The sequence below is a fragment of the Cupressus sempervirens genome, chromosome 7 (genome assembly GCF_028749045.1).
Source record: "Cupressus sempervirens isolate cs-2001-9-10 chromosome 7, ASM2874904v1, whole genome shotgun sequence".
In the NCBI taxonomy this organism is placed as follows: domain Eukaryota; kingdom Viridiplantae; phylum Streptophyta; class Pinopsida; order Cupressales; family Cupressaceae; genus Cupressus; species Cupressus sempervirens.
The window spans coordinates 717,521,820-717,810,177 of NC_143124.1; positions in this window are offsets into that span (position 1 = coordinate 717,521,820).

Here is a 288,358-nt window from a genome sequence, read left to right on the forward strand (position 1 = left end):
GACGACAGGCCATCACAATTGTAACAATCACCCATTGCCCAAGTGATAGTACCACAAATTGGCTCCCATTAGATGGGCATCAAATTTTTATAGTCACAATTTGTGATGACAAGCTTGTCTGTTGTAATTGGGATTGCTAAAGCTATCATAATTTGGAAGCAAGCAAGGGCAAGAGTTATTCTTCATGCCGTAGATATTGCGATGATTTACTATCACGATTATGATGACTTACATTTTTAGTCTTATGTTGCAAGTGCGATGGCTATGCTATAGGGCCAATGACCAACCATTAGATGGGGATATTGTAATGACAACGAGATGTGATGAAAATGATGTTGGAGCAACAACCATCTGTTTGAAGTGGCCATCACAACTACGATGATATGCAACAAAAATGCTATTGAAGTGATGGCTACCCATTAGAAAAGCCATCACAATTGAGATGGCTTGCTGAATTATATAAATTTTTTTTGTAGTTTCGGTAGTCTATTGTTATTTCCTACCATGGCAGAGAACTCTAGAGGCATAAGTATCCCAAGACAAAGAGCGGATGTTACATGTATAGGTACAATCAACAATGGATGAAAGATTTGAATGTGCACATGGGATGAATGCCCAAGTATCACTAAGCTCTGCAAATGGATATAACCCCACTGGTCAGCATGAAAAATCTATGATCAATGTGCCCATTTAAATATTGTGTGTGAATTATTTGATCCAATACCTCATGACTATGCTCTCATAAGCATTCATCCAAAATATGGAATCATAAATTTGACTTGCATACCATTTTAGCTAAATACCCTTAATTGACACAACCATCTTCAACATACTTCAACACAAGTTCAATTTCCTATTTCATTTATCATCCTAGGCTCCAATTGTAAATTTTTGGCAGCAAAAAAATGAAGAATTTGGTAGAAAAAATTGTAAAAGGCATGTGTGCAACACATGCAGATCTCTCACTTAAAATGTCTTCTCTCCATTCTAGTTGTAGTAGGAAAGAGGTAATGGACTATTTGATAAAGTGTCCTATAAGAAATTATTTTAGATGCAAGGTGAAATTGTAGGAAAGTGCACAAAGTGAATAAAGCTTTATCCTACCACCTCTTACATTTTCTCCACCTTGGTTGAGGTCTCCTTGCATGTAGACATACCCTAAATCTCCTCCCGACCCGTGGGCTAGAGGACAAGCCTTGAATCAACATTTTACTATCTTTTAAAGCATGATTGAAGTCATTGAAACAATATAGATCATATTGGAGATTCACACAATGCCTAGCAACATAACATCAAAATTTTAAAAATAAAAGCACAACTTAAGTATTAAGAAAAATAAGGACCACACTAGTGCAATGATCACATCCTTTGGATCACATTGTCTACCACTTAAACATAGAAGATTTCTCAAATAAGGCCAAACATAAATTTTGTATGTTTGTTTTGAATTAAATAAAAAATATTTAATAAATAGATCATAAATGGATTTGGAGTTGCATGCTGTTGCTATAAACTAAACCATTAGATGACATACTTCGAGATAAACATGTCAAACATAACACAAAAAATTATTTGTACTGAAAAAGTCCACTGGCAATGACATGTATTAGGTTCATAGAAAAGGTCCTCAAATAACTAAAGTAGTTTAGAAATAAATACTTACTTTCATGATCAACAACAATGTCCCTTAATGTGAAAGCAAGCTAGAAACTTTGAATTAGTGTACTATGATTTGAACTCTGGAAACATGTATATTCCATCTCTGAATTAGTTTGTTGTGACAATGCTCATTGACAAGATGCAACAACCATGTTAACAAACAAGGAATCCTGCCCTCTTCAAAATAGTTCCATCTACATCCACACCTCATTAAGAAAATATAAAAAATGTCTTTTCCCTAGTGAATGAACACATATCAAACTAATATTCAATAGAGGTTAATTGAAATCAGATCACAAAAATTAATCAAAATGCAATACTCTTATTTTATTACTTAATTGTGCCAATGGAGAAAGTGGTATCCCAAGGATTAAAAATGTCTAAATTATCATATGGAAAGGGCACACATACAATGTTGTGCATCTCTTCTTCAATCTTACAAATATATGTTGTACTAAAGTAACAAGTCAACATGAACATAAGTATAGCTTTATTGATGAATTCCACCCATTGTAATCATTGTTGGAAATTTAGAGTTTACTATCAATTAGCATAAACAAATAGATATCAATTAGCATAAACAAATAGATATCAATTAGCATAAACAAATATATATCCATTTGCTTTGACTTTCCAAATTTGATGATGCCTTTACAATGTTGTGACAAATAATGTAACTCCTAAGCAAAGCATTTTCCATAATCTAACTTTTATGTCCAAGTAAAGAAATGCACAATATACTAAGGCAATAAACTATAAAGGAAAACATGAGCATTTTAAGTAAGCAATATTCCTCAAACAAAGAACTGACACAATTAAAGAGTAAGTTAGGCATATAACTTAAAAGTTAAAACATGGATTACCTTGACACAAGATTTAGGTTGAGGACAAGTAGAAGATGACACAAGGACAACTGAAAGAACTCTATGGGCTCCAACCCTTGTTTCATTATCTAAATGTGCCATAGCTTGCAATAACTGATGAAATAGAGCCTTTAGAAAATCTTGGACAAGAGATATCCCATGTCTTGAGAACCCTTGTGCTTCAAATGCTAAAAAAAGGAAAGCCCAAAAATTTGAGTAATTATCTAGTGATTCTAGCAATAATGAGGAATATTAGGAACAAAGTCATGCCTTATTATAATATGAATGATTTGGTATAGATGATATGATATGTGAAATAAGATATATTGCTACAATTGTTGTTCTAGCTACAGTAGTGGTTGTAGAAAGATTCTCCAATGAGACACCCATCATGTCAAGAATTGGACCATCATCACCAAACTAAGAACCCAAAAGTTAATAAAAAATGTCATGGTGGGTTCGTGTAGAGAAAAATTAAAAGAAGTTATTGTGATGAAACTCCTTTCCTATCTAACATCTATTTTGTTCTAGGAAAAAATCCACTTTCCTTGTCTATAGACATTTCTTATTCTTTCAGACAATTTATTGGCACCTCTTTAGGATTGTATCTAAACAAGTTGAAATTTGCAATTATATTGACCAACTCTACATATTAGTGGATATTTAATACTAATTTCATATGTGTCTAACAACATGTGCATTCAGGAAAGGAAAAGAACTATTAAATTTATCACCTTTTTTGCAAATTGCACCAGGCACTCTTCAATTGCACCCTAAAAAGACTTGTTCTAGTTTTTTATATCATCACTAAGATTGAAAGCCTCATAAGTACAATGCACGCTCTTGCATGAATACCTTGCCCACTAGTACATTTGGCCTCCATGAGAGGCCAAATTGGCTTGTGAACTTCTTTTTTGTTTATGCTCCCAAAAATGTTGAAATAACGACGAACATCGAATGTCAAAATAGCAATGAACATAGGAATATATTAGGAAGAAAAATGAAAATTGAAACATAGTTTTCATTGTTTCATTGTGCCGAAGTGCTTTTGGGTGGGAGGAGGCGGGTTCACATATAGATCTTTTGGCATCACAAAGGTGCTAAGTCCTTTTTAGGTTAATGTGTTGATTGCAATGCATGAAATATGGGGTGCTCCTTGATGTGCAGTGAATTTGGAAAGTGCGTTGGAGTAGTGATGCAAGAAGAACAAATTAAGCTTCCATTTGCTATGTTATTTCAAATTCCCTTCAATACTACCTCCAATAGACTATTGTGATACTCAACCGCTGTCAAAACCATAAAGGTTTGTAAAATTAGGGTAAATAGTATTTATCATGTTCTAAATATCTATAGCCTAATATAATTGAAGCGATCACACACATTTGTTAAAACTTCAAAAAATATATTTCTAGTGTCACAGCAAAAATACTATATAGATTTTGTAACATAACATATTAGAAATAGGAAAGATGAATAGAAAAACTAACCAGGCATCACAACAGTTACATAAACTAGGAGGAAACAACATATTCAGTCATTAACCTAGATAATGAACACCAAAATATTAACTTTATTACTGAATCTCATTTAATGGTGTTCACATATAGATGTATTTAAACATTTGTCCATGCACCTGTTCGGCCAACCCTTTCCTCCTATATTCTTTTGTAGCTCTCCATTGTTCTTGTACTTATTTCTTGACTTTGCATACTTTCTTCCCCTTCGATCACAAATAGATTTCTCTATACAAACTCTTCAATGATGGGGTCTCTGGCTTCCATCTCTCTCTGAGACCATGTCCATTCCTTCAGCTATGTTCATCTTGTTTAACCTCTCTTCTATCAGCCTCAACACAACCTCATTGTACTTTTGTTCAACCTCTCTCCTTATTGACCTACTCTCTTTATTCTAGAGATAGAATTCCTTTCTTCCATCATTCACGACCAATTTTTTTATCCATCATGTTTCCCTCCAAAATTATCTATCTTCAATTACTCTTTACTCATTCATCTTCTTGTTTGACTTTCTACCCATGTGTTGACAAAAACTATGTCTACTTAGACTAAATTCTAGATGCACACAACTAACAATATGAAGACTTTCTTGTACCTAACCACAACTCAAGAAATAATACATAAGGCCAATATCTTTCATATCAAATTCAAATGCCAACTCCTCCTTGCACCATCTTATTAGCTCCTAATCACTAATAAGAATAAGGTCATCCACACACAAGACTAAAATTAATAGATAAAATCTATTTAATTGATAATAATGAATACAAGTTGCATGATTTTTTGTGAATACTAAACAAGTGTTAGTTGCTTCAGCTAGTATGAGATCTCTAGCTTGCACATGTGAACACAATTAAAATTTCACATTCCATATAGTTGGTCCAAAGGACTTGTACATGTGTTTCACATATCTTATATAGATTCCAATATCAACTATGATATATAATATGTTTATTCATTTTTTTTGAGAAGGTTTATGAAAAGGTCATAAATTAGGTTTTGTAGGACTATAAGGAGATTCACCCATTTGTGATCATTTTGGTAGTTTTCATTATCTATTTTTTCGTAAGACTTTGTGAGTTTTACAAATGTTATAAAGTGATAAGATCAACCTAAGAAGATGTGGTGAGAGCCTTAGGTTGTGAGAAAACCAATTGATTCTATTTCAAAGAAAACTTTTAAGTGAAAGTTGGAAAACCTTGTGGTTTATAATACATTTCGTAGAGTGATTTGGTCAAGTGGTTGGATTGACCTATCTTTGCATCATATTGGTATCAAGGTATGCAAGATGAATCTATGGGGTATGTCTAGGGCTTGTGTGGGAGATATCTCAAAGCTGACATACTTATACCTAAGGCTCAATTATTTCTATTATGGTTCTATAATACTTATAAATTTTGCATGCTTCTTTAAACCTGCAATTTTTTTTTCTAATAGCTTAATAATTTTAACTTGGCTTCTATGAATTTTCATTAGTTGATCTTGAAAATGGTTTACCCTTCTTTTTTTCAAAATTCCCCCATGATTCATAGGCTAGTAGGATTTGAGCTTTGATACCATTTTAATAACATAGTCTAAATGTGGACAGACAACAACTTATAAATGTTCATGAACACTGTATTTTGAATATTATGTATTGTTTTGAAACATAACACAAGAAAATTGAGATTCATTAAACTATTAAAACTTATTAAACATTTTTACTATCAGGAATGGACACAATTGTTATTCTAGATGTTGATCTAAATGGCGATCTACTCTTAAGGGTGTCCCTTTTCAAAAAGCTTGATCTCTATGCAGAGAGGGATATTGTTCAGCCCATGAAAAAAATAATTTTTACTCTTTAGATTTCAAGTGAATACCTTCTCTTCCTAGCATATTATATAACTCATGCTCTCCTTTCCTGGAACATCTCAATCAGGGAAGATAGTCTTCAAATGTTGACAATATCTAGGCAACTTAATTAACAAGTACAAGTGTAGCTTCTCAAATTGTGCTATGAATTGACAAATCAATACTTTAAAATTAAGGCAGATCCAAAATTCTTCTTATTCCAATTTAATTAACTATAAGAAATAGAGAAAAAAATTGCAAGCTTGATGGCCTCCTACCATGCTCATAAAACATGTCAATATCCAAACTGAAACACCATACTTCCAATTGTTCTGTATGAATTTTAAGGATTTTTAAATGATTTTTTTGTTGTTAAGAAGAAATTTAGGGAACTCCAATTGTTTCTCAATTTCTCCATTTTGGCTAAGTGCAATGTCCCCCTATCCAATCTTCTGCATATATAGACTCCCATGGTTCCATTGCTACGATAATGAATGTGGAGAATGCTTCTTCAAGATTCTTAATATCATTAACACAATACATGTGCTCTCCTTCGCCTATTTATATGTTCTTTGACCTTTTGATATGGTGCTAGCATATGTCTGATTATGTCTGTTGTAATTTCTCAGATTATCATTTCCAATTTTATTATATAAGAATTTGATATATTGAGAAAATATAAAAGGGGCTTTGCAAAGTGTATTAATATCCTTTGAGCTCAATATATAATGTAGAGGTTATTATAACTTAACTACCCCTTTGATTAACCTTTATGTCTATTTAGGACATCACCAAAAATGATATGTGGCACTTTAGAATATACCGGTTTGAAGTCATGTTATATATATATGGGTCAGTACAAGAAGTTGAGTCTCACTTTTGGCCAAAAAGTGGAAGTATTTTTCCTATTTTTGAAATGTTTTGTCAATTGATGCCAAAATTTGAGCCATTTAGAGATTAAATATAAAAAAATTTTAGCAATAAAAATTTTAGTACCTGGTATCTTCTTTTTAAATATGTAATTTATTTGTATACCCATATGATAGATTATTTTTTTGGTATGGATCTTTAAAAACCACTTTTTCAAAATGCCTATTTCAAGACCATACCACGCTCGTGTACGGACACCATAATTTGACACAAATAAATGAATTTTTGTAAATCCTTTCAAACAGAGTTACTTGACACACCAAAGATTGATGATAATATTTTTCTTGAATTTTTTGATGAATAATTTTATTATTAATAATTTTCAATTGGCTATAAAGGTAAATTTTAAAACCTCTCGTGTACGAACACCATAATTTGATGAAAATTTCAATTTTTTTTTAAAAAAAAAGACTTTAAAATAATTAAATGTAGATTGATGACATATAAATTAATTTAAGAAAAATCATAAAATAAAAAAGTTATTAAAGTTTTAGTGAACATCACTATTTTACATTTAGGTACCACCTTTGATTAAAAAATTAAAAAAATAGTAAATAAAATCATAACACTATAAAATTTATATTTCTAAAAATAGAACAATGAGAGTTGTAATGGGTTTTTGTTTCATAAAAAATTTTGATCAAGAAGACCATCTAAAAATTATGGCAAGGCATGAATTTGTCAGTTCAATGCCCTAGTGAAATTTTGAGAGGCCAAGGCATAGGCTTGGTCTCACCAAGCCTATCCCAAACCAAAATCCGAGGAGGGAAAAAGAAATCCTGCCTCATGTTGTAAGAAACGAGCACCCGTTATTTGAAATTCAAAAAACGGATACCCATTTTTAAAAACTAAAAGCGACATGTAAAATCCCCTCAAAACTTAAAAAAATGAATTTTTTAGAAACAGGTACCCATTTAAAAAAAATTGGGTACCCATTTTTTTACTTTTAAAAAACAGGTACCTGTTTCTAAAAAATTTAAATTTAATTTTTTGAGAAATGGGTACCAATTTTTTGAAAATAAAAAAATAGGTACCCAATTTAAAATAAAATAGTTGCCTATTTTTTAAATTTAGGGTCGAGTACCCAAGCCAAAAATGGGTGCCCATTTTTAAAAATTGGGTACCTACTTCTAAGATGTCTCATTTTGCGAATTTGACTTCCGAGGGAATTGTGACCCAACTTTGTGCATTCACCCATATATATATATATATATATATATATATATATATATATATATATATATATATATATATATATATATATATATATATATATATATATATATATATATATATATATATATATATATATATATGCAATTAAAGAGTGGGCTGATGTCACATCAAAATTACACTAGCCAGTGACGAATTCAATTTCATATTTGACATGTATTATTAACGAGAGTATTGAATTACATGTTGACCTGGATTATTCAATGAACATATTAATGATATTTCTTCTGCACTGTAGAAATCCTGTCACGTACTATGATAGCCATGTATGATGATTGCTCCATTGTATAACCACTATGAGATTGTACGTGTATATGGTAATTGTTACTTTCAGTGTAGGCTGGAAGTTACAAGATAAAAATGATCTCAGGCAGGGATACGCCATCTCTGATATTCTGATATTATATATATGCAATTGTCTCTATTATAAGAATCATCTTTGATGTGTATTTGATGTTATATGCTTTTCAATGGATGTTGTCTCTGATATAAAATTGTATTGCTTACACCAACAATTGCTATTGCAACCTTCAATTCTCTATAGTTGAGAGATTCCACAAAGGGAATATATAATTTATGAAATCAATTCTTCTTATCTGCCTTTGGAAATTTGATCAACTTGTATAAATACGTGCTTTGGGATATGAAGAGATACGATGGAAAGTGCTCACTTTTCATAACCAGTTTATTTGTTTTTAATTATTATTATGAATAAATCATGGATGATTACCCAAACATTATGAGTCATTAAAGACAATAGACAATGTAAGCCCCATAATGTTGGCTAGTATAACAACATAGTAACAATGTATAATCCAATACATGAATAAGAAGTGAGGCCCGATCATGTTGATGCATGGAAATACCAATAGTGATGGTATACACACTCATTAGCTTGATATCTAATAGATGTATTTATGAATGTGGTGCTCAATGCAATATGCCATTGGTGCCTCTAGTCAATTTATATACTAATCACCAATCTTATTGCTTTATAGATGTGCGTATGTCTTGCTCTTTTGGCAACCTCCGTATAATCTTCCACTTGTTTTGGTAGAGATGATTTTTATGTGAATTGAGATGCCTATACATTGGAGTATTTATTGGTGGGGAATTTGATTTTTATCATTGATATTTCTATTTATTAATATTTTCCCTGTTCTCATTATAGATCTATTTGTTTCATGTATTACTGATTGATACCAGTCCCTACCATAATCAATGATTATATTATTACTGGTGATGTAAAGATATTCTTGACTGGTCTTGTAAAATAACTAAGGAGAAATAATGCAAGGTTAGATAATATATGATTAGTTTATAATGTGAATATTAAAGAGTTTTAAATATTAATAGATTTATATGTTGTTTTCAATCCAACTATCACCCTACCAAAAGGCATCTTGATTAGTAATGTTGGATTTTCTTTTAATACACTTGATATAGAATGTGCAGGTTGCAAACAAATCATCCTTCTTCCACCAATGAGTCATTCCATTCAAGAAAGACCATGTCTGATGATATCAACGCATAAAAAAATAGGTAGACAATTGCTAGACTATGGTCTAACTTAAAAAGAAAAGGTGATGGAAAATGTTATTGTCCTTGCAAAATTTGTAAGGGCTTAAAGACTCGAATATATCTACTCAAAACAACCAAGGATCATTGTAGGTAGCATGGTCACATTGAAGGGGGAAACAAATTTCATCCATTGGTATGTATTTTAATAATTTATAAAATACATAAGACATGATTTGATGCTGACATGATGGTCATGGTTAATATAAGGTCATCATTTTGATATAGGCCAATGACCCTAGGTTTCATGTTATCGACCATGGCAATTTAGAGAATGTGGATGTGGATTTCAAAATCAGGGAACATGGAGGTGTGAATATAGAAGTAGAAGGTAATGATCCAATTGAAGAAGATCACAATGATGAAGAATATCATGATGATAAAGATGATGATGATGATGATGATGACGATGATATTGATGTAGACCTTGATGTACCTATACTAGAGAAGGCACATGAGCCCTTATATGAAGGCTCCCAAACAACTCTTCTTCCTGTTGTATTATTGTCAGTGAACTTGAAGGTTATGAATGGTTTATCCAACATAGCAATGACACATATGTTTAGGTATGTCATCTTTTTTCATTTTTTAATCATAATTCCCTTACAATTAACATCGGGTGAATTGTGTAGCAATTAATATTCTTTATATTAACAAATTATACTTTTTGTTGTAGGTTGATAGGTGAGTGTTTGTTATCACCATCAAACATTCTACCTCGCTCGTACTAATAATTAACTGCCATTATGAAAGATATTAGAATGGAGTATCAAACAATACATGAATGTTTGAATGATCATATTATATATTATACACAAAATGAATTTGCAACACACTATCCTATTTCTCATATTAGCAGATATCAATTAGATCAAATAACAAAAAAGGTGCCTCACAAGGTTCTTCGGGTTATTCCCATTATTCCACGTCTGCAACAATTATTTAGGTGCAATAGATTGTCACATTTTATGGATTACCATGCATGCAATAGAAGTCAAGCTGAAATTATGCGAATGCCTATGGATGGTTCAACATTTAAAGAAATAGAGGAAAAATGGCCACACTTTTTAAGGAAGAACCTCACAATCTTAAGCTTTCATTAGTAGCATATGGTTTCAATCCGTTTGGAGAGATGAGATCTAATTACTCGCTGTGGCTTGTTTTTGTTATCAACAATAACATTCCTTTTTGGATGACCATAAAGAGGGAACACATAAAGTTGGCACTGATTATTCTAGGTAATTTTCCATTTAATAGTCATCTAAATCAATTTATTATAAATAATCCATCAAAATTGTCATAATAATTATGTAATGTTTTTGTTCATTCAACTAGGTAAGTACCAAGTTAAAGATATCAATGTATATATTGAGCCCCTTGTCGATGAGTTGATGGTGTTATGAAATGGGATCACTATGTATGACATCTCTAGACCAATAGGATAGAGACAATTTCAATTCCATGAAATGCTTGTATGGAAAATACATGATGCCCCTGGGCTAACACATTTTTGTGGTATGTTCTCTTCTTAACACCTCTTTTCATATGTTATAGTGCTAACACAAAGTTAACATATTTAATCCAATTATACATGATCTTGTAGATCTTTAGACAAGGGGAAAATTTGCATGTCTAGTTTGTGGTCTAAAGATGAAATCTCGTCATTAAAAAAGTTTATGAAAGTAGGTGTTCGATGAGAATAGATACTTTTTCCATAGAAATCATAAGTACTAAATTATCGAAAAACATCTTTTCAATGGGAAAGAAGTGACTACATCAAAGGCACAGAGAATGACACCTCACCTATGGAAGTTGGAATACAATAAAATAAATCACAGAGGTAATGTCATTCAATCTGATGGTTTTTTGTTTGAAATTGATATTTTGATTTTGTTTATTGATGATGTAATTGATGCTCTTGAAGGCCATCAAGGCATTAATGACCAACTTCCAAAAGGAGTAAAAAGTTATTCTATGCAATTTAGTAGGTTGCGGTACTACGAGAAACTCCCAATCATGCATTTGTTTGATCCTATGCATATTGGAAAGAATGTAATAGAGACATTATGGAAAATATTGGATGGAAGGCGTGACAAAGACAAAATTGTCAAAATTTATAGTGACATTGAAGAATCCAACCATGTAATGAAAAATTTCATTTGATCAAATAACAATCAAGACTAGATTAATACAAGTGCCCTTGGTTATTGTTGGAGCAATAAAGCAATTCTATAAAAGAAGTCATAAGAAAATATGATTTCCCACAAGATTTGCTGCGAACATAAATGATCTCATATCAAAGAAAAGTGAATTTGGGCCAGGAATGAAAACACACGATTGGCATACATTTATTAAGGTAATTCATGTTATTTTTTATTCACTATATATTTGTATATTGCATGTAGTTTTCATTGTATTCTTTTATAAAATGTTGATAATCTCATTTTACAAATATTGTAGTATGTTCTACCTCTAACTCTCCCACACCACTTCGAGAACATTGTCAAACAAGTTATATATGATCTTAGAAAATACATGAGGTGGTTGTCCTCAAAAGAAATCAATAAAGAAAATATAAAATATTGGAAGAGAAAAATTCCTCATCTTATGTGTGAAATGCAAAAGTGTCTACCTCCAACTTTTTTCAATGCATAAGAACACTACCTCATACATCAAGTTGTGGAGATTGAATTGTGTGGACCTGCACCAACTAGATCAATGTGGATGGTTGAGAGGCACTTGAAATTTTTGAAAGGCTTGGTTCAACAAAGAGCACATCCTGAGGGTTCGATGGTGGAGGGATATATGGTATACTAGACCATGGTGTATATTAGTGAATATCTTCCTAAGTTTGCAGAAAAGATCCATGTAGATCCTATTTGGGATCCAAACTCCATTAAAAAATTCAAAGGGGAGTACTTGATGGGCAAAGGTAGATTGAGGAAAGTGAAAGGTAAATATAAGATGTTATTTTAATTAATTAATTCTTATAAATCTTCAATATAAGTTATTTATGATTAGTGTATTTTTTTAATACAACTGGTCGAGAGTGGGATGCAATACATTTGTATATTGCAAACAATCTTGATTGGATGATGATATGGATTGAATGATTTCAACAAAATGGTTGCTCATTACATGAGAAGGTGTTGCTTCATTGGTTACAAAATCTCATCATAATGGAGATTCCAATGTTACACTGATGGTAGTTGATCTAGTAAAGGGTTTAAGAGGTGGACAGGTATGTACAAATTTATTAATGATCATCACTCATATGTTTCATATCAACTCACAACGTAAATAATTGTCACATGATTCTATAACCAATGAAGCAACACCTTCCCATGTTAATGAGAAATTATGGTGGAGGGATATATGGTATACTAGATCATGATGTACATTAGTGACTATCTTCCTAAGTTTGTAATAAAGATCCATGTAGATCATATTTGAGATCTGAACTCCGTTAACAAATTTGAAGGGGAGTACTTGATGGGAAAAGGTAGATTGAGGAAAGTGAAAGGTAAATATAAGATGTTATTGTAGTTAATTAATTCTTATAAATTTTCAATATAAGTTATTTATAATTGGTGTATTTTTTTAATACAGCTAGTCGAGAGTGGGATGTAATACATTTGTATGTTGCGAACAATCTTGATTGGATGACAGTATGGATTGAATGATGTCAACAAAATGGTTTCTCATTAACATGGGAAGGTGTTGCTTCATTGGTTACAGAAGCTCATCGTAATGGATATTCCAATGTTATGTTGATGGTAGTTGATCTAGTAAAGGGTTTAAGAGGTGGACAAGTACATACAAATTTATTAATGATCATCACTCATATGTTTCATATCGACTCACGATGCAAATAATTGTCACATGCTTCAAAAATTTCAGGTCAAGCACCACAAAGCTATGTATTATCATGACCATAAATTTCTCATAAAAAAGATTGATGACGATGATAAAACTTGTGATTCTAGGATAACTACTATTTTTGAGGTCACTATTATATCACCTAAAAATGACATACATCCTCAAAAATCTCAAAATCAATACTATGACATCTTGGATGATATAATTGAGTGTGACTTTAACTCCTTCACAGTAGTTCTATTCGTTGTCAAATGGTACAAGCTATGACTAAATCAAAATGATCTAGATATAACTATTACTCAAAATGATAATGAATTTACAATGATTAATACAAGGTTATTTGAGCCAGTTGGAGATGAGCCCTATGTTCTTCCAAGACAATGTGAGGAAGTGTTTTACTTAGAGGTTCCACATAAATAGGGTTGGTCATTTGTTGTTAGACATGAACCAAGAGGAAGGCTGATAAAGTATAATGTTATGGAAGAAGAAGATGTTGAAGATGATGAAAAAGAAGAAGATGATGAAGATCAAGATGATGGTGATGATGATGACAATGTTGGTGATGATGATGATGATGATGATGATGGTGATGATGATGATGCTAATGGTGATGATGATGATGGTTTCGATGATAACGATGATGATTGTGATGATGACAATGATGATAGTGGTAGTGATGGTGATGATGATGATGATGATGAGATAGATGAAGAAGATGATCAATGACATGATTAAAATGCACAAGGTATGTGATCAATGACTCCTACTAAGCTTTGATCATTAAGTACAACATACACCAATTTTTTTTTTCAAAACTATATGTGCAGATATAAATATTAAGTAGAACATGTCCAAATTTTTAAAGATATACATGACTCCTAATAAGATCTGATTGTTAAGTACAATATGCACCAAATTTTTCTTTCAAAACCATATGTGTATATATAAACATTAAGTATAACATGTTCAAATTTTTAAAGATATACATGACTCCTAGTAAGCTATAATAATTTCACATGTAGGTGTCCTAAAATAAATTAAGTGAAATGTTCATGTTGTCTTCTAAGTTATTTGAATCTAACTTAAGATAAATGATTAACATATATAGGAAATTTAACCCCTTTGGTGAGGATTGTGCATAGTGACATGGATCAACAGGTATAAATCAATAAATAGACATAATTTTCTTATATTCTTCTTTTTTAAATAGACAAAGAAGAACTATATAGACATGTAATAATATAATCACTTTCAACTTAGTACATTTTATATCTCTCATGTATAGACAAAGAAGAACCGTATGCATGGGTCACAACTTGATTATTCTATGTATATTATTTAATTATTATAAAAATTCTATAGTAGTTGAAGCGGGGACATGACAATATCTCATTTGATGGATTGTAAGGATCACCAAATAGGTACTTTTTAGATCTATCTACATAAAATAAGGGAAATGAGGAAATGGTAGATGAAAGTTCTACACGTACTACAACTAAAATGGGGAGATCAACTAGAGGTCAAAAGATTAGAAAAAAATCAAAAAACACATGCAATTTTTCCTTGCTAAAGGGGGGTCATGTTCTTATGATGATGAGAGCAAAGGTGAGATCGAGGTGCCCTTTCGATACACACATATTGAGAAAGAATGGGTACCTAATGAGCTACCTTCAATTAACACTAATTTATGTGTTAATGAAAGGATATATCACATAGCTCTATTGTGGTTTCACAACACACGCCCCATTTTGATTAGAAATGGGGATCCTCGACTTTATTTTTTTTGACTTTTTGGAACCCTAGTCTGGGATCTGATTCTTTTTTAGGTCTTTCCTAGTCCCCTATTTTGCATCCCAAGTCCCCACCAAGAAATCCAATTTCCAAAGGAGGTGGTGTTAAAAAAACACAAAATTTAATAGGCACACTAGTGCACCTGACCTAGTGCGTTAGTGCACCATATGTCAAGGGGAGTGCACCACCCTTTGGTGATGCATCGATGCACAACTATGCACCTGCACACTGGTGCATTTCCAAAGGTGGGTGAGGCTATATAAGCCCCACCCCCCTCATCCTATCTTACCTTGTCTTTTTTTTGCTTTTTCTTTTGCAAACCTTTGAGCTCTATAGCTATGTCCTCCCATAGGTTTGCTTCCTCTACCAAGTTTACTTTGATGTGTAGTACCACACCTCCTTAGGTGCACCCTCCAAGTTCCTCCCACCTGCATCAAAAAATACAAAAAATTAATTGGGTGTGCATCGACACATCTCTTCTGATGTGCCAGATGTACACCAAGCTACCTAACCTAAAACTCAGCCCTCAACAAAGGATCTCTAAACAAATGAAGTGTGGGTGCGCACTAGTGCACCTACCTTGGTGTGCCAGTGTGCACTCACATATGAAAAACTTTAAAAAGAACATAAACACCAAACTATGTGTACTAACACACCTAATCTAGTGTGCTAGTGCACACCCATAATCAAATCACAAACAAGGTGTACACTAGTGCACCTGATCTGGTGTGCTAGTGCACACCTTGTGTATTTAGATTGTGGTTTTAAAAATTGTGCATCTGGTGTACCTAATCTGGTGTGCTAGGTGTATCGATTATTTTTTTGTTAAATAGGGTTTTCTAGTGGTTTTTTGAGGCATTTAAATTTTGGGGTTTTGTGTGAGTTAAGTTTAATTCATTTGTTTCTTCTCCAAACTTAGACTAATGGAAATCTTTCTTTTTGTCATTGAGATATAATCACATCTTCATCAGGTGAGAAAATTACACCAAAGCCCATTGTGTTCAAGTTTCAAGGCATGCCATCAAAATCAAGATTCCAAGATGACTACGCAGAGATTAAGGACAAAGATTTGGGACACATTGATTTGGGGGAGATCCTAAGGATTTGCAACAGACCCATTAAGAGGTCAGCTATAGTTTCTACATTAATCCAATTAGGGCTAGTAAGCATAGCTTCACACTCAACATTAGTGCAATTCTCAGAGCTCATAATGACACTTGCACAACACTTTGTTTTGAAAGAAAGGGTGGTAAAGAGTGTTACAAGAGAGATTGTCCTTGATCTCCAACCTAACAACATTGAGAGATTATTCTATCTCCTAAGGGAAAATTAGTTTATCAGGTTGACTTATTAAGCAATAGAAAAGTGGTATAGAGAGCACTTGAAAGAGGCTTCTAAGATCATCCAGTCCTCTTATCTTATAGAGAAGATTCCTTTGGGGAAGGTAACTAGTAAGGTGGATATGAAAAGGGGGTACATGAAAGAAGATATTGGATACTCGATCATTCATTTGAGTAGGGTGATGGATCTACTTGCAGCTAGACACCTAAATGTTTTCATGATAGATTTCATCAAGACTATTAAGATGGTAAACCTTCCACTTGACTAGGTCACCACATTGAGTGATAATCTATGTGAGCAATTGGGAGTAGTGAAGGATAAAAGGAAGTTCTATATGACTTCATATTTGGTCTATCTAATGGTTGCAAGGGTTATAGACTATCTCGATTTTTATAGAAGAGGCAACATGCAGGATCCAAATGCTTGGCCACATATTGTCTACCCCTAATTGGTAAGGAAGAAGCTTTTGGGGTAAAGAAAAGAATACAAAATCATGAATGATGCATTCATATTTGCTATCATTTGATTCATAGAGGGAGATTATGAAAAAAAATTATTTGATGATGTAATGGCATAGATAATAGTGCTTGAGGCTTATTATATTAATATCAAAAAATTTACATATCTTAGAGTAGCTAGTCCCACTATCAACCTAAAGAAGGTCCCAAGATATCCTAGTGACAGACTTGTTATGTTGGAGATTGCTCAACAAATTGAGTTACAGGGTGAGGAAACAACATAGACCATGTTGGACACAACCTTTGATCATAGGGCCTTATCAAGTAAAGAGGAAGTAGAATATTCCTCCTTTTGAATGAGAATGGGATCAATATCCCTCAGAGGAGTACAATTCCTTGAGGGCATTGTTTGACAATATCAAGAGAGTCTAAAGTCTGGCAGGCAAGAAATTTCAGCATGAAGAAGCCATCGAAGACCACTGGATGAATGCAACAAATAACTACAATCTCCATATCAAGGATTATTATAGGATGACTTTGTATTTGGCACAAAAGGCTCTAAGCATCCAAATTCCATTGCAAATACTGGAACAAGACTCTGTGGAGCTGCTCGACACTCTGTTCAGTGCTGAAAAAATTGGAGAAAGAGCAATAATAAACGCAAAAGGTGATAGGGAAGAAAATGATGATATTAATCATTGAGCAAGGCATGTCATCAAAATGATGTACGATTGGATTAGGAAAAAATTTAAACTTGATCGAATACCTGAGGTAATGGTCTTCCATGCACAAGCTCGCCCAACCAAAGGTAGAGGGAAGAAGGTCACTATTACTACCTTTGCAGCCCAATCACCAATAAGGCTAGAAATAGTATACCAACTTGACCGACTCGTTGGATACTATCACTCTCCAGAGAAGAAAGGAAAGGGCAAAAGAAAGAGAAGTTCTTCCCAAAGAGGTGAACTAGAGTAGGGTGAAATCGCAACACCTCCACCATAGCTAGAAGAAAATGTGCAAGGGCCGAAAGATACTAGATCTTCCCAAGTCTAGATAGACCCTTAATTTCCACCAACTACGTTCAGCCAAGTAGAAATAGAGGGTGAAATCTAGGAACTCTTTCCTCCTTTCCAGGTAGAACAAGCATCCCCTTTAGCTTCTAAAAAAATGAATAAAGATTAAGACTCCTATCAAGAAAAGGCAAAGGGTGATTAGAAGGATGGTTCCTTTTCCATTTTTCCAGGACCCCATTCCTGAAGAGGGAGAAGAAGAAGAGGAAGATGAGGAGGAGGACGTGCCATTACAAAGAAGAACATGGCTAGCAAGAGCCATAGAGCAAGAAAGGAGGAGAAGTTCCACTATGACACTGCCATCAGCCTCAAAAGAACCTTTGGAAATAACTACTTTAGAGGATGAAGTACAAAAATGGGTTGATGAGTAGGAAGTAGGGGGTGATGGTGTGTTCAAAATGTTAGATTTCAACTTCATGCGCATAGGAACAAAGCTGATTGGGGACAAGATTAGGGATACCCTGATGAATGAGCCTTAACAGGAGGACTAGACATAGATGCCACTAGAATCATAGGGTCTTGATCTTTCTCCACCATCCCCTTTACAAGTCACAATGGTAGAAAAAGGCTTGACTACTCCCTTATCTCTGAGTACTGAAGAAGAATAGGTCCAAAAGGAGCCTTTATAGGAGGAAGAGCCACAACAAACAGAGACCGATGAAGTGTCTAAAGAGATATGTATGGATGAATACTCTTAGGAAACCTCCCAAGACAATGAGGTACAAACTACAAGCTCCACTAAGATGAAACAGAAGGAGAACCTTCAGAAAGAGAAAGAATCCCAAAGAGGAGTGATAAGGGGAAAGCAGTGGTAGAACAAACTCCTTCATCCTCAAGAGTTGGGCCCTCAATGGAATGAGCGCAGAGGTGGTTGCAAAAGGAAATGATAAGAAGTAAAAATCCATAGTTCACCGTCAATGAAGAGGATATGAATGAGTTGATGGAAGTTTTGACCAAACCCGAGTCCCCTACAATAGAAGCAGGACCATTGGCCTTTATCAACATTGACTTGAACCAAGATTTGTTCGCACAAGTGGTTATCCCTCCTCCTGATGCATAATTATAAGATCTAGGCCCATAGGACTATCAGGTCAGAGAGGTTATGCTCAGGAAACCCACATTGGACATCGCCAGGTTGATGGTCATAATGGGGATAAAAGAGGTTTTTAGAACCTTGGAGCAAGAAGGGGCTAAACTTAGAACACTTCATAGGGAAAATGAAATCCTAAAAGGATATCTAGTTGAACTTGTTGGTCCCTTGGATACAAAACACCCCAAAGAGACTCTTAATGTTGTAGTAGAGAGAAGAGATTGGGGAGGTGTGCAGTTGAATCCATTTTTGAATGCTTGTCAACAGTGGCAGGAAAGTTTTGAGGAAAAGGGCTTCTTAATCATCCGAGGAAATCTAAAGCTACTACATGCTACATGGGAAAATATAGACAAAATGGTAGCAATTTTGAAGCAAGATTTTAGCATTATGGATGAAGTACGTGCTTGGACTAAAGATTTACAAGTATTACAGGCTATAAAAGGGCAAAGGCATAGGATTTTGGTAGATGTATATATAGTGGAGGAATTATATTTAATTGATGATTGGATTAAGAAAATAGTAGATAGTAATAAAGTAATGGAAATATTACACGTAGAGATCCATTGGCTCAAGGACCAAGCTCAAGAGAAAATTTTGGAGGCAAATAAACATTATAGCGATGCGTGTTTGGACATTTTTGAGGATGAAGAGTGGGATAGATTAATGCCTATAGAGGTAGTGGTAGAGAAGTTCTAGAAGATTTTTGAAGAAACTTTTAATGATGATGGCATTCGATAGGCCTTCAAAATAGAAGAAGCCTTGCTAGAGTTGGATACAAAACTCGAGGATTTTGCTGATACTTGTATTGAATTAGACAACTATAGACAAAAGGTCAAAGATAAGTATGATGATTTAGATATACTAGATGTAGCTAAGATTACTGAGATTATTGAGAAATTCAAGGGCAAACATCCAGATATATCATTGGTATAAAGGGGCGACAAAACCCATAAGCCAAAATTTTAGTTTTGACACTCAGTAAGATTTTGAGATTTTGGACCTTTTAACGTGCATAGGTGCATAGGTACATAGATGCATAGGTGAGCTGGTGCACTTTTCTAGAGGTGCACTGATAGTTAACTGCCAGTTCCAAAAATAGAGCTTTCCATGCATCAGAAATGCATTCTAACAACATTTTAACTCTTACAAACACCTAGTGAAGGATCATCTTCTATTTTTGACACTTCCAAACACTTCTACTTCGACTAAAGGTTTTCTTAAATTTTTCAATCATAAATTCTTTGTTCTATGACATGTTTAGCTCATGCATCCAATTAATGAATATAAAATGGATGGAGTCCTACTAAGCGCTAGTTAGATTTTTAGTTTGTATATAATTAGTTTGTTTTATTAATTTAAAAGCATATTATTACATGAAGATATATCTCACTCTCAACACAAATTGAGGAGATGATTTCTCATTAATTCTCCATTGTAATATGTAATTGAGGCCACCATTATTTTGCAATAATATTATGCTTTTGGTTCTTGCGATTGGAGTGTAGTGATTCTTGCCTAAATGTGTCATTATTTTGTGAATTTATGTTCATAGAATTGTGATTGAGCCAAAAATTTATTGCTTTGTTTTTGGTCATGCGATCTCTTTTAATTTCATTATTTGCTACAATTTTACAAATTTTGTTAATGTATCTAGCTCGAGAAGAAATCACCAAATTGTGTTTGCATAGCTTTTCGTCTCACATGAGCACCATGGCCTTGCAATTTGATGAAGAGTGAAAGATTATACAGTTATAAAGTTTCCCATCAACGATTGCATTAGGGGAATCGAGGATGCACTACTCCTATTTTCATTGGTTACCCACTGATTTCTTTGAAAGTTTAAGTCATAGACATGTTGTTTTTGTAGCTTATGTCCATTAGGATTTTACTTTCAATTTATTTTCTTTACTAACCCCTTGTTAATTAGGAATTCATATTAGTTGCATTACTAGATTGCATTCATAAAAAAAATAAAAGAAATACAAAAACATAGTTCTTTTGTGTGTTTATTTTGAAGCAGTGAAGATTCTACAACTCATCCGAAATTGGTTTGAACCAGCAAAGGCCTCCTTATGAACAAATACATTTATCTTAAACTGAGAAGATTCTAGTAGGTCAAAAGATCACTTGGAACCTTGGAGTTGATCCCTAAGATTGACTTTTCAAGAGAGGAGTTCAAAAGGATTCTTTTCATTAAGCATTTTGCAAAATGACTACTCAACAAAAGTGGCACTAGAAGGAGGGTTGATATTTTGATTTTCAGAATAAAAGAAAAAATCTGCCAAATTTTGAAAATTTTCATTTTTTGCAAGTTCAAAAATTTTTTCGAGTGTTTTTATAAATTTTGGTGTGTAGGTGCATAGGTGCGCAAAATTATGTGGTGCACCTCATTTTTTGAGAAAGTGTACTTCTGTAGAGGTGCACTTTTTCTAGAGTTGATGTAAATTGGAAGGTTTTGATCCATAATCCCCATTCCAGTTCCAATACAATAGGCACCTACTCCACAAAATCCTGCTCTAACTTATTTAGGATATGAACCTCCGAAAGCTGCCTTCTTTAAGAAAAAGGCAGTAGTCTCTGGTAAAGAAAGCAATAGCTTTGTTTATGAATTTGGGCAGATGAAAAAGACTATGTCACAAATGAACAATGAATTGACTCATCTAAATTTGTCACAAGAAGAGAATAACAACTTCCAAAGGAGCAACACTAGTCCTTACAACAATAATTATGGCCAAAATTATAACAGGAACTTCAGTGGAAACAACAACAATAATGTAGGAAATAATAATGGAGGGAACAATTTCAATCCTTCTAATTTTAATAATGTCTTCCAAAGATAGAAACAATAGTGGAACACCCACCTGAATAATGGAAGCATTCCTGCCAACAATAATAATAACAATGTTTAGTATGCAGATATTAATCAATATGATGATGGTCATAATGCATCCAACAACGATGGTTTGTATTATAATGGGAATCAAGAGATGACTCAAAGTTCACAAGTAAATGACAATGCTCCTCCTATACAATTTAATGCTATGCTACTAGAATCCTATGATTCTACATAGAATGTGTATGTAGAACAACTAGCTAGTGAAAAGTTCTCTTTTCTATTTAGTGAGGAACCTGATCTTAAGCATGAAGAGATGTTTTACTTCCGTAATGATAATCAAAATGCATATAATCTTGTTGATATATGATTGATAAGATCATTTGAGTAGAAAGAATGTTGAAAGGAGACTATGTGTTTTCAATCATTGTTTTGTCATTGATGTCAAACCTACTACATGTTGGTAAAACAATTTCTTATATGTTTCAAGCACTATCACTAGTTGATTGATGAAGATGATTTGATCAACAAGATATAACAAAAGTACCTAGAGAAAATGTTGAGTTATGATTATGTATTGAAGTGCAAGAATCAGTTAAGACAGTGATAACATAATGTATTGATAATCTACTTGGGGTTACAAAAAGATTGGCTACACTTAGAAAGTTTAGAAGAATAAGGTTGGACAAAGTTCATTTTCTAATCTTGACCTAGTTGATAGAAGGTGCCAAGCAAAGTTAGTGCAAGTTGAGAAAAAAGTAAGTTGGAGCCAAGTGAAAGTGATTTCTAGTGGATGTCGAGCAAGTTAGTAGGTGCTAAGCAAGGTAGTTGAAGTTGAGTGATTTTCAATAGATGTCGAGCACTAGTAAAATCTAGTTGATGCCGAGCGATTTTATAATAGATGCTGAGCAACACACTATGTGTTAAGCATTAGTAAATTGATAATGTTGAGTTGTTGCATTATGAAAAAGATTGAAGATTTGCCAAATAAAAGCCAACAAGTTTTTTTTCTTGGAATTTTTAAATTAGGAGGAAGATAAGATTGATGAGCTGGAGGTGCAGAATCTTATTTAAACTATTTTGGACGTGAATTCAAATGGATTCAAAGAGAAGTTTCTAAAGAAGACAAGATATGGGGTAGATACATATGATCCTACCTAATCCATTGAAAACCCTAATTTTTGAGATGGATAATGAGAAAGAAAAAGAGTTCTAATTCCTTATATGAAGTGATGTCTAGTCATGAAGTAAAAGTTAAGAGGTTAGAAAGTTTTTGGATGCAAAAACTTGACAAGGAGAAGGCAGAAGGTTTGCTTCATCAAATAACCCAAGAGGAGAAGTCTGCAATGGTGAACTAAGCATGAAGGCTTAAAAGAGGATGAATGGTTGAAGGGTGAACAAGCTATTATAACTACAAACATTGGAAGCAAAATAGAGGTGAGGACTAAATAGTCATCTGTAATCTGCAAGTAAGGTTGTATGTTGTATCAGATCAAAACTCATTATTACTTTCTAACAATTGTATCAGATTAGGGTAAATATTTTGGAGAAAGGTTGACTTAACAGTCATTGGAAAATCCTTTAATAGGGTGGCATTCCAAGTGAATGGCCTAAAGTCCTCTAACAAGGCTCACTTTTAACAGGGTGATTGAAATCCCTTATCTAGGTCACACTTAACAGTGTGTGTTGTAACCTTTAACATGGCATCACTTCAGAAGAGTGAGAAAGGAGTAGCATGTTACTAGTGGTTTTTCCCAAATTGTGTTTCCACATTAAATCATTGTGTTAAGTGTGTTGATGGATGTGTTATGTTTTATGTTTTATACTTCTGCATGTTAATGTTTCAGTAACATATCAGTTTTGGTTAACACACAATGAATGCATGCATGGTTAAGAAAGTTTTATGGGTTTACCAAATTGTGAAAAGTTTTTTATTTTGTACATCTAGACCTTGAATAACTAACTCACCCCCCCTCTCAGTTATTCTAAAGAATTTCAACAAATTTAAGAAATAGAAAGGATCCTATGATAGAAAGAATTCCTCCAACTTTACAACCAACTCCTCTTGATCTGAGAGTGAGTAACAACCCAACACCAATTAGGCCACCATATGGAGGAAAAAAAAATAAAAACCAAGCAAATGTACCAACAATATTAAAAAATCCCTTGGTCTTCTGAAAAATACAATTTAGTAGAAGACTTGAAATGAACTAAGGCCAATATGTTTATGTTTGACATGTTGCAAAATTATCCACAACAACGAGAAGCATTGATGAAGACTCTAGATCATACAAAAGCATCCCATAACATGAATACTGTCCCTCAAAAGATAGTATCTCAACAAATGAATGTTGTAGAAGTGATGCACACTATGCTTAAAGAAAAGGTTGAGGTACCCCCATTTTTTCTTAGCATCAAAATATATGGGAAGAATCTTCAGAATCACTTGATTGATTTAGGAGCCTCATGTAATGTCATGCCATTATCAATAGTGCAAAGGCTAGGAGTCAGTCCTCAACCTTCCAATCAGATAGTGATATAGTTTGACAAAATAAAAGTAAAAGTCATTGGTGTATTAAAGAACGTTAAGATACAGTTGACAATCAACCTCCAAATTCAAGATGTCATTGATATACACATCGTTGATATTCTAGAGACATATGGGTGACTCTTGAGTAGAGAATGGATGAAATGCCTAAGAGGATGGTTTTCTATAGATTTCACTTAGTTATGGTTACCATGGAAGGGGTTGAACAATCAAATCAAGATAGATGCAGAGCCAAAATTGAAAATGATGATTATAGAATACAATGCTCCAAATGAGGTGGCATTCCTACAATTGGGTTTGGGCTCATACAAAGTGATGGAATTTGATATGATTCCCACCAAAATATCAAGTGATCAAGACAAAGAACTCAGGATATCAATTCCAAAAGATGAGATCATGACACAATTCATAGATAGTATGGTGGCTAATTTGCAATGCTTGGGAGAAGAAGTCAATCCTAGTATCTTACTCCTCCCACAATTTTTCCAATTATACAAAGTTAGTCACTCTAAAATTGAATTCTCAACATGCCAAGAAGCAACAAAAAAGGTGTTAACATATGTGATATAGGACAAGGATAATAAAATTCTAGAAGATGGACCCGTGGAAAATCAAAGTTATATAAACTAAACTGAGTATGTGGAGAAGATTGAAGAAGAAATAGAAGATCTAAATTTGTCATATAGTGATACCTCTTCAGATAGTGGAGATTTGTCTTCTCCTCCCTAGGGGATGATCAAGATTCATAGAAGAAGATGGTATGTGAAAGGTTAGGGGTGGACTTCGGTAGTCATTCATCCTGAACCCAAATTCAACGAAATCAAACAACTAATAGGGAAAATTCTAGACAAAAAAGAAAAAAATACACTTCCTCTATGAACAAGTTACAAAGTAGAATCATCAAGTCTAGCATGTGGAAAATTACAATGGGTTCCCAAGAAATAGTCATTCCAAGCTTAGGTGAAAGAGCAACTAAGGATGAGCAAACACAAGGTTAGAAAACCCAAGGATAATCCAATATGGACACTTCACTTTGATGGTTCTAGATGAAAATTAGGGGCTGGCGCAAGTATAGAATTGGTCAACCCAAAAGGTAAGTCTTTTTATGCAACATATCAATTACAGTTTAGATGTACTAACAATGCTGTAGAATATGAAGCATTGATCTGAGGACTTCTTTTTGCATTGGAGAAAGGGATTACCACTCTCATAATCAAGGGATATTCTCAATTGGTTATTCAACAAGTAAAATCGTTATACTCTTGTAATGACAAAAGGTTGCTTACAGGAAGAGATTATGGGATTTACTAGATACTTTAAAGCTGTAAACATAAGGTCCATTCCAAGAAGGAAGAACATGGTAGTAGATGCTCTTGCTATTTTAGTAAATGCATTACAACTAGTCAAAAGAATGAAATTGAAAATATTTCCAGTAGAGTTGGTTGCTGCTCCATCTATTTTGGACAATATTACAAAATTTTAAGTCTTTTAGGATGATCAACACATACTAGAATTTATCATGTGCAAAAACCACTTTTAAGGACAAAAAATTGATGACGCTTTGGATGAAAAACCAGAGAATAATGAACTTGAAGACAAAGATGGGATCCTCAACTTGAAAACCAACACTATTCCTAAGGGAATGGTTGAGTTAGAGTGCATTTTTGATTGTGATGAATCAACACTTAATAAAATAATGACCAAAGAAAAGGGGATCAAGGAGTGTGATGCGTACAACTTAGGAACCAACGAAGATCTGAGAATGGTCTGGTTAGGGAAAGCGTGCAATGCACAAGAAAGGGAAGATGTGCTCATACTAATTACTGAGTATAAAGATGTTATTTCTTGGAGCTATGAAGAGCTAAAGGAATATGAACCTAAGATTATAACCTTTGATATTGCCTTGAAACCAGATGCCAAGCCTTTTCGGCAAAGACAAAGACCTGTTAATCCTATCATTGAGCCTTTGATAATGAAAGAATTTAAGAAGTTACTAGATGCTAAGATCATCTTCCTCATTTGTCATTCCACATGGGTGGCCAATTTGGTTCCTATACAAAAGAAGACTGGAGAGATTTGGCTTTGTGTTGATTTTCGTAGCTTAAACCTGGCATCTCAAAAGGACAATTATCCTTTTACCCTCATTGGATGAGGTTCTACAAATTGTAAATGGTTTAATGATGATGTCTTTCTTAGATAGATATTCAAGATATAATCAAGTGATGGTCAATGAAGAAGATTGACTAAAGATTACTTTTACAACTAAATGGGGAAATTTCACCTACAGAAGAATGCCTTTTGGACTGATTAACGCAGGCACTACATTTCAGCAAGCCATGGATGAAGCTTTTAAGGGATTGGTCAATAAGTGTATAGTCATCTACATGGATGATTTAATTGTCTTTTCAAAGGATCAAAGCACTCATATTGCTGATTTGAGGTGGGTATTCAATAGATGTCATAGTTATGGCATATCCCTCAATCCCAAGAAATGTTCATTTGGAGTCACTAAAGGAAACCTCCTAGGTCATATAATTTTTGAAGCCGGGATCTCCATCGATCCTAATAGAGTTGAGGCCATCTTGAAGTTATCACCTCCCCATAGCTGGAAGGAACTTACGTCTTTCTTTGGGAAGATAAATTTTGTACAAAAATACACAAGAAAATTTGTAGAAATAGTTCATCTCCTCAATGATTTACTAAAAAAGGGAGCTAAGACAAAATGGGTTTCAAAAATTAAAAAATTGTTTGAGGATATCAAAGTGGCCATTTTCATTGCCCTGGGACTGGTAAGTCCTGACTATGAGATACCTTTCAAGATATATTCTTTTGCTTCAAAGCATTTGTGCACTAGAATCCTAATGCAAAAGAAAGAGAAGGAAGATGAAAGACCTATTAATTTTATGAGTTTTCCTCTGAGAAATGCCGAGCTGAATTATTCCAACCTTGACAAATAGTCTTTCACTTTGATCAAGGCAATAAAGAAATTTTGTCATTACATACTAGGAAGTAAAGTGTATGCCATCATACCTGATCCAATAGTAAAGAATTTGATTTAGAAATTCAACCCATGAGGTTGGTCAGAGGTCAAGGATTATAAAAAATGATAGCTGATAATCAGGTTGAGGATGAAAAGGAATTCAAGTTTGATAGTGAAACAAATGAGAATGACCAAAAGAAGATGATCGTATCTCAAGTTGATATAGGTCAAGGTGTAGTGATAGATGCCTGGTGCCAGGATATTGTTTACTACCTTTTACAAAACCATTTCCCCAGTTGGATGAATAGTTTGCAACATAGGGGACTTAAAATGAAGTGTGAGTCCTACATGTTGTATGACAAAAATTTATATAAGAGGAATTATGAAGGAATCTAAATAAAGTGCTTAGGACATGAGGAAGCAAAGGAAGTCTTGGAACAGTCTCATGATAGGTACGGTACAGGGCATGGTTCGGTAGAAGTAACTACTCATATGATTTTAAGGTCAGCTTATTTTTGGCCCACAATATTCAAAGATACCTTTGAGCATGTATGTTCCTATCATATCTACCAAAATAGTGCTAACAAGGAAAGACACTCAACAATGCCATTACAACTAGTGTATGAGGTACGCCCCTTCACAAAGTGGGGGCTAGATTTCATAGGTCTTGTAAATCCACCATCACCAACATGACACACTTTTATTCTCATAGCCACAGATTATTGTACACGGTGGACATAAGAAGAAACATTCAAAAATTGCGCTGCTAAGGTGGTGACAAACTTCTTGAAGGAACATATTGTCACTAGATTTGAAATGCCATTCATCCTTGTGTGTGATAATGGATCTTCTTTCACATCAGTTTTCTTGACCTAATGGGCATTCAAAAATCAAGTTATCATCAAGTTCTCTTCGAATTATTACCCATAACGAAATGGGGTAGCTAAATCTACAAACAAGAACTTGATCACAATAATAAGACAATTATTGAAGGAGAATACTAAATATTGGCATACACAACTCAAATATGCTCTATGGATAGATCGAGTGAGGGTGAAGAATGCTTTGGGGACTTCTCCATACTTTCTTGTCTACAGATAAGAGCTAGTGTTCCAACTAAACCTCAAAATTCTTGTTTTGAAATTCATGAGTGAGTATGCTGAAGATGTTGACAAAGTAAAAATCAGATTAATGAATCTTTTAGAGATGGATGAGAAATGAACAACTGCATTGGATCACATGGATAAACATCAAGCTGTCATGAAGAGGTGGTTTGACAAGAAGGCCAAGATAAAATACTTCAAAATTTTTGACCTTGTTCTACTTTGGGATAAGGTGAAAGAAAAGATGGGTAGCCACACCAAGTTTCAATGCTTGTGGATTGATCCTTATTAGATTGCAGAAATTCTTAGAAAAAATACTTTTAGGCTTAGTTCCTTATGGGGAGAATTAGTTCCATTACCAGTCAATGGGAAATTTCTAAAACATTATTTTGAAGCCTAAAACAACTAGCAAAAAAAAAGTTAGATTTTATTTCTACAAGTGTGTTTGCTTTCAGTTGTGTGTTTCATTTTGGTTGAGTGTTTTCTTTCAAAGTTGTGTTAGTCTTGGGGGGTAAGGTGCACTTGAGATTTTATCTTGAGATATTTTACTAACTGCTCTTTTGGTTTTGATTTTAGGAAGAAGTATTTCTTTGTCAAAACATTTGGATTATGGTGTGTCTTATACCAACTGAGGAGCAGATGTTACTTGTAGTAATCGAAGGATTTCAGTCTTGAATTTAGGATTCTAGACCAACAAGTTCTCAACACTTTGTGAACTTAAAAATTGATTGTCTTAGGTGTTGTCAAATTAAGGTTGAACACAACAAGGGATGATCCAAACCCTAATCAGTTCAAATAAAAGGGGTCTTCTCAAAGGATTGTTAAGATCATTGTTTGACATGAGAGTTTCTAAGAGTTCTAAAAGAGGAACACAAGGGATGTTCACAAAGTATCAAAACTATGAAATGACACTGATGTCTTGGCTACACAGTCTAAACATACTCAAGATAAAGAAAATAAAAGAAAAGAAAAGAAAAGAAAATCAAGAAAAGTGGTGTTAAGATTGAAGGATTCTAAAAAATCTAAAATGGAAAAATGATACAATTTCAAAATGAAGTATCTAGTATCAAAACATTGCTTCATCAAATAGCAATATTATGAACTAGATAGAGTGATTATTCAAAATTTGCCAAAAAATTTAAAAAGAAAAGTGACATCCTGCTAAGAACCCTTGAATGATTCTCTCATCTAGTCAGACAAATGATTGATAAACAACCTTCATGGAGATTAGTAATGAATGAGCCAAGAGGGGTGGAAGATTGTTTCCAAGTCATTAGAGAACTTTGATAGACTAGATCCTGAGATGTTGAAGCAAATGAATACATTGAACACGCACTGAGCTTGAAGGTTTTGGATCATGAAGTTTTGACTGTGAAGTCATTCAAAATTTGCTTGGAATGTTCAAGATTCAATTGGTGTTTCACACACATTGAAAGAATGTTTGTTGATGAAGAAATGCCTTTGTCATTTCTTCGATTTTGTTGGGGCTATTTGTTGTGGTTTCACAACACACACCCCATTTCAATTAGAAATGGGGACCCCCTACTTTATTTTTCTAGATTTTTGGAACCCTAGTTTGGGGTTTAAGCCTTTTTTAGGTCTTTCCTAGTCCCCTATTTTGCATCCGAGGTCCTCACTGTGAAATCCAATTGTCAAAGGAGGTGGTGTTAGAAAAGCACAAAATTTAAAAGGCACACTAGTGCACCTAACCTAGTGTGCTAGTGCCCCATATGTCAAGGGGAGTGCACCACCCTTTGGTGATATGCCAATGCGTAGCTACACAATGATGCAACACCAAAGGTGGGTGAGGCTATATAAGCCCCACCCCACTCGTTTTATCTTACCTTATCTTTTTTTTCGCTTTTTCTTTTGCGAACCTTTGAGCTCCACAGCTACATTCTCCTATAGGTTTGCTTCCTCTGCCAAGTCTCCTTTGACACACAGTACTGCACCTCCTCAGGTACACCCTCCAAGTTCCTTCGACCTACACACAAACATACAAAACATTAATTGGGTGTGCATCAACACACCTCCTTTAATGTGCCAGATTTGCACTAAGCTATCTAACCTAAAACTCAGTCCTCAACAAAGGATCTCTAAAAAAAAAAGTGTGGGTGCACACTAGTGCACCTACCTTGGTGTGCTAGTGCACACTCACATATGAAAAACTTTAAAAAGAATAGAAATACCAAATAATGTGCACTAGTGCACCTAATCTGGTGTAGTAGTGTGCCCCCATGATCAAATGAGAAATAAGGTCCGCACTAGTGCACCTTGTATATTTAGAGTGTGGTTTTAAAAATTATGCATCTAGCATGCCTAATGTGTGCTAGGCGTATTAATTATTTTTTGTTAAAATAGCATTTTCTAGTGGTTTTTTGAGGCATCTAACTTTTAGGGTTTTGTGTGAATTAGGTTTAAGTCATTTATTTCTTCTCCAAACTTGGACTAATGGACATCTTTATTTTTATCATGCAAATATAATGGCATCTTCACCAGGCAAGAAAATGGCACCAAAATCCATTGTGTTCAAGTTCTAAGGTATGCCATCAAAATCAAGATTCCAAGATAACTACGTAGAGATTAAGGAACAACAATTTTTTCAGTGGCTATTATTTGCCAATTGGCTAATATGTCCTGATTGGGCTATTGAAATTGGCTAAAAAAAACACCGTATACTAGTTGATCGGTTTGCCCAAATTTTATAAAATACTCATATAGTGGTCGGAACATTCGCCACTATTATTATGTAATTTCAGTTTGGTAGTGGGGTTCTTCACCCATATTTCTCTTTAATGTTTACTCTTATTCACCATAGAATTAATTGAGTGTCTCTTTCGACGATCATCATTCACCAAATTCCCATTTTAGTATGTGATTTTTTTATTTTATGAGTGACACTGTACTGCACAAACAACTTACCTTGATATGTGTCAACATTTCGGTGACTACCTTGACAATTCTTCTTCCTTCAAGAAATGTTGGCCGAAATTAAACCTTAGCCATTGATCTTGGATCATCAAACGGTCTGAGCTCTCAAATAATACATTTAACATAATTAAATTTCAAAACATAATTCGCCATCAATATTAATAATTTTATTAAAAACAAAAATTATAATCGCCATTATTTTATAAAAATTGTCTAAACTATTAAATTTCTTTCCACCAAATATCCATCGATTGATGCATAATTCGCCAACATTGTTAATTTTTTTTCACCCCAATGACATGTGATTCGCCACAATTTTATAAATTTTGGGAGGGGGGGGGGGGGGGGGGGGCAGGGGGGTGTTCCTTAAAATTATCCTTGTTAAGGAAATAGATTTGGGACACACTAATTTGGGGGAGTTCCCAAGAATTTGCAATAGACCCACTAAGAGGTCGGCTATAGTTTCTACATTAATCTGATCAAGGCTTGTAAGTGCAACTTCACACCTGATGTCAGTGCAATCCTTGAAGCTCATAATGACACTTGCACAACACTTTGTTCTAGAGAAAAAGGTGGTAAAGAGTGTTACAGGAGAGATTGTCCTTGACCTCTGACCTAACAACATTAAGAGAGTATTCTATCCCTCGAGGGTGGATCAGTTTATTAGGTTGACTTATGAAGTAGTAGAAAGGTGGTATAGAGAGCACTTGAAAGAGGCTTCTGAGATCATCCAGTCCTCTTATATTATAGAGAAGAATCCTTTGGGCAAGGTAACTGGTAAGGTGGATATTACAAGGGGGCACATAAAAGAAGATATTGGATTTTTGATCATTCTTTTGAGTAGGGTGATGGGTCTACCTACAGTCAGACACCTAAATGTCTTCATGATTTCATCTAGACTATTAAGATGATGAAGCTACCACTTGACTGGGCCACCATGTTGAGTGAGAATCTATGTGAGCAATTGGGAGTAGTGAAGGATAAAAGGAAGTTCTATATGACTTCATATTTGGTCTATTTGTTGGCTGCAAGGGTGACAAACTATCCCAATTTTTATAGAAGAGGTAGCATGTAGGATCCAAATGCTTGGTCATATATTGTATACCTCCAATTGGTAAGGAAGAAGCTTTTGGGGAAAAGCAAGGAATACAGAATCGTGAGTGATGCATTCATATTTGCTATCATCTAATACATAGAGGGGGATTATGCAAAATATTATCTAATGATGCAGTAGTGTAGATAAAAACACTTGGGGCTTATTATATTTAGTTCAAAACATTTGCATATCTTAGGGTAGTTGGTGCCACTGTCAACTTGAAGAAGCTTCGAAGATATCCTAGTGACAGACTTATTTTGTTGGAGATTGTTGGACAAATTGAGTCGACATATGACAGGGTGAGGAAACAATGTAGACCATGTTGGACATGGCCTCTAATCATAGGGCCTTATCAAGTAAAGAGGAAGTAGGATATTCCTTATTTTGAATGGGAATGGGATCAATATCCTCTAGAGAGTACAATTGCTTGAGGCTGTGCTTTGACAATATCGAGAGATTCCAACGTCTGGTAGGCAAGGAATTTCAGCATGAAGAAGCCATCAAAGACCACTTGATGAATGCAACAAATGACTATGATGTCCGTATTAGGGATTATTGTAGGATGACTTTGTATTTGGAAAAAAGGCTTTGAAGGTCTAGATTCCATTGTAGATATTGCAACAAGACTCAGGGAAGTTACTCGACCCTCTGTTTAGTGCAGATAAAAGTAGAGAAAGGCCAATAATGAACGTAGAAGTTGACAGGAAAGAAAATGATGATATTAATCATCGAGCAAGGCACATAATAAAAATGATGTCGGATTGGATCAAGAAACCATTTAAATTTGATCCAATACCTGAGACAGTGGTCTTTCATGCACAGGCTTGCCCAACCAAGGTAGAGGGAAGAAGGTCACTATTCCTACCTTTGTAGCCCAGTCACCAATAAGGCCAAAAATAGTATACCAACTTGACCAACTGGTTGGATACTATCATCCTCCAGAGAAGAGTGGAAAGGGAAAAAGAAAGAGCAGTTCTCCTCAAAGAGTTGAACTGGAGGAGGGTGAAATCCCAACACCTCCATCACAACGAGAAGAAAATGTGCAAGGGCTGAAAGATACCAAAGCTTCCCAAGTCCAAATAGACCCTCAATTGCATCTAGCTATGCCCAACCAAGGAGAAACAAAGGGTGAAATTTAGGAAGTCTCTCCTTCATAGGTAGAACAAGCATCACCTTCAGCCTCTAAGAAATGAAGAAAGATTAAGACTCCTATCAAGAAAAGGCAAAGGGTGATCAAAAGGATGGTTCCTTTTCCATCTGTCTTGGACCCCATTCCTGAAGAGGGAGAAGAAGAAGAGGAAGATGAGGAGGAGGATGTGCCATTACAAAGAAGAACATGGCTAGCAAGAGCCACATAGTAGGAAAGGAGGAGAAGTTCCACTGTGACATCACCATCAGCCCTAGAAGAACCTTTGGAAATAATTACTTTGGAGGATAAAGTACAAAAGTGTGTTGATGAGCAAGAATTAGGGGTGATGATGTGTTGAAAATGTCAGATTTTGATTTCATGCCCATAGGAATGGAGCTGATTGGGGACAAGATTAGAGATACCCCTAATGAATGAGCCTCAATAGGAGGACTAGACATAGATGCCACCAGAATCATATGGTCTTGATCATGCTCCACCATCCCCTTTACAAGTCACAGTGGCAAACAAAGGCTTGACTACTCCCTTACCTTTGAGTATTGAAGAAGAACAAGTTTAAAAGGAGCCTTCATAGGAGGAAAAGCCACAACAAAAAAAGACCGATGAAATGTCTGAAGAGAGATGTATGGTTGAATACTCTTAGCAAACCTCCCAAGACACCGAGGTACAAACTATAGGCTTGACTAAGATGAATACCACAAAAGGAGAACCTTCAAAAGGAGAAAGAACCCCAGAGAGGAGTGATAAGGAGAAAGTATTGGCAGAACAAACTCCTTTATCATCAAGAGGTGGGCCCTCAGTGGAATGAATCCTAACGTAGTTGTGAAAGGAAATGATAAGAAGTAAAAAGCCATAGTTTACTACCAATGAAGAGGACATGTTTGAGTTGATGGAAGTTCTGACCAAACTTGAGTCCCCTACAAGAGAAGTAGGACCGTTGGCCTTTATGAACAATAACTAGAACCAAGATTTGTTCGCACAAGTGGCCATCCCTCCTCTTGATGTAGATTTAGAAGCTCTAGGCTCATAGGACTATTAGATCAGAGAGGTTATGCTTAGGAAACCCACATTGGATATTGTCAGGTTAATGGTCACAATGGGGATAAAAGAGGTTTTCAAAACCTCGGAGCAAGAAGGCGTTGAACTCAAAACACTTTGTAGGAAAAATGAAATCCTAAAATGATATCTAGTTGAAGTTGTTGGTCCCTTGGATATAGAACACCTTGAAGAGACTCTTAACGCTGCACTAGAGAGAAGAGATGGGGGAGGTGTGTAGTTGAATCCATTTTTGAATGCCTATTACTAGTGGCAAGAAATTTTTGAGGAAAAGGGCATCTTAATCATCTGAGGAAATTTGAAGCTACTACATGCTACATAAGAAAATATAGACAAAATGTTAGCAATTTTGAAGAAATATTTCAACATTATGGATGAATTACATGCTTGGAGTAAAGATTTATAGGTATTAGAGGCTATAAAAGGGTAGAGGTACAACATTTTGGTAGATGTATATACAAACGAGGAATTAGATTTAATTGATGATTGGATTGAGAAAATAGAAGATAGAAATAAAGTAATGGAAACATTACATGCGAAGATCCATCAGCTCAATGACCAAGATCGAGAGTGAATTTTGGAGGCAGAGAAACATTATAGTGATGCATGTTTGGACATTGTTGAGGATGAAGAGTGGGAGAGATTAATTTTCATAGAGGTAGTGGTAGAGAAGTTCAGGAAGAAGCTTCTAATGATGATGACATTTGGCAAGCCTTCAGAATAGAAGAATCCTTGCTAAAGTTGGATACAAAATTTGGTGATTTTGCTAATACCCATACTGAAATAGACAATTAGAGATAAAAGGTTAAAGATAAGTATGATGCTTTAGATCTATTAGATGTAGCTAAGATTATTGAGATTATTGATAAATTCAAAGGCAAACATCCAGATATAGCTCTGTTATAAAGGGGCAACAAAACCCAGAAGCCAAAATTTTAGTTTTGACACTCAGTAAGATTTTGAGATTTTGGACCTTTTGAGGTGCGTAGGTGCATAGCTATGTAGGTATGTAGGTGCACAAGTGAACTGGTGTGCTTTTCTAGAGGTGCACCGATAGTTAACTATTAGTCCCAAAAATATAGCTTTCCATGCATTAAAAACACATTCTGACAGTAGTTTAACTTCGAGAGATGCCTAGTGAAGGATCAACTTCTATTTTTGAGACTTCTAGACACTTCTACTTCGACTCAAGACTTTCTTATTCTTTTTCTCTCATAATTTTTTTTTTTATGACATGTAAAGGCTCATGCATCCAATTAATGAATATAAAATGGATGGTGTCCTACTAAGCACAAGTTAGATTTTTAGTTTGTATATAATTAGTTTGTTTTATTAATTTAAAATAATATTATTGCATGAAGATATCTCTCACTCTCAAAAAAAATTGAGGATATGATTTCTTATTAATACTCCATTGTAATATGTAATTGAGGCCGCCCTTATTTTGCAATGATATTATGCTTTGGTTGCTTGCATTTGGAGTGTAGTGATTCTTGCCTAAATGTGTCATTGTTTTGTGAATTTATGTTCATGGAATTGTGATTGAGAAAAAAGTTTATTGCTTTGTTTCTGGTTGTGCGATCTCTTTTAATTCTAGTGTTTGCTATGGTTTTACAAATTCCACTGATGTATCTAGCTTGAGAAGAAATCACCAAATTGTGCCTACATAGCTCTTCGTCTCGCATGAGCGCACTTTCTGTGGCCTTGCAATTTGATGAAGAGTGAAAGATTATATGGTTATTAAGTTTCCCATCCAAAATTACATTAGTGGAATCAAGGAAGCACTGCTCCTATTTTCATTGGTTACCCATCGATTTCTTCGAAAGTTTAACTCGCAAACAGGTTGTTTTAGCAGGTTATGTCCATTAAGATTTTACTTTCATGTTATTTTCTTTAAAGTTCTTGTTATTTTCTTTACTAACCCCTTGTTAATTAGGAATTCATATTATTTGCATTGTTATATTTCATTCATAAAAAAAAATTAAAAAGTACAAAAACATAGTTCTTTTGCGTGTTTATTTTGAAGTAGTGAGAAGATTCTACAACTCATCTGAAATTGGTTTTAACCAGAAAAGGCCTCCTCATGCACAAATACATTTATCTTCAACTGAGTGGATTCTAGTAGGTTGCAAGATCACATAGAACCTTGGAGTTGATCCCCAATATTGACTTTTCAAGAGAGAAGTTCGAAAGGATTCCTACTGTTAAGCATCGTGCAAAATGACAACTCAACAAGCTCCATCCTTATTACATGGTTTGGGTCTATTATTCATGGATGGGATAAAGGTATGTTACAAAAAAGTTGTTGAATTGATGAAGTATGTTGGTCCTTGTTAGAATTAAAATGATTGGATGTGGATTTTTCAATTAAAAAAAAGTATGTGTAGGTATGCACTATCAAAAAATTATATACAATGGAAAGAAAATGATCAAAGTAAAAGATTTTCTATGTACATTGATGGGAGACCACAATAAATATGTAATATTGTGGGTTTTATAAATATTATGTGACCTTCCTCAACTAATAAGCAACCCAATTGCATTTTTGAGGCATGTGAAGGGAATCAAGTTTTTCTATGTGCGATAAAATCAATAAGCGCAGGGGAAGAACTGCCAATAGATTACCATTTAAATCACATAGATACAAACAAAGTTACTATCATGAGGGTGGAAAGTACTATATACCATTTTATTAATAATTTTTTTGTGCTAAGATCAATTAGATGAAGTTTTTATATTTAATATTTGTCACAAGATGATATGGATCAAACACGGGATAGAGGCCACGAGGATGCTCCTCCTACCAATTCTTCGGTCATGATAAACCTTATTGAAATTGTACAAATTAGATAGTTGAAGAATGTTATATTATTATGTTATTTTATTTATGGTTTTGAAGTTTTTATGAAATTTTTACTAATATTTCTATCACAATTTGATGTTCAGGATTGGGGAAGAGCACCTACAAGAACAGAGGCAGCTACTACCCCTTCTGATGAGGATATTTCAGATGTCCCTAATTTAACATACAAGATGAAAAAAAACTAAAAAATATCAATATAGAAATAATGAGCATTTTTTTATGATTGCTGAAGTTTTCTATATTTAATCTTTGTTACAGGACAATATGGATCCCCCACAAGATAGAGGCCATGAGGATGCTCCAGCTCCCACCCATTCCTCAGTGATGTTAAACATTATTGAAATTGTACAAATTAGATAGTTGAAAAATGTTATATTATTATGTTATTTTATTTAGGGTTTTGGAGATTTTATGAAAGTTTAACTAATATTTCTATCACAATTTGATGCTTAGGATAGGGGAAAGGTTCTTGCAACAATAAAGGCACCTACCCCTTCTCATGACAATGTCAGAGAGGTGCCCAATTTAACATATATGATGAGGAAAAAGTTGAAAAAAACCAATTTAGAAATTATGAGCGTTTTCAAAGATCCAAATCCAATAGAGGAGGTGTTGAAGAGGAAACAAGAATTAATGGCCATAGCATGTCATTTTGAAGTAAGCAGTAATGAATCTTTAATTATAAAAAAATTTCAATAAAGGTTAATTTTATATTGTGAACTAAAATATGTATGTGTTCTTGTTACAAGATTTTTTTCAAACTCAAGTGTTTGGTCCAAGACATCATGATGAGGCTGGTACCAGCGAAGTTATGTGTACCTCAGGTAAAATAATCCTTAAGTTGACAAGTTACAATTTTTTTTTTCTTTGATTGAACATTCAAAAAATTCTTATTTAACTCTTACTTTTATTATATCAGAATGTCTTTGCTAACAATGTATTGTTCACTAGGTCATCAAGTGCAGAAGACTCCTAGGAGGTCGACAAAGGTCCATCAGAGATTTCCAACTACAATGTCGACAATAAGGGGCATGCAAACATCAATGCCTTCATGGTCTATACCTAGTAAACCCTTGTTTTTCTATATTTGGTTTTGTGTCAATTATGATTTGATAATTTGTACTTTAATCATGGGTGCATCTAGTAGTAGATACATTTTCGATGTCTACAATGCTAGATATAGATCATAGTACATGTATTGGTGATAATTCACCATCATTTCTTGGATCCACCCATGTTTCTAGTATGGGAGCTATGCAAACATCATTATTGATTGATGACAATGAATTGATGCCTTTGAAATGTCCTAAGCATCCAGGTACTTTTAAATTATTATTAATAATTTAAAAATAATTATGTAATTATTAATACAATTTAATTATGCATTTAGCTATTTTAAAATAATTATGTAATTATTAATACAATTTAACATCTTAAATTGAACTTGGTGTAACCTTTTTTGTGTATATTTTAGAGGATATAGAATGTCATGTTGAATGAGTGCCTGAGGATGTTCAAACTGATCACCATATAGATCATGTGGCACATTTAGATAAAGAAAATCTATGTTTTTTTCATTTAAATTTTTTTTTTGATTTATGGTTCTTTTACTTAATTAAATACATGCAATTCATTAATATAAATGGTTTGAATTTAACTCATGGTGCAGTTGTTTTTGTAGTAGACTCCTCTTTGGCGCAGATGCCACCTATTCCTAAATAGATGAGGAGGAGACATGCGTTGGAATTAGAATTGGTAGAGGAGAGGAATGATGAGGACATTGATATTCCTCTTACAAGATTCTTAAAAAAAAAAGAACATTAAGAAGCCCAAAAGGAAATGATGTTAATGAATTATTCGTGAATGTTGTGTGTTAAATGAATTTTATGTATGAATGAATGTTATCGTGTGATTATAATAATTGAATGTTATATTTCAAAAATGGTTGAATGAATGAATGAATTCATGTTATTAGATGTTAATGGGGAATTTAGAGTGATGTTGGGGGGGGGGGGGGGGGGGGGTGGGGGGTGGGACCAAATAAGCTTCCACCTTCACGTGGTTTTCCTTGTTAAGTAGAGAATATTAAACTATTCTTGAAACCAAGTAAAACTAAAACTAAACTAAATAGAAATAAAATTTCTAAGGCCATCTATCCATGGAAAATATCTAGCACCAAAATCTATAACACATGAGAAATCACTTACTTTTCCAAAATGAGCTAGGTGATAGTTACTCTAGCAAAAAGAATAGCTAGTCACAACATTGTTTGGAATATGGTTGGTGTCTAGTTTGGGATATATCAAGACTTTCTCTATCCTCTCCCAAGTACTGAAAGTAGCATTCTAATGATTGAAGGCCATGAGTTTGAAGAATATGAGGTACGGTTCCATTTATGATGCATAATTTTAATCTCTTCTATTATATCTATGGTAGTAAAGCATGCTTATTCATCCGCTTCAAGATAGTCTTGGCATGATAATCATACATAGGTTTTGAAGTAATTTTTTTGAATAGCAATGATTTTAATGCTTTCTGTTGATCCATTCTTGTAGATTGTTATTGTAGTAGGCCCTTATTCTTTCCCGCAAAAAGTAACATTTATCAATTACAAATAATAATGGATTTTTTTGTTTTTCTCTATACATCTATATGTCAACATGTTGGTCAAAGGAATAGTCTTGACAATTGAGTGTCAACACACTTAACCATTTTCACTATATAAGCTAGAATTTCAATAGGTGCCGATCCACAGTTGGTGTCGAGCAAGTCAGAATGTAGTGTGTGCTGAGTGACTTAGGAAAGTTCATGTGCCGAGTAATCCAAAAATGTTTAGGTGTTGAGTAATAAAGAACATACATGTGCCGAGCAATACAGAACATACATGTGCCAAGCAATACAATGTTTAACAAGTGCCAACCAAACCAAGAAAGTAATAGATGCCAAGCAATCCAAGAATAAGTTCATGCCAAGCATCAGTAATGTAATGACTGCCAAGTAACTCAGGATCAACATAAGAGTTTGTGCCATCACAAACTAAGATGTAAAACAATTTTTGCATGACTCATGAAGGGATAAAAAGATAAGATCGAATCCTTACAATTACCTATGAAATCAACATGTAGCCAGTCAAAAAATTGGAGACAACATGCAACCAATAGGTGAAAATAAAAGATTTGAGCGAAAATTTGAAATTCAATGTGGATCATAGATCCATACCTAACCCTAAGTCTTCGCATTCTTTAAAAGGAGGTTGAAAACCCATTTATAGGTCGATGAGAATAGTGTATGGAGAGATTATAGAAAAATTTTAGTGTGAAGAAGGAAAGACTTAGAGGAACATGTTGGGCATTCATTTTGCATGAGGTCAACGCTAGGAATCCATAATGTAATTCCTCTCTTGAAAAACAAATCTTTTTAAGGATCCACTCCAAGGTTTAGTGTTTGTCTTGGGACGTACCAAAATTTGCTCAGTAGAAGATAAATGTGAGTGTTCACGAGGAGGCCTTTGCTGGTTCTAAAAACCCTTTTATCTCAAAATTTGAAGTAAAATTTGTTTGTTGTCTCAAAATATCATACCAAAAGAACAATATTTTTGTATTTTTGTATTTTTTTAATGAATGCAATTCTAACAATGCAATTACTATGAGGTCCTATTCTAATAGGGGGTTAGCAAAGCAAATAACGAAACTGAAAGAAAATAACATGAAATCAAATGACTTTGAAATTGAAATTCCTAAATAGATATAAGCTACAAAACACAACACGCTGTGAGTTAAACCTTCGAAGAAATCGGTAGGAAACCAATGAAAATAGGAGTAGCGCTTCCTAGAATCCACTGATGCAATCATCGGTGAGAATCTTTAACAAATCGAATGATGTTTGACTCTTCATCAAATTGAAAGGCCACGAAAAGTGCGCTCATCTGAGATAAAAAAGCTATGTAGACACAATCGGGTGATCCCTTCTCAAGCTCATTACATCAACAAAATTCATATATCTATAACAAATACTAGAACTAAAAGATCACACAACCAGAAATAATGCAATAAACATTTGGCTCAATCACAATCTCATGAATAAAAATCCACCAAACAATGAAACATTCAGGCAAGAATAACTACACTTTGAATTCTAGCACCAAAAGCATAATTTTATTGCATAATAACGATGGCCCTTGTTACATTTTATAGTGGGGTATTTATAAGAATTCATCTCCTCAATTTGTGTTGAGAGTGAGAGATATCTTGATGCAATAAAATGCTTTAAAAAAATTAAAACAAACTAAATATATACAAACTGACAATCTAACTAGTGCTTAGAGGGACTCCATCCATATTTTATTCATTAATTGGATGCATGAGCCCTTTACATGTCAAAAACAATGAAAGCATGAGAGAGAAAGTAGGAGGAAGCCATCAATCGAAGTAGAAGTGCATGGAGACACCAAAAATAGAAGTTGGCCCTTCACTTGATGTGTGTCAGAGTTAACTTGCCATCAAAATGTGCTCCTAATGCATGGAAAGTGCTATTTTTGAAACTAGCAGTCAACTGTCGGTGCACCTCTGAATTGTGGACCTACGGAGCTACGGACCTCGAAAGCTCAATTTGCCAAAAAATCAAAGTTCTCAATTTTGAAAATGATTTTTGGGTTTTTCTCAAATGGGGTTTTAGATCATTTTTTGTAGACATTCTTTTCCCTTTTTTGATGATTTACACCCTCTTTATAGCCAATTACTTTCATAAACTTGCACTCCCTCAACTTCTTCAATCGAAAATCTCAAGGCACTTGCATTGAATCTTGTCCCCAATAGCTGCATAAGATGAGGAAACTGATTTGCTTTATGTGTCTAACCTCTGTATCTTTGACCTTTTTCTTCTCTGCACCTATACAATCCTTCCTGACAAGAAACCAAGTGATTCAGATTATCCAAGATGTTCAAATGTTTGCAACTTTTTCATATTTTTTCGCAAATTTTTTTGGGCATTTTTAAATGACCTTTTTGGAGGTCTTTTGCTCAAAATTTCAGGTCGAAACCTTTGTCAGTCCCTAAAACTAAGCAGTTGAAGGCTCACTATTTTAGGGACTGAGATTGCATTCAATCAGATCAAATGTTCTAATACTTTCTCACAATTTTATTAGATGCTAAAATCCTATATTGATAGGTTAGCTTAATTTCTAGGTAGGAGAACCTTTGGAGAAGGTGATTGAAAATCCTATGTATTAGGTGAGTTTAACAACCTATTGTAAATCCTTTAATAGGGTAACACTTAATGTAAGTGTTTGTAAATCCTCTAACTAGGTCACTATTGACATAATGTAAAGGCTTTAATAGGGTAGGCCTTTCACAAGGCAGACCATCAAAAGTCATTGAGCATTGATTGCTGCAGTGATTTTTGTGGGTGTCATCCCCACCCCAATTTTACCTTCTTATTCATGGAGGGTTTTTGGGTTATCAATTTTGGTGTTATGTGTTGATGCATGCTTTCATTTCATATTTTCTTATATTTTTACATGCATGTACATTGCTATCAGTTACGTGTTAATAAGGGTTTAAAAGGATAAAAATTAGTTACTTCTAATTCACCGCCCCAGAAGTACTCTTCCCATTTGAACATTCCAACAATTAGTATCAGAGTGCTGGTTCTCATAAAGAGAAGCCTAACAGCTTGGAGAAAAAGATCAAAAGATGGAAGTCTTCAAAATTGGGAAGATCATTGACAATCAGGTGATTGATGTGCAACTAGCTCTACAAAAAGTAGAGAAAGCCAGGGAGGAACTGAGAAAATCCTTGAAAAGAAGGAAGGAGATAGCCATAGCTGAAAATGACATACACTACAAGAAGATTGACACCACACAAGTGTTTTCCAATGGAGATTCCAAGGAATTTGATGCAGCAATAGCATAATTAATGGAGAAAAATAGAGCACAAGCTGAAGAAATCAGATTACTCAAGCTCGAACAAGAATCACAAGCCATAATGCTTTGTGAAGTGACTGAACAAAGGAAAAGAATTATTGAAGACAATGCCATGAGAGAAGATGATAAGAGAAATCTCACCAATAGGTTGGAAGAGAAGGAAATTGAATTTGGAAAGATTTCAAACATGCAGTTGGACACCTTAAGCCAAATGATGAATGTTCATCATGAGCTAAACATGAAGGACATTGAGATCTCCACCTTGAAGATGCAAAATGAACAACTGAAAAATGAATTTAAGAGAGAAAAGAAAATAGTAGAAAGTTACAACAAACCCAATGAGGCCATCAAGTGTTGGATACAATTTATAAATTGTGTGTTGTCTTTGATGTTACACAAATGTCATATCAGTTATCAGTCAAAGTCTACCGAGCTCAGTTGGTCAGCAAGGAAAAAGATAGAGTCTACTGAGCTCAGAAGGTTAGCAAAGTGAATTACAGAATCTACCAAGCATTTCTGAAGGTTACACTGTGAAGATAGTTTCTACCAAACTAACTCAGGCACTGAAGGCTTCTGTAGAAAAAATCTATTTCTACTGAGCTAGCAAGGTGTGCAAAGGAAAGTTAGTTCTTACTAAGTTCACTTGGTCTCTAAAGGATTTTGTAGAGTTTGTAGTGTTTACCGAGCTTCACTTGGTTAACATTGGAAATCATTTTTTGGAGTAGTGTTTATCGAGCAGGGTTGGAAAATGAAGGATTTCATTGTTTTGAGAAATAAAGTTTATTTGTTTAATGTAATATTTGTAGCTGACTAATGTATGGTTTATTGGTAAATGTAACTTGTAAACGGGCCAACTTGAAAATCTGTAATGTATAAATAAAAGGTCAAGTTGTGTTTTCAAATGTATGGATGGATGTATGAATGAATGAGTATGCAAGTGAGTGGATTGTGAAGAAGAAGTGTGAGAGAATTTTGAAGAATGATCAAATATCCTTGAGGAGTAGTAGAGTTGTATTCGATAAGTGAGGACCTATTGAAGTAGAGAAGAGATCTGTATTAAAAAAGTTAAGTTGCATCTCATTCAGGTCACTTATTTTTACTTTCTCACCATTGTAGTAGTAATTTCAAAATCTCTTAATAGAGTTGGCCTAACAACCATTTTGTAAATCCTCTAACAAGGTGGAAAATTCTACTAAATTGTTCCAAAAGACCTCTAGCAAGGCAACTCCTAATAGGGTGATTAAATCCTCTAACCAGGTCACACCTAATAGTGTGTTTTGTAACCTTTAATGGGGTTGGCTCCTAATAAGGCTTACTTTAGAAGAGTGAAAATTGGTAGCTAGTTACTTGGTGTTTTTTCCCATATTGGGTTTCCACATTAAATCTGGTGTCCCTTGTGTTCATGTTATTTACTTTTGCATGCATGTTAATAATTGTGAATGGTTAAACAAGTTAATCTATCGACTAACAACATTTTTCTATGTGGCTACCGAGTGATAGCAATAACTAGTTATTTAAGACATCTAAGGGATCTGTAAATTATTTTTGTGGTAACTGATTCACCACCCCCTCTTAGTTACTCCATCTATAATTCCAATAATTGGTATTAGAGCTTTTGGTGCTTGTAGGAAGGATTTCAAGGATCTAAGCTAAAGGCCAAGATGTTTTACAAGAGGGAAATTCCAAGACTTAATAGGAATAACTTTTCAGCATGACAAGGTCTCATGAGACTCCATCTGGCTTCCATTGGAGATACAAGACTAAAATATCTGGATGAAGCATATGTAACTCCTACTGGTACATTATCTACAAATGACATTGCTAAGAAAAAGACTCATAAAATCATGATGATAGACATTGCATCTGCCCTAGGCTATGAAGAATTTGATGATGTCAAGGACTACAAAACTGCCTTTGAAATGTGGAACAAGCTAAAGTAAATCTATGGAGGTGATGATAATGTGAGAAGAGCCAAAGTAGAAAGTTTGAGAGGTTAATTTGATTAGATGAGGATGAGAGAAGATGAAAACATTGCAAAATATGTTGAAAGAGTCAAAGCAAGTGTTAGTGCAATCAAAGCTTCTGGAGGAGATATCAAGGAGGAAATAGTTATAAGTAAAGTTCTTAGAACATTACTTCCCATTTATGCAATCAGAGTTTCTGCCATTCAAGAAAAAAGATGTGAAGGAAATCATAAGATAAATCTAGAGGCCATAGTTGAAAGATACTGCATTTGAGCTAGATAACTATGATAACTATGTTCCAGCTACCAAAAACATTGAATTAGCATTTGAAGCAAAGATTTCACTCAAAGAGAAAGGCAAGAAGATAATAGATTCTTAGTCAGAAAGTGAAGAAGGATCATAACAGAGTTCTGACAGTGATCTTGAGGTGGTTGAAGCTCTACTAGCAAGGAAATACTCAAGAGGCAAAGGAAAATACAAAGGTAAGGTTCTTCTAATCTATTTTTCTTGTGAAGAAATTGGACATATTGCTGCTAGGTGCCCAAATAAGTAGAACAAGGATGAGAAGAAAGGCCACAAGTGCAATGGCAAGAAAGACTTCAAATAATTCAATGACAAAGGTAAGAAAACATGTTTTATGGCTAAGAATTCTAATGATTTTGATGATGAAGAAGAAGATGAAATTGTTTACATTACTGTAAAAGATGAGTCTGATAATGATGAGGAAATGGCACTTATTTCTCATGTGAGAAAAAATGATACATGGATTATAGATAGTGGTTGCTCTCATCATATGACTGGAGATAAAACTAAGTTTGAACATTTTGAAGACTATGATAGTGGCAGTGTGAGGTTTGGTAATAATGAACCTTGTTGCATAAAAGGAAGATGAAGAATCTCACTAACCAAAGAGCTTGTATGTGATAATTCATGTTGGGTAGAAGGACCAAAACACAATCTATTGAGTGTGGCATAGCTACTTAATAATGGATTCAAAGTGGAATTCATGCATAGAAAAGAAAGACTGGTGGATAACAAAGGAAAGTTGATTGGATTAGACATCCAAACAAAAGGTAACTTGTTTTATCTTGAACTTGGTGAATGTTCATGCTTTATTTCTCAAGTTGAAGAAAGTTGGTTATGGCATAGAAGGTTGTGTCATGTGAACTTTGATAACTTGGTGAAAATAAGTAAATTCAGGAAAGTAAGAGGCATTTCTAACATAAAGACACTTGAGGTTGGTTTATGCAAGAATTATCAAATTGGAAAGATGGGAAAGACTAGCTTTAAAAGTAAGAACTATTAGTCTGAAGAAGTTTTAGAAATTATGCATATTGATTTTTGTGGACCTATTGAAATCGAAAGTTATACTGGTGAAAAGTTTTTCATTCTTTTTGTTGATGATTACTCAAGAATGATGACTGTAATGTACTTGAGAGAGAAATTAGAATCATTTGAGAAGTTCAAATGGTATTTGGTCAAAGTTGAGAAGGAAATAGGCAAAATATTGAAATGTTTGAGATCAGACAGAGGTGGTGAATTCATCTCCCATGAATTCAATAAATTTTGCATTGAAAGGGGAATCAAAAGACAAGTATCAACCCCTAGAATTCCTGAGCAAAATGGAATAGCTAAAAGAAGGAACAGGTCTATCATGGATTGTGCAAGAACCCCAATAATTAAAAAGAGCATTTCTATCAAATACTAGAAGGAAGCTATCAGCATCACAATTCATACCTTGAACCGAGTACAGTTGAAGAAGGACTCAATCAAAACCCCTTATGAGCTATGGTATGGCTATAAACCCAATGTAAGTTACATAAAAGTATTTGGAAGCAAATGTTACATTTTGAAAGAATTTAGAAAAGGTAAGTTTTATGTTAAGGGTGATGAAGTAATATTTTTGGGTTATTCTTGCAAAAGTAAAGCATATAGATGTTTGAACTTGTCTACTCACAAAGTCATAGAAAGTGCATATGTGAAAGTTGATGAGTTTGCAGAAAGAAAAGAAGAAGAAAGCAAAAAGGAATCAGAAGATTACAAGAAATTTATTTTTGTTGAACCTGATACGATGCCAGATACACCTGTCAATCAGAAATCTTCTACTCCTGAGTCTTCAGTAACCGAGTTGCAGGAAGTTCAAACTGAGCTACAAGAACTTAAGTCACATTCTAATGCTACCGAGCTAATGCTTACAGAGTTTGAAGGACCTAAGAAATAGATAGATCAACCAAAACTTGAAGTTGAAATACAAGAGGATGAGAATGCAAAATGTTCAAAAGGCAAGGAACCTAGATTAGCTAATTCTTTCAAGAGACATCATGCACTAGATTAGATCATTGGAGACAAAACTGAAGGTACTATGACAAGAAGTAAGTTGAAAGGTACTTGTTTACTTGCTAATTTTGAACCTAGAAGTGTCAAAGATGCATTAGAAAATGAAAGCTGGATTGAGGCTATGGATGAAGAGATAGAGCAGATAAAGAAAAATAAAACATGGACTCTTGTGCCCAGGTCTAAAGATAAAATTGTGATTGGAACTAAGTGGTTATTCAGAAATAAGCTGAATGAAGATGGTAAGGTATCAAGGAAAAAAGCTAGACTGGCATGCAAATGATACTCTCAAGAAGAAGGAATAGACTATGGAGAGACTTTTTCTCTTGTTGCAAGACTAGAAGGTGTTAGGACCCTACTTGCATATGCTGCATACAAAAGATTTAAGGTTTATCAGATGGATGTCAAGTTAGCATTTCTCAATCATATACTAGATGAAGAAGTTTACATTGAGCAACCCAAAGGTTTTGTTGATCTAGACAAGAAGGACATGGTCTGCAAATTACATAAAGCATTGTATGGTCTGAAACAAGCCCCTAGAGCATGGTATGAAAGATTGCATAACTATCTTATACAAATTGGTTTTTAAAGAACTAATGATAACAATAGCTTGTATATAAAGGAAGGACCAAATAATGAGATTGTTTTGGCAAAAATATTTGTGGATGATACCTTGTTCACAGGAAATGATGATCTTTGCAGAGAATTTTCAGAGCAAATGAACAAGGAATTTGAAATGTCAATGTTTGGTGAGATCAAATTCTTTGTTGGTCTTCAAATTTAGCAGAGTAAAAATGGCATCTGCATCACTCAATCTAAATGCATCAAGGAGATACTGAAAATGTTTGGTATGGAAGACTGCAAACCAGTTGGGACTCCTATGTGTACTAGATTAAAACTTACCAAGGATGATGAATCAAAGGAGGTAGATCAAACATTGTATAGATCTATGATTGGAAAGTTGTAATATGCAGTCAGAGTCTATCAAGCTCAGTTGGTCAGCAAGGAAAAAGACAGAGTCTATCAAGCTCAAAAGGTTAGCAAAGTGAATTACAAAGTCTACCAAGCATTTCTAAAGGTTACACTATGAAGATAATTTCTACCAAGCTAACTCGGGAATTGAAGGCTTCTATAGTAGAAATCTATTTCTACTAAGCTAGCAAGGTCAACAAAGGAAAGTTAGTTCTTACTGAGTTCACTTGGTCTCCAAAGGATTTTGCAGAGTTTGCTAAGCTTCACTTGGTTAACACTGGAAATCATTTTTTGGAGTAGTGTTTACTAAGCAAGGTCGACCAATGAAGGATTTCATTGTTTTGAGAAATAAAGTTTATTTGTTTAATGTAATATTGTAGCTGACTGATGTATGGTTTATTGGTAAATGTAATCTGTAAATGGACTGACTTGACAATCTATAATGTATAAATAAAAGGTCAAGTTGTGTTTTCAAATGTATGGATGGATGTATGAATAAACGAGTATGCAAGTGAGTTGGTTGTGAAGAAGAAGTGTGAGCGAATTTTGAAGAAGGATCAGATATCCTTGAGGAGTAGTAGAGTTGTATTCGATCAGTGAGGATCTATTGAAGTATAGAAGAGATCTGTATTAGCAAAGTTTAGTTGCATCTCATTCAGGTCACTTATTGTTACTTTCTCACCATTGTAGTAGTAATTCCAAAATCTCTTAACAAAGTTGGTCTAACAGCCATTTTGTAAATCTTCTAACAAGGTGGACAGTTCTACTAAATTGTTCTAAAAGACCTCTAGTAAGGCCACTCCTAATAGGGTGATTAAATCCTCTAACCAGGTCACACCTAATAGTGTGTTTTGTAACCTTTAACAGGGTTGGCTCCTAATAGGGCTCACTTCAGAAGAGTGAAAATTGGTAGCTAGTTACTTGGTGGTTTTTCCCATATTGGGTTTCCATGTTAAATTTGGTGTCTCTTGTGTTCATGTTATTTACTTTTGCATGCATGTTAATAATTGTGAATGGTTAAACAAGTTAATCTACCGAGTTACAACATTTTTCTGTGTGGCTACCAAGTGACAACAGTTACTAGTTATTTAAGACATCTAAGGGATCTATAAATTATTTTTGTGGTAACTGATTCACCCACCCCTCCTCTTAGTTACTCCATCTATAATTTCAGTAATCAAGTACTTTGAGCAATTGCTGAAATCACCAAGGGCTAGTAATGATACTTCAAGACTTGGCTACATCAACAATGAACAAGGAGAATCATCCAAGATTGCAAAAGAAAAAAGTAGCAAAGGTAAGAACACTAAACCCACTTGTCATTTCTATAGTAAAAAGGGACATACCTCTAATGTGTGTAGAAGCAAGAATAGTCATCAACATGATAAGCCTACAAATGCAAATTTTTGTCACAAGTGCAAAAAGCAAGGACATTCAACACAAGACTATAGAACCAAGACGATGAAGACATCAAGATTTGAGGGTCATTGTTACAACTGCAAAAGTATGGACATAGAGCATTTGAATGTAGGTCAAAGCCTATGTGGACACATAATCAACCTACAAGAGGAATCAATCATGCACACCACTACAATTGAGATTACAATACCAAGTATAGCTATCGCTATTGTCAAGAGTATGGAAACATTCCTGAAAATTGCATAAGGACACATTTCAAGGGAAGTTACAATAGGTGGCTAAACCAAATTATATGTTTTAGTTGCTTGAAGACTATTCATATAAGTAGAAACTGTCCTACAAAGTCAAAAACACCAAATGCTGAAGTCAACAAAGGAAAAGAGAAGATTGATGTTGAACAAATAAGAGGACAAATGAACAAGACATGGAAGAAGAAAGGTGAATGCAATACATGAAATGGAGAGGTCACTTCACCGAAGAAGTTAAGTGATCAAACCTCATTCAATTAAGCACAAGATAGATACATGGGGCATATACATATAAAGATGTATCATACATCAACTCAAGAAAATATAGAAGTAATACAAAGAAGAAATATGCATAAGAAAAGATGCCAAGTTAAAAGTTAGAAGATGATATTGAGCTACCTTTGGTTCCTGAGTGAAACTCTAGTATATGTCAAGTTGAACAGTCTAGTAGATGCCAAGTAAGACATGTTAGTGGCTATTGAGCAATTGACAATTTTGGTTGATGCTAAAGAAGATGTGATAGTGGATGCCAAGTGTACAAATATAATAAAAAATGCAATAAATGCTAGGTTTTTGAACCTAATAAAGTTTAAAATCATTCATTTTTGAATCATTTGAACACAAAGCAAAGTTGAGCAGAGTGAAGAGGCGATTCTACAGTGATCAAATAGCTATTTGCAGTGATTCCAATAGTGATTCAACTCAATTTTATCAATTCACAGGTATTTTCATTCAACTGCCAAGCTACGTAAAGTTTGAAAGTTTATTTAATTTTAAAACCTAGTTTGGTAAATGATGGCATTTGGGTCAAAAACCACTAAGGAGAAGGAAATTCATGAAATTCAACTAGTCAGTAATGAAGTCAAATAGCCTGTGTCTAGGCCCATCCCTGAAGTCGCTTATAAGACTGATCCCACTGGTGCCCTATCCATAATACCTAATAAAGTTGTTATGGTTCAAGATGTTTGAAAGTGTTATAACTATAAAGTTGGAGCCATAGGAGATTTAGAAATTTTCAATGCATTTGATAAACTGTATGATAATGGAAAACTTAAAGATGAATTCTGCATAGTTGAGAAGAAGGGTCTGACCAAAGCCCTAGTTTTCCCTACTATTTTCAAAATGGAATGGATAAGCATAGTGTTGAGCATAATCCATGATGGAGCCTTTTGGTTAGAGACAAGGCTAGTGAAGTTTACAAAGAAAATTGTCGATAGAGTTAATGGTATTCCAACCCTAGATCGGCCAAAGACCCTGAGAAGTGAAAAAAGGGAAGCCATAGAGAAGAATATAGGTGCAAAATGGAATAATAAGGAAATGCCAATAGACACCATTACAAAACCCCTACTCGATTTTGCTATGAGAGTCATATCCCACAAATTCTACCAGTCAAGCAGACTAAATAGTGTACCATGTATTACAGTAGATGTAGCCTATGAATTGGTGGAGAAATATCATACATATGATCTTGTAGAGCTCATACATATGATCTTGTAGAGCTCATGTTACAGCAGATCAATAAGAATCTGGGAGCTATAAGGAAGTCTAAGGGACCTCAATGCAAATTTGGCTCAGTTTTGGTTTGTGTGTTTTTCTATAATATGAAAGAATTCCCTTCAGTAGACAAGGTGAAATGGGATTATAATAAGACCATTGTTGAGCAAATCAATGGATTTGTTGAGCAGATGGGTAAGAATTTTGATGCCCAAATGATTAGCTATTTTGAAGACTTTAAGAAGTCCATGAAATAGAGGATGAGGATACTAGTCTCACAGGTTGAGCAACATTTAAAGGACCTTTTTATTTCTAGTGGATATTGATTACACTTATATACAAGCAGTCATATCTAGAGTGAGATGGCTTAGGCCATTGGGCTATGAACTTGATGTTGATGAAGCCTCAGTAGCAATAACAACTCTACTTGTAGAGAAAATTGACAAGGCTGCAAAATATTTTGGAACTTATAACATTGTCAAATCAAGGGTGGTGACAGACCTTAAGACAACCACAATAGTGAAAAAAAGGACAAATTGATCAAGAAGATCAAGAAAAGACTTGGAGTTGAAGAAGTAGGCACATCAGAGGAAGAGGAAGTAGATGAAGAAGAGGATGATAATGAAAATGAAGAAGATGAGCCTCTACAACTGACACAAGGTCTAGGTAAGGATAAAGAGGAAAAAGAAGCCGAGGAAGTACCTATCAGAACCAAGGTCACAAAAAGAAAGGCTAAAGCTCAACCTACTCCTCAACCCAAAGCAAAGAAAGTGGCAAAACCTGCACCAAAGAAACCTACCACCAAAGCTACAACACAAAATGCCAAAGAAGAGGCAGAGAAGAGGAAGAAAACTACCAAGAAGACTGATGAGGAGCGAAGGAAGAGAAGAAAATATGTAGCTCAACCTGACACAGACGAAGAAAAGATAGAGTTAGAAGATAATACTCAGTTCAAAGTGGTAAGTCATCGACCCAAGTCTTCCATAGATAAATTGTGTACAAAGATTAGAAATGATGACTTGAAAGATTTAAAGAATTTATATTTTAATAAGTTCACTAAGGAAGAGCAAAATAAAATAGAGGAATCTGTATATGCTATGATGGCTGAGTACAAGCACACACCTCTAGAGCTAGATGGCTCAATGCCCAAGGAGTTGTACAAAATTGTTGAAGAGATTGTTGCCTAATTTGACTAAGGGTCAAATAAATAATGTAGTCAAGAGGCACAATAGTAGATTTACTCCAAAGCATAGGGCATTTAGTATTTTGTAGAATAAAATTGAAAATGTTGTGAACAAATCCACATAGTTGTGGAAAATAATTTATAATAAAATTGATGATGTTTTTGATGAGGAATACAAGGTAGAAGCAAGTGCCAAGATAAAGGAAATAAAAATGACAGAGAAGAAGGTTGAGGAAGAGAAGAAAGTGGAAGAAGAAAAGAAAGATGAAGAGGAGAATAAAAGAGGAGAAAGAGGAAGAAAAGGGTACAAATGAGCAACAAGAACAAAGTGTGCAAGACACACAACTATCACCTCCTAGCCCTCCTCATGCCACCATCACACCTGCAGAGATTATCAAGATTAAGGATGTTATTAACACTTCTTGTCAAAATGTTAATCCTTTGATTGCAGAGGATCTTACAAAGATCCTTGACCAATCAACACAAGTAGCTAGATTATGTTCAAGCCCAATACTGGTCAGTGTTGATGAGTTGCAAAAAGTAGTAGTAAAATCAAAGGAAGTCAAGGTGAAAACACAAGAACCACCTTTGACCACTCAAACTAATGGACTCTTATTGCTTCCACCTCCATCTCCACCAAAAACAATAATAGATGCACTTCAAGTGCATATGCAACAAAAAAGGTAGCAATAGGAAAAACAAAACAACCAGCAAGCACACCCCTAGCCATTGATAGTGGAAAGGAGAAACAAGCTAAAGAGAAGGAAGAGACAAGAAATGAGGAGGAATCTGCCATACAAACTTTGGTTCAACTACCAAAAATAGGTACTCCCACTCAAACTCTTTAGAAGCCAAGCACTAAAATGCTAGCATTGCAAGTTAGAACACTAGGCTCGAGCTCAACAAAAGTAGCTAGGAAACTTCAGTATGGAATTCTTGAGCTTGATGAGGAAGTCACAATACCATACTATGAATCCAACACCCTCACTAAGGAGAAGATTAATGAAATACAAAGTGCACTGGATAGAAGAAGAAGACAAGAGGTATTGAGAAAAGAATATAAATATAGGCAAGCACTGAATGAAATAAAGGACATCTTTATGGATGCCTTCAGCTTGTAGACACCTGATGAGTCAAGGCCAATAGTAGAGAAACTATTTGATATAGTTGACTAGGTGACAAATGAAGACCATGATACAAATACAAAATTAATGGAATGGTCAGAAAGGAAGTTCCAAGGAAAGGTAAATGAGAAAATATCTGGTGATATAGCACTACCTCAAGTTGAGCTGGCTAAGAAACTGGATAGAGTAAAAATTGTACTTGGGAATATATTTTCCCTGTACAACAAATTGTGTGTTTTTTCCATCTTCACACAGGAGACTAGCTAGAGGATATTGAGCTTGGAGAGAAATCTAAAGATTTCTAGTATGCAACTCCCAACTAATCTAGCTCAAAGTGAGAAGCATTTTGCTCAAATGCTTCACACACAAAGAGAATTAGCTATATTAATAGTAGAGGACACAAATACAAAAGCTAAGTTGATTCAAATTCAGTCCTCTATAACCCCTCACTTAGAGGTACTCCATAATGAGAAAATGTATGCAGAAACAATCCTCAAGAAAGATTCAAATCTTTCTACCTCAGATGGACTTGTACATCTGGCAGCAAAGATTTCCATCCAACATAAGTCATTGGACATTGCACTAGCAAATTGAGATGCAGCCCTGAAAATACTTTTGGAGGTAAATAACACATTTTTTGCTAAGCATGGTATTACTCCATAGAACCCTTTGACATCAGTGTCAAAGAGGGGGAGATAAAGTAAAGGGGATATATATGTATAAAGGGAGATATGTATATATGTAGATACTATGGGAGAATACCAAATTTGAACAATTTTTGATTACATTCTTTCATTCATTTTGAGAATAAAGTGGAAAGTTTGTAAATAGCCAAAAAAAGGGGGAGACTAGTAATAAAGGAGAAAAGGGGGAGATGCAAAATTTTGAACTTTACATAGATTAGATACAACACAGGCTCAAAATGAAGAAATAGGAAAAAGGATAGAGAGAATTAGGCACACTAGCACAAAATTTCAATCTCAAGAATGGACAAGGCATAATCAACTCAAGGGGAGTCATAAGGTATATTGTTACTCACAATATTTTAAATTTTTTTGCATGTACACCGAGCATATAAAGAATGTGCTCAATAAGCTTAAGTTCATAAATGCTTGGTTAAGTGTTTTTGACACTCATGTCAAAGGGGGAGATTGTTGGTCAAAGGAATAGTCTTGACAATTGAGTGTCAACACACTAACTATTTTCACTATATAAGCCAGAATTTCAAAAGGTGTTGAGCCATGGTTGGTGTCGAGCAAGTAAAAATGTAGTGTGTGCCAAGTGACTTAGGAAATTTCATGTGCCGAGTAATCCAAAAATGTTTAGTTGTCGAGCAATATAGAACATACATGTACCGAGCAATATAGAACATACATGTGCCGAGCAATATAGTGGTTAACAGGTGCCGAGAAAACCAGGAAAGTAATAGATGCCAAGCAATCTAGGAATCAGTTCATGCTGAGCATCAGTAATGTAATGACTACCAAGTAACTTAGGATTAGCATAAGAGTTTGTGCCATCACAAACTAAGATTTAAAATAGTTTTTGCATGACTCACAAAGGGATAAAAAGGATCGAATCCTTACAATTACCTATGAAATCAACATGCTTAAATAATTAAATAATTAAATCCATATATAAAAGAGTGTTCCTTTTGATGATATGAAGATATTTTTCTTTAGATAAGTTTTCAAAGCGCCATTTCAATTTTTATGTAGGAGCCCCTAGTATTTGGAAAAAAGACTTATTTCACTACTAGCCAGTCTGGGTAAACCATCTCCTTAATCTTCAGTTTTTAATATTCCTAATTAAATTAAAGATATGTATTCAACTTTATATTTTTCTCAATTATCTAATTTATAACTATGATTAATATGCTTCACATTAAGAAAATGGTACACGAATTTAAGTGATAATTCCGTCCAAGATTGGGCAGAAAATTGATTTTAGGTTTTAAACAAAGATCCAAATCACCATTGTTTCATTAGCACAAAATAGTAAGTTACCTCTTCTATGTTTACATTGCAATTTTTGCCCGTGGACTTTTTTTGTAATTAGTAGCATTTGTTTTCAAACAAATGATACATGTTCTTTCAAATCTATCAAAAACCATCATTCTCTTATCACTTGGGTTTTCTTAGATAAAACTTCAAGGTGACTAGCAATTATAGTATGATGTAACTCACTAAATATAGTGCAAAAATATATAACTCACATAATATGCACTCCTCGTAATAAATGGTAGAGTGTGAATGCACATTATCAATAATAATTGGAAGCTTCATAAAGGAATGAGAATTTCTTAACATTGGTTGGATATTTCCTCGTAACTATCATTATTGAGCCATGGAGTTATAGAAATGAGGTATTATTAGTGTCTAGAGGAGGTTCCACTTAGTGTAGAAGCAATATTATTTTTTTAAAAACATAAGGATATCACCATCCTCTATTGGAGCTTCCAGATCCTGAAGATTATAGAAAACCTCGAAAGTGCCTAGAGCTACTAATTCAAATGTGCTTGTTTTTTATATAACCATTTCTAATTATATTTTTATGGATCCATTTTCATGGGACCCTTTAATCCTTAATTTTTCTTATATTATGAATAGTATAACAAAATAAATGTACAGATATATGGGCTATCACTCCATGACAATGACTTCTAATTCAATAGTTATTTACGCTATCAAGAGCGACTTATTAATGGTAATATCTTCACCTTGTTGGTTGTCTCTAGAATTCTTAAGTTGTTTATTGATTTTGATTCTCTAAATATCAAGTGTCATTGTTGAACACTGGACCAATAATTCCCTTTAGTAGGCATTGTTTCTTACTTTATCAATGCAAGAATGATTGAATGGAGATTGTGATAGATGCAACAAATATGGTTATGTATTTTCATCATGATTTTCTATACCAACATTTTGAATTTTCTAGTTGATAAGCTACTACTTAGCAAGGGACCCCTCATCATGATATGACATTTATAGTACCTGAGCCTAGACATGCCATGTTCTTTGCAAGGTTCTTTTGTTCCCAAATATTCATGAAAATCATTACAAGGAAACTAATAGAAAAATTTGAGTTTTTAAATAATGAAGGCTTCTATAATAACTTAGAAGAAGAAAGCCCTATCCACTCCTTGTCAAGATAGAAGTTAGAAAGAAGTGCCAAGAAATGTATTTAACTCTAGCACATTCGACTATGATATCAATAATAGTGATGAATTTAGATCTATGGCAAAAAATCATCCACAAGAGTCTCACAAAATTAATCCTTGGATAATTCTTATTACTAGAAAACCTATGACATTTGATACTGGTGTGAACATGATTCCATTGGGAAGTGGCTCAAAACTTTAGAATACAGAGTCACTCTAGGTAAAGAAAAGTGATTAGGTCCTAGTACAAAAAATAGAGGCCTTCATTGCCAATAACAAGTATACGAATAATCTTTATAGCATAAGCTATGAACTAGGAAAAATGGTAGAGAAAAGGTTGAAATACATAAATTCAAATCATCATTCTCTTTAGCTCCTAGAAAATAAAATATGTAATATTAACTGCAAAGTATGTAATAGAAAAAAACAAAAGGGGAAAATCATTTTCTCAACCCCAAAATAGAGTAGCACCCATTCTAAAGTAGAAGGATGCATGTTTAATTAAATACACTAATAGATTCAAGGAACTCTTGAAACTTCATAGGAAAGAAGGAGGAATATTTCACATAAATAAACCCAATTGACTGAAATAGATCACAATGCCCAAAAATGGGTAGGCTTTCATAGCCCAACCAAAATACCATGGAATCTGCCAACAACTACAATAGATTAGACAATGACATGTCTTATTAATTAGAACAAGTAGAATACTTATTGGAAGCAAAAGTTTCCAACTAGTTGTGATTATATATATATATATATATATATGGATAGCTTATTCCTCCACAAAATATTAAATATTAGCTACTTCTGCTCATTCATTGCAAAGATTAGAGCCACAAATCAAGAGAGCTTGAGTGAGTCCAACAATGCTCAATGTTGGTGCTCATGAGATTAATGAAGTCAGAGAAGTTTGTTTCCTTGTAAAGTGGGGGGTGATGTTCATGCAATGGAAATGATTATAGGTAGAAGTAGGTGCAAAAGTAGAGTTGTCATTTTGGTTAGCTCAGGATCTATGCCTTAGATGTGCAGTTGCTATCAACATCCCAACCTTCTTCAACCAAAGGTATTGTGTCCTTTTAATAATTGTGATTTAAAAATTGTATTCATAAAATCCACACTGCTATTTTGCAAATTCATTATTGTTAACTTGAACTTCTAGATTCAAATGAGGTAGTTGATTTTCTTGTCATTTTCCACTTTATCATCAATTTTTTTTTATAATTGATGTTTTGCATTAATGAAATTTTTTCCTTGCAATACACTTCGAGATATAGGGTGTGTCTAAAATGAACATCACCAAGACATTTTGGTAATCTGTGAAACCTATTAAGTCAGACCAAATTCAAATTTACCAAAATCCAATTTTGTTGGTTTCCTTCATGCATTGAAAATCTATTTTACTTATTTCAAGGTTTGCATCTTAATTTACTTTTTTTAGAATATAAAAGAGTATAAATTGTGAATATTTATACCTCACAAATTTTGGGATTTTCCTAATGATTTTCTAAAGGACTCTGAAATCTAAAGATTAGTTCTATAATATTTAAGATGCTATCAAATTCTATTTATTTATCTCCAATCCATGCCATTGGCTAAAAGATAATGCTCACATGCAAACTGTAACTATCAAAACATGATGAGGACCTCTTTATAACAAACAATGTATGATATGATTGATTACTGGACCAATCATAAAAATTATTTGCAATGGTCAATTATGCACAAAGAATAAGAATAGTTATATTGTTAGTTATATTGTTTCTAGGATAAGAATAGTGCAAATGAAGCATAGTTTCTACTCTTTAATATTGTTTGATGTAATAGGGACTCTCATTATATCAATAACAAATATTTAATATATACCCTTTTGGGTCAGCATGATAAGATTAATTGAATTAGGGAAAAGATATTGTGTCATGTAATTGGGTGTCCAAGTGTCACAACAACGAGTTTTTTTTTGGGGGAAAGCAGTGTCATCAATGAGCTTTGGAGTAGGGCCAATGTTCATCAAGCTTCTCTAGACTCATATAATAGCTTGCTTGATAGAATTTTTTGACATAACAATCCATAAATGGTGACACTCAAGAAATATACATGATAGAGAGTCTATGGATAATATCATTAAGAAATTAACTTGCAATCACCCATGCAAGTATAGATTCTAGACTCAATGTATTGAAGCTAAGAACTCACAAGCATAATTATACATATTTTAATTGATAATATGCTATTTAAAAAAATAGAACCAAACATTACAATTTTGATGCAATGGAGCATAGCATTTCAACGAGGATGCTATACGTGCGATGTGAGTTTCAACTAGTATTTTCGCAATTTCAACACAAAGGAGCATAGTATTTCGACAAGGATGCTATATGTGTGACATGAATTTCAACTAGTATTCATTGCAAGTTTGATGCACAGATGCATAGCATTTCAATGGGGATGCTATACGTGAGACGCACGTGTCAACTAGTTTTTGTCATAATTTTGACAACCATTGGTCACATAGGTGGAAAGAGTAGTACACAATGCTTGTGGGTTGAGGCGAATATCCCAACAATAGTTTCATTGATATATCTACCATTGTAACATCACAATTTCTACACAAGTTTAGGGTGTCATAAAATTGACAAAAAAAGATCGACGATAGTGTTCGTCATTTTGTTGACATAGTGGTGTTGAAATTTCAATGAATCCTCATTAAAAATTAAGTCTAGATTTATAAGTGGCCAGATCAGACATGGCATCAATCTTTGCTATAGAAGCTTGTAATTTTGACTATTGTGCAAGGATACTAGAAATTTCAATGCCATTAATCTGCATTTGAGTTTGCTGCACCAAATTCTTGTGATCAAGCTATTTAATGAGCATGTACAATAGAAAATGAGTAGAATAGCCTACAAATTGTCCAACAGAAAAGCATGATATATCATAAAATATTAAAATGAAAAGGTGAACTTGGCATTTGGAAACAACAACTAAAATATTCATGTATAGCTTATAATTTAACCAAAGTATTTTGAAAGTAAAATTCAAAATTCAAATCAGTAGATATCATATATAAACCTAGAGATGTAGCCAATGAAGTTTGTTTTTGCATATTGTAATTTGCAACAAGGATTATTGAAATTATAAATGATACCTTCTTTCTCTATTAAGCATTGCATGTCTTATAGATTACATAGTGTGAGTCCTTATAAAGGGACCAATGTTTCCCACTATCAAAAAATTGAAACATAGGTGCAAGTACACAATGTATTATGGTGTTATATTATTCAACATATCACCACACTCAAAAGAAATAATGAGAATAGTTCATGAGAACACTATGAAAAATAGAATGCACAAACACATGAATTATTGTGTACTCATATACCCTAGAAAATTTGTTTCACCCTTTAAGTCTACTACCTCCCAACATATCAAGTCAATTTGTATGGCAAGATTCATTTTAAAATTTAAAAAATATATCATGAATCAATTTATACTTTAGAATGATCTAATATCATTTGTTTCCACTACTCAAATTCTTCTTTGCGTCTCCCAATTTACAACAAAAGTTATCGAATGTAATCATTCAACGAGAAAATGGAAAATATTAGACTAACCAGTTGAAATTCATAATCCAGTGTTTCAATCTCTTCCTCCCATGATTTCTGTTTCTTCATCTGCAAAGGTATTCTACTATTTAACCATGACCAAAAATTTCTTTTTCATATAATAATAAGAGGAGGAAATCCTAGTGACTCATGCCTTTAACCATCCTAGTGTCATAATTACAATGCAAGACAAGACATGAGAAATTGCCAATACAAAAATGAACATATGTAGTTGATGGAGTCCATCTTGTGATATAAGAGGAACCTTCCCCTGCATCAAAATAACAAAAGGACAAGATCATCTAATTTTCTTTCCATTAGAAAAATAGCAGAATTTGATATGACTATACAAGAAAAAAATCCTACCTTTGAAGCACAATGACTAGTTGCAACCTCATTTGTTGCCAAGCTTCGCCTTAATGGTGTTTCATGAAAAGCTATGAACGTGAGATTTCTATGAATGAAAAATTTTCAGTCTCCTCAACACTATAATCTTTTTCTTCTGAGGCCTCCTCGTTTTGACATGGAAGGAAAGAGTCTCCTAAGCTCTCAGATATACAAATTTATGCAATTCTTGTCTATTCAATAGTAAGCAAAAGTGAGATAAATCCCAACAACATCAATTTTGCAAGCAATTTAGAATAAATCAAGCTAAATACTTTAATTATGTTAATTACATTGGATCATGCTTTCTAATATATTTTTCTTATTTATATGATGAATCATAGAATGTGATCCAAGACGTTGATGCAAAAATAAAAACACAATCAAATATGATTGCAGATAAATAGAAACAATAGAATACCTTAGAGAAGAATAATTTGAGGCAATCCCATTGAAATTCATTCTTTCAAATACTTCATAAATTGCAACTAAGTTTCATGAATCAATGAGTTTTACTATGGCATCCTTCTACATTGCTCGAAACCAAGAGATTCACACAGTTAGTTGTCATGCAATCATAGGTTAATGTTGAGTTTCACTTGGTTTTGAGAATAGTTTAATATTCTCTACTAATCAGGGCCAACCATGTGAAGGTGGAAGCTCCTTTACCCAGCCCCCCCTCCCCACCCCCTGCCAACATCTAAATTCCCCATTAACATCTAAAATTCATTCATTCTATTAATAAAATGTAACATTCATTAACACATAAGTTTCATTAGAACACTCACATTAACATTATAACATAAGATTCATTAGAATATTCACACAAAAATTCAATAGAACATAAATAAAACATCTAGACATAAACATCAAATAAGTTACTTAAGTTCACATGAATCATTTCTTTTTTCTTTTTTTGTCCTTCCTTATATTGTTGTAGAGGCATATCCATATCATCATCGATATTTCTTCTCACCCATGGACGTGCACTTGCTGTCCCTTGCAATAACAAATAAAAGGATCAAATTTAAAAAAGTTGAAACTTTAAATATTTCAAAGAATACTATAGTTCTCTTTACCTTGTCCAATCACATCATCTTTCTCGCTGACTTGGACCTTAACACACTCATTAGGAACAACCTTTGCATCCCCTGCAACTACAATACAAGGTGTTTTCTTAATTCCAACACATATTATAGTAAATTTTTTATTACTACACCAAATTCAATTTAAAATTTTTACTTATATTAATAATTCAAAAATAAAAAATTGAATAGAAAATATATACCTTGAGTACTAGGATCCACATTCGAATCACTGCCTCCATGGTGCTCACTTGATGTATCAAGATTGGTAGGCTGTAATCCAATGTAAATAATTAGTGCATTTATCAACAATATATACATATAAATACAAGAGAAATACTGAGAAATCTTAATCATTCATTTTAATACATAAAAATATATTCACTTTAAAGTTTTAAATAAGTATATAATTATTATTTCCTTACTTAAAACAAATATAATGGCTTATATTTTTGAAACTTAATATCAAATAAAGTAATTGTTAAAGTATTCAATTTGAAATAAAAATGAAATGAGTTATTTACCTCATTGATAGATCCAAAAGAAGAAATTTTCACACTCATTGCTTGAAGTTGTTTAACCATGACTGTATAGTCTTCTGTGTAGCCTAATTTCTTGTCCTCTTGAGAAGGTTTTTTAAAAAACTCCATGGCCTACATTTTTTCTTGGTATCATGATTTATTTTTTGTAATCAATTTCAGCAAGACCAAATTATTTATATTTTATAAATATTTGCATATAATTTTTCATTTACTTATACTTATAATTCGTGCAGCAATTTTTGGATATCCACTTGAGCCAAGCTTGTGTTGCCTATGCTTCTGTTTTCTTGCTTTGGTTGCCTTTGATGTGTCAGGAAACCTATGTGAAGTTTGAAATATGTTAGATCACATAAGTATTAAGAGTAATTATTACATAATTTCATTCTTAATATTGTGGCATACCTTCTTTCCTTTGGTAGTACCATTTCTCCATCAGCTATTTCTTTTTTCTCAATGACATCCTTTTTAAGATTCTCCCACTCAATAATAGGAATATAGGGGGCCACTCATAACAAGGTTTTTTTTTTTTTTTTTTTTTTTCACTTGAGTCCTGTAGTTGTACCTAATATACTTCAAATCTTAGCCCGCTTTCTTAAGGAGCCTAAGTCTTTGAAAGATGTTGGGTCCAAAAAGTGTTGTCGTGGCATCAATGAGTTGATCCTTTAACTCTTTCATTTGTAAATTCCACCTTTTAAGAAAATAATATTTTTTTAAAGATTCATAAATGAACTGAAGCTTCCTTTTAATTTACTTGAAGAAATTGATCAAATGAAACATGATCTAGCAATGACATCAAAATATGATACCCTATGCGTATGGTCAGCCCAAATATACAAAAATTTTCATTATTAAGTTTTTCATAAAATATATTATTCCCTACAAAATAATAATGGGATTAGTAGTTATTTCTCGGGACTACACGAGAGGTTAGTGCATTTGATTATGAGTATAATATTATATAGTAAAAGAAACCTAGAACAATCTTTAAAGTACCTAGAAGTTGGGCTACTTTTAGGTGAACACCATCTTCACTGCTAATGAGCAGTTGATCAGAATTCTTTATTGTTCCTGTACATCTAACACAAGTACATCCATGAAGGTCCTCATCACCTCTTGTATAAAATGAATCTAATATTACAAATTCCCCCTAAGAAATAATAGTTCAAGTGAAATAAACACATGAAAAATGAGAGAGAAAAATAGAATCTACTTACCAATAGGCATTGTCACCACATCTATTGTCATAGTATGTATTGCTAAATTCACAGTTGGTAGTGCCTCTTTGGTTCTATTCCTTGTAGTAGGAAACATAGTGAATAGAGGATCAATGGTAAGAGCTAAAAAATGAGATTGTTAGAGCACAATAAAACAAGATTGTTAGAGCTATACAAAAATAAATATTGTTCAAGAAAAACACAAGTGTAGGATAGAACATGCAATATACTTGAACCACTTGAAGTATCATCCTCTGGGGCATCGCCCCTATACATCCTCAACATCTTCTATAAAAATAACACATATGCATTTTATTTAATGACATAAATAAAAGAGTATACTATAAAAACTATTATTGAACTTTTATTATAATTAAAAACTACATTAATACTTACTGTAAATGTACGAAGTAGGTTCATCAACCTATCCTTCATGTTTTGTAATTTAGGAATTTGAGGTTGAGTTGATACCAATTGCATTATCCTTCTTCCTATAGCATGAACTGCCTTTTGCACTACAACCACATGATCAACGACTAATGCAAAATCAATCATAGAACCCTCAATCATAGAACCCTCAAGATGTACTCTTTGTCAAACCAAACCCTTCAAAAATTTCAAGTGTCTCTCAACCATCCATATTTACCTAGGCTCCACAGGTCCACATAATTCAATCTTGACAACTTGGTGTATGAGGTAGTGTTCTTGTGCATTGAAAAAAGTTGAAGGTAAACACTTTTGCATTTCACACATTAGTAGACAAATTCTTTTCTTCAATATTTTATATCTTCTTTATAGATTTCTTTAGATGACAACCACCTACAAGGGATTCAAGACATAAAAACATATAAATATGAGACTTTACAATATATTACTTGTTTGATATACTGAACAAATATCACTTCTTACCTCATGTATTTTCCAAGATCATATATCACTTGTTTGATATTATTGTCGAAGATGTTTGGGAGTGATAGGGGTAACACATACTGCAATAATTGTCAACTGATCATTTCATTCTTTTCTAACATAATACAATGAAAGTTGAATGCAATTTCCCAAATATATTGTAAATAACAAAAACTATGACTTACCTTGATGAAGGTATGGCAATCATGCATTTTTGAACCTTGGCTCAAATTCACTTTTCTTTGATATGAGATTGCTTATATTTACAGAAAATCCTGTAGGAAATAATTTTTTCCTATGACTTCTTTTATGGCATTACTTTCCTGCTCCATTAATAACCAAGGAAGGACACTTTCATTAATCCAGTCTCTGTTGCTATTTGATTCAATGCTATTTTTTATTGCATGATTGGAATCATGAATCTCACTACAAATTTTGGCAAGTTTTTCTTTGTCACACCTTCCATCCAATATAATCCACATTGTCCCTATTGTATTCTTTCCAATATGCACAGTATCAAAAAAATACACATTTTGTAGTTGCTTGTAATAGGGTAGCCTACTAAATTCTCTCTGATAACATTTTAGTCCCTTTGAAAGGTGGTCAGTGATGCCTTGACGAACTTTATGATCATCAATTACATAATTAGCCAATAAAACACAATCAAAATATATAATTTCCAAACATAAACCATTAGGTGGAGCGATACTACCTCGAATTCAATTATATTCTAATTGACATAGGTGAGTTGTCATTCTTCGTGGCTTTGATGTAGTCTCTTCTTTCTCATTGAAAAGATGTTTTTCGACACTTTGATATTTATGATTTTTGTGGAGGAAGTGCCTATTCTCATAAAACACCTAATTTTTGAAACTTTTGGAATGATGAATTTCATCTTTGGACCACATATTCCATATTATGTACTATCCTGGGGAGATTGATCTATATAAAAATGATGATAATCAATCCCCCATTCCTTGGTTCATATGTATATTAATTGTAGAAACAATATAATAAATAACTTACCAATGGATGATAATCAAACCCTCCTTTAGTGTGACCATTCTCCCTACAATGTCTCTTAGCTATTTTGATTTTGATTCTTCTTATCTTTAAGCTATGACAACTCTTGCAAGGACAATAACATTTTTCATCGCCTTCTCTTTGAAAGTTAGACAACAATCTAGCAATTTTCTCCTTATTTTTATCAAATTTCCTTGTATATGTTGGCATTATGTTATATTTTTCATTAGTGACAACACTTACTCAACTCTGTATAGTTACCAGGCTCATCAGTTAGTCTATAGTTTATATCGAGCATTCAGTGGTTGCCAAGTAAGTTCATCAGTTAAGAAATTTATATTGAGCATTCCAGAATCTACCGAGTGAAAGTAGACAATGCATAGTCTAGAAGTTATCACCGAGTAGTGAGTGGTCATCGAGCTTTGTAGTACTTACCAAGTCATTAGTTACTATGATGTGAAGCCAATGTCTACTAAGTGATGGATGTGGAGTGTTTACCGAGTGCCAGTAAGGTAAACATAGAAATTAGTTTCCACCGAGTGACACTATATCTACTAAGTCTCCAATGGTCATCAAGTTCTAAGCTATGTTGTGTGATTAGTATGAACTAAGCCTCTACTTCTACTGAGTACATGACGATGCCGAGTAATGTAGTGGACACCAAGTATTAGAAGTTCACCAAGTCATCTTACAGAACCCAAGTTTCTACTATTTGGCCAACTCAATAATATTTTGTTTACTTGTGTTTTAGCCGACCTTGTAATTGTAAATATTGGAATGGTATATATGTAATGTATTGTATCATTTGAAATATATGGATGTGTGGATATGTAATCTTTTGAAAAGAGTGAATGCAAATTAGTAGCAGAGTAGCGTATTCAGCAAGGTCTACAAGGAGCAGTAAAGTTATATTTATCACAAGATGTGATCTATACTTCAAGGATCTAATCAGAACTCAAGTTGTAAGTCAGATCTACTATTTCATCCTAATAGGTGACTTAGTTTTCTAAATCCTTTAACAGGGTAGACTTAACAGTCTTTCTTCAAATCTCTTAACAGAGTGCATACTTCATTGTATATTTGTAAAACCTCTAACAAGGTGGATCTAGCAGTCCAAATTGCTCTTAACAGGGCAGATCATTAGAAGTGGTCAATGTAAGTCTTAACAGGCCAACTTTATACTACATTAGTGAAGTTTTATGGGTATCATCCCCACCCTAATTTTACTTTCTATTTGGAAGGTTTCTAGGTCACCAAATTCTGTGTTCATGTGTCATGAATGTTTATCTTTTGGTTTCTTATGCTTGTAGTAAAGTAGATCAATTAATGGTGAAAGATTTACATTTTTAAGTGCTGAATTTATGAAATTTTTTTAAGGTTACTGATTCACCCCTCCCCTCTCAATAACCTAGCTAGTCTTGATTATTTCCAACAATATTATCTAACATTATCCTTCTTCATAGGATTAACTTATTCTTGTACCCTTATTGAGTTGGTTGTAGTTAATGTTTTTTATCTACACATATGGTTTTGAAAGAAAAATTTGGTGTAATTAATGTGTATATCTACAAAAGTATTGGACATGTTGTACTTAATGTTTATATCTGCACGTATGGCTTTGAAAGAAAATTTTAGTGTAATTAATGTGTATATATGCAAAAATATTGGACATGTTGTAGTTAATGTTTATATCTACACATATGGTTTTGAAAGAAAAACTTGGTGTAATTAATGTGTATATTCGCAAAAATATTGAACATGTTGTCCTTAATTTTTATATCTACACATATAGTTTTGAAAGAAAAATTTGTTGTAATTAATGTGTATATTTGCAAAAAATTGGACATGTTGTACTTAATGTTTATACTTGCACATATGGTTTTGAAAGAAAAATTTGGTGTATTTATGCTTGTTAATTTTGATTTTGTTCAAGGGAAGCCTGCTAATGGTAATAGAAAACAAGAATGCATTTTCTAAGACTTTACAGTTGTTCAACAAAATTAATGTTTTACAAGAAAATGCACCTGAAGAACTATTAGCTTACAAGCAAGAACATAGTGTTGAAACAATTCAAAAAGTGCTTGACACGAGAGGTCTGTAAATGAGGGTGTTGACCAATCTTGAAAAATTGAATGCTGAAATGAAAGCTATCAAGGATCAAACACCTATGCCAAAGTTACAACACAATGTGAAGTTGAATCTAGATATTGTGAAGGCAGATATTCAGAAGTTTGATCAAAACTTAAGGCATGAGAGAGAGAGAGTCTATGTCAATATACCAAAAGGAGAAGAAGCAACTTCAGAAAGAGACTGTACATCACAAAAAACAACTAGACAACATAAAGGATATTATAGGAGCATAGATAAAATCCATAAAAGTGTTGCAGTAAATAAGATTGCATGAAGAAAACCAAATACAAAGGTAAATATTAGATCTACCTTGCTAACTCTGAATGGGTTGGGCAGATCCTTTTGAAAGAAGAAACAATGAAGAGGAAGAGGACAATGATAAGGAAGAAGAAGGTGAATCCACAAGAACCACCTTCACATATCCAAATAGCTACAAGTGGACAACCCCAAGAGCAAGCTGCACAAGACAGACCAGCTAGGGTTGATTCCATAGTACCAAACACAACAACTACCAAGGAGCAAGCAAAGGATCAAACCAGATAGAAGGATACCTCTATGCCTACTACACAAGGACAAGGTGCACCGCCTTAGATCACAATAATTGATCAAGGTAGAATAGAAGAGGAGGAGACCCCTAAGGAGAAATAACAAGAGGCAATACAAATAGTGATAAATTTTCCTACAACAGGGACCCCTACAGGAACAACACAACAACTAAGCATTGAAGCAATACCACTTCAAGTTTTAGCACTAGGCTTGAGCTCTACCAAATTTGCAAGGGTACTTCACTATGGAGACCCTACTCTTGATGAAGAGATAGTCATTCCTAGGTATGACTATAAAACCATGAATATAGATTAGATAAATGAAGTGCAAGAGGCACTAGAGAAGAAGAAGAAACAAGAGATACTCAAAAATGAGTAAAAGCAGAGGCAAGCATTGATATAGATAAAAGAAATCTTTTTAGATGCATTCAGCTTGTAATTACTTGATGAAACCAAGCCAATTATGGAACAATTATCCAATATAGTGGACCAGGTATAGAATGAAGACCTAGACACTAATGCAAAATTATTAGAATGGTCTGAAAGGAAGTTCCAAATGAAAGTGAATGAATGAATATCAAGTGAAATAGCACTATATCAGGTGGAGTTAGCCAAAAAGATAGAAAAGGTAAAAGTAGTACTTGAGAACATATTCTCATTACACTCAAAGCTATGTGATCCATCAATTTTCACATAAGAGACTAGGCCAAAGGATTATGAGCTTGGAGAGGAACCTGAAAATATCAAGCATGTAGCTATTCAAGGATCTAGCTCAGAGTGAGAAGCATTTTGCTACTATGTTTCACACATAGAAGGAGTTAGCTATGTTAATAGTAGATGAGGTGAACATAAAGGCTAAATTGATACAAATACAATCTGCTATCACCCTTCACATGGAATTTTTATAGAAGGAACTGGCCTATACTGAGAATGTTTTAAAGAAAGACCCCAATCTTTCTACCCTAAAAGACCTAGTTCACCTTGCAACTGAGACAACCATCCAACTTAAAGCACTAGAAATTGTACTAGACAATTGGGATGCTACTTTGAAGATTGTTATGGAGGTAAATAAATCCTTATTGGAAAAGTATTCAGTTAATGTTTATCACCCTTTGACATAAGCATAAAAAAAGGGGGAGATTATAAAACAAAGGGGGAGATAACATTTTGGGGGAGATAAATAATTTCTTTTTTGAGTTTTGAGGAGATAAAACTAAGGGGAAGATAAGGAGATAAATTTTGAGAAATAATAAAGCCAAAAGGATACAATAACTACAAGGAAAGATGTGTGAAAGGGGGAGCAAAAATAGAGAAGATAAAATAGGATGGATAAGGTAGAATGATAAGGCAAAGCACAATCAACAGAAGACAAATCTAGCATGAGAAGTTGTGGATACAAAAAAGGCACATCAGCTCAAGGGGAGATACAAATTTTGAGGTATCTTCACAAAATTTTGAATTGTTTTAAAGTTTTATACATATGCCAAACAAGATGTATATTATACTCATAGAGATCAGATTCATAATGTTTAGTTAAGTGTTTTTGACACTCATGTCAAAGGGGGAGATTGTTGGTCTCAGCTTGGTTTTGACAATTAAGTGTCAACACACTTAAGAAATTTTTATGTTGATGCTGAGTATAATATAGATGCCGAGCTACAATATGTGCCGAGCCAAAAATTCAATAGGTGCCAAGTTATTCAGATGCCAAGCAGATAGACAGTGCCGAGCAAGTTTCAAGTGCCAAGTGAGAATTGATGCTGAGCCAATCTATGTGTTGAGTAAAGTATAGGTGCTGAGAAAGACTGAATTACTATAGGAGTCAACCAAGACAAAATTCCTATAGATGCCAAGCAAGACATAATTCCTATATGTGTTGAGCATCAGTAATCAGTAAGTGCTGAGTAATACAAAATCAGCATAAGAGTTTGTGCCCTCACAAACTCAGATGTAAACCATTTTTGAGCTGACATATGATGAATCTCAAAGGATTAAAAGATAAAGATTGAATATTTTACATTCCCTATGCAATCAACATGCAACCAATCAAAAAAATGGAAAGAACATGCAACCAATTAGAAAAATGGAAAGAACATGCAACCAATCAAAAAAATGGAAAGATTTGAGCAGGAAAAATGGACGAATCTCAATCGTAGATTCATACCTAACCCTAAGTAATGAAACCTTTTTAAGGAGGTCAAAACCCCATAATTTAGTAGAGTGTGTGAGAGAGTATGTGTGAAGCGAATGCATGCAAAGAATGAATGCTAGAAAAGTTTGAGGAAGTAAAAGGGGTGAAAAGACTTAGAAGGACATAATTGCAATATCAATCAATAAATCAATGAACATCAAAACAAAGCATCAACACTTTGAACAGAGTTATATTAGATCAAGAAGGATCATATCAGATTGGATAGAACACGGATATGAAATCAGCAATTGAAGATTGTAAGTCATCATGTCAACATATTCTACAATACTTTCTAGCCATTATATTAGGAGAATGAAATTCCTATGAAGATAGGTTGGTTAGGAACCCCCTACAATTCTATAGGCATTTGATCGTCTGGATCAATTGGAGCCCATAGAAATAGTAGTGTGATGTGATGATGATGACTATAAAGTTGTTTTTGTTGTTGTTGTTGTTGCTGCTGCTTGTCTATGGAGGGTTCATAATACGCCATATTGTAAATCCTTTAACAAGGTGACATTCCAAGAGAGTGTTTGTAAATCCTTTAGATTGGTCACATTTAACAATGTGTTGGAGTCTTTAATAGGGAAAGCCTTTCACAGGGCAGACCATTGATGATGGTCAAAACTTTGTAACCTTGACAACTTACATATTGCTATAGTGATAAGTTGTGAGTGTCATCCCCACCCCAGTTTTACCTTCTCATTTTGGAGGGTTTTTGGGTGATCAAATCTTGTGTTATCTATTTTCATGCATGTCTTTTCTTTCATGTAAATTATATGTGTTACATGCATGTGATTGATTTAAATTAAAAAGTTTTAGAGGTTAAAGTTTACTACTTTTGATTCACCCCCCAGAAGTAAATCTTCCCACTTGTGAATTCCAACATTGTTGTTGTGAGATAATATTAATAAACACCTTAAAAAAGATCTTTATAAATATATAAAGAGATACATGTTTAGAAGGAAATATAAAGACATACATGTTTAGAAGGAAAATAAAAGAACATATACATAGATACCTCTTCTCACCCTTGAAGAAAATCACAAAGCAAGGGCATGTAGATCACAAAGGCACTCCATGACACTGAAATCACAGAGCAAGGGCATGGAAACAAAATGCAGAGATCATAAGGGCACAACAATGGAATGCACCTATCACAAGGGCACAACAACGTTCACAACTCTCCACCTTCGTTCGGAGCTCTCCAATTTTTTTGCATGCAACTTTGCACAATCAAAACAAATGGGAAATGATTTATGTTTTTTTGTTTTGTTTATGCTCATGTGGGCATCACAATTATGACGTCAAAGTTGGTATTGCAATGACGTTAAGGACAATCATAAAAAAAAAACATGAAAATTGCCACAAATTACACTATCATCTCAAATTTTCATCATAATTTGACCCCAAATGTTGTAGTGAAATGGAACAAAGAGGATCATAGACTCAATACTAAACAAAAAAATGAGCTTCTTAGTAGAACATGTGGGACTTAAAAAACTCCTAAAACTTATACGATTTGAGAATTTGCATATACAAAACTGGAATTAATATTTTTCTATGACAGGAAGTTAATATGACAAACTCCTTCAGCATTATTATTTGATAGATTTGACAATGCTCTTATTTTTCCTTAGCAATGCTAATTTTCTTGATGATTAAATACTCTTCCTAGAGGGATTCTTTGTATCTTGTCAATGTTTATTCTCCTAACCCCTAATTGGGTAGAAAGGTGGTCTAGGAGGATATTTATTCCTTGATATAGAATGATAATGATCCCTACATTTTCATAGCCCTCTTGACTATTGGAACTTTTGATGTTTTATTTACATTGCTTCCCAAAATTGTCTCGCTTTTTGTAAACAATCACTTTTGTTTATATATGTACAATTTTCCTAACAACACACCTGAGAGAAACAACCTAATGGAAACCACCTGAAGGAAACCACATGAGGGAAACTACCCAAGGGAAACCACCTGAGGGAAACCACTTGAGGGGAAACACCTAGGGGACCTAAGAGAAATCACTCAAGGGAGCCAAGGCCACATCAGTGGGTGTAGAGGTCATGCTAAAGGGAGCCGAGGCCACGAGTAAGGAAGATACTTAATGCTAGATATTCGCTAGATACCAAAAGTAAGCCACATATAGAGATGTAATAAATTGTAGACAATCATCAATATTATATTGTAGACAAAGATGACACTCAAACTCTCCACATCCAAACAAGTAGTATAGAGGATAGAACAAGGTGGGGTTGAATACCATTGAAACTATAAAGGACAAATAGGGAAGATCTCTCATTTAAAAAAGGAAAATAACATAGAACTCTAACATGAATTCACATACAATAAAATAATCCAAATTGAATGCCTAAAATAACCTTCAAGATGACCTTATAAAGGCCTTCAGGAAAGCTTCCCGAAGGATTACAAAAATGGCAATAGGCCGACAAGTTATGACAAAAGAAAATAAAGAGTGGACCCTTTTATTAATTAAATAAATTAATTAAATAAGTCCTTGTGATATTATTTAATTTTTAGGACCATTTAATTAATTAACATAATTAAATATTTTATTAAAAATTGGGGACATTAAAAATCCTCGCCGCCTAAAGATTAATTGTCCTCAAGAAATTTACTATCCAATCCACATCATCAATTCCTAGATTCCAAATCAAATGCAGAAGAAGAGACTGTGAGTTGACATCAAACCTATGTTGCAACACATAGTCATCAAACTTTTGCTGCACTACTCTATATAAAATTTGTTGTACTCTTCACTACGATGCTAATGATGCCAGTCAATGAAATTCTTTATGTTGTCATGTTCAAAAATCTCTTTGGGTATGGTCATAGGTACAAATGTTGATGTTGACACAAACTTAGTCAATGACATGAACAAAGTGACCCCTATTATATTCCTATCTGAAAAATGAGCTTTGGATAAACCTTGTAGAATATTCCCAATGGAAAAAGCCTTGACAAAGAGTACCTCAATGAAGGAAGCCTCATTTGTGAATAGCTCGTAGAAGGGATTCGCAACTGTGAGTACTTCGTTGAAGGGAACCTCAATGGAGAGAGACTTGATGATGGTATATATATGGTACAACTAGTAGGTGATATAGTCAATTAGCCAATGTGCCTTGACAAAGGGAGCCTCAGTGGGGAGTATGTTAGTGAAGCAATCCTCAGCCATAAGTACCTCAAAAACAAGAGCAATAAAGGGTGCATCGATAAAGGGAACCTCAACGAAGAGTATCTTAGTGAAGGGAACCTCAATGAAGAGTAACTCAAAAAAGGGAACCCCAACTATGAGTACCTTAGTAGAGAGAGCCTCAACAGAGAGTACCTCACTGGAAGATGTAAACTCCATGATAGACATAATTTTTAGCTATGAATAGAGCTTTGATGACACACAAAACTTTGACGATCCAAAAAACTTTGATGATGAACATAGTCTTGACAATGAATATCTCATCAATAACATACATGACAAAATAAGTAGCCATGCAATGGATGTAGCCACAATGAAAGACACACAATGGTGATAGAGACAACCATAACGATGACAAGCATAACTACAACTATGACGACGATGATAGACATAGCCACGATGGTAGAAATGGACACAATGATGGTGATAGACATAGAATCAAGAGTGATAGACAAAAAAACAATGATGATGATAGACAAAGACTCGATGATGATAGAAAAAAAGTTGACGATGATGACAGGCACAATGATGATGATGGACACAAACTTGATGATGAACACAATTATGACAATAGACACAATGAAAGTGATAGGCACATACTCAAAAATAGACATGTTGATAGACATAACTACAGTGAAAGACATCGATTCGATGATGGAAATAGATAAAGTGATGGTAATAGACTTGGTGATAGTGACAGATACAATGACAGTGAAAAACACAATGACAGTGATGGACATAATGATGGTGAAAAATGCTTACTAAGTGATAGAAATTTTGATAGACATAACTATGGCAATGGAAATAACTAAAGTGATGGAAATGGCCTTAGTGAGGGACACTACCATGGCATCATAGACAACCAAGACAATGGATAGGGCCTCAATGATGGATATGGTCTTGATAGACACTACCAAAATGATGGACATGATAGACACTCCCACAATGAAAAATACTAGCGATGACCTCTTCGATGAGCATCACAACCATCATGCTTGAAGATGGACACAACCATGGTGGATAAAGAAACAACAATAGACTCACATTCTGAAGAACAAGTATTTCCATGGTAAAGGCCCTAGCCGCAACAGACACAACCTTGGTGATAGATTGATCCTCGATAATGGGAATGACCTTGATGACAACCTCAATGATCAAGATAGCCTCAAACAATAATTTAGTGATGGACACAATGAGATCCTTTGATGTTTTCTTAGAAAAATCCATGGAAGAAACCTCTTCATGTTTTAGGTGTTCTGCCCATGTAGGTGTAAAAATCATCACCACAATCATACCAATTGGCACTACCTCAATGCCTACACTAGTCAATATTGCCATGATTTCAATCAACACTTCTATCATTCCTATACTTTTCAACACCATGCCACTCAACATTTTTAACTTACCAACCCACATTACTACTATGCTGGGTGATATTGTCATTAAACCTACACTAGTTGATACTGACACCATACTAGATGATACTTCCATTGTACCATATGACATTGCAACAAAGTTAGATGACACTAACACTTTACGTATACCAGAGGGCACCATGCCATTTGAAACTTCTATCACACTAGTCGGGAGATAGTTCTTGTAATCACCAGGATCCCAAGGAAGCCAATCATAAACTATATTGATGTCTAGATCCACAACCTTCATGTGATCATCAATTTCCTCAGAAACTTCACAACTCATGTAGATCCTATTATTTTTATGAGGAAGTTCTTCACTTGGAAAATTTGCACTCATGCACAACTTAGGCACAACTAAAGGATGAAATCCATAATCAATAAAAGGTAGTAATTGTTCCTACACATGAGTGTTGGTAACATCTTCACTTTTAGGTTCGTGATTCCCTTGATAGAACTCTAGTTCATTATTCGTGATCTCCTGAAGATTTTTAGTTTTTTTCTCATTCCCAATGCTGACAACATTGTGAGTGTTCACTTCCATATTGGCTTGGTTGTCAACCTATTTGAGATCTTCTATTTTTTCTTGTTCCTTGACCTCTTTCTTTTCCTTTGAATAGTCAACGATTCCTCCATCATTAGTCTTGCATGAATCATTAACAATATCTCCATCTTTAAATTTTTTATTATCTCAAGACCTTTGTTTTTTTCCATCTAAAGGGGAAATTAGAGTCTTTTCTTGTCCATATCCTCTTGTAGCCACTTACCAATATCTCACTTTAGACCATTGTTGAAGGGTTTACTATGCTAAGATGACAAATACTTCATTCGTAATTATATATAATCATTGAGAGATATGTCCTTATCCCATTCACCCATCACCCAATATTGCTTGATTTGTTTCAATATCTCAGTCAAATTGGATGTTTTCAATTCTTGATGCTTTTTTTGATGCCTTGTTCTCACAAAGAGGTTGAGTGTATCCTTCACACAATCATAGAGGCTTTTTTTGACTTCTTCTTATCTCTCTTAATGCATCAACCAAATCATCACTCTACACCATGATTCAAATTCAATACCTGACAAGCTGACAAGATAACTAGGCTCTAATACCACTACAATGTTCCTAAAAACACACCTGAGAGTAAGTACCTAATGGAAACCACCTAGGGGAAAAGTGCTCGAGGGAGACCACTTGAGGGAAACCACCTGAGGAAAATCACTTAAAGGAAACAGGTAGCCAAGGTCGCGTCAGAGAGAGCCCAAGGTTGCATCAAAGGGAGCTAAGGTTGTGTTGGTGGGAGCTGAGGCATCGCCAGAGGGAAACCTGATGCCATGTTGGAGGGGACTTGAGGCCGTATGAGAGGAATATAAAATAATTAAATTTGAAGATAAAAGTTATTATTTTAAAGTTGGAATGTGATAATATTTATTTAAGTTAATAAATATTTAATCAATTAGGTTTCGAAAATGAATTTAAAAGTGGAAAAGATATTAAAATTATTAAAAGATTATAGATGTAACGCCCCGCCAAGGGATCCAAAAGAATTAACCTAATTTTTCACTAAGTTTTCCAAACAATTTTTTTTTTTTTTAAAACAAGAAAGATAAACCATTCATATCAAACACATAGTAGCAGAAACAATAACGTACAATCAACTGTAAGCATACCTAACATGTTACATTCCTTAAGTATCCCAAGACGTTGAGTCACATTTAATCTAATTAATACTAAGTCTAACCACTACCACATCCACATGAAATAATAAATAGAAAGTCCAATGTCCATATTACACATTTGTTCTGAATGCCTATTCGGAATGCTCAATCACCCACTATACATGTCACAAAATGACAACTTCAAGAAATAAATCAACACTTCAGTCCCATCAAGGCAACTGGAAAGTAATCCATGTATAACTGATCGATGACTCAAAAATGGTTAAGCCAAGTGTCTCATACACTTAAATCTCAACTTCACACAAGAAGACTAATGAGCAATAACAATTAGTAAATACAAAAATCTCATAGAGTATGCCATCACATTACCATAGTTGGGTTTTAAAAAGATCGAGACCAAATGATATCAACATGCTATCACATTCGCATAACTCCCAAGCCTCTGGTAGACATCCTAACTGGTCAACACTCTAGGACCACCCAAACCCCAAACATGGATAGCATAAAGAACAAGATACAAACACATATTTTAGTTTTCTTTCACAGTCACATGGTTAAGCCAAATATTAGGTTTCAGTTTTCATTTTCAAGTACATTTCAAGTGTATAAGATTCTTCATTTAATCTACAACTCAACCCATTTATTTTTTTGAATAAAACATAGAATTATCCCTCCATTATTTTAAAACAATTCTCTAAAATAATCATAAGATAATTATTTTCTTATTTAAATCATTGAACTAGTTCCCATTGACTTTTAAATAAAATCATTCACATTATTCAAAACATTAGAATAATACTTATCAACCTCCAAATAATTAGTTTACAATTTCCTTAAAACACTTCAAGGACAATCATTTATTTAAAGTAATCTTCATTGATTTTAAGTGAAATCAATAAAATTATTTAATTCCACTAAACACTTATTAATATCTCTTCTAATTTGCCCTCATTTAAAAATCCATTTACTTAAATTGACTAATAATTAATTACACTTCTTCTACTATTAACTAGTCTTAATTAAATTAAATTTAATTAGATTAGTTAATAAATCATATAAAACTAATGCATAAAAATAAGATTCTATTTTAATTCGAACCCAAACTTGCTGCAGTGGTAGAACAAAAAGCTGATGTGACAAGAAGTCTAGTGGCGACAGGAAGATAGCATACAGAACTATAAATCCAGAATTGCATTGCAATAGGAAAAGAAAGAGTGCAAATGGAATATGCAAAAATCACGAGTGCACTTGAATACTTATGCTAATTTTCTATGCCTCATAAGTCCATAGAAAAATCCCTTCCTTCTCCAAAATTTGCCATTCCTCCAAGAATTAAACCAATCAAAACCCCCAAGTGACTAGAAGTGCTTGTAGAAGCATATGAACTTCTTGAATGCATGTAAGCTTGTCGAAGCATATCAGGATGATCCAAACACACTAGGAGAGCCTGTATATAAAGGCCTCTAAGATGCATCTAGAATGTGTCTAGAAGGAACTAGGAGATAAGCATGACATTTAAACGCATAACTTCCATGATAAGAAGATAAACATGATGAGGTGTCTAGAATGTTGTAGACACCATGTGCTCAAATAATGTGCTAACTCCTAAGTGTAGACAACATGTGCATAATTAGAGTGCAAACTCTTGTGTTGTCAACATGACAACTCACAAGAGCTCGCATACTCCTATGTGAATAATTATTAAAATAATGCACATTAATTAATTTAATATTCACTTTACTCTTTTCTATTTAATTTATTAATTTTAAATCTCACACACTTATCATGAAATTATTAATAAATTAATTTCTTTTCCACTTTTTAAATTTATTTTCGAAACTTAATTGATAAAATATTTATTAACAATAATAATAATATTATTTAACATTTATTAAAAAATGAACTCTAAATATATTATTATTAAATTAATAAATATTATCACGTTCCAAATTTAAACTTATAACTTTTATCTTCAAATTTAATTATTTTATTTAATTAATTTCTCAATTAATTAAATAAAATAAATATCATATTAATTTTCATTAAATTAAATCATTAATTAAATCTTTTAATTAGACTTAATTAATAAAAAATTCACCGAGAAAGAGTTTGGCAACAATAGCAAAATGCAAACTAGGGCAGGCACTATAGGGGACTTGAGGCTGTACGAGAGGAATATGAAGGTAACAGAAAGGTAGGCAAAGACAACAAGGAAGGAAGATACTTAATGTCATATATTCACTAGATACCAAAAGTAAGCCACATATAGAGATGTAACAAATTGTAGACAATTCTCAATATTATATTGCAGACAAAGATGACACTCGGACTTGCCAGATCCAAACAAGTAGTATAGAGGTCTAAATAGGGTGGGGTTGAATACCGCCAAAATCATAAAAGCCAAATAGGGAAGATCTTTCACTTTCAAAATGAAAAATAACACAGAACTCCAATAGGGAATTTGCATACAATAAAATAATCAAAATCACACGCCTAAAACAACCTACAAGATGACCTTATAAAGGGCTTCAGGGAAGCTTCCCAAAGGATTACAAAAATGCCGATAGACCGACAAGTTATGACAAAAGAAAATAAAGAGTGAGCCCCTTTATTAATTTAATCAATTAATTAAATAAGTCCTTGTGATGTTGTTTGATTTTTAGGACCATTTAATTAATTAAAATAATTAAATATTTTATTCAAAATTGGCAACATTACAATATGCCATACTTTTTGGTTTTCATAAACAATGGTTATGATTAAATTGATGCCTTAAATTTTATTCAATTTTTATAAATAGTGATTTTGATTAAATTAATGCCTTGCATGATAATTGGTTTCTTCTTAGAACAATAGTTCAGATAATGTAAGATGAATAATATAATAATTTCCTTTCATATATTGAGTTATGCAATTACAATTATTGCATTTATATAAAAATGTTGAACTATGATTACTGGTTGACTACCCTTTTTTTGACAAGTGGATTAAGTTATGCTTGTCCTCGAAGAAAAATGGGGGAGAAAATATTACTAGAAAAGTGGGGTGCAAATGTGGTTATGAACTGATGTTAGGTATTTTGGAACTATTAAGTATTGACTAGATCCAAGCTTGTGCAACCTAGAAGGCGTAGGTCTTGACTAGGTTCTAGTTGGTCTTTTGATGTCAATTAGTCCTTTCACTAGTAATCTTGAAGTTGGATAAAAATTATATCCTAGTTTTGTACCTTATCAATTTTTTCTCTTTTAATGCTTTAAGTGATTAATTAAATATTTAGCTTCTAAAAGAATGTTATGAAATATTATTACTAAATATATCTATATACATACTATGAGCAATGTACAATGACATGATTCATAATTATTCACATAAATATAAGTACTTGTTTATATGTATAAAAATATAAAAAATACATTTATATGAATATTTGAATATAAATAAATATATAAATTAAAAGTATTTTACTATAATCTTATAGATATTTAATATCATTAATTTTAAGTTATTATAATTCCATCCTCCTCATGTGAGTTCATTTTACTTCAATAGAAATTTGAAATTCATTGAAGACTATAAATGAATTGTTAAAGTTTTTGTTAAGCCACGTAATGAGCCAAATGAAATGAAATGAAATTTCTACCATTTATAATGAAATGCAAAGAACATTTTAATCAAATGAAATTCAAAATTGCAAATATAAAGAACAATATTATCATTATAAGAACTGTTGCATGGTAGACGGAGAAAATATTTCATCCAAAGTGGCATTCTCTAATGGATTTATACGAAGAACTATTCCAACCATGATTTGTAGGATGACGTAACTGTAGAAACTGACCTTGAAAATCAAAATGAAATTAAGTCTTAAGGAAAACATAAATGCTATCAAATGATAATTTGGAAGATATTAATTGGTTCTCTTAAGAACGATACTATTCACTTTTCCACGATGATATAACTAAGTATTTTGGAGAAGAAACATAATTCTTAGTTTGGAAATCACAGTAAAGGTGAAGAATTATTACCACATTAAAACCAGAGCAGCAGCATTTAGATTTGCAGTTTTTTTGCTAAAGAAACAAAGTAAATGCATAAAACAGTATAGTTATCTTCCACCAACTTTCTTTGTTAAGTAAATTGTGAATAATAACTCATGCTTGGAGACAAGAAGAACTCTGCATGCGACTAAGAAGAAAGTCTTAATATAGAGCAATGCATATTTATGATATTTTGTACATGTGTCTGGTTCTTTTTTTCTAAAGCTTCTCCTTCTGTTTGGATGGAAGAAAAATAATTAAGCCACCATTTAAATGGTGTATTTATAATTTTATAATACTAGGTACATTCCTCTTAGTGATATAAGAGAAGTTTTTTGTTTTTTTATTTAAGGAGGTTCTTGCTTTGTAGTGTTTCAGTTCAGAGACTAGAAGTAAATTTTAGAGACATTCTGAAATAAAAGTAAACATGAAAAAAATAAGCAGTTAGACAATTCAATAGTAAGTTCTATTTATGAATCAAATTGAGGATGTAATTTTGATAATTATTGTATTTTATACATATGTAATGCTAGAAACTACTTTATCATTCAGTTTTATGTTAGAGTCTACTTGTGGGCTAGTGGTGAATTGGGGTGACTTCCATATAGGAAGTCTTAAGTCCCACTCTCACCTACTAATATATGTGGTCTGGTCCGCTTTCTGTTAAAAAAACCATTCAGCTTTATGCTTATCTATGTGGCTATAGACAAAGACTTACAAAAATGGGCAATTAAAGTTGGATGTATTATAGTATTTAATGAAAGCCATGGAGTAAAACTGATATAGATTGCTAAAGTGTTGCTCAAAATATTAATTTTATATTATATGGACATAATACAACATGAGAAAGAAACTAATGTGTATATATTTGATGAGTATATGAGTGCAAGAGTTGTGTGTCGTACAAGTCTATGCCTATCAATGCTAAGTAAACTACCATTCATTTATTATGAAAAAAAAAAAACTAAAGAAATGAGTAACTGAGATAGAATGGTCAAACATATTAAGTTATAAGGAAAACTATGTTGTGTTATAATGGCCGTTAGAATCCTTTTTAGTATTTACACCAACTAGCCTATTTGATACAATATGAGATTCTATATAAAGTTAAACTTGGTGAAGAAATTAACATGTTTAACATGTGGCATTAATACTTGGGCAAGGTGCACTATAGCATGTGCTAGTGTTGATCAAATCACAAGCTTTAGATACATCCCTAGTTGGGTGCCATAATAAGTTAGGAGAAACTATAGGGTGTGACCAACTAAGGTTTGTTGGATCTTACAATAGTTCTAGAATGACTTATTTACAACCATGTTTACATCCCTTGCAAAGGGTTAGAACAACTTTGAGCAGGAAGTGAGCAAGGGGGATCAGTAATAGATCCATGGTTGAGTGGTAAAATTCCATAGTGATATTTTCTCCCCTATGTTTCATTGTGCAACATAAAGAAAGACAAATGGAATCCACGTTGACCAATAAGCAATTTTTCCTTTACTTCACAATTTTATTTTAGTTGATGATAAAGATGATGCATATTGAGTATCTTCTTAAAATTTTTACATTGAGAATCTATAATACCCCTTCTTTACCATCATTATAGAATTCTTTGTTAAAGTTTTATCTAACTCTTGTTTGTGCATGTTAGCTCTTAACTGATATTTGAAATATGATACTTTGATATATAAGGTAATTGATTATACCAAATAGTAATGGTTACTGTAATGCCATGCCAAGGGATCCAAAGAATTAACCTAAAGTTTCACTAAGTTTGGTAGCATTTTTTTTATTTTTTATTTTAAATACATGAAAGTAAACCATTTACATCATACACATGATAGCGGATTCAATAGCAATAATTCAACTGAAAGTAAACATAAACATACATATTAGGTTACATTCTTCAAGGATCCCTTAACTTTGATTCACATCTAATTTAACTATTAATGATTCCATCTAATACTACATCCACACAAAATAATAATGAAAAATCCAACGTTCTTAAAATAATATACTTTGTTCCAAATGTCCCTTTAGTAAATTACATTTTAGAATGCTCAATCATCCACTGTACATGCCATAGGGTATGAAAGGCTTAAGAATATACATATGTGAAAATAAAGTACATCTTCCTATTTTGATCTGTAATGCAATAAAGTAAATGAAACCACATATCATACATGATACATCATCATAAAAGATATAAACATCCATCGTAATAGATAACCATAAATCACAAACATAACTAACTAAGTGGATGGTTCCTCCCAACCGTAAATAGCATCATTAGACCATCGTGGGCCCTAGCCATCCTTCCGTGCGTAACATCCCAAATCACTGAAGAGATCATCAGTATTATCATAGTAGGAATGTCAGTCCTAAAACATACTTCATCATATGCAAAAAGAAATCTAACATGCATATTAAGAACATGAGATAAGTAAATAACAACATCTATCATATGCTAATCATCAAAATAAGGATATGTGTCCACCATCATAATCCATGAACAGAATGAAGATATATGCCAACAAGAGAATGCATCAGCCACAGTGTCTCAAACGGATCTCAAATGGTAAGAGTGAAAAAGCACTACCACCCGATCGTGTGGAACCTAAATCGACCACTCCCACCGCGTTGAGGAGATAATCTCAAGTCCCAAACAGGCTATCAAATCACATACCAAAAATACTCTCTAAGTCCAAGAATCCTAAAAGTATACTAACTCAAAGGTTCCAACACAAATTAACATCTAATCCCAGAGGCACAACAAAGACATGTAGGAAACCTACTATGCAAGCGGGAAAGTGTCATCACACGAATCACGCTAGAGTTACCCTAGAAGTTTCTCAATAGACCCTGGCCCCCTAGTAGTCCCTATGCAACCACTAGTATCCTCTCATACTGACGAGGCATACTACGAAATGCAAGGTTGCAACCAAGCATTGTCTCTACTCCCATCCTAGTCTGTACTAGCACTCGAGGCATGGGCGAGAACAAACAATTATTATTAGGTTCATTTAAGTCAGTATTAGGTGTAATATTTTCACTTATTAAAACAACTTACAATGAGTTACCCTGGTAGCCACTTAGGGCCCTGGCCCCCATTGCAAGCCACTTCCTGACACTACAAGTAGATAACCTACCCTAAGCTCATGGAATCATAAATCAAAAAATCACCACAGTCTTATACAAGTGATTGGAAAAATACCAAAAGAGAATCCACAATAAGAGCATCAAATCTCCATGAGCAACTGAAAAGCAACCATAGATAATCATGACCACAACGGTTCTCTATTGGCAATTGAAGGTATCACTAATAATCACTATATCCATTGGTTCTCAACAAGCAACCAAAAAGTATCCATTAGTAATACTGATCGAAGACTCCAAAATGGTCGAGTCAAAACATGTCACAACATGACATCATCAAGATTAGATAAACAATTCGATTCCATCAAAGTGATTGAAAAGTAATCCAAATACAATTGATCGATAACTCATAAAAAGGTTACATAAATCACAGCTTAAACAAGAAGACTGAAAATCATATCAATCAACATACCATCACATAACCATGGTTGAGTTTATAAAGATCAAAACCAAAAGACATCATCATGACATCACAATCATAACCCCTGAGCCTCTGGTAGACGTCTTATAATTGGTCAACAAACTAGTCAACCCAAAAACCCAAAACAAGAAGCATAGAGAAAACACAAAATGCAAGAACATGTTTTGATTTGCTAAAATATCATAGATAAACTAAGTACGAGGTTTTGATTTTGTTCAAGTACATTCCAAGTGTATAAAGTTCTTTGTTTAATCCCCATGTCGACCCATTTATCTCTTCAAATTAACCATAGAATTATCCCTCCATTATTTTAAATCAATTTTCTAAAATAATCAGAAGATAATTATTTACTTATTTAAATCATTGAACTAGTTTCCATCGACTTTTACCAAAAATCATTCGCATTATGTTACAAAAGTCAATGTTACTAATGATTAAATAAAACTTATCAACTTTCAAATAAATAGTTTATAATTTTCCTTAAAATCGATATTATTGATAATCATATCAATTAAACCCCATTGCTTAACTTATCTATTAAATAAATTTGATTAATTCTATAATTAATTAAATTAAATAATAATCCACTATATTCAAATCCATTAATATTTGAATTAATAATTTAATAATAACTTATTAATAACTAATATCAATTTATATTAAAAAAATAAATCCACAATACCAAATTTGCCATTAATGAATTTTAATACCTCTTTTCAATTTAATAATTAACAAATTATTATTAAATTGATAACTCAATTATTGACATTGAAATATTAAATAACATATAACATTTATAAAATAACAAATGTTAAAGTTAATTAATGAATATATAATAATAATAATAATAATAATATTTAATAACTTATATTATTAATGAAAAAATATAATAATTAATACTGAAAAATTATTAATATTTAATTATATATATATATATATATTATAATAAATGAAATATTTTAAAACAATTTTATAACATAAACTTTTTTTAACACAAACATAATACGCACATACCCCAACCGCCGTCGTGGGTACGCAGTACCCTGCGATTGCCTGCTACTCAGGTGGGGGTCCCGTCATACTCATGGCTCTTTTTAACATAATGCATGTTAATGTCAACATTCAGAATTGTTTTTTAAAAAAATGCATAACAATATATGGCATGAGTCGCGTGGCTTAAAAGGCCCGGCCAGACAGTCTTGGCCTGCGACTGCAGGTACATGACCACCAATCGCATTCATTAAATGGGTACAAGTGGGTGTATCCCACCCCACCATATATATAATTTCTTTTTAAATTTTTTTTTTTTATAAAACAGTTTTCAGTATATATGTTTTCAATGCAAACGATTTCAACAAACATTTTTTTCTTAAAACATTTTCAAATATGACCCATTTAATATCGTCAATATGGTAAAATTTCAAAACTAAATAAATAAATAAATAAATAAATATATATATATATATATACCTTTCAGGCATAGATCTGAATATTGTGTAACAAAAATTATTCGGATGAAGAAATACAACCTAACTTTTTTTAAAACTATCTATTACCACATTATTTAAATCTAGTCCATCAAATTATCTAGATCTACGCATGATGCATTTTCCTCAACAGAAAATTAAATACTCATAGCAAGACTAAATATGGCTAAATCATTTATGCATGGAATCCTCAGAACACAATCAGAAGACACAAAGAAGACAGGAAGTGCAAGAAGTGGAAATAACATGCAAAATTACAAGTGTCTACCTAGACACTGATGCTAATTCACTTCTCCTTAGAATCTGCAGAGCAAGCTCCTTCCTTTTCCAACGTTTCCGTGTCCTCCAAAATCGCTCTCCCCGAGCTTCTAGGAGTGCCTGAATATAAAGAACTCTCAGGAAGCACCTAGAATGTCTCTAGAAACATCCAGAAGATGAGATAAGCGTTGACAACTAAGCACAAGCTTTTTTCCAACCTTCTAGATGAGTCACAAGGTTGTAGACACCATGTGCTTAATTGTGCTCTAACTCCTGTGTTGTAGACATATGTGTAATCAAGAGGTGCAAATACTCCTAGATAGAATTATACTTTTATTTTAATTCTTTTATCATTTCTATTATTATTATTTATTTATTATTTTATTATTATTATTAATTATTAATTTCTTTTATTTAATTCTTTTTCTCAATTAATTCCTATTTAATTAATTGAAATCAAAATATCTAAAGATCATGACATTATATTAATTTTCTCCAAAATAATTAAATTATTAATTAAATCTTTTAATTAGACTTAAAATAATAGAAAATACTCTAAGGACTCACAAAGTAAAATACGGAAACCCATTGTAGAACAATCCATACAAAATCAATCTAAAGAGTTAAAATCACGAATTATGTCATCCAACACATTCAGAAGGTAAAATATCTAGATACCTGTCCTACCTCTCTAGGACAAATGGTTTAAGGGTTTAGGATTTGGACTTGAGAATTTATCTCCCCTCTCTTACCATTGAGATAGTGCGATAGGGTACGCTCATCCTGACAATTCAGGGAAGTCGATACCCGGTACCTACAACTTGCATAAAATCCATGCATGTACATACTATATATATATATAGATATGCTAAGCTAATAGGCAATGGTAGGAAGTGGTGCATCGTGTAGATCCCGACTAGCAGGTGACTACAACTCCCTTCCTTAACCACATCAAAAATGCCAAACATAAAGAAAAAAAATAGACACACCATACACATGCAAGTATGGGGTAAGTATCCAAAAGAAAACACATGTGATAATAGCCATCTAACTAATCATCATCAATAATTGAAAGCAATGGAATAATCATCATGCATACATGAAATGTAGAGTTTAAGTAATCACATCATATATCAACTGAATTTGAAACAATATCTGATAATATCAAAATAATGTCACTAATAATCATCAACATAAAACTATCCTAAAAGAGTTTGGCCATAATAGGAAAATGCGAACTAGGGTAGGCACTACAGTTACTTATTTGCAATAATGATACTTTCATGTGTCTATTCATTGATTATGATTACCTTCGTAATGAAGATGCTTTAATTACTCTTAGTTCCTTTAATTACTCTTAGTTCTAGCAAATGTAATTGCTTCCATAATAATGTTATATGATATGCCTTGAAATGATGATGATGATGATGAGTTATTTAAATTAGAGTACAACACTACTTATACTCATGATTTATTGATTTACTTACCCCATACTTGCATGTGTATGTTGTGTGTGTCTATTTTATATTTTTGTCTAATATGCCTGATGTGGTCGAGGGATGGAGTCATAGCCAAATGTGAGGTGAGATCTACATGATGTACCACTCCTCGCCATTCCTTGTTTAGCTTAGAAATATGCACATGTACATGTTATTCTTTTATGGAGGTTGCAGGTACCAGGTATTAACTTCCTTGAATCATTAGGATGAGCATGCCCTATCACAATAGCTCAATGGTAGGAATGATGAGATAATGCTCAGGTCTAATCCAAGACAAAGCCTAATTATTTTTCATGAGAAGGAGGACATGTATCTGATTGCCTACCCTTTTTGAAACCCATGAGTTCTTTGCATGTGTTGTTTGATTTTGACTTTTGGTTGGTCTTGCTTATGTTATTTTTATGTGACTTTGACTATGTCACTTGCCTGATAAATGGTTTAATTATGATGCTTGGATTAATCTTATGATATTCAAATTACTAAATATTATTTAATTTAAAAATAAAATTATTAAAATATGATGATATTTATTTAATTATAAATGATTAAATGTGTGCTCTAATTTCAAAATCTAAATTGAAAAATTGAATAAAAAGAGAATTAAAATATTAAAAATTAAATATTAATTTTTTTAAAGCATTTAATTAATAATAATTAAAATTAGAGTTATATTTAAATAATAAATTTTAATTATTATTATTAATTAAAATAATAAATTGTGATTCTAAAAGTACCATCCAAAATAAATAAAGTGGACAAAAGAAAGAAAATAATATTTTAAATTAAAGGTGCTTTGAGTGTGCATGAAAAGATTTAATAAATTAAGTTATTATTAAGTTATTTAATATTTAATAATTGAAAGTAAGTGAGTTTTTATAAAATTAAATTAGGAAATCCTAGTTAGTGTTAGAGCTCTTTATTAGAGGCTTTCTGGTAATTTTAGAGATAGATAAGTTTTGGGAGAGGCAAAATTGGGGGATCAAAGTAAAAAAAAAGTTGAAAGGTGTAGATTGGATTGTGAGTTAACTAGATAGACTATATGGAGTATATATCTTAGTATTTTGAATTGGAGACTTTTTCTAACTTCTTATTATTTGTTTGAATATAAATTAGTTTAGTTTATAATTAATAAATTAATATGTAATTTATGTCTATTTTTAAATTATGATGTTTTTAAAAATATATATATTTAAGAATGTAGAGAACTTTAATTAGTGAATTTCTTTTATTAATTCTATTATATTTGATATAAAATATAATTAATAAATTAAGATGTTATTTTTGAATTATAGTTAAAGTAATTATAAACTAAATTGATCTATTATGAAATTATGTCTATTGCATTTTTCAAATGTTTTATTATAACACTTTTGTCAAATTGAAACATTGATTGATATCAAAAAATGAAGTTCATTTAAGGTTGTCTAAAAATATTAGGAAATTTAGAATGAGAAAAAATATATATTGCGCTATTTAAATTGAAATCTCAATAATGGTTCAAAGTTTAATTGTGAGTGAATTTTACTTTAATAAGAAATAAGTAAATTAACTAGGTAAGGAGATGAAATTGTTATCCACTTTTGAAAAGATAAATTATTGTTATGATTAATTATCTTTGAGAAACTATTAACCTTATTAACTTGAAAATTTAGTACACATAACAAATTTAGTTATTCTTATATAACCTTTACAATAAAACTCGAATTTAGAACATAAATTGATTTTGACATAAAACAAAACTTACATTATTATTGTGATTTCTTAGTATATGGTTTTGTTGTATTTTCTTTTATGATATTTTTGGGGCTATGTGGTTGATCAATTAATATTGTACACTAGAGGCTATGGGATTCGATTTTATATGTGAAATGATATAACTATTTTTATGTCTCGATTAGTTAGTGAATGGTTTGGAGTGTAAGTGTGAGCAGTCCTTGATTCGATCATTATGCATTTTAACCAAAGGAGGCAACAACCATTATTTTTGTTAAGTCTAATTTATCTAGTCACCTTATGTTATCATTTATATTGATAGATGTTCTGGATGGTTGTGTTGTGGAGTATGTTATTTTATGATTTATACTATAAATTGAATGATTATCTTTATGTGTGATGTACTCTATGATGGATATGGATTTTATTGATATTAGTTTGTTATTCTCGTGATAATGAAACTTTATGGACACACACACACACACACACACACACACACACACACACACACACACACACACACACACACACACACACACACACACACACACACACACACACACACACACACACACACACACACACACACACACACACACACACACACACACACACACACATATAGATTGATAAATGGCTAGAAGCCTTATATATTATATTAATTTAAAAAAAAAGATACAATATAGTATTTTTGTTCAAAAAAGCACTGATAGGAAAGAACGAAGAAGAAAACCTCCATTCTTGCCTGGGACCATAGTCCTGCATTATTACATGTTTAAAAGGGGCATACCCCAGTCTCAACAAAGTTATTATTATCTTAATTTTTATTTACAAGTGAATTGATAGGATTTACGTCTCAATGCTGTTGACTCTAGATCTTTATATAGGACTCCTTTGTAATTCAAAGGCATGGGTGAAGATGCCAAAGATGACCTGATCTTCATTTCCTTGTAGCTTTTGTTCTATTACAATTCTGGACAATGAGATAATACCTTCCTTACTTGTTGATAAATAATGAAACTCAAATATAATGTTAGTTTCAAAAGAATAATAACATCTAATTTGTGTACCCTATTTTCTTGATCGAATTTCTTGATATTTGATATGGGAAGCTTTACCAATTCTTGGATATATTGTAAAGCTGTTAGTATTAACTTATGATCAATTTACTTCATATGATCCACCTAAGCTTAATATTAGTTACTCCAACTATTAGGTTTAATGATTAATACTCAGTTTGATTAATGTCATTCCTCATTAACAACCTAACTTTAAATCCAAGAAATGCTAAAAATAGGGGAAGAACACCAAATGATAATAGAACTAGAGTAGGCTCGAAAGGAGAAGATAAAAACTACCATTGCCTCTGATCTTGTATTGTCTAACACATTAGTTTTTTGAAACTTTTTAACAATTTACTTTGCATTTGTGTTTTATGCTTAAACTTTGGTTGATATATTTAATGCTTGTTAGTGTAAGATAAAAAGTGAAACTTATGTCCAGAATACCCAATGAATAGTGATCAAGTCTAAAAGGTTAAAATCAGGTAAAAAAAAAAGGCTATAAGGGCCAAAGTCTAAATAACCAAAAATAATACAACACATGAATAATAAAAAAATAGAAAGGATCTAAATAACATCGACAAATTTATATTAATATAAAATAGTATTACATTGACACCATAACATAAAGATCAAGCCTTGGCTACCAAAATCAAAACTAGCTAAAAACCTTGTTGCTGAGAGTGCTACCAGAGACTACAACCAAGAAACCATAGAGCCCAAAAAATATATACAAGGGACAAAATAATAACTACCTTAGTTTTGAAGATCCTTGGTGGGCCAAAAAATCATTCAAAATAGGTTGTCCTAGCTTAATACCATACTAAAATTTGACCAGTAGCATATAGCTATCGAGTGAGACTAGAAGAGAATGAGGAACTACTCCTATTTGATCTAGGAGCAAAAAAATGGATGCCAAACCAGGTATCCAAAAAACTGTCATTGTTAGAGCACTCCAAAATAAGGTTTCTCCTTCCCTCTTCTAGTACACCATAATGATTTCTGTATCTTCCTTCAGTTCTTTGGCCTTGGAACCTAGAGGGAACTCAAAAGTGTTGCTAACCCTATTAGATTTGTCTAAATTTGGAAGACTAAAGTCCAGGGCTTCGAGGTCTACAAATTCAACCCCTAGTTGAATGTATGCATTGAAGATTTGGAGGTAATGCAAGAGCAGTCCTTGGAGGGGTCCTCCACAATGCATCTCCACCAAAGAAGTAATTGAATGTTGGCCTCCATTTGTGGCCATTCGTGGAAAAAAAATATGTTTTCTTGAATGACTAGAGATGGACTTCTAGGCACAATCACTAATTCAAAGCTCCCAGGTGGATGAGACATAAAATTTTGGCAGAAGAATATTGAGCTTTTCGTCTATGCTAAAAACCACTTGTTCTAAGCCTTTCAACTATACTGGGTCAAACAAGTTATATCAGAGCCAAATGATCTCCCATTTACCAACTTTGGCCCTAGCTAAACACCCAACAAACTCTCCTACAATATCATTGTTTTCTGTCTAAGAGAAGTCATTATTAAAGACTCCTTCACCTAGCACCCAACTAATGGCTACCCTAGACATATTGTCATAATTAAAGACTCCTTCACCTAGATCCTACAATATCCCATCTCTCAGGCTTCACATTACCTCTAAATGCCATAGTATGAACCTCTAGAGCATGGCACAGGTTGATGTTTGTATCCGTTCTCACACCTAACCTCACTAATGTCTAAACTACCCAAAGTATAAGAAAAAATAAAAAGACTCAAAGCTGAGTAATAAATACAATCTTAGGGCTCTAGAAAGATCTAGAGAGGAGTGAGTGATGTCAAAATCTAAAGATCATTACAGTTCATGAGCGAAGCAATACATACATTTTCTGATTAAAATGAGTTGCCTATCTATTATAGGTACTTAAAGTGATGAGTAAAGAACATTATTAAAATTTTACAAAATGAGTAAATCATACATCCAAGTACTAAAGGGGGGGAATTAAAAGAGGTGATAATATTAAAGTGTTACTAAATTATCTAAGTGATTGGCTAATAGAAGAATATTCTTTCGATCTATTACTTTATTAGCTAATTGGTCTACTTTTGAGTTACCTTCTCTATAAATGTGGTTGAATCTTATGTCTTCAAACATATCCATTAGGTTGAGGATATTCTCTAGTTTAGATTTCAAGACCCAATTAGGATTTTTCCTTTTCCTAAGAGCGTTTAATATAATTTGAGGATTTCTTTCTGTAATGATCCTATTCATTTTTAATTTTCTACTAAGTTTTAATCCTTCATGTAAGACTTCTAATTCCATGATGTTGTTAGTAGCTATGCCCATGGGTTTAACTCTCTTCATGATCCAGTTTTTGGAATCTTCCTTGATTATGCATTTGATTCCTACTATCCTTAGGTTTCCTCTTGAAGCCCAATCGAAATTGAGTTTCTTCCATCCTTTAGGTGGAGGTTCCTACCTGCATTTTCTTCTGGCTATACTATTCTTTTTTCTTATAAGTGAGAGGTGGATTGATTAAATGTTTTCGATTCTTTTTTATTTTTGCATCCCACTTTGAGAATGAGCCTTCTTCTTTTGTAGTCTTCCTAAGGTTACAGTTCATAACTTCTATGACACTTGCTTTAGTTTTGTTGAGGAGAGATGAAGCTTTAAGTTCTACATTATTGAAAATATATCTATTTCTTTCTTTTGAGATCCCCCATAATAGAATAGTAGGGGTAATATTCCATAGTTTTCCATACAGTTTGTAATTAAAGTCTTTAGGCCACCTTGTCAAGTGGTCTTGCCAAGCCCTCGGGAGTGGGGTAGTCTAATTAAATTTTAATTTAATCCACTCCCAACACTCCTTGACATATTTACATTGATAAAAGAGATGCTCTATTGTTTCAAAATATTCTTTACATAGAGTGCATCTAGATGGGCCTTCAAATCCTATTTTCCTAAATCTATCTACAGTTAGGATTCAATTTTGAGAGGCTTCCCATAAGAAAATACCTTCTTTAGATAATCTTGTTGGGTCCCAGTAGAGGCTTAATGGCATATTTATTGCTTCCCATCTTTGTGATTTTATGATAAGGTTCTATCCTGCCTTTACCTTATATGTTCCATCTTTGAAGGCTGCCCAAATGAGCTTATCTTCCTTGTCATGGTAGTTGATTGTGCGATCTCTAAGAATAGTCTCTAATTTCTCCTGTTCTTCTGGTAGTAGACTCAAATTATCTAGGGATTTCCATCTCCATGGAAATTCTTCATTAGAAGGATAAATTTGGATATAATCCACTACCTTGGCTCCCCATATAGAAGTTAGTAGATTTTTAGAATTGATTGATAAATCTGATTGGTTTGGGGTGGGGGGGGGGGGGGGGGGGGGGGTGACCATTCCAAGAGTCTTCCCAGAATAGGGCTTTATCACCTCTACCTATATACCAAGTTACATAATTAGAAATCAATCGGTGATACTTTTGCATAAAATTCTAGGGTATAGATCCCTTAGGCGGGTTCCTAGTTCTCAGAAGAGATATGTTGTCTATTGCTTTGAGATATTTGCTATACATTATTCTCTCCCATTTGCTATCTCTTTCTTGATACATCCACCAGACTTGTTTGGCTGCTAAAGCTTCATTCTGCTAGCCTAGGTTTTTGACTCCTAATCCCCTTGCTTCTTTAGGCCTATATATCTTGTCCCATTGAATTAGAGCTACCTTCTTTTTATCCTATGTACCTTTCCAAAAGAAGTCTCTTAGTTTCGTTCCTATTTCTTTATCAATTGATGTTTTTAGGTAGTTGAAGAAATGATAATTGGTAAGTGGGTAATGCTAAAAGAAAAACTTTTATTTTAGTGTTCTATTAGCTTTGGTTAGCCATTTTCCTTTCCACACTTCCATTTGATTATCTATTATTTCTAGAATTTTCTCCTATCCTTGATTCTTCTTAGCTCCTTTTTCTAGATATATTCCTCAGTACTGGCATTGAAAGGTTCCTTTCTTATGCCCTAATTCATTGTAGCTATAGTATTCCCTTTCTAGTGGTGTATTGAGGAAGAAGATTTTTTATTTTTCTGCATTAATTTTTTGACTCGAGGCTTTTGTGTAGTTATTAATGATTTTTAAAAAGTTTTCTACTTCTCTTTAGAGCTTATACCTACTAGGATTGTGTCATCTACAAATTTTTGATGAGTGGTAAATGCGATATTCTCTGTGACCTTAATTCCTTTAATATTTTCATTAATTTGAGCTATTTTGATAGTTCTCCCAAAGGTTTCTACCGTGATGATGAAGATGAAAGATGAAATAGAGTCTCCTTGTCGAATCCCCCTTGAGATACTAAAGAAACCTTCTGGTGTTCCATTAATTAGCAGCGATATTTTTCGGGTTGAGATACATTGATATATGATGTTGATCCCTTGATGTGAGAATCCAAATGCTTCAAGGGTTTTGCATAGGAATCTCTAGTCCACCTTATTGTATGCTTTTTGTATGTCTAGTTTCATCAACATGCATGCCTCCTTATTCTTTGATGCTGAATGAATAGTTTCTTGGATAATTGATATGCCATCTAGAATGGATAACCCAGGGACAAACCTTATTTTCTCTTCTGATGTAAGTTTAGGAAGAAAACCTTTTAAGTGATTTGCTAAAGCTTTAGATAATATTTTACAAATTGTATTATAGCAAGCTATTGGTTTGAAATCTCTAGTTCCTCAACCTTACTTTTTTTGGAATTAAGGTTAGGAATGTGTGATTAATTTCTATTAGTAGTGAACCTCCATTTCTAGTTGCTTCGATTTCTTTCCTTAAGTCTTCCCCTATAATTTCTCAACATTTTTGAAAAAAGAATGTCTTAAATCCGTCTGGTCCTGGTGATTTATATTAAAAAGAGTTATTTTAATTTCATTAAGTGAGAAAGGTTTGTTAAGATATTTATTATCTTCTTCTATGATTATTTTGGGGATTACTTTCAACATCTCCTCTTGAGCTACTCAATTTGAGGATTTAAAATTATTTAGGATATCTTTAAAATAATCTACAAAAACCTCTATGATTTTGGCTAGATTATCTTCTATATTTCTGTCTTTGTTTTTAATATTCAAAATTTTATTTATTGCTCTATGTTGTATGGTGCTAGTATGAAAATATTTTGTATTTCATTCTCCTTCTGCCAATCATTTCTCCCTAGATTTTTGTTTCCAAAATACTTCCTCTTTTGCTAAAATATCTTCTTGTTTAGATAGTTGTTCTTTTTCTTATGTATATTTCTCATTGTTCAATCTATGTTTAATGACTTCTTGATTCAATTTATCCAGTTTTTCTTTTATGTCAAGTTTGTCTTTAAATATATTGTTAAATTATAATTTGTTCCATTTTAAATTTTTTTCTTTGACCATTTTTAATTTAGACACAAAGAAAAAAATCTTTTTATCCTTGGACTTGTCCTTCTTGCCACCAGTTTTTAACATTTTCCATGAATTTTTTAGTCTAGGAACCATATTTTTTCGCATTTAAATGGGTTTCTCATAGATTTGGAAGGTTCAATAATGTCTAGTTTTATTGGAAAGTGATCCAAACCTACTAGTGGTAGAATCTTTGCTTTGATCTTTATGTCTATAATACTTAGATCTCCTTTAAAGAACAATCAGTCCAACCTCTCTACTATGTAGTTGAAGTCTTTCCTCCTATTATTCCAAGTAAAGATTCTATTTTTGGTTGGAATATCTATTAATGAGTTTTTTTTGCCCATTCTCTGAAGTCTATTGTCACTTGTGAGGTTGCCTGAAGACACCCATATTTTTCTCCTCTTTTTATTGTTGCATTGAAATCTCCTCCAATGATAAAGTTTTCATTCTGACGACTTTCTATAAAGGAGCTAATCTCATTCCATACTACCATTTTATCTGCTATTTGGGTAGGGCCATAGACATTTATCAATATGATTTGGAGGTTATTTCTTAAACTAGAAGCTATGCATCCCACCCAATTAGTATTTGTAGATATTATATTTAAATATATCTTTCAAGGATTCTAGATTATTATCAGTCCTCCTGAGGTTCCATTTGACTCTTTAAGTTCTGTATTCCATGGACCTAACTTTAGTCCTAACTTATTTCCTTCTTCTATTTTTAGTTTTGTTTCTTGAATTAATATGAATTCTAATTTAAATATTGCGAGATTATGCTTTAACAAGTATTTTTTGCTAGGGGCATTTAGGACCCTAACATTCTTGGTTGTTATTCTCATTGGTCCTTGGGAAGGATCTTCCCCTTCCCTGCTTGTAGGATTTTGGTTATCTTTGTTTGCTCCTTTACTTGTCCTGTTGCCTCCCTTAGTTCTTTTAGTGATTTCCTTCCTCTTTTAGGTTTTTGTTTTCCATAGTTTGGTGTTTTTAGACCTTCTTGATTGATGGATATTCCTAGATTTTCCAAATTTGTTTGCTCTCTGATTTTAATTGGTGCATCTAATTCCTTTGCTTTTTGTTCTTCCTCTATTAGTAACTCTCTCATCATTTTATTTTTTATTGAGGTTTCTTCTTCTTCTAGGTCCTTACCTTCATCACCATTGTCTAAGTTTTCTTCTTCATGCATATGGATTTTCTCCTCCAAAATTCCAAATTCTTCACAAATTTGGTTGCTCCCTTGTTGATTATCTTGATCTTCTTTTTGAATGCATAATTGGTTGTCTTTCGATTCTGCTTCTTTAATGAAAGTTTTTATCTCTGATGGTATCACAGGTTCCTTAGTGAGTTCTTTTTCCATCTTAATATCCTCTTCCTTATTAAGATCAAATATATCCTTTCCATTAGTAGGTGTCTACTAGAATTTGTAACTCTTTTTCTTTCATTTTTTCCTGATGATCACATTCTTCCATTGATTTGGATCTATTTTCAAAATGCTTATGAGTTCTATTTGGCTATCTTGTTTTCTTCTTCTGTGTCTATTTGACTCTTTCCCTCTATCTTGTGACTTTCTGGTTCCCCACTGTTGCTCTTGTTTGCTTCTAGATCTTGGTTACTCTTTGGTGTACCCTATTCCTTATAAATCTTTTCTTATGTCTCTTTAGTTTCTATTTCTCTTACTTCTTTTGTAATCTTTTCTGTATCTAGGACCTTGGGTGTCTTTCCTTTGTGCTCCATATGATTACAATCTACTAGTGTAATTTGATCTTCTACGTCATTTTGAAGGAACAAGACCTCATGAGTGAGAATATTCAATTTTTTCATGTTGAGTTCCATTTCTTCTAGTTTTTCCTTTTCTTTTATGCAGTCTTCACATTTTTTGAATTTTGCTAATGTAAGTTGGTTTTCCATAATTTTCTTCAGTTCACTTTCTGGATCCTTTGTTTTACTTGTGTTTAGCCTTTGTGCTTCTTGCTCTATTTCTTTTGCCCCCTTTGATTGAATTTCTAGACTTTCTTTGTTAATTCAACTTCCTTCCTTCTTGTTGTCATCTTCCTTTTTCTCCTATTTATTGATATTCCTTAGGGATTCTTTTAGATTGTTCTTGGTGTTATCCATTTTGAAGTTTGCTCCAATTACTCCATCAATTTCTCCTTCATAATGAGTGAAAGTAAATTTCTAAATTGATCTATTAGTTATGATTTTTTTAGATTTAAGTTCAGTTTGATCTGATTCCATATTAACTAAGAATTTGATCTTACTTGAGCATTTAATTTTTTCTTCAAAACCTATTAGATTTCCTACAGATTGCCCTATCCTTTTTAGGATGTCAATTTCATTTAATTCTAGAGGAAAGTTTGTGCATTCTATCCATTTTGCTACTATTATTAAATTTGGTACACGTGCTATGAATTTGACTGGGCATCCTTTATAAAAACAATTATATATTCCTACTAATTCTTTCCTAGTTCTATGATTTTGACATTGAATATACAAGGAATATTTATCGAAAGAGGTGATGATACTTACTTGGGCACCACAAATCTTTGCTAGATTCCTTACCAGTGTAGCTTTGTATTTTTTTGGCCTATTCTAGATCATGTATGCTCCTATATTAGAGCATTCCTGCCATTTTGTCTCACTAACTTCATTGTTAATAATGATAGTATCTCTGATACCATAATGGTTTTTTTTTTTTCTTTTGGATGAGGATTTTGGGTGTCAACTTGCTTGCATAAGTTTAGCTATTTTTTCTTATGTGAGGGAATGTAGACAGGGGGTTTGGTGGAGCTAGAAGGTAATTTATTCAACCTATTAGTTATATCTTCAAACTGGGGGGGGGGGGGGGGTTGGTTAGGGTTCAAACCACCTAATGGAACATTATTTACATCTGAGACCTTTGCTGGTCGTAGAATAATGTGGGGGTTTAAAAAAGGTTTGTGGATGTCTCCTATTGGAGCATTTTTTACTTGGTTTTCTCCTATTTTTGTATACTTGGTTTGGATCAAAAAATCTTTTTGGTTCTTCAAACACACTACTACTGCTTCTTCATTAATGCTTGGGTTCAAAGTGAGTAGGGTAGAGCCTTGTCTCTTATTTCTACGATTTGTTACCCTCTACTAGTTTTCTCCATTTTGATCTTTGGTGTTCCATTGGTTAATGGTGATGGCTGAGTTTCAAATTTCATGAAGCCAAACTAGGGTTTTGAAACTATTTTCTTTTGTTGCTAGTTTAGTGTGTCATCTTCCTTCTGGTTTTGATGATAGTGCTTCAAAGACATTTTTGGTACTGAAAGCACTAGATATCTCTGATTTCTCTGCTTGAGGTTTCAATGCCAGCTTAGGGTAGTTACAATGTTCGATGTTGTTCACTTGGGAGTGGTGATAAGAGTTTTTCTTAAATTCTACTTTTCTTGAGAGAATTATTTTTTTCACAATTTTTGTAATGTCCTATTTCAAGACATTTTTTGATCTGATTCTAATTTCTATAAATTTTTATATTATTTCCATATGATATGCTTTTCATTGTCTTATATATATATATATATATATATATATATATATATGTATGTATATATATATGTATGTATATATATATGTATTTTTTAAAGGGTCACCTCCTTTCATAATAATAGTTATATTATATTAATAATTATATTAATTAATATCATAAGGTGTATTATATTAATAATTACATATTATATATTAATAATATATATTAATATTAATTAATATGATTATATATTATAATAATATATGACTATATATTATATATTATTATATTAATTATATATGAATCACTTTAATTATTTATAATAATAATATTTTAATATAGATATAATTGTCTTATAGTACATAAAATAGTTGATATATATATATGTATGTATGTATGTATGTATGTATGTATGTATGTATGTATGTATGTATGTATAAATTATTTATAGCATGGCAATTGAATATCTAATTATATACATTGATATATAATAATATTCATATATGCATATATATATATATATATACATATATAATATTTATAATTATATAATATATATATACATATATATATATATGTATACATATATACATATATATACATATATACATATATATACATATATACATATATATATATACATATATATATATATGTATATATGTATACATATATATATATATATATATGTATATATATATGTATATATGTATACATATATACATATATATATGTATATATATATATATAATATTTATAATTATATAATATATATATATATATATATATATATATATATATATATATATATATATATATATATATATATATATATAACAATTATTACATAAATTATTGATTATTGATATTATACTCTTTATGTATAATACTTATTATTAGTTAATTTATACGCTGAAATGGGGATATCACAAATTTTGTCATCTTCACAAAGTAGAGAAATTGGGAGAATATAAATTAAACTTTATGGATTGTTACTTTGATTATGGGATGGATGATTCTTTGAGATGTTATATTGAGATGGACAATGAATCCTTTTGTGGATGTGATATTCTTTCCTATGCTCAATCATCTTACTTTGGTGACTTTCATGATTATAAGAACGTTTTGGTATTTGGATATTATTCAATGAGCATTAGGGTAGGTTATCTAGGTGTATAGAGGGGAAGTGGCTTTCAATGGGGACCAGAGCCCTAAATAGCTTCCATGGTAACTCATTTTAATTATCTAAATTAAGTGATAACACTACACATTAAAAGGGATTTTTTTTAAAAATGAATTAAAAAGATTAAGTGTTTCTCTCCCATGCCTTGAGCTTTAGTATGAACTATAATGGGAGTGGGAGAAGATGCTTTCTTGCGATATTTCTTAGTTAGCAATCTCTCTAGACCCAACCCCCTAGTGACTCTAACAATGCTTCTTCTGTCCGAAAGGCTTGTCTGATGTCTTCATCACTGGATGCTTCCTCTAAAGTCTTTCTGAAATTCTCCACAACTACCTCAACTGGTAAAAGCTTCTCTTGTTCTTCATCTTCAAAAATATCCAAGCATGCATCATTGTACAACTTTTCTGCTTCCAAAATTCACTCTCGGGCTTGGTCCTTGAGCCTATGTATCTCATCATGCAATGTTTCCATCACTTTATTTCCCTTTGCAATCTTTTCTATCCAATCATCTACCATGTCTAACTCTTCTCTGATATATACATCAATTAGAATGTGGTACCTTTGTCCTTTTATGGCCTGTAGAGTTTGTAAATCCTTGCTCCAAACCTGTATCTCATCCATAATACTGAAGTCCTGACTCAAAATTGCCATGATCTTATCAACATTCTCTTGTGTAGCACGTAATAACTTCAAACTTATTGTAATTATAGTGACACCCCTATCCTCAATGTTGTCTCGCCAATCCTGACAAGCTCTAAAAAATGGACTGAGCCGTACACCTTCCCCTTCTTTAAGAATGGTAGTCAAAGTCTCCTCAGGGCGTTCAGAATCAAGAGGACCAATAACTTTAGCTAAATATCCTTTCAAGATCTCAACTTGCCTTCGAAGTGTTCTGATTTCGATTTCATCTTGTTCCATATGGTTAAGAACCTCCTTGACTCCCATAGTCATCATCTATTGAGAAGTATCCCATGTAGGCTTTCCTAACATGATATCCTTCACTTCATAGTCTTGAAGGCTGACAGCTTCTTCATCTGTACCTTTTGGAGGGTGAGCCACCTGTGAAAATAAGTCCTAGTTTCGAGTAGTAGTAATGAATGCAAATGGTGTTGCATTATGTAATGGAGAGTCAAGCTTGGTCAAAATCTCTATAATGTCACAAATATCATCCTCTGAAGCAAGGAATTGATGCTTAGAACTTTGCATTATTTCCTTTTGGAACCATCTCAGGATATGTCTTTCTATAACCTTGGCTCTAGATGATGAAGGGATGTGTTCAACTACCTCCTTCCCTTTGTCACTCTTGCTCAGAGTCTCCTATTGTGAGGGTTCTTCTTCTGTAGTTTCAATTTCTGTAGATCCCATAGTTTGATCCTCAACTTCCAGGGGAGGCTGTTGTATACATTCTACTACCTGTGCCTCTTTTGATGGCTCATCAATAACCCTTGGTTCTAGTTCTCCTTGTAATGACAATTCCTTCTGAACATGTTCTTCTGAACTCAGAGGTGGAGATGTCACTGAAACCTTATCTACCATCATAACTTGAGGTGAAGATGGGGGAGTTGGATGAGGATCTTGTGTCTCAGGTGGCATCTGCATCCAATCTTGCTATTGAAATTCACCTGTAGGAGTATCTCTAATCTTATCTCCAACCAATTCTGTACCCATTGGCATGAAATCAAAATCTTGAATGGAGAGAATATCATCACCTAGCTCCCTTTGCTCATTCACCCATCATTTTACTTCATCTTCCAAAGAAGAGAGTTCTACCATTTCAGCTTGGGTGGGTGGTGGGGTATTTGTGACATTCTTCTTTCTTTCCAATTTTGTGGCTTTGGCCAGTCGAGTTTTCCTTTGTAGAGGCACTTTCTCTTCCTCCTCATCTGACTCTATTTCATCCTCATCTGATTCTTCCTTGGGAATGGTTTCAGGAATAGATGGATTAGGCACTAATCTTTTATGAACTCTTTTCCTCTTGTTCATTCTAACCTTGACCCTCTTTTGCTTCTATGGAACCATAGGAGAAGCGGGCTCTTCATGTATCAGATGAATGGATGTATCTGGAATCTCTCCTTCTTCTTGTTGGCTTGACAAAATAGGAGGCAATGGAAAATCAACCTAGATATGAGAAATAATAGGGTCTCGGGGGTCCTGGGGAGTAGATTTGTGTTGCTATGAAGGGGCCTATTCTTCAACATGCTCTGTCTGGATCCTCTGAGGAGAGGCTCTCTTCCTCTTTTCTTTCTTCTTCTCTGAAGGATGGTAGTATCCCACTGGACAATCAAGCTGGTAGACTATTTCTGGCTTGATAGGAGACTAGAGTGCAAAGATAGGAACTGTGACTTTCCTCCCCTTTACCCTTTCTGGGTGAGCATATGCATGGAATATCACTGTATCTAAAATTGGATCAAGTGAAAAGGGTTTCTTGATCCAACTCTTTGTCATTCTGATGACATGTCTCACTCGATGATTAATATCATCTCCTTCCTCTATCAATTTCTACATTTAGGATGGGCCTTTTGCCAACTTTATCTGTATTGAATAAGGGATCCAGTAGCTCCTGTGAATCTTGTAGCCTTATCTCATCCGAGATGGTCAAATGGAGAGCCTTCTCTACTAAATACAAAGTCATTCTACAATAGTCCCTAATATGAACATCATAGTCATTTATGGCATTCATCCAATGATCTTCAATGGCGTCCTTATGGTAGAACTCTTTTCTTGCTAGATTTTCCACTTTACCAATATTGTCAAAGAATGGCCGGGGAGAGTTATATTCTTTGAGAGGATAATTCTCCCATTCCCACTCGAAAGTTAGGATATCCTTCTTTCTCTTTACCTGGTATGCTCCTATTACAAAAGGCCAATCCCAATAAGGCCTTCATTATTTCTTGATCCTCTCATAAGCTGACTCAATCTACCGAGAAATTTCCATTAGAACCAACTTGTCACTTGGGTATCTTGGGAGCTTCTTTGGATGGATGGATGCACCACCAACCTAAATGTATGTGAATGTCCAAAACTAGATGAAATATGCACCGTGAGTTATGATCTGTGCCTTGGCCTCATCAGATAATCTCTTCCCATAATCCCCTTTGATGAATCAAATGATGGCAAAGATGAAGGCATCATTCACAATCCTGTACTCCTTGCTTTGTGGCGAGAGCTTCTTCTTAACTAGTTGAGGATAAACTATATATGGCCATGCATTAGGATCCTGCATACTACCCTTCTTGTACAACCTAGGATAGTCAGTGGCTCTCGCTGCAAGTAGATATACCACATAAGAAGTCATATAGAACTTCTTTTTGTCCTTTACTATCTGCAACTAGCCACACAAGTTCTCACTAAGTGTGGTGGCCCAATCTAGTGGCATCTTTGCGTGTCTAATGGTCTCAATGAAATTAACCATGAATGAAGCAAGATGACCCATTGCAGGAAATCACATAACTCTTCTTAGGAGAATGATTGAATATCCAATGTCATCCTTCATGTATCCTCGATTCATATCTACTTTACTGATTGTCTTCCCCCAAGATGGCTTCTAAATGAAGTATGAGGAATATATGATGTCGATGGCCTCCTGGTAATGATTCTTATGCCACCTCTCAGTTGCTTCATATGAAAGCCTGATAAACTAATTAGCTCTAGGTAGGGGAAAAACCCTCTCGATATTATCAGGTCGTAGATCTAAGACCACTTCCCTAGTGATGCTCTTTACCACCCTTTCCTTAGGAACAAAATGTCAAGATAGGGTCATAATCAATTTAGCTGATTGAATGGTCCCAGGATGTGATGCTGTATTTACCAATCCAGAACAGATTAAGGCGGATTTCAAAGAAGATCTTTTAGTTGGGTTGTTACAAACCCTCAAAAACTCTCCCAAGTCTGTGTGTCCAAGTTCTGTGTCTTTGATTTTAGAGTATTCATCGTGCAACCGTGACTTTGGGGTTATGCCTTGGAACTTGTACACAACTGGTTTTGTTGTTGATCTGGATGTGGACGCCATCTGATTATATTATCTGCATGTCACAAAGAGAAAAATAATGATTAATTATTGGATATATATAAGATGTAAAAAAAAAATGATCTCCTAGAACATATTTAAATTTTTTTTTTGGTTTTTGACTTTACTAAAAAAAAAAAAAAATCAAATTTAAAAAAAAATGGGGGTTTAAGGTGCGGCGGTGGCGGCCCAAAGGGTGTGGCGACGCGGCTCAAGAGGGCGCGGCAATGGTCGCGCGTGCGCATCCAAAAGGGAGCGCGGTGGTGGCCGTGCGCGACCTAGAAGGCGCACACACCTAGAGGGAGCGCGTAGTGTTGTGCTACGTGCCCAAAAGGGCATGACAGTAGTGCCGCACCGCGCACGGCCCAGAAGGGCACGAAAACAACTTGCATGCATCCAAAAGGGTGCACGCAGCCCAGAAGGGTGCGACGATGATGGCCGCATGCGGTCTAGAGGGTGTGCGTAGTGCCGCACCATGCGCTTCCTCTTCTGGTCGTGCGCATATGTGAGCGCGAGGGCTGCATGGAGGTAGAGGGGGCGAAGGTTTCCATACCTTTCCCTCTCAGCTCTTCTTCAAAAAATGAAGTAAAAAAAAGGGGGAAGGGGGGTTTTATAACCTTCCTTCCTTCTTTTCCTTTGCAAAGTGCGCGTGCCTCGATGAGCACGCGTGCACAATTTTTTATTATTATAAATTTTATTTATTTATTTATTTGACCTTTTGTCTTTAAAATTCTAACTTATTTTATCGAGTTTTCTTCTCCCAACTCCTGAACTATGAGTCTGGGAGTAAAAAAAAAGTAGGGGGTCCCCATTCCTAGTAAGGAATGGGGCGTGTGTTGTGGAGACCACAACACTTATATCCTGAGATCCTATGGGATGATGTATTGTATATTGATATATTGATATTTATTATTACATACCCTAGAACATGTGTAGTGGATGTTGTTATTTGGATGTGCTTCACTATATCAATTGTACTTTTGTATCTTTGTATGAGATTATGGACATCTTATATTCATTTATGACTATGAACATTATATTTAAAATTAAAACTAATTAATAAAAAATTCTTAAATGTGAATCAACATGAAGGAACAAGTGAGGAATAGAAATTATATTTGTAATTACTTATGTGTACTTGACGTATATGTGTATATTGCTTCTGCATTGTTATTTTGTGTTGTATAAATTTTTTAAAAATGGTTCAGTAAACTTGTAACTTATTGGCTTAATTTCTCCTAGGTTCCCAAGCAGGGCATTACAAAATCTTCTTATAATGTTTATGTTTTCAACTAATGAAATTTAATTATTTGCAAAAAAGTCATCTTAGAAGCATTAGCACATTATTTTAAATTTGATTTACAATCTCATATTTACTATAAATATGATATATTATTATGTTGCTACTTTCATGTTTAAAACTATTAGCATCTTGCATGTTGATTAGTTGTTACTAGTACATTTGACCCCATTTTTAGACCAAAATTTTTGACCATCTATTAAAATGTTTTAGATTGGTCAAATTTTGCAAGGAAAAATATATATATTTTTAAAATCATGCCCATGTTGGTCAAAATTTTGACCAACACGGGCTTCATCATGTCAAAATCTAAAAAGGTCAATTTATCCTAATTCATTGTTATTTGGCCATTGCGAGTAGATTCAATGGGTTGCTTGAAAAGGGAAAATATTTGAAGATGGAAAAATGAGTCAATTGCATTCAACTCTGAGTTGTGCTCTTCATTCTTCAATGCAACATTTCTAATCCATGCCCCAACATGCTTTCAATCTTCCATCGTCGAGGCTAAGAAGGTCAGGCTCCTTTCATTGCCATTGATATCCCATTTGGAGATGGAAAAAATTCTTTTTTTAATGCTTATCAAGACAATAGAAAAATCTCTGACTTCTCCAATTTGCAGATGAATGGGTGCACCCACAGATTGGGCAAGAAACATTAGTTGGTATGATAAAAAAACCTTGAAATGATTTATCACTTTCTTCCCATTTGTGTTCCTTTATTAATCTTTTTACTTCGACGTGTATAGTGATGTCTTTCTTAAGTCCTTGTTCTTTATGAAATAATGACATCAACTGTAGATTCACATTTGCCGGGATTTCTTAACACAAAAAACTCCATCTTAAAAAACATTTGTGACAATCTATTCTTTGTAATGTGCTAAAATATAACTTTCTCCTTGCTTTTACATCAATGGTTTAGCTATATTCTCAAGTTGGGAGTGGTATTTTTGGTAGTTTTGGTTTTTTCTTTGATGAGGTGGCCTTGAATCTATTGCAGGCACCCACATCAAGTCCCATATGGACTCCCCATGTGCATTTTGCACAATTTTTAGACCCACAAGCTCCATTCTAATTTTGTTTAAACTCACACATGGGCCTTGGTTCTCCTACTACATTGTTCAAGGCCCACTCACATGCCCTAATTTGGTGGAGTGATTTGGAGCCATCTAAGTCCTGTCCACATGGATTTTATACTTTGGACTCTATGTCTTGTGTTATATCTCATACATGCAAGCTTGTTTATGCTCTCTCAGTGATTATTGGAGGTTACTGATTATTTGGAGGTTAGTATTCCTTATGATCTAGAGTGTTTTCTTTTGCACTCCCATGCACACATGTCCTTAGAGACCATCATTTTTGTTCCTTTCTTGGATTGGGATTTGGAAAAATCCCTGGGATTGGAGAGCCATATCAGTAATAATATGTTCTTGTTGGATGTTGGTGATAATTTCCTTGTTTATAGTGATGACTATGCCATGCTCATTAACGAAGGCATTATTTTGGGGCTGACTATGTCTTTGTCAGGGCACAGATTTTATGGGCCTGTTGCATCATGCCACCCCCATTTTTGGGATTGATATCTACATATTTTGTGGGGACACACCACTCATGGCATTGGGAAGGTCATGTGGGAGCACTTTTTTTGTGGTTCACGCTCTCCTTTTATTGTCATTTTTTTGATTGGTGGTGGGGTTTTTTATAAATTAAATTTATTTCCCATTTAAATTCCCTTGATCAGCTGGGAATTTAGACATTTCTTGATTCCAAAGAGAAGCAACTTGGAGATTCATTTCCTTCCACTATTCAAACAGCCATCCACTCTGTTTTAGTCCATGTAACCATTATTTCCAAGGGATATGTAGAATCACCTTGGTGTTTGGACAAGCTACTTCTCATGCAAGAAAGTGAGGCCAAAATTATCACCATGTTCTACCAAGTCAAACATTCTGATCTCTGCTACATAGAAATAGGAATATACATTGAAGCTTTCATTACATATAAACAGAAGGGTAGATACCTAGAGAAGCTTAACCAGTGGAAGGAAGCCCTTCGATCTCTTTCACTTATAGCAGGGGAAGAGATGAATAGGTAATATTTTTACAATTTATATAGTCTCCTAAATTTCAACAACAAAATCTCTAGACAACATTTTTGCATCCATTTTAAAATCTTCTATGGAATCATATTTAGACACAAAGCCAAACATCATAATTGTCTTTGTCATGTTGAAAAGTCAAAAAAATGACTATAGAAATCAAGGAAAGCCTTACAAATCTCATTAGGATCATAAGACACTCCACTAGTAATCTTAATTTCCTCAATATTCTCCCATTTCTACTTATGTCTAATCAGATTGAAAAAATAGTTGGTTCCTCCCCAACCCTCATTCTTTGCCTTTTACATTTGAAGTTTGGAACCTTTCTAAGCTCCCCTCTAGTCTTTCAAAGCTAATCCTTTATCATAGTATCATGTCTATCATCTTACAAAAAGCCCTCTAATTTGTATAACTTCCCTTGAAATGCCTCCTCCTCTACTTTGTTCCTATCACCCACAAATTAAAACATCTTCTTTCAGACCACAAATTGAGCAGCCATTTTATTACAGACATTAGTCATGAAAGTGGCCATCTTGATAATATCTAAATCATCATCATCTTTAAGCAAGGAAGAATTCAATTAATTTCTTCCCCCAGCCTTCGGAGTAAATAGAGACACAATTTATATTGATATGAGCATAATAGGGAGTGTTTGGATATGGCAATATTAGCACTCATTTATCATTGGGTGTTTTTTTCTTCCAACTTGCAATATGGCAATATTAGCACTCATTTATCAATGGGTGTTTTTTTTCTAGTTTTCATAAAGTTTTGTTAAAGCATTATGGAATCTCCCCTCCTTTTCTATGAGTGGTTTTAGTCTCCATTCGACTGTGAGAGAGGTTGCCCATCATCAATTTTTTTTTGCTTAACACTTCTAGTTGGAAAAGAATCCTTTGTTAATTTGGTCTCTGTCATACTTAGTTCATTGTTAACTGTGACTATTGTCTTACAATATCCTCATTGTTTTTTTACTTAAAACAAATTTTACAAAGTTCTAGTTAAGTTTCTTATGTACTTTTTTTGTTTTAGTAATAGTGGCCAAGGCCAATTTTTGAGCTTTAAGCCTTTTCTGAGCATTATCATCATTAGGGGTTTCTTGGTGATTAAACTATCTATTTCAACTTTGCATCTCATTATCAATTTCAAAACTTTTGTACACAATTTTCCCAAAATGTTATTAGGACAATGCTTAAGTTATAAGTTATTATAAACAATACATTAACATAAAAATTTGGTAGTGTTAGTGTTTTGATATATTATAATAATAACTTGTTAGTGTTCTTAAGATAGTTTTAAGTTTTAGCCTCTCAATGAACAAAAAAAGAAAATAATATACCTAGTGCTACATAGGCTTAGCAGTTAAACAAAGACCAAACATTTCAAAAATGAAATGCTAACTATAAAATTCTTGAAGAAATACATTCATTATGCTAAGAGTAGCTATCAACCTGTGCTAACAGATGAGGTGATTTTTTTGAGGTTTTAAATTTTTTATGTTGCTTTTGTGTAAATTGTTTTATATTCTTATGTTTGTTTGTTTGCCAAACCCACATGGAAGTAAAAATTCATGTTCACAAGTGTGTGATAATGATGATAATTTACAAGCATCAGAACATATTGCAACTACATATGCTAAACTACGTAATGTGGGTGCAAAAGCTAAGGTTTGCAACAAGTGTGCCTAGTCATTTTGAAATGTTTAGTTTTATTCTTGATGTTAGCTAGTACTTTTAGAACAATCCATTCTTTTTCGTACACTCTTGATTTAATCTTTTTAATGTTTGGGCTATAGTCTGGAGGAGGCACATTACCAGTTACTGCCCATACACTGGAGACTATAATTTTTCTTTCAATTGCTCATGCAAAGATGAAGTTGAGAAATCAGGTGAGAAACCCTTTAATTATAAATCATGGGTTTTACACTACAATAACCAAAAATGCCTTTTAGCCTTATGAGGCCTTTGAAAAGATCACTTGGATCCATGTTCATCTTCTTTATAACTTTAATCATGTGGCTATCTCTCTATATTTTTAGGATGTATGCATATAGCTTTGAGTAGTTACTCTACTTTTAAGCTACCTATTTTTGTCATTATTTGAACCAAAGCATCTCTTGAAATAAAGTTATGCCGGGGTGACCTCTGTGTGCTTCCAGTCATTGAGGGTCTAAAATGTGCTAGGGATATTTTTCTTGTTTTTGAGTAAAGCGTAAATAAATTTTTTCCAAATCCAATTTTAAGTGACTCTACTTATTTGGTGGAAAGTACTTTTAAGGAGAGCTACAGGGCATCTTGAAATTTGAAAAATGCTTAGAAATGATTGAATCTGTCCTTATTATTTATTAGGATTCTTTATATTTTGGTTGGGAACTTGCAAGGTTAAATTTAGATTTAGGCTTATGGGTCATAATATTAGTATTGCTTTTCATGTCTTCTAAAACTAATTATGTTGAGAATGCATATACTCGCATTATTTTGAAGCTTAAAAAAATTTGGTGGGTGTTTTAGAAGTCACATTAACGAGATGGAAAATTGGATATAGGTTTTGATTTATCTGACAATTTACTGCTATTTTCCAATAATGCTTTAGAAGTGATGTGCATGAGATTGAAACATGAGAAGGCTTTTCATCATTTGACAAATTTCACTATTTTCCAACATGCTTTGCTCAAGTATTAAAATTGAATGTAGAGTCTGCTCTCAAAGTCCTCAATTTTGCAATATACCATACATAGCTAACAGATATGGAGCAAAGGGAGCAAGGAAGACAACAAGAAATTGATAGGAAACATCGTGTTGATGGTGATTCTGACAATGCGAGATATGATGATAATAATGATGATAATGATGATGGTGATCATCCAGATGGGTCATGAAATAGAGGAATTAAAAATTTGTTGTCACTTTTGCTATCTTTCATTATAAAATTTGATGAACTAGACAACTCTATGTAATGAGCTTTGGTGTTGAAATGAAGATCAAGAAGACAAAAGAAGGGTATTGGAGATGAAAGGAGTGGTGGAAGCAAAACAAAACCAACCATCCTAGAGTAAGGTAACTTTGCAACTCTCTTGCTTGTGGATTTTTAATGAGTTAAGGACTAACATTAGTTAATTCTACTGATTTTTATGAATGAAAAGTAGAGAAGCAGTAGAAGATATGGATATTGACTCAACAACTGTGCCAACTACGATGGACATTTCATCTGAAAGGTCTCTTGTTTTCACCTATTCAACCAACATTTTTTGTTTTTGTTTTCAATATCTGCAATTGCAAACTAAGATTGTTGGACTGCATAAAAATGGATGCTGATTTAATTTTCTCTTAGACACAACTTGACAATTCCTATTTCTGAAATAGTTTTCCTTTTATATAAGGATTTTCAGTTTTGTACACCTAAAAGTAAAATAGAGCTAGTATACATTATGGATTTTCTTGGATTTTTGAATGTGATATTGTTGTTGGTTCTTACTAGGAAAATATGCATATCCTACAATATTGGCTTGCCATTAGATGACATTTTATGGAGGCAGTTAATAAAACAGTTCAAACACCTTACCTATGATTCCACATTTTGCATGCATGTCTACAAGGGCAGTTGCAACTTAAACAAATATATTCTCTCAATATATCTATTTTGTGCATATCCACCAACCATGGCTTTTGATGAACACATTACGTTTAGGCATCCTGTCAAATAGTTCACATGACTTATCTATGCTTCCATTTTGCAAGCATGTCTCCCAAGGAAAATGCTACTACTTCATCTACACCACCTGAAAAAATCTTTTATGCTTTGATGGATTCCTATAGCTTATCCCAAAGCTCTCATTCAGTAGTTATGAGATGATCAATTAAGAGGAAATAATTGAGAGCTTAGAGTGACACAATTTTTGAATGATCATATGAAATGAAATGGGCGTGCACGTAGAAAGAAACTAGAAAGACATTGTCTATAGATGAAGGCATGAAATGGATGGTTTTAGAGCACTCAACACAGACACTCAACATTCAATACATATCATCATTTGAGATCAAATGGGTGTGTGGGATTATACGCATAGTGAATAATAAAGGAGGGAATTGAACCCTCTTTGAGGCTCCCACTTGTTGAAGTCCACTTCAAAAATGGCCCTTCCTATGAAATTTCTATCTAAAACCTTTCTAATGAGATAATGTGTTATGAGCTCTTCATCAGTGGGATGGAACGTGAATCCAAGAGGTAGTTGTGCACCACCCATATCATGACTCTAACTAGAGTTAAGAGCCTCTATTATTGAATTCTCTTCCCTATCACCCATATTCATTTCCTTTGCTATTCATAATTCACATGATGCATTTATTCTTTTTATTTTGATTTTATCAATATAGTGAAATTCGATTTTAATACCTGTGAATAAAAAGATTTATTCATTTTAATATAGTGAAATTCGATTTTAATACCTCTAATTCGATTTGACAAATTTCACTATTTGATTATCATAACCCAAGAGGGTGAAGGAATAAAAATAGAATGTCTAGCAAAAAAAAGGGTTTTAGAGTACTCCTTATGTAAGATAGAAAAAAGACTGTGCAAGATAAGATAAATAACAAGATAAAAATAGTGGATTGGATCTAATATATCAAAGTAGACGCAAGAAAGAGAGATAATAATGTGTGCACCTAAAAGTGAGAGAGGAATAAGACACTTGAAGAATAATTTTTGGCCTATTAGAATTTCATAATATACCAATCTCTTCTCATGATAGTCTATAACCTGCACATCTAAAATGGGAAACTTTCTATTTTTCTTTAGGAATGGGTTAACCTAGTGTGACATATACTGGTATAAGTCAAACTTGGTAACCTATAACCATAGTTGATAATGACAGAAATTGAAGATAAATATAATTTTTTTTCCAAATAGCTATACAGATTTGTACAGAAAACTACTCTCCAAACCTGCACTAGTACACAAGTGAGAAGGGGAAATTATTAGGGGGAGGGGGCTTTCCTTGATTAAGCCCCCATTTAGGAATTGATCTTGAACAGAGTAAAAAAATCATTTAAAGAAAGATAAATTTAAGTATACCTTACTTTACCAATCTTCATGGATAGATCCAAGTCCTCTATATCCAAAAAGATGTATTCTTGTATGATTGTACGTAGGAATGTAGAAAGCCTTCACTTATGCAATAGATCAACACTTATCCAATTCATAGATCATGCATGTATGAATTCTTGATATGAAGAAGGAAAAATAATGAATGGTGTAGATCTCCTCCCTTGATGGAAAACTCCTTTTCTTCCCATGGAGAAATAATCTACATCTACAGAAGAATTTACTTTAATGCTTGAGGGATGGATGGAATGAACACCCTCAACTTATCCTTTCTTTCTAGAACTCGCTGACTGCACAATATATTTATTGAAAATCATAAATTATGGATGAAAATATAAAAAAGAAGAGGGGAATCATCCCTTTGTAGTAATTTCAAGGTTAATTTTTGTAAAGGTTGACTCCACTAGGAAGGAAAATGAAAATAATTGGCATTGGACAGTGAGACCCTTTAAAATAAGAGCTTTAGGATTCAGGTAACTCCTAGAAGACCTATACTAGTGCATACTAATGTTAGAATTATAATTTAACATTTTGCGAAAAATCAAACTGATTAATAAGAAAATCAAGTGCAAATACATCCAAGATAAAGAAGAGCACTAAAATAGAGCCCAATTTATCCTAGATCTTCTAAATTAATTGTACTAACTTTTTGGGATGATACATTTCACTACACATTAGTAGGAGTATGATATGAACTCATGCTTATGGTAAAGTAGATCTAATGCACAATACAGTCTTATCAACACCAAACAAATAAGGAAACATCAAGCCCCCAAGTGACTTAAGTCCTCATCTAATCCAAGACTGAGATAATAGAGACATCATAAAAAAGAAGGATAAATGAGAGGGATGGGTATTACTTGTCCAAGTAAGAACACATTTTTTACTATGAATCACACAAGGGAAAGCCAACATAAAAGATTGCATTGAAAGTCTAGCAGGGTTTGTGTGTTGTGATATTCAATCCATCTAGGATTTGTCCTTAAATATTGTGTATCTAAAAAGGGATTCAAGAAAGAGTGACATGTCCTTAAATATTTTGTATCCATAAGGGATCAAATGAGAAAAATTAGGGGATCAATCTTTAAGGACTATGTGTCCATAAGGGATCCACGTGTAAAGGCATCATTAGAAATAATGCATCTGTGCAAAACATGAGTGAAGTGTATGCCTACATGTAAAAGTTATTGAAAATACTTTAACATGAGAAATAGATTTAATAGAGTGTACATGCATCCACTAGAGACATTTCAGCTATGACATTCCCCCAAGAGAGAACAAATCAAGGCAAATAAACACATAAAAAGAGGGTACACAAGGGATCTACCAACTCTAAGGTGAATATGACCATACGAAAATATGTAAAATTATGTCCAAATGAAATATCATCATTCCTAAAAGGAAAAAGAACTGAAAAACATTAGAATAAATACACATAATAGTTATGAAGAATAGTCTTTTTGGGCCAACATCATAGAGACCTTGAAAAGAATACAGAGATACTATTTTTCACGATTCCGAGTGAACAATCACAAAGGCACATTTAAAAAAATGGAATATGTACAACATAATATATAATAATATATAAAATGAGTGAGCTGCAAATAAAATAATAAGTACAACATTTTTGATACCTTTATTAACTCGTGCCAATAGAGAAACACATGTCATTTGTAGAAATATAAACAAGACATATAACAAACAAAATATTGGGGAAACACATTAAAAAATCAACACATATAAATACCACCATGCAAGAGGATCTAATCAAGTGCATTTCACGCTCCTCCATCTTGGTCCATAGTGTTTAGGGAAGGTGGTAAACTCACAAGAGAATAAAAATCAAGCACACAAGAAGGAAAATAAACCAATTCTAAAGAAGCATCATGCCATGAAGGTAAGTCAATCTATCACTATGCTCATTAAAAGGAGTGATAAATAAATATTATAAATAGTCACTATTGATAGTTTCATACATATCTTTATAATCACTATCATGAATATCATTGTTTTTGATTAAGTAAAACAGGTTTTACAGGGATCCTAAAACCAAAATGTTTTACATAATATCTAAAATAAAAACCAGTAAACCTAGATAAGGATGAAACAAAAAATGAAAACTAAAACTATTAGTTCTCCCTATCTAGAACCTGCAGAGTCTCTATAGCTTCATTGGCCTTTCAGTTGTCTACGCCCACTTGGTCCTGGTTTTTATCATCAACCGATCCCCTAGTCTATTTCTTTTCTTCCTTGGTTTTCCTATAGTCCATACTGGCCTTATCTTCTTTTTCCCCACCAAAGCCAGCTTCCTCTAGAGAATCACCCAAACTATTGATATTCTCATTCAGGGTGTTCAAGGTTGCAATCACCTGATTAGCCAGATTCTGATTAGAAGTCTCCATCCTTAGGACTCTTTTTTCAACCATTGAGATATGATCCTCCTGGTCAGCATGGTGTCCCTAGTCGCTGCTTCTCATGTGGCCATCCTTCTAGCTCATCTATCTCATGAAATAGCCATTTGATAGAGCAAAAATTATCTATCATGCTATTTTTAGTGTTGTTGAGCAACTTGAGCCCATATTCTCTCACATTTTTAGAGATTGCAACAAGTGCCGGGTCTAAAAGTTCATCAAAATGGACTTTACCATCATGAATATCATTGTTAGTATCATGAACATCATTATCAAGAGTATCTTTTTCATTAAGATTAATCAAAATAGAATCTAAGATACAAATATAATTATCATGTTTATCCATTTTAACCTTGTTTAAATGCACTTTCTTGAAAGCTTCAAGCCTGAGATGGTCTAAAGGAAGTGAAGCATGAGGTGAATAAATACTATGAGAAACACATTCACAGATCCTAGCTTGATCCTTGTGATGATGATCATGAGCATGTTGGTTAGATTTGGTATTTCTATGTATTTGGGTTGAAGTAGGATCAAAAAAATTTGGTCCTTTTATTATTTAGGAGGAAGATCAAAAGGTACCACGATAGGTTGAAAGCTAGTAGGAGAACTACATGTGTAAGAAATAGGTGGTTGAACAAAAGAATATATGAAGGAGGAATGGGTGGTGCAGGAAGAAGTCTACATGTAGGATCATCTTTAGGTTTGAAAGTTCAAATATATTTTGGAGCTTGAAGGATTGGTATTATTGAAAGGGATTATCAAGTTGGGATTCAATTGGTTTGTGTATAAAATGCCAAAGGAAATCAAGGTCAGTAGAGTCTCAAGGTACACAATTTTGATAAAGATTATGGTTAATAGTCTTGAATTCTCCATCATGAATACATTTGAGGAACTTATGAATAGGATAATCCATAAATTTCATGGAGGTAAGATAAAAAATATCAATCTTGAATTGAAACTGATTAGAATTAGAAAAGACTATGAAAGTAGTCTCCACAAGTTTACCAAGAACTTCCATGGGAAATATTATGAAACCATGGGAAGTATAAATGAGACCATTAAAATTTTGGATCAAAACAATAGATGTATCATAGAAATAATTTTGCAATTTTTTACTAAAAAAGATGATCTTCCATTATCACATTGACCATGCAAGTGGGATAAATAAGAGTTCCATGGGAATGAGTTCTACTAACCTTATAAATAATGTAAAGAGACCATCAAGAGTGATATGATCTCTCCAAGGCATGCTTGCACAATTTCTAACTAGGCTATTGGAAGGCATTAGAGGTTATGTGTGTGAAAGGAGGAGCTTTGAAACAAAGATTACCTATTTTTAGCATCATGCCTTAGGTGAGATTAGCAAGCTTGACTAGGTGCATGACACTACAAATTTGGTGTGTATGTGTAGGGGAAAGAATGAGGGCATTGAACAAAGTATGGTTTTGGGAGCCTAGAGGTCCCACAAACACCTATGAGTGAGATTTGGACTTGGCCAATCCATTGAGTTATATTTCCAAGTAGAAATCAAGATTCAACACAATTTTAGCCCTATTAACCCTACATTTTAGGAATCCACCATATGGATGACTTAGGGACTTAAGACCACAAAAATATTTAATGTATTTGAAAAGGGTATCCAAATATCTAGTTTTTTTTTTTCAGTTATTTTGAGGTTTTGAGAAAGAATTCACAAAAACTCACTAAGTAGGGCTAATTTACCAAATAGGCCTATTAGGCCAATACCAAAGAAAATCCTAAACTCAACAGGAAAATCCTAGATGCCCTATTCAAATAGAGTTATTTGGGAGATATTTTTGGTCAAATTAATAGTATTGACAAATGAGTGTCAACACATTTAACCATTTTCACTATGTATGCGGAGTACACAATAGATGCCAAGCCAAAATTTTAGTAGGTGCCGAGTCACATTTAGTACCCAAAAAATCATAGTGTAGTATGTGCCGAGTGATCCAAGAATTGTTCATGTGCCAAGTAACAGAATCATTTAGATGTTGAGCAACTTAGAGCAATATATGCTGAGCAATATAGGATATAATAGGTGCTGAGTAAACCAAAAAATGTAGTTGATGCCGAGCAATCGAGAAACAATATGTGCCAAGCAACATAGGATCAACATAAGAGTTTTTATTTGCAAAAACTAAGATGTGAACCATTTTTTGAGCTGAATTAGAGAAATTTCAAAGGAGAAAAAGGATAAGGATGAATCATTTGCATTCCCTATGCAATTTGCATGCAACCAATCAAAAAAATGGTGAAGGCATGAAACCAATAAGAAAAATGCAAAGTATGAGCAGGAATTTTAGATTCAATATGGATTGTAGATCCATACCTAACCCTAAGTCTTTGTATTCTTTATAAGGAGAATGAATGCACCATTGTATGTGTGGAAGAAAATAGCATAAGGGGAGAGTATAGAAAAATTTTAGTGTGAAGAGAAAAGACTTAGTGGAAAGGACAACTTTTATACATCCAATTGATTAGAATAGAATAGGGGACATATTCAGAGATCAGATCTAGTAGAGATCAGAAGAGGAAGAGTAGATCAAGTGCCTGAATCAAGAAATTTGAGATTGCATTCAATCAGGTTAAAAGATCTAATACTCTCTCACAATTGTATTAGAGATTGACATCCTATGGTGATAGGTTAGCTTAATAGCTAGGTAGGAGAGCCTTTGGAGAAGGTCAAGAAAATCCTATGTATTAGGTGGGTTTAACAACCTTTATGTAAATCCTTTAATAGGGTGACACTTCATGTAAAGTGTTTGTAAATCCTTTCAAAAGGTCACATTTAATAGTGTGTTGTAGCCTTTAATAGGGAAAAGCATCAGAAGTGGTTGAACTCATTGCTACAGTAATTTTTGTGGGTGTCATCCCCACCCCAATTTTACCTTCTTATTTCTCGAGGGTTTTTGGGTCACCAAAATCTCTTGTGTTATGTGTTGATGCATGCTTTCATTTTATGTTTGTTTACATGTTTACTTGCATGCATGTTAATTTCAGTTATATGTTATTAAGGGTTTGAAAGGATAAAAATTTGTTACTTCTGAAAATTCCAACAATTGGTATCAGAGATTTGGTTCTCACAAGGAGAAGCCTAACAGCTTGGAGAAAAAGATCAGAGGATGGAAGTCTTCAAACTTGGGAAGATCATTGACAACTAGGTGATTGCTGTGTAACTAGCTCTACACAAAGTAGAGGAAGCTAGGGAGGAACTGAGAAAATATTTCAAAAGAAGAAAGGAGATAGCCATAGCTAAAAATGACATACACTACAAGGGGATTGACACTTCACAAGTGTTTTCCAATGGAGACTCCAAGGAATTTGATGCAAAAATAGAAAAATTAATGAAGAAAAATACAACACAAGCTAAGGAAATTAGATTACTCAAGCTTGAACAAGAATCACAAGCCATATTGGTTTATGAAGTAATTGAACAAAATAAAAGAGCTATTGAAGACAAGGCCATGGTAGAAGATGATAGACTGGAAGAGAAGACAATTGAATTTGAAAAGATTTCAAACATGTAGTTAGACACCTTAAGCCAGATGATGAATGCTCAGCATGAGCTGAACATGAAGGACATTGAGATAACCACCTTGAAGATGCAGAATGAACAAATGAAAAATGAATTGAAGAGATAAAAGGAAATAGTAGAAAGTTACAACAAACCAAATGAGGCCATTAAGTACTTTGAGAAATTGCTGAAATCACCAAGGGCTAGTAATGACACTACATGACTTGGCTACATCAGCACTGAACAAGGAGAATCATACAAGGCATCAGAAGAAAGAAGCAACAAAGGTAAGAACACTAAACCTACTTGTCATTTCTATGGCAAAAAGGAATGTACCTCTAATTTGTGTAGAAGCAAGACTAGTCATTAGCATGATAAGCCTACAAATGCAAATTTCCATCACAAGTGCAAAAAGTAGGGACATTTAACGCAAGAGTGCAGAACCAAAACCATGAGGACACCAAGATTTGAGGGTCATTGCTACAATTGCAAAAAATATGGACATAGAGAATTTGAATGCAGATCAAAGCCTATGTGGACACCTAATTAGCCTTCAAGAGGAATCAATCATGCACATCATTACAATTGGGATTACAACACCAGGTATAGCTGTCCTTATTGTCAAGAGCATGGACACATTCCTAAAAATTGCATAAGAACACACTTCAAGAGGAACTATAGAAGATGGTTAAACCAAACTACATGTTTTAGTTTCTTGAAGACTGGTCATATTAGTAGGAACTATCCAACAAAGGTCAAAGCACCAAAGACTGAAGTTAACAAGAGCAAAGAAAAAGTTAATGTGGAACATATTAGGGAAGATATGAAGAAGACATGGTAGAAGAAAGGTAAATGCAGCACATCAAATGGAGAGATCACTTCACCCAAGAGGTCAAGTGATCACACCTCATCAAATTAAGAACCAGAAAGGCACATGGGGCTGATATATATAAAGATGTATCATACATCAGCCCAAAAGAACATAAGAACATTGCAAAGAAGAAATCTGCATAAGTTAAGATGCTAGGATAAAAGTTGGAAGATGATGCTAAGCTACCTTTGGTTGCTGAGTAAAACTCCAGTACATGCCAATTTGAACAATCTAGTGGATGTCGAGTAAAGAGATGTTAGTGGTTGCTAAGAAATTAACAAGTTTAGTAGATGTCGATTGAAACAAGATAGTAGCTGCTGAGTGAATGAAATAGAATTGATGCCAAGTTGGAAAATCCTTTGGAAGCTGAGTGTACAACTGTAAGCACGATTGCAATAAATACTAGGTTTCAAGCCTAATAAAAGTGAAAATTGTTCATTTTTTTGGTTCATTCAAATAAAGAACAAAGATGAGCAAAGCAATTAAGTAGTTTCCCAGTGATCAAAAAGTGATTTACAATGATTCAATAGCAACCCAACTCCATTTCATTAATTTACCAGGTATTTCATTCAAGTGCCGAGTTATGCAGTTTAAATTTTTTGTCTAAATAGTAAACCCTAGTTCAATTAGAAATGACATCTGGTTCTAAGTCTGTAATGGGAAATGAAGGTTTGGAAATTCAATTAGTTAGCAATGAAGTTAAACAACTTGAGTTCAAGCCAATCCTAGAGGTTGCCTACAAAAATGATCCCGCTAGTGCCCTATCCATGATTCCTAATAAAGTAGTTATGGTTCAGGATGTACACAAATGCTACAACTATAAGATAGGAGCAATAGGAGATTTGGACATTTTCAATGCATTTGATAAGCTCTATGAAAATGGGAAACTCAAAGACGAATTCTCCATAGTTGAGAAGAAGGGTCTAACCAAAACCCTAGTTTTCCCTATTGTCTTTAAAATATAATGGATACGCATTGTGTTGAGCAGAATCCATGATGGAGCTTTTTGGTTAGAAAAAGGACCAGTAAAATTCAGAAAGAAAACTGTACACAAGGTTACTAGTATTCCAACCCTAGATCGGCCCAAAACCTTAAGGAGTGATAAGAGAGAGGCAATTGAGAAAAACAATGGTGCCAAGTGGAACAACTGGGGTATGACAATTGACACCATCAAAGACCCCCTACTAGATTTTGCTGTAAGAATTATATCTCACAAATTTTACCAATCTAGCAAGTTAAATAGTGTACCCTACATAGCAATGGACGTTGCCTACAAGCTAGTGAAAAAGGATCATACTTATGATCTTTTAGAGTTGATGATGCAACAAATCAATGAAAACTTGGGAGCCATAAGGAAATCAAAAGGGGCTCAATGCAAATTTGGTGCATTATTGATTTGCATATTTTTCTATATTATGAAAGAATTCCCTTCAATAGGTAAGGTGAGAAGGGATCCAAATAAGACTATTGATGATCAAATAAATGGATTCATTGATCAAATGGGTGAAAACTTTGATGCCCAAATGACCAATAATTTAGAAGATTTCAAACAATCCATGAAACAGAGAATGAGAATTCTAGTCTCATTAGTGGAGCAACATGAAAAAGACATTTGTTTTCTAGAGGATATTGACTATACTTACATACAAGCAGTCATCCCTAGAGTCAGATGGCTTAGACCACTAGGTTATGAACTTGATGTGGATTACGCGTTAGCAACTATTACGACATTGTTTGTAGAGGAAATTGATAAAACTACAAAGCACTTTTGAACATATGATGTTGTCAAATCAAGAGTGGTTACAGACCTCAAGACAACAACAACAGTCAAGAAGAAGGATAAGCTTGTAAAGAAGATAAAAAAGAAATTAGGTGTTGAAGAGGCAGGCACAATAGAGGAAGAGGAAGCAGATGAAGAAGAAGATGACAATGAGGATGAGCTAGAGCAAGGGCCACTTTAGTTGACCCAAGGCCTAGGTGAAGATGAGGATGAGAGTGACAAGGAAGAGCAAGCCAAGGAATCATCCACCCAAACCAAGGTCCCCAAAAGAAAGGCAAAAGCACCACATGCTCCTCAATCCAAAACAAAGAAAGTGGCAAAGCCTACACCTAAGAAGCCTACTATTAGAGCTACTACAAGAGCTACTACACAAAAGGTAAAGGAAGAGGTAGCAAAGAGGAAGGAATCCACTAAGAAGATTGAAGAAGAGCCAAAGAAAAGAAGAAAATTTGTCGCTCAACCTGATTCAGATGAAGAAAGGATGGAATCAGAAGACCACGGTCAGTTTAAAGTGATAAGTTGTCCACCTAAGTCTTCTATTGATAAATTATGTGCTAAGATTAGGAATGGTGACATGAATGATTTGAAGAATGTAAATTTTAATAAGCTCACAAAGGATGAGTAGAATAAAATAGAGAAATCTATCTATAGTATGATGGCAGAATATAAACATACACCTCTTGAATTGGATAGCTCATTGCCAAAGGAATTATATAAGATTGTAGAGGATAAATGATATTTTTGTTTGCAAACTAAAAAGGAAATGAGGGAGTCTACCTTAGCGAGGATGTTGCCTGATTTGACTATAAGTCAAATAAAAATTGTAGTCAAAAGGCACAACAGTAGATTCACTCCCAAATATAGGGCATTTAGTATTCTACAAAATAAAATTGAAGAGGTTGTGAGAAAAACCACAAAAGTGTGGAAGATTATTTACAAGAAAATTGATGATGTATTTGATGAAGAATACAAGGCAAAAGCAAGTTCCAAAACAAAAGAGATAAAGGAAGAAAGAAGGAAGAAAGTAGAAGAGAAGAAAGTGGAGGAAGAACAGAAGGATGAAGAAGAAAAGAAGGAGGAAATGAGTAAAGAAGAGGAGAAGGGAACATATGAGCAACAAGAATAGAGTGTGTAGGACACACAACTGCCACCTCCTAGCCCTCCTCATTCTACCATCAAACCTATAGAAAAAATCAAGATAAAGGATGTTGTTGACACTTTTGGTCAAAACATTAATCCATTAACTACAAAAGATCTAGCAAAGATCCTTGACCAATCAACACAAGTAGCTAGGCTATGTTCAAGCCCAATATTGGTCAGTGTTGATGAACTCCAGAAAGCAGTAGTGAAATTAAAGGAAGTCAAGGTGCAAACACAAGAACCACCTATGACCACACAATCTACTGGATTTCTACTCCTTCCACCTCCATCTCCACCAAAAGCAATCACACAAGCACTTCAGGAGCTGAGTGCAATAGCAAGGGATGATAAAGATAAATCAATACAATCAATAGGTACACCCTTGCCAGAATGATAGTAGAAGAGAAAAAAATTGAAGAGAAAGAATAGACAAAAGATAAGGAGGAATCTAAAATACAAACTTTGGTTGAACTACTTAAAATAGGTACTCCTACAAAAAATCTTCAGCAGCCAAGCATTGGAACACTAGAATTGCAAATTAGAACACTAGGCTCGAGCTCAACTAGGGTAGCTAGGACAATTCACTATGGAATTCCTGAGCTTGATGAAGAAATAAAGATACCGTATTATGAATCCAACACTCTCATAGAAGAAAAGATGAATGAGATAAAAAGTGCATTGGATAGAAGAAGGAGACAAGAGGCACTTAGAAAGGATTACAAATATAGGAAAGCATTAAATGAAATCAAGGAAATATTCATGGATGCCTTTAGCCTACAGTCTCCAGATGAATCAAGACCAATTATAGAGCAACTATCTGATATAATTGATCAGGTAACAAATGAGGACCATGACACCAATGCCAAACTAATGGAATGGTCAGAGAAGAAATTCTGAGGTAAGGTCAATGAGAAGATATCAAATACTATCATTTTGGGACAAGTTGACCTGGCTAAGAAATTAGCTAGAGTCAAAATTGTACTTGGAAATATATTCTCCCTTTACAATAAATTGTGTGATTTTTCCAATTTCACACAAGAGATCAGCCAAAAGATATTGAGCTTCGAGAGAAATCTAAATATTTATAGCATGCAACTTCTTATTAATCCAGCTCAAAGTGAGAAGCATTTTTCTCAAACACTTCACACTCAAAGGGAACTAGTTGTATTAACAGTAGAAGAGGCTAATATAAAAGCCAAGCTAATGCAAATTCAATCCTCCATCACCCCTCACTTGGAGGTACTTCACAAGGAGCAGATGTATGAAGAGATAGTCCTAAAGAAAGATCCCAATCTTTCTACACATGAAGGACTTGTAGACCTAGCAGCAAAGCTTGCAATCCAACACAAGTCATTGGATATTGCATTAAACAATTGGGATGCAACTCTAAAGATACTCCTAGAGGTTAACAACTAATTTTTGGCTAAACATGGAATTACCCCATAGAACCCTTTGACATTAGTGTCAAAAAAGGGGGAGATATATATTTTAGGGGGAGTAATAAGTAAAGGAGGAGATACGTGATAAGTAAAGGAGGAGATATGTAGATACTATGGGTAATTACCAAATTTTGACAAATTTTGATCATTCATTCATTTTGAAAATAAACTGGAATGATTGTATATAGCCAAAAAGGGGGAGACAAGGAATAAAGGAGTGAAGGAGAGATGCAAAATTTTGGTAATCATATGGAATACAGGGATATCACATAGATCAGATACAACATACAGGCTTAGAGTGCAAAAATAGGTCAAAGGACAGAGAGGATCAGGCACATTGACACATAACTTCAATTTCAAATGCATAATCAACTCAGGGAAGTCATTAGGTATATTGCTACTCACAATTTTTAAAAAATTTCATGTAAGTTGAGTAAGTAAAGAATGCACTCAATAAGGTTAGGATCATCAATGCTTAGTTAAGTTTTTTTGACACTCATGTAAAAGGGGGAGATTGTTGGTCAAATAAATAGTATTGACAAATGAGTGTCAACACACAACCATTTTCACTATGTATGCTGAGTAGACAATAGATGCTGAGCCAAAATTTCAATAGGTGCTGAGTCATAGTTAGTGTTGAGTAGATCACAGTGTAGTATGTGCCAAGTAATCCAAGAATTGTTCATGTGTTGAGTAACAAAATCATTCAGATGTCAAGCAACTCAAAAAAACATATTCTAAGAAATATAGGATATAATAGGTGCCGAGTGAACCAGAAAATGTAGTTGGTGTCGAGAAATCCAGAAACAGTATGTGCCGAGCATCAGTAATACTTCATGTGTCAAGCAACATAGGATCAACATAAGAGTTTGTATTTGCACAAACTAAGATGTGAACTATTTTTGGAGCTAACTTAGAGAAATTTTGAAGGAGAAAAAGGATAAGGACAAACCATTTGCATTCCCTATGAAATTTGCATGCAACCAATTAGAAAAATGGTGAAGGCATGCAACCGATAAGAAAAATGCAAAGTATGAGCGAGAATTTGAGATTCAATATGGATCATAGATCCATACCTAACCTTAAGTCTTCACATTATTTATAAGGAGAATGAACCCACCATTGTATGAGTGGAAGAAAATAGCATAAGGGGAGATTATAGCAAAATTTCAATGTGAATAGAAAAGACTTAGTGGAAAGGACAACATTTATACATCCAGTTGATCAAAATAGAATAGGGGACATACTTAGAGATCAGATCTAGTAGAGATCAGAAGAGGAAGAGCAGATCAAGTGCCTGAATCAAGAAATTTGAGATTGCATTTAATTAGGTTAAAAGTTCTAATTCTCTATGAAAATTGTATTAGAGGTTGAAATCATATGGTGATAGGTTAGCTTAACAACTAGGTAGGAGAGCCTTTAAAGAAGGTCAAGAAAATCCTATGTATTAGTTGGGTTTAATAACCCTTATTTAAATCCTTTAAGAGGGTGACACTTCATGTAAAGTGTTTGTATATCCTTTCAAAAGGTCACATTTGACAATGTGTTATAGCCTTTAATAGGGAAAACCATCAGAAGTGGTTGAACTCATTGCTGCAGTAATTTTTGTGGGTGTCATCCCCACCCCAGTTTTACCTTCTTATTCCTGAAGGGTTTCTGGGTCACCAAAATCTCTTGTGCTATGTGTTGATGCATGCTTTCATTTTATGTTTGTTTACATGTTTACTTACATGCATGTTAATTTCAAATTGGTTACTTTTGATTCACCCCCCACCCCACCCACCCCACCCCCTCCCCGCCCCCTTTTTGAACATTAGAACAGATGAGTGGATGTCATAGTGATGGATACACCCCTTGTAGCATTGGTAAGGTCATTTGATGAAGTTTCCCTTTGATTCAACCAAGGAAGAGTGAAGGTTTAAAGCACCCTAATGATAGTCATCCCTTAAGGTGAAGCACAAAGGAACTCACTCATAGAGTTGAGTTAGGGAATTATTAGGCTAGGTTTTTCAATACTTGTAAGGTCCTATAAGTGAGCTTAGGGTCTATAGAATACTTAGCCTAGAATAACATAGTTAGCAATTATGCAAGCACACCTTGGAGAGATCTTATCAGATTGGTATCAAAGCAAGTTAAGATTAGGCTTGTGGTGAATGTTTCAAGAAGAAGAATCAATTAGTGAGTTTGTAATGGTGAAAAATGAAGAGCTTGCAAAGAAGGTAGATGAGCAAGAAGAGGAGAATATATTGCTTAAAGCTAGGCTATCTCAATTGGAGAAAAAAGTGGATGAGAAGACTGAGGAAGTCAAGTGCAAGATTGAAGAACAAAATAAAGAATAAAAGAATAAGGAGGTTACAATTGAGGATGAGGTACCTAAACTAGACCTTGTACTCAAAGAAGAGCCATTCCTTAAAGCATTGAGGGCCTTAAGTGACAAGGCTCTAGAAGGCATTCCAATATTTAGTGGTAAGATAGAACTTGAGGTAGTCCTAGATTGGATAGGACTAGAAAATCACTTTAAATGTGATGGCATAATCGAAGCTTAGAAGGTTAAAGTTTTAAAGGCTAGATTAAGAGGGTTTGCACTCACTTGGTGGAAGTTTATCCAAGATGAGAGAGAGAAGGAAGGAAAGAAGCCCATTGCCATATAGAAGGAAATAGTTAAAAAGATTAGAGATGATTATATACCTAAGGATAATGAAATCTAGTTGCATAAAAGGAGACAGAAGGACTTGGATGTGAACTCCTATACTGAGGAGTTTCAAATATTGCGTATGAGGTCAAGAGTTGTTGAAGATGAGAAAGTGAAAGTAGCAAGGTATCTTAATGGTCTCAAGAGGACTATACAAGATGAAATGAGTCTTTTGACTCTTGATATAGTTAGGAAAGGCCACCAACTAGAAGTAAAGGTAGAAGAGAAGCTAAGGAAAAAAAAAGATTCAAGCACTACTAGAGGTAGAGGCAAGGGAAGAGACAACCAAGGACAAAAAGGTAGATATGGTGGTATAAGTTCTAAGGCTAAGTCTCAAGGAGAGGCCCAAATTTACTAAGTAGAAAGAAGGAAGTTAAAACAAAGGAAATTCTAATAGAGGAAGGAACTCTAATAGCAATTGGAGAGGAAGAAACAATAGTCAAGGCAGAGGGTCTTTCTTTGCAACTATTAAGTGTTACCACTGCAACCAAATGGGACACCCTGCATACAGATATATAGAGAAAGGCTCTACTTCACATGGAGGTGATAAGAGGGTAAACTATGTTCAAGAAGAGGTTAGTGGAGGAGGTAAAAATCCTAAGGTAACCCTAGTGTTAGAAGAAGAAGAAGATAACTTGACAATGAGAAGGATACTAATCAAGGAATGAGTAAAAGAGGAACCTAGTCAAAGAAGGTCACTATTTAGAGTGAAATGCAAAATAATGGGAGAAGTTTGTAGAGTCATGATTGACTCAGGGTCTATTGGAAATATAGTATCAAAGGAGGTAGTCAACAAGTTGAATTTGAAAAGGATACCCAATAGTAATCCATACAAGGTCACTTGGCTAAACAAATGACAACATCTCTTAGTAAATGAACAAGCATAGGCAAAGTTTTCCATTGGGAAATAAAAAGAAAAAGTATTGTGTGACATCCTACCTATGGATGTATGTAACCTACTACTTGGAATACCATGACAATTTGATAGATATACCATGCATGATGGAGTAAATAATTCTTATTCTTTCAAGAAGGATAATGTAACTTTCAAGATATAGTCACTATTAGAGGATGGAGAGATAAAGTAATTAGGTTCCAATGTTCTAATGGTTAGTGAAAAGAAGTTCATAGAAACCTTGGAGGAAGGTGAGGGAGTAGGTTTTGCACTTGTGTTGAAGCCAAAAGAGGAAAGTACAGACAAGGCAGACAAGAAGGCCTAATTGCCTAAGGAAGTATAAGAGTTGTTGCAAAGGTATGAAGGCATAGTAAGTGATGGACAATCATCAACCCTACCCCCTAAGAGAGCTTTTAGTCACCAAATTGATTTTATCCTAGAAGCTACCATTCCCAACAAGGAAGCCTATAATATGACCCCTCAATAAAATGAGGAAATTGCCAAACAAATACAAGAATGCATAAGCCAAGGACTCATTAAGAAAAGCATTAGCCCTTGTCTTTTTCCCACTATATTTAGACCAAAAAAGGGAGGAACTTGGAGTCTATGTGCTAACTCAAGATATATAAAATAGATAACCATTGGTATAGGTTCCCTATACCTAGGATACAAGACCTAATGGACTATCTAGGAGAAGCCAAATACTTTACTAAGATTGACCTAAAGAGTGGATACACCCAAATTAGAATCAATGAGGGATATGAATGGAAGACAACCTTAAAAACCATAGAAGGTCTATATGAATGGCTTGTAATTCTATTTGGACTATCTAATGCCCCATCTACATTCATGAGGATAATGAATGAAGTCCTAAAAGATTACATAGGAAAATTTGTAGTAGTGTATTAGATGATATACTCATCTTTAGCAAGACTAAAGAGGAACATCTCAAGAATTTGTAGATTGTTTTCAAGTAGCTACATGAGGAGAAGTTGATAATCAACTTGGAGAAGTGTTATTTCATGAAGCCAGAGCAAGTGTACCTTGGGTTTGTGTTATCCCAAGCTAATGTAAATATGGATCCAAGAAAATTGGAAGCCATTCTCTATAGGCCTACCGCAAGGACTACAATAGAGGTAAGAAATTTTCATGGTTTAGCTCAATATTATAGGAAGTTCATTAAGCATTTCAGTTCTATTTGTGCTCCTATGCTTGATATTATAAAAAGAGGAACGAAGACTAAATTTGTTTGGAATGAGAAATCTAACTATGGATTTGAGTTGTTGAAGAAGAATATTTCTACTCAACCAATCTTGGTATTTTCAAGCTTTGAGAAGTTGTTCATAGTTGAGTGTGATGATAATAATATGGCTATTGGTGTTTTTTTAACCCAAGAGGGAAGACCAGTGGCTTTTCATAGTAAAAATATAAGTGATGCTAAGAAGAAGTACTCTTCTTATGACCTAGAGATGTATTATCTAGTCTAAGAACTAAGGAAATGGTGGCACTACTTGCTTCAAAAGGAATTTTTAGTCTTTTTAGACAATCATACACTGAGTTTTTTAAACTCACAAGACAAGCTCAATCATAAACATATGAAATGGATAGAGTATTTGTAGGCCTACACTTTCAACATTAAACACAAGAAGGGACTGCAAAATAAGGTAGCAGATGCCTTAAGTAGAAAATCCCTGACTATATAAGAGGTACACCTATAGAGCATGGGTATTGAGAGCTTTAAAGACCTATACGTAGAGGACAAAGGATTTGTATAAATCTACAAGGTATGTCAAGAGTAGAAGAATAATTTTCATAGAAAATTATCTGACTATACTATCCAAAGGGATCTATTATTTAAAGGAAGACAACTATGTGTTCCTAGAGGGTCAATTAGGGAAAATTTGATTCAATAGAAGCACAATGGTGCACTTAGTAGGATTTTTGGAGTCAATAAGGCTCAAGAGTTAGTGCAGAGGTTTTACTTTTGACCTAGAATGAATTTGGCCATTAGGAGTATGTAGATAGTTGTGTAGTGTGTCAAAAGGAAAAGGGTACATCTTCCAATGTAGGCCTTTTCCAACCTCTTACCATTCTAGGTAGACCATGGGAATGTTTGAGCATGGAATTTGTTGTGGGTTTGCCAAGGACAAAGCAATGATTTGACAATATTTATGTTATAGGTGACAGATTTAGCAAAATGACCCATTTTGTTCCTTTCAAGATAGTTCATGATGCTTTCCACATAACACATTTATTCTTCATGTAAGTAGTGAGGATACATGGGTTATCTCTAAGTATAGTCTCAGACAAAGACACTAAATTCATGAGTCACTTTCAAAAAACATTATGGCACAAATTGGGAACTAATCTATCTTTTGGGTGTGCATATGACCAAGAGATAGATGGCAAAACTGAGGTGGTCAATAGAAGCCTTGGAAATCTACTAAGATGTTTGACAAAGGAGTATGGACAGACTTGGGACCAACTCCAAGCACATGCAAAACATTCCTACAATGATACTATGAATAGGACTATTGGCAAGACTCCCTTTGAAATAGTTGATGGCCTACACTCGAGCAATATTTGAGCTCAAAGAACTAAAGGATGGAGCCAAGGGTAGTGGTTATGCTGAAGACTTTTCACATTCCATGAAAGAGGTGCATGAAATAGTGAGAAGAACTCTGCAAGTGAACATAACAAAGATCAAGAAGAAGGTGGATGAGAGGAAGAAATATGTTGTAGTTTTAAGTAGGAGATTTGAGCATGGTTCAGTTGAAAAATGATAGGCTATAGAAGGGAGTACCACATATGTTTTAGATGAAAAGATTAGGGCCATGTACCATTTTGACCAAATATGTCAACAATGCATACAAGGTTGAGCTCCCTAAAGATATGGGTTTGTCTCCAATCTTTAATCTTTTAGATGTAATTCTTTACAAGGGACCTACAACAAATTTAGATCAAAGTCTTATAGAGGTCATAAAGGAGGTGGTAGACCTAAATTTAAAATGTACACCACCTAGGAAGGCAAAGAAGATACTTGACTCCATGCCCTTCAAGAAGATTAGGCAATGAGCTTACTATGAGAATCTTGCGAAATGAAATGGACAAGAAGATAAAGAGGCCACTTGGATCAAGGAGATTTAATTCAATAAGTTGGGAGTAGATGCAAACTTACTCAATCCAAGGATGGATTGAAATCTTGTCATTTAGGGAGGATGGTGGAGAAGCACCTAGGCTTATTCCTCAAACTTGTTCAATTTTGGCTTGTACTAACCTTAGCCAAGTTAGTGATTTTTTTAAAAAACCTTAGAAGGTCTTTCTTGTGTGTTCGTTTAAATGTTGTTAGTGCTAGATTAGGCCTAAAGTAGGAAAAGTAGGTCTTAAAGCCTTTATGGCTTGGGAAAGGGTATCTAAATATACCTAAATTTGTTCCTAGGATGTTTATACATCATTCTAGGTTAGTTAGAGACTCTTAGCATGATTAAGGAAAAAAGATGTAAAAAATTTCACAATGTTGCTAGACAACATTTTGCAATTTTTGAAAATTGCATGACAACAAACAACAAGATTGCATTCTCTTTGAGCCATCATTATGGTTAGTTTCCATAATGGTGTAAAATAAAGGGTAGGTCATATATAAGATTTTAGTATCCCATTTCCCAAAGTAGTGTGTGATGTAGTGGATTTTTGAAAGTGGAATAGAGTTGCAAAAATTGTTTTGGAGTGATAGTCATCTTGCATTGAGAGTAAAGGTATTTTTATGGATTGATTTTTGTGAGATAGTTTTATATTTTTTTAGAGTAGATAGATTCAAGAATTTTCTATTTAGTAACCTATTTGGTTTGAGTTCATTAGAGTAGGTTTAGGAACTTTTTGTAAATAGATAGTTTGCTAGGGCAATAATTGACAATTTTTGGTTTTATAAATCCCTCATAGTTCTCTACCATAAAAATAATTATGGCCTGGAGAAAAATGATAGCGAAGCCATTGGAGGTTATGTGCGTGAAAGGAGGAGCTCTGAAACAAAGATTAGCTATTTTTAACATCATGCCCTAGGCAAGATCAACAAGCTCAACTAGGTGCATAACATTGCAAAATTGGTGTGTATGTGCAAGAGAAAGAATGAGGGCATTGAATCAAGTCTTGTTTTGGGATCCTAGAGGTCCTAAAGACACTAAGGAGTGAGATTGGGACTTGTCCAATCTATTGAGTTAGATTTCCAAGTAGAAATTATGAATCAACACAATTGTATTTATATGAGCCCTACATTTTATGAATCCACTTTACAGATGATTTAGGGACTTAAGACTACAAAAATATTCAAGGTATTTGAAAAGGGTATCCAAATATCTAGTTTTTTTTGGTGTTATTTGGATATTTTGAGAAATAACTGGGAAAAACCCACTTATTAGGTCTAATTGACTAATTAGGCCTATTAGGCCAAAACCAAAGCAATTCTAAATAAATTTGATAGGAAAACCCTAGATTCCCTATTCAAATGAACTTATTTGATAGACAAGTGGATGGTATAGTGATGGATGCACCCCCTGCAACACTAGTGAAGGTCATTTGATGAAGTTTCCCTTTGGGTCAACTAAGGAAGAGTGAAGGTTTAAAGCACCTTAATGATAGTCATCCCTCAAGGTGAAGCACAAAGGAAATCACTCATAGAGTTGAGTTAGGGAAGTCTTAGGCAACATTTTTCAAGACTTGTAAGGCCCTAGAAGTGAGCCTAGGGCCTAGAGGAAATTAGGCCTATAATAGCCTAGTCAATAATTATGCAAGCACACCTTGGAGAGATCCTATCAAAGAGTCTTAATTATTTTAGCAGGATTAAAGGTAATGCAAGGTTGATATTGAGATTGGGGTTTAGGTTTAGGTTAGTATTATAATGGAGGTTGAGGTTGGGAACTTCATCAACTTTGTTATTGTAAATAATGTCTGTAGAAGAATGGGGTTGAACAATGGTATTGGTTGAATGAGACAAAAACAGATTAGTGTAGGTTTGAAAATTCTGATTAGGAAGCACACATGAGTTATTTCCCTGACTAATATCTATTGGAAACTATAATTGGAACAATTTTTATGTTGTCATTGATGTCAAACCTTATTGGAGAGATAATTATCTATCTTATTTGAGTGCCATATCTAGATGCTTGATGAAGAGGATTTGAGAAGTTGGTCATAACAAAAGTATCTAGAGGAAAGGTTGAGTTATGGGAAGAAACTACAATGGACACTTGATTAATTAGACTTTGATAAGATAATGCAATTATTTAATCATGTTACTAGAGAAGAATAAAATTGTACTAAAGCCTTGAAGAAGTTGTCAAAGATTCACCAAATGCATAGGCTTGACCAAGCAACAGAGTGGGTGATTAAGGAACTTGAAGTTTGTGCCAAGTGATGCTAGTGTCAACTGAGGCACAATATGTACCAAGTAGGAATAGTGTTAACTAAGAATCAATATTTACTGAGTGACAATATATGTGTTGAACATAAATTTGGTAGTGATCGAGTAACCCAGTGTTGAAAAAGCGTCAGAACATAGTGTTGGTCAAGGGACAACATTTTGACAGTTTATGAGAAAATTGTGATTTCCAACTGACAGAGTTGATTTCTTGGAATATGTAAAGTGTGTTTAAGATAAGGATGAATTACCTAGAAGATTTCAATAAAGAGAAATTGCATTTGTCCATTTCTAAGGAAGGATTCACAAAGAAGTTTGGAGAAGTTTCTAGAACATAAAAGAGGAGACAAAAATGTTGGAAGAATTCGATAAATTTGATCTAACCCTAAGATCTATGGTGGTGTTTAAGTAGAAAAGATTAGAATTACCTCTTTAAGGAGGTACAAGGGCTCACCTTACAAGGTTGGAGAACTTTTTAATATTATTGGTTGGTGAACTTGAGCAGAAGGTTGATAAGAATTTAGAAGAGGTAAAGAGTGATTTCTTGAAGGGTTGTCAAGTGAATAAGAGACTAAGCTGAAAATGAAGGATAGTTACTAGATCAACATTTGAGCTAAAATAAGATCTATATTTTCAAAGTGAGTTTTATTTTCTAGATCAAAACTTGTTGTTACTTTCTAACCATTGTATTAGTATTGAAATCCTATAATCAAGGTTGACCTAATAGTCATATGTAAATCCTTTAATCAAGGTGACATTCTAATGGAATATTCTACAGTTCTTAGAAAAGGCCACTCCCAACAAGGTGATTAAATCCTTTAACAAGGTTGGATCCTAATAGAGCTCACTTTAGAACAATGAAAATATTGGTGACATGTTGCTAGTGGTTTTTCCCAAATTGGGTTTCCACATTAAATTCTAGTGTCAAACTTGTGTGGATGTTATAGGTGATGATTTACTATTAATGTTTACATTCTGCAAGTTTGTTATATTCAAGACAATGGACTGTTAGTTTATGTTACTGAAAGTTTACTATAGAGGCCAAGCTAATGGATGTTAAGATTTGAAGTTATTTAAGTGTTTCTTTTGTCAATTGGTACATTTGGACCTTAGATAACTAATTAGCACCACCCCTCGTCAATTATTATAAACATTCTAACAAATGTCAACATGAAAAAAACATTATAATCAATGACATCTTGAAACATGTTTTTCAAAGAAAGGAAATTCTGAATATCATGACCTTTTTTATGATTAAATTGACAAATAGTTTTAGGATCAAAGATTATAGATGGAGGTTTATATGTGTTAATAGGTTTAATAGGAATAAGTTAAACAATGTTTTCATTCATTAACCTCAACACTAAATTATGAAAAGATTCAAAAAGTGGAGTAAATATACAAGGTCTATAAACAAAGGATAAAAGAGTCACACCTTTGGATGCACCTGCCACTTGTTCATCAATATTATTAGATAATTTCTTGATTATTATATATTTTTAAGGTTTATGAATCATTTTGGAATTGGGTGTGAGATCACTCTTATTTATGGGACCATGATCTATTTGAGTTTATCCCTCAAATTGACTCACTTGTAGTTGATAATGATGAAACACTTGAGAGTTAGTAGAGGATATAACTTCAGATCTTGAGAAACCCCGTTAGACTGTATAAAAAATGGGAACAAACTGAGATTTAGAAACCTTGGAGTGAAACTTCTAACTATAAAAATATCAAAATGCTAAAAACTGTAGACACCTAAAATTTTCCTAAAACACTATATAAATTAATTTAATATGTCCTTTGACATTATGATTAATTATTAATTAATTAATTGTATTTTTTCATATTCTTCTACTTATTTAATTAATTTAATTGAATTAAATAAGTTCACTTCCCTAATGTATTTTGAATTTAATTCAAATACTCCCCTCTAATGTGTTAAATTCATTTAATGCATAGTGACATCATATATTCCTTTTTAAATAAATACAATTTATTTAAATCCTCCACATGATTAATCTTCTCAAACCTAATTAAGATTAATCTAAATTAATCTTAACCCTAACCTTTCCTCCACCAAGTTTAATAAATGATTTCTTAAAATTATTTATTCCTCCTTTATCCACATAGCCCTTAAATGAATTTTTAATTCATTTATCCCTTACATGTCTCCACTTGAATAAATTCTTAAATGTTTTATTTATGACATTATTCCTCCACTATGACATGTCTCCCACTCACCTCATTCTTTATTCCTCCACTATGACATGTCTCCCACTTTCTTCATTTTTAATTCTTCCACTATGACATGTCTTCCATTCTCCTCATTTCTTTATTCCTCCACTATGACATGTCTTCCACTCCTCATTTATTTATTCCTCCACTATGACATGTCTCCCACTTTTTTCATTTTTAATTCTTCCACTATGACATGTCTTCCACTCTCCTCATTTCTTTAGTCCTCCACTATGATATGTCCCCCATTACCTTCAATTTTAAATTGAACCCACTATCTCCCTTTCTTTATCATTTCCCTTGCCACCTCCTCAAGGTCTCCCTAAAATCTATAAATAGAGCCCTTGTCTCAAGCCAAAAGGATCAATATCTCCTCTTTTGCATTGTTATCATGCCAGTTTGTGCTTAGACACCTCCTCCATATGCATTGTTATCATGCTAGTATAGTTCTAGAGCTTTTTAGAGATTTTATGCTTAGAACTAACCTTTGGTAGTTGTTTGCATTACTTATATTTCTAGCTTTTGAATTAGTTTCATGGTAGTATGGTGTTGTAGGTTTCTTTCTTCATTGTATTCCATTCACGTCCATATCCATGGAATCCTTTGAGGTTGGCTTACTCATAGACATTGCTTGAAGGTATTTCACACACAATCTTACCATAGATTCATTACATATTGCATTTTTTTCATCAAGGGATTCAATAGTTGTGTTTGGGAGAGCACATCTACATCCCTCACACTCAAGCACACCAACAAGGCTTCTTATGGGTACCCTTGTTGAGCTGCTTTGAGGTTATGTGAGGACTTTAATTTGTGGTTGCATAAGTTGTTAAACTCAAGCTGATTTTAGTTGTATTTCAATTTGTTTCTAATCTTTTATATGCACATGTTACAACTAATATTTTCTTTTTTAAACTTGCTCTTGATAGGTTAGGTTTTCACATATACAAAAACAAGTCAAATTGAGGAGAACTATACCCAAGAGAGCCAAAAATGGAGGTCTCTAAACTATGAATGAACTTGTATCTTCAAATCTTCTTTTGCATTCAATATAGAAGGAGAAACTATTTGGGGGAGGGCTATTGAATTGGTCAAGCTCCTATTTATGAATTAACCTTGAATGAAGTAAAAAAAAACATGCAAATAAAGATAATAGTAAGTATACCTTGCTTATCAAACCCTTATAGATGGATCTAGGCCTGCTATATCTACAAAGATGTTTTCTTGCATATGTATATATAGGAATGTAGGATGTCTCCACTTATTCGATAGATAAACACTTATCCAATTCATAGATATAATGGATGTATTAATGTCATGCAAGTGAACCCTTGGGTCATTGACAATCTTGCATCATCCAAAACATATTTTCTTTATTTTCTATTTTTTAGTTCTGTCTAAATGTTTGTGGTATTGATCATTGGATTATGTATTTTAGATTATGTGAACTTGGTTTCCTACTAAGGATATATCATAGATCATATTATTGATGTCACATATCTTTATGTTTCATATGAATGGAGATCTAACTCATTCTTCTCGAGTGACATGTTCATCATTGGCTCATCAGGTGATGTACAATATTTTTCTTATGCGATGTTCATATTTTATTCTAAGGTTTCATGGCTTTACATGTGGATTCTTGGATCATGTGAGGACCTATTTCTAAGCTTTCTAGTTCAATTTTGCTTAATTATATATTTAGTCATTTAATTTTAAGGATTAAGTCCTATATTGTGGAAAACATCTCGTATCTAGGAAAGTGTGATATTTGACATTGACCTACATGTCTTAGTGGCTATTTATGTAATGCGAGATATATCTTGATGGGAGAAGCCAATAGAAGAGGGGAGAAGGAGCATGTAAGTGAGTTGGTCTATGATTTGGAATTTTTGTGTTGGCTATAACCAAGATAGTCTTATAGCTAAACAAATTTGATGTTCAATTAATGTAATTGGATATTCTATTAATTTCAAAAGTATCTTGTTATTTTTTAATTGCATGACTCTTAGCTAGTGGTTTGGTCATCTCCATTGAGGATTCACCAACCATGTACTGCATTAGAATGATTGATATGAAGAAGGAATAATAATGAATGATGTAGATCTCCTCCCTTGATGACAAAATCCTTTGATTCCTATAGAGAAATAAGATAGATCTATAAAAGGATAAGATTCAATAATGAATGGATGGATGTAATGAACTCATTCAATGAATCCTTTCTTTCTTGAAATCCTTGAAAGGAAAATATCTTTATCATAAATGGATTTCTTAAAACTCATAAAATATGGATGTAGATATAAAAATAAAGAGGAATCTTCCTTTAGAAATTTTAGGGTTATTTTTTAAAAGACCATCTAGTGGGTAAGAAAATGAAAATAATTGGCATTGGGCCTCAAGAACCTCCGAAATAAGAGCCTCATGGTATAAGTCACCCTTAGGAGACCTATACATAGGAATGTCAATTCTAAGGTAAAAGGTTTGATCTCAAAGAATTATTAAAATTCAGAGGAAAATTAGATAGATAAGTAGGAAAATCAAGAGAAAATACATCTATAATAAATTTGAGCACTAAAATGGGGCTCGATTTATCCTCAAACTTCCAAATTGATGAGTGCTAACTTTTTAAGATGACACAATTACAATATCATCTTGAGAGACCTTCCCAAAATAGTTTATGATCAAAAACCATTTCTCCTTGAATATATCACAAACTTTTTATGGGACATATCTAGTTCTATTATGAGATCATGTGAAAAATACATCCTATTTTTTTATGAATGCATCCAAATTGATGGAATATTCCTCTAGGGGACTTCTATGTGCAAAGTTTCTTAAAAATTGTATATTATTAGGAAAATATAAAGTGTTGGAATAAGTTCACTTTTGGCAATATTGTACCAAGAAGAAAGAAATTAACTAGACATTGACAACAATTCAAGAAGAAATGACTAAGGGTGACCACTCAGAACCAACACATCTAGAGTAAGAAGCTTCGAGGGACATATGGAAGGAGAATTTAGATTAGGAGGGAATTTATTATAAACCAAAATCTAGGGATTAGTGGTTGAAGGAGGGTGACTAAATTATACCTTCTTTCATAGGTATGCCTACAAATAGAGGAGGAATGAAATTCTAAGCCAAAGGATGATGCAAATGGTGTGATAAATGGTGATAATCAACAATTTTTTATGTTTTAAGGAAGATAATAAAATGGTCAATAAGGTCTGGGGGGGCTAGTTACTCCATTGTCTTCCCAATGCTTTTAATGTTTTTGATATTGTTGAGGATCTTTCTTAGCATATTATTGAGTACATACTAGAGGGGGAGATTATTAGCATGTTGGGGAGATTTTTGAGTGGTTGGTACTTGGATTTATTTCTTATGTGTCTCATTTCTGACTTGGCTTGTTATTAATCTCAACATAGATGTATTTTAGAATGTGACATACAAAGTTTTAGTACATTGCAGGGGAAGATTTGATTAGCTAGGTTTGATTATGAAGAGTTAAGTTGTGTGAGCTTAGCTAGTGTTAATGGATGTGTTCATATGCTACATATGTGTTTTCTCATGTTAGTATAGTGATTCAAATGAGTTACAATTGATTTATTGAAGACTAGTTGTAGGCCACTATGCAAGAAATAGTTTATTAGTAATTTAGTTGTATTTGTTAAGCAGGATGAAATGAAGGTAAGCGAGATTAGGTTATGGTTGAAGAAATTTTCATGATGCCATTTTCATGATATGAGATGTTGGAGATCATTATGTGAAGGTTGATGATGTATAACTTGTGATATGTTCATTAGCAACTGACTACAATTGAGATTTATTTTGGAAGTTGTAAAGTGTATTGTATCTTGTGGTACTTTATTGTAATACCACATTGAGGTCCTATATTACTCATTTTATATTTGGATTTCCCTCATAGTTTGACTTAATTAGTTTTTAAAACAAGGTATAGAGGAAAAGTTATTTCCTTGGTTGTAAGAGTATCATTATATTGTATTGGCGTGAATGTGGCTAGAGGATGTGAATTTGATAAGAGAAAAGAAACATATGATGATGAGATTGATCTAAGAAATCCAAAAGAACTATATTGGAAAATAAGTTTTTGTATAGGTTAGTTCGCTATTGGGATATGTTATCCTAGAGATCTCTTTTGTGTAATAGTTCTGAAGCAATTTGGATAGTGGGTTCAGTTGTCTTCCTTAGTGCTCCTAATAGGACTATAATATTTTGATATAGATTTAAAGTATTCTAAAAGGGACTCATATGTATTAATTGATATGTAATTGGATCGTAATAGGGTCATATCCTCTTACACATAACTTTTATATTAGTACATCATTTTGTGCATACCATATCCACTAGGATTTTCCCATTGATCAAACCCCCCCCACCCCGCCCCACCCGCCCCACCTTCCCCCCTTTGTTGTATTGGAAAAAATTAATTTCTAACAATTTCTATCAAATAATTGGGTCCTTGATCAGGAAATTTAGAAAATTTAGGAGATCCATGGTATTCAGGAAGAAAATTTAAAATTTCTATGGAGAGAACTATGATAGTTGGAAGAAAAAAATGAAGACTCACTTGAAATGAATAGGAATTGACTACTGGATGACCATAAGGGATAAGAATGCTGGAAATGATTGAAAAAGATCATGAGGGAGATTGTTGGAAATGACTGAAGAGATTATACATAAAAAGTAATGGAACTAGTAAAGAATTTTCTCAATCATTATTTTGTCATTGATGTCAAACTTGCTACTTGCAGGAATGACAATTGCTTTAGTGATCCAAATACTATCAATTGGTTGATTGACAAGGAGGAGGCAATCAATAAGATGTAACTAGAGTACCTAGAGAAAGGTTGAAGTTATGATGTTGTAATGAAATACAAGGATCAACTAAGCCATTGATGAAAAAGTGTATTGATGACATACTCTAAGACACAAAGAATGGGCACACTGAAACATATAAAAGATGTAAGGTTTTAGCTAAGTCATTTGTAAAGTCTAACTAAGTTCATTAGAGAGAGAGAGAGCTGAGCAAGCAAGTCAGTGCCAAATAGATTCTTAATTAAAGGCGAGCAAGTTCACTTTTAGAGTGTGCCGAGTAAATATCAAGTGCCAAATAGAAAACAAGTGTCGAGCATGAAACAGGTGTTGAGTAAAGATATAGATGCTGAGTAGGATACAAGTGTCAAGTAACATAGAACAAGCTGAGTATCAGTAAACCAATAATGTTGAGTTGCTACATTATTTTGAAATCAAAGATTCACTAGATTTGAGCTAACAAGGTTGTTACCTAGAAATTTGTAAAGCAGATAGAAGATAAGAGTGATGAGTTGGTGGCACAGAACACCATGTAAAAAGGTTTTTAGCGAAAACAACTAGATTCTAGACAAGGTTTCTAGATGAAGAAGAAAAATAGGGTAGATACATTGTATCCTACCTAATCCATTGAAACCCTAAAATTGGAGAGGGAGAATTGAGCAGGAAAGATATTTTAGATTTCTATTTAAGAACTCATAAGGTCACAAAGAAGAAGTGTGGTGGTGAGAAAGCATGAAATCATGAGCCACTGAAGAAAAGTGCTAAGGAGTAAGAGAACAAAGAATACTCTATTTCGCTGGATGACCATAGATATGATTGCATTGGTATGATGAGTAAAGAAGACTCAAGGAAATAAAGCTTGAGAGGAAGACAAGCTAACAAACTAAAGTGATTAAAAACCAAGCAAAGGATTGAACTGAAGTGTGATCTATAATCTGCAAGTTATGTTGTAAGTTGAATTAGATCAAAGTTATTGTTGTTACTTTCTAGCAATTGTAACAGTTAAGATAAAACCTATGGACTTAGGTTGGTTTAATAACCATGTTGTAAATCCTTTAATAAGGTGACATTCCAAGTGAATGTTCCAAAGTCCTTTGACCAAGCCCATTCCTAACTGTTTGGTGAAATCCTCTAACAAGGTCACATTTAACAATGTGTTGTAGCCTTTAACAAGGTAGGCTTTTTACAGGACAGACCATCAGAAGTGGTTAAAATCAATTGTGCAGTTATTTTGTGGATATCATCCCCACCCCAGTTTTACCTTCTTATTCCTGGAGGGTTTCTGGGTTATCAAATTCTTAGTGTTATGGTGTGATGCATGTTTACTTTTCTTAGTTGTTTCAATATTTAAATTGCATGCATGATAAGTTCAGTTATGCACCATTAAGGATTTGTAGAGAAAAAAAAAAAAGTTTTATTATGGCATTTGGACCTTGAATAACTAATTCACCCCCCCCTCTTAGTTATTCTAAAGAATTATAACAATTGGTATCAAAGCCTCGTCTATTGATTTAGTTTAAAAGACTAGAAGCAGAAAAGATCAAAATGCCTAAGAGAAGCTCCCAAGCTCAACAAAGACAACTTTGTTGCTTGGAAAAGCTTGATGAAGCTACATCTTAGATCCATAGGAGATTATGCTCAAAACTCAATTGATACAGAACATGTTGATCCAACTAGTGCTCCTACTGCAGAAGATTTAAAAAACAAACAGGAACACAATCAAACAATGTTGGAAATTGCTTTTGCACTCAAGTATGCTGAATTTGATGATATTAAAGGATGTGACACTACATTTAAAATGTGGAAAGCCCTATCTAACATTTATGGAGGAGATTAGAATGTCCAAAGAGCAAAAAGAGAAAGTCTCAGAGGAAAGTTTGATGATATGAAAATGGAAGAAGGTGAGAATGTTGTTCAGTATGCTGCTAGAATAAAAGAAGTGGTGAGTGCAATAAGATGCTTGAATGGTCAATTAGATGATGATACTATTAATAGTAAGTTTTTAAGAACCTTGCTCCCTATTTATGCTATTAGAGTATCATCTATACAAGAGCTAAGATGTGTGCCAGGAAACAATCTAAGTTTTGAAGGCATAGTAGGTAGACTCACTGCATTTGAGTTATCTAACTTTGATAACTACAAACTTGAGAATGTTGAATCTTCTTTCAAAGCCAAGATATCATTAAAAGATGCTAATCAAGTGAAATGAAAGAAAGAAAGAAGAAAGATGAAATATGTATCCAGTGATAGTAGCACTGATGAGGAAGATGTGGAACAATTGGAAGCACTACTAGCTAGAAGATTTCACAAAGGCAAAGGACGATTCAAAGGTAAGATGCCTATCATTTGTTTTAATTGCAGTGAAGTAGGACATATTGCTACAAGGTGTACACAGAAAAAGGAATACAAGGAAGGAAACAAGTACAAAAATAGAAGAGAAGATGATAAGAGAGATTACAAAGACAAAGGCAAGAAGTGCTATATTGCTGAAGAGGATTCTGATGATAATGATGATGAAGTTGTTTATGTGGCCATGAAGGACCAATCTGATGAAGAAGAGCCAACATCACTGGTAACATGCATGAAAAATAATGATAAATGGATCATAGAAAGTGGATGCTCACATCACATGACAGGAGACAAAAGTAAGTTTGTTAACTTTACTCAGTATGATGGAAATTGTGTTAGATTTTGTAATGATGCTCCATGTCAAGTCAAAGGAAAAGGTACCATTAAGCTTATAGAACAAATTTCATGTGATAATGCATACTATGTTGAAGGACTAAACTACAATTTGCTAAGTGTCTCACAGTTAGGCAATGTAGGTTACAAAGTAGAATTTAGAAATAAAACTGCAAAAATCTATGATACTGATGATAGACTGATAGGAAAAGGAGATCAAACAAGAAGTAATCTATTTTATCTTGATCTAGAAAATACCTCTTGTCTCGTTGCAAAATTTGATGATGTGTGATTATGGAATAGAAGGCTATGTCATGTCAACTTTGATAATCTGGTCAATATCAGTAAAATGAAGAAAGTCAGAGGTTTACCTAAACTGAAGAAACCTGACAATATCATGTGCAAACAATGTCAGCTAGGAAAGATGACCAAGTCAAGTTTTAAAAGTAAAAACTATACATCTAAAGAAGTACTTGAGTTAGTCCATACTGACTTATGTGGTCCAATGGAAGTACAAAGCTACAAAGGAGACAAATATATAATGTTGTTTGTTGATGATTATTCCAAGATGATGACTATTATGTTTTTAAAGAAAATATCTAATGCTTTTCAAATGTTTAAGTGGTATGTGGCTAGAGTTGAAAAGGAAACAGGAAAAAGTTTTAAATGCCTAAGATCAGACAGAGGTGGTGAATTTACATCAAATGAATTCAAGATATTCTGCAATGACAAAGGAATCAAGAGACAAACATCAGCCCCAAGAACTCCCCCACAAAATGGAATTGCTGAAAGAAGAAATAGATCTGTGATTGACTGCACCAGAACATTAATGATGGAAAAGACTGTTGCTCTAAAATATTGGAGAGAATCTGTAAGTGTGGCTGTTCATACACTGAACCGAGTACAAGTCAAGAAAGATACAAATGCAACACCTTTTGAATTATGGTATGGTCATTCACCCAATGTAAAGCATTTCAAAGTATTTGGCTGCAAATGTTTTATCCTTAAAGATGCTAGAAATGGAAAATTTGATGCAAAAAGTGATGAAGGCATATTCCTTGGTTACTCCACTAGAAGTAAAGCATATAAGTGTTTAAATACTAACACTGACAAAATTGTGGAAAGTGCAAATGTAAACTTTGATGAGCATGCAGATGTCCAAGTTGAACAACCAAAGAAAATGGATGACTACAGAACCTTCATGTATTCTTATGAAGGAACGCCCATTGACAAAGATACCATCAATCAAACTAGGATTCAACAACAAGTTTTAGTTTTAGCCAACTCACAACCAGTGAATGCCGAGTTGAATTTAGAAGCCGAGTTGCAGAATGAAGAAAATGCTCATTCTAACTCTGAAGTTAGTACACATGACAGAGATGTAGAGCTACCTGACAATGAAGTGCATAGTGATCATGAATTTGAAAGATCATCAAATATGGAAACAAGGACAGAACCAAGATTGTCCAAATATGTGAAGATGCATCACCCTACTGAACAGATAATTGGTGACAAAGATGCAAGACCAATGACAAGGAATAGACTAATAAATGAATCATGTCTACTAAGCAAAATTGAACCTAAGACAGTGTATGATGCATTACAAGATGGTGACTGGTATAAAGATATGGAAGAAGAATTTGATCAAATTAAGAAGAACACAACTTGGAATTTAGTTCCTAGACTAGTCGAAAAAAATGTGATTGGTACCAAATGGGTATTCAGAAACAAGCTAGATGAGAATGAAGAAATTACCAGAAACAAAGCCAGACTAGTATGTAAAGGTTATGCTCAAGAAGAAGGATTAGACTATGGGGAAAAATTTGCCCCTATTGGAAGAATGGAAGGAGTAAGAACTTTACTTGCATATGCTACATATAAAGGTTTTAAAGTCTATTAGATTGATGTAAAGTCTGCTTTTCTGAATGGTATATTGGAAGAGGAAGTCTAAATTGAACAACCAGATGTTTTTTTGATGAAAACAACACAGATATGGTTTGTAAACTACATAAAGCACTCTATGGTCTAAAACAAGCACCTAGAGCATGGTATGAGAGACTTACAAGTATCTAGTGCAAATCGGATTTGAAAGAACTGATGACAACAACAACATGTATATCAAATAAGAAGAAGGTAAGGACATTATTGTATCTAAAATATTTGTAGATGACATAGTGTTCAGAGGAAAGGAAGTGCTTTGCAAAAGTTTTGCTGACAAAATGAAACATGAATTTGAAATGTCTATGTTTGGAGAAATCAAATTCTTTGTTGGATTGCAAGTACATCAACTAAAACATGGTATATTTATGACACAATAAAAGTACATCAAAGAGATACTTAAAACATTTGGATTAGAAGATTCCAAACCTGTCAACACACCACTAGAAATAGGAAATAAGCTATCCAAAAATGATGTATCAACTGAAGTTAATCAAAAAATGTACAGATCCATGATTGAAAAACTACAATATGTTGTACATAGCAAACTAGACATAGCATTAGCAATTGGAATAGTGGCTAGATTCTCTACTAATCCCAAAGAAAATCATCTCATAGCAGTAAAAAGAATAATAAGGTATCTCAAAGGAACTGATAACTTTGGTCTATATTGTAAAAAAATGAAAAGTTTGAGCTCAATGCATACATAGATACAGATTAGGGAGGTAACATTGATGACAGAAAAAGCACAAGTGGAGGAGCACTATTTTTATTAAAAAGATTAGTTACTTCGACCAACAAGAATCAAACATGCACATCTCAGTCCAGTATAGAATTAGAATATGTGGTAGTACCAAACTTGTGATATTGTATTGTGATAATGCAAGTGCTATAAACATATCCAAGAATCTAGTAATGCATGCAAAAACCAAGCATATTGCAATCAAGTATCACTATGTTAGAGAATTGGTAGAAGACAAACAAGTGAAGATGGAGTATATTCACACAAAGGAACAAACTGTAGATATCTTCACCAAACCATTGTCCAAGGATGCCTATGAATATCTTAGAGGCAAGTTGGGGGTAATACCCTTAACTCAAGTAGTATAAAAAATAACAAGGAAGCTGCCCTGCATCAACATGAATAAATCATTGAAATATTAGAAGAATAATGCAGAGGATGATAGCAGGAGCAAAAACTCCAAATCAATCATAAGCATGGTGATAGAGGGAGAAAATATGAGATGCAAAGCCTATATTTAACATGTTAAAGATGCTACATCTTTGGCATTTATGTCAAAGAGGGAGATATGAAGAAACTGATCAAAATAAACAAAATAAGAGAAAGATACTCATGAGGGAGATATATATGAAAGACAGAGACTTATGAGAAACTGAAAAGTAAAGATATATGATTAGTAGTAAAACTACATCAAAAGAGGGAGAAACAGAAAGTGGCAAAAAAATATATGTAACTAAGTTGATCAAATGATCAGTTTGGTTTGCCATCAATGCCAAAGAAGGAGATTGTTGGAAATGATTGAAAAAGATCATGAGGGAGATTTTTGGAAATGACTGAAGAGATTATACATAAAAAGTAATGGAACTGGTAAAGAATGTTCTCAATCCTTGTTTTGTCATTGATGTCAAACTTTCTACTTGTAGGAATGACAATTGCTTTAGTGATCCAAATACTATAAATTGGTTGATTGACAAGGAGGAGGCAATCAATAAGATGTAACTAGAGTACCTAGAGGAAGGTTGAAGTTATGATGTTGTAATGAAATACAAGGATCAGCTAAGCCATTGATGAAAAAGTGTATTGATGACATACCCTAAGACACAGAGAATGGGCACACTGAAACATATAAAAGATGTAAGGTTTTAGCTAAGTCATTTGTAAAGTCTAACTAAGTTCATTAGAGAGAGAGAGAGAGAGCCGAGCAAGCAAGTTAGTGCCGAACAGATTCTTAGTTGAAGCCGAGCAAGTTCACTTTTAGAGTGTGCTGAGTAAATATCAAGTGCCGAACATAAAAAAGTGCCGATTAAATATCAAGTGCCAAACAGAAAACAAGTGCCGAGCATGAAATAGGTGCTGAGTAAAGATATATATGCTGAGCAAGATACAAGTTCCAAGTAACACAGAACAAGAGGAGTATTAGTAAACCAATAATGCCGAGTTGCTGCATTATTTTGAAATCAAAGATTCTCTAGATCTGAGCCGATAAGGTTGTTACCTAGAAGTTTGTAAACCAGATAGAAGATAAGAGTGATGAGCTCGTGGCACAGAACACCATGTAAAAATGTTTTTAGCGAAAACAACTGGATGCTAGACAATGTTTCTAGATGAAGAAGAAAAATGGGGTAGATACATTGTATCCTACCTAATCCATTGAAACCCTAAAATTAGAGAGGGAGAATTGAGCGGGAAAGATATTTTAGATTTCTATTTAAGAAGTCATAAGGTCACAAAGTAGAAGTGTGGTGGTGAGAAAGTATGAAATCATGAGCTACTAAAGAAAAGTGCTAAGGAGTAAGAGAACAAAGAATACTTTGTTTTGCTGGATGACCACAGATATGATTGCATTGGTGTGATGAGTAAAGAAGACTCAAGGAAACAAAGCTTGAGAGGAAGACAAGCTAACATAACTGAAGTGATTAAAAACCAAGAAAAAGATTGAACTGAAGTGTGATCTGTAATCTGCAAGTTATGTTGTAAGTTGAATCAGATCAAAGCTATTTTTGTTACTTTCTAGCAATTGTAATAGTTAAGATAAAACCTATGGACTTAGGTTGGTTTAATAGCCATGTTGTAAATCCTTTAAGAAGGTGACATTCCAAGTGAATGTTCCAAAGTCCTTTAACCAGGCCCATTCCTAATAGTTTGGTGAAATCTTCTAACAAGGTCACATTTAACAATGTGTTGTAGCCTTTAATAGGGAAAACTTTTTACAGGGCAGACCATCAGAAGTGGTTAAAATCAATTGCGTAGTTATTTTGTGGGTATCATCCCCAACCCAGTTTTACCTTCTTATTCTTGGAGGGTTTTTGGGTTATCAAATTCTTAGTGTTATGGAATGATGCATGTTTACTTTTCTTAGTTGTTTCAATATTTAAATTGCATGCATGATAAGTTTAGTTATGCACCATTAAGGATTTGTAGAGAACATAGAAAAAGTTTTATTATGGCATTTGGACCTTGAATAACTAATTCACCCCCCCCCCCCCCCCCCCCCCCCTCTCAGTTATTCTAAAGAATTATAACAAAGAAGACCATGGTAGAAGAAAAAGATCTAGATTCATGTATTGTAGGGAAAGGGAACTATTTATGTACAATATGTATGCTAGGGAAGCATTAACTTTTGCAGTTATTGAATCAAAATTTATTGAGGTAAAAGTTCTATATCTTGCTCATTATATTTGTACAAGGTTAGAAGCACTATATGAAGGGGATGAACATGCAAATAATTTTAGATTGTAGAATTGGAAATCTATGATTGAGAATGTAATACAAAGGATCATTTAGAGAATTTAACAAATGATTACTGATATTATTGTAGGAATTAAATGTTCTAAAGGATCTATAAATGAAATTGAGGCATGTTACAAAATTTTGAGATATCTGACCCTTGCTTATGAGAATCAAATATTAGCTATTGAGATGCAAAATTTGAATAGATAAATACTGATTGGGAAATTGAAAGATATGAATCAAGATTGAAACAAAACTTACCTCTTCCTGAGACTTCTTTTAGAACTAGTTCAAAAAAGGACAAGAGAGCACTGATTAAAAGTGAAAGCACTTGTGGAGATTTTGCAAGATATCATCCTACACAAGTGAAGAAGATAAGAAAATTGATGTATCTCTTTCACTAATTTGAGAAAGGAGACCAAGAGGTAGGAAATAATTTTATTTTTGACATTGTAAAGAATTTGGTCAGTTTTCATATCAATTTGATAAGAGAGAAAGGAAGGTGAAACATAAAAAGCCTTACAAATTAACGATTACCAAAGATTTCTTTTTTATTGATGAAGTTGATGAATTTGATTTTAAATAGATAATTTTTTTAGATAGTGATGCTGAAAATGAAATAGGATTTGTTTCTATAAATGAAGAGAGTCTTGTAAATATGGAAAAAAAACTTGTATCACATGAGGAAAAGGAAAAGTTTGATTGGATAATAGATAGTGGATGTTCACATCACATGATAGGTGATAGAGAAAAGTTTGTTGAATTCAAAAGCGATGAGATTAGAGTAGTTATAATTGGAAATAATCATCCATGTCCTGTTAAGGAAAAATGATCTACTACACTTGATGGTAAAGCTTACACTTAGGATAATGTTGGACAACATGTAAACAAGGGACATTTGTTTCAATTTACAAAAAAGACATCTATTATCAAATACAAGAATGGTAAAATAATTGGAATATGTCTATGAACTAGAGATAATGTATTTCAATTGAATTTTATAGAGATGACTTGTTTGGTGGCTAAGGTTGATGAAAGTTGGTTGTGGCACAAGACAATTTGTCATTCACACTTTGATAACATTGTGAAGATCGGTAACAATAATGGAGTAAGAGACTTCATAAATATTATGAAACCTTAATAACATGGTTTGCAAGGAATGTGTGATGGCTAAGAAGAAGAAGAATTCATTTTTGAGAAAATTATTCACTACATTAGAGAAATTGGAGATTGCTCATACAAATATGTTCATTTGTACAAGAATGAAAGCATTTTATGGTGAAAGGAATTTTGTTCTTTTTATTAATGACTTGACGAGAATGATTTAGGTAGAATTTATTAGAGATAAATATGAAGCATTTGATAAGTTTAAGGTTTTCAAGGCTAGAGTTGAGAATGAATTAGGATTGAGAATTAAATGTTTTAGATCAAATAGAGGAGGAGAATTCACATCAAATAAATTTAACATCTTTTGTGAGGATAATGGAATCAAGAGATAACTTTCAGCTCCTAAAACACAAAAACAAAACATGCTAGCAAAAAGAAGGAAAATGTTGTTGGTCCCTCTAACTATTGTTGTCTATTAGTTTCAAACACTTAGTCATTTACTAGGAAGAATCAGATGGTCATCACTGTGACTGAGCTACTTTATATAGGCCGAGTCATGAGAAAGACTTGTATATAAACTTGTATGTAATGAGCTCTATAGGAGCAAAGAAAGTATGTGGTCATCAAGTATTCTCAATGTAAGCCAAGTCTAATGTTGACTGATTAGTTCAAGAATATTAAAGCCAACTTATACAACAAGTACCAAGTATAGTGAAGACTAAGCATCAATAGATTAAATAGTGAGTGCTAAGTATCAGAAATAGTAAGTACCAAACAACACATAATTTACATTCAAGTAAGGAATGATACAAAATTTGAGGTAAACCATTTCAAGTCAATATGGACATGATATTTAATATTTGTAGAGTTTTGTACAGAGATTTTTATGCATTTTATGACTTGGATTACAGATCCCTATGTTCTTTTATGAATAAATCACATGGAGAGGTGAAACACTGAAGCATCTAGCATACTCTTTATGAAATATTTAAATAGGGAAGAACTTGACCTATTTTGATATAGTTAGATGGTGGTGAAGTGTGTGATGATATGAAGGAGAAAAAAACCTATTCATGCAATCCAAGTGTGAATGTGTGAACATAGTAGAAGAGACAAAGAGTTCTATTATTCCATGATAGAGAAAGCAACCTAGTCAAGCAATGAAGGACATAAAAGATTTATTAGATCAGATTGGGAAGAGGAGATCCAATCTCAGCTTATTGGAGAAAATCAAGGATTAGGTACTGAATTAGTTTTAACAAATTGAGTTAGGGTAAATCTCTTAATAAAGTGGTCTTAACAAATCTTTGTAAATCTCCCAACAGAGTCCTTACTTTTTTGTAAGTGTGAAATCCTCTAATAGGGTGAGATCTAACAGTCTCAAAAGCTTTTATCATGGAAGAACCCTCACAAGGTATATCATTGATATGGTCAAACATTTTAACCCTAATAGGTTAAATTTATTACTATAGTAGTGAAGATTTGTGGGTGTCATCTTGACCCTAGTTTTACTTTAATTCTGAAGTGTTTTTGGGTAACCAAAATCTTTGTGTCATGTGATGAATTTTCATGCATGTGAATGATAGATTAGATCTATATGCTATTATAGTTTTATTATATAAGTTTTGCATGCATAAGAAATTGGATATGAGATGGTAAATATGGTGAATGCATTATATAATTGTTGAAGAGGTTAAAGTTTTACAGATCCAAATTCACCCCTGCTCTCCCCCACATGCCCCCCTCTTAGTATCTTGGTGTCCAGTTAAGACTTCCAACAATTGGTATCAGAATGCAATTCTCTTGGAGGAGTTTAATAACTTGGAGTTAAAATCTTGGACATGGAGGCTTTTAGATTGGACAAAACTATTAACAAGTAGATGATTGACATCTAGTGCCTACTATAGAAAATTGAGAGATCAATACCATATCTGAATAAATCCTTGAAAAGGAGAAAGGAATTGGCTATTTAGGACAAATAATTTTCTTATTAAGAAGTTGTAACTAAAGGACTATTTGAAGAAATCAATAAAAGGGACACAACATATGTAGATCTACTAGAAAATAATGAACTCCTAAATGAAGAAGTCAGAGGATTAAAAAGGGAACATGAGATTCAATCAGTAAGGATATGTGAAGTAACTAAGAAAAAGAAGAAAGCTAAGGAATACAAGGTTGTCATTGAGGAAGACAAAAGGATATCTAATGTAAAAAAGCTCACAAACACTCAACTTGACATGATGAATCAAGTGATGCTTACAAATCTAGAGTTGAATAGGAAAGATGTGGAAATAGAAAATTTGATGTCACAAAAAGACTTACTAAAGAATGAACTAAAATCTGAAAAAAGAACTTGTGGAAAGATTCAACAAGCCAAATGAAGCAAAGAAGACTTTGAAGAACTTATGAGGTCATCTGGAAGCACTACTAGATCAAGAAATTCATCAACCAAGCAAGGAGAATCATCCAAGAATGGAGAATTGAGAAATGCAAAGTCAAAGGGAAAAACAACATGTTATTACTATGGAAAACTTGTTAATACTACAAACATCTGTCAAAGAAAAAATGGTATGAAAAATCCTAAACATAAGTTTACTGGTTATTGTTTGTACTATAAGAAACAAGGACATCAAAACATGAATGTAGGTCAAGAATAAAGAATTCATCTACTACACCTAGATTTGAAGGTGATCATTACAATTTTAAAAAGTATGAACATAGAGCATATGAATGTAGATCTCAGATGAAACCCTACTATACTAATTAAAGGAAGAACCATGCACCTAACAATGCATGTTCAAAGTGTCACAAGTTTGGACATGAATCAAGAAAAAAATGTAGAAATCAAGTGCCCGCAAAAAATCAAAACAACAAAAAGGGTAAAGACAAAGTGGATATCGATCAAACGTGGAAGAAAATGATTAAAGATGGAAGTAGTAGAAAAAATGGAGTTAAGATCACCCAATCCAATGGAGAAGGTGATCATATCATCTCAAACTAAGTAAGAAAGGTATGTATGGAACTATATATTTAATGATACATCTTACATTGATTCCTAACATAAAATATGCTAAAGTTCATATTTTTATAAGTAAATATGCATAAGAAGAAATCTATGAAAGAATCAGTGCAAAAGAATCATGTATACAAGTAATGTCAAACATTAGTAAAATTGTCTATTTTGATTGAGCATTGCAATATGGATTGAGTACTTTGAAAGCTAAGCTGATCTATAGGCCGAGCTAGATGGAAGAGACTAAGCTGTACAGTAAAGATCTAGTTCAAAAAAACAATGTTGATTGAGACAACTAGCTTCCACCTACTTGAGTACACAACATTAATGGAGAACCTAAATTGAGCCAAAGGAAGTACATATCAAAATTTGAAGGTATTATTTCATATCTTGCATACATAATTCAAGAGTACAAAGTGATTTGAGTGAAAAAGAGATCCTAAGGCAATTTAAGAGAAAATATGAGACATGAAGATTGATCGAGTGAAGATATGAGTTGTGCCAAGTGAACTAGAGGAAGAAAAGTTTTTGAACCCTAACAAAGAGAAAATGGAAACTTCATCATCCATGGGAAAGAGTCAAGGAGTAGAGGTTAGTAAGATTCAATTGGTGAGGAGTGACTCTTGTCCTCCATCCAAATTTTGTGTTATTCTTGAGATTGGAATGAAAGGTGACTCAATGGGTACATTATCTTTGATACCACCCAAGGTAAAAATGATACATGATGAGAAGAGTTGCTACATGTGTAAGATTGGAGAAGTAGGAGATTATTAAATTTGGGAAACATATGATAAATTGTGTGAAAAAGGAGTTTTTAAAAAAGAATTCAAAATTGTTGAGAAGAAAGGGTCAAATCATTCCCTAGAGTTCCCAAGGAATTTCAAGAAGGTTGTGCCAAGTAGAATCCATGACATGAATTTTTGGCTACATAATGGACCAGTTGAAATAACCAAGGAGATGATTCACAAGGTTATTGGTTATCCTTTACTAGACAAGAAGAAGAAAATGAGAAGTTTGATTCATGAGGAAGTTGAAGCAAACATATACAGGTGTCGAATGGAATGGATGAGGGTTGTCCATCACAAACATTCCTAATCCATTGATTGAATTTGTAGTGAGAATTATTTCTCACAAATTCTATCAATCTAAAAAATTGAATAGTGTGTCATGTATGGTAGTGGATCAAGCATGCAAGATAGTCATGAAAGATCATGAGTATGATCTTGGTGAGTTACAAAGGCTACAATGAGAATTATTTCTCACAAATTCTATCAATCTAAAAAATTGAATAGTGTTTCATGTATGGTAGTGGATCAAGCATGGAAGATAGTCATGAAAGATCATGAGTATGATCTTGGTGAGTTACAAAGGCTACAATTAGCAGAAAACCTAACAGGTACTAGGAAGGAAAATAAATCAACATATAAGTTTGGTTCACTTATCATGTGCATTTTATTTTATATTCATAAATATTTTCCAAGTATTGGAAAAATCATTTGGAGACAAGGAAAACCAAAAATAAGAAAAATCAATGAGAATATAACTCAATTAGGAGAAAATTTTGAGAATGTCATGAACACATTTTTTGAAGAATTCAAATAGAGAATGAGATTGAGGATGAGGATACCAAAATATTTGGTCATGAAACATTATAATGATGTATGTTTCTTGGTAGATACAGATAACACATATGTGCAGGAAGTTAAGTTGAGGAAGGCATGACTAACAACATTTGACTATGAGATTGATAGTGAGATTGTGAATCAAACATTGTTGCATTATTGAAGGAAGATATAGACAAGGAAATAGAACCCTTTGGGAAGTATGAAGATGATATGGAAAGAATCATGACAGATATCAAGATAGCTTCCAAGGAAAAGAAAAGGAAGAAAGGATTGAAGACCTAGAAGCCAAGCTAGGCACCCAAGGCAAGAGCGAGGAACCTCTGTAGATTACACAAGGTCTTGGAGAAGATGAAGAAAAGGTTAGTAGTGATGAGGAACAAGAAGAAGAAGGAGTTAAGGGTAAAGCCCTATTTTTTGTCACACTACCTAGAAAAAATGCTAAAAGAACTACAAAGAAGCTAGTAGTGACACCCCTCTCTCCTCCACCACCTACCAAACCAAGGTCTAGGATAATAGCTAGTACCAAGCATATTATAAAACAAAAAGTAGCAGAGGCAACTGAATCTAGTGGGTCAAAACCAAAGACGAGAAGATTGGTTAAAAGACCACCCACAAGGAGAACAAAAACCATTGATGAGTAATGCACCGACCTAAGAAACTTTTAGGTTTATCCAACTTTAGATTTTTCAAATATGACACATTGGATAATACTGATAGAATAAAAGTTGAGGAGGCCATGATATATATGATGGAAAATCATAAGTTAGCTCCAAATAAAGTAGAGGAGAAAAGACCTATAGATTTATACAATAGACTTGTAAGAAGGTAGAAATGAGAAGAAGAAGAAGAGAAAAAACATTAGAACTAACACATTAGCCAAGGTTGTGCCTAATATGTCACAAGAAAAGAAGGAATTTTTTTTGGAAAGATACAAGAACATTTTTGTTCCTAAATATAGAATCTTTATAATATTGAAAAATAAGAATGATGTTGTAATTCAACAAAATTAGTTACTCTGGAAGAGTATTTTTGGTCTCACTGATGAGGCTTATTACCTCTAAATTATAATACGTTGTTTTAATACCACCAAGACATTTGTGAACTTATGTTTACATGAAGTGATGATTAAAATCCAGAATAGAACCATTAACCTATCGGTAGATAGTATGTCATATTTTACCAATATTATATATCTAATGTAGTATTTCATATAACCATCAAAATGTGTGTTCTAATATTTGGATTTAATTTGATTATTCTTATTTGCAAATATCTTTGCATTATAACTAACTTGTTAGCAAAGGAAGCTGAAGATGGTCAGAAACATTCAAGAGGAATGTTGAAGATGGCCAATGACATTCAAGGAGAAAATGTTAAGGTTCAACTGCAGTGGAGTGAAAGAAGTCATAATGGTACCAAGAGACATGGCCACTACCAAGGAGGAGCTATGAAGGATTGCTATATTTTCTTTGCATTCACTATTGTGTTAAATCGGTTGCCTAGACTTTATTACTCATATCGTGAACTGTTTCCTTCTTTCTCTCTAATGGATTTGTAGTTAGTTAGTTTTCTTTCCTATTTTTGAATAAGTGTCCATCCTCTATTTATAGGGATTAGATCAATGGTGTTAGGAGGTTAGAAGGAAGTTTATGAAAAGAAATTGTTGACTCTTGCAGTGAGTTGTTTTTATAGTTTTATGTATCATTCTCATGTAAAATTTTTTTGGAACATAATGAAATAGCTCTTGGTTTACACTCTATGTTAGTAGATTAGCAGAAGCTGACCAAGGGGACCCACTTGGGAGGTGGATTAGATTAGAGTAGTATAGATTTTTTTTCAATATTTCTAGTATTGTAGGTAGAAGATAAAAGTTCCTTTCTATAGCATCATACTTTGTGACTATTCTTGCAACGTTTGTAAGAAGAGTTATAGTAGATGAATTGAGTTGGAATATAAGTTAGTATTTAATTATATTTCCAACATTTATTTTAGTGAAGAGTTAAGTATGTTAGTTTCCTGTAGCACTAGTGTAGGTTCTTTCCTTGCATTTTACTTTCTTGCAGCATAAGCATAATGACTCATTAAGAAACCTAGTGCACATACCATGTCGACCATTTCAAGTATACGTCCCTAGGTTGAAAAATTAAATACACTATTCCTAAGTATGGCCTTGGGCATGATTATTATACACCTATTGTGAGGTGGATCATTTTTGGTGCCATTGCCGGGGATGGTGTCAAGCTAGGAGCATTTTTGAGACATAGTTCTTAGTTTAGTTTTTTTAGAAATTTGTAGTCCTAAAACTTTCTTCACCAGTGTGAAGAATCCAATTGCATGCATTGAAGAGGAAGACAACAAGATGAATATGGCAGATTTATTCCATGGGAGTTTGTTAATTTGAATGGAGAAATTGAAGAACAAGAAGCTAAGTTGCCTTTTGAGAATGCAAGCCCTGTTTTTCCTACACAATCATCCTCAAGAGAAGAACCTATAGATATGAGTTGTCTTCAACCTTTTTCTGAAATTTTGGCTTCCATTTCCTCTTCCAAGCCTCATAAATAATGCTAATCTCAAGAATATACCCACAATTGCTCTTCCAAAGTTCTATGGCCTTGCAACTGAAAACCCTGAAACTTTCTTGTTTGAGTTTGACATACTTTGTCAGAGCTTTGACTACAACACTGGTGCCCATTAGCTCAACTTGTTTCCAAAAGCACTAAAAGAATCAACACTACGATGGTTCATGGGCTTAGGAGCCAATGCAGTAGGAACTTGGGATGAAATGCAAACTCTATTTCTGCATAAATACAAAGAGTATTGCAAAGCATCTGGTTCAAGAGGAGATGAAATCTTCAGGATATCACAAAAGGGGGAAGAAACATTGGAAGACTATGTTTCACATTTCTTTTATACACTACAGAAGAACCCTCAACATGTGTTGTCTGAGGATTCACAAAAGCTAGTCTTTTTGAGAGGTGTGCATGATAATTGTTTAGAAGCACTAGACTTGATGGCTAGTGGTGATGTATATCAATCTTCCTAGGATGAACTCAAGAAAAATTTTCAAAACTATTCAAGGTCAACTATGAAGAAAGGCCAAGGACCTTGTTCCATAGTCACTAAAGGAATCAGTCATGGTATTTAAAAGGTTGAGATATCTAATCTACTAAAAAATTTCAAGTAGGACATCATAAATGATGTCACTACACATCTCAACACAATGACTACAAAGAAGAAGCATGCTAAAGCAGAATCATGATTGGTCAAGTACTATCCTCATTGCCAAAAATAGAAGCAAGACCGTACATGTAAACTAGTAGCCAACCTAGAGAACCAACATTTTCCAATTGAGTACATGAAGATAGACATGGACAATGATTAGGTGTTCTTCATTGCTCAATGTCGACCATGGGCCTCGAGACAAGGTATGCCTCAAGATCCTCTACAATTTTCAAATCCTTATAATAGTCAATGGAAAAACCAAAGCTATCATAATCCCTCCTAGTACTCCCAAACTTCTTGGCCAAACCAATAAAATCACCAGTGGAAAAACCAGCAAAATAATCAATGGAAAAATCAATAGAACAATTGGCAACCATCGCAGGGAAATTGGCAGTCTAATAATCAATGGAGGAGGCCTTCACAATGGCCTAATTAAAATCCTAGTAACCCACAACTACTACCTCTAGTTCCACCTCCTACAGTAATGCCACCTTTTACAACAACTAATGTTAACCCTAAGCCAACTAAGTTGCCTGCTTAGCCTCAGCCAAATCCAAACAAAAAGAAACAACAACAACAAATGTACACTACAGATACTCAACAATCCCCTACATATTCCTTAAAAGTATCTGATATACATTTAAGATCAGGTAAAACTTTTCCTACATTAGAATACCCTATCATAATCGAAGTTGCAGATACTCCTGTAGCACCCCTTCTAGAAGTGATACTGCTAGATATCAACCTGCCAACAGATGTATCTAGCAAGACTATTGACCATACCATAGTGAATCCTCCTTTTCTACATAGGATAGATAAAAAGAAATCTATACCCTAAAAGGAAGAGACATTTGACATTATTGAGTAGCTGGAGAGTGTACATGTTCAAATTCCTCTATTTCAAGCTATCAAGGATGTCCCTCTTTATGGAAAGGCTATTAAGGAAGGATGTTTTAAGAAGCTAGGGAAGAAGTAGAAAGACCATAAAGCAGTTCATGTTGTAAGGCAACTAGAAAATATCATGTTTGGGAAGGTAGTAACACCAAAGTATTTAGACCCTAGTAATCTAGTGGTTAACTTGATCATAAATGGATAGGCGGTAAAAAATGCTTTAGTTAATCTTGGAGTAGTGATCAATGTAATGAAAAAAGATACAATGCATGGGTTATGCATGGAGGGCTTAAGTAAAACTCCCATAGTGTTACAACTTGCAGACAGTTCAACTATCACTCTAGATGGTCTCATAGAAGATGTGATAGTGACTTTAGATTCATGGGAGTACCCTGTTAATTTTCTTATCCTATCACCCAAAGTCAAACTTTTTGGCTATCTTGTCATATTAGGAAGACCCTAGTTAGCCACTACTGATGCCAAAATTAGTTGTAGATTAGGCAATATGAAAATTTAAAATGGTCAAAACATAAGGAAGCTAGAGCTATATCCGCCTGCCCAACCCCAATCAAATTTGGGAGAACCTCTTTGGCTAGATTTAGGAGATGAAGAGGAAGAAATAAATTCTATAGCCCAGCTCATGATGTTGCATAAACAATCTTTTCTAAAAATACAAGAAGAAGATGATATAGTACAAAGCATTCTCACCAATGAGTGTATAGTGGCCAAAGATATTGATGAAAGTTCTGTCTTACAACTATGTACCTATGAAGATTGTGTTTACCAAGCAACTCCTAAAATAATTGACTAGCTATTGCCAAGAGAAGTATCTACAAGACTAGTACCATAAGTGTCAATGGTAGAATTAATAACTACTGTGGAACTTTCTCCTCATCATAATCTTCATGTAAACAATAAGTTGTCCATATCCCAATTGGAACTGTTAACCAAGCTCCTCAATCAACATGAAAAAGCCTTTTCTTGGGATTATAAGGATATGGTGGGATTGAGTCCTAAACTCTACACCTATAGGATATATATCAATGAAGAAAGCTTTCCACTTGAACAACCTTGAAGGAGAATAAACACAACATTGCGTGAAATAGTTAAGAAAGAGTTGTAGAAATTGTTGGATGCTGGATTTATCTATCCAGTCTCTTATAGTAAATGGGTATCACCCTTAGTTTTTGTACTTAATAAAAGAGGGAAATGGTGGATCTATGTATACTACAGAGAATTAAATAATGCCACAAAGAAGAATCACTTTCCTTTACCTTTTATTGATTAGGTTTTGGATAATTTGGCTGGAAAGAAATACTTTTCATTTTTAGATGGATACAATGGATACAACCAAATAAGAATTTCTCCAAAAGATCAGAAGAAGAACACATTTATATGTCCTTGGGGTACTTATATTTATTTTGTCTTACCATTTGGTTTATGTAATGCACTAGCTACTTTCTCCACGGAGCTATAATCAGCATCTTCGCTAATATATCACATGACTGCATGGAGATATACATGGATGACTTCACTACATTTGGTGTCACATTTGAGGAAGCTTTAAAAAACTTGGAGAAGGTACTCATCCGATGTGAAAAGCACAATTTGTCTCTCAATAGCGAGAAATGCTTCTCGATGATGTAGGAATGAATAGTATTGGGACATTTTACCTCTAAAGCTAGAATCCAAGTAGACCCTGCAAAAGGAGAGGTAATTATCACACTCCCCACTCCTACAAAATAAAAATAAGTCAGATTTGGTCAGCTAGCTAGTCCTCTTTATACCCTTCTTACCAAAGAGGTTGAATTTACCTAGACAAAGGAATGTGACAACTCCTTTCAAAAGCTTAAATCATTGTTGACCACTGCACCAATACTTAGGGGTCCTAATGGGACTTTTATTTTTAACATACATATAGATGCTTCTGACTATGCCATAGGTGCAATTCTAGGATCAAAATCCCAACATCTTGAAAATGCAATCTACTATATTAGCAAGAGCCTTCATGGACCAAAATTAAACTACACAGTGACTGAAAAAGAACTATTAGCAATAGTTTATGCTCTAAAAAAATTATGGCATTACATAAGTGGCTATCCCATATTTGTTCATACTGATCATGCAACAATTAAATACCTCATGAACAAACCTTCTATTATAGGCAGGTTAGCAAGATGGCTACTATTGTTGTAGGAATTTGATATCACCATTATTGATAAGCCTGGGAGAGCCAATGTGGTAGTTGATTATCTATCAAGAATCCACAACGATGAGAATGACACTACTTTGATAGATGATGCATTTCTAGATGAGCATTTATTTCATATTGCTATCTAAACTCCATGGTATGCAGACATTGTTAACTACATTACAACTAATAAAATTCCAACACATTTCTCTTACAAGGAAAAGAAGCTGCTTGTAGAGAAAAGTTTCCATTTCTCTTGGATTGATAATATCTTATTTTACATTGGACCTGATCAAGTTATGAGGAGATGTGTGAGAGAGGATGAGTCATATGACATTCTACATGCATGTCATAATGAACCATGTGGAGGACAGTTTTCAGCAAAAATAAAAGCATTGAAGATTTTAACAACTAGTTACTATTGGCCTACGCTTCACAAAGATGCAACCAACTATACATGGAAGTGTACCAAATGTCAAAGGATGGGCAGACCAACAAGAATAGTTGAAATGCCTCTCAATCCACAACTAGCATTAATACCATTTGATAAATGGGGCATGGATTTCATTGATCCAATCGATCCTCCATCCAATGGGAAATCATATATCCTTGTGTGCACTGACTACCTAACAAAATGGGTTGAAGTCAAAGTAATGAAGCATGCTTGTGATCAAAAAGTTGCAAAATTTATGTATGAGGAAATATTTACTTGCTATGGTGTACCCAAAGAACTTGTCATTGAATAAGGTGCTCAATTCACTTCTAATTTGATCGTAGAAATTATGAAACAATATAATATAAGACACCAAAAATCAAGCCCCTATCACCCTGAAGCTAATGGACAAGTAGAAGTCACAAATCAGAAGATAGAGGCCATCTTAACAAAAAAAATTCATTTCACCGAAGAGATTGGAATAGTAGACTACCAAAAGTTGTTTGGGCCTACAAAACAACATGGAAGACTACTACAAGGTTCACACCATTTGAGCTACTATATGGGAAAGTAGCAATGCTCCCCATTGAATTTGAACATAAAACTTTAAGAACAACATTGGAGTTAAACATTGAACTTCATGTAGCATAGAGAGAACATCTTCTGCATCTTAGTTCTTTGGATGAAATGCACAAGGCTACTTTGGAACACACCAAAATCATACAAAAGCAAAGAAAACAATGGCATGACTCCCACATTAAGAATAAACAATTTCAAATTGGTGACTGGGCATTACTGTATGATACTAGATTTAAAGATATGCTAGGCAAGCTGCAAACATGATGGTTGGGTCCCTATGAAATAAACCATGTATTTGCAAATGGATTCATATAGATAAGTACCATTGATCCAATGCCTTTTATGTTCTTAGTCAATGGCCATAGAATCAATTTATATAAATGACCCCAAACAAAAGAGGACTTCTTGCAACAATTTCAATAGCTAGCTTCAAATGAATAACAGGTAACCCTTCTTGTAGCAGAAGGTGCTGACCTCCTGCCTATAGCTCTTGAATACTAATTTCTTCGAGCATGCCCATAATAAAAACTTTATGTCCACATAAATTTCAAAATTCTCCATTCACTTTCTAATTTCTTCTTTTCCAACTCATCTCATTTATTAACCTACCACTCACCCACCTTCCACATCATCATTTTACAATGCTTTCAATAAACACCACCAGTTTGTTGACATAGGTTGTCACTACTAATGTATTTTTTGCCACCTTTTGGTATGTCCAATGATCAACTAGTAGGTATAAGCTTTTCAAATTTTTATTCATTTATACTACATAGATTTTGTTGCTTATATCTAGTAGAACATTATTTATATTATTATGGCGTTATGCCAGCTCCATTCCCCATGTTAAGTATGACAAGTGTGAACACTTATCCATGTTTCATAAGGGGCAGGGAAGGTTACTAAAACCTAATGACATTCCTATCTATTCATTAAGATTTTTCAAATCTTTACACTCCCTTTATTGATTAAAACTCAATAGCTATAAGTACGCAAGTGTCTAGGCATCATACCCTTATTCCTCAATGATTCCTTAATATCAGGTGATGATGTGACATAATTTAATTTTCAAGTGATCCAAATTTAATTCTTGGATGATTTTCACATATCTATGATTTACTCTCATTAAACTACATTATTAGTGCTCATAATGAATTGTTATGACATTAATTAGCTGAAAAGAGTGTGAAATGTGAAAATGGGTCTGCAAAAAAAAAAAAAGAAAGCCTAAATTCATAGGAGGGAAGAGAAAAATAGTGCAAGCAAAGTAGAGAGTGAAATTGTCAAGCAAAAATGGGTGGAAAATTGTAGCGATGAGAACTAGTGGAGCATATTTTTTTACTCTCAAATGTAGAGGTAGTGAAAAAATTTAATGCATGTGGCTGGTTAGGGTATTTCTTAAGTCTAACAGTGTTTGATGAAGAAGCAGTCATAGAATTTACAAGAACATTTAATGAGGGAGAAGCTATTGTATGGGGATTGATGGTTGTTTCTATAGAAGAGCAAATAGCAGAAGTAATTGGGCTACCAATAGTAGGAGAACATTACCCTCATACACATGATGCAAGATCAGCCAGGGCTTAGTTTATTACACCAACTAATCCTCAGCTAGATATAACCAAGAAATTTTGCAAAAGGATGTCTCTTCTACCACCATACAATGAGTTGGTTATGCACATTATCAGGTACCTCACCTGTGAAGGAATATTTTCATATTTTCATACACATCATTTTAAATTGCTTAGCTACATAAGGCACAATTATCCAGTAAATGTTCCCAATTTGTTATATAACATGTTATATATTAGTGTTGAAGAAACCCAAAAGGGGAAGGACAACTCTGTCAGCCATCATGCCCTAATACAATTTCTTATAGAGAGATCACTTAGGGATGCCTCTCCCATGTCATGGGCATAATTTGTCCAAGCTAAAACCCTACAACCCCAGGCTATCCTTAATAAACAACCCAATGAAGAAAATGTAGCTCCCATTGATGAACCTACTAAACAAAGCACTCAAGATGCTGAAGCTAGAAATGTGCAAGAAAATGTACCCTTACCTATTCAAGAGACTAAAATACCTACCTCTACCCGAGCAAAGAGAAAACAAAAATTACAAGAAGAGACCTAAGCTCTGGTAGTAGAAAAATCAAACCCTATAGTTGCAAAGAAAAAGAAAACTAAGATAGGTCTTGTAGCAGTCATTCCTACAACAAAGACACCAAAAGGAAGTAGTAGGAAGAAGGATGTGATACCCGAGGAGACCCCGGTGAGAAGAAGTCCTAGAATGAGGGGACACACTTCTAAAGTGTCAGCAGAACCTCAATCTACTTCATCCAAACCATCCACTAAAAAATCCCTAGTATAAATTGTTCCGGATGACTCTCCTCAACCTAAAACTTCAAACATTCCTAAAAACACTAATGAGGAATGTAGGGTTAAAGTAAATTAAAATTAAAATGATTCCCCAATAGACCAATAAAGTACTCCAACCTATAAAGACACTGGCCTAGCACCCCACAAGCCCACATGGCTTACAAATTTCTTAGAGCAGTCATGGAGGGAAGAGAGGAAAAAGGAAAAAAATTATGAAGAGGATAGTGGTTCCATTACCCTACAAAAAATTCTTTTCTAGTTGTATGGAAAACATATGCTTGCTACAACCCTATGGGAAGAGGAGAGGAAGAAGATGAAGAAAGTCATAGTGTCCCAAAGTGAGGAAATTACAAATTTGAAAGAGCAATTGGAAAACCAAAAACAAAGGATGGATCATGCCCTCAAATTGGTTGATCAAGCACTTGCTTATAGACCACCACCTCGAAATTATGCTATGTGTTTAAAGGAACAATTCCTTTTATTCCAACTTATGCTAACCCTCAAGAACATAAATGAAAAATTCAAATCAGCTCAAGAATTCTATGGTTTATACTAGACTTTGCCATCCTGGCAATAGAACTTGCTCTGTGAGTTATATATGTACAATTTTATCATTCTAGCAGAAACTCAATGGAATCCTTTACTCTACATAGGGGATATACATCTGAGGGCTTTGATTTTCTGGATGCATAATGAAGCTATTTATGATAGACAATTGAATAATTACAGAGATGAGGAAAGAATAGAGCCCCTATTATTGAGAGCTAAGAGCAGTAAAGTAGAAGAAATTCTTAGGGACTAGTTTAGATTGATTATGGGGATAAGAAAAAGGAGATAAGGGACATAATCTTCACTACTAGAACCAAGGTCTATTCAAAATATGAGAACCTACCTTACTTTACCTTTTAGAGAGCCATGGTTGGTGCTAAAAGTAGGTGAGGTAGACTACCTAAGACACTCAAAAGATCAGAGCCACATAGTCCTATCATTTTAGAGGCCACCCTTTACTAAGTTCCAAAGTATATACAGTTGAGGAAACAAGCTAGGCCAGAACTATAGTGTCCACTTATAATGCAATCTCTAATGCTCATGTGGCCCTTGTATGATATTAATGATGACAGAATTGACAAGATACAGGAGGAAAATAGAAGGGAAGTTTGGGAGAGAACATGAGGATTTTACTACACCTTCAAAAGTAACAAGAGAGGAAGGACTGATGTTGGAGAATTCAGATGACTGACCAAGAAATGCAATGCTTGACGACAAGAATCAAATTATAAGAGGGCAGATGATGAGGCTAATTATTGCCTCTAAATTTGAATACTTACCACCAAGACATTTGTGAACTTATGTTTACCTGAACTGATGATTAAAATCCAGAACATAACCATTAACCTATGGGTAGATAGTATGTCATATTTTGCCAATATTACATACATACATACATATACATATATATATATATATATATATATATATATATATATATACATATATACATGTATATATATACATATATACATATATGTATATGTATATATATACCTATATATGTATACACATATGTATATATGTATATATATACATGTATATATGTATATATATACATATATATATATATTATATACATATGTATGTATATATATATACATACATATGTATATAATACATACATACATACATATATATATATATATATATATATGTACATATATACATGTATATATATATATACATATCTATACATATATATATACATATGTATATATATATCTACATATCCATGTATATACATATATATATACACATGTATATACATATATATATACATATATATGTACATATATATACATACACATATATGTATATGTATACATATATATATATACATATACATATATATGTATATATATACATATATATGTATATATATACATATATATATGTATATATATACATATGTATGTATATATATACATACATATATAAATATATGTACATATATATGTACATATATACATGTATATATATACATATCTATACATATATATACAATATATAATGCTAATCTACTAACACAGAGTGTAAATCAAGAGCTATTTCATTATGTTTTAAAAATTCTTTACATGAGAACGATACATAAAACTGTAAAAACAACTCACTGCAAGAGTCAATAGTTTATTTTCATAAAATTCCTTCTAACCTCCTAACAACATTGATCTGATCCCTAAAAATAGAGGATCGACACTTATTCAAAAATAGGAAAGCAAAAAAACTAACTACAAATCTGTCAGAGAGAAAGAAGGAAACAATTCATGATATGAGTAATAAAGTCTAGGCAACCGATTTGACACAATAGTGAATGCAGAGAAAATATAGCAATTCTTCATAACTCCTCCTTGGTAGCAGTCGTGTCTCTTGGTACTGTTATGACTTCTTCCACTCCACCATGGCTAAACCTTAACATTTTCTCCTTGAATGTCGTTAGCCATCTTCAATGTTCCTCTTGAATGCTTCCAACCATCTTCAGCTTCCTTTGCTAACAAGTTAGTTATAATGCAAAGATATTTGCAAATAATCATAATCAACATAAATCCAAATATTAGAACACACATTCTGATGGTTATATAATGCAGTATTTCATATAACTATCAGAATGTGTGTTCTAATATTTGGATTTAATTTGATTATGCTTATTTGCAAATATCTTTTCATTATAACTAACTTGTTAGCAAAGGAAGCAAAAGATGGTCGAAAGCATTCAAGAGGAACATTGAATATGGCTGATGACATTCAAGGAGAAAATGTTAAGGTTTAGTCGTGGTGGAGTGGAAGAAGTCATAACAGTACCAAGAGACACGACTGCTACCAAGGAGGAGCTATGAAGAATTGCTATATTTTCTCTGCATTCACTATTGTGTCAAATTAGTCGCCTAGACTTTATTACTCATATCGTGAATTTTTTCCTTCTTTCTCTCTGATAGATTTGTAGTTAGTTTTTTTTCTTTCCTATTTTTGAATAAGTGTCAATCCTCTATTTCTAGGGATTAGATCAATGGTGTTAGGAGGTTAGAAGGAAGTTTATGAAAAGAAACTATTGACTCTTGCAGTGAGTTATTTTTACAGTTTTATGTATCGTTCTCATGTAAGGAATTTTTGGAACATAATGAAATAGCTCTTGGTTTACACTCTATGTTAGTAGATTAGCATAAGTCAACCAAGGGGGCCCACTTTGGAGGTGGATTAGATTAGAGTAGTATAGATTTGTTTTTAGTATTTCTAGTATTGTAGGTAGAAGTTAAAAGTTCCTTCTTGTAGCATCATACTTTGTGAGTGTTCCTGCAACATTTGTAAGAATAGTTATAGTAGATGAATTGAGTTGGAATATAAGTTAGTATATAATTATATTTCCAACATTCATTTTAGTGAAGAGTTAAGTGTGTTAGTTTCCTGTAGCACTAGTGTAGGTTCTTTCCTTGCATTTTACTTTCCTACAACATAAGTTTAATGACTCATTAAGAAACCTAGTGCACATACCGTGCTGACCATTTCAAGTATACATCCCTAGGTTGAAAAATTAAATACACCACATGGTGGGAAAAATAGTCCTTAGATTGAATATACTATTCCTAAGTATGGCCTTGGGCATGATTATTATACACCTATTGTGAGGCAGATCACTCACAATAAAAGAAAAAGATATTGAGATAGTTACTATGCAAGATTATGAGATTGATGAGATGAGTTCAGATGTGCCAAGTCTACAAGGTAGCATGTCACTAGTTCATGCCAACACTCCTAACACTCTATATAATCCCTTAGATGTAGAAAAGGAGGAGAAAGAGGAAGTAGAAATAGATAAGGACACTTGTGTAGACATTCCTACCAAAGGTCAAGAAGGACCAAAAGTGTTAGAACCTCACATTGAGGTAAATAAAGAGGAAGATAAAATAGAGCCAAGTGCTACCATTATTATCTCTAGCATTGATGTACAAACATGACTTAGTTCTGATACCTCCTCACCATCTCCTAAAGCAATGCCAAGAAACAACACTTGTACACCTCAAACAAAGAAAGAAATAAAAAACCTCTCTCCATATATTGAAGTTAGTCTAGATGAATTGATTGAGATGCCATAGTTGGATTTGGAAAATCTCACTTTCCAATAAATAATTTTGCTACAAGAAATTTTGACAAAGAAGAAGAAATAGGAAGAGATGAGGAAAGAACATAAAAAAGAAGGTTATAGTTGCAAAATCATACTTTAGAATCAACAAGAACCACTTAGGATCATGCACTTTCTATGATCACCCAAATTCAAAAACCTTTAATTGAAAAGTATGGTTTAATTCCACCCATTCAACCCCACTAGTAGACATAAGTGATAAAAATAAGGGAGAATGTAATGATGATTACATATCTTGAATGGAGAGAAGATGAAAAGAACAAGGGGAATGTAATGGAGTTCAGAGTTCATAAGAGATAATAGTTCAGAAGGCAATCAAAGTATTACACTGAAATAATAAGACTACTTATAGTCATGTGTATATATTGTTAATTATTTATTCAATATAAGTAAAAAATAAATTAGGTTCTATTTTTGAACTAAGTCATAGGCTTATGTGGAGTACTCATATTAGCATTGTAAAAATGTAATCATGACAAAGTATTTTTGCCACTAATGTCAAAGGGGGAGATTATTGATCTCTCTAACTATTGTTGTCTATTAGTTTCAAACACTTAGTAATTTACTAGGTAGAGTTAGACGGTCATCACTGTGACCGAGATACTCTACATAGGTTGAGTCATGAGAAAGACTTGTATATGAACTTGTATATACCAAGCTCTATAGGAACCAAGCAAGTATGTGGTCATTGCGTATTCTCAATGCAAGCCAAGTCTAATGTTGACTATCAGAGCCCGAGTTTCAACATTGGGAGCTCTGGGTATATTTGAATACCACTAGTCGTTAACTAGTTGAACAAAACAAAAACTTTGAATTATCATGTGTATCTATTTCAAACTGAAAACTTGAAACTAGGTGAACTGAAACAGAACTTAAAATTGTTACTTGCATATTTTTCATACTTTGACACTTAGATTTCAAACTGAAAATTTTACTGAAAACCTAGATGAGGGCAAAACTGAAAATTGAAAATTCTACTTAAACCTAAATGAGGGAAAAATTGAAACTTGAAACTCATTCTAGTTGCAAAACATGTAGCTTTCATCGATGTTGTAAGGTAGTAAACTTTTGTTTAACTTTACAAATGTTAAGTTTCTCTTGTCTAGAATGTATTAAGGGATCTATTTTAGTAGTTGTTAAAAGAATGAATGTTGGATCGATATGGTTTTCGGTTTACCATTAAACCAGAATCATATTGCTCTTAGTGTGTTGTAATATCCTCAGTGGAATCATGTTTCCCTACAAAGGGAAAGAGTTCAATGAGACCCACATAGTGAGTATCTTAGTTTCTCAATCTTGTAGGCTTCCAGGAGTAAGCCTAATCCTAGGGGGGGTGGATGTAGTGCCTGCCCCTGGTTCACATTTTGTTATCATTGCTAAACTCTTTTAGAGCTAGTTTTATGTTTTTGGTTAGCAACATTGTGTTGAGATTAACAGATATTGTGCTATGGATTCAGGTTATTATGTGATGAGATTACTTAGACTCTACATTTCATGTATGTATGATGATTATTTTTAGTGTTCACAATTATTGATGATGATCATTACATTGCTTTCAGTTATTAATGATGATTAGTAAGATGATTTATTATCATATGCATTTTATTATGGATACTTACCCCATACTTGCATGTGTATGGTGTGCGTGTTTTCTTTGCGTGTTTATTTTTATGGCGTGTCTGATGTGGTTAAGGAAGGGAGTCGTAGTCACCTGCTAGTCGGGATCTACATGATGCACCACTTCCTGCCATTGTCTGTTTAATTTAGTATATATTGTGCTTGTACATGCGTGGTTTTTATGCAAGTTGTAGTTACCGGGTATCGACTTCCCTGAATTGCCAGGATGAGCGTACCCTATCACACTATCTCAATGATAAGAGAGGGGAGATAAATTCTCAAGTCCAAATCCCAACCCTTTAAGCCATTTGTCCTAATTGAAAATTAGGACAAGTATCTGAGTTGAGTACCCTCCGAATACGTTGGATAACGTAATTCGTGATATTAACCCTTGGTTTGATTTTGTATGTATTTTTGTTATGATGGGTTTTCATATTTCTACCTTATGAGTCTTTGATATATTTTCTATTAATTAAGCCTAATTAAAAGATTTAATTAATGGTTTAATTTAAATGGAAAATTAATATGATATTTTATATTTATTTTATTTAATTAATTGGGAAATTAATTAAATAAAATAATTAAATTTGAAAATAAAAAGTTAAAAGTTTAAATTTGGAATGTGACAATATTTATTTTAATAATAATATATTTGGAGTTCATTTTTAAATAAATGACTAAATAATATTATTATTAAAGCTAATAAATATTTTAGCAATTAAGTTTTGGAAAATGAAATTTAAAAGTGAAAAATATATTTAAAATTATTAAAAGATTCTAAATCTCATGTGATTAAAATATAAATATAATAAGATTGAAACATGGAATTATTAAAGTTAGTGCATGAGATTTAATAAATATTATATTAATATTTGCTCACATAGGAGTCGACAAATTCTTGGGAGTTGTCATGTAGACAACACAGGGGTTTGCACTCTAAGAATGCACAAGTTGTCTACATTTAGAAGTTAGCATTTTATTTGAGCACATGGTGTCTACAACCTTAACACTCATCTAGATGGTTAGAAGAGACTCATGCTTAGTTGTCATGCTTATCTTCTAGATGTTTCTAGAGACAATCTAGATGCATCTTAGAGGCCTTAAAATAGAGGCTCTCCTAGTGTGTTTGGACAAGCTTAATGGAAGCCACAAGATACAAGATTAATGGAAGCTACAAGCTACAAGCTTAAAAGGAAGCTTCAAAGCTTACATGCATTGGAGAAGTTCATATGCTCATATATTTTCTACATGCTTCTAGGCTTCTTCTAGCATTTTTAGTTACTTGGAGATTCTCAGTTGGCTTGGATCTTGGAAGGATTGTGAATGATGGAGAAGGAAAGGATTTTCTATGGACATTTGAGGCATGGCAAAATTAGCATCAGTGTCCAGGTGCACTCGTGATAATCACATATTCTCTTTACACTATTTCTCTTCTCGTCTTCATCATGTTTGTTATATGTGTCTAAATATATTCCATGATTGAATCTACAATTGAATTAGAATCTAGATATTTTATTGGTTGAGAAGAAAATATTAGAAAACCCTAGATCCAATTAAGGAAGAAATTAGATTTGAATCGGGTCTGGGTTTGAATTAGAATCAAATTGAGAAAGATGATTTCAAATCTATAGTTAAACCTATTGGATGGATTAATGGATACATTTTGAAAACAATTATTTAAAAGGAAAAATTCTTGTATAGAAAAGCCCTTTTTGTTTTGATCTAAATATATGTGCTCTTTTGTAAATCTGCATATATATATATATATATATATATATATATATATATAAATAAATAAATAAATAAATAAATATATATATATATATATACATATACATATTTTAAATGCAGTGATAATTGATAACAAATTTTGTGTATATATATATACATATATATACATATATATATACATATGTATATGCATATACATATATATATATATATATATACATATATACATATATGTATATATTTGTGTAAGTTAAAATGAGAAACCTTATTAATAAATTTAGATCGCATGGTGTAAAAATGATGGGGACACGAACCAACAACAGAATGGATTCAACAGAAAAGGGAAATTATATTAACTAAGAAAATAAGCCAGTACAAATAGTACAGAGAAAATAAACTTCAGGACATGCCCTAAGGGCTTACAATAGCATAAATCTGGAGAATATTTCTCCTTATAGCACCTCCTCTCAAACTCCACCCCAAACTGCCTTTTACAATGCCAGAAATCTCCTTAAATAGACCCCGGAGGGTTAAGGACTAGGAGTACATTCTAGAAAGTGCTAGTAGGCATCCACCAACAAAATAGAAGGTTCCAGAAGTTGCGTTAGAAGTCGGTGCAAATCTAGAAGAATCCAGAAATGGTAGCCAAACTTCCGAGAGGCATAACTTTTGAACCGTAGCTCCGATTGATGAACCATTTACATTTTCGAAAAGCTCTCGAAGCGCTCTATAGCCCTATGGACCAGCTTTGCTCGTCCCCCATTTTTTGACCCTTTTCAAGGTCATTTAATGCCCCAAACCTGACTTTGAAGCATTCTTAGGAGGTCTCCAAAACCTGAAAAACTGCAATAACTTTCAAACTGTGGGGCCTATTGACCTGATTCTTTTTCTAGAATGCTCTAAATCATAATTACATTCTTCTAGCCAATTCACACCTTCTAGTTTATCGAAATGATAGCCCAAATACATGCTCCTATTTTTTCGGGATTTTCAAATGCATTGATAGTTTAACTATGAGAGTTGGAACCTTTATTTGAGCCAAATGGGTATCCAAAAATGTAAAGACATAAAATAGAAACTAAGTCTAAGTACATTTTTATTGGGTGACACAGGATTGCCCTTATACCTCTGGATGCTCCTGCATCAGACACCCAGGGTAGATTGAGAAGTGACCCTGTCACTTTATGGATGGTAGAGGAAATTCCAAATGGGAAACCTCAGCTGCTGAAATCCAAGTTGAGTCCTCGATCGGCCATCCTTTCCATTTGACCAAATACTCTTCATACTGCCTGTTTCTGGTACTCCTACCCACACGATGATCTAGAATGTCTTCTATCTCCTCCTTCTTAGAAGTAGGAATTGGACATGGCTCTAAAACCAGCTCCTCATCTACACCATCATCATGATACTCTGTTAAATCAGCAATGTTGAAAATGGGAGAAATGTGAATACCATATGGCAGCTCCACCTCATATGCATTTCCTGAGTTATGTTTCTTCAAAACTTTGCAGGGGCCAAATTTCTTCATTTTTAGCTTGTTGTAAGTACCAACTAGAAATCTTTCTTTTCATAAGTGCACCATGACAAGATCCCCTACTTGGAATTCCTTATGTCTTCTCCTTGCATCAGCCCTAGCTTTATACTCTTGATTCATCTTGATAATGTGTGCTTGAACCTCCTCATGTAGACGCTTGATGTGTTCAGCAAATTCCTCAGCTTCAACACTTGTCCTCTCCCCTTGTTCTATCTTCCTAAATTCTGGTGCAGTCCTTGGGCTATTTCCATATACAATTTGAAATGGTGATTTTCCAGTACTCCTATTTACAGAGTTATTATAAGCAAACTCTGCCTGTGGTAGAGTCAAATCCCATCCCTTGGGCTTATCTCCAGCTAAACATCTCAGCAAATTGCCCAGACTTCTATTTACCACTTTTGTTTGGCCATCAGTCTATGGGTGATGCGTGGAACTGAATTTCAAGTCTGTTCTCAACTTCTTCCACAATGTCCTCCAGAAATACCCCACAAATTTAGTATCTCTGTCAGAAACTATACTCCTTGGAAGACCATGTAGTCTTACCACCTCTTTGAAAAACAAGTCTGCAATATGGACAACATCATGAGTTTTGTGGCATGGAATGAAATGTGCCATTTTGGAGAACCTATCCACCACCACGAATACTGAGTCATTACCCCTTTGTGTCCTTGGCAATCCAAGAACAAAATCCATACTTATGTCCTCCCATGGCCTTGATGGAACAGGCAACGGCTGATATAGGCCAGTATTTTGACTAAACCCCTTGGCAACTTGACAAACCTGGCAACTCTGTACAAGCTTCTTCACATCCTGTGTAATTTGAGGCCAAAAATAATGTTCTCTAAGAAAGGCAATGGTCTTATCCTGACCAAAATGTCCTGCCATCCCTCCACTGTGTTTCTCCTTAATCAGATTTTCGCTCATGGAACTCCTTGGAATGCACAATTGACTACCTTTGAACAACATGCCATCCTGAATCAAATAGTCTAACCACTTGGTTCTATATACAACAACAGGTTCTTTACAAGCTTTCCATGCTTCAACAAAATCAGGATCCTTGGGGTACAAATTCTTGAGTTCATCAAACCCAACTACTTCAACCTGCATTGTTGTAAGCAACAGCTGTCTCCTACTTAATGCATCTGCAACCCTGTTAGATTTTTCACTTCTATGCTTCAACACAAATGTATAACTCTGCAAGAATTCTACCCACTTCATATGCCTCTAATTCAATTTACCTTGGCTATTTAGGTACTGTAATGCTTGATGATCAGTATACAAAAAAAATTCCTTTGGCAATAAATAATGCCTCCATTTCTTTAAGGCCTGAACTATTGCATAGAACTCTTTATCATAAACAGAATACTTCTTCTTTGCATCATTCAATTTTTCACTAAAATATGCAATAGGCTTACCTTCTTGGCTTAATACAACCCCAATAACACTACCACTAGCATCACAATCCACCTGCAATACTTTTCTAAAATCTAGAAGTGCCAACACAGGCTGTTCAGTCACCTTCTTCTTCAGCAATTCAAAACTTCTTGCAGCCCCTGCAGTCCATTTGAACTCTTTTCTATCCCCTCTTATTGTATCAGTTAGAGGTGCACATATGCCACTGAAATTCTTAATAAACTTCCTGTAAAAACTAACTAGACCATGAAATGATCTTACCTCAATAGCAGACCTTGGAGTAGGCCATTCCAAGATGGATTTTACCTTCTTTGGATCCATTTTGAGACCTTCAGGTGATATAACAAATCCCAAATAGACTAACTCCCTTTTTGCAAAGACACACTTCTTTATATTAATTAACAGTTTCTCTTCCCTTAGCCTTTAAAGGACACTACGAATATGCAGTAAATGTTCTTCCAAAGTCTTGCTGAAAATTAAAATATCATCCAAATAGACAATAACAAATTTTCCCAAGAACTTCTTAAGTACCTCATTCATGAGCCACATGAAGGTGCTTGGGGCGTTCGTCAATCCAAAGGGCATGACTAACCACTCATAAAGACCCTCCTTGGTCTTGAAGGCTATTTTCCACTCATCTCCTTCTCGAATCCATATCTAATGATAGCCACTCTTCAGATCTATCTTTGTGAAGTACTGTGCTCCACTCAAGCAGTCCATAAGATCATCCATCCTTGGTAAAGGAAACTGGTACTTGATGGTTATCCTATTTATAGCTCGCGAATCTATACACATCCTCCACTCTCCATCCTTCTTTGGTGCAAGTACTACAGGTACTGCACATGGACTCAAGCTCTCTCGAATCAAGCCCTTCCTCAATAGCTCCTGTACCTGTCTATTTAGCTCCTCTGTTTCAGTAGGAGTCATTCTGTGAGTAGCCTTGTTAGGCAAACTAGCTCCTGGAATCAGATCTATCTGACGACTGATTTGCCTTACTGGTGGCAATCCATCTGGAACATTATCAGAGATAATATTTCCAAATTCCCCTAGTAAATCTGAAACTTCAAATGGTATTTCACTACTACCTTCTTTATCTTTCCTAGGAATCAAAGCATAGCACATACGCTGATGTTTCATGCCATCTAAAAACTTCCTTCCATCAACAAGACAAATCCTAGCACTGCTACATACCTTTTCACCTTCCTTTTTCATGGGCTTCAATTTGTGGCGAACTCCATCCTTTGTCAGAGAGTATGTGTTTGCATGTCCATCATGTATTGCATGTCTATCAAACTGCCATGGTCTACCCAACAATAGATGGCAAACATCCATCAAAATAACATCACAGAGAACTTCATCATGGTAACTCCCAATTTTGAATTTTACTAAGCATTGTTCACTTACCAGGACCTTATGATCATCTTTTACCCAAGAAATCCGATAGGGCTGGGGATGTTTCTCCCTCTTGAGCTTCAGCTTAGAGACCATCTCTTCTGATACCAAGTTATCAGTTCTACCACCATCAATGATCACATCACAACATTTATCCTCACACTTGCATCTAGTATGGAACAAACTCCTCCGTTGTCCTGGTTCATTCTCACCACTTAGTAGAACTCTTTCATTTACCAAGGTCTCTCCTCTTTTTGCATCCTCTGAATGTGATGATTGTGCATCCTCATCCACATGAGCAACCCTAGCTTGGCCCTCAGCTCTCCTATCTGTCCTTCCTTATCATTGAGGGAATTCAAAGGCACGATGACCTTCTTCATTGCAATGGAAACAGGTACCACAGAAGCCTCCTCTTCCTTGTCCACGTCCTCTACCTCTTCCTCTTTGATTTCCAAAGTCTTGATCATGGGAGCGGTTGAAACCCTCATTCCTCTAGTTCCTGCTAGTACCCTCATCTTCATTTTTCTTTTGAGTTTCATTGCGCCCTCCAGATGATCTACTGCTTCCCCTTCCTCCTTGACCGCGCCCTCTTTGTCTTCCTTCAAACCTTTTACTCAGCTTCTCTTCAACTCGTAGGGCAAACTGGTATGCTTCTTCAACGCTGGTCATTCTTACCAAACTTAATTCCTCCTGGATGCTAGGTCACAACCCACTGATATAACAAGCAACCTTCTCCTTATTTGCTTCTGCATGCCTTGCTCTAATCAGGAGTCGGTAAAACTCCTCTGTGTATTCTTGGACTGATCTTCCTGCTTGCTTTAACCCATGCATCTTCTTAAACAGATCAAGCTCGTAGTACACAGGAATGAACCGCTTCTTCAATTTTTCCACCATGCGATCCCATTTTGTGATCTTCTCCTTTCCTCTTCTAAGTCTTTCCAGTTGAATCTCTTGCCACCAGATTTTGGCATGGCCTTTTAGTTTGGCCTTTGCAAACTTAACCCTATCTGGGTCCCTTATATCCTCATACTCAAAGTATTCTTCCAGTTCATTGATCCAATTGATCAACTCATCTGGTTTCAAATTTCCCAAAAATATACCCACTTCAATTGTAGGTCTTTTCCCAAACCTAGTAATGGCCCTAAAAAGCCTTTCCTCTACAGGATTCAGAACTTCCCCGTCAACTTCCATTACTTCCTCTTCATTGTCATCCTCACTATTGTCATCTGCGGCAATATTTGCTCCTCTACGAAGCTCCTCTTGCAATGCTTGTACCTGTCTTTGGAGGGCTCTAACCTCCTCAGGATCAATAGCTCTGGCCCTTTCACCATGCTCTCTTCGTGGAGGCATCTTCTAACTCGAATCCACAACCACACAGTCCTGGTGCAAACTGCCTCACAGTCGGCGCTCTGTCTACACACTCAGGAAAAACCGCTCTAATACCACTTGATGGGGACACGAACCAACAACAGAATGGACACAACAGAAAAGGGAAATTATATTAACTAAGAAAATAAGCCAATACAAATAGTACAAAGAAAATAAACTTCAGGACATGCCCTAAGGGCTTACAATAGCATAAATCTGGAGAATATTTCTCCTTATAGCACCTCCTCTAAAACTCCACCCCAAACTGCCTTTTACAATGCCAGAAATCTCCTTAAATAGACTCCGGAGGGTTAAGGACTAGGAGTACATTCTAGAAAGTGCTAGTAGGCATCCACCGACAAAATAGAAGGTTCCAGAAGTTGCGTTAGAAGTCAGTGCAAATCTAGAAGAATCCAGAAACGGTAGTCGAACTTCTGGGAGGCATAACTTTTGAACCGTAGCTCCGATTGACGAACTGTTTACATTTTTGGAAAGCTCTCAGAGCGCTCTATAGCCCTATGGACAAGCTTTGCTTGTCCCCCATTTTTCGACCCTTTTCGAGGTCATTTAATGCCCCAAACTTGACTTTGAAGCATTCTTAGGAGGTCTCCAAAACTCAAAAAACTGCAATAACTTTCAAACCGTGGGGCCTATTGACCTGATTCTTTTTCTAGAATGCTCTAAATCATGATTACATTCTTCTGGCCAATTCACACCTTCTAGTTTACCGAAATGATGGCCCAAATACATGCTCCTATTTTTTTGAGATTTTCAAATGCACTGATAGTTGAACTATAAGAGTTGGAACCTTTATTTGAGCCAAATGGGTATCCAAAAATGTAAAGACATAAAACAGAAACTAAGTCTAAGTACATTTTTTTTGGGTGACACAGGATTGCCCTTATACCTCTAGATGCTCCTGCATCAAAAAATTGTTTTATAAATTCGCATTGAGAAAATGTTTTATTAAAAATGTTATATAAAAATAATATATATATTTATTAAACATTTGGTGGGGGCGGGGTTTATACCCACCGCACCCCCATTCCCTTATTTCTGACGGCATCGTACTGTGCAGGCCTGCGAGTTCACAGAGGACCTGCGACCCGCAGACTGCACGACGAGGTGTGTCAGTGGGCCGTACGTTTAGTAAAGCTTGCGGGGATTTCAAAATTGCTTTTAAAGTTTGCCTTTTTCTAAATTTCAATTATGAAGTTTTAATGTTAATAAGTTTTAACAATAGTTTATATTTAATAATATATATATTTATTACATATTAATATATGTTATTTAGTTAATACGAAAATGATATTTAACATGTATTAATCAGTTGTAAAATGTTATTATTAATAATAATTTGATTTAAATTATTATTAAAGTAATTTATTTAGTATAGATTTAAATGATTCTTATTTTTTATTTAAATAATATTTATTAATAAATATTTATTTAAATATAGTTTATTTTAATTAATAAAATTATTGATAATTTTATTAATTATTAATAACTGGTGATTACTAAGAAGTTGTTATGGATATTATATAATTATTAATTAATTTAATTAATTGTGATTAATTAAATTTAATTGAGTTGTAATGGAATGTTAATTGATGTGAATACCAATGATACCGATGATTATTATTATTATCGATAATTCCATTAAGTGCTTCAAATTTTGATAATGTTTCATCAAGCCTTAATTGAGTTATTAATATAATAATCTGATCGTAAATGGTGAGCTACATGTTTATTAATTAACTTAAATGTGAATTAACTTAGGTTAAATCAATAAAGGGAGTCATTGTTATATTATAACAATACTATGAATTGAATTAATATGTTATTCTTAATTCGTTATGTAAATTATTGATACACCTTAATGGTGTTAAGAGTTAGTTAGATATTAACTGATGAAGTTTATGCAAGGTTTCTCTAGATCGATTAATTATAGTTATCATTTATTAATGTTTGTTGGGTCCAACAAATTATTAATACATAATAGTATAATGGTCTTAATGATTATCGATAATACGGATTAATTAAGGGAATATTAGTATTCATTGAAAGAATGACGAATGTGGTCATTATAGATTTATTAATAAGATTCTCAATATAGCTTGTTATTAAATATTAACAAGTTATTATTATTGAACTATTAATATGTTTATTTGTGTATTGAATTATAGTTGACTTTTATCTGACAGAATTCTAGTTAGTTATTAGTCAACTAATATTAATTGGAACATTGCTATGGTTATGCTATTATTAATTAAATCAATTAACTAGAGTTAATTAGATTTAATTAATAATCAAGTTATGTAATAGTGTTTTAATTGATATGTTAATATCGATTCCTCTAGCAAAGTTGTGAAGTATTTACATCAAAATTGATAAGTCGTACTCTCATGACTTGAATAATGACCTTAGATGTTTTAATGGTGAGACTTAGTAATATTGAATCAGAAACAATTAGAAGTTAATAGGTCATGGATTGTGTACCTATGTTAATTGATTGATCAAGTTGATCATTTTAATTAAGTTATAATTCTTCTTATTCGAGGATTGATAACTGGTTCTTTTATAAAAGAATAATGATCCTTTGATAATGTTGAAATGTAGAAATAACATTAAGGAAGAGTTATTCAATTAGTAATATGGTTCTTGGTCAAATAAAGAGAACAATTTAATTAAAGGTCAATCAGTGAATAGTTATCCTTAAGTTTTTCTTAGAATGTAATTCTTAATAATAGAAGGATAATGCTATCGGGGAACAAATGGGTTGACTTGTAAGTCAAATGATGAAACTTAGACACTTGAAGTATACTTGCAAATAGAGAAGTGAAACCTCTACACATTATTCAACTATGAGATTTTAGCAAAACCAAAACATGTGTTTGCATCGTGTATTCTATATGCTTCTTGTTTTGGAGTTTTGGGTTGGCTAGTGTTGACAGGTCTTAGGTTGTTACCAGAGGCTCGGGGGTTATGAGATGTGTTCACATGTTGATCTTATTTGGTCTCGATCTTTATAAGCCCAACCATGGTTATGTGATCGTATGCTCTATGAAATGTTTGTATTTGTTCATCAGTCTTCATGTGTGAAGCTAAGATGTATGTGTATGAGATACCTGAGCTAATCATTTTTGAGTCATCGATCAGTTATCCTTGGTTTTTTTTCTAGTCACTATGATGGGACTAAAGTGTTGATTTATTTCTTGGTGATGTCATGTTGTGACATGTTTGACTCAACCATTTTGGAGTCTTTGATCAGTATGATTTTGAGATATTCTTGGTTGCTTGTTAAGAACCAATGGATGTGATGATTTATTTTGGTTATTGAGAACCAATGGATACTTATGATTATCAGTGATGCCTTCAGTTGCCAATAGAGAACTGTTGTGGTCATGATTTTCTATGGATGCTTTTCGGATGCTCATGGAGATTTTGATGCTTATATTGTGGATATTTGATGATTCTTTTTATGGATTATCTTTTGGATTTTCTTTATAGTCGCTTGTACAGGACTGTGGTGATTTTATGATTCCATGAGCTTAGGGTAGGTAATCTACTTGTAGTGTTGGGAAGTGGCTTGCAATGGGGGCCGGGGCCCTAAGTGGCTGCCAAGGTAACTCATTGTAAGTTTGGTTAATTAGTGATAACATTTACACACTAAATTGGGATTAAATGAACCTAAAAAGATAATTGTTTGATGTTCTCGCCCATGCCTTGAGCGCTTGTATAGGCTAGGATGGGAGTAATGAGAACACATGGTTGCGACCTTGCATTCCATAGTATGCCTTGTCAATATGAGAGGATACTAGTGGCCGCATGAGATCTGTATGGACCCGTGGAGTTTAGCTAACTGCCAGGGTAAATTGTACGAGATAAATGCGATGACACTTTCCTGCTTGCAGAGTAGGTTTCCTACATGTCATTGTTGTGCCTCTAGGAATTAGATGTCAAATTTGTGTGATGGAACCCTTGAGTAGTATACTTTTAGGATTCCTAGATTTATAGAGATTTATGCTTTGTGGATTGATAGCCTATTTGGGACTTGATATTATCTCCTTAGCACGGTGGGAGTGGACCACTTAGGTTCCACGCGGTCGGGTGGTAGTATATTTTCCACTCTTATCATTTGAGATCCGTCTGAGACACCGTGGCTGATGCTTTCTTGGTTGGTATTTATCTTCATTATGTTCTTGGATCATTATGATAGATGATATACCTTATGATGGATGTATTTATTGGTATGTTTCTTATATTGATGATTTGCATATGTTAGATGATGGTATCCTATGCTTTACTTTTCATGTTAGTAGGATGTTTTAGGAGTGACATTCCTACTATGTTAATAACCGATGATCTCTTCAGTGCTTTGGAATGTTACGCACGGAGGGATGGCTAGGATCCACGATGGTCTAATGATGCTATTTACGATTGGGAGGAACCGTGCACTTAGTTATTTATGGTTATCTTTTATGATGGATGTTATGGATGTTTACATCTTTTGTAATATTGTATCATGTATGACATGTGGTTTCATTTACTTTAATTGCATCATGGATTAATATTGGATGATGATGTACTTTATTTACATGGATGATTATTTTTTTAAGCGTTTTCATACCATATGTCATGTACAATGGATGATTGAGCAATTGAAAATGTAATTTATGAATACTGAATGTATCATTGTTATTTCATAAGGATGTAATGTTAGATGAATAGTTAGTTTAGATGTAATTCAATGTTAAGGGATCTTTAAAGAATGTAATCTGTTATGTTATGTTATTTTCAATTGGATGTCACTATTGCTTCCGCAAGTGTTGTGTATGGTTTTACTTTCATGTTTAAAAAAAAATTGTTTGGTAAACTTAGTGAAATTCTTTGGATCCCTTGGCGGGGCATTACATTGACCAAATAGATCAAGCATATTAAAGCCAAGTTACATAGAAGATACCAAGCATAGGGAAGACAAAGCTTCAATAGATTAAACCGTGAGTGCCAAGTATCAGAAACAGTAAGTGCCAAGCAACGCAAAATTCACATTCAAGTTAGGAATGATATAAACTTTGAGGAAAACCATTTCAATATGAGAGGGACATGATATTTAATATTTGTAGAGTTTTTTACAAAGATTTTTACATGTTTTATGGCATGGATCAAAGATCCCTATGTTCTGTGATGAACAGATTAGATGGAGAGACAAGACAATGAAGCATATAAAACATTCTTAATAAAATATTTAAATAGGGTAGAACTTGATCTATTTTGATATAGAGATGGTGGTGAAGTGTGTGATGATATGAACGATCGAAAAAGATATTCATGCAATCCAAGTGTGAATGTGTGAACATTGTAGAAGAGGCAAAGATTTATGTTATTCTAGAATAGAGAAAGCAACCTAGCCAAGCAATGAAGGAAAAAAAAGATTTATTAGATTAGAGATAAGATCATATTGAAAAAAGGAGATCCAATATCAACTTATCAGAGAAAACTGAGGATCATAGAATGAATCGTTTTAACAGATTGGGTCAGGGTAAATCTTGTAATAGAGTGGTCTTAACAGATCTTTGTAAATATCCTAATAGAGTTCTTACTTTGTTGCAAGTGTGAAATCCTCTAACAAGGTGAGATCTAAAAATCTCAAAAGCTTTTAATAGGGAAGACCCCTCACATAGTTCATTGATATGGTAAAAATTTATAACCCTAATAGGTTAACTTTATTACTATAGTAGTGAAGATTTGTGGGTGTCATCCCCACCCTAGTTTTACCTTCATTCCAAAGCGTTTTTGGGTAACCAAAATCTTTGTGTCATGTGAGTAATTTTCATGCATGTGAATTATAGATTAGATCTATATGTTATTATAGTTTGAGTATATAAGTTTTGCATGCATAAGAAATTGGATATGAGATGGTAAATATGGTGAATGCATTATAAAATTATTGAAGAGGTCAAAGTATTAGAGATCTTGATTCACCACCCCACCCCACTCGTCCTGCTCTCAATATCTTGGTGTCCAATTATGACTGCCAACACATGTCAGTAAGTGAAGCAGCTAGAGAAATGATGCTTGAAGGGAATGTGACACATATCTATTGGAGATAAACAATTATTATAGTAGTATACTATATAAATAAAGATCACACCAGATAAGGAACTATTAAGATAGTTATGAACTTTGGTTAGGGAATACACCTACTATGAAACACTTTAGCATATTTGGAAGAAAATGTTACATCAAGAGAGAAGACAACACAAGAAAGTTTGATCCTAGAAGTGATGAAGGCATATTCCTTGGTTATTCATTGAAAAGAAAGACATATAGATGTTATAATTAGAGACTGCGGACAATACTTGAGAGTGTGAATGTAAGAATTGATGAGAAATTTAGGATATAAGATGAAATACTTGATTATGATTATGATAATGAAGCAAGTACTAGTAAAAGGCCTTACAATTAGAATGCATAATAAGAACTATTCTATGAGATAGATAATGATTTTTGGGTATACATTGAGGAACCTAGAGATGAACCTGAATAAGGAGCTAGAAAGGAGACAATGACACCATAACAGAAGACACCTAAATATGTTTCAAGAAATCATCCTTTGGATTAGATCATTAGAAGAACAAATAGAGGAGTGATGAAAAGGAACAAGATAAATGAATAAATCTATTTTATTTCACAAGTTGAATCTAAGAAAAAAGATGAGACATGCAAAGATGAATATTGGATGAATTCTATGAGAGAAGAACTTGATTTGATTAAAAATAATGAAACTTGGGAATTGGTTGTTATAAATAATAGTCCACCAAGATAACTGAGACGGGGGGTGGTGAAACAACTATCTGACTAAAGCATTTAGCAACCTTAATTAATCTTAACCATGTAACCAAAGTAAACAACAACAATAACAAGATGCACATACATAATTACACCAGATTTGTTAACTAGGGAAACCTTTGATCAGAGGGAAAACCTTAGTGGGAATGATGCCCAAAAAGATATGATGATAAATATATTCCTTGTTAGAGGATGGACCCTATTAGGAGTCTATAAACACATTCAGTACATATGATTCCATGTTAGGAGACTTTGAATCCTTTTTAGGAAATTCGAACCCTGTTAGGAGTTGTAGAAGGCAAAAGGACACACTATCCAAACAGCGTTTGGAGTAAGACCACTGAACTTCACTAGTCCAACTGATCTTTCAACTATTCCTTGCAGAATAATTATTTGTACTATGCTTTATCCTCTTTCCTTTGTCCTATCAATTGGACCAATCATTGTTAGACCTTGTAGACTAGATCACAAACCTTGGATCCAAATATCAAACCTCAACAATGAGGTTTTCTCCAACTTCATTATGTTTTTCTTATCTTTGCATATCAACCTGATTACTCAGTGTTCATATCTTTTCTCCTCTTTTTTCTCTTCTTGCTTCCTTCTTCTTCTTCTCTATAACAAAATAAAATGTCCTTCCTTTATACTGAGTTCATAAAACAATTCCCTTGAATTGGCTATTACACCTTCTCAATTAATTATTATAGGACCTTATTAATAACACATTTTACTTAGTGATAAATCAATTTTCCACCTTGTAACTTGAATAACTTTCCGTATGTGTAATATTATGGCAAGTGAGCTTAGCCACATCATCTCTAGCATGTCTTCTACACACCTTTAACCTTGCTTCTCAAAATAACAACTATGCTAAGAGATATAACAAGTTTACTAGAACATGCTTTGGTAAAATTTATCTCCAAAATTCTTCACCAAAAATTGCATAACTTCTCCCAGACTTAATACTTATTAGTATATCCTATTAACCTCGCTAGTGAAAATACTTAGTGATTTGTCCGTACCAACTTGATCTTTAGTGTTTTTCTTTTGTCAGATACCACAGAAAAAAGCTATATTGAAATCAATGAAAAACATAGTCATAAATGTAACATATCATCATGATAATGATCTAATCATGTTTCTACAATACTCCTCCATTGGAATATCATCAACATTCATGCTTCCAACACTAGTCCCTAGACCTAAAGATAAGAATGTTATGGCACAAAATGGGTACTCAAAAACAAGATAAATGAACAAGGTGAAGTGGTAAGAAAAAAATAAAGGTTGGTATGAAAAGGTTAGTCACAACATGAATGAATTGATTTTGGAGACTTTTGACCCTATTGCAAGACTTGAAGTAGTAAGAATGTTTTTGTCTTATGCATCTAATAAAAACTTTGATGCATATCAGATGGATGTTAAGTCAAAATTTTTGAATAGTGAACTTGAGGAAGTGGTCTACATTGAACAACCAAATGGTTTTCCCCTTATTGAGTAAAAATACATGTTTTTAAGATTAAATAAGGCATTATATAGACAAAAAATAGGCTCCCATAGATTGGTATGCAAGATTGGATAAGCACTTTATAATATTGGAATTCAAGAAAGATAATGTAGATAGTAACATATACTTAAGAAATTTTTTAAATGATTTGTTAATCATCATAGTGTTTGTTGATAATATTTTCTTTGGAGGTAATGATGAGGATACAAAGATTTTTTATGAGAAAATAAAGAATTAATTTGAGATGAGTATGATTGGAGAGAGGAAATATTTATTGGGATTGAAAATAATTCAAAATAAGGATGGAATTTTCATATCATAGACCAAGTATCTTAGGGCCTGTTTGGTTGCATGCATATGAATTGAGAAAAGGAATGCATATTGAGAATAGGAATGGCTATTCCAATAACATCTATTTTTTTGGAATGAGCATAAGCTCATTTTAGGTGCAAAATGGGAATATGTATTCCTATTTCCTATTCCAATTGGCACACAAAATGGAAAATAGAAAAAATATTCCTAATTTCCTATTCCTATTCTAGTAACCAAATGAGCCCTTAAGGATCTATTGACAAGATTTGGATTGGAGAATTGTGAACCAATAGTAACCCATAGTTATAAGTTATAGATTGTCAAGAAAGGATGAATATCCTAGTGAAATAAAAATAAGGTACAAATAAATGATAGGAGGATTGCAATATATAACTCATGCACAATTAGAGATAGAAAATGTAGCTAGAATTATCAAAAGATTTTATGTAGACCCTAAAGAAACTTACTTAGCAATAGTAAAGAGAACATTTAGATATTTGAAGGGTACATTAGATTATGGATTATGATATGGTAGATCACATGATTTCACTCTTTTTGCATATGCTGATGAATATTATGTAGGTACTATGGATGATAGGAAGAGTACTAGTGGTGATGTATTCTTCTTGGGAGGAAGATTGGTTTCTTGGCTAAGCAAGAAATAGGATTGTGTTTCACAATCTACAATAGAAGAAGAGTGTGTAGAAACAAAAAAAAATTATAATCAGATCATTTGGAAGAAGAAAAAATTTAAGGATATAGGTATTGAATTTAGATAACCTATTATCATTCATTGTGACAACACAATTACAGTAAGCATGCCAAATAATCTAGTTTTACATACAACGACTAAACACATTTTTATAAAGTATCATTTACTGAAAAGGAAAAATAAAAGATTTATTTACTAAACCAAGTTGGCTAATGATACTTTTGAGTACCTTAGAGGTATGCTTGGGGAGATTCCAAATGCAAGTAATTGAGGCAATGATTGCATTACTCTAGTACAATCAAAACACTATTTATTTTGAAATTGATGAGTGTTAGTTGTTTTGGGAAGATTTATTCAAGAAATCTTGTGTAAAGTTTTGATATAATAATTTTTGTTGGCACTTGGTATTTATATATTGGTTGAGTAGGTAAATAAGGAGAGCACTTTAGATTCTTACCTTTGTCATTGATGTCAATGGGGAAGAATAATACATAAAAAACTCATATGTAGATGCTATACTGTGGGGTGTAATTGTATAAGGGAGAGTAAAATCTATGGGGGAGAGTATTCAGATAGTTGCACATTTAGATTGATATTTTGAGGAGATAGTTGGGTTGATGGTTTTTCATCATATGTTGGCATCAATGCCAAAGGGGAAGATTGTTAGAATGTTGGGAATATTTTTGAGTGGTTGGCACTTGGATTAATTTTATTGTGTTGCATTCAAGACTTGGTTTGTCATTGATGTCAACATATATATATATATATATATATATATATATTGGTATGTGACAAACATAGTATTAAAACATTGGAGAGGCATATTTGATCAATGAGGTTTGTGTATGAAGAGTTAATATATGTGGAGTTATATTAATATTCATGGATGTGTTCAGATGCTACGTACGTGTTCACTCATGTTAGTATAAAGATTCAAATGAGTCACCATTTATTTATTGAATACTGGTTGTAGGCTAGTGTGTAAGAAACAATTTATTGGTATTGTAGTTGACGTAGGGAAAATGCTATATAACTAGGGCCAAAGGCACACCCAACTACCAAAGTCACCCAAAAAGAGTAAACACAACATAAAGAACAACAACCAAAAGAGATAGAAGAGAAAAACACTTTATTGATTCATTAAATCATCCAAATACATGCCCAACTATAAGGGCTTCTGGGTTAGACCAATATTATTGTTCAAACTTGATCTTCACATTCTCCCTCTACTTCTACTCCTCCGCATCTACTAATCCTTCTCTAAGGCTCTACTCAAGACCCCTTTAAATAATTGTACATCACAAGTCGACCTATTACAAAATACCAACTAAATAAACCCTTACATTAAATGAAAACCAAGCCACAAGTCAAATCTCAACAAATACAAATCATGAAATTAAACATGTAAGGTCAGCCCAAACTAGAACCAGACATAGACAACTCAACCAAAGAAGGACCAGAACAAAATTGGCACTAAAAAATGCTCAAAACCTTTATGAAACTAGTACATTTTAATCCATTTTTCAACAAAACTTGGTTGAATATTTGACCAATTGCTTTGTCACTATTTTTATCTTTGAAACTTCAACCAAGTCTTGTAGGTGTCAGAAGTTTGACCAATAATTTGGTTGAAAATGACTTCTGTTGTTATGAAGACCATTGGTTAAAATTTTGACCAAGTTTGGTTGAAATTTCCACCAAATATTGGTCAAAATTTTGACCAATTCTAGTCTTGGATCGACCAAAATACCAAATCCATGACTAATGAATTGGTCAAAATTCCCACTAAAGTTTGGTTGAAAGTTCAACCAATCCTGGTCGTTGATTGACCAGGATGCCAAACCCATGACCAATGCATTGGTTGAAATTTTAGTTCAGATTAAAATGGATGAAATGACATTAGTATTCACAAAAGATAAAAAGTAGAACAAGAAGTATTATACTTTAGTAGAGAAGGGTTGACAAAAAGAAAGTGTTAAAATAGTTAAAATGGGTATAACTAGTAGTATTTAAAATATTATAATTAAGGAATTGACTATAAACATTTAAAATTTTTTTCTAGAAGTCAGTCAGTCATTAGTGTATAATGCTTAAATCAACTGAGTATTAGATATAATAGAAACATCATAAATTGTACGAAACATTTATGTTGGCAATCTTAGAAAGTTTTAGTTGTTTATAAGGGTATAACAAAGTATTATATCCTAAGAACATGTAGAATATATATCACTATTATTACAAGTATCAAAATTTTTAAGTTGGGCAATCGAGTAGATGAGATTTTATCCCTCAAGGGCTCAAAGTTAGAGAATTTGTTTTAGCAATACGAAGTTGAAATGGTATTATAAGTGAAAGGTTAAATTTGTAGATACATACATGGCATATAATTATACAATTCAAAAAGTGCACGACCATGAGTTAAAATAGTTTACCCAAATGACTATTTAACACTTTTAGCTCGTAAAGTGTGATGTTTAAGCCACCCACAATGGGAGAGATGTATCTAACCATCTGTATACTATCACTAGCTACAAAAAAGGAAATTCCATCTTAACCTAACTAATAAAAAAATAAAACTATTACTATCACTACCAAAGCCATAATTTATATTTCCTTATATTAAGACAATAAGATTAATAAACAAACAAATATCAATTTGACAATATCACCAGAACTAACCAAGAACTTATAATAAAAAAAAATTAAAACCTATAGAAAATCATTTGAATTTAGTTATAATCATGTCTAATTATAGTACCATTATATAATTATCTCTCTCACCATAATTGAAGGAAAAAACATTAAAAATGATCATATGCATACCTAGATTGTCCCTAACAAATCTGATGGCAACCCAACCATTAACAGGAACAACAATAGTATTCCACTGGGGAGGGTCAACCAAATTGAACTTCAGAGGATACCTACATAGATCATAATTCCTCCTAATCTTCCTCTAGACATTCATACCTATACCATAGAGTATCATCCCATCATTCTAGACCTACAATGAATGAAATTGATTAATTAATGAAGGTATGTTAGTTTGAGCTTAACTTGGTTTCAAGAATACTTTAATATTCTATACTTAACAAGGCCAACTATATGAAGGTGAAAGCTCATCTGGCCTCACCCCCTCCCCCTAGCATCAATCTAAATTCCCCATTATCATATAATTAGACACTTCATTCATTCATTCATCCATTTATGAACTATAACATTCAATCAATAAAATCACATAACATTCATTAATATGATATAAAATTCATTAGTATTTAATACTAATCAAGACTTCATTAACAGATAACAATATTCATCAAAATGGAATAAAAATCAATATTAATACACAACATTCATAGATAATTACTTAAAACAACGTTCTTTCATTATGCAACAAATTTTATCAAAAAAGGAAAGAGCATTTAAAAAAAATCATTTCTTCTTTTTGTTTTTCTTAGATTTCTTAAGGTAAAAGCTGATAGGAGCATGAATGTCTTACTCACTCTCCTCCTCTTGTGGCATATGTGATGTCAAATTATGATTCCTCCTATTTTGAGGAGTAGGAGGCTGCTGCACTAAAGGGGGCTCTATTGCAATAAAAAGTATATGGGTTAAATTAGCATACTCTTTTTCATTTTTTAATTGTTACAAGTATTTCATTAACCAATAGAACATAACATGCATTTTTTTTACCTAACAATGCCACATCATGTACAATAACATTTTGATCCATCGCCACCTCAACATGCTAAACACTTTGAACATGCTCCACTCCTTCACCATGATGTTTGACATGCTCTAAAATATTCAAAAAAAGGTTACATGACAAATTGCAATTGAAGATGTTAAATTGTATTCATAATTGCATAATTAATTTCCAATAGAAAATTAATACCTCCACCACTATGATGCACATCATGGCCTTCATCACATGTAGGTTCTGTGATAGGATTTGAAGGCTACAATGAAATGTTATGTGCATTGTTATGTAGTCAATTTATGTTGGAAACTAACACCAATTTTTTTTTATCTCAACTATTCAATTTGATTTAATTTTATTTGACCAATTTACCTATGTCTCATTTGGTGCACTAGATTCTTGGGTATTCCTTTTAGATTCTTGGCATAGGCATGCAACCATGACTTTATAGCCTTCCTTCAAGGTAATTTTTTTAATCTTCATGGCTCTACATTGAATTATGTGCCCTATATTTTTTGTTTAATATCATCAGTTTTGCATGTATGATTTGATTAAACAAAATTGTTTGCAACATTATATAAATTTTTTTAATATGAAATTCTATTGTTTCTACTTACAAGTTGAGACTGAAGATTCATATAACCACTAGAGCCAAGTTTGTGTTAGCCAACCTTTTGTAGTCTCACTTTTGTAGCCTTTGATGTGTCATGCAGTCTATGAAAAGTTTGAAACATGTTAGATTATATATTTACAAAGATCACTAATTAGTGCATGATTACATTCTACTTAATACTATGATGACATACTTTTCCCTTTTTTGGTTTATTTCCTTTACCATGTAGCCTTATCTCTTTTGCATCTTCTATTATTTCATTCCACTTCATTGATGGAATCATAGAAGGACAGTCATACTTTGGGTTATCCATAGAGCCCTTCTATATTGGTCCCTCATAATCTTTATAAGTTTGGATTCTCTTTTGAGAAGTAAGGCAGTGTCAAAATTTTTTTTTCTAAAAAGGTCCTCAAAAGATTTAATGAGCTGATTTTTTAATTCAGGACCCTATTCATTCCACCTTTTTTTTAAAAATAAAATTGTTAGACCAATAACTTTAATATAGTACAATAAATGGAAGAAAAGAAAAATATTGTAGAAATGATATGAAACTACATACCTTTTACGTATGGTGGGTCCAAATAGCTTCAATGTCATTTCAAAAGGATGATAAAAGAAAACATCATTTTCTAGAAAAAAATCATGGGATTATCAATCCAAAATGAGTTATGTAAAAGTAAACTATAATTATACTATAAATAATAACAATTTTAAAGTACTTGGAATCTTTCATAATTTTAATGGAAACATAGTTTTCTTGTTCAACAATAATGTCCTCGCAAATGAACCAGTACTAGTCACACAGGCTGCTCCAAGAAATGGTTTAGCTTTAGTACTACTGGTCTCTATTGTTCTGTCAACTAAAGGTCTATCTATTAGTGCACAAAATAGGTCCATGAGTATAAAATTCACCGAAAAAAAAAATGCATGATTAACACATTACAAAATATAGCAAAACAAGGTTTTACCAATTGTACTTGGCATAGTCAAAGATGTTTGCAAGCTCCTTGTTGCTGACAATGTAGTCATCAATATTAGAGTGATGACTAAAGGAGGCATCTGCACTTCATCATAAGTTGAAGAATACATTGTTAGAAAATAAATTTGCAATCGATAAAGATCAAATAGGATACTAGCTAGTTGAAGCATCCAAAAATAAAAGTTAAGTGTTGTAATATTGATGAAAACAAAGAATGTTGCACTAGCAGGGCCACAATCTTCTGTTATTTCTCATATTGTTTCACATGTAGCTAGTAAACTTCATGTATCGATTCTTTCATTTGGAGCAACATATCAAACTCTCTCATCACATCAGTATGGAATGATTTCTTTCTATGGGAGAAATGGATTGCTTCTTATTGTGGTTGCATATATAGATGATATTTATGGCATGATGGTAGTTGTAGATGTGATTGGTTTTTATGGCTGGAAAGATATAATTCTCACATTGCATTTTTTGGTGCACTGGAGTTAATTTTCATATGAATACTAGGGTTATCTTTGTATAATTGTAGTAGTGTAGAAATTTGATGCAGGAATGTGGTGTACAACTACTGCATTCTTTCTTCTCATAGGAGTTGTTTTATGGACTTTGGAGCATAAATCAAACTGTGATTTTCAAGGACATCCAAACGAGCAAGCCACATTGTTAGCAAAGACATTTGTAACATAGTTTTTTTTCATTTGAAATGGATAAATATCAAAGATAAGTGTTATAATATTGTAAAGAGAAAGTGTTACTTACATGAAGGTTGTGTGCTACAACCCTCACCATATTGACCATGCGGTCTCATAGGTGTCACAAAATCCTATAGGAAGAACACATAATATTTTAGATCATGATCCATAAGATACTATAAAATATAAACATCTATTGAAATTTTATTATTGCTTAAGATTAATTACTGCTTACCTTCAAAGAATTGACTGTAAGTATCAATTCTTCTTTCAGTGCCTCTTTCTCCTCAGTAATGTTTCTCTTGAGGACAGTGTTAAGAATTTCATCACTGTATTTTGTTATGAGTTTATAGGCCATGAATAGGGGGTTAATTCAATGGGCAATATTATCTACAAATGATGCTTGTGTTTTAGATTGCATTTGATCTTTTGTCATTTTCACTTTTCCCTATCAATAAGTATCAAGTTGTGACATCAACATCAGTAAAATTCCATCAAATTAACTTGAAAGCCATAAAGAAAAGAAAATAATAATATGACATTTGTTTCTATATTTTTTTTACAATTAAACTAATTAAGGTTTACCTTCCCTAAAGGTGTGTGAGCTAGTACATCCTTGCCCATGCCTTGTGGTGTATCCATGTCACCCTATGAAAAAATATTAGTAACTCTTAGCAATCAATAGCAAAATGAAAGTAATAGACTTATCAATTTTTTTTAAAATAAAATAGTAGATTGTATATTGGATTCAATATTAATTAGAGGAAATTGGTTTAAAAGTTATACTTACCAATCCCATGATAGGGAATTTTTTTGTATCTACACAATTCAAATTCTAATCTATCAGAAGCTCTTCCCCTGCACATATTAATTTTATCACACATACAAAAGCACAATTTCCCTTACTTGCCTCAAATATACAATTTGGCCACTTATTAGTCGACATAGGTCAAGAATTATTTATAAATCCTACATTGAATCATTGTGCCCACAAGGAGTACTTGAGCTCACTTACAGAGAACATTTTAGGTCAACTTTATAATCAAAGTATTTTATCTCTTAACTCCTCAAGTACTACTGCACAATCTAGACTTTTTTATTCTTACTCTCATTCACATCTATGATAAATTCTCATGGATAGTTATTGAAACAATACCTCTCCATGTTGAAATCAAATTTCAAAGATTCACCAATGTTGCTTCTCACTAAATCCTACATTCATATCACTCTAAGCTTTCCTTTTTGGTGAAATTTAAGAAAAACAAAAAATATAATAATAAATACAACCCTATATCTTGAACTAATTAAAAAGTTTGGATAAATTGATTATAGAGTTTTAAGATATAACTAAAGCTAACCCTAGAGTGCCCCTAGATTTTATGAGAAAGTTGGCTCTGCAATATTTTTTAGTTATATCTACTTTTAGGATGACATAGCGATGAACGCTAACCAATTATTGGTAATTTTAAAACATAATTCTTATGATCCAAATTAAAAAATAATGTTGATGAAACACTTGTGAGCCTATTTTCATATTTAATTTATAGGCGGCACGAAAGAAAATGCACAGAAACACCCTAGGTTTGTGAAGTCAAGGAACTTAAGGTGCCATTTAAGCCTAAGTTGCCTTTGTCCTAAGGATCTTGTTTTTGGTTGTTTTAGTCAATAAATTGAATCTAGGTGTTTTTTGTGAGTCATTAAACCTTATTTAAGTCCTAAGTGTTGCAAATGTCAAGGTTATTATTTTCTAGAAAGCAATAGTGGAAAAATTGCATTTTGCTAGAAAAGTTGTTGACAACATTTTTGTCAATTTTGAAATTTTTTCAAAAATCATTACAAGTGGTCTTGTAACTACTCAAACCAGATAGGTATTAGTTGGGGATAATTTATTTGGATGCTAATAACCTATATGAAGTCATTGGTGTAAGTAGGTGTATGTTCAATAAGTTTTTCAGACCAAATATACAGATTTTCTGAGCATTTGTTGTTGTACAGAACTGTATGGATTGGGAGACCAAATCCAATTGAATGATTTGAAAGTTTTCTAAGTCTAGATTAAATTTCATTTCATTTAATTTTTATTGGTTCATTCTAAAGAAATTTAGAGCATTTTCATTGCTAGTAGATTCAAAAACCCTTAAATTAAGGGTTTTAAGCAAGATGTGGCCCTAACTTGCAATTCTATGGTTATTTTTTTATGGCCTTATGGAATTTTCAAGGTTAGGGTATCTATTTTAAGATTTTAGAGTTATAGATTTTTCACGGGTGATTTAGGGGTTCTATGAATGTTCCCTAGACTGAACATTACTATGCATTTAGCCATGAAAGTGCTAATTTTGTGGACAAAACTTGGAATGGAGCCATAGAACTTGGTGGATGGCCATTTCTTAGTGAAAAAGGTTAGATATGACCTCCTACAACAAAAAACCAGTCCTAAGTACCCATCCTTTCTCATTTTCAAGTGATCCAAGCTTGATTTGGCCAATTAGGTTTGTGAGGCTTGCATAGGTTCATGGGTGCTAGAGTAGGTTGGAGAGTTGGTGCTTTGGGGATTTTTGTAACTTCCAAAAGGGTATCTAAAACCCTAGTTGTTTTTCCAAGTCTAGCAGAGAAAAACCAAGTTACTATCTTAAAACCTTAATAAAGGCTACAAGGGGAATTAGGCCTCTTAAGAGAAAATTTGCAAGGTAGAAATTGGGGGAGTCAAGTAATTGCAGAAGTCTAAACCTTGAGTGTTCCTTGAAAGGTCCTAGGTGTTAGCTTGAACCAAGGAATAGGTTGGAATCCATTTCTCAGTTTGAGCCATTTTACCATTGTTGATCCCTAGAGTCACTAATAGGGGAATATGTGTTGAAACTAAAGAGTTGTGTAGGAATTTGGCATTGTGCTAAAACAAGTTGGGAGGATTCTTGAAGGGCTCTAGAACATTGGAAAAGGTAAGTTACCTTAAGTGTTGGAGTTGGGGTTCTACCAAGCTTTTGGTGTGACCACTTTGCATCAGTGTTGATCTTGTAAACCACTTAAATAAAGAAACAATTCTTGTTGGAAGATGAGGCAAATAATACATATAAAGTAAGGAAATAGATGATGCAATAGATAGGATTGTGGCTGGTATGGAGGGAACATCAAAGACTGATGGAAAGAGTAAGAGTTTGGTGGCTTACTATGAAGTTGGACATGCAATTTGTGTGTAAGTACACAAAAATAAACATCTATTGTTACTTTATTGTATGCTTTTATGTAGACCCTTCACATATGTATGGACCACAAGTTGGAAGTTTGATTTGCAATAATATATGATATCAATGTGTGTTTTAGAGGAAACTAAATCTTTTTTTGGTAACTGTTACAAGGTCAACAATGACCCATGTACATGATCTAGTTCAAAAAGTTACTCTTGTACTTTGAGGACAAGCATGCGGTCTTACATGGTTTTTGCCTAGAGATGACTCAAGTCTTATTAGGAAGCAACAAGTCTTTGCTCAGATTGTGGGGGCTCTTGGTGGCAGAGTTGTAGAAGAAGTCATATTTGGTGAACCCGAGGCTACATCAGGTGCAACCAATGACTTGCAATAGGCAACACAAATGGAAAAACACGTATTTTTCTCTAAGTGGAGATTGTAAAGAATTCCCAAATGCACATAAAATTTGGAGCTAAATTTTGTTAATCATTAATTCTAGAATTAATTTTTTTTAAATATAAAATTAAATCTATCTATAGATAAGGGTAGAATCCCTCCAATATGTTGATGCTTGCAGGTCTTAACAAATAGGAGAATCATGCAATCTTACAGTTGATTATGATTCATCTAGCTTCATTATTTATGAGGGAGAGAGGAAAGTAACAAAGATTATTTAGAGGCCTATGTAATGCATAAGAGGAGGATTGGTTCATCATGAAAGACTAGTTCAAAATGAAGCACGCTTTTGATCCGCACAAAGTAGTTGGAGAAATAGAAAGATACCACCATTCAAAGGTTCTCTACAACAATATGGATGAGTGCAATTCCAAACAAAGAAGGAAAAATCTTGGTGTTACACATGAATGTATCATGATTTGATGATTTTTACATGATGCAAGCAAAGGATTTATAGGAATATACAGATATTCCAAAAGTATCACAATTCACATCTATTTCCTTCACATTCCATAATATTCTACACTATGCAAAGTTCTTATTCAATAGAAAGAAGAAAATGACAATTTAAAACTAAATCAACACTACATCCATGATATACTTCATTTATGATAATAAAAGGAGGTCCATTAGTACCATATTCTTTTAAGTTTAATTTAACATCAAATTCATAATATAACATTAGCAATTAGTACAATTTGGTAATAAAATTTACCTCATTTTATTGTTGAATTCCATAACATTCACACAATCATTATGATATACTAGTATTTAAGTATCAATAAAATATAATTCTCACTTAGTAAAATTATAATAATCACATTATATAAATTTTTTTAGACTACTCTTATCTTTTATGTGGTGAATCATCATCTTCCACATACATGTGCAGCAAGCACGTAATACAACTAACCAAATGTATCCATTCTCTCTCAGATTTGAGATGAGCCATGCAAAGGTGGTTGATCAATACAAAATACCTACCTATAAAATGAAAAAATTGTGTATGCTTGACCAATGGTGATCAATTTTACTTCAACCAACCCTTTTCTCAATTCTAAAAAAGAAGACTATTTTGGATAGTCAAAAATATAAAATTGATCATTAACTCTCTAGATTATCTAAAAATAACCTATTTTGGGTGGTTAAAAAAAAATAAAAATTGATCATTAATGTTCACTTCAACTATTTTTACAACTTTCATGCACTCTTCCATATACAAAACTACTCAATATGTTCTTTTTGCTACTATGCACAAACTCCCAAAAATGTCCATTGGAAATAATGCCTTTTTCCCCAACCTTCACATTGCAAGGAAACATACCAAATAATACCAGACAAAATCATGCATAGTGATTATCTCCATGTCAATTAATTTTGAAAAATTTCAATTCAAATATTCAGATTCTTTGAGTATGATGTATTAAAAAATAAAACTAAATATTGATCTTTAAACATGCATTACCATCCAGATCCAATTTCATGATTCTACACTTTCTATAGTAAAGTAAACAAGGTTTCTATGGTATCAAGATTGTATAGTATTTAATGTATTATTAAAAAAGGATTGAATTTGATCAATGACAAGACTTACACAGTCGTGGAATCAACATATTGGGGGAATTTCAACTAATCATATGGAGCCCTTCCCCCATATTCTCGAACTATTGTATCTCATCAAACAAAATCTCATTTTCAAGAATGCTTCCTTAGTTTGGGAGTGTTCATCTGATGGATGAAAAAGCTTTGTCTTGTTTACAAGCTCAAATGGAAAGGCTTAAGAGTGGCACAATTGAACATTGAAAAAACAACGCAAGTTCTTTTACTGCAATTAAGATTTATGAAGCACAAATATGTTATGAATGTTTCTTGTATGAAGCCTTCAAAACCTTTCAAGTGCTACCATGGTTATGCAAATGATTTTGTTGTAGTATATACATGGTGTACACTTGAAAAATATAAATACTTGGTAATCAAATTTGAATCTCACTCTGTATTGGGGGGTTCTAGCTCAATTTTTTTAATTAGTTGGAGCACTAGGAATGGTGCTTATTTGTAAGCCAAGTGATTTGATAGTCCCGTGTGTTTCCAATGCAATCTATAGATCAAAATTTTTTTTATTACCGTCCACCTTAGAGTTTTGATCAACATATCATGGCAACATGCCTATAGGGTTGGGAAGGTTGTATAATAGAGATAATGGTTGAGTTAGAACCTTATGGAAGATGTATAATTTTTAATTCATTTTAAGTAAGACTTATACTAATTTTCACATTAACAATTATAGATGAATTTTGAGACTTGTTTTTATAAATCTTTGTTAGGTGCTGAGGAACTTTCCTAATTCCACTTATAATTTTTTATTTTTAAAATTTGGTTCAAGTAAGGCTTACACTTATTTTCACATTATCAATTTCAGATGACTTTTGAGGCTTATTTTCAGGTTCAAAATGTCAATAAGTAGTTATATTTTGAGCCGAAAACTTATATCACAAAAAGATTAAATTTCATGATAGTTCAAATCTTAAAAAATTTTGCAATGACCAACAATTCTTCACATTCAAAGATACAATATTATACATGGAAGTAGTCATTTGAGTTCATCTTATATTGATTTTTTTACCATCTAAAAATTATGAGGATTAAGATAAGATCCATTGTTCATGGTTGAATTTCATACTATTAAATTTTTAAAACTCATGGACCTAAATTGATCTTAACTTACATCACCAAAGGGTTGCATTGAGAGTAGATGGTCAAAAGAAGCCGTGTGAGGGATTCAAGCCTACCCCCTATTCTCTACAAACCAATGCTTTCTCCAACATTTTTTTTTATCACATTATGATTTCTAAGATAGAAAGAGAAATCTTAGGGCTAGGATCAAACTAACAACAATACATGGGCTTAGGCACAACTGTATGTTCACCATGACACTCTACAGAGGTAGAGGTTGTGCATAAACATAGTAAGGACCAAATTTTTTCCCATGTTCTTTACAAATATGAAGTATTTTCTCCATAATAGTTTAACTAGGATGAGACTATTGAAAATTTTGACTAGTACTCCATCCATCACAAACTTCCAAAAATGACACTTCAGAGAGTAAACCTAATGTAGAACTGGTAGAGCTTAGCTATTCACAGAGCATTAACGCCTCAAGAAGTGAAGGGAAGGAGGGCCAAAGTGACCAACTAAGTTTCTTTGAATGTTGAAATCAATGCGCAAGGCACTCCAAATAGGACTATTGTGACACCCAATGTGCCTCAAACTTGATAGAGATGGAACATCATAAATCTTTATAACAATTGATCAAGGTAATTGTTTGACTATGAGTTGAGGATCTTTCCATGTAAAACTCTAATTTAAGTGGATAGTTGGAGGAGGATGCTTTCTATAAATTCTATGTAAGAAGAGATCATAGTAGCTATAGTCGATGATTACTCTATTTTTTAATAAAAATGAGACTATTAATGAGTCGTAGCCCCATCTTTTCTAAATCAAGATTTCCCAAAAAATGTTTTTAGCAATAATATGTCTAGGATAGTAGGATTCCCCTTGGTAACAAAGTTAAAGCCAAATTGCATATTAGAAAGAAACCTCATTTGCACTTGGAAATAATCTTACAAACAAGGCTTTTGTTTCCATTTCCAAGTGGAGAAAATATGCATGCTTAAAGTTCTTTCTTTAAGGGAAGATCTTGCATTTCAATTAGTTGAAGAACTTGTATTATTTTCTAAAATAATACTCTCAAACAAAGCTCTACAAATCTAAAAATGATGTGTAGTGACTAACATAAATACATACATAAACAACAAAACAAAAACAATCTAAATAATCCCTAGGCATTTGCACAATGAAGAAGAAAAGATTTCATAAATTAAGACATACGTCTTTGCGAATAAAAAATGCAAGGATGAAGAAGTCTGTCAAACATGAGGAAAATCCCCCAAATCTTTGAGACTTTAAGACTTGTGATGCAAGTATGTATTGATCTCTTTTATTTTAAAATAGCTTAAAATTCCTTGGAAAAGCTTTAAAATTGGTGTTGCATGTATGGAAATGGCATTGCAATAATAATTAAGAGCTTTTGGATTTGTGACACAAGTTGTGAAATGCTTACTCTTGCAAGACCATGCTTCAAATTCTCTAGACAGGCTTTTGGATTAACATAACAAAAGCTAGAAATAATATTTCTTCTTAAAAAATAATTTCCTCCACCTTAGATAGATTTCTCCAACAACATTGCAAGCTAAAATTATTGCACCAAGTGTCATTTTTTGGTATGAGAGAGGATCAATCGATGGCAAATAGTAGCTCTTGCCTCAAATGGCTCCTGTGCATGCAAATCGCATCCAACTAGCTCTACTGGCCAAAAAATAAAATTTGATGCCACATTTTTTCTTTTTTTATTATGAACCCTATTTGGTCAAAATTTTGAATAAATTGGAAAACCCTAATTTGGTCAAAATTTTGACCAAATCAGGCATAAATTTTTTTTTTTTTTTTTTTGGCCAACATGGCCTTTGGTCAAAACAAGAGGAAATGTACTAGTGCAATCTCGAAACCAACAAGTACTTGGCACCAAAAAAAACTTGACAACTATAGAGAGCTCCACATAAATACAAACTCATTAACCATAGAGAACTTGACACCAACAAGAACTCGACAAGTACCACAGATAACTCAACATCAACTATGAATGTGACACATACAGAGAACTCAATAGAAACAATGAACTTGAAAAAGACTAAGAGCTTGATAGTAACAAGGAGCTCAACAAAAAATAAGAAAAGAAATATGCAGGATAGAAATATAACCCAAGATGCCCCTACATCAGACAATGGAGTTTGAAAGAAATGATTCTCTCAAATCATGCAAGTGTCACAACCTGAGCTAAATCGAACTTAGATTGAGAAATCCATGTAGCATCTTCAACTGGTTTTTTCTTCCACTTCACCAAATACTCATTGTAATCCTTTCCTCTTGTTTTTTTACCAACTCTCTAATTCAATACTTGTTCAACCTCTTCAATCTGCTTCTTAGGATAATCATCTGATACGACAACTTCATCATCTAACTCATGATACTTATAAACATTAGAAACATTGAATATATGAGATATATCCATGCCATTAGGTAACTCAACTTCATAAGCATTACCACTATAAAAATTTCTCAAGATCTTACTTGGTCCAAACTTCTTCATCTTCAACTTACTGTATGTTCCACTAGGAAATCTACCTTTCTTCAAATGAACCATCACCTCATCACCAACTTCAAAAACATGATGTCTTCTAGACTTATCAACACTCTTCTTATATTTTTGATTACCTTGTCCCAACCTCAACTTCACTTCCTTATGCAAAGAATCCATAAAATCAGCAAATTCTACCAATGCAACACTTCTCTTTTCTTCACTAGCAACATCCCTCAATTTTGATATTCCTCTAGGTTGCATTCTAGTAATAATCTCAAAAGGTGTTTTCCCTGTACTCCTAATCACAGAGGATGTTTTTCTCTCAACCTTCATCTCGGTTAACAAATAATGTCTTCTACTCAATGCACCAACAACTTAGTTAGTGAATCTACTCTTATGCTTAATAAAAAATGTGAAACTCTACAAGTACTCAACCCACTTTATAAGTCATTGATTCAATTTATGTTGACTTCCCAAGTACTGTAAAGCTTTATGATCAATATTCAACACAAACTCCTTAGGAATCAAATAATGTCCCCACTTCTTCAAGGATTGAATAATTGCATAAAACTCTTGATCATACAAAGAATACTTTCTTCTAGAATCATTCAATTTCTCACTAAAGAAAGGAACAAGTTTACCTTCCTAACTTAATATAGCTCCTATTACACTACCACTTGCATCACATTCAACTTGAAATACCTTATTGAAATAAGGAAAAGCTAAAGTAGGTAACTCAACAACCTTTTGTTTCAAATTCTCAAAACTGTTATCAGCTCTATGTGTCCACTTGACATCCTTTTTATCTCCTCTCATTTTCTTAGTCATAACATTACAAATAGAACTCAAATTCTTTACAAACTTCCTATAAAAACTAGCCAAACTATGAAATGATCTTACCTCACCCACATTCTCAGGTGTAGGCCATTCCAAAATAGCTTTAACCTTCTTAGGATCCATTCTTAAACCATCAACTAAAATCACAAATCCCAAATACACAATCTCCTCTTGCATAAAAAGAAGACTTTTTAAAGTTAATCATCAACTTATCCTCTTTCAATCTCTACAATACTTTTCTAACATGCTCAAGATGTTATTCCTTAGTCTTACTAAATATCATAATATCATCCAAATAAATAATCACAAACTTACCCAAAAATCACTTGATAAATTCATTCAATAACCTGATCATGAAAGTACTAGGTGCATTAGTCAAACCAAAAGGCATTACCAACCATTCATAAAAACCATCTTTTTGTCTTGAAAGTAGTCTTCCATTCATCACCTTCTTCGATTCTTATCTAATGATAACCAATCTTCAAATCAATCTTGTTAAAATACTTTTCTCCATTCAAACAATTCATTATGTCATCCATCCTTGCCATAGAAAAGCTATATTTCACTATTGTCTTGTTAATAGCTTTGTAATCAATACACATTCTCCATTCCCCATTCTTCTTAGTTACTAATACAATAGGTATAATAGATGGACTCAAACTTTCTCTGATCAAACCTTTGTGCAACAATTCATGTACTTTTTTATTAATTTCTTCATTCCCTATAGGTGTCAATCTATATGGTGCTTTATTCGCCAAAATAGCTCCAGGAATCAGATCCATACAATGACTTATACTTCTTACTGGTGGTAAACCATCAATAATATCTTCTAGAAAAATATCTTTATACTCATCCAATAAGTTTTCAATTTCTATTGGTACTCAACTATCACTAGTTGTTACTCGATCACCAATATTTTCTATCACTCAACTATTACTGGTACAACTTGGCTTCCAAGGAATTATAAAAAAATAGACTTGATTCTTCTTCACTTCTTTTTCAAATTGTTTCCCATTAACCATGCAAATCTTCATAGTAGCATGATTAACCTCATATGGACTTTAAATCAAAGACAACAATGTTTGTTTTCTCCCATTCACCCAAAGAGTATATTGATTAGATATTCCATCATGTATAGCATATCTATCATATTGCCAAGGTCTACCCAACAAAATATGACAACAACCCATAGGCATAAAATCACACAAAACTTCATCAAAATAATGTCCAATCTTAAACTTCACAATACATTTCTCACTTACCAATATCTTATGCTCATCTTTGATTCATGAAACATGATAGAGTTTAGGATGCTTTAGCCTCCACAAATGCAACTTTGTAACCAACTCTTCTGATGCCAAATTTGTAGAACTTCCACTATCAATGATCACCTTGCAACATTTTCTAGCCATCTTACATTTGGTCTTCAAAAGACTTCTCCTTAGGATAGGTTCCTCATCACTTCCCTTATCACATAAGGTTCTTCTCACCATCATATTTTCTCTAGCCTTAGGTTCACTTGGTGAAAGCTCAATGTATCCTTGGACCACAACATTTTTGGTACCTTTCCCACTTTTAGAGGATCTATGCCCTTCTTTGCAACATCTGAAACAATTACCATGAAAACCGCCTCTAGCATAAGAATTACCTCTTCCTTGGTAAAAAATAGTACCTCCTTGATAAGAATCACCACCTTTCCACTCGGTCTTTCCTTTTTAATCATTCTTTCATTTAGATTTTCCCTTATCTTGCATAGAATTATCAAATCTCCCACCTTCTCCATAAGATCTACCTTTGCCTCTTTGGAATCTACCACCTATAACTCTTTATCATTTTTCATGCTTCTTTGTCAAGATCTTGTTAGCTTTCAAGGCATATTAATATGCTTCCTCCACACTTTCCAATTTCACAAAACTTATCTCATCTTGAATCCTAGATCTCAATCCATTTATTTACCTTTTAATTTTCTCAACATCATCATCCACATGTCTAGATCTGATGTCCAATCTATAGAATTCCTTAGTATACTTATTCACAGTCATGTCTCTTTGTCTCAAATTTTGCATCTTTCTCAACAAGCTAACCTGGTAATCAGAAGAAAGGAACTTGTTCTTTACCTTGTTCACCATTTTCACCCAATTCCTGATCTTCTCCTTTCCTCTCCTTTGTCTATCAGTTTGAAAATGCTCCCACCATAGTGAGGCATGACCTTTCAACCTAGTAACTACAATTTTCACCTTCATTTTATCAGCAATTTTTTCATACTCAAAGAACTTCTCCATGTTAGAGATCCAATACAACACAACATTGGTATCTAATTTCCCATCATAAGTAACAACTTCCATAGCAGGCTTTGAATTTTCCCTAGAAAATACTCTAAACAATCTTGCCTCATCTTAATCTTCTTCAAGTTATGGATTAGGGTCTAGTACCTCTACTTCATCATCACTCACATCATCAAGATGTGCTCCTCTCCTCTGGGATATCTCTACAACATCTAATCTAGTTGCAATTTATGTCCTTGGGAAGATAGCTTCTAAAACCAAATTGTTCAAATTGATTACGTAATGTGTTACATTTTTTCATATCATGCGCTTTTCAATGGATTCCATATAGCTTTCTTTCAGACAACCAAAGGAAGTAGGTAGGTAAACCCCATCCCTTTATTATTTATCATCATTGTGGAGGTTATGTGAAGAAAGTTTTTAAGATTGGTTGAGGGGTGAAATCGAAGGGGTTAAGCTTGCCTTCAATATGCCACTAGTGGTTCTACCACAACTTGGGGATGATATTAGCCTATTTGGCACAACTTTAGTGGTGGAAGAAAGAGAATTAATGAACATGTTTTCTTATCCAATATGCAAAAGTATTGGGAAACCATATTAATCACATGGACAAAAATATTTATTTCTTTAATGCACATGACATGCAAAATGGTGAGAAATGAAAGGGTAGGTCACTCACCAAAGTATATTTTATATTTGGGAAGATTGGAGACCTTGAAACAAAGGAAGCCCAATTTGCACAAGATAAGGTGCCAATTTGTGTTCTTCACAATGTACAGCTTTGGATGTTGGAATTCATTTAGCTAAGATAATTATTCATAATTGATATACATAAGAGAGGAATCAAATATATGAAACTAAGTTCAATGAAATGACAAAGAGGGAAATATACTCACCTTGATAGCTAGTTGAGTTCCAAGATTTATACCTAAAAAGAGACTTTCAAACTATACTAAAACCTAAAATGGAGTCAGATCTCGAACCAAGGAGGTTGAAGACACAACTTTTGAAAATATGTTGGTACTAGGAATGGGTCCACTTTCTAGACATAGGTCAAATTCAACCTATATTTGACTATGCCATAAATATAAAATTGAAAGATGGGCCTGATGGATCTTTTACTAGGATTTCCAACCCCGCAACTTAAAATGTACATTTGAAAAGTAGGGTATAGATCAAAATTGACCTATACTTGAGAGTGTTAAAATCCAAAATACAAAAATAGATTTGGAAAGTTCTTACAAATGGGTCCTCAGATTTGCAATTGTGTTTAGTTTTGAAACCTATGTCTATACATAAGAGAGAAGGGGAAATGGTCGGGGGTCAAGCCCCTACTAAGGAATTAACCTTAAAATTAAATAAAGGAAATGGTAGCATGTAGAAAAAATTAAATCTAACAATAGATTGTATCATTACCATGCATATGCAATTGTACTTAATATGTTTGAAAGCCCTTCTTTATCTTGTTTTGAATGTTAGTGTAAAACTGAGGCCATATCTATTAAATGCTTCCATTTCACCCCTAAATATTTAGAAAAAGAGGAAGACTCTTAAAGGTAAAAATAATAAGATAAACCCAATTTTTGACAAGAAGTAAAAATCAATAAAATTAGTTTAACAAAGTATATTCAAATTGCAATAAAAGATAACTAGAATATCCTACATCCATTATCCCTTTGTAATCATTCAATAGATATGGAAGGCTACTGAGATCAATCACTCATTTGTTCCTAAGAAGGTCTTAGACATATTCTATGTGACACACAAAATGAGGAAAACACAAAAACACCCAAAATTCAACCATTTTGAAAATTAAAGAAATTAAAATTTATTTCCTATTTTTCATCCAAAATAAAAAAATCTAATCTGTTATGTAATCAAAATACAATCGTATAACAAGGCAAAAAATTTCAAACCCAAATAAGAAAATAAACAATTGCTTACACTTGTTTGACCAGATGATGAAATCAAACATAAGTGTAAAGAAATGCTAATTATCAACCAACACTTAGAAAGAAAATTATTTCATACAAAAATATGAAACATAAAAAAATAGTGAGATGTCCTACCTCATGGAAATAACCATAATGCAAATAAGAAATGTGAAGCTTGATAAACATAGTTGGGATCTTCAGCAAGATAAAGAAATATTGGCATAAATCCAACAAACTTCTCCTCACAAAGATCCGATGCTCCAATCTCATACAATGAAGAAATATAAATTTTTCTCCAAGAGAGTTTTGGAGCAAAAATCCAAATCCTCATAAACATGATATGAAAAGTGAGTGAGAACTCACTTTCTCAACATCGTAAGCACTTTTAAAAAGTGACTTATAAAATAGATAATTTAAGTATTATAATAATGCAATTGACCCCTTCCCAAATTAAATAAATTAATCGTATATATTTGGAATCCAACAACAAAATATTAGTTGGCATTTAAAGTTAAATATTAAATCACACAAAAACATTAACATTGACATTTAAATTAAATCCTTCTACAACAACCACGAGAAGTCTGATGCACAATTAGTCACCAGTCTCAACATAAATGCATTATGAATATGGTTTTACCAAAATGTAATGAAGGGATATAATCATAATAAAAAAAGATACATCAATCATCCATAAAGGGGCGATATCAACTCAATATCCAAGGTCAAAGCTACTATCTCATGTGACACTACCAGTGATATATACACACACTCAAATCAAGAAATTTAGATGGAACCTATTAGGTACATATTCATTAAAACAACAAAGTATTGTGTGCACATGCTCATCATATAAATAGCTAAAGAACATATAAAATGAAATAGTAATAGTGAAGGAGAGTGATACATCATGTAGATCACAAAAATGAGTGACTATGACTTCATCCCCCTTTGTGCCAACACAAAGGTCAAAATTTATAACAATTGGGCATTTCATTAACATTGCATTTAAATTAAAAGTATTTAATAAATTATTTTATGAATATTCTAATGCTAAATCATTGAAAGTAAATAATTGGTATATCCACAAGATAAATGCACAATAATCAAGGATTTTAATAACATCATCTTAATACATAATCAATAATCATGAATAAAAAATAAACCAAATATCATCATAAGGCATCATATTCCATCACTAGCATCATCATGAAAAGATTATAAAATTGAAAAAGTAACATCTAGTCTATCTCATCATGCAGAAAATCACATAAAATAACAAGAGTGTACCTTGAACCAAAATCATGAAGGAAAAAATGCAAACATGAAAGCATGAGAGAGAGAGAGAGAGAGAGAGAGAGATTAATATATATTAAACATCATACATTTTATGGTAATTTTTAATAATTTAAGTTATGTTGGTTAATTTTTGTTATATTAGTTATTTTTTATAGTGGGATATATATATATATATAGGATAAAACCTACTAAACACATCAGGTATGGGCATATTTGATATTCAATCCATAATTGATATGTATTTGATATCTTGTACCTCTAACACAAATGAGTAGACTTTGTATTTGCCTCAAGGTTTATATGGGATTTGGATTGGGGGTACCAAACCTAGAAAGTCATCCCAAAAAATGTAGTTATGAGATTTTCTTATATTTACAAACTTTTTTTTTTTTGAAAAATGGGGTAAAAACTTTATTGAAGATCAGAAAACAACATTACAAAGGAAGAAAAGGACTGAGGTCCCAAGGAAAAACAAGTGCACCGAACCAAACAAAGATAAAACAACCAACACCATCATCTATCACCATTCCCAGCCCTATCCTCAACAAGAATATTCGTTAAATCAAGACAGATCTCTTGAGGAGCCAACTCCCATTCCTCAATTCTCCATCCCTCAACATGTTCAGAAGCCCATTTCGCTAAACAATTAACTGCCCCATTCCACTCCCTTGAAATATGGACAAAAGTCACCATTTCCATTAAAGAACTGACCTACAGAATTTGTTGCACAACCCTAGCCAACTGCCAGTTGGCATCAACCACTTTCTGCTCAATAAGAAAATTGATCAAAATTTGGGAATCAAATTCACAAACAATCCTTCTCCACTCCAAAGCATAAGCTCTCTCAAGAGTGGCAAGAATAGTCAACCCTTCCACTAGGTTGATGGTTTATATCCCTTCATAGATCGAAAAGAGGAAGATCATTGAGCCGAGAGAATCTCTACCAATCCCTCCACTACTAGCCAGCCTTGGATTGCCCCTAGAAGATCCATCGGTATTGATCTTCAAAACACCATAAGGGGGAAGTTTCTATTTTCCATCCCTATCAATTTTTTTCTTCCCACAACACCCTCTCTTAGTCATAGTCAAAGCCAAAGATGACCCTTGAATCCCTTATCTCTCCACCAACTCTATATCCCTTTTCTCTAAAGCGAATTCCACTTTACACCTAGCTTCCACTATTTCTTAAACCATGCCCAATAATCTCTACCAAATCTATTTCACCGGCCTTTGCTCTCCATGAAATATCCTTCGATTGCATTTCAGCCAAATCTGCCACAATAAGAAGATAGGCCCCACAAACCACACCTCCTAAAAAAAGGAGGCCATAGAAGGGGGCTAACTCATCCTTTGCCAAAAATCAATCAAGGAGGAAGCATGAAAGCAAGGAGTTATACAAACACCCCCCCAAAAATGCCAAAGCTGGAGGGAAAAAGAGCATTGAAAAAACAAGTGGGTGAAGTCCTCATTAGTCCCACACATAACACAAATAGAAGGACCATGGAAACCTCTCTTTTGAATGTTATCCCAAGTAAAAAAATTATTCTAGGCCAACATCTAGACAAAACAATTACATTTTGGCAAAGAAAGCTTGTTTCAAACCTTCCTCCACCACTAAATTTCAGGCCCAACCAACCTATGAGACAATAACCTACTATAATCAGAGGCTACAATATAGTTCCCCATAGGATTGGGGGACCAAGAAAGCATGAAATCTTTGTGGAAAGAGCTACATATTCAACTAGAGAGAATACTTTGCAGCACAACACACTCCTCCTACAAACCAACAACTGGCCACTCATCTGGGGACTTCCATTTGGCCATCTTCATTTGACCATAGGGGAAAAAGGACTTAAAATGACTCACCCATGACCGACCAACCTCAAGAAATATCTAGCAAAGATTCAACAAGTTGGGAAACTAAGAAGTGATGGGAGGAAAACCATCCCAAGAATTAGACCTCTATCCCCCTCTTGTAGATCCAAAATAATCAATCCTTAATAAGCATAGCCCCTTTCTTGAGGGTGCCCCATATCACAGAGCCCTTCCCCACAAGGGGGTACCTATAAATATTGAGTTGAGGTATCCCTAGGAGATACTTTTGAGAAAGAACCTTGGTCCAGCTCTTATCCTACTCATTACACACTGCCAATACAATTTAGTAGCCAAAGCCTCCCTAGTCAAAGCCGACTGCCTGAAGCCTAGTCCACCATATTGTTTCAGGCTACAAGCAACCTACCATCTAACCAAACTCCATTTAGATGACTCCAAGCAACCAACCCATAGAAATTGTCACACCACATAATCAAGGTCCTTTAGAAAGCTCATAGGGGCAACCTGGAGCATGCATCTATAAATGGGCAAAGCCTGCACCACCAACTTAATCTGCTGGACACGGCTAGCAACAGTTAATCATCAATGAGTCTATTGATTAACTTTCACACAAAATTTATCCAAAATAATCTGCCAAGACTCCCTAGGCAGTTTACTCACCAAGATGGGAATGCCAAGTAAGTCAATGGGAGAGTCCCGATCTAAAATCTTAAAATGTGAGCAATCCTTTGTTGAATGGGGCTCAAAGTGTTGAAGAAGAAAATGAAAGATTTTCCTTCATTAATTTGCTCACGAGATGCAACCAGGTAAGCATCCAAGACCCTTCATAAATCAGAGGCCTCCCACATTGTAGTCATCCCCATCAAAGTAGTATCATCTACAAATTGTAAGTGAGTTTGTGGAGTAAGGTGCCACCCCACCTCCAACCTTGAATGTGACCAGACTCCACACTCCATTTAATCCATCTCCCCAAACCTTCAACCAAAAGAATAAACAAGTAAGGTGAAAGAGGATCGCCTTCATGAAGCCTCCTAAAAGCCTCAAATAGCTTAGAATGATTCCCATTGATAAGCATAGAGAAAGAGATTGAAGTAACACAACTCAAAACCCATTGAATCCATTCTTTAGCAAAGCCAAAAGCAACAAGAACCCGCTAAAGGAAGGACCACCTAACTCTATCATAAGCCTTAGCCATGTCTAGTTTGATAAACATCACTTTTTCTTTTGAGCTAGCCATAGAATGGATGACCTCAGTTGCAATAACAATCCCATCCATAATTTTCCTAATAGCTACAAAAATACTTTTTTTTTAGAGATCAGTTTCTCAAGCCCCTTCTTCAACCTATCAGCAATAAGTTTAGAAATAATTTTCTAGATTACATTGCATAAAGAAATGGGCTGAAATTGGCTTAACCTATTACCCCCCTCACTCTTGGAATAAGAGCAAAAATAGTAGCATTTAGAGCCCTTAACATCTGCTTATTGTGTTGAGACTCATGAACCATAGCCAGGAGGTCTAGTTTGATGATATCCCATAATTCTTGAAAAAACTTAATTGGCAAGCCATTAGGACTAGGCGCCTTCCCTTTCTTTCATATTAAAAACAATCCCTTCAAGCTCATCAAGTGAGATATCACTCATGAGTTGTTGATTCATATCTCCAGACATGAGAGAGGGGATACAAGAAAGAATTTGCACTTCCTCAGGAGTCCCCCTTGCAAGACCTCATGAAAGAGAGATTCAAACTACTACATTGACTCCCTAAAAATCTCTGGGAAGGAGGAAATATGGTCACCCTTGTCATTCACCAAACCAAAGATAGAACATGACACCTATCTTTCACTAAATTGAAGAATAAAGCTATATTTTTGTCCCCTTCTTGAAGCCACTCAATACGAGCCTCTTGTTTCCAATACATTTCTTCTCACAGTTCTCATTCTTCCAACATTTTCATAGCCTAAACCTCATCCTGAAGCAACTCAGTCATGACCCCATCCTCCCTTAACCTCCTTGTGATACCATCTAGATCATTCCAATCTAATGCCTTTGCATGGAATACATTCCCAAAGTACTAACGATTCCACCATTTGATTTCAAATTTGACATATTAAAGTAGCTTAGTTAAGACATACATTGATGTACCATAGGCTGGTCTACCTTTCTTCCACCAGTCAGAAACCAAGTCATTCAAAGAGGGGTCCTGTAACCACATGAGTTGGAACCTAAAAGAGGGAATACGAGGCACACGAGTTGACTCAGTAGTAAGTTTAATGGGCCAATGGTCCGATCCTCTCCAATCCAAGATCTTAGAGCAAGATGACCACATCCCTCCAACCTAGTAACAAGAAACCAGAAACTAATCCAACCTTTCTGTAATGCAAAACTCACCAAGCTGATGATTGTTCCAAGTGAACTAACCATTGTTAGGTTTGATATCAACAAGATTCAAGGCATTGATATTGTCTCGAACAAATAGTGTAGAGGGCTCCAACCTTCCAATACCAGCATGCTTCTGAACCAACTCACAAATAACATTGAAATATCTAGCCAAAATCCATGGATGGAAAGGTATCATGCTATGGATCAGCCTGATATGGGACCACAAACCTTGTTTACCCAAAAAATTAGTAGGAGCATAAATATTAGAAAATAAAATGACATCCCCTATCTCAAGGCTAGTAGCAATCATAGACATAGAGGATTTAGAAGATATCCACCAAAGAGGTTGGATTCTTCAAGGATTCCATAAACATGCTAGACCCCCAGAATCTCCATGAGCTCCAATGCACTGACACTCCCCATTTCTCCACAACTTAGGTGCCAAACCTTGCATATTCTCAATAGATAACTTAGTTTCCTAAAAAAAGACGACATCAGGACCTCACCTTCTAACTAACTCATGAACCACTTTTTGTCTAGGGCTACTGTTCAAGCCTCATACATTCCATGACAAAATAATCATTTCAAGGGGCATGAAAAAATAGAGTCTAGAGTCTTTACTGCCCCTGACTCCACCAAATTCTCACCAACTAGTTTAATCTTTTCAACATCCTTCTTTCTGCCAAGTTTAACAAATTTCTCTTCCTTGCCCTTCTTAATATCTTTTTGCAAAATGCCCAATTTTGGAGGAGGCTTGATCTTTGTAGTTGAGTTTGAACCAGTGTTTTGCCCAAGAGATGAAGAATCCACACCTGCTATTATAACAATGGCCAAGGATTCCTACACCTTAGAAACCCCCTTCTACTGATCAACTTCCAAATGCTGAAAATCATCCCCTTGTGGATCCATAGAAGAATCAAGAACAAGATCTTCTTGAGCTAAGCCCACAAGCCCTTGATCCAAGTTGATCAATCACGGGTTCACCTTCTATTGGTTGAGCTCATCCAAAACCTTAAATCTATTGAAGATACCTTCATCTTGCATTTCTTTAAAATGCCTCTTTTGACCCCTATTCTAATTTTGAGCCTTGACCAAAGAAAAACCATCAGAAGCACCTACCTCATCAGGAGAAATGCTCTTCCCTTTATTTGTTTTAGGAAGATTGTTCACAAGCTATGGAGGCTGGGACTCCCTAGGCTTGTACCTTGGGCATCTCTGTTGCAAATGGCCATATTCTTGACAAAGTCAACAACAAAAAGGAAGAGTTTCGTAGTCCAAATGTTGCACCCAAGAATAAGAGCCCATACACATATCTATTGCATCAGACAAAGGCCTACTTAGATCAATTTCAACACAAATGCATGCAAAAGTCATTACCTTTTTACCCAAAGTCTACAATAAAGTCCCAACAAGATTTCCAAGCACTAAGGTCAAAAGGTGCAACACATCCTCTCGACAACATTCCACTGGGAACCTTGATAAACAAACCCACACCAAGACATGATTTGGAAGCTCCTCTAAAAGATTGAAACCAACATGCCATGGCTTGATAAACAACCTACCTTATTATGAAAATAAGGGCCTCCCTCAAATACCCTATTGTGATTAGTAATGCAATTAAAAGTAACCATGAAATAATTATTTGCCAGCAACATTATCTCCATTTTTCCCTCTGGCTCCCAAGTCCTCCAGGCTCAAACCTCCAAAAATTGCAAGGAAACCCTCATCCCCAAAAACTTACAATATAAGGAGTGGTTTGAATAATACTCAATATCTTCAGCAATCATCTCAACCTAAACAACCAGTTTTGGCCTCTCCTTGCACCTCTCGAGACAATCATTAATCTTCATAATCTGTGAGCCATTAGATAACCCCAAATCAACACTCCCTATGTTTGGAACAAACAAACTATTATCAAAGGTCTTTATCCCTTGACTTGAAAATTTTGAGCCTATCACTGCTCAAAAGTCCAATTGAAGGCTCCTCATCAATGTCTCACCCTTTGAGCGAGCCATCATGCCAAGAAAAAGTATGAACCCCAAAAATGGGAGAGGAAATCCTCCCCACACCCTTCTTCTTATCCCCTCCCAACACCAAACCTCACACCTTCAATCCTCTCAACCCATATAGTAAAGAAGGAACAAAGACCTCAAGAATGTGAGACAAAATAGAGGATTTTATAGAAAGAATGGGCAGAAACCCATGCGTGAACTAGAAGCTTGCACCGTGAAGACTTGGCCAAGACCAAGGCATAGCAAATAGAGCCAAACCCAAACCCTACCCCTACAGACACCAAATGCCTCTCTTCACAAGCACATAAAAGATCAGACAGAGCTAGGGCGCAGATGTCCTAGCTCGAGTTGTAGAACACCCACCCGAGAGCCATTGCCAAGATCTATATTTACAAACTTCAACCATGTAGATAATTTTTTTTTAAATTCAAAATTGTTGAGATGAAAAGGGTTTCTTAGATTTCTACCAATATAAATTATGTCTACTTTTGAGTTTAATAAGTAATTTTATGATTCATTTTCTAATTGGATTATGTCTAAAGTCATAATTGATAGGATGCTTGAAAAATATCTATGAATTTCAAAGGTTAGAACATTTATCAAATTTGAAACATGCGTGACATTCTATGGTTTGCATACTATAAGAAAAATAATAATAAAGTTATGACTAGGTTATGGTTGTTAAGCACATAAGTTTTTATATTCCAAAAAAGTTGTAAAATAATTATAATTAATTATTTACATGAAAATAATTATGAAAAATATTTTCACATCTGGATACGAGTCTTCTAGTTATATCTAAAATCTTATCATTTGATTGTAGTTAGGGTGTTCAGACATACACCTACTTATTCTCTTCTAAAATCTATGTACTATTACATTGAACTTTTAATTTTTCAACAAATAGTTTTTTTCAAAAAATAATCAGTAGCTTAGATACTACATTCAATTTCTTACAAATTTCATTTTTAGATATTTTTTATATATGATTGAAAGGCTATTGAATTTTTTATGTTAAGTTCCCTAACCCTATTTTAAAAAAAAAATTCATTGCCACTTAAAGGGCCATCTTGGTCCACCACAATCCTACACATACTTTAGTATGCTAGTATTATTGTTTGATGTATTCTTCATTAGACCAATAAATTCAATTATCAAATGGTGCAACTTCCAACTATAATTGTATAAACATCTCATTGCTCCTATTTAGTTTTCCCATTCTTAATACATGCACCAAAGTAGTATTACATAAGTTGTCTATCAAAAAATAAAATAAAAAATATGAGTGCTTCATTGAATAACCTAAGCAAGTTTTATGAATTCAAAATCACATCTATTTTTTTTATAAATATGCTCACATTATGTTGAATACAAAATGTGAGTTTGATTTGTCCTCAATATAACATAAGCATGTTAACATAAACTAGGAAAACAAAAAAAAAGCTAGACCTAGATTTGCAACCTCTAGCTTCAACTTGTAGCTTGCTATATTTTCTCTATACTCTCCAAAATGTAACACTGCTTTGCGATTTTAACATAAATCTGAACAATGTCATGTGATAGAGTCTCCTAGCCTTCCATATTCAAATAACATTTTTTTTTATCAATAGAGGTTATCATTTTATAATCAATTAGTCATAGACTATTCTTATTTTTTAAAAATACATGGATTTCAAGCAAAAAAAAAAAAAATCACATATCACCATTAATTTTCACCCAAGAGTACATAAAAATTGTTGACAAGTATAATACTGCAATTTATTATTTTCATTAGTGTATTGTCTCTTTTATTCCTCTATGTGAGTTTTTCTCTTATTTGGGTCTATAGGTTTCATTATTTGCGTGTCATGAATTTTTGTAATTAATTTAAGGGATCCACAACCTTAACAACCAAAATCAATCATATGTACAAGAGAAAAATAAGAATATTTATACTGTAATCGCATGAGTCTTTGTTATATTAATTTTTTGATTAAAAAAAATTACAAATACTTTGTACAATAAATTATATATAATTATTCTAAGTAATGTCTCTCTTTTACTTACATTATATAAGCTTTACTTTGTCATTTTACAATAATTTATATATAAAACTTAGAAATAAAAATCATTTATTTCTTGTCAAAGAGAATTACAAATTATTTTTATTTTAGGTAATCCATTTTTACATAATATTCAAATAACTTTCTATAAATTATGTCTTTATATTTTTTTTTATATATTAAATATAACATATCAATAATAAATCCAATTTAACTATACTCATATTCTATGCTCAATTCTTATAACAGTTAACTTGGGGGCGGGGGCCCTAGCTCGGTTGGCTAAATCTTCCCTGTTGCAGGGGGTTGGTCACGGGTTCTAGTCTCCCCCGTCCTCGTGGTACCGGTGGGTGTGTCGCGCCAGCGCTATCGGTCACGTTAAAAAGTTTACCAGGCGCACTGCAGTTTATAGGGGGGCCGTGTTGGACCGATTCCTACAGTCTAAAAAAAATAAAAATTCTTATAACAGTTAAGAATATATATAAATCTTTATAAAAGTTCAAGAAAGAAGATTGGCAACCTCATGGTGAACACTCAAAAAATGTTGAATGACTTACCACTTATCCCTCACATTAGTCATTGTACTCTCTAATACTTGTATGAAATTCACAATATGCCCAAACATTTCAGCTTTATTTGGATTAAATATCCTTTATAGCTCTATAAAACTATAAAGGTTACATGTTACATAACATAACAAATAAGGGAGCTTCTTTAACTTGGAAGGGGCATGTATGCTCAACCTTGGATGCCTAGAACTATGTACAGAGAGGGATTCTCTCCTCCATGGTGCTATATTTTATATGGTGTGCATTTATTGATTGATGCCCTTATGACCAGATTTTTTTAGCATCAAAGCTATTCAATCATTGATAGTGTGAGTTATGGCATTTCCTTCTAGTGCATGTATTAGACTCTGGCCCTATTTTCTTCTAGCTTCACTTGTTTACTCATTGAATTTCTGCACTTAAGCTTCTCTTTCTTGTTTCATATATGATAATGAGTATTTCCAAAGATGCCACAAGAATAATAAGAAGAGACTGAATGAGTTTCTCCAAAGTAATCCTTCTATTTTTCTGCCAATTCTTTTTTGTTTATTGTGTACTACATTGTTATGTACACTTCTAATTTTCTAAGAACTATTAATATAAATTCATGCAATAATTTTCTATATGAACCTACAACTTCACCTTAGCTTGCTTTTTTTCCTTTTTACTATATCGTTTGGAGTTTGTAAGTCTATCATAGCCAGTTCGCAAGTCTATATTGTTAAAGAGCAAAGGACTTATATGTCCATTTCTGAGTGACTTCAGATTTGTTTCATTTCATGTATTGTGAGAGTAACCACATGCAACTCATCAAGTAAGAAAGTTATTTATTCATAACGACTGCCTTTTACATGTTTTATCATTCTCAGTAAGAAAGTTAACATCAGTGCAACAAGATCCCAATCTCATCTACTCTCTTATCAATTGATTAGAGATTCCCCACAATTTATCCCAATTGATATGCAGTGTATTTGATCTAATAATGTACCTAACAATTGTTGAAGCACGACCTTCATAAACATCCTTTCTTTTTCAAATACATTCTTAATGCTTGACTTCTTCATAAATTTCTTTTCACAATCTACAGTGCATCAGTTTCTACCATTGCGATTGTACAGCATGAGTTCTTCTTTCACTTGTAATCCAGGAACATGTGATGTTTGAACATGTTTCCTCGTAGTAAGCTCCTTCTTATTGACTTGTCTCTCAATTACAACAGTACTCTAACGCATGCGTTCCACTTTAATGGAGAGGATTCTACTATTTTGTGGTCCCCTTTCCCTTGATCTGTTACCTTCTATAAAAGGGACTTATGTGGGGACTTTTTTATCTTCCATGGTCTTCAATTCACTTTATCTATTGCTGAGTGTTGATCTGCTTGGACAACCTTGTGGTCTATATGTCCCAAAGCTTCTTACCGCATAGCTCTAAGAACTAAAGGCACTTGTCAATGGTCGTACAACAATATAGGTGTAATTGATCTTCTATCTTTTTCGGTAGCAATCGTACTATTGTAATCACTATTTGGTAACTAGTGATTAACAATTCTCATTTCTACCAATCAAAATCAATTATTGTTTAGTTGTATTTTACACATATCATTTCGAATAGTATATATGCATATTTGTTGAATTTATAAATTATAAAAAATAATTTAGAGTGATCTTATTGACTAAAAGCATTGGGATATTATACTCATTTTTCACAACCACTCTCTCCAATGCAACTTTTACGGGCACCATGAGGAACATTCTTACATAATAAATTAATTGCTATAGTATTTCACCTCTTTTTCTTTTTTCAAAATGAAACATTTTCACATATTAAATTAATTGCCATAGTATTTCATCCCTTTTTTCTTTTTGTTGCCCCACTTTTTTCTTTAGATCTTTTTCAAAAGTGAGTTCTATGTATCCTTGTAGAAACTAAAGTTCGTCCTTATATGTGTTCGAGTCTAGGTCTAGTCCCGATAGGTAGGTGGTCTTCATCAGGTTTTCCCCAAATCCCTCCTCTGTTTTGGAAATCGGGTGAGTTGCTATCAAAATTTATGTAATACGTTGGCTAGGTTTAGTATCCAACCTGGTGAAAACCAAGATTTTCTCATTCCTAATGAATCGTGCTCGTAGGATTGTTTCTAATGCTATGTATTTCCTGAAGATTTCATATCTTTGTAGCACCCATAAAGAAAGAGTCTATCACTATGACTTTAGTGATTATTGACGATTGGGTTAAGTAATTTCAAGCTATATCGATGGCCGATGAAACAAGCTTTGGCGAAAAATCTCATATCGCCTTCTTCTCAGTGGGTTTTCAACCCATGAAGGCAATTTCCCACCTCATCATAGAAATCAAGGCAATGAAGAAGATTTAGTTCAAATGAAGAACCAAATACATGATAGGATGATAATGGAACAAAATGGGTTGTCAAAAATGAAAGATGTGATTGGGATCTTACTCGACATATTTTCATTGATGGAGTACTCCAGAAGAAATTTACCAAAACCAAGGGGAAAATGGAAAGGTCAAGAATGGGTTAATGTAAAGTTACTGTTACAACCAACAGAACGGTGAAAGGACTTTTAAATATCCATTGAACCTTTGCATTTACTTTTAACAGATATTTCCTTAAATTATAACTCGTGTGGCACGAGTTGTGAAGTTTAGCGAATGAATTAGGGCTCTCATAGAAAAGGACATAGGCGGTTGAATAAGTTACTTTGTTTTCTTGACTTCTCATTTCTACCAATGTGCATATCTTTTAAAAGCCAATGATTGTAGAAGTTTATTGTCTTTTTCACCTTTCGATTCAAAGTCTTATTTGTAAGCTATTACCACTAAGTCCACGAGTTTTGATGATATGACTGGGATCAAGTCTCAATAGAAAAACTTCATAGACACATCCCTCCATTTCTTTGATATGGCAGACTTACAAAAGAGGGTAAAGGATTAACACATCCATCCTATCACTGAGAAGCTTTGAGGAAGTGAGTTGGTTGAAGTTGATTTCCTAATTGTAGTTCAAGACCCATAACTCATATACGAGTGCATCCATCATCACAATCTAGAAACAAAGCAATTCATTCTACTTGATGATACTGTCTTGATTTCCATCAATAGAGAGATAGTGGTAAATTGCCTTCACATGCTAGAACAGGAGGAATTTTCTAACCTAATGATCAATGGGGTTATTTCAAAAATTTTAACAAAGATGATGATTTGAAGGAAAGAGATTATGTGGACATGGTTTCAAAAGCTAGGGAGTGACAAAAGCAAAGTCCCCAAGACCTGTTTCAGGTCTAACCTCAAGCCATAAATAATTGATATTCTAATTCTTCTACACAGATTGAAAGGTGAAATTGAAGCCCTAAATTTTGTTGAACAATACTTGTTTTTGTTTCAAGATATTTGTTCTGATACACACTATATTGATTGGGTGTAGGAGGTAAGTGAAATTTTGTCCAATGCTCTTCAAACAACCAAATTCTATAATTCATTCTACATGTCCTCATTCCTAATATATATTCTGGCTTCCTTGCAATTATGGCACAGTCTTCCATGTCTAGACAATTTCTTGGATGATGTTAAGTCGTACAAATTTTATCCTTGCTTTCAGATGTAGAATAGTTAAGTAGAATATGTAAGAGTAAGTGATGCATTTACCAAGAGAATTTGTAGGGAATTACAGGGATTCCCAAAATAGAGATTCTCCCCAGGATCAAAGGCTCACATCGACCAGTTTAGTTGTTGCTTCATTTAGTTTTCATCTTTCTCTTACTTACATCTTGTAGTTTTCAATGACTTTCCCCTAAAGCTACCAAGATACCCGAGTGACATGATCATGCTAATAGAGATCATCTGCCAAGCTTTGCAAGTGAAAATCCTAAGTAGGAGTCTACAAAAGAAAGGGTATGAGTTCCCCATGAAGATTGGAGCATTCAACTGTGACACCCGGTCTAATGCTAAAAATATGATGAAGATTTTTAAGAAGTACAAGATGGATATGTATGAGGTCTTGAGACCTATGTTCGACCCCAATGGGTATGCTAATGATGTCCTATAAATTGGAGGTGTGGTAAAGCATATCGACACAATTGAAGACTACTAGGCCGATTGCAAAGATGAATTTGAAAGCCTTGATCATGCTTTTGCAAGGTTGACAGTAGATCAGATTAAGCTTTACAAAGTAAACATCAATGTGGATGGAATAGAAGATGATGGTCAGAATATGTACAACAAAACTTACTTGACCAAACTAAGAAATACCCCTATAAGATCTAAACCGGTTAGAGAGATCATGGAAGACCTGGCCATGATGATGGCAAAAATTTATAAGATAGGGAAGTGGGTTGAGTGGACTACGAAAAGAAAGAAAAGAAGTAAAGGTGTGTCTACCCAGTCCACCCCAGATGTAGCTACAACATCATCTTTCCCTGGTGGCACTTTAGGCACAACTCCATCACTCGCTTAGGGCCCAACTCAACGGATGGCTGGAGGTAATCAACCTCCTAACAAAAAACATTCCCCTACACAAAACTTGTTAGGATGGTTTCGTCCCTGTGACTAGAGTCGAAGTAGAGGCCAAAAAGAAGAAAGTTAAGAAAAAAAGATGCTCCAATTCCAATAGTTTAGCAGCCCTAGGTCAATCCCGTTCCATCTAGAGGAGAGCCACTACTCTCTTTGAGAAGCCCCTCGTGTAGACGCTTAAAGTCATCCCTAAAGACTATATTAATTTATTAATATTTCCCGTGACTTTGTAATTAATTATTAATTAATTAATTATATTGCTCACATTCTTTTACTTATTTAATTAAATTATTTTAATTAAATGAGTTCATTCTCCTAAGTATTTAAATTTAATTTAAATACTCATAGCCTTAATGTGTTAAATCAATTTAACACATGATCCTCCATCATCCTCTTTTTTAAATAATTTTTTTTAATTTAATCCTCACATCTTATTAATTCCTCTAAACCCATGATTAAATTAAATTTCATTTAATTTAATCTTAAGCCTAACCTAGAGCCTAGCCTATAACCATCATTTTCATCCTCTTAAGCCTACTTCTTCTCTAATCCCACTTAATCATTCTTAATCTCTTTCCTAATCCCCCTCATTAGCCTAAGTGTGTGCTCACACATGTGTGAGAAGGCATGCTTCCACACTCCTCTTGCACTCTTCTCTCCCGCTCTTCTTCTCAAGTTTGCTCACACATGTGTGAGCAAAATTTGAATATTTGACCAGTTGCATGGCTTGCATGTCACCTTGTGTGGCATCTATGTGGGTGCCACCTCACTAAGGCCTCCCTCAAGCCTATAAATAGAGGCCTTGTCTCAAGCATTGACATCTCTCATTATTGCATTGTTACCATGTTGGTTTGAGATTTGAGCTTTCATTGTAGTTGAGTTTCCATTTTAGTTTGAGTTTTCATAGTAGCATTCATGGTAGTTTTCATGGTGATTTTTAGCATACTAACCATTTGGTAGCTAGTTTAGCTTTGCATTTGCATGGTTTAGCTAGTTTTCTTTCACATTCTCATTTCCATTGCATTTACATATTAGTGTAGCTTGCATACTTGGTTAGATTTCTTTATTTCATTTCATATCATCATCATTGAATACCTTCAAGTATGGATTTCTCTATAGCCATTGCTTGAGGTGTTCTTCATTCCATCTAGCTTAGGTGCATATTTCATCATTATTCTCATATTTGCACATCCATTCAAGAGATTCAATCACTTTGTTGTGTTTGGGAGAGCACACCAAACATACCCCCCATCTTAACACACCAAAAAGGCCTCTCATGGGTGCCCTTGTTTAGCTGTAAAGGTGGTTGGAAGATTTGGTTTGTTGGCTGCTTAGAGTTGCAAAACTCAAGCAAGCATTAGTTAGTTAATGTTCTTCCATTTTGATGATTCTTTGATGCATATTTGAGGTTTTTAACTAATGTTTGTTTTTTGATGCTCTCAATAGGTCACTTCTTCTAGCACACACCTCCATTCAAGCAGTTGATCTTGGTGATGGGGAGAGTAGTGAAAGTGAATCCACCGAATCAGATGAAGCAGTAAAGAAGACATTTGAAGTGGTGAAGACTAGTGAGGTTTCAAAATTCATTTCCCCTATTCAAGGGAATCATTTCTCTTTTTCTTCGAAGGTCTTGACTCTTGTTAAGAGAAACATATATAGTGTGGAGACACTAGGAACTGCATCCAAAGTGATCAATAGCGAGTCATGGCTTGAAAACACTTTGGATAGGAAGAGGAAGAGGATAGAAGATGGGGCTCCAAGTAAAGAGACTCTATCTTTGGTCATCCACTTCGGGTCAGCATTAAGTAAAATAAAGAAGCCAAAGACTTTGTCTATCCTTGGTTGAGATCTGGGCATAAGACACCTTACTATGGAGATTGTCAAGCCCACCAAAGAAGGCAAGATTGAGGATCTGATTATAGATGAATTTTAATTACAATCTCTGGATATAGGAGAGGCTAGACATGACACCAAGGTGGGCTTATGGAAAGAAACTACCAAAGTGATAGAGGAAGAATTGGAAGATCTCAACCTTTCCAAGGTCAAGTTGAAAGCAAAGATGCATGAGCTCAACTACTACATCAAGCAATTGGTTGCCCCATTAGCAAAAATTTTGGAGATACCATCTACCAATGATCCCATAGCTACAATTATTCAATCTATTATCTCTCAACTATAGGAGGATGAGCATTTTTGACAAATTCGTAGAGGTTGGAGTGAAAAAATCAAGTCTGAAGGACATGCAGTTATAGAACAAGTAGGCAATGTAGTGCCGAGGCTCGAGACAGAACAAGATAACATCCTAGATAACCGAGAAACTCTATCTAGGGAAAAGGAAAAATGTGAAGATTGTATCTCCCTTTTGTATATGATCACTCAAATGAAGGCCAAAGAAATAGTTGAAGCCAAGATCTTAAAAAAAGGAGATGAGCCTTTGTTTTAATGGCAATAAAGCTTGCAATTCAAAGTTGACATGATATCTTCGGCAGAAGGACTATAGAAGATGGAAAGAAAAGTTAAAGAGGAGAAAGATAGGGATTATGAGTTGCCGAGATTCCTACACACCAAATCCCAAACAAGTGGGTAGGGAAAAGAAGTAGCAGGAGTTTCCATTATGCAAAAGGATTTCTCCAACTACTTGGATAAGTTAACAGAGAGATCTTCTACCCACCAAGATAGAGTTTCTGATCTCCAATAGCTCAATGGATGAATACATGTGGTGAAAGAAGAAGTACAAGAGCAGTTGAGTGTGATCAAAGACTTGGCCAGAGAACACTCCAATTCGCTTATTAGATACACCAACATCCATGTCAATAGACACAAGGAGTTCATTCCAATCATCATCACTGCTAAGGCCTATAAAGCAAAATTGGAAAAGGAGAAAAAGTGAAATGATATCACTCTTGCTCTTTTTGTATTTTGACATGATTTTGTAAATGCCAATTGGTTTCTTTCCATCTGTCATTTTTTAGAAGAAGATGATTTGATTCAATTACTTTTTATAATAGTTCATCTTAGAATTCTATATGTACTCAATTAAAAATTAATGAAAGGTTTAGCTAAATTTTGGTGTGAAATACTTCAAATTGTAGAGACAACTTGAATGTGTTTTGTATCAATTATTTACTATTCCATTGTATTTTTTGGTTAGAAACATCTCTTTGAGTTGAATTAAACTAATGAAAAAATAGAGCTTTGTTCCCCTATTTTAATACAACAAACTAAAGGTAATCATAGTATTGTTAGAAGTTAAAAGGGATTTTTTATTCCTATGTTGTTTCTTAGGTTAGATTCCTATGCATTCAGAGTTTAAATAGTTTTGTTAAACATCCTATTCATGTAAATAGAATTCACTATTGCATCACCAGGTTTGTGGGTTCATAAGATGTGTGGAGTCGCAAATTTTGTTAGTATTAGGACCCATATTTTAGCCTAATTTAGTTCTTGTATAGGCCTAACTTGGTTTTTCTCTCCTGTTCTCTAATCAAGAACAAACCCCATCTTGGGATTTAAAAAAATTCAATGCAAATCATAAACTCAAGGGAGTTGTAGCTATAAAATCAGAGGGAAATTAGTTACTTAGTTTTGGTTTCCCAACTATTGTAATAAGTCATTTTCCATAGGATATTGGGCATTTAAAGAGTTACTTGAAAAAGAGCAATTAGTTTACCAATAGATTTTTGACAACTCTATTGGGGAAACGAACAATCAATAGACTAGAAGAGCTATAGCATGAGGGAAGATGGTACTACCTCATGAGAAAATTTTTCCTATACTCCAACATAACCTTGGATTCCAAGATGACTAGGAAGATATTATTTCATCCCTAAATACATTTGTTTGGAGGTATAGGAGGAACACATAACACTATAGAGATACCAGCTAAATGCTCGAGGATGAAGAAGCTAAAGCTAAAGCATGAGAGAGGGCTATTCAGAGGAGAGAGCTTTGAAGAGTACAATGATGAGTAGAGTGTGAATCTTGAAGACAAGATTAATTCAGAACCCTAGACCAAAGAAGGTTCCTTAGGAGCACCAAAGAGCAAGGTGGATGAGACCCTATTTTGAGAAGCTAGCAGAACTTGGCTTTCCCATCCTAGAAGCACCTCAAAAAAAGGGTGATAAGAAGAGTAGGATTAGGCCACCTTCACCCCCTAAAATCAAATAATTTTTCAAACTACTTGCTAGGTATTGACTTTACACAGAGTAGTTGCTCCTCTAGTTATCAATTTTTCATAGTACCTTGCCTAGACAATTATGGCTTCTCCTTGGGCCACAATGACTGGTCCATTACAACTCATAGCATACCATCCAATTCCATCTAGTTCAAGAAAGAAATTCCCCAAGTTTTTAGGGGATGGGAAGGTTACTACTGATGATAACATCAAAGCCTTTTTCACAACAACTCATATCTTGGTAGTGGCACACGAAGATGTAGTCATAAGACTACTTGTAAAACTCTAATAGAAAGTGCAACAAATTGGTTTTATAGTTTGGATGATGCCTCAATTATAGATTAGGCTACAATGAGAATGACCTTCAAAATAAGATTCAAAACCACATAAGACAAACATTATTTACTAACACACTTAACGTCTATCAAAAAACAAGCCTCTGTAAGTATGAGGGATTTCATTGCTAACTTTAACAAAATCACTAATAGAATCTGTACAATTGATAGACCTAGTAGGTAATTTAAAAATATTCTTCATAAGTGTAATTTCAATAGACATTAGCTATGATCTAAGGAGATCTTGTTCCACTGATTTAGGAGATGCCCAAAAAAAGGCTATTGAACTAGAAAATGACATGATCTCTGCCAGAAAGTGGAAACAAGAATTTCAAAGTAAGGAAAGTACTAGTGGCACCACTTCATCCAATGAAATTTGCAAAAAATAGAAATTAAATTAGTTTCCATGAAGAGGCAACTCCCTGGATTCAATAATTTCTACCAATGGAATTTCTAAAATCAACTTGAGAGAAATATTGATGGGAAAACCCTACAACTTATTGGTCCACAACAAAGACTCAGTATAGAAGCTGCACCCAAAAAGGGGAATATGTGCATCTTCCATTTAATGAGGGATCATGATAATGAAAGTTTTCTTGAAATAGCCCATATGACACAATTTTTTTCCACTAACGAGTTGAATACTATAGGTTCTAGTCTTGAGTAAGATTTGTAGTCAAATGATGACTCTAGAAATTTATTTTTAGAGTATGAAATAGATTTGGAAGGGAAAAGTGAATGCTATGCTACTATTGATGTGACCACATATACGATGCTGAATCAAAGCTAGAAGAATAAAAACTATGCTTTTAATCATTCTCTAGGTGGTAATGATGCTTCTCCTTCAAGTGCTAGTAATGTTGATCAAGGACTCAAGATTCCTCAGTTAGGTAAGGAAAATAATTCTTTTGATTTCATTCAAATTTGTAAAGACTCCAGGATCCAAATTTCTCCTATAGACTACTTAAAGTCTAATCTTACTAATTAAAAAGATTGACATATCATTGCAAAGGAAATAATATAAACCTGAATCATAATGTTATGTCTACAGAAGAAGATGTGTCCTTAACATCTAATCTTTTTTATCAAGAAAAATCTACCATTTTGGAGAATTTTCTAGGCCAAAGAACACGACCCATTTTATGTGTCCCTATATATAAATGGTTTAAAATTGATTAATTGTATAAGTGATTTGGGCACTTCAAAAAATGCGATGCCCTATCACGTGGCTAAGGCTTTAGATCTTACTCTGACCAAGGTTCATGGTAGATGCTACTCCATGGACACCAAACAAATCCCATTGCTAGGGAAAATGAAAGATTCTTAGGTAGCCTTAGCTGCTCACCTAGAGAAGAAGTTATTGCTGACCATCCTAGTCATAAACATCCCTGCCAACTGAAGGTTGTTGTTGAGAAGAGTCTTTTATAGAGATTTAAGGGGAGAAATAATGTTGGATTGGTCTTAGGTGGTAATTCCAATAGGGAGCAAGAAGATGAAATTAGAACTTGAGGAGAAAGCTAAGTTATAGTTTTGAAATTAGATGACCCTAAAGCCCAAATTCTATACCAAGAATTAGAGTTTAGTAATTACATGCTTTTCACTGAAGACAATTTAAATGAACCAAGTAGGGAAGAGGAAGGAGACTTAAATCTTGTCAAAGGAGAAACACTATAGATCTAGAAACTAGAATTTGATGGGAGTTGCTCTTCATTTGGATCTAGTGCGGGGGTGGTAAGTTGATACCTCTAGAAGGAGAACCCGAACCCATGAAATTCAAATTGGAGTTTAGGAATACTAATAATATAGCTGAGTATGAGGCCTTGGTGCTTTGGATGCTAGCCACAAAGGAAAGAGGCATAAGAATCCTAAAGGCTTATGGTGACGTGGAGCTTAATGTATGCCAAATTAAAGGTGAGTATTCCATGAAAAATCATAAGTTAAAAACTACAAGAACAGAGTATGGGATGAGATTGAAGGGCTAGAAATTTTCTCAATCAAATCCATGCCAAGGGAAATGAACTCCAAAGCAGATTCATTGGTAGTTTCCACCTCCTTACTGCTTCCTCACCCAAAATTTAAAGATAAGAAGTATCAAGTGGAAATTGTGTATAGACCTTTTGTGCATGAAAATGTAGAAGCCTAGCAAGAATTTGAAGATGGAAAATGTTTGTAGTTATTCTTGGAAAATGCTAGAAATGTTCATGAAGATAGTTTGAATGAATCCTCTTAAGAAGATCATCACAAGAAAAAAAAGATAGATGGAACAAATGCCATCCAATTACAAGGTAATGTTATTGATCCTTGCTTTGTATCTTTGGAAAAATTGTTTAATAGAAATGACACTTTCATCAAGAGTAAGAGGATTGAAAAAGGGCCTACTACCAACAATTTTGAAGATATGAATATTGGGGATATGAAAAATCCTAAAATGATTAACGTCAGGAAATGTTGCATGCTGAAAGAAAAGGAGGAAGCCCAAAAGCTCTTCTTAGAATACCAAGATGTATTCACATGGAGGATCATCTACCCTTTTCATCACTCTACCTAGATAGAAAACATAGTACCCATCAAGAAAAATAATAGAGAGATAAGGATCTACATGGATTTTAGAAACTTGAATCTGACATATTTGAAAGACAACTACGCCCTTCCAAAGATGGACCATTTGTTGCGAACGATGGTGAGGGCTGAAAAAATGTCCATGTTTGATGGCTTCTTGGGGTATAATCAGGTCGAAGTAGAAGAAAAAATCAACACAAGACAAATTTTACCACTCCCTAGGGTATGTTCTCTTACCATAGAATTCCTTTTGGCCTTATCAATGTCAGTATCGCTTTTCAAAGATGTATGAATAAATAATACATTGACATGAAAGATAAAATCATCATTATATATCTTGATGATCTTATCGTGTTCTCAAAGAAAAGGAAGAATCATATAGGAGACTTGGAGAAAGTATTACAGAGGTGTCGAGAACATGAGATTTCTCTAAATCCCAAGAAGTCTATTTTCTATGTGACATAAGGAAAGTTACTTGGCCATATAGTGTCTCAGGAAGGCATTAGAATTGACCCAAAATGAGCTAAAGCTATCCAAAGGCTAAGTCTACCTATAAATAATATAAGGGTTAAGTCCTTTTTTAGATAGGCAAACTTTCTTAGAAGATTCATTCCTAACACTAAGACCACTAAATGCATCGTAGATATGATAAAGGAGAATTCAAACTTCAAATGGAGCGAGTCTAGAAAATCCTTTAAAAAAATAAAAGATGTGATTGCTAATGCCCTTGTTTTATGTCATCTAGACTATAAAAAGGACTTTATGATTTATTGCTATGCTTCTGAACACACTTTATCAGCCATTCTCATGGAGGAAAATAGAGGAAAAATAAAAACTCCTATTGCTTCTATAAGCATCCCTCTAAAGAACCATGAATTGAAATGCTCCTAAATGCAAAAACAAACTTTTGTCATGGTAAAAGCCCTAATTTTTTAAATTTTTTATATCTTGCATTCTCATAATGTGGTTTATGTACCAGATGTTGCAGTAAAGAGCATATTGGCTCAACAAGATGCAGGTTGCAATAGTAGAGGAACATGGGTAGCTAAGAGACAAGAATATGACATTTAAATTAAGCCCACAAAAACTAGTAAGGGGTAATGCATTGCGTAAAGCAATAGTCGAAAATGAAAATAGTGAAGAATCAAAAGAAAAAAAATTAGTTCTAGCCATGAGTCTATAAGATCCTTGGTTTGAAAATATCACATATTTCTTAATGTATGGTGAATATCCTAAAGGATTAACAGGGAAACAAAGAAGAGATCTTAAATTGAAAGCTACCAAGTATGTGATCTGGGAGGACAGGCTATATATAAATGATATATAGATGAGGCATTCCTTAGGTGTGTAGACAAATAATAGCAAGAGAGATTGCTGAAGACATTACACAATGAAGCGTACAATGGGTATTTGTCATCCTCAGTCACTACTTTCAAGATATTGCGAAAATGTTACTACTAGCCTAGAATATTTAAAGATGCTCACCAATGGAAGTGGAAATGTGAAAAATGAAAAATGTTCATAGGTAGACCTCAATTAGCCACACTACCTCTTAGGCCTATAGTAATCAAAGGTCCTTTCCAATAGTGGGGCCTTGATTTTTTTGGTCCTATTAATCCTGCTTCTAGCACTAACCATACCTACATCATCACTGCAACATATTACTTTACGAATTGGGTAGAGGTGAAGGAAACTAAGAAGACCACTTCCAAAGTAGTCTATGAGTTCATAAAGGAGAACATACTAGTCAGGTTTAGTGTGCCTATTAAACTGGTAATGTATAATGCAACATATTTTTCTTTAGTTGAAATTACTAAGTTTTGTTTCAAGTATGGCATAACAATCAGTCACTTATATGACTACTTTCCACAAGGGAATGGTCAAGCTAAGTCTAGCAACAAGAACATGGTAAAAATCGTAAAAAATTGGTGTCATATAATCAGTGGACATGGCACAAAAAGATCCATGAAGCACTTTGGACAAACATAGTGACTCCAAAAAGGGTGATCGAAATTTCCCCTTTTGAACTAGTTTATGGGGTAGAAGCTAGTCTTCCCCTACCCCTAGATTTGGTTACTAGAAAATTAAGAATACTAATTGAAGATGATATTTATAGGGATAGCTTGGAGAAAAGGATCATGTACTTGAACAAGCTTGAAGAAGAAAGAGAAGAAATTGTGGACCATATTTCACAACATCAAATGCGTGTAAAAATCTTGTTCAACAAAAAGACTAGGCCTCAAAAGTTTATGGTAGGAGACATCATGCCATTGTGGGATAAGCAAAGGCAACCAAAAGGTATGCATGTGAAGTTTGACATACTCTGGAAAGGACCATTCATCATCCATCAATCTTCTGAAAGGAACACATTTACATTGGCATATCCAGACATTGATGTGCTACCTATGACCTCTAACTGTCAAGACTTAAAGTTGTATCAAATTTCAAATTGAAAATAGGTAACCTCTATATTGTACCATAGTTGCATTTTTTTCCCATTCTTGTTTTCCTTAGCTAGGTTCTCTTTCTTTTCCTTTCTTTCTTTGTTTCTTGTTCTTTTTCTTTAGTTTTTTTTGTGTAGCCTCCTTTCATTCTTTTGTGAAACTAGAGATTTGGATTTCTCGCTTGGACATTTAATGCCCAAGTCCCCAGAAAGAGCTAGTTGTTACCCCACCTTTGTTCTTCAGATCTTTTTCAAAAGTGGGTTATATGTATCCTAGTAGAAACTAAAGTTCATCCTTATAGGTAAGCGGTCTTACATTGGGTTTTCCCTAAATTCCTCCTCTATTTTGGAAATCAAGCGGGTTGCTATTAAAATTCATGTAATATGTTGGGTAGGTTTAGTATCAAACCTAGTGAGAACCAAGATTTTCCCATTCCTAATGAATCATGTTTGCAGGATTGTTTCTAATGCTCTATAATTCCCAAAGATTTCATATCTATGTAGCACCTACAAAGAAAGAGTCTATCGCTATGACTTTAGCGATTGTCAGTGGTCGAGTTAAGCAATTTCAAGCTCTATTAATGGCTGATGAAACAAGCTTTGGTGGAAAATCTCATATCACCCTCTCCTCGATAGGTTTTCAACCCATGAAGGCAATTTCCCACCCCATCAAGGAAATCAAGGCAGTGAAGAAGATTTAGTTCAAATGAAGAACCTGATACATGATAGGATGATAATGGAATATAAATGGGTTGTCACAAACAAAAGATGTAATTGGGATCTTACTTGGCATATTTTCATCAACAATACTCTAGAAGAAATTTTTTGAAACCAAGGGGAAAGTGAAAAAGTAAATAACATGTTGATGTAAAGTTACCGTTACAATGAATTAAACGGTGAAAGTAGGGTATGTGCAGGATCATGGTGTGCGAAAAAGTGGCAATGTGAAAAAAAATAGAGTTTAAAGACATCTAAAAGTGCTTCAAAATTCGCTCTGACTTTTTTTCACCTATCCAAGCACTAAACCTGGAAAGTAAGGCCGAGCCTTATCGGATATCCGATAAATGACATTATAATCATATAATAATTATAATTAATATAATATAATATAATAATAATAATATAATATTATAATAATATAAAAATATTATATTATAATAGTATAATATATTATGCAATAATATAATTATTATAATTATTATACTATACTATAATAATAATAATAATATTATATTATAATAATATAAAAATATTATATTATAATAGTATAATATATTATAAATTATAATAATATAATGTAATAATAATATTATATAATATAATATAATATAATATATAAAAAATAAATTAATATATAATAATATATAATATAATATACGCATTGTGTTAACCACAACAGATATTGAATAATATCAGATATCCGATACCTGTGTCCCAATATAAAAAAAAAACATAGACTTGCGGGCCCTTATTTTGCTTATTTGGACACCAGTATTTGGAGTGATGATCAGATATCGGATATCAGATATAAGGTTTTTTTTGTTTTCTTTTTAAAATCATTTTTAACGTAAATTCAATAGAATTTATCATGATTTTTTTTGTTTTTGTTGAATCTAGGGTTTTTTAAATTTTTTTTGTTAAAATTAAAGTTTTTTTAAATATATATTACAGTTTGTAATTCAATAGGAATGGCTGATCAAAATGATGACACTAAGGCAGGGAATAATATTTCTCATAACCTCCCACCAAATGATCCAGTGCCCCCACAAAACTGTCCACCAAATGATCCTCTACCTCCTCAAAACCCTCCTTGAATCAAGGATTTGATAAATGAAAATCTCACCAAATTGAGGGGTTTGCAAAGAACATATAATAATGTACCTACATTGGCTCCTATGTTATCTACGTTAAACACCATAGTGGATAACATTGAAACCCTTACGAACCAACAAAATGTCACTCTTCGTTGGTATGATGAAATGCACGAGATGTTTGATGATGGTTTGGACCATGATGAGGTTGCGGCCCTCAATATAACCAAAGAGGATTTGGCTAGCCTTTTTGCAAACCCGAAAATGGGTATACTAGTCAACCCAAAAAAATCCAAACTATCGATTAAATGGTGCACAAATGATGCCATACATGCAAACTTTTGGGATTGTTGGTGGATGGTCTTTGATATCCCTCCACATAGCAATTTAGATGTGCCATTTTATTTTCTTAGAAAATTATATGTAGAATTTGTGTTGAAACTTAAAGTGAACAATTGGAGCATGAATCCCAACATGGGTGTAGGACTAGGAGCTCCTCAGGATAGACCCTCTTCCTAGCAGAAGAAAGCTAGCACTTTTGTCCCCCCCACTAATATCTCCCCCCCTCCTCGAGTGTAGCATCCAAATATTATGGCAGAGGCTAGCTCTCAGATCATCAGAGCCATTCATAGGTTGAGTAGCCTAATGATATCTCAAGCTAGGTTAGTCTTGCCTCCTTGTGTTGATGATGCTAGTTCTAGTTCATCATCGAATAGCTCATCACATGTTTGTGTGCCTCACACTTGCATTACATGAAAGAATATTTTCCTAGGTCCCATAGGTGATCTTCCTGAGTACCATTTTGTATTAGACGAGGATACACTAGCACATGCATAGAGGCTGCAAACCCTAATGTGAGAGAGGAGGGAAATGTAGAGGCATGGACTCCTTTGGTGTCGGTATGTGTATACATTTTTTTGTTATGACATATGCGATTTAAAGTTAATTTTTATAATAGAGTAGTTTTAATTTTTAAGCCATACTGACATATACATGTAAGTGATCTTCATTCATGTTTAGTTGATGACTTAGGAGGAGCTCAGACAGATTGATGATGCCATGCTCTTGGCCATTTCATTTGGCCTTTCAAGACATCTATGATACATTATGTTGTGTTCACATTGTTTTTTCTATTTGATATTGTAGCATATACAGTTTCTAATCTTTCTTTTATCTTGCAGGTACCACCTGTCCCAGGGGGACAAAGTGCAGGGGATGAACCAACACACATTGACAAAAGAAAGGTAATTAGGTGCTTTCTATTTGATTAAATATTAATGAATTCTTGTAAAAATTTTTTGGTAATGAAATTTATTTACATTCTTTATTGTATATAGGGCGTGGCTACAGGTGATGAGCCTATACAGATACTGCATTGTAGACGATCATGCATTTCCATTCACATTGAGAGCCCCATTGTATGTATAAGTATCATTTATTTTTTATTTTTCTTATATTCATAAATAAATTCAAAACTGATTTTTGTGATATTAACAACTATTATTTTGTATCTCATAGGAGACTCCTAGTGCACATGAGGTTCGACAGGAGAGTTATGTAGATTTGATGATGCGACCACTCTATCCTAAGGAGGATCCTACAATAGTAAGTTGTAGTTTGAATTCATGATTAAATATGTTATAAATTTAGCATGCTATGAATTATAATGTTATAGTTTAAGTTGTAGATTCATCTGACAAACGTATTTGAACATACACAACCCACAATCAATGAGGTACAAGCATTGCCAAGGGCATACGAGAGGACTCCTGACTAGCACAGGAGGTCGACAAGAGAGGTATTTATTATGAAATTTTTATAGTATAAATCTTTATTACAAAAAATATCATTATGCATTTGAATAATCCAATGTTAGATACAAAGAATCGTATAAATTTAGTAATCTAACTTTGGGTTTTCCCTTTTTGTTTATGTAGGAGGCATCCAATCCACCTAGTGGAGCAAAGAGGTTACATTTTGATCATCCACCAACACCCTAGGATAGTATAGTTGTCATAGGATGCATCATGAGACATTTTGAGATGGCATATGCCACATTGTATACAGAAACATTCATATTATACACATTCTGATGGCATGATCAGCCACATTTTGTATATGGATCTATGTATTTTGATATATATTTGAGTACTTTTTTTATGGATACATGATCTTTGATATATATTTTTGTAAAATTTTTTCTATGGATACATGTATTTTGATATATATTTTTTTCATTTATGTGCACAATGATATACATATTAATTTAGTATCTAGTATTGTTCAATTTATCATGGATCATGTGTATTGTTCATGTTTATGGAATATCATTAATTTTGATTATGTTTGTTATATTCAATTCAAATGAAATAAATTTTTAATAACATTTTAACAACCTTTATTATCAAATTTGGATGCAATGTTTAATATGAAGTGCTATCATGATATAAACACACTTTTTAACCTCCTACACAAGGTTCAGATAACCCCAAATCTGATTTTAAACTTCACCTTCAACCTTGAAACTAACTCTTGGCTTCAAATCTAATCTCAACATAGTTAAGGACTCCACTCCTCAACCATGGATTCTATTCCCAACTAGAAGTCATTCCTAGATTCATAATCTTTGATAACTAGCACTTCACTTTGTTACTATCCTCATACTACAACTTTTCAATTTTAACATAACCTCAAAATATCTCAACTTAAGAGACTTGATTGGATGGTTAATTGATAGCCCTCATAAGCTCTAAGTTATTTTAGGCCTCAACATCACCATCCTGTAGCATTCGACATTTCATCAATAGCCCTCATGAGCTTCGAGTTATGACCCTCAAAAGATCGACCTTGAAACGCACTTAGAGCACCTTGGAGACTCCTCGGTACGAGGTGGCCACAGATGATGGATGCTCTCCATGAGGAAAAAAAGGGTGTCACTAGGGTTCACCCACCCACCCAAAGCTAATGGCGCTAATGATTCAATGCCAAGATCAATGATTTCAGAGTTATGCTCTGGTGCACCTATGAATTGAGGCACACTACGAGTTTTGGCATTGAGTGAGATTGCTATGTCGAATCTAAATGAAATGTGATCTCTCAAAAATGAGATAGGTTATTTTAGGTATCAACATCACCATCTTGTAGAATTCAATGTTTCATCGATAGCCCTCACAAGCTCCGAGTTATGACCCTTGGAAGATCAACCTCAAAACACACTTAGAGCACCTTGGAGACTCCTCAGTACGGGGTGGCCGCAGATGATGGATGCTCTCCATGGCTGAAAAAAAGGTGTCACTAGGATTCACCTGCCCACCTAAAACTAATGGTGCAAATGATTCGATGCCAAGATCAGTGATTTCAAAGTTACGCTCTGGTGCACCTATGAACTAAGGCACACTGTGTCTTTTGGCATCGAGCAAGATCATTGTGCTGAATCCAAACGAAATGTGATCTCTCAAAAATGAGATAGGTTATTTTAGGTATCGACATCAATGTCTTTTAGAATTTGACATTTCATTGATAGAACTCATGAGCTTCAAGTTATGACCCTTGAAAGATCAACCTCGAAACACAATTAAAGCACCTTGGAGACTACTCGGTACGGGGTGGCCACTGATGATGGACGCTCTTCGTGGCTGAAACAAGGGTGTCACTAAGATTCACCCACCCACTCAGAGCTAATGGCACTAACAATTTTATGCCAAGATCAGCGGTTTTAGAGTTACACTCTAGTGCACCTATGAGCTAAGGCACACTGCGAGTTTTGGCATCGAGCGAGATCGTTGTGCCAAATCCAAAAAGAATGCGATCTCTCAAAAATGAGATAGGTTATTTTAGGTATCAGCATCATCGTCCTGTAGAATTTGACATTCCATTGATAGCCCTCACAAACTCTAAGTTATGACCCTCCGAAGATCTACCTCGAAACACACTTAGAGCACCTTGGAGACTCCTTAGTACGGGGTAGTTGCGGATGATGGATGCTCTCCGTGGCTGAAATAAGGGTCTTACAAGGGTTCACCCACCCACTTGAAGCTAATGGCACTGATGATTCGATGCCAAGATCAATAATTTCAGAGTTACGCCTTGGTGCACCTATAAACTAAGGCACACTGTGAGTTTTGGCATCGAGCGAGATCACTATGCCAAATCCAAATGGAATACAATCTCTCAAAAATGAGATAGGTTATTTTAGGTATCAGCATCACCATCCTATAAAATTTGACATTTCATTGATAGCCCTCATGAGCTCGGAGTTATGACCCTCAAAAGATCGACCTCAAAATGCACTTAGAGCACCTTGAAGACTCCTAAGTATGCAGTGGCCGCAGATGATGGATTCTCTCTGTGGCCAAAACAAGTGTGTCACTAGGGTTCACCCACCCACCCAGAGTTAATAGCCCTGATAATTAGATGCCAAGATCAGCAGTTTTAGAGTTATGCTCTAGTGTACCTATGAACTGAGGCACACTGCGAGTTTTGGCATCAAGCGAGATCACTGTGACATATCCAAATGGAATGTGATCTCTCAAAAATGAGATAGGTTATTTTAGGTATCAGCATCACCATCCTATAGAATTTGATGTTTCATTGATAACCCTGAGCTCTGAGTTATGGCCCTCGAAAGATCGACGTCGAAATGCACTTAAAGCACCTTGGTGACTCCTCGGTATGGGGTGGCCACGGATGATGGATGCTCTTTGTGCCAACTTATCAATGCAAAAAGTTCACTCTTCAACCATTTGGTTCCGTACTACGCGTGGAAATTTTTTAAAATGTACTAGAAACAACAAGTTCGTTATTGATTTGAGAGAAAGTACAATGTGCTTCTTTAATCTATCTCCTCCTTCAAAAGCTTAGAGCCTATATAGGCTATTCATAACTGATTCAATCAACCTATGAACAGTTCTAGCCGTTAGGAGTTAGATTTTGAAAAGTTGTCAAGAAAATTGCAAAAGTTGCTAAGCAACTTTTTGCAATTTCTACGCTAAGACAAGTTTTATTGCAAATGGACTCGACAAACTCCTAGGGACCCTAATAATGTTCTAAACATCTAGACTTACCTAAAAAATATGGAATTTACCAAAAATCCATTTTATTAGAGCAATTGATGCCCAAGGCTTATAGTTGCACTATGGGGTCTTGTGTCCATTACAAATGTGGATGGTCACAGGGAGATCATTAGATCTATCCCTAGACCTTATTACATCAAGAAAAGAAAAAAGATTAGGTGCTCTGCACTAGTGTTCCATGTATTGATGTGATAAAAAAGTGCATGGAATGGTTAGTGATTGTGCATACCTCATGTATGCGTTACTTGATTTTATTTTTTGATGATATGTGGTTGGTACGTGATCAATTAACATGCTTTCTTAGCATGAGAATTGTTGGATAAACAATCAGATTTCCTACTAATTCAAATGGGTGTGCCTAAGGGCTCAACATATTTGGGTGATATTGAATCCACACGGAAATCACTTGCTCTTCTAGAGATGCTAAAGGGTGTATGCAAAGGGACTAGCATCCTTTAATATTGTAGAATTTCATTTTTGTGCATTTTTATGGATTATTACAAAAACCTACCAAAATAAAAATTAGAATGTGCAACTAATTTAACTTGTCTTTTTCATTATTACAAAAACCATATACAAAAAAAGTTCACATTTTACATCATAATACATCATAAATCTTAGGAATTCTCCCCAACACCACCCCCCCTCCCCCCCCCCCAACTCTTCATGATGTACCTACATTCCAATATCATAAAAAAATTAGTAACTTATTGTATTAAACAAGATAATCATTAGTTCATTGAATCATTATGAAGAAAATAACATAAGAAGTAAATATACCTAGTTGAGTGTTCTAGTAGGGTCCTCTCTCTATTTTAGGGTCTCCAATAGAGCTTCATGATCAGCATTAGTAATAGAAAAAAGTTATTATACTTTTGGTCTTCCTTGATGCTTCAACAACTTTACATTTGTTGCTATAATAAGATGCGAATATATGAAAATTATTTTGTGCTTTTGATAGTCTTTGAATGTAGGAATTCTATTCCTTCTAAGCATGTATGTTCGTAGCCATGTTCTAGCAACATTCACTGAACCAGTAGGATATGTGAATCCACCATCATCTGTGATCGGTTGTGCAAGTTTTTGTTTACCTCTTACACAACATGCTAACCAATAATTAGATTTCTCATCATTCCCTTTTGGTGCAACCAATGCAAAGACATGTCCTGGCTGAAGTAGATCTAATAGATGGTTATGCTCAAGTGAACTTTCCATGTCATCATTTCTGATAGAGGGTATGATAGACAATGGAGTAAGATAATGTGGAGCCCATGTGTCCACCCACTCACTCGACTCATAGTGATCCCAATCACATTGAAAATGACTAGGACAAAAACAAGCTAGTTGTCATGTCCAAATGGTCCATGTACTAGAATCAGATCTCCAAAATGAATGCATTTTTGATGAGTCTCTCACTGTAGCACAATCTGATCTATCATCTATGGACCCTTCCTCAACCAACAAAAAGAACCTGCGTACCACTAAATCAAGAGCCCCCCCTTGTGATAATGCTAAACTACACCAATTAATAATACTACAACAAGCATCAAGAAGCTCTACTATTGAAATTTTCAGTTGCTCCTTAACTAGAGCTCTCTTCACACATACCCCTGCTCCATCATGTTCCCCTTTTCCATGGCTAGACTCAAAAAACTCCAAATATGAGGCACCCCCCTCTCTACATACATCCTACACAAGCAATAAAACATGCGAGCATTCTTGAATTGACCTGTACATTTATTTGACCAAATGATATGTCTATCCATAGCAATTGCATGCTCATGTAAGAAATCAAAATAATTCTCAAAAAAATGTTGCACAAACTCGTGAGAGTGAGATCTATTATCACTCATATAAAAATGATACTCTTTAATAATATTTTGATTATCTTCTGCACTATTAGGGGCATGTCTATATGTTATGTGAATGAAAATAGCACTATGAATGGAGTTGTAATACTAAGATTGTGTCTCATTTTGAGGTTGCAATGTGTAGTTCTCAGAAAAATCAACAACTGATATAATAGTGCCAATGGGAAAAGTCTCGTTACACATTCTAAATTGTTGATCTAACCACTAAGACCTGTGACTATGTCTTGGATACTTGTAGAAAAGATTTGCCTTGAAATCTGAAATAAAACTAGCCACACTGATATCTTTGCCAACCAATTCACATCTAGAGCTCTCACCCCCACTCTTCAATGTGTATTTCACCATTTCATATACCTTTTTTTTCACTATTGTCTTTCCAAGATCTTGTTCGCACCCCTCATGGAAACATGTGTCAAACTTGGATAAGCCACCACATTCTGAACACTTCTCATTTAAGCAAGCATTTCTATAAAAGAAACAACCATCAACTCTATGACATAAAAGTTGATCTAGCAAGTCTCTTGATGATTTTGGAAGCCCACTAGCACCACAATCCTCCAACATTTCTTTACTATGAAGAGTAGAATGGATGGAGTGTAACAGTTCATGGTGCATAGAAAACTCAACACGATATTTGCAACAACATGTATTTCAAATTTTGAGTGGCACACAATAAAATGGCTTAAAATATTCAAAAGCCCTTTGTGATATATGAAGACTTGGATGACTCTCTCTAAATTTTTTGAACAACATAGTTTGATTTACATCCAAATAGTGTTTAGGATGTGATGTGTGGTCTCTGATGCCAATCTCAACTTTAACATGTCTTTAGCATTGGGTGATACTCGTGAGCTAGAGTGCCAAAATTGTGTAATTTCTTCGTTCACATCATCAGATAGCTTCTTATAAAAATGTGGAAGTCTCCCACCAAATGCCCATGTTTCATTTTGAAGAGGATCATCAATTTTCTCTCGTCAACTAAGTGCTCTTCTCAAAGTAGTACAATTTAGATTCAAATCAATACAAGTTTGTCTCATATATCTACCCTTTCTCAAATGATGACTTACCAAAGAGGTTGTAATAACCCTTCGAGCAGCTCTGTTAACCTTCTCCCTGCTATTTTTCCCAATGTTATTGAGAGCACTAAAAAGATTCTTCACAATAATGGCATTTCTTTCCAACTTTTTATTGACATGAATCTTCAATTTGGAAAGCATAGGTCTCATCTTTTGCATCTTTAATAAGCTCATGAAAAGATGAGATTGCTCCACCACTGTCTTGTTGCCAAAAAACATCTTATATAGTCTTGAAGCCCATAACTAAATGGTTCTTTCTGATTTTTTCTCTTCCAAACTGGTAATAATTGTTTCATCAATTTCAATTATCCATTTTGGTGTTTTAGAACTTTCATGTCAATTATAATTAGGAGATATGTAAGGTTCTTGTGCACTAGGTTACTGTGCATTATCATGTTTGGCATGGTCAATTATGCAATTTACATTATGACCTGGTACCATTTTGTCCTCAAAATTTTCATTCTCAAAATTTTCAATTTCGACATTATCATTTTTAATAGGTACATTTTCATTCCCCAACTACATATATTCATTATCTGACTCTACGATTTCACCTTCGACTAATTCATCATTAACTTGACTGACATTTAACATACCTTGTTTTTTTCTTCGATGTTCCATTTTTTCCCTTTCCCTATATACTGCAATGTCTTCATTAGATACCTTCCTTTTGCATTTAGCCTTTCAACAACTGTTGCTCCCCACTCAGATGACAATATCGGACATCTATGGTTATATTTTAATACTTTCTTCGATATGAAAAAGACCCTCAAAAAGTGATGTTGTCGGGTCTGCAGGGACGGGGAATATCTAGGAAAATGATGCCAGTTATATCAGATATCCGATCTCATATTGGATATCCAATCTCATATCAGATACCCATATTCCCCCAAAAGAAATTAGAGGAAAAAACGAATATGTGGGTTATGATATAATTTCAGTTTGTGAGTTATGAATTATTTGAGTTATATTAATATGTAAAGATATGTTATAATATATATATATATATATATATATATATATATATATATATATATATATAATAATAAAAATAAAATATCTATATTATATTCATAGATAAAAATAATAATAACATAATATATTATTATATATTAATAGATTATATGTTATATCTTTACATTACGTTATTATATATATAATAACATAATGTAAAGATATAACATATAATCTATTAAAATATAATAATATATTATGTTATTATTATTATTATCTATGAATATAATATATATATTATTTTATTATATTATTATTCTTTTTACTGTATTTCTATTAAATATAATAACGTAATATTATATATATATATATATGTTATTAATATATATTATTATTATTATAATCTATAATATATTATTATTATTATGACCTATGTTATTAATATATAATAATATATTATGTTATTAGTATTATAATCTATAAATATAATATATATATTAATATATATGTCCCTAGGGGTCCTAGGACCCCTAGGGACATATTAGAATCATTCTTATGTGTCAAAGGGGGTCATAGGGTGACCTATGACCCCCTTCGACCCATTAAATGAAGACATATGTCCTTAGGGTTCCTAGGACCCCTAGGGACATATTAGAATCATTCATATCGGTCGACCTATGACCCCCTTTGACCTATTCCATGACGACATATGTTTCTACGGGTCGTAGGATCCCTAGGGACATAGTAGAATCATTTATATGGGTCGAAGAGGGTCATAGGGTGACCTATGAACCCTTCGACACATTACATGATGACGTATAAGGCCCCTAGGGACATATTAGAATCATTCATATTTTGACCCATTATATGAAGACACATGTCCCTAGGCATCGTAGGACACCTAGGGACATATTAGAATAATTTGTATGGGTTGAAGGGGGTCATAGGATGACCTATGACCCCCTTCGACCCATTACATGACGACTTCTATCCCTAGGGGTCCTAGGACCCCTAGGGACATATTAGAATCATTCTTATGGGTCGAAGGGGGCCATAGGGTGACCTATGACTGCCTTTGACCCATTCCATGATGACATATGTCCCTAGGGGTCCTAGGAGCCCTAGGGACATGCTATAAATGTTCTTATGTGTCGAAGGAGGTCATAGGGTGACCTATGACCCCCTTCGACACATTCCATGACAACATATGTCTCTAAGGGTCCTAGGACCCCTAGGGACATACTAGAATTTTTCTTATGGGTAGAAGGGATTCATAGGATGACCTATGACCCCCTTCAAAAAATTACATAATGACATATGTCCCTAAGGGTCCACCCCTAGGGACATATTAGAATCTTTCTTATGGGTCAAAAGGGGTCATAAGATGATCTATGACCCCCTTTGAACCATTACATGATGACTTTTGTCCTTAGGGGTCTTAGGACACCTAGAGACATATTAGAATCATTCTTATGGGTCGAAGCCCCTTGGGCCCATTCCATCATGAGATATGTCCCTAGGGGTCCTTCGACCCATAGAAACATACTAGAATCATTCTTATGTGTCGAAGGAGGTCATAGGGTGACCTATGACCCCCTTTGACACATCCCATTATGACATATGTCCCTAGGGGTCTTAGGACCCTTAGGGACATATTAGAATAATTCTTATGTGTCAAAGGGGGTCATAGGTTTCGACCCATTCCATGATGACATATGTCCCTAGGGGTCCTAGGACCCCTAGGGACATATTATAATCATTCTTATGGGTTGAAGGGGGTCATACGGTGACCTATGACCCCCTTCAACCCATTTCATGATGACATATGTCCCTAAGGGTCCTAGGACCCCTAGGAACATACTAGAATCATTCTTATGTGTCAAAGGGGGTCATAGGGTGACCTATGACACCCTTCAACACATTCCATGATAAAATATGTCCCTAAGGGTCCTAAGAACCCTAAGGACATATTAGAATCATTCTTATTGGTCAAAGGGAGTCATAGGATGACCTATGACCCCTTTCAACCTATTACATGATGACATATGTCCCTAGGGATCCTAGGACCCCTACAAACATATTAGAATCATTCTTATGGGTCGAAGGGGGTCATAGGGTGACCTATGACCCCCTTTGATAGATTCCATGATAACATGTCCTTAGAGGTCCTAGGAGCCCTAAGGACATATTATAATCATTCTTATGTGTCAAACAGGTTCATAGGGTGACCTATGACCCCATTCATCCCATTCCATGACGACATATGTCCTTAGGGGTCCTAGGATGCCTAGGGACATATTAGAATCATTCTTATGTGTCAAAGGGGTTGATAGGGTGACCTATGACCCCCTTCAACCCATTCCATGATGGCATATGTCCCTAAGGGTCCTAGGACCCCTAAGGACATATTAGAATCATTCATATGGGTCAAATGGGGTCAGAGGGTGACCTATGACCCCCTTTGACCCATTACATGATGACATATGTCCCTAAGGGTCCTAGTACCCCTAGAGACATATTATAATCATTCGTATGGGTCGAAGGGCTCATAGGTTCCCTAGGACCCTTAGGGACATATTATAATTTTTCTTATGGGTTGAAAGGGCTTATAGGGTGACCTATGATCCCCTTCGACACATTCCATGACAACATCTGTCCCTAGGGGTCCTAGGACCCCTAGGGATATATTAGAATTATTTTTATGTGTCGAAGGGGGTCATAGAGTGACCTATGACCCCCTTTGACCTATTACATGAAGACATATGTCCCTAGCGGTCCTAGAACCCCTAAGGACATATTCTAATCATTCTTATGGGTTAAAGGGTGTCATCTGGTGACTTATGACCCCCTTTGAGAAATTACATGACGACATATGTCCCTAGGGGTCCTAGGACCCCTAGGGACATATTAGAATCATTCTTATGTGTCAAAGGGGTTCATAGGGTGATGTATGATTGCCTTCAACCCATTCGATGATGACATATGTCCCTAGGGGTCCTAGGACCCCAAGGGACACACTAGAATCGTTCTTATCTATTGAAGGGCCCTATGACCCCCTTCGACACATTCCATGATAAAATATTTCTCTAGAGGTCCTAGGACCCCTACAGACATATTAGAATCATTCTTATGGGTCGAAGGGGGTCATTGGGTGATTTATGACCCCCTTTGACACATTCCATGATGACATATCTCCTTAAGGGTCCTAGGACCCCTAGGGACATATTAGAATTGTTCTTGTGGGTCAAAGGGAGTCATAGGGTGACCATGACTTCCTTTGACCCATTCCATGATGACATATGTCCCTAGGGGTCTTAGGACCCATAGGAACATACTAGAATCATTCTTATGTGTTGAAGGGGGTCATAGGGTGACCTATGACCCCCTTCGACCCATTCCATGATGACATATGTCCATAGGTGTCCTAAGACCCTTAGGGACATATTAGAATCATTCATATGGGTCGAAGGGGGTCATAGGGTGACCTATCACCCGCTTCGACCCATTACATGATGACATATGTCCCTCAGGGTCTTAGGACCCCTAGGAACATATTATAGTCGTTCATATGTAAAGAAGGGGGTCATAGGTTGACCTATGACCCCGTCCGACCCATTTCATGATGACATATGTCCCTAGCAGTCCAAGGACCCCTAAGGACATACTAGCATAGTTCTTATGTGTCAAAGGGGGTCATAGGATGACCTATGACCCCATTCGACACATTCAATGATGACATATGACCCCTAGGAACATATTAGAATTGTTCATATGGGTCTCTATGACGCCCTTTGACTCATTACATGATGACATACGTCCCTAGGGGTCTTAGGACCCATAGGGACATATTAGAATCATTCATATGGGTCGAAGGGGATCATAGGGGGACCTATGACCCCCTTCAACCTATTATATGATGACATATGTCCCTAAGGGTCCTAGGACACCTAGGGACATATTAGAATCTTTCTTATGGGTTAAAGGGGGTCATAGGATGACCTATGACCACTTTCGACCTATTACATGATGGCATATGTCCCTAGGGGTCCTAGGACCCCTATGGACATATTAGAATCATTCTTGTGGGTCAAAGGGGGTCATAAGGTGACCTATGACCCCCTTTAACCCATTTCATGATGACATATGTCCCTAGGGGTACTAGAACCCCTAGGGACATACCACAATCATTCTTATCTATCGAAGAGGGTTGTAGGGTGAACTATGACCCCCTTCGACACATTCCATGATGACATATGTCCGTAGGGGTCCTAAGACCCCTACAGACATACTAGAATCATTCTTATGTGTCAAAGGTGGTCATAGGGTGACCTATGACCCCATTCGACCCATTACATTAAGACATATATCCCTAGGGGTCCTAGGACCCCTAGGGACATATTAAAATCATTCTTATGGGTTGAAGGGGGTAATAGGGTGACCTATGACCCCATTCGACCCATACCATGACAACATATATGCCTAAGGGTCTTAGGACCCCTATAGACATATTAGAATTGTTCTTATGGGTTGAAAGAGGTCATAGGGTGACCTATGTCACCATTCGACCCATTCCATGATGATATATGTCGCTAGGGTTCCTAGGATGCCTAGAGACATACTAAAATTTTTCTTATGTGTCGAAGGGGGTCATAGGTCACCCTATGACCCCCTTAGACACATTCCATTATGACATATGTCCCTAGGGGTCCTACAACCCCTAGAGACATATTAGAATCATTCTTATGGGTTGAAGAGGGTCATAGGATGACCTATGACCCCCTTCGACCCATTACATGATGACATATGTTCCTTGAGGTCCTAGGACCCCTAGGGACATATTAGAATCATTCTTATGGGTCGAAGGTGGTCATAGGGTGACCTATGACCCGCTTCGACACATTCCATGATAACATATGTCTTTTGGGGTCCCACTAGAATCATTTTTATGTGTCAAAAGGAGTCATAGGGTGACTTATGACCCCCTTCGACTGATTTCATGATGATATATCTCCTTAGGGGTCCTACCACCCCTAAGGACATATTAGAATTGTTCATATGAGTCGAACGAGATTATAGGGTGAGCTATGACATCATTCAACCCATTACATGCCAACATATGTCTGTAGGGGTCTTAGGACCCCTATGGACATATAAGAATCGTTCATATGAGTCAAAGGGGGTCATAGGTTTCGAGATATTCCATGATGACATATGTCACTAGGGGTCTTAGGACCCCTAGGGACATACTAAAATTGTTCTTATGTGTCAAAGAGCGTCATAGCCCTTCAACACATTCCATGATGACATATGTCCCTAGGGGTCCTAAGACCCCAAGGGACATATTAGACTCATTCTTGTGGGTCGAAGGGAGTCATAGGTCATCCTACGACCCCCTTCGACCCATAAGAACGATTCTAATATGTCCCGAGTGGTCTTAGGATCCATAAGGACATATTAGAATCGTTCATATGGGTTGAAAGGTCCTATAGGTCACCAATGAACCTCTTTGATCCGTTACATGATGAAATATGTCCCTAGGGGTTCGAGGATGCCTTGGGAATTATTATAATTGTTGTTATGGATCGAAGTGGGTCATAGGATGATCTATGACCCCCTTTGACCTATTACATGATGACATATGTCTCTAGGGGTCCTAGGACCCCTACGGACATATTAGTATCATTATTGTGGGTTGAAGGGGGTCATAGGATGACCTATGACCCCATTCGACCCATTGAATGATGAGATCTATCCCTAGGGGTCATATGACCCCTAGGGACATATTAAAATCATTCTTACGGGTCCCTTTAACCCATTCCAAGTTGACATATGTCCCTAGGGGTCCTAAGAGCCTTAGGGACATGTTAGAATCGTTCTTATGTTTCGAAGGGGGTCATAGTCACCCTATGACCCCCTTCATCACATTTCATGATGAAATATGTCCCTAGGGGTCCTAAGACACCTAAGGACATACTAGAATTGTTCTTATAGGTTGAAGGTGGTCATAGGCTCCTTCGACCCGTTACATGATGACATATGTCCCTAGGGGTCCTAGGACCCCTAGGGACATACTAAAATTGTTCTTATGGGTCAAAGGTGGTCATAGGGTGACCTATGATCCTCTTCAACACATTACATGATGACATATGTCCCTAGGGATCCTAGGACCCCTTATGGACATATTAGAATCATTCTAATGTGTCGAAGGGGGTCATAGGGACCTATGACCCCCTTCGACCCATTCCATGATGACATCTGTCCCTAGGGGTCTTAGGACCCCTAGGGACATATTATAATCATTTTTATGGGTCGAAGGGGTTCATAGGGTGACCTATGACCCCCTTTGACACATTCCATGATGACATATGTCCCTAGGGGACCTAGGACCCCTAGGGACATATTAGAATCATTCTTATGTGTCGAAGGGGGTGATAGGGTTACCTATGACCCCCTTCGACACATTCCATGAAGACATATGTCCCTAGGGGTCCTACGACACCTAAGGACATATTATAATCATTCTTATGGGTCGAAGGGGGTCATAGGATGAGCTATGACCCCCTTTAGCCCAATACATGATGACATATGTCCCTAGGGGTCCTAGGACACCTAGGAACATATTAGAATTATTCTTATGGGTCAAAGGGGGTCATAGGGTGACCTATGATCCCCTTTGACACATTCCATGACAACATATGTTCCTAGGGGTCATAATACCCCTAGGGACATATTAGAATCGTTCTTATGTGTCAGAGGGGTTCATAGGGTGACCTATGACCCTCTTTGTCCCACTCCATGATGACATATGTCCCTAGGTGTCTGACGACCCCTAGGGACATATTAGAATAGTTCTTATGTGTCGAAGGGGTTGATAGGGTGACCTATGACCCCCTCCATTTCATTCCATGACAACATATGTCCCTAGGGGTCTTAAGACCCCTAGGGACATAGTAGAATCATTCATATGAGCCGAATGGGGTCATAGGGTGACCTGTGACGCTGTTTGATTCATTACATGATGACATATGTCCCTAGGGGTCCTAGGACCCCTAGGGACATATTATAATCATTCTTATGGGTCAAAGGGGGTCATAGATCCCCTAGGACCCTTAGGGACATATTATACTCATTCTCATGGGTCGAAGGCACCCTATAACCCCCTTCGACACATTCCATGATGATATATGTCCTTATGTGTCCTAAGACCCTGAGGAATATATTAGAATCATTTTTATGTGTCAAATGGGGTCTTAGGGTGACCTATGAACCCCTTTGACCCATTATATGATGACATATGTCCCTAAGGGTCCTAAGACCCCTAAGGACATATTATAATTGTTCTATTGAGAAAAAGGGGGTCATATGGTGACCTATGACTCCTGTCGACCCATTACATGATGACATATGTCCCTAGGGGTCCTAGGACCCCTAGGGACATATTAGAATCATTCTTATGTGTTGAAGGGGGTCATAGGGTGACCTATGACCCCTTCAAACCATTTGATGATGACATATGTTCCTAGGGACATACTAGAATTGTTCTTATCTATCGAAGGGCCCTATGACCCCCTTCGACACATTCCATGATGAAATATGTCCCTGGGGGTCCTAGGACCCATAGGGACATATTAGAATCATTCTTATAAGTCGAAGGGGGTCATAGGATGACCTATGAGCCCCTTCGACCCATTACATGATGACATATGTCCCTAGGGTTGCAAGGACCCCTAGGGACATATTAACATCATTCTTATGGGTTGAAGGGGTTCATAGGGTGACCCATGACCCCCTTTAACACATTCCATGATGACATATGTCCCTAGGGGTCATAGGACCCCTAGGGACATATTAGAATCGTTCGTATGGGTCAAAGGTGGTCATAGGATGACCTACGACCTCTTTCAATCCATTACATGACAACATATGTCCCTAGGGGTCCTAGGACCCCTAAGGACATATTGGAATCATTCTTATGGGTCAAAGAGGGTTATATGGTGCCCTATGACCCCCTTTCGACACATTCCATGATGAATTATGTCCTTAGGGGTCTTAGGACCCCTTGGGTCATATTATAATCATTCTGATGGGTCAAAGGGGGTCATAGGGTGACGTATGACCCCCTTTAACCCATTCCATCATGACATATGTCTCTAGGGGTCCTAGGACCCATAGAGACATTATAGTATTATTTTTATGTGTTTAACTTTGACACATTCCATGACAACATATGTCCCTAGGGGTCCTAGGACTGCTAGGGACATATTAGAATTATTCTTATGGGTCGAAGGGGGTCATAGGGTGACCTATGACCCCCTTCAACCCATTACATGATGACATATGTCCGTAGGGGTCCTAGGACCACTAAGGACATATTAGAATCATTCTTATGTGTCAAAGGGGGTCATAGGGTGACCTATGACCCCCTTCGACCCATTCCATGATGACATATGTCCCTAGGGGTCCTATGACCCCTATGGACATATTGGAATCTTTCATATAGGTCGAAGGGGGTCATAGGTTGACCTTTGACCCCTTTTTACCCATTCCATGATGACATATGTCCCTAGGGGTTCTAGGCCTCATAGGAACATACTAGAATCGTTCTTATGGGTTGAAAGGGGTCATAGGATGATCTATGACCCTCTTCAACCCATTACATGATGACATATGTCCCTAGGGATCCTAGGACCCCTATGGACATATTAGAATTATTCTTATGTGTTGACCCCCTTCGACACATTCCATGACAACATATGACATATTAGAATCGTTCTTATGTGTTAAAGAGGTTCATAGGGTGACCTATGACACCCTTCATCCCATTTCATGGTGACATATGTCCTTAGGGGTCCTAGGATCCCTAGGGACATATTAAAATCATTCATATGGGTCGAGTGGGGTCATAGGTCTATGTTCCTAGTGGTTCTAGGACCCCTAGGGACATATTATAATCATTCTTATTGGTCGAAGGGGGTCATAGGTCACCCTATGACCCTCTTCAACACATTTCATGATGACATGTGTCCCTAGGGGTTCTAGGGGTCCTAGGACCCCTAGCGACATATTAGAATTATTCTTATGTGTCAATGGTGGTCTTCGGGTGACCTATAACTCCTTCGATCCATTACATGATGACATATGTCCCTATGGGTCCTAGGATCCATAGGGACATATTATAATCATTCTTATGTGTCGAAGGGTGTCATAGGGTGACCTACTACCCCCTTCGACACATTCCATGAGGACATATGTCCCTATGGGTCCTAAGACCCATAGGGAAATATTAGAATCATTCTTATGTGTTGAAGGGGTCATACGTTCTTATATTTCATCATGTAATGAGTTGAAGGGGGTCATAGGGTGACCTATGACCCCCTTCGATCCATTACATGATGACATATGTCCCTAGGTATCCTAGGACCCCTAGGGACATTTTAGAATCATTCTTATGTGTTGAAGGGGGTCATAGGTAAGGGTCATAGGGTGACCTATGACCCCCTTCGATCTATTACATGATGACATATGTCCCTAGGTATCCTTGGACCCCTAGGGACATATTAGAATTGTTCTTATGTGTTGAAGGGGGTCGTAGGGTTACCTATGACCCCCTTCGACCCATTACATGATGACATATGTCCCTAGGGGTCCTAGCACCCTTAGGGACATATTAGAATCATTCTTATGCATCGAAGGGGGTCATAGTGTGACCTATGACCCCCTTCGACCCATTCCATGATAAAATATGTCCCTAGGGGTCTCGTATTAGAATCGTTCTTATGTGTCGAAGGGGGTCATAGGGTGACCTATGACTCACTTCGACACATTTCATGATGACATATGTCCCTAGGGGTCCTAGGACCCCTAGGGACATATTAGAATCATTCTTATGGGTCGAAGGGGGTCATGGGATGTCCGATGACCCCCTTTGACACATTCCATGACAACATATGTCCCTAGGGGTCCTAGGACCCCCAGGGACATATTAGAATCTTTCTTACGTGTCAAAGGGGGTCATAGTGTAACCTATGACCCCCTTCAATACATTCCACGACGACATATGTCCCTAGGGGTCCTAGGACCCCTAGGGACATATTAGAATTGTTTATATGGGTCGAAGGGGGTTAAAAGTTGACCTATGACACCCTTTGATCCATTCCATGATGGCATATGTCCCTAGGGATCCTGGAACGCCTAGGCAGATATTAGAATCATTCATATGGCTCAAAGGGGGTCACATGGTGACCTATGACCCCATTTGACCCATTACATGATGACATATGTCCCTAGGGGTCCTAGGACCCCTAGGGACATATTAGAATAGTTCATATGTGTTGAAGGGGGTCATAGTGTGACTTATGACCCCATTTGACACATTCCATGATGCCATATGTCCCTAGGCATCCTAGGACCCCTAGGGACAATTATAATCATTCTTATGTGTCGAAGGGGGCCATCATGTGACCTATTAGCCCTTTCAACCTATTTGGTGATGACAAGACATATTAGAATCATTCATATGGGTCAAAGGGAGTCATTGGGTGACCTATGACCGCCTTCGACACATTCGATGACAACATATGTCCCTAGGGGTCATAGGGTGACCTATGACCCCTTTTGATAGATTCCATGGTGACATATGTCCTAGGGGTTTTGGGACCCCTAGGGACATATTAGAATCATTCATATGGGTCGAAGGGGGTCATAGGTTTCAACACATTCCATGATGACATGTGTCCCTAAGGGTTCTAGGACCACTAGGGACATATTAGAATTGTTCATATGGGTCAACTAGACAATATTATATTTAATAATTGTATAATATTCTATATTTTCATATAATAATATTATATTATTAGATTATATAACAATAATAATCATATATGTTACTAGATTATAGATTTAATAATAATAATAAGCATATATATTTATATATATAATAATTTAGTCATATAGTACAACTATATATTAAATAATAATAATCATACATATTACTATAATGTAATAATAATTATAATAATGTATAATAATAATAATATTAATGTCCACACTTTCGCGAAATAAGTTTTCCTCTAAAACTATCTAAAGTTTCTGTCTTGAATTTGTCTCTATTGGTGTAAATTAGTACTTTACTAATTACACTTACTTAAGTTTACTTAGGTTAATGCATTAGTTAATTACTTTGCATTATTTTATTATTTTTATTATGAGACACTTAAGACACTTAGGATTTTGTGCCACCTTGTGATTTTTCATGTTGACAACACAGGAGTCTGCACCTTTATTTGAGCACATGGTGTCTACAACACTATTTTGCGTGTTCCACTCTTCTAGGCTTATCCTCTCATCACCTCACTTACTTCCATGCTTAATGGAGGATAATCCATATCTGGTGGACATGTGCTTGGTTGTGTGACACTTCATGGTGCTAACTTCTAGGCATTCTAGAAGCTCTCCTGTAGCCTTTATAATCAGGCACTCCTAGTGTACTCTGCATTATGCATAGCATATCACATTCTGAACAGAGCAATGTATTCGGACATACTCTGATTAATTGATCATATCCTTCTTTGGTCTACTGTGTGCTTGTGTTTGAGTTCTTGGTTCTTGGGTGAATTTTTCCCTTAAGCAAATTCTTATATGGTATCAGAGCTTGGAGACTTTCTCATCACATAGCCATTCAAGACCTCTTGCTTCATCACCTCAGCCTGAATTCGGAGTGCTGCAGAAATTGGGAGCGTCCAGCATCAAATCTGACCTCTCCATTGCATCTGGAATACTGAATCTATGAAAATTGACTATAAGCAAGCCTACTTTGGCTCAAAGTTGACCGTGAGGCAAATTTTTTTTAGCAAATCAAAACCTGAAGGCCCGATTTGTGCATCAGCATCGAACGACCCAGCGCGCGATTTCCACTCCGGCGCCCTTAAAACTTCAGCCCGCAGATTTCATCCGCTCGCTGCATAATTTTTTCAGCACGATCTAAAGCCTCTCCTGCACAACATTTTTAAACCCGACGACTGTAGGAATTCACCAGCACACATAAAGACTTTCGCCGTTTCTCTAGATCTCCTGCGTCGAGCACCAGGCAGCGCAGACTTAGATCCGACATGGTCGCAGTGGTTCCGACATCAATGACGAAATCTTTGAAAGTCGACAGTTTGAAGTTTTGATGATCGAACATCTTCCTACCTGCATAGCAGGAACTCCCAGCAACGGTTTTTAACTTTCGACATCGACGTCTTAAAACTCCGGCAGCGAAAGCGTGGTTTTCTCGATATCGCAGGCTGCATTCAGGCACAGTCACGGTTTCTGGCAGCTTTTAAAAAAAATTCCCGCCCACCACGTGGACACGTCTGGCCACCGCAGACTCTGCCACTGTGGAATATTTGACATGTCAGCTCACGCTGACAGCAGCCTACCAATGCATTGCCCAGTCATCAGACCCGGACTGCCACGTAACCTGTAGAACCGGGCATTTCGCCACGTCATCATTTTAAGTTGCAAAAATTGACACCCATCAGGACGTCATCCCAAGGTATTTTTTGAACTACGTTGATGGCCATTTGACCGTCAAATTTGGGCTCGCAATTTCTGCTCCAGACACCTCTCCATATTGCTTTTCAATTTGGCAGCCTGTCTTCACGAGGTCATAACTCGGGCATCCGACCTTCGATTCAGGTGCAATTTTTTTTGAAATCAGTAGAATTTCTTGAATTTTCTAGTGGTGGTATTATTTTCTATTTTTGGTGCACGGATTGGTCAGAATTTGGTCTTTTGGTGACTGTACCTGCTTTATCCTGCATTTTGCAATTTGAAACGCTCCGTACGGGCACATCTGGACTCCTTTTCAGGTTCTGTTTTTTTTGAAAGTGCATATTTTTTCATCTACTTTCTAGATTTGCATTCAGATTCTAGGGTTTTGTGGACATATTTGTCACTTTCAGAATTAGGACATTTGGGTCTTTGGCCTCAAGCGACAGTTGCATCTCAAAAAATAGTAGTCTACTTTGTTCCTTTTTGACTAGTGGACACACCACATTTCACATGCCAACGACATTTTTTTAGGGGGGGGGGGTGCTTTGTTTTTTGGAGGTTATTTTGATTGATCCATCATGGAAGAGGATGATTTGATTCAATTGACCACACACAACTATCAATAATGGAGTCAACTTGCTATCAAATATCTTAGTCAGCACAATGTACTACCCTATGCACCAGGTCTTGAGTTTACTTTTGATCAGCATAACATCATTTTGCGTACTCTCTGGTTACATATGGAATATGACGTTATTGACTTCGTCATAGATGAAGTTAAGTTCACTGATCCCTATGATGTTTGGATGTTTCTTTGGGAGACATATGGAGATCCAGCTATTCCTCCATTCCCCCAAGATCTCCTACCTCCAGTTGTAGCTGACACCTCTTTAGATGAGATCACACCTCCAGCTCCTGTTGCTCCTACTGATTCTATTCTAGCCACAGATGCTTCAGATTTAGTGCAACACGATACTTTATGTCTTCCTACTCTACCTTCATGCGAAGACTTCCCTTCAGACATTGCATAGTTGTTCGTGGAGTCTCACATTGAAGATGTGGGAGACATTCTTGATGAAATCCGTCTACTTTTTGAGGTGGACACTTCATCTTTTGCCGTAGTGATAGATTCATGCACTTCAGCATTATAGGGTACACATGGTCTTCCAGGTGCTGATTTCTTGCCAGACATTTCAGCTTTGTTCTTGGAGTCACACACAGTTGATATGGGAGATTTTTATGATGATTTCTTGCTTCTCTTTACTGAGAATGATTCTTCTACAGTTATTGTACATTCTCTACATGATCAATCATTTCAGGTTGGTGTGATTGTGGATACTTATGTCCAACATCTGCAGGTGATCTCTCTCACATTCGAGAAGACTGTTGGTGTTCTGACACAAGTTTCAAAGATACCAGTCATCATTGAGATTCCTTCTCCATCCAGGGGACACTTCTCCTCTGTACCCTTGCCATTGTTTCTTCCAAAGGGGAGGAACGTCATCAAGAGGTCGTGGATCAGCTTCTTCATCAGATCACTTCTCACTGATTGGCACACTATTTTTAAGGGGGGGGGGGGGGGGGGGGGGGGGGGGGACTACTTCACCTCCTTCTTCTCTTTTTGGGGGGGACTTTTTCCTCATAGGAGGTTTTGTCTTTCTCCATTCTTTCTTTTGTATATATTGGATGTATGTCATAATGGGGGGGGTCTTGATTACTCCATCCATTGATGCATCCATTTTCTATCTCTCTTTTTGGGGGAGGGTTTTTCCCATGAGGTTTTCCCTCTTTCCCTGCTTTATGGGAGATTTGCATTGCATTTTCATTATGTACATGGGTACCTAACATGGCCTAGTAGTCGGGACCCATTCTGCATCTTCATCCTAGCTCGTAAGCTTAAGCGCATTCCCCTAACTTGCACTTAAGGGGGGCTGTTGGTGTAAATTAGTACTTTACTAATTACACTTACTTAAGTTTACTTAGGTTAATGCATTAGTTAATTACTTTGTATTATTTTATTATTTTTATTATGAGACACTTAAGACACTTAGGATTTTGTGCCACCTTGTGATTTGTCATGTTGACAACATAGGAGTCTGCACCTTTATTTGAGCACATGGTGTCTACAACACTATTTTGCGTGTTCCACTCTTCTAGGCTTATCCTCTCATCACCTCACTTACTTCCATGCTTAATGGAGGATAATCCATATCTGGTGGACATGTGCTTGGTTGTGTGACACTTCATGGTGCTAACTTCTAGGCATTCTAGAAGCTCTCCTGTAGCCTTTATAATTAGGCACTCCTAGTGTACTCTGCATTATGCATAGCATATCACATTCTGAACAGAGCAATGTATTCAGACATACTCTGATTAATTGATCATATCCTTCTTTGGTCTACTGTGTGCTTGTATTTGAGTTCTTGGTTCTTGGGTGAATTTTGCCCTTAAGCAAATTCTTACAGTCTCCCTCCAAATTTAAAATTTAAAATAATCCCCCTTTTGAGATTTTCCTCCAAATAGGGGTGTAAAATTTCTAGGGCTGATCGGATATTTGATTTGAAATCAAATTGGATATCCAATTTCAAATCAAATATCCGATTAGGCCTGGTATTTACCAAGCCTATTTGGTCAACCCAAAAGACGTGTTTGAGAAGGGTTTCAGTGACACTCAGACTTTGGGTAGCCATTTGACAATGTTATTTTGATCAAAATTGAATGAAATGAAAAGGGTTTTTTATATCACTATCAAGATCCCATCGATATAATTGCTCTCAAATTCTGAGTTTGACGAGTATTTATTAGTTAATTTTCAATGAAGATTATTGTATAGTGTTGATTTACATACTAATTGAAAAATAGCTATAACTTTTAAATGGCATAACATTTTTAAAATCTAAAAGTTGTGTCACATTTTATGCTTCATCTAGTATAAGAAAAAAATATTTTAATTTGGTAAAATTTTCTATTAGTTAAGGTGGTCAGACACAAGAGTTTTTTTTTCAAAAATATTTTTGTAGAAAATTAATATTTAATTATTTATTTGGAATAAAAATATCCAAAAATATGCATCACATCTGGGCATGAGTCTACTTTTTATATTTATAATTATATTTTAAAAAAATTATCATTTGATTTTGATTAAGGTGGTCAGACATACACGTACTTTTTATTTTTGCCCCAAAATTTTTGTAGTATTGCATTAAATCCAAACTTTTGACCAATCAATTATTTTTTTTTGCAGATAAAGCCTAGTAGTTTAGAAACTAAATTCAATTTCCTATAGATTATTTTCTTAAAACTTTTTGATATAAAGTCCATATCCACTTTAAAATTATTTGTCAAGTTGACATAACTCTAATTTGCTGATTTTTCACTGCGACTTAAGGCCATAGTTTGGTACACCATGATCCTGCACATACCTAGTACTTTTAAATATCCATTGAACCTTTGCATTTACTTTTAACAAATATTTCATTAAATTATCACTTGTGTGGTGCGAGTTATGAAGTTTAATGGATGAATTAGGGCTCTCATATAAAAGAACACCGACAGTTGAATAAGTTACTTTGTTTTCTTGATTTCTCATTTCTACTAGTGTGCATAACTTTTAAAAGCCAATGATTGTAGAAGTTTTTTGTCTTTTTGACCTTTCGATTCAAAGTCTTATTTGTAAGCTATGGCCAATAAGTTTGTGGATTTTGATGGTTTGATTGGGATCAAGTTTCAAAAAAAAAAATTCACAGACACATCCCTCTATTTCTTTGATATGGGAGACTTCCAAAAAATGGTAAAGATTGAATGCATTCATCCTATCACTGAGAAGCTTCAAGTAAGTGGCTTGGTTGAAGCTATTGGTTTCCTAGTTGCAGTTCAAGCCCCAGAACTCATATACAAGTGCATCCATCATTACAACCCATGGTAGATTGTTCTGTCTCATGATACCATTTTGATTTCCACCAAAAAAGAGATAGTGGTAAATTGCCTTCACATGCCATAATGGGAGGAATTTTATGACCTAATGATTAGTAGGGTTCTTTCATAATTTTCAGAAAAGAAGATGATATAGAGGAAGGGCATTATGTAGACATAATTTTAAAAGCCTAGGAGTGAAAAAAAAAGTCCCCAAGATCTTGTTCGGGTCTAACCTCAAGCTAGAAATAATTGATATTCTAGTTCTTCTACACATATTGAAAGGTGAAACTGAAGCCTTAAATTTTGATGAACAATACTTCTTTTTGGTTCAAGATATATGTTTGGATACACAATATATTGATTGGGTGCAAGAGGTAAGAAAAATTATGTCCAATGCTCTTCAAATAACCAAATTCTATAATTCATCCTAAATGTCCTTATTCCTGATATATATGCCTGCTTCCTTGTAATTATGGCCCAGTCTCCCATGTCTAGAAAATTTCTTGGATGATGTTAATTTGTACAAATTTTATCCTTTCATTCAGATGTAGAATATTTAAGAGTAAATGATGCATTTACCATGAGAATTTGGAGGGAATTGCAAGGGTGCCCAGAATGGAGATTCTCCCCAGAAGTGATGGGTGCCATTAGCTAGTTTGGTTATTGTTTCTTTCTATTTTTATCTTTCTCTTACTTGCATCTTGTATCTTTTAATGAATTTCCCCTAAAGCTACCAAGATACCTGAGTGACATGATCATGCTAATTGAGATAATCCGTCAGTCATTGCAAGTGAACATCCTAAGCTGGAGTCTATGGAAGAAAATGTATGAGCTTCCCATGAAGGTTGGAGCATTCAGTCATGACACCCATTTTAATGCTAAAAATATGATGAATATTTTTGAGAAGAACTACAAGCTAGATATGTATGAGGTCTTAAGACCTATTCTTGACCCCAATGGGTATGTTAAAGATTTCATGTAGATTGGAAGTGTGATAAAGCATATCGACACAATTGAAGACTACTGGGCTGATTGCAAAGATGAATTTGAAAGCTGTGATCATGCTTTTGTAAGGTTGACAATAGCTTAGATTAAGCTATACAAAGTGAACATCAATGTGGAGGGAATAGAAAATGGTGGTTAGAATATGTACAACACAACTTATCTAAACAAAATAAGAAATACCCCTATAAGATTTGAATCGGTTAGAGAGGTCATGGAATACCTAGACATGACGATGGAAAAAAAATATAAGAAGACTAGGAAGTGGGTCAAGTGGACTATGACATGAAAGAAAAGAAGTAAAGGTGTGTCTTCCCAGTCCACCTAGATGTAGTTGCAACATCATCTTTCCTTGGCAGGACTTTAGGCACAACTCCATCACTTGGTTAGGGCCCAACTCAATCGATGGGTGGAGGTGATCAACCTCTTGAAAAAAAAATTCCTCTAGACAAAACTTGTCAGTATGGTTTGGTCCCTATGACTAGGGTCAAAGTAGAGGCCAAAAAGAAGAAATCTAAGAAAAAAAAGGACACTCTAGTTCTAGTAGTTCAATGGTGCTAGGCCAATCATGTTCCATCTATAGGAGTGCCACTATTCTCCCTGATTAGTCCCTATATTTAGGTAGTTGACCTCGGTGATGGGGAGAGAAATGAAAATAAATTCACCGAATTAGATGAAGCAGTAAAGAAGACATTTGAAATGGTGAATACTAGTGATGTTTCAAATTTCATTTCCCCATATTCTAAGGAATCCTTTCTCTTCTTCTTCGAAGGTCTTGACTTATATTAAGAGAAAGATGTTCAATGTGGAGACACTAGGAACTACATCCAATGTGATCGGCATTGAGTCATGGCTTGAAAACACTTTGGACAAGAAGAGGAAGAGGATAGAAGATGGGGCTCCAAGAAAAGAGACTCTATCTTTGGTCATCCACTATAGGTCAAAATTAAGTAAAGTAAAGAAGCAAAAGACTTTTTCTATCCTCAGCCGAGATTTAGGCATGAGACACCTCACTTTTGAGATTGCCAAGCCCACCATAGAAGGTAGGATCGAGGATCTGACTACAACTGACTTTGAATTAGGGTCTTTGGATCTGGGAGAGGCTAGGTATGACACCAAGGTGGGCTTATGGAAAGAAACTACCAAAGTGATAGAAGAATAAATGAAAGATCTCAAACTTTCTAAGGTCAAGTTGGAGGCAGAGATTGATGAGCTCAACTGCTTCATCAGATAATTGGTTTCCTTGTTAGCAAGCATTTCAAGGATACCATCTAATAGTGATCCCATAGTTATAGATATTTAAGCTATTATCTCTTAGCTATAGGAGAACAAAAATTTTGGACAAATTGGCAAAGATTGGAGTGAAAAACTCAAATCTGGAGGACTTGCAGTTATAGAACAACTAGGCAATGCAGTGCTAAGGCTTGAGACAAAAGAGGATAACATCTTAGCTAATCACGAAAGTTTTTCTGGGGAAAAGAAAAAATGTGAAGATTGCATCTCCGTTCTACATATGATCATCCAAATGAAGGCCAAGTTGAATCCAAGATTTTACAAAAAGGAAATGAGCCTTTGTTTGAATGGCAGGAGAGCTTGCAATTCAAAGATGACATGATCCCCTCGGTAGATGAAGGACTAAAAAAGATAGAAATAAAAGTTAGAGAGGTGTAAGACATGGATTATGAGTTGCTGAAAGGTCTACACACTGAATCCAAAACAAGTGGATAGGGAAAAGGAGTAGTACGAGTCATAATTATGAAAAAGAATTTCTCTGACTACTTGGATAAGTTAACAGAGAGATCTTCTAGCCATCAGGACAAAGTGTCAGATCTCCAACAACTCAGTGGATGCATACATGTGGCAATAGAAGTGCAAGAGCGGTTGAGCATGATCAAAGAAATTTCGAGAGAACACTGCAAATGGATTATTAGAAAAGGAGTAAAAGTGCAATGATATTGCTCCTGCTCTTTTTGTATTTTGACATGATTTTATATTTGACAATTGGTTTCTTTCCATTTGTCATTTTTGAGAAGAAGATGAACTGATTTAGTTACTTTTCATAATAGTTCATCATAGAAACCTATATGTACTCAATCAAAAATTAGTGAAAGGGTTGGCTAAATTTTGGTGTGAAATACTTCAGATTGGAGAAAAAACTTGAATATGTTTTATATCAATTATTTATTGTTCCATTGCATTTCTTAGTTAGAATTGTCTCTTTGATTTGAATTAAACTAATGAACAAACAAAGCTTTGTTCCCTGATTTTAATACAACAAACTAAAGGTAATCATAGTATTTTTAGAAGTTAAAAGAGACTTTTTTTTTATCTTGTGTTGTTTCTTAGGCTAGATTCCTACGCATTTAGAGTTAAAATAATTTTGTTAAACATCCTATTCATGTAAATATAATTCACTATTGCATCGCCAGGTTTGTGAGTTCATAAGATGTGTGGAGTCACAGATTTGGTTAGTATTAAGACCCAAATGTTAGCTTGAGTTAGTTCCTTTCTAGGCCTAACTTAGTTTTTCTCTCCTATTCTCTGGTCAAGAACAAACCCCATCTTAGGATTAGAAACAAACAAATTCATTGCAAATCATAAACTCAAGGGAGTTATACCTATAAATTCAAAGGGACATTTGTTACTTAGTTACGGTTTCCCAAGTGTTGTAATCAATTGTTGTTCATATGATATTGGGCATTTAAAGAGTTAATTGAAAAAGAAAAATTTGTTTACCAACACGTTTTTCAAAATGAAATTAATGTTAGATTTAAGTTAAATTAATTTTTGTGTATTTATGACTATTTCACATTAAAATTTCAAGCTATCATTAAATTAAATTAATTTTTTCTATTTTAACAATATTATATTTATAAATTTACACATTCCAAACAATAATATATTACATATAATTTTATAAATAATATTCAATTAACAAAATAAAATATGATTTATATTATAATTAAAAATAAATAGCAACAACTAATTTTATATATTAAATTAAACTTAATTAACTACAAGACAAGTACTAAGCCACAATGTTACACTTGATATATTTCTCACATATGGATAAATAGCAAGAGTTCTAATGCTTATTTTAATTCAATCATTATATTTAAATTTTAAATTTATTCAGATCATTATACTTAAATCAAAATTTGGTATGAAATTTTATATAAATCATTTAAACAAGTCAAATTTTAAAATGCAAAATTCTTAAATTACGAAGTACATGTAAATCAACAGTGTTTCACATAGTAATGTTTTTCTTATATCTCATTCAGTTCTTGTCTTTGAAATGGTGGCATTTTCCAAGAAGATAGGAGTTTGAGATATGGCATTCAACATATTATTGATGTCAAAGTTTAATGAAAAGGGATAATCACTAATCAAGCTTTGTAAATGATAAGGGATAATCATGAAAATAAATGTTTAGATGACCATAAAACATAGAGGATTGAATCCTTCCACACATTAAAATTCTATACATTAAGTCCACTATCCGATGCCAAAATCACTTATTAAAATCATAAAAAGGCAACTTTAATCAAATTCACTCTGGATAAAAAAGAACAACTTTCGAGCTAATTCTATCATTAATAGCCATAGCAAAAAGCTTCAAAAAAGAAAATTCAAAATGGAAAAGAAGAATACCCTTTGGTTTTATAAATTCCCAACACCACAAAACCACTCTCAAAAAGACAATTCGTTCTTCCTAAAAAATTTAATAACATAACCTTACTTTGAAATTTTTTTCAAAATATGTTAACACATAAGCCCAAGCATTCATTGAAATGAATAAAAGAGGTGAAAGATAATTAATATCTCATCCCACAAACTAAATACAACACAAAAGACAAAAAAAAATAAGAAAAAGAAAGATATGAGGTTTTCATAGATCAGTGGAGAAAACATCAAAGAGAACATAAGAATTCACACACTTCATGAAATCAGATGGGCTTCTCAACAAGGTGTATCAATTACGAAACAAATCCAATGAGCCACTTCCCACAAGATTTCCGCACATCAATAATTCCCATTAAGTAGGAATCAAAATGCTCAATAAGAGTTTTTCAAAAAATATAAACTCATTTCCAAACAAAAAAAAGTGAAAAATGAGTCTATTTGGATAATGTAAATCACTTTTAACACATGCTTAGACATGATAAATTAAAAAACCACTTAACTAAATAGGAAACCAATTAAACAACCCAAAACTAACATAGATTAAATAACTTGATTCTAGTTAAATGGATTAAAGGTATGAAGAGTTTTCTAGTAAATGTAAAATAATTAAAATCAACATTTAATATAATTTACTCAATCATGACAATTTAGATTCTAACAATGTATAGACATAAAATGGTCTATCATAACATGCAATTGAGATCTAGATTTTCCCATGTACTCTAATTGGAGTTATAATACTGAAATTATGGATACATCATGCATACAAAAATAATATTTGCTAAATATGAGGGGTGCCCAATGTACTATCTATTGTGCTAGTGTCAGGAATAAGACATGCTTAGACCTATGGAATCAGGCTGAGTTGATGTTTGGTACCTATTCACTACAACACACACACACACACATCGAGTGTAGGTACTCATAATATAAATAGCCAAAGCACACATATAATAATCTAGAAATAAAACTCATGAAAGGACATTCTAGTAATATAATAATTCTTCTAAATTTCAATGTTAGGAAACCATCCCTTTCATATAGTTTAATCCTCAACAAACATCATAAATAATCATTTTATTTAAATTAGAACATTAAATAATATTGTATGGTATTAAAGAGAATATATCAAATAAGTCTCAAAATTGATAGTAACCAAACATGGTAATGTAAAATATCTTAATGACCACTAGCACATACGCCAAGTATAGTCATAATATCATCAAATATAAATGAACCAAATATCATCATATAATGTTAGCAATGATATTGGAATTGGAACATGAATATACTTTAATTAAGTACATTCCACCATGCCAAAAAAAAAAAAAAACATGAGAATAGTCAAATAATACCATAAAAGAGTTCATGTAAGATCTAATACCCAAGAGCACAATAATTCCACATAACTTATAACAATAACCTTAAAAATTCTAGCATCCCAAAATAGGTATACATTAAGAAATTACACAATTATTCTCATAACCAATCTTAAGGACATAAAAAACTTGTCAATGGAACAACATAATTAAGATCACCACCAAGACACCAATGCCACATGGGCCCAATGTGATCATAAAGTACACACACACACACACACACATACACACAATTTATATATACATATATACATACGTAAAGATGTATATATGTACATATATGTGTGTGTGTGTGTATGTACATACATACATACATACATACATACAATTATATATGTATGTATGTATATATACATATACATATACATACATATACATATATATGTAAATTTATATATATATATATACACATATATATGTATATACATAAAGATATATATGTATATACATATACATACATACATATATACATATATATGTATGTATATACATACATACATATATATATATGTATATATATATATATATGTACATACACACACACACACACACACATATATATATATATATATACACATATATATACATATATATATGTATGTATGTATGTATGTATATACATACATATATACATATATATATATATATGTATGTATGTATGTATATACATACATATATACATATATATATATGTATATGTATATGTGTATATGTGATGGGGACACAACCCAAGAACATAATAATACAGCCCCAAGAACAGAATGGAGAAAACAGAAAGGGGGAAAATATATTAACTGAGAAAATAAGCTAGTACAAACAGTACAGAGAAAATAAACTTCAAAACATGCCCTAAGGGCTTACAATAGCATAAATCTGGAGATAATTTCTCCTTTCAGTACCTCCTCTCAAACTCCACTCCGAACTGCCTTTTACAATGCCAGAAATCTCCTTAAATAGACCCCGGAGGGTTAAGGACTAGGAGTAAATTCTAGAAAGTGCTAGTAGGCATCCACTGACCAAATAGAAGGTTCCGAAAGCTGTGTTAGAAGTCGGTGCAAATCTAGAAGAATCTAGAAACGGTAACTGAACTTTCGAGAGGCATAACTTTTGAACCGTAGCTCCGATTGACGAACCATTTACATTTTTAGAAAGCTCTTGAAGCACTCTATAGCCCTATGGACTAGCTTCACTCGTCCCCCATTTTTTGGCCCTTTTTGAGGTCATTTAATGCCCCTAACCTGACTTTGAAGCATTCTTAGAAGGTCTCCAAAACTCAAAAAATTGCAATAACTTTCAAACCGTGGGGCCTATTGACCTGATTCTTTTTCTGGAATGCTCTAAATCATGATTACATTCATCTGGCCAATTCACACCTTCTAGTTTACCAAAATGATGGCCCAATTACATGCTCCTATTTTTTTGGGATTTTCTAACACACTGATAGTGGAATTGTGAGAGTTGGAACCTTTATTTGACCCAAATGGGTATCCAAAAATGAAAACACATGAAACATAAACTAAGTCTAAGTACATTTTTTGGGTGACACAGGATTGCCCTTATACCTTTGGATGCTCCTGCATCAGACACCCAGGGTAGATTGAAAAGTGACCCTGTCACTTAATGAATGGTAGAGGAAATCCCAAATGGGAAACCTCAGCTGCTGAAATCCAAGTTGAGTCTTCGATCGGTCGTCCTTTCCATTTGACCAAATACTCTTCATACTGCCTATTTTTGGTACTCCTACCCACACGATGATCTAGAATGTCTTCTATCTCCTCCTTCTTAGAAACAGGAATTGGACATGGCTCTAACACCAACTCCTCATCTGCACCATCATCATGATACTCTATTAAATCTGCAAAGTTGAAAATGGGAGAAATGTGAATACCATCTGGCAGCTCCACCTCATATGCATTTCCTGAGTCATGTTTCTTCAAAATTTTGTAGGGGCCAAATTTCTTCATTTTCAGCTTGTTGTAAGTATTGGCTGGAAATCTTTCTTTTCGTAAGTGCACCATGACTAGATCCCCTACTTGGAATTCCTTATGTCTTCTCCTTTGAACAACCCTAGCTTTATACTCTTGATTCATCTTGGTAATGTGTGCCTGAACCTCCTCATGTAGACACTTGATATGTTCAGCAAATTCCTCAACTTCAGCACTTGTCCTCTCCCCTTGTTCTATCTTCCTCAGCTCTGGTGCAGTCCTTGGGCTATTCCCATATACAATTTGGAATGGTGATTTTCTAGTACTCCTATTTATAGAGTTATTGTAAGAAAACTCTGCTTGTGGTAGAATCAAATCCCATCACTTGGGCTTATCCCCAACTAAACATCTCAGCAAATTTCCCAGACTTCTATTTACCACTTCTGTTTGGCTATCAGTTTGTGGGTGATGCATGGAACTGAATTTCAAGTCCATTCTCAACTTTTTCCACAATGTTCTCCAGAAATACCCCACAAATTTAGTATCTCTATCAGAAACTATACTCCTTGGAAGACTATGTAGTCTTACCACCTCTTTGAAAAACAAGTCTGCAATATGGACAATATCATGAGTTTTGTGGCATGGAATGAAATGTGCCATTTTGGAGAACCTATCAACCACCACAAATACTGAGTCATTACCCCTTTGTGTCCTTGGCAATCCAAGAACAAAATCCATACTTATGTCCTCCCATGGCCTTGATGGAACAGGCAATGGCTGAAATAGGCTAGTATTGTGACTAAATCCCTTGGCAACTTGACAAACCTGGCAACTCTGTACAAACTTCTTCACATCTTGTGAAATTTAGGGCCAAAAATAATGTTCTCTAAGAATGGAAATGGTCTTATCTTGACCAAAATGTCCTGCCATCCCTCCATTGTGTTTCTCCTTCATCAAATTTTCCCTCATGGAACTCCTTGGAATGCACAATTGACTACCTTTGAACAACATGCCATCCTGAATCAAATAGTCTAACCACTTGGTTTTATCTACAACAATAGGTTCTTTACAAGCTTTCCATGCTTCAACAAAATCAGGATCCTCGGGGTACAAATTCTTGAGTTCATCAAACCCAACTACTTCAACCTGCATTACTGTAAGCAACAATTGTCTCCTACTTAGTGCATCTGCAACCCTGTTAGATTTTCCACTTCTATGCTTCAACACAAATGTATAACTCTGCAAGAACTCTACCCACTTCATATGCCTTTGATTCAATTTACCTTGGCTATTTAGGTACTGTAATGCCTGATGATCAGTAAACAAAACAAATTCCTTTGGCAATAAATAATGCCTCCATTTCTTTAAGGCTTGAACTATTGCATAGAACTCTTGATCATAAACAGAATACTTCTTCTTTGCATCATTCAAATTTTCACTAAAATATGCAATAGGCTTACCTTCTTGGCTTAATACAGCCCCAATAGTGCTGCCACTAGCATCACAATCCACCTGGAACACATTTCTAAAATCTAGAAGTGCCAACACAGGCTGTTTTGTCACCTTCTTCTTCAGCAATTCAAAACTTCTCGCAGCTGCTGCAATCCATTTGAACTCTTTTCTATCCCCTCTTATTGTATCAGTTAGGGGTGCACATATGCCACTGAAATTCCTAATAAACTTCTTGTAAAAACTAACCAGTCCATGAAATGATCTTACCTCAGTAGCAGACCTTGGAGTAGGCCATTCCAAGATGGCTTTTACCTTCTCCGGATCCATTTTGAGACCTTCAGGTGATATAACAAACCCCAAATAGACTAACTCCCTTTTTGCAAAGTTACACTTCTTCAGATTAATTAACAGTTTCTCTTAACTTAGCCTTTCAAGGAAACTACGAATATGCAATAAATGTTCTTCCAAAGTCTTGCTGAAAATTAAAATATCATCCAAATAAAAAATAACAAATTTTCCCAAGAACTTCTTAAGTACCTCATTCATGAGCCACATGAAGGTGCTTGGGGCATTCGTCAATCCAAAGGGCATGACTAACCACTCATAAAGACCCTCCTTGGTCTTGAAGGCTATTTTCCACTCATCTCCTTCTCGAATCTGTATCTGGTGATAACCACTCTTCAGATCTATCTTTGTGAAGTACTGAGCTCCACTCAAGTAGTCCATAAGATTATCCATCCTTGGCAAAGGAAATCGGTACTTGATGGTTATCCTATTTATAGCTTGAGAATCTGTACACATCCTCCACTCTCCATCCTTCTTTGGTGCAAGTACTGTAGGTACTGCACATGGACTTAGGCTCTCTCGAATCAAGCCCTTCCTCAACAGCTCCCGAACTTGTCTATTTATCTCCTCTATTTCAGTAGGAGTCATCCTATGAGCAGCCTTGTTAGGCAAACTAGCTCTTGGAATCATATCTATCTGATGACTGATTTGCCTTATTGGTGGCAATCCATCTGGAACATTATCAGAGATAATATGTCCAAACTCCCCTAGTAAATCTGAAACTTCAACTGGTATTTCACTACTACCTTCTTTATCTTTCCTAGGAATCAAAGCATAGCACATATGCTGATGTTTCATGCCATCTAAAAACTTCCTTTCATCAACAAGACAAATCCTAGCACTGCTACATACCTTTTCACCTTCCTTTTTCATGGGCTTCAATTTGTGGCAAACTCCATCCTTTGTCAGAGAGTATGTGTTTGCATGTCCATCATGTACTACATATCTATCAAACTGCCATGGTCTACCCAACAATAGATGGAAAACATCCATCGAAATAACATCACAGAGAACTTCATCATGGTAACTCCCAATTTTGAATTTCGCTAAACATTGTTCACTTACCAGGACCTTATGATCATCTTTTACCCAAGCAATCCGATAGGGCTGGGGATGTTTCTCCCTCTTGAGCTTCAGCTTAGAGACCATCTCTTCTGATACCAAGTTATCAGTGCTACCACCATCAATGATCATGTCACAACATTTATCCTCACACTTGCATCTAGTACGAAATAGACTCCTCCATTGTCCTGGTTCAATCTCACCACTTAGTAGGACTCTTTCATTTACCAAGGTCTCTCCTCTTTCTGCATCCTTTGAATGTGATGATTGTGCATCTTCATCCACATGAGCAACCCTAGCTTGGCCCTCAGCTCGCCTATCTGTCCTTCCTTGTCATTGAGGGCATTCAAAGGAAAGATGACCTTCTTCATTGCAATGGAAACAGGTACCACGAAAGCCTCCTCTTCCTTGTCCACATCCTCTACCTCTTCCTCCTTGATTTCTAAAGTCTTGATCATGGGAGCAGTTGAAACCCTCATTCCTCTGGTTCTTGCTAGTACCCACATCTTCATTTTTCTTTTGGGTTTCATTGCGGCCTCCAGATGATCTACTGCTTCCCCTTCCTCCTTGACTGCGCCCTCTTTGTCTTCCTTCAAACCTTTTATTCAGCTTCTCTTCAACTCGTAGGGAAAACTGGTTTGCCTTTTCAACGCTAGTCATTCTTACCAGACTTAATTCCTCCTGGATGCTAGGTCGCAACCCACTGATATAACGAGCAACCTTCTCCTTATTTTCTTCTACATGCCCTGCTCTAATCAAGAGTCAATAAAATTTCTCTGTATATTCTTGGACTGATCTTCCTGCTTGCTCTAACCCATGCATCTTCTTAAACAAATCAAGCTCGTAGTCCACAGGAATGAACTGCTTCTTCAATTTGTCCACCATGCGATCCCATCTTGTGATCTTCTCCTTTCCTCTTCTGTTTCTTTCCAATTGAACCTCTTGCCACCAGATTTTGGCATGGCCTTTTAGTTTGGCCTTTGCAAACTTAACCCTATCTAGGTCCTTGATATCCTCATACTCAAAGTATTCTTCCAGTTCATTGATCCAATCGATCAACTCATCTGGTTTCAAGTTTCTTGAAAATACACCCACTTCAATTGTGGGTCTTTTCCCAAACTTAGTAATGGCCCTAAAAAGCCTTTCCTCTGCATGATTCAGAACTTCTCCATCAAATTCCCCTTCTGGTCCCATTACTTCTTCTTCATTGTCATCCTCACTGTCATCACCAACGACAACATTTTCTCCTCTACGGAGCTCCTCTTGCAATGCTTGTACCTGCCTTTGGAGGGCTCTAACCTCCTCAGGATTAATAGCTTTGGCCCTTCCGCCACTCTCTCTTCATGGTGGCATCTTCTAACTCAAACCCACAACCACACATTCCTAGTGCAAACTGCCTCATAGTCGATGCTCTGTCTACACACTCAGGAAAACCAGCTCTGATACCACTTGATGGGGACACAACCCAAGAAAAGAATAATACAGCCCCAAGAACATAATGGAGACAACAGAAAGGGGGAAAATATATTAACTGAGAAAATAAGCTAGTACAAATAGTATAGAAAAAATAAACTTCAAAACATGCCCTAAGGGCTTACAATAGCATAAATCTGGAGATAATTTCTCCTTTCAGTACCTCCTCTCAAACTCCACTCCGAACTGCCTTTTACAATGCCAGAAATCTCCTTAAATAGACCTCGAAGGGTTAAGGACTAGGAGCACATTCGAGAAAGTGTTAGTAGGCATCCACCGACCAAATAGAAGGTTTCAAAAGCTGCGTTAGAAGTCGGTGCAAATCTAGAAGAATCCAAAAATGGTAACCGAACTTTCGAGAGGCATAACTTTTGCACCGTAGCTCTGATTGACAAACCGTTTACATTTTTGGAAAGCTCTTGAAGCGCTCTATAGCCCTATGGACCAGCTTCACTCATCCCCCATTTTTTGTCCCTTTTTGAGGTCATTTAATTCCCCTAACATGACTTTGAAGCATTCTTAGGAGGTCTCCAAAACCTGAAAAACTGCAATAACTTTCAAACCGTGGGGCCTATTGACCTGATTCATTTTCTAGAATGCTCTAAATCATGATTACATTCATCTAGCCAATTCACACCTTCTAGTTTACCAAAATGATGGCCCAATTACATGCTCCTTTTTTTTTTGAGATTTTCTAACACATTGATAGTGGAACTCTGAGAGTTGGAACCTTTATTTGACCCAAATGGGTATCAAAAAATGAAAACACATGAAACAGAAACTAAGTCTAAGTACATTTTTTGGGTGACACAAGATTGCCCTTATACCTCTGGATGCTCCTGCATCAATATGTATATATGTATGTATGTATATATTTGTCCAACATAAGGTAAGCAATGATCACACAAAGACACAATGAGGCATCCAAAGCCAAACCAAGGCATCACCAAAAGAGTTCTCATCCAACCATAGACATAATGCCCAAGCTACATTCGTAAGGATGTTATGCAAGTAAAAAATGTGAGAGGCACTAAATAATTATACTACCTATGTCTAGAGTGTTTTATATTTAAATTCAATTGGTAAGACTTTTTCATAAAGTAGTTCGTAATATGTGAACCTTGTATTTTTTTGAATATTCTATAAGCACATGCATTTTTAGGAAATCTAGAAGTCCTATCCCTTTAGTTAACATGGATAGTGTTTGTGAATATTGTCTCATGATATCTATTGGTCTCTTAAATTTGACCATTAGATTTTGGATGATAAGGTGTAAACTTCTTCTACTTGATCTCATCTTCTTTAACCAATTGAGAAACGAATTATGAGGTGAATCATAGTCCTTGATATGTAAGTTATTCTCTTGGCACACCATACCTTGTAATTTATTACTCATATATATAAATGTGGCTAACTTTTTATCTCTAGTCATCCTTAAGAATTTGACTTCCTCCAAGGTCTTCACTAGAGAGGCAATACAATACCACTTGCATTCATAATGGGGGGTTTAAAACAGACAAAATAGGGGGCAATATAAAGTACAAATAAGTGAGAGGGGTTTTTTAAGGGTGGGGGTTTATATATAAAAATGAGTGTGGGGATTATTGGATGTATATTGGCAATTGGGTGACAAAAAAAGAGTTTGGGGTTATATTTTTTGAAAATGGAGAGATTCTTTAGTGTGCCATGAACACATGTGCTATGCTTTGAGTTCACCAAGTGAAGCTTCCATGTGACTTCCACCCATTCAGTAAGGTAATTGGTACAAACTAATATGTAAGTCTTTCTATATTTGATGTAGGTTCTATTAGACCAATAAAATAAACTCATTTACCAAATGGTTCAAACACATGTTTGTAAAAGAATCTCATCACTCCTAGTTGGCATACCTATCCTAGGAAGGTAATAAATTTGTGTACATAAAAGTGACCCATTGACAAAATATAAAGAATATATGAGTAATTTATTAAAAACAATCATATAATACATTCAATAAATAACATAAGCAAGTTTTGTTGTTTTCCTAATGTGCTAAACTTATGAATATATGTAAAATAAGTCAAGAATATGTTGAGCACAAAATATGAGTTTTTGTTCTCAACATAAAAGAAATCATTTTCATAAAAGATTTTAAAAAACCAAAAAAAACCTAGATCCACATTTGAAAACCACATCCTCAACTCATAAGTAGCTCGTTTTTCATTGTTGTCTCTAAAAGTGATTGTGTTTCACAAGTTCAAAAAAGATCTTCATAATGCCATGTATAGAATCTCCAAGCCCTCCATATCCCACTTATAAATTTTAATTAATAGAGACTTCTTGCTCTATAAACCAATCAATTATAGAGTATAGAGCTCCTAAATATCACCATTAATTTTGCATCTTAGAGAGGAGTATTAAAAAATACTATAGAGGTACATTGCCCTAGTTTTTCTTTATCGTTATTGTTATCTCATTCATTTCTATATGTGAGTGTTTATTTTATTTGGGCCTATGGGTTTCATTATTTATATATTAATCATTTTTTTCATTTCAATTAGGAATCTGCAACCCTAACAAACCAAAACAAACACACACACACACACACACACACACACACACACACACACACACACACACACACACACACACACACACACACACACACACACACACACACACACACACACACACACACACACACACACAAACACACACAATAGAAAAATAATAAAATTTTATTGTTTTAAGATTAATAAGATAGAAATAACAATTATATGTAAATATAACCAATATCAAAAGATAATAAATCACATAGAAGAGAACATAAGATACATAAATTTAACATGGTTCACCAAATCCATAGGATACATCCACCAACAATGAGTCAAATATTCTTATTATCTAGTGATTACAACCTAATTACAATTTATAATCCCTTATAACTCAATACCACTGCAAGAAGTTATAATCTCATCATACATTATGAAATCCCTAACCCCAAGTAATTTTATACAAGCTTTTTTCTGCTTACAAATAAGAGATAGAATAAATTGATAATAGAACAAATATAACTTTTGACGTCACTGAACTGAGGACCTTGCAAGAGGAACTGCCCCTTGACCTAGTCTTAGGCACTACCCCTTGATCCTATGTCAGGTGTTACCCTAGGACCTTGCAAGGGACATTGCTCTGTGACCCCTAGAACATGGGGGAACTGCCCCCAAACCCTTGTAGTAAAGTTTGGAGGGGAAATACACCAAATGAAGTAGGGAAAAATTAACCTTTGAGTTTGATTAGGCTCCACATCACAACATATTAGACTCCCATGGAATAAATTTTCCAATAAAAAAATGATTACATACATTGCACAATAGATATTATATATAATTAAGCCAAGAAATGTCTCACTTTAAATAATTTCAAACATATTTTCAGCTTTTTTTCATTACTATATTTAATATATAAATCTTGGAGGAACAATTATGTAAGATAAATGGGAGGAATAGACTATTAGGAACATCACTCTTTTGAAAATTGTGGATCCAAATGAGTGTAATGTTAAGCTTTAATTTGAAGATCTTCAGGACAAGTGTGATCTACCTTGTAGCATTTTGCGAATGGCTAATACTACCTATGTACTCCTTCCACTAGGAGAATTGATATATCTAAGGAAAAAAAATTACAGCTGAAGTATAAGGCCCTGTCGGCCAAATTTGATGATATCCAACACTAGTTTTACACTAGAAAGGTTGTGAAGGAGATTTTTTTATGGTGGTCTAAAGAAGAGGGTCAACGACCTAATGGAGAGAATGGGGAATTCAAAAGTAGTATGGTGATCCTCATTTAGAAAAGTCATGATATTCTTGGGTTCTCACTTGATAGTCTCCACAAAGTATTGGGTATGCTGGAAGTTGGCTCTGGTTCTCCTTTGATCTTGGATGTGGAAATTGGTGATATGACTGGGAAGATCTTTGGTCTAGGGGAACAAACTCACACTATGAAGAGGAATTTGATGAATCATGTTCCTTAGGCTCTTCTTAATTTGAGATCTTCTTTGTGCAACCTATCAGGGCTGAACAAGGATATGGTGACTTGAATAAAAAATCTACTATGATTTATTTGGTTTCTCCTCAATTTGTTGGTTTTTCTTTTTGGTTGTTAGTTTTGTTGGGTGTGTCTTCTGATGTTGTTGGTTTACACCATAATCTCCTTTTGGATATTTCTTTGAATATCTCTATGTACCCTTTAGTATTGGGGTTTCAGATCCCCTCAAAACCTTTTCCATAAATTGAAAAAATATATAATTATTTCTTGTCAAACATAGTTACAAATTATCTAATGTAATACAAATTTACATATGAAAAAGTTTTTATAAATTATGGATCATGTTTTATCTTTTTTGCATGATCTAATGCAATATCCATAGTTGCACAACTGATGTGGCATCACGTCATTGGTTGCCTTTTGCAACCAGGGGTAGATTTCATTCAATTACGGATAGTCATCAATGTAAGTTAGCAACTTTGAAGTCACAATTATTGGTTCAATGTTGTAAAAAAGAATGGACATTAAACCAACAAGTATGGATATTAAATCAACAAGTGTGAGTATCAAATCAACAATTTTTATCACAAGTATTGAAATGTGTTCAAATAGGATCCTTTCTCCTATATTTCTATATATTATTCGTACATATAATTACAAAAATAGTTAATGATGATATTAGCCATAAATATAGAGAAAGAGAGAGAAAATTTCATAGAATTGGGCAACCAAGATGCACTTAAAAGCATAGTGAATAATTCTAGCCCAAACAATTTAGCAAAGTTGGAGGTAAAAAAATTAACCAAAATTCTCCTCATCCAATCATACGTTCTATCCATAGAGCAATTGAGAATATATAAAAACATATAATGTTATGTCCTTACAACACTCTAAGAAGATTGACAACCTCTCAAAATATGTGGAGAGGAGGTTCTAGCACTTGTTCCTCACATTAATCATTGTACTCCCAAATGCTTGTACACCATTGCCGATATGCTCATATATATCATCCACATTTGAATTAAATATTTTGAGGTAGATCTCCAAAATTATAGACATGGAAAATTCTATACAACTTTCACCATATTTTGAATCATGCTACACAACATCTAAGAGAGATTTGTTAACTTGGCAAACTATTATTGACTTTGATATATCAATGAGAATACCTCAGCTTTACCACAGCCCCAATAGTTTACTTATTACCATGGCCTAGGTAACCCAACTGATATGCACCTCATTTCATCTAATTATGTACTTCACAATTGTTGAAGCATGACTTCCATAAACCTTCTCCAATACATTTTTAATGCTTCATCTCTTTATCTCAGTTGAGAATTGATTTTTATCATTTTTTAAAGAACATGTGGTTGAAATCAAGTAAAATTTCATTGTACAATATCTGAAAAAATTTGTAAACATTTTGAAATATTTTAAAGCATTTTGAAAATACTTTAAAGTTAGACAATGTAAATGAATTCTTTGAAAAGACAAGACTTCACATGCTGACAAATTTTTTTAATCATAATGCATAATAGAATTGACATAAAAGGAAATATGAAAATATATTAATACTATAATTCTTTAGTCCTTTACATAGTGTAGTTTACTAAATGTTACTAAAATTCCTTTCATTTATTCATTCATTCTCTACAATGTCCTAGTTTACATCATTTGAATTGGAATCTCTTAATTGGTACAACCTCAGTCTCTTTTTAGTTGTACTCCATGAATAGGTGATGTTTGAACATGTTTCCCTCTAGTAAGCTCGGTTCTCTTTGACACAACCCCATATTACAACATCTGTAATGGGGAGGATTCTAGTATTTTGTGGTCTCATTTTCCTTGATTTATTACCACATAGGAATTAAATATTTTGAGTTAGATCTCCAAAATTATAAACATGACAAATTCTATACAACTTTCACCATATTTCTAATCATGCTATACAACATCTAAGAGAGATTTGTTAACTTGGCAAACTATATTTTACTTTGATATATCAATGAGAATACCTCAGCTTTACTGCAGTCCCAATAGTTTAATTATTACCACAGCCTAGGTAACCCAACTGATATGCACCTCATTTCATCTAATTATGTACTTCACAATTATTGAAGCATGACTTCCATAAACCTTCTCCAGTACATTTTTAGTGCTTCATCTGTTTATCTCAGTTGAAGATTGATTTTCATCATTTTTTTAAAGAACATGTGGTTGAAATCAAGTAAAATTTCATTATGGATTGTACAATATCTGAAAATATTTATAAGCATTTTGAAAATACTTTAAAGTTAGACAATGTAAATGAATTATTTGAAAAGACAAGACTTCACATGCTGACAATTTTTTTAATCATAATTCATAATAGAACTGGCATAAAAAGAAATATGAAAATGTATTAATACTATAATTCATTAGTGCTTTACTACTAAATGTTACTAAAATTCCTTTCATTTGTTCATTCATTGTCTACAATGTCCTAGTTTACATCATTAGAATTGGAATCTCTTTATCGGTACAGCCTCAGTCTCTTTTCAATTGTACTCCATGAACAGGTGATGTTTGAACATGTTTCCCTCTAGTAAGCTCGGTTCTCTTTCACATAACCCCATATTACAACATCTGTAATGGAGAGGACTCTAGTATTTTGTGGTCCCATTTTCCCTGATGTGTTACGTTATATAAAAGGACCTATGTGGGGACTTAATCTTCCATGGCCTTCAACTCCAACTTTTCTCTATTGCTGTCTTGTTCAACAGGACAACTCGTGGCAGACATGCCCTGAATGTCCCAAAGCTTCCTACTGCATAGCCTGCCTATAAAGATACTTCTCAATGGTTGTACAACAATCTAAGTATAATTGATATTTCTCACATGTGGATAAACAGCCAGGAGTTATAATGTTCCGTTGTGTCTTAAACTATATATTTTAAATTTTGCTTTGCTTAGATTATTCTTGATAACCACTTGTTTTGGCTTTGATGTTGCGAGTGTTTTTTCATTACTATGTGTTATTAGATTTCGATTGAAAAAGTACTCAGAGCTTTTGATACAGAACTAGTGTTCTTATATATGATTGTATCATCAATATTTCAAATCCCATTTTGCGATTATTATAGAATATATTAAAGTAATATCTTTCATAACGATATGAAACACTGATTTTATAAGAAACTAAAAATAAGAACATTATTCTTATGAGTTGTGAAAATCAGATAACTCCACTAAAATCAGATTACCTTCTTAAACAAATCTGATCTTAGAAAAGCAAACTACTAAGCAGGTGTGGCTTTGATACACCCACGTCATGATCACCCAACGATCTATGAAGCACTTTATCATGTGTAAACTCAGCAACATGATTGTTTTCCCCATATCCCGTGCTAAATCTGTCTTTTGCAGGGTGTCATTTTCCATGAAGGTGCAATATTCAGTATGACATCTTGGCTTTCGACCACCCGAGAAATTAATGCAAAATCATCCGTCTTGTGGCTGTGTACGTGCTGCTGAAGGGATGGACTAGCTATCTTAAAATGTTTGTATGATGAACTTTTACACTAGCAGGATCAATGATTTCCTGCTATATGCACGCGAGACAGAAAAAAGTACGTGCTGCTGAAGGGATGGACTAGCATATGGTTGCCCAGTAACCCTGTCGATTTGAAGATGATGTGTGAGTTTCTGAGGGTGATATGTTGCTCATCAAGGTACACAATTTTGTTGGGGTATCAATTGAAAAGGAAGAACGCTTTTTTTTGAATGTGGGTTATCAGGAGAAGAGATGTATTCGTTGTTTAGGCTAATTTTGTGTATTTAGATCTTCTAAATTATAAGTAAAATTATGTTGAATTTTTTGGTGTATTTCTGTAGGAGGTTCAAGAACTTAAAACTAAGGTTTCAATGTTTGAGCATTTACAGATCTCTCTTTAGAGGTCGTGGAGTGCGAAGTGGTCAAAAAGTACCATTTTAAACATTCACTCAATACCCTTTATGTTCACCCCCAATACACCACTCACAAAAGAATATAGTACTTTTGACTCAAATGGACCAATCAACAACCAACAAACCTAAAAATTGATCAATTATTAGTACATGTGTGATTAACTATTCATACATGTGTTTTCATTTTTGGGAGCTTTTTAAAAGCGACAATTGGGGGTATCTATCATGAAACCCTCATGGTCATTGGTCCCCTTGGTAGCTACTAGGTCTCTTCCCCTAAGTGTGATTCAAAATATTCTTTTAAGGTATTATCAATTATTAGGTTTCTTAATAGTTTAAGATCACTTGTCTTATTCATCTAAAACATTTTTTTTTTGTTATGCTCGTATGTCAAATCTAACCATCTTTGGATTTAATTAAAATGACTATTTGTTGGATGGCAAGGTTCATTAATTGTTTAATGGAGAGGATCCATTAGCTAAGCATCCTAAACTTGCACTTATGGAAATTTCAAGTCAATCTCAAGTTTTATGCCATTTTAATTGACAAGTCCCTTATTTATAACTTAAGTTTCAAACTCACATCATCAAATATGATGCCACGTCAACATATTTCTACCAAGGTGTCAAATAATACTTTAGACCAATACTTGTGCACTAAGACATGTTTTCTTGGTGCATTAATGTGGAATCATATGATTTGTTTCTTTTTAGATTTAGGGAGCACATTTCATTCAATTATGGGTAGAGTCACTATAAACAATACCAACTTTAAAGCTACAACTATCTGTGCGATATTGTCAAAAAGATTACCATTAAATCAACAAGTATAATCACAACTATTGTAAGGCACTCATCTACCAATCCTCCCCCTATTCAAACAATGCACGTGAGATCTAATGCTAGCATAGTATTTCTTTGTGCACCCCCACCATTTCTATTGCCTATATTTGGTACCACACATTCTATAATGAAGTGGCCTCCTCTATGATCATTATCTTTTCTTCCTCCTTTCCATAGTATTATTGTGGATTCAAATTAAATATTTCTTGTTTGTACAAGACAAGTTACATAACACAAGAAAGAATTACCATTTGTAATTAATTTGTTGGTGAACAAATCGTCTTTCCCTTTTTTAAAGTTAAATAACTTGCTCTATACCTAGGATGGGAAATTAATGAAGCTCACAACAGTTGGGTAAATCTTTCTTTAATTGTTTCCCTCTAAATTTTAAGAGGTACAACTCCCTCTAAAAGATTATCAATGAATTTATATTTATTAAAGTAAAATAAACACATACACACACTTTTACCAGAAAGTGCCTAAGGATCTCTCGTGCACTCTTGGGTATGGAAGTAAAATATATAATTTCAGATGTATGAAGCCACTAAGAAATACATAGTCCTCCCAACATTGAACATAACTTCAAGCAAAACTAAGATATCCAAAATGCATGGAAATGAAGTAAGAACTAGAAAACATATGAACAACAATTAGTGTTATGGATAATTGACGCAATAGTTTATAGAGTAATCTCCACATCGATGTTCAAACTCAAAGTCTTAAAATATAATATGTATTGATAGATATATAAATGTAACTTTGAAGCTCAAAGTCTTAAAAACAACATTCACATCATCATCCTTACTTCCCACTGATTACCATAAAAAAAGACAAAAAATAATACTACTATTAAGACTATCTTATCTCTATCTAACAACCAACCTCTAATTAGTTGTATGCCCTAGCATATATAGTTTTAGAATATGATAGGTCTCCATCAAAACCCAACCATCTCGGTTGCAAATAGTTACCAAACATAACAGGTTAAAAGATTTTTTAAAATGAGAAATCAAAAGGAAAGATTGCCATGTAATTAAATTTCTCCATCAATCTTATGGTCTTCTGACGTGGCCTGCTTAACCAACTTCCAGCTCTAGAGAAAGTGCTCGTAAACTCCTGGGCTGCATGAGAACATGGGATCTTTAGGCTAAAATTTCAATATGCAAGCATCCTTTTGCCACCTCAGCTCCTTCATTTTTTTTTTGTGTGTAGGCCTAAGTTCTTTGTTTAGATACAACATAGATTCCACGTTGGCCACAGAGTGAAATCCCAGGATGTAGGAGTGTCGATGTCCTTGAGCTTGAACATGATGTCTTGGAAACTCTTTATCAAGGTTTCTGAGTCTATGTTTCCATCCTCAAATTGCAATATACCTGTAGGGTTAATTATTTGCATGTCCTCCCAAACTCCTTTATGCATGTCTCTTTGATCTCATTCTTCATCACCCACATTTCCTCTAAGGAAACTTTATATAGGGAATCTTTCAAAATCATGTTGCTTTTCAATATGAAAAGCATACATGGCTCTATAGTTTTCATGGGGTTTTTGAAGAGGAATTTATTCATGCCATATTTTTCCACCTCATGCACTTGGAAAAAAATTTCTTAGCATTGAGTTTGATCCATTTCCCACATAGGAATGAGATTTTGGATTTCTCATAGTAGCACTTCTCCTTCTACATATGTAGTGGTAAAACCAAAATGAATTTACCTCCTTTCACCACATACCCGACCCAATCGTTCATCACCTCTAGAAATAGTCTCTCTCTTTGCATTTGTTTTACCAACTACTAACTATCATAGGAGATAGGACCAAAATACTATGGAACCTGGATCATGGGGAGTGCACCAACATTCATATAGGAATCAATATATTAGGCCATGGTGAGGACTAGTTATTTCACTCTCTCTTCTCCTTTTTGTCCTTTTCTAAATGATTCAACATATGGTGAGCCTAGAACTTAAAAATGTGATTGCTAGTGTCCCTGGTAAGGACTCCCAAATCCATGGTGCTGATCTTAAAATCTTTTTCTTCTACTTTATACGAACCCTCTTTTCTACCTATAGGTGGCCACCTCCATTGTTACCTTTCTTGAGATAGGATCCTTGGTTAGGTGAGCATCATTCTTTACCTTCTTGTTCTTTGGAATGCGAGTGGAATATTTGGTGACTATATCTTTAATGTGCATGGAAACAAGTTTAAAGCTACATTTCTTGTTCACACAATTAGATAGCTAGGGGGTATGGGGCTAGCGACCATCACCCCTTTGTTGGATCTAGGGGAAGTCATGAAGCTTGACTGAATCTCATTCATAGTATCTAGCAATTATGAATCCATCTCCTAGTTATCTGATAGCATAAGGTCATCTCCTTTATCCTTTTTTTGATCCATAAGTTTGGGTCCTTGAACTATCAGTCAGTTTGGTGGTACCACTTCCTTCTTCTTCTTAATTGTAGAAACATAACCTTCATCATCAGATGAAAGGGGGATGTTAGAATTCAAATATTTAGAGAAAGAAATAGCCTTTGAAGGTTTGTCAATTTGTACCACATTGGTTGACTTAGTTCTCTTTTCTCTTAACCAATTATCTATGTGCTCTAGTATGCATCTAGATCTAAAGTTTATGGCATCCTCCTCATCTCTATTCTAGTTAACCTTGGATTGAGCCTATTCAATTATTTATTCATAACTTAGTTCAATGACTTCTAAGCCATCTTCAATAAGCCCTTCCATTTTGAACTTTAACTTCAATGAGGTGATTTGAGAAAACATCATCCTTGAGCTTGGTCTCTCTTAGTGACCTCTTGTTTGCTATTGTAACCCGAGAACAAGTCTTTAAGGTGAGGTGTTGATTGAAATTGATCTCCTATACCAAGAACTAGTCTTGGAAACATCTTATTATTGAAACCCCTTCTTTCATGGTAGAGCACTAAATTGAAGTTCACAAGGTCACTTCCTATTGTTGAAGCATTGCTCATTGTGTTACAAGCTAGGGAGCATAGTTTAATGGGGAATATAGATTCCCATTTCCCTTTAGGAAGGTTTCCTTTAACTATGGAGAACATTTTTCTGCATACTTTGGCTAAGACAAAGAAATCCAAAGCATATCTTGGCAACTTAATTGGTTCTTCCTCAAAACCCCCTATTCTCAAATTGGTGAACCTAGGGAATTGAATGTAGAAACTTCCATTGGTTTGAATTAATTTTTAAGCTTCTAAGGACATCCTTAGCATGGGGGCTTTAGCAAGGCTAAGGTGTGCATTTCCCCAAAAAATGTCATGTTTTCTCCTAAAATCCTCTAAAACTATGTCTTTCCTTAGTAGGGGACAATGCAAATATATCGTTATATCTTCACTCCACATTTTATGAGGAATAGTAGTGAGATCACTCACTCATGCAAGATAGTAAGTTCGATAGGAAGACATATAAAATTCTTGTTTAGAGGCTTTGGAGTTCTTAAGTTGGTTCCTTAATGAGTTGGATATCAATTCGTCCCAATCAAGAAATTGTTTACTAATTAAAACCATGTCTATATAATGAAACATCCTTCAAAAACCAAAACATAATTTGGCCCTCTTGCTTTGTGCAACAGAACCATCAAGTCGTGTATATGGGGTTTCATGTGATCCTTAGTGAGCACTTTAGGTAATCTTGAACCTCCTCTATAAAAGGTTTTTGTCCACTTTATGGCCATCTTGTTATGGTATTGTGAAGGGTCTCCTTAGAATTGAACTAAGGACTAGGCAAGGCTGAAACTGGAAAAGGAACACTCTAGTAGTTTTAGGACATATGAGATGGTTTCCCTAGTAACAGATAGTAAGGGTACCCCATTTTTATTTAGTATGCTCTTAGCTTTGATGTCATAATGGTCCACACAATATTGGAGCAATTTTGGGCTTAGCAATGTAGAAGGGAAAGCAGTTGCTTTGAGGAGACCATTTGTTAGGACTTCTAGAAATCCTTTAACATATTCTTGCTCCAAGAATCTTTATTGTAATTTCTCAACGTCAACTCCTATTAAATTAGTATAAAAAATTGCAGGCCTTTGACACTCAAGACTAGAAGTATTCCCAAAAAGTGCATAATAGACTTCATTTTCAACATAAAAAACAAAATTTTCAAATCTTACTTTTGAAAGAAAAATGATATTATAGAAGCAAAAAGGAAATATTTTCCAAGCCTCACCTGCAAGCTGTTGAAAAACTAAAATACTTCTCTTTCTTCTTTCGCTACTTGGCTCTAGATTTCTCACAGAGTAGGATAAAAAGAATATAAGCCTCAAACTTAGTTTTTAAAAGAAAGCTAGCATACTGGTGAGAGTACTACTGAATAATGAGGTTTTAATGGCAATATTATTGTGGGTTAGTATGCACGCTTCATGGAGTCATGATGTCTCTTCATTAAATGCTCATTTGAGGAAATGTCCTATCTATCATTAATATTCTTCTTACAACATAATTTAGCCTTCAATGAAAGATTTGGCCATTTCCACTTACATCGCCAGCTCATTTCTCATTCTAGGTGATAATGATTCCAAGGAGATTCTTACATCATCAGTAGGTCATCATTTCATATGCCTTTGGGATAGTTGCCATGTCCAACACCAATTACATTCTCAGGTGTCGATTCTTAGTGTTAGAACTGCTTTGAACTATTTTGAATTGATGTTCAAAGTTGTCCGAAAGCAAGTCAACAACACATTTGGTAGGTCCCACCTACAAGGCAAAAGTTAGTCAAAAAAACTAAGGTTGAACTACTTTGAACTACTTTGAACTGAGTTTCAAAGAGGTTCAAGAGATTTAATAGAAGCATTTTGTAACAAGGTTCAACTTTATGTGCATAAGTTAAAACAACATCTTGAGGGGAACAACACATGGTTTGAAAAGGAAGACTTATGTAGCAAAAAGAAACATGGAGGATAAATCATGGTGACTCAAAAACTAGGGCGAACATGGGCTCTAATTGGGGACTACATGTGTTTACGATGCAAAGAACTCAGATAACTGGGAATAGAAACCCAGTGGAAGGGAAAGAAATAGAAACAAATGATGAAAAGGGAAAAAAAAAGAAAACAAAAAGGCTATGTACAAGAGGAAAGGCCACATAGAAGGAATTATAACTTGAAAAATTCTAGTTGCTTCCCATTGTAAGTGAAGGAAAAATAAGTGCCATCTGGATAACTCAAGTGGAACACATTTGAACCAATGACCTTTGAGATAACAAAAGGGCCTTTCCATAAAGAATCAAACTTGCCATGTGTTCCCTTCAGTTCCCTTCTCTTATCCTACAACAAACCTTGTCAACTTCCATGAAATTATGAGCCCTAGCTTTCATGTCAAAAATCTATTTAACTTTCGTCTAATGTTCAGTGATGTGATATACCAACTTATCTCTTTCTTCTTCAAGTTTAGTCAAGTACATTACTCTTTTCTCTAAAGAGTGCTAAAAAAATGTATCCTCAATCACGAATTGTAACTTTCTAGTAGACAATTCTTGTATTAGGGACACTTGCACTCCAACTCCATAAACCATCTTGAAAGGTGCTCAAATGGCCCTTTTTGGTGTGATCATGTCAACCCATAATGCTTTATACAAATTTTAATGTCAATTTTGAGCATTGTCAGTCACTAACTTCCTCATTATCATGACCAAATTTTTTTTGTTGGATTTCACCTCTCCATTACCTTGAGGAAAGTAATCTAAAGAATATGCTAGAGATATACTATGTTCATAAAAGAACATCAAAAATTATTTAGAGGAGAAAAATGTGGCATCGTGTGCAACTATTTTATGAGGAATCCCAAATCTAACAAAAATAAAATTCATCAGAAAGTCACACACTACTTGGGAAATTTCCTTCTTTGTTGGAATTTCCTTCACCCATTAGTAGAGTAATCGGTTCTATTAGGATATAATAATGATCGATGCTAGATGGTGGGTTCAATGGCCCTATAAAATCTATGCCCATTGGTGGAAAGGCTCATCTATCACCATAGGTGGAAAGGTTCATCTTACATTTCTCACAGATTTTAACGTGAAGGTACACATCTTTGAACATCACTGGCCAATAGAAATAGCTCTTGAGGATCTTGAAGGCATATACTGGAGAAGAGAAGTGTCCACCAAATACATCAAAATGATATAGTTTCAATAGTTTTTCTTGTTGCTCACTATCCACACACCTTAGGATGGTCCCATCAATGCTCCCTTTTGTACAATATACCCTATAAAATCACATACTTGGTCGCCTTTAACCTAAGGTTGTCCTTCTCTTTTTAAGTCAAGTCTTTAGGGTATTTTCCATAGGTCAGATAGTATACCACATTTTAGAACTAGGGATTAGTCAAGCTAACTATAAGTAAGATTGTGGGAATAATGTGTATATCTTCTTGAACTCTCTCTTTATTTTTTGCTATTAATCTGCATAATCCCTACTCTCTAACTAAATTAGTGGGTTTAATAGTGATGCCATACTCTTGAATTCTCTCTATCCATACTACTCTTTTATTTACTTGGATTTGTTATTGAGGGAACAAAATTTTAACTACAACCTCTGGTACATATATAGTTGAATGCAAATGCAAAATGTAACACCTAAATTACTTTGATGATTTAACTAAAATAAATGCATGTTTTTCAACCTGAGATTAATTTATTTCATGCTTGTTTAGAGGTATACTCATGAAAGCAATAGGAGGTCCTTCATCTCAATAATTTCTTTGAGTCAGAATGTCAGGCAGGGTTTGCTTTGAGGCATAACTATATATGATAAAGTCCTTCTTGAAGTTGGGATTGACCAACATTAGAGCATGGGAAATGAAATTTTGATATCTTCAAAATCCTTTCTCCCTTAATTAAGCCATTTGAATGGAAATTTTTCACTCATCATACTAAACATGCATCTTACCTTCTCTAAGAACTCAGGTACAAAGCTTCTTAGTAAATTTATCTAGCCAAAGAAGGATTTCAAATAACTTCTATTCATAGAGAGAGAGAGTTACTGAATTTCTTTAATATTGTCAAGATCAGTCCTTATCCCCTTCTTAGAAACAATGTTTCCTAGGAGTTTACCCTCTTCTACAAAGAAAAATGACTTCTTAGGGTTTAAGTATATGCCATGTTGCCTACACCTTTGCAATACTGCTTCAAAATCTGTCAAATGATGTTTTCTCCTCTTAGAGTAAATGATCAAGTCATCCAGGTAGATCACAATGATTTTATCTAGTAAATATTTGAATGAAGAATTCATCACCCTCTAGAATGTTTCCCCTGTGTTAACCAATTTGAAAGGCATTATATTGTAAGCATAGATACACCATTTTGTGATAAAGGTCATTTTATGTTGGTCCTATTGAGATACACTTATTTGATTATATCTTGAATAACCATTGAGCATTGACATTAGTTTGGCTCTAGCTACAGACTACGAGACATGCTCCATTGTTGGAAGTGCATAATTGTCTTTCAAGCTGGCTTGGTTAAGATTCCTAAAATCCAGATAGATTCTAATTTTTTCATTCTTCTTCCTTATGAGCATAATATTAGCTATCTAGGTTGAATGGTGAATAGTATAGATGATTTTGGCCTTTAGCCTCTTCTCTACTTCCTTTAATATGGCCTCAAACACCTTTGGATTGTAATTTCTAAGTTTTGGATGATAGGGCATTGCTCCAAGATTTAGAGGTATATGATGTCTGAACTCCCTCTTTCTAAATTTTTTTAAATCTTCATATCCCTAAGCAAAAACATCTCTTTATTTCCTGACACTTTTTTTAAATTGTCCTTCTCCCTTGTAGAGAAGGTTCTGCCAATTAAGATCCATTTGGGATCATCCCCATTGCCAATATCAATTTTATCATATTCTTTTAAAACTTCATTTTGGGCCACATCTTTCTTAAAGGCACTATCATCTCTCCTTAGGAATTTTGTTTCCTTTCAACTAAATGACTTCATTAGATTCACTAAGTTCTTCATCAACCTCCTTACCATTTGTTTCCAAACCTTCAAAAAACAAGTCAACAAAGTTTTGGATACATCCATTAAATTTATTCAACTGTGAATCATTGTCAAAAACTTGACAACGATCAACATTACTTTTCACCCTCACTCTATAGATCATATCTATTCTATAAGTATCAGTTTTAAAATCAGGGTAAGTTAGGAGCAATGAAGCAGAAACCACCAAGGAGTCAATTCTAGAATTTTGAGACCGAGGGACAAACTCAATTAAGAAAGCATCAAAAGATTCTAGTTCATCCAAAATAAAATTTCTATAATACTTTAGCCTATCATTCATGATAAAAAATTGGTTCCTTACCTTCTTTACTATTAGTTTGGCATCACCTTTCACTATCAACTTGCTTATTCCCTTTGATTTGGCCTCTTGGAGTCCCAATAGAAAGGATTCATATTCTGCTATGTTATTGGTATTTTTTAAATCCAATTTGATAGATAAAGGAATAGGCTTCCTTGAGGGAGGTGTCAGAACTACTCCAACACTGGATCCTGAGTTGAAACAACTTCCATCGAACTTCATTGTCCATAGCTCTCTTGTTTCATCAACACCAACAATTAACTAATTTTGGTTGTTAGGAAGGATCACATAATTCCCAAATTGGCATTCCTCATATAGTATTTGAGCTTTGGGATTATCTAAAAGTACCACAATATATTTGTTTTGGTTCTAGCTCTAATTTTATCTTCTTTTTACCTAATGGGATCAATGATTTTGACCAATCCATTTTAATATCTCCTCTCATATCTTTGCAAAAGGTTCTTCTCAGCAACATTCCATAACTTGCAA